Below are 288,358 nucleotides of genomic sequence, written 5' to 3'. Positions count from 1 at the left end.
CTGAATGCTCTCTCCGGGCGCCTGCAACCGGCGCATGCGCGGTCGCCATCTTGGTTCCCACAGCTAAGCCTCTGGCGGCTCTCCGGCGCCCTATCTCTTAAAGGGACAGACGCGGGCCTGCGCCGAGGCCAGGGGCCGCGAGTGTGAAATATTAAAGCGAGATTTTTTCTTTCTTTTCTTTTTTTTTTTTTTTTTTATTTTATTTCTCTCTTTCTTTCTTTCTTTCTCTTTTCTTTCTTGTTTTCTCTTTATTCTCCTTGTTATTCATATTGTTTCTCTCTCTCTCTTTTTTTTTTTATTTTATTTCTCTCTTTCTTTCTTTCTTTCTCTTTTCTTTCTTGTTTTCTCTTTATTCTCCTTGTTATTCATATTGTTTCTCTCTCTCTCTTTTCTTTTTTTTTTTTTTTCTTTTTCTTTTTTTTCTTTTTTCCTTTCCGGTGGCCCTCCAGCCCAAGAGCTACTGTATACTCCTGAGTGCTCCAGACCCCCAGGTCTGATTCCTATTGGTCCCTGAATATTGCCCCCCAGTACCAGCGAACTGCGGGTGGGCAGCAGCAATTGTGAGGGCCAAGGTCTAACTGCTGCAGAGCCATAGGGTGCCAGGCGGCTCCCCAGGAGGCTCCATCCCCTGATCCATAGACCCTCTCCAGGTCCCCTTCCCAGGTGTGAACACTGAGTGCTTCCCCAGACGCAAGAGTGTGGAGCCTGGACCTTGGGAACACTGGGACAGTGTAGACCCTTGCCCGTGGGAGCTGCAGCAGCTGGGGCACTGAGGGAGTGAGGGCACTGCCTCCTCTGCCTAGCCAGTGTCTTTCCTGCAGAAAGAGACAGAAACCACACATCCAGAGGAAGAACCAAAAGTCAGGGGGGGAAGAAGAAGGAAGAGGAAGAGAGAGGAAGGGAAGAAAGAGGAAAGAGGGAGAGGAAAAAAAAGAAAAAGAAGAAGGAAGGGAAAGAAAAAGAGAGGGAGAAGAGGCTTTCTGCTTGCAAATAGTGTGAATCCCGCCTACTAACTGAAAGTCGACAACACAGTGATTTAACTTGCCAAACTGGTCTTAGGTCAAGCCAACCCTCTGGGGGTGGACCCATCAGAAGCAGTCCCCCAACTGAGATAGAAAAAAGAAACTCTAAACAGCACACAACAGTCTCCCCCTATAGATAAAGGAAGCAACATTCCTAGACTGTTCCACAGCCTAAGAACAGAGTACAAGACGTGCTGTTAACTAGACTAAAGCTGTGAGAAAAGATCTAACGATAGAGCCAGATGGGAAGGGCTCAGCGGAAAAATATGGGGAGCACAAAAAACCAAACGGAAACCTCGCCCCCAAAGAGAAATACCAACTCTCCTCCAATTGGCACAAGCCAGTTTCAGAATACCAACATGTTACCAGAAGAATTTCAGTCTTGGGTTATAAATAAGCTGAATGATATACAAGAAAAAATTGATATCCACCGCAAAGAAACCGCAAAAAAATTCCAGGATTTGGAAGAAAAATTCACTAAAGAAATAGACGTATTGAAAAAAAACCAAACTGAACTCCTAGAAATGAGGGATTTATTCAGGGAGCTACAAAACACAGTGGAAAGTCTCAAGAACAGGGTAGATCAAATAGAAGACAGAATCTCAGAAATCGAAGATAACTCTTTCCAATTAAATAAGACAGTCACAGAGATAGAGCAAAGAAATAAGAAAAAAGACCAGAGTCTTCAAGAAATGTGGGATTATGTGAAGAAACCTAATGTGAGAGTTATAGGCATCCCTGAAGGTGAAGAAGATAATAAGCAAGGGCTGGATAAACTATTTGAAGACATAATAGAAGAAAATTTCCCAGGCCTTGCTAAAACTTTAGATATACAGGTTCAAGAAGCTCAAAGAACCCCTGGTAGATTCATAGCAAATAGGAAAACACCACGCCACGTAGTCGTCAGACTGACCAAAATATCCACTAAAGAGACACTTCTTCGAGCTGTAAGGAGAAAGAAACAAGTAACATACAAAGGGAGACCCATTAGAATTACACCAGATTTCTCAAATGAAACTTTACAAGCAAGAAGAAGTTGGGGCCCCATTCTCACTCTTCTGAAACAGAATAATGCCCAGCCTAGAATCTTGTACCCAGCTAAGCTAAGCTTTCTATATGAAGGAGAAATTAAGACATTCTCAGATAAACAAGGACTGAGGGAATTCACCAAGACAAGACCACCCCTCCAAGAAGTACTCAAAAGAGAGTTACACACGGATCATCACAACAAAGGCCCACGAATGTAAAGCCACCCAAGAACTAAAGATCAAATTCTAGCCACCACAATGGCTCAAGAGAGAAAACATAGAAAAGAAGTTCTACCCAATAAGATAAACAGAAATCTGTCCCAATTATCAGTTCTCTCACTAAATGTCAATGGCCTGAATTCCCCACTCAAGAGACATAGACTGGGCCAATGGATAAAAAAACACAAACCAAGTATCTGCTGCCTTCAGGAAACACACTTAACCGGCAAAGATGCATTTAGACTGAAAATAAAAGGATGGAACTTGATATTTCAAGCAAATGGTAGCCAAAAGAAAGCTGGTGTGGCAGTTTTAATTTCCAATAACTTAGTCTTTAAACCAACAAAAGTAATAAAAGACAAAGACGGTTACTACATACTGGTGAAAGGCACAATTCAACAAGAAGACATAACCATACTTAATATATATACACCCAATCTAGGTGCACCCAGATTCATAAAGCAAATCCTACTCGATCTAAACCAAATGATAGACAACAACACTTTAATAGTTGGAGACTTTAACACCCCACTGACAGCACAGGACAGATCCTCCAAGCAGAAAATAAGCAAAGACATAGTAGACTTAAACAGAAGGCTAGAACAAATGGGCCTGACTGACATCTACAGGACATTCTACCCTAAATCCACTGAATATACAGTCTTCTCATCGGCTCACGGAACATTCTCTAAGATTGACCATATCCTAGGCCATAAAGCAAGTCTTAAAAAAGTTAAAAAAATAGAAATCATACCCTGCATCTTCTCAGACCACAATGGAATAAAAGTAATAATGAACCCTAACAGGAACTCTCATTCCTACTCAAGGTCATGGAAGCTAAACAACCTTCTTCTGAATAACAATTTTGTAAAGGAAGAAATTAAGTCAGAAATCAAAACATTCTTTGAATTAAATGACAAAGGTGACACAACTTATCAAAATCTATGGGATGCAGCTAAAGCAGTCCTGAGAGGAAAATTCATTTCCATAAATGCTTATTTCAAAAAGACAGACAACTTACAAATAGACAACTTAATGAATAGACTCAAAGAGCTGGAGAAAGAAGAACAGACTGACCCCAAACCCAGCAGAAGGCGAGAAATTGTTAAGATCAAATCAGAATTAAATGAAAAAGACAACAAAAATACTATAAGGGAAATTAATAAAACAAAAAGTTGGTTCTTTGAAAAGATAAATAAAATAGACACACCACTGGCTAGACTAACCAAGAGCAGAAAAGAAAAATCTTTAATAACTTCCATCAGGAACATGAAAGGAGAAATCACAACCGAAGCCACAGAGATACATGACATTATCTATGAATATTACAAAAATCTTTATGCACACAAATTGGAAAATGAGGAGGAAATGGACAAATTTTTAGAAACACACAGCCTTCCCAAGCTCAATCAGGAAGAAATAGAATTCCTGAATAGACCAATATCAAGAACTGAAATTGAAACAGCAATAAAAAACCTTCCCAAAAAGAAAAGCCCTGGTCCAGATGGGTTCACACCTGAATTTTACCATACATACAAAGATGAACTGGTGCCCATCCTACATAAACTATTCTTCAATATTGAGAAGGATGGAATTCTCCCCAACACATTCTACCAAGCCAATATAACATTGATACCAAAACCAGGAAAGGATGCAACAAAAAAAGAAAACTACAGACCAATTTCTCTCATGAACGTAGATGCAAAAATTCTCAATAAAATCCTAGCAAATCGTATCCAAGTGCTGATTAAAAAAATAATTCATCACGACCAAGTAGGCTTCATCCCAGAGATGCAGGGGTGGTTCAACATACGAAAATCTATAAATGTAATTAACCACATAAATAGAAGCAAAAATAAAGACCATATGATCCTCTCAATAGATGCAGAAAAAGCATTTGACAAAATTCAACACCCTTTTATGATAAAAACACTTAACAACATAGGCATAAATGGGACCTACCTAAAAATAATACAAGCCATATATGACAAACCCACAGCCAACATCATACTGAATGGAGAAAAATTGAAAGCATTCCCACTCAGAACTGGAACCAGACAAGGCTGCCCACTGTCCCCATTACTTTTCAACATTGTATTGGAAGTCCTTGCGAGAGCTATCAGACAAGAGAGCAGAATCAAAGGTGTCCAAATAGGGACAGAAGAGATCAAACTCTCACTCTTCGCTGATGATATGATGTTGTATCTGGAAAACCCCAAGGGCTCAACCAAGAGACTCCTGGAATTAATTAACGAATTCAGTGATGTCTCAGGTTACAAAGTCAATACACACAAATCAGAGGCATTCATATATGCCAATACCATTCAATTGGAGAACCAAATTAAGGACTCAATACCTTTCAAAATAGCAACAAAGAAAATAAAATATCTAGGAATATATTTAACTAAAGAGGTAAAGGACCTCTATAAAGAGAACTATGAAACGCTAAGGAAGGAAATTGCAGAACACGTAAATAAGTGGAAATCCATACCATGCTCATGGATTGGAAGAATTAACATCGTTAAAATGTCTATACTACCCAAAGTAATCTATAGATTCAATGCAATTCCTATTAAATTACCAATATCATTTTTCACAGATTTAGAAAAAATAATTATACACTTTGTATGGAAACAGAGAAGACCCCGTATAGCAAAAGCAATCTTAAGCAATAAAAACAAAATGGGAGGTATTGATTTGCCAGACTTCAAACTATACTACAAAGCTGTGGTTCTTAAAACTGCTTGGTATTGGCACAAGGGCAGGGACACAGACCAGTGGAACAGAACAGAAAACCCAAATATAAAACCATCCTCATATAATCATCTAATCTTTGACAAAATAGACAAAAACATACTCTGGGGACAAGAGTCCCTATTCAATAAATGGTGCTGGGAAAACTGGATAGCCACATGTAGAAGACTGAAACAGGACCCACAGATTTCACCTCTCACAAAAATCAAATCACGGTGGATAACAGATTTAAACCTTAAATGGGAAACGATTAGAATTCTAGAAGAAAATGTAGGAAAGACTCTCACAGACGTTGGTCTAGGCAAAGAATTTATGAAGAAAACCCCTAAGGCAATTGCAGCAACAACAAAAATAAACGAATGGGACCTGATTAAATTAAAAAGCTTCTGCACAGCCAAAGAAACAGTCACGAAAATAAACAGACAGCCTACAGAATGGGAAAAAATTTTCGCATACTACACATCAGATAAAAGACTGATAACAAGAATCTATTTAGAACTCAGGAAAATCAGCAAGAAAAAATCAAACAATCCTATCAAAAAATGGGCAAAGGACATGAATAGAAATTTTTCAAAAGAAGACATAAGAATGGCCAAAAAACGTATCAAAAAATGCTCAACATCCCTAATCATCAGGGAAATGCAAATCAAAACCACAATGAGATACCACTTAACTCCGGTGAGAATGGCCTTTATCAAAAAATCCCAAAACAACACGTGTTGGCGTGGATGCGGACAGACAGGAGCACTCATACACTGCTGGTGGGAATGCAAACTAGTGCAACCCCTATGGAAAGCAATATGGAGATACCTTAAACAGATTCAAGTAGACCTACCATTTGATCCAGCAATTCCATTATTGGGCATATACCCAGAAGAACAAAAGTCATTCTTTAACAAAGACACCTGTACCCGAATGTTTATAGCAGCACAATTCACAATCGCAAAGATGTGGAAACAACCCAAGTGCCCATTGATCCACGAATGGATTAGTAAACTGTGGTATATGTATACCATGGAGTACTACTCAGCTATAAGAAATAACGATGATACGACATCTCTTTGGTTCTCCTGGAGAGAGCTGGAACCCATTATACTAAGTGAAGTATCCAAAGAATGGAAAAACAAGCCTCACATGTACTCACCAGAAAACTGGTTTCCCTGATCATCACCTAAATGTACATCAGGGAAGGATACCAATTGGATATCAGACTGGGATGGGGGGGTGGGGGGAGGGGATGGGTGTATGCCTACATGACGAGTGCATTGCGCACCCTCTGGGGAATGGTCATGCTTGAGGGTGCAGACTCGGGGAGGTGGGGGGGGAGGGGATCGAGGTATGAATACATGGCAAGTGCCAGGCGCACTGTCTGGAGAGTGGGAGCGGACGCGCTTGGGACTCTGACTCGGGGGGATGGGCGGGACAGGGACAATGTATATGACCTGAACTTATGTACCCCCATGATGAGCTGAAATAAAAAAAAAAAAATAAAAAAAATAAAAAAAATAAAAAAAAAAAAAAAAGAAATTTAGGTTAAAATAAAAATAATTATTTTAAGTAAGTAAGTAGATAAATGTTAATGTATATTTGCTGTGTTTTTTAAAAAAAAAATAATTTGATTTAATAGACTCTTTACTACGAGGAGAGGAAAGAATAAAAAACTGCAAGGTTTGTTTGGGTGAATAGAGACACAAGAGTCCAACTCCCTAAATTTGCTAAGGTCAATCTGGTTCTTCTAGACTCACCTCTCACCCAACTTTTGCTTTGACCCCAAAAGTGGCCCAGGCCATGGGCACCCATTTTTGTTCCAAAGCCCAGTGCCAGCTCCCGAGAATGTTAGACAAACAGGACTCAGACCTCATGCTCCCAGCTCCAGATCAGAAAGGAAGGAGGAGCCCACACTGGCCCCAGTGGGAACAGAAATTAATTAACAGGTTAGCCTGTGAAAATGTCAACTCATTAAATCCCCAAAATGTGACATCTAAGCTCTGACAAGCCATCTAGGAAATAAAATGAATAAAATAAGATAGCCCTTCTTCCTTACAAATCACACAAATTCAAAGTTCAGAAAACTTTTAATTTGGTCTCTTTGCCCATCACCTCATGGAACCTTGATCTACCTTTAATCTGAAGCTTCAAACAAGTCCCTGTTTCCTTGTGACTGCAAAAATAGCCAGGTTCCTTGTGGTGCATTAACTCTTTCCAAAAGAATGGCTGATTAATTCAAAAGAGCTAGTTAGTTAGTTATTTCCTCAAGATCCTTGATTAAACATTGTTTTTTTCAGATGAGCCTTTTTTTTTTTTTTTCTTAGTTAATTTCCCCTTTGACCGCAAAGGCTATCCCTTCCAGAAAAAGAAAAAAAATGCTTATTCAGGTTCATATCCTGGAATCACAGTGGTGAACAGTGTGACTTCAGACAAGGTGGTGAGGAATGCCGGGCCCCACAGGAAGCTCCCTGAAGGAGGGCCTTGTTCTCCAAGGTCGCCATGGGCTCTCAGCTTCTCCACTGCCACCCAGGACAGAGCTACACAGGCAGGAGACACCCCAAAGACACACACTGAAGACGAGGAGCAAAACAACGATTAAAAAACTAGGACCCAAACTCCACATAAACCTGCCCCCTAACCAAGTTTCCAAATACATCACTCCCCCCTTCCAAGCCCCTCCCACATTGTCTGCCCCCACATCCACCCCCACAATTTCCAGTGCAGGTCAAGTCTAATCTCTGCTTCAAAATATTCCCACAACACTGGATGGGACCTTTCTTTCTCTCTCCTCCTACTTTGCCTTTTCTTTTTCCCAATCTATCCCCCTCTCCCTCCCCACCCCTCTCTCTCTCTCTCTCTCTCAGTCCTTCCACTAAGGAAATCAAGTTGCTATGTTGTGAATAGTAGGGTCCACAGGGCAAGGAATTGAGGTCTCTAGCCAATACCCAAACAAGACCTAAGGCCTGCTATGCAAGTGAACTTAGAAACAGCCAAACTTTGAGACCACTTCAATCCCAGCTGATACCTTGATTGCAATCTTGTAAGAGACCCTGAGCCAGAGTTACGTAGCTAATCATTAGGTTTACTGTTCTAAGATGCCAAATTTGGGGGTAGTTTGTTATATAGCAATATACAACTAATACACCAAGTTTTCAACAAATAGATTTTTTTATATAAAACAAACTAAGTTTAATGTGGGCCCCCTCTTCTCCCCACCAGACCAGCAGGAAATTGTCTTATTCAATCCTATAACTCTATACCCACATCTGTTCATCCAGGGTCTTGTCAAAGACCCAAGGCATTTGGAAAAGAGTATTTGGGGAAGGGCCGCCGGTCCTTGGTTTGGACTGGTTATCATTGCTGGGCTATTGCCCAGCTGTGCATGACTCTTGGAGTTAGGGAGTGAGGAAGCTCCATCCCTTCCATTCCAAGCCTCAGCTTGGCCATTGGGACTTTTGCTGAGGCTGAAGCCCAGTGCCCAAAGCCCGGCTTCCTTCTGAAGGCCTGTTAGTTCCCAACCAGGGAAAGGTGCACCAGACCCCTCCCAGCCCTCTACCCTCCACAGGCCTCTGAAGACCTCCCTTGTCTGCCACTTCCACGTCTGTCCCCCACAGTCCTCACCCATGCATATACACACACATGCCCTCAGCATAAGTCCAAAGAACTTAGGATTTTTTTTTAAAAAAATCTGGAAAGATAGTTTATCTTCAAGCTGATACTACAATAAAAGAGCACAGTGGCTTTCTCAGAATTCAGGGAAAAATACAAATAATTCTCATTCTTTCTGATGCTTTCACACCTTCAAAAACAAAATACAAATTAATGTTTCAATAAGTAATCTCACTGTAATTATTTTCCCCAAATATCCAAGAAAAGATTTATGCTCCAAGAAGGATTGCTATGCTCACCCTAAGGTTCTGAACACCTTCCAGCAACTGCAGTGAACCGTCACCTCCCACCACCACCACACACACATACACACACACACCCAACTAATAAGAAGCTCAATACAAATTAATGTTTCAGAGGGGACAAGAGGCTTCCTAGCAGGAACATAGTTCTTCTACATCCCTCCTTACTCTACTACAGAATAGCCCAAGCAACCAGCCACAAGGCAGGCATCATGCAGGCATAACTCGAATAAGCTTCTACTTGTAGGTGTGATTTAAGCTAAAGCATGGAGGTCTCTCTGACCCAAAATATCTTCCTAGTGGTCTGCAACAATGACTGAACTCCACCTTTAGAACTTGGCTCATCCAGGTTGAAAGCATTGTCACTCCAAAGTTGAATTACCTATTGAGCTGTTTTTAGCCAGGAGCACCTTCTTACAATATAGCTTATCAGTTCTTTTCTAACAGTCAACTTATTGAAAATAGGGTTTGAGTTCTTATAATGAGTGTAGGAAGAATAATAAAGAGGTTTTGAACAGCAGCAGTAAAAGTATCTTGAATGTAAGGCTCAAGGCAGCCAGGGAGAGTGGGATGAAAAGAAAAATGCTCCCTATTACCGTAAATGTAATATAACTATTGGGGTTCTGACACTATGTTCTGTACAGTTATTCTATGAAGACTGGCTAGTCTATGAAGGCCACCCCTGGAGCTAGATACAGTCTCATGAAGGGTCATTGTTAGTGACCAGTAATAGGGGTACAGGCTAGTCTATGAGAAGAAGAAACCAGAGCTGAAAGGTCTAGACATAAGGGTCTAGATGCCTTCATGGGCATCTGTAGGTGGTACATATAAAGATGATGTCCTCCCTGTGAAGAGAGACCAGGAGCTGGGAATGGAAGGGGCCAGGCTGGAAAAGTTCCAAGCGTACCTCAAAGATGGGGTAGGAACAGCCTGTGCTCAAAGAAGATATGTTTATAAAGCAAATTGTCTAGATTCACAGTGTTTTTCTATATTAGTTTATTGACTTTCAGCTTGTGGTAGAGATCAAGTCAGTTGAGCAACTGCCTGGAGGGTCCCGCTAGAAGGGGCTACGACATCATCAGAAAGGCAGCAAGGAGTCAATTGTATTTATTGCAGCTTCTCTCAAGGAGAAAGCATACTGACTGAAGATCATTTGGGAGGAAGGAATGGGGAGAGATTCCTGAGGGTCAGGTCTTCCAAGGAGAGTAAAACTGGTTAATCACTGGACTTTTGATTGTCTGGATTGGGTATGAAGATGTGGGTTAGTGGTTAAATTACTCAGGGATCAGTGAGGAAAGGCTAAGCTCTACTATCCAAAGTCTTTCTCTCTGCTTCCCAAACACACCACTCGCCAAGGCTATCAGATGGAAGAGCGCCACACTTACTATCCTGCTTGTGGAGGTAGGTGTATTCCAGTCCTGCTCAGGAAGAGATCCGTACTCAGCTTGGTTCAGCTTGGCCCCCAAGAAGCAAGGGAAAGCACACTTGTACCTCACTTGGGTCAGAGTACTCTTAAGCCGGCTTGTGATTATTTCATCCAAGAACCCCCAAAAGGAAGATGAATCCCTGGATAGTCCAGTCCTCCCACCCCTACCCTACAGGAGATTCTTCTCCACTCAAGGCCAACCTCAGAAGATCTGGCATTCATTTGTTGCCATTAGTTAGGAAGGTATCATTTCCTTTCAGGGGAGCACTGAGAGTCTATGATGAAAGAGATCACAAGAGGAGGCGAGAGAACTTGGAAGATAGACAAAGACTACCTATTCACAGATTTTCAGAGGACCAGCCCCAGACATAGACTTGTTGGTCGGAAAGTGTTATCATAATAAACATTCATGAAATAATAAATGACAACTATTTCAGATATTCTCTTCTCTTCATGGGTGAGTTTATCTATGAGGCAGCAATAGAATGAGGAGAAAAGCTGGGGAAGGGCTCAGGTTGTCCATTCCTCCTCATCAATTGCATTGTGCTCCCACTTTCTGCTTCTCCACTAGCCCCACCATCAAAAGACACTGGATTTGAGACCCATGGATAGCTCTTCTCCTTTTTGTCCCAAATCAGACAGTCTTTAAATAAAATGCCCAGGCCATAAACTGTGTATTTGGGCTTCCAAAGTAGCCTGACCTCATGTAAATTATTCATTCTTTGATGGCTATTCTCTTATTCCTAAACTCATCCATAGGCTAAAAATCATAACATTGTTAGAACTTAAATGGTCTTTCAAGAACTCCTAACTCACCCTCCTCTGTTAATGCAGAAAGAAATCATGTCTAGAGAGAAGCAGTGATTGTCCAAGATCCCACACTTGTTTGCAGGAAGGCACAGACCCTTCTGGTATTCACACAAGAGGAACTGCTGCCCCTAAGCCCGGTTTCCACCTCTCCTTAGCTTGATTTCACTCAGGCTCAATTTATTTAGCTGTGGCCTCAAGCCACCTTCTCTGAAGGGCTTACTCAAGGTCATACTCTAGAATCACCTCAGAATTCTGCTGCTGAGAGCCAACATGATTCATGAATCACTTACTAATTTCCTATATTCACCTCTCTACACACTGGCAAAATTAGTTTTCCTTTTCAAGGCCAGCTCAAAGAAGAATAACAGCCCCTCTTGTAGCCTGAGGTCAGCACTGGAAAAGCAGCGTTAGGGTGAGTGGGGCGGGAGTCAGCCTGGGCTGGAGACTTCCACAGAGCAGTTCTCAGGCCTCTGAGTCCACAGCTTGATCTCGAATGAGGTTTGAAATTCCACCCTCCATGTTCGATCTCTAACTTTTGTCCCTCTGAAAATGCAAATTTCCCTGTCAACTGCTGGACTGTTATGGGGCATCAACAAATGAAGGATCACAGTGCATGGGTGGGAGGAAGTGGAGGGAGAACAAAGAGCTAAAGGCCTGTTTGGGGGACTGTGAGGATGAGAGAAGGAAAAGGGGGAAAGAGGTCCTCGAAAAGGCTGAGAGGGATGAAGACAAGCAGGGAAGCCTAGGGAAGCATTTGCCCTGCCCCATGCCTCACCATACCCATTTCTCTTAATGAGCTGTTTGCCTCTCTCCTTGGGCATCCACAGTTACTTTGAAGAGACTGATCCTGTGATTCCCACTACATCTCCATTTGCAAAAAGAGATGCCCCATTAGCTCCATTTTGAGAGGAGATCTGGAATTATTTCACCCTCACCCCCATCTTCACCCATTCGGATTCTCTGACCCTAAATATCTAGAGGGTATAGACTACTTCTCTCACCTAGAAAAATAAGGGCACTCTCTCAAAAGTTCTGTGCTTTAAGTTCAACACAGGAAACACAAAAGGAAAAATACCCTCTGGTCTTCACCTGGCTTTATTTTAAGAGAAAAAGAATAAAAAAATTCTTTTGAGGCACTTGGTTTTCAATGTTTGACATAAATATTTTTGTTGTTTTTCTTCTTCTTTTGTTATTGTATTATTTTCTGTTTCTTCATAGACTACTGCAATGAGTTAGACAAACAGCAGTTTGAGGACACAGTCCAAAGAAGACTGCTCTTACGTCAGACGCCATTTGCGAGTTCGGAGGTCCCCAGGGCCACACACACTTCAGACCAGCTGGCCACAAACTTGAGGATTCCCACAATCACCCTAAGTTTCAATAATCTCCTAGAATGATTCCCAGAACTCGGGAAAACACCACACTTATGATTACAGTTTTATACAAAAGGATACAAATCAGAGCCAGCCAAAGGAAGAGAAGCATAGAGTGAGGTCTGGGAAGGTTCCAGACACAAAGCTTCCATCACCTTCGGTGACTTGTTACCCTCCCGGCATTGATGTGTGGCAATTCACATGGAGTATTGGCCAGCCAGGGAAGCTTACCTAAGCTTCAGTCTCCAGAAGGTTTGGGGGTGCGGTTAGGGGGGGAAGATTTTGTTTGTTTCATTATGTAGGTATGATTGATTGAATCACTGCTCTCCTGAGTGAATTCAATCTCCAGTCTCCCTCTTCTGCCAAGAGTCAGGCTGATATCACATGGCTCAAAGCCCAAGCCCTCTAATCACATGCTTGGTCTTCCTAGTGTGAACAGCCTCCACCCTGAGTTATCTCATGGGCATAAATTATTTAGTGGTCCACCATGAGTCACCTCATTAGCATAAACTATCAGGTCTGGGTGCAGTCTGAGGCACCCACCACGAATAGCAAAGACACCCCTCCCATTCTGGAAATTCCGAGGTCTTAGCGGTTACCTCCCAGGAGCAGAGACAAAGGCCAGACCTTTTGTTGGGGAAATTCAATTTTTCACTACACAACAATCCCCCAAAATGTGTATGAAACATATTTAAAAGGTATAAGTCACTCATAGCAGATGGTATAAACGCAATTACATAGCAGAATCCTAGATTTTGATAAATGCCCAACATCTATTAAAGAAGTGGATGGTTCCATTGCTCACATAGAGCTCTGGGAAAGGAAAATGACCTGATTAGGCTGACTGTAAACTGAGCTTTTTTAAGAGAGTCAAACCTAATCCTTCAGCATTGACCTCACAGATTAGTTGGAATGAATGAGGGTGGTAGAAGAAAGAAGCATGTATCATTACCTTGAAACCAAATGGTTGGAGGTGATATAAGTGAAGACTGATAAAATTCTCCTAAAATATCCAAGGACTCTCCTTTTTATTCCGGCAAAAAGAAAAAAGTATAGAACAAAAAAAATCAAATTGTGTGCCCCTTGTGTTGACACTGAGGAGAGATTCCAAATGTGCCCTGCTAGTTCTTGGAAAGTGTAGTTTCACAGCCTTGCCCTGTGTCAAGGCCAGGATGGGGCTCCCTGGGCCGTCCATAACAGCCTCCCTCTGCAGCTCTTTCCCTGTCTGATGACTCCACAGAAGGGGTGTAAAAATTCTTGTCATGACAGGTGCTCAAATTAGAGTTCAGATGCTTTTGTGAGGAACTGCAGTAGCTCTGAGAAGTGTTTCTCTAAAGATTTCAAAGAGCATACTCTCTCTCTCTTTTTTTTCCTTTAGAGATTTTTCTTTTTTCTTTAGAGCCTGTGCTGCCCAGGCGGGTCTCGAACTGCTGGCTTCAAGCTATCCTCCCAACATGGCCTCCCAAAATTCTGGGATTACAGTCATGAGCCACTGTGCCTGCCCTTCAAAGAACATATTATTTTTATGTGTTTGTTTTTAAACAAAAGTAATAATCCCCCAATTCTGCTTTCCTAGACTCATTTCCTTTCCAAGATTTTTCCAAAATTCCAATTCAACTAGATTAATGTGATGTGCCTAGCACTCTTCAAAGAACAGTAGGGAGTTTCATAGAAAAAGAATATGGTCCCCACCCTCACAGAGATTATAATCCAGCTCAAAAAATAATACTAGCATATTTACATCCTTTAAATAAGAAAACAATGTGGCATTTAAGCCAGTATCCAAAAAAAACAGTTAACATAATAAGTACTTTAAGAATCCAAGGTGGAAAAAAACTGAGGTTTAATTGAATCTGGAGAAAATCTTCTCAAAGGATGTGAAATTTGAGAAAGGATAGAAATTTTAGCCACAGAGAATAGGAAAGGAAGAGACATTCTAGAAAGAAGAGCTAATATTCTTCTTTCTAGGTTTCAGGTGTAGACACAGAAAAGAGAAAAATGTTTATCCAGGGAGATTTTTTGTGAGGGAGGGGTGGAAGGATAGCCTGATAGAGAAGTATAAAGCATTGTCCCTGCCCTAGAGGACACTGAAGTCTATAGTTTTTAAAAATATTCAGATTAGAGATAGACAAAGAAGGTTTATAACTAGTTGTCTCATTACTACAATGGACCTGCAAATGCTTACATGGCAGAAAAACTATGAGCAAATATTGGAATAGGTATTTGAATAGAGCCTCCATTCTATTATGAAGGAAAACTATTTCTTAGAGAAACTATATTCCTTAATTATGTGTTTGCTCAAAAGATACTTTTCTGACCCCAAGTTCCTGCTGTGAAATACAATACTGGGTGAAATTCAAACACATAAACAGGTATTCGCAAGGCAAACAGCATCAGAGGAAAAACAGCTTACAAGGAGAATTCTATTTTAACAAATGTCCTTCAAAGGTCTGGCCATACTGGGTACAGGACAATAACCTGAACTGATGTCATTTTAATGTGCCAAGTCTGAGAGGACCAGAGAATACACTGGATGAGAGAATTGGGATCCAGAGTAAAATATAAGATTGCTTGATGGTCTGAACCTAACCAGGTGCATTTTAACAGAAATAAACACAATGTTCAAGTGTAAGACGTAAGAAGTGTGGCTTAATATCACAGGTTTAATAAAAAACCAAATTAGGAGTCTTAAAGATAACATGGCTGCCTCCAAAGAGAACAAAAGCAAACTTGGGCTGTGTTAAAGGCAGATCAGTGCCTGGAGGCAAGGAGGAGACTGTCTGATCTATTATGCACAGGTAGCATCACCTGGGGTCACCACACACTTTTAATGGGGTATAGAGATCCAGAGGTGAGTACAGGGTAATCCATAAGATTCAGCCTGATAAAAAATCAGCCTAGGGAAAAAGAGACATAATGATTTTCTTCAATATTAGAAGGTCTGCTGTAACCAGGAGGGATTAGACTGGTTCTTTACTGGGCCATTCCCAAACTTTCTAAACCAAAACTCAGGACGCAAGAGTTTTTGTGCCACTTCTAAGTACAAGAGGTAACCTAGGATATGTGATTTGAATACTGAGAGCTGGAAATTTCCAAGAACCTCTGATACCTTATAAGACAGTAAATGTTTGAAATCAGATATTATGTTCTAGAAAATCCAGGGCTTATAGTCACAGAATACAATGAATAAGGATAAATTCTAAAATGATAAATTCCAGCTTAGTATGCAGGAAAATATTCTAACAGAAAGAGTAATCCAAAGACCAAATGCTCTACACCTCAGGGGGTAGAAATTTTTGCAAGAAATTTTTATTGTGAACTTGCTAAATAACAACCACTACCCTGTTCTCAAGTCATTCAGGGTCTAGAGTGGAAGCCAAGCAAGGGAATAGGCAACTACAATACCTAGGGCAAAAAAAATTGTGTAATTAAGGTGAAGAAAATGTAGAATGGGAGCCTGGGAGTGAAGGATAGGAAGAATGACACTTGAGTTTAATCTCAAGGTTTGGTGGCAGTATAAAAAATCAGTTAGACTGGGGTCACCCAGAAATCAGACATTTAAGTACAGAGAATACTGACATAATGCAGGAAAGATACAGCAATGGTCTGAGCTAGGACAGAGGTAATGGTGATAGAGAGTAGTGAATAGATTGAAGAAACATTAAGGAAGTAGAACAAACAGGATGAGTGGGGATGAGTAGGAAGGGTGTGAATTAAAACTGGGTTTCCTTGAAAGACAGTAGTTCCATCCAGAAAGAAAATAGACAACAAGCCTTTTTGTTAAAGAAGAATTTAGTCCTAGACAGGTTGAATTTGAAGAGTCTAAGACACAAGTACATGCAGATATCTAGCAGGCAGCTGAATAGGGGGGTCTAGAGCACAAATCAAAAAAAGAAATGAAAGAAAAAGTTGAGGATATCTCATAGAAAGCAAATAAAATAGACATATCAATTAAAACTAGGAAACCTAAGAAGTCTAGCATCCAAAACTAGGAGTTCTAAATAAAGCAAACAGGGAAAACACAGGGGACAAAATTGTCAGAGAAAAAATATAAGAATATTTCTGAAAGATATGACTTTCCAGATTGAAAAGTCCAAAGACCCAATATAATGATGAAAAAGAAATTCACATCAAGACCATGAATTTTAAGAATCCTACGGATAAAGATTCTAAGAAGAAAAAAACAAATGACATACAAAGAAATGGAAATAAGAATGGCATCAGACTTCTCAATGGCAACATTGTAAATTAAATGACAGTAAGTATATCTTTAAAATAATCAGAGGAAAAAAATGCCCGATTTATAATTCTATACTTTGCCAAACTATGTATCAAGAGTAAAGGTACAGCTATTTCCTTCTATGCAAGGTCTCAAAAAATATACTTCCCATGAATGCTTTCTCAAGAAATTTCTGGGGAATAAGTTCCTACAAAACACAAGAATTACTCCAAAAAAGAAAGAGGAAGATGCGGCAGCCATATAACAGGGGACTCGAGGCAAAAGAAGCCAATAGAATCCTCAGTAAAATAAAAAAGTAAATTCCATGACAACAGCTGGGCAGCCATTTTATAGGGCAACCAGTTCGGATTAAAGCAGAAGAGTAAAAGGCTCTGAGAGGGAGATTTCCAGAAGGAAATAAAAGTGATAGGTGTTCTGACAGGTTTATAATGAGGAAGTTTGGATTGAGAGTCATTTTACAGAGTTATTGAAAGATATAGGAAGCCTTAGCAAAAGATTGGAAGAAAGCTAAGTAAATTAAAAACAAAAAAATGCCAAAAGAACTTCAAAAAAGCCACAAGCTGAATAAGAAAGGAAAGGCTTTCATAACGTAGTTCTGGTCTCAGCAATGAGCAATGTTAACATACTTATGTTTACATTAATTATGAAAATAACGCACATGGATGTTATCAAATGAATGATAAAATTATATTAGGAAGATACAGGAAGATGAAATATATATGAGCAATGGATGATTATATCAGAAATCTATTTCTGTGCAAAAAACTATCCCAAAACTTAGTTAAAACAACTGCAATCTTATCTGCTTATGACTCTGCAGATTAGCAATTTGGATTGGCCTCGGACAGTTCTTCACTCATATGGCTGTTGTTTTCTGGAGGACTCCACTAGCACAGGCTATCTAGGATGATCTCACACACATGTTTGGGGACTCGTGCTGGTTGTCTGCTGTAAGTCTAAGGGTTCAGCCAGGACACCTTGTCTGTTTCCTGTGGCTACCACCCTACAGTCAGATCGGGCTTGTTTACACGAGAGCAGTGTTCCAAGAGCAAAGGTGAAAAGGTTCTTGAGGTCTAGGTTTAGAAGTCTCCCAGTGTCATTGCCAGAACATTCTGTGGGTCAAATCAAGTCATATGGCCAGCCCAGATTCAAAGGAGAGGGAAACAGATCCTACCTCTTGACAGGAGGAGCTACAAAGGTGCTTTGGAAAGGGGTGTGCATCCAGGGATGAGAGAATTTGTTGTGGCCACATTTTCAAACATTCTACTATAAGAGTACATAAGAATTAAGTCTTTATCCTCTATAGTGGGGAATCAGCGCAGTGTCTAATGTGGAAAAATCAGCAAATCAGTATGTAATTTAGAAATATAATAATAAATAGAACAAACAGCTGAAGAGTTTAAAGTGGTTGACTTTGAAGAAGGGATCAGGGTGGAGGAGAGCAGGATGGGCAACTGCTGTTCTTTATTATAAGCCATATAGAACTGTTTAACTTTTAAAACTACGAAATGTGATTACTTTGAAAAGCAAAGTAAGAGTAACAAGTTTGGCTATACTAGCAATTACACTTTGGGTATATGCCCAAAAGAATTGAAAACAGGGACTCAAATTGATATACTAATGTTCATAACAGCGTTATTCATGATAGCCAAAAGTGGAAACAACTCCAATGTCCATCAACAGAAAAGTGGATGAACAAAATGTGATATATACATACAATGGAATATTATTCAAACTTAAAAAGGAAATTCTCACACATGCTACATGAATGGACCTTGAAGATGTTATGCTATGTGAATAAGACAGTCACAAAAGGACAACTATTATATAATTCCACTTATATGAGGTACCTGTAGTCATCACATTCATAGAGACAGAAAGTAGAATGGTGGTTGCCAGGAGCAGGGAGGAGGGGAGAATGGTGAGTTATTTAAAGAGTACAGAGTTTCAGTTTGAGAAGATGAAAAAGTTCTAGAAATGGATGGTAGTAATGGTTGCACAACAATGTAAATATATATAATGCCACTGAATTGTGGACTTAAATATGATTAAATGGTGAATTTATATTATATATATTTTACCACAATAAAAAAAATTAATAAATGCTGCAAATAAAAGTTTAGCTTTTATTTGGGGAAAGACAGGTATTAAGTGGTTCATAAAGAGAGGCATGATGTTAAGGACTGAACTTTGGTTACTTTCCTTCTTCCTTTTTTTTTTTCTTTCCTTCTTTCTTTAAGAATAGAGAAGACTTGAGCATACTTAAAAGCTGAGCGAAAAGAATGAGTATAGGTCTGGGGCTTGACAGAGCTGACAGGAGGATAATTGCTGGAGAGAAATGTCTGCTAGAAGAGGTATCTGAGCCAGGCAATTGAGGCTTGCCTGCACTGGATGTGCTAAGACAGTTTGGCTAAGCTCTTGTTGAGTTGTCACAGACTGGAAGAATTCCTGAGAACAATTCCCTTCCATTCCTGAGAGCCTTACAAAATAATATATGCCTCAAAAAATCCTACAAACTAAAACATGTCACCTGACAGGAACATTCACCATTAACTTACCATTTATGCATTTATCAATCAATCTGCTTGGGGAATTAGTTGAAGGAAAGAGTATTTTTGTACAGACTATATTGTCAAAATATTGTTGATCTGTTTTAACAGAAAACGTGATTACATGTTGTTTTTGTTGTTTCTCTAAAGGGTGAACCAGGGGTGGGGAAACTTTTCCTGTAGGAAGGCTGCATTAATTTAGCTATAATCAAATAAGGCCTCATTCAAGAAACTTCAATTAGATATACCTAAAAATGAATATTACTTTGTAAAAATCTAACTACCACATACTTAATAATTTCAAAAAGTGAAAACTGTTAATTTTAAAGTTAATTAACCTTTTGATGACTTTGTTGTGTCTGATTTTTGTTGGAAAGCATTTGAATATTTGGTTGCAGCATGGAGGTCCACAGTTTCAGTTGATCCTCTAGGTGGGCATCAGTCATTTGTGACCTTGAGGGTGTCTTGATTTGGGTTAGGTATGAGAATGTAGATTCACAGCAATAAGTGTTGAAAACAAGAAAGCATTTTTCAGGCGTATTGCCAAAGGTATGGGTATTCTACTGCATTTTTTCATATTTCAATTGGATCTTTCTTAGCATCAAACAATGACTTTAAAATGTCATCTACTGAGAGCTCAATCAATTCCATCTGTAGGTCTTTAGGTGCCTTGATGATATCAAATAGGTGAGGCTGAAATGCTACTTTGAGTGTGATGTCATGATTCTCAAAGTCAGTGAAACTTTCATTGCATTCTCCAATTAATAGGTCTATAACAGCTGCATAGTGAAGTATAATGAAGTATAAATGTTTGAAAACATCTGTTTTCTTCCTTCAGCGTTGTCTTGGTCTCCTATGACATTATGGGCTGTTAAGCAGACAGAATTTAAGAATACTGTCGAGCTATGCAACTATTCACAAATTCCACTTCAAACAGAAACACAGTGCACCATCGCCGAAAGCTGATAACAGACTGGCATACTTGACCCCCATAAACTCTCACCAACCAGCCTCATGTGGTACTGGTACCAGTCAGGTACCAGTACAAAAATGTATTAATAAAAAATAAGAGGATTAGTTCTATAAAATTTGGATTCAGTCAAGAGGCTGCACTTAAGGACCAGAACACCACATGTGGCCTTAAGACCACAGGTTACCCTCGCTCTGCACTGCCCCCCACCCTGGGGTGTACTATAAATACTTCCATTATTTTCTAGGATGGTTTAAAGAGCAAACTTTCTTGCCTTCACAGAAAAAGGACCAGTTTTGAATGATTTGGACTCTTGGCTTCTGGGGTCATGAGAGTCTATTGTGAATGAACAACAGGAGAATTTGAAAGTTGAGGAGCTGAAACAAGAAAAGAAGAGTTCTCTGAGAAGAAATCAAAAGTGAGATGATTTCCCCCAAACTAAAAAGAGGTCAGAGATCTTAGTGAATCTTCCTCGGTGCTCACCTAATTTGTCCATTGTCTCTGCCACCATCCAGAATGGTACATAATCTCCAAGAGTGGTCTGACCCTTGACACTGTACAGAGTGGTAAAAAGACCCATAGCTGTGTTTAGATTGGAGAGAGATGAAAACTGAATATTCTAGAGACCTGGTCTGAGACAGAGGTGACACCCTTTTACCCAGGTGGAAATACAGGGACGATTTGAAACAGTCTCAACAAAATTCGATCTACTTTGTAAAACAATGTGATGTTACTGATTTGAGAGAAGAAAATGACTCTGGCATCTATAAAAATAACTGAACTTTTTAATTCTACTGAAATAGCAATTCTTTGCACCAGGTTTGATATGGGAGAGTTGGCAAAATTTCTTCTAACTTTGACCCTTTCTTAGAGACATAAACCATGCAATTTTATAAATAAAGAATAATACAAAAACACCAGAAAATACTACAATTATTCTTGTTTTTCAATCCCTCACACTGACAGCCACATTTATCTATATTCCTCACAGCAAATGTAATTATTAATAGTGTGAAACAAAAGAAACAACTATTTAGATGCCATTTTTCTAGACTTTTTCTGTGGGTACTGACCTATACCTCAAATGACCTTACATCTGCTGGTTTCCTTTATCCAGAAATCCTAGGGACAACCTTAGCCTCTGACCTAGTCAGGGTCTGATCCTAAATCATTGTGGCAGGACTCAAGGTCTTGGAATCTGTGTTTCCATGACAACCCAGCACCAGTATAGAGTCTGCTTCTTTGAGAGGCGTTTTACAGCTTTTTTTCTGGAGGAAAAGGAAAGAGGGAAAGGAGAGGAAGGGAGAAAGAGAAAGAGAGATGGGGAGCAGGGTGGAAATAAGAAGCAGAGAGGAGGGAACACGATCCTGGGGAGGAGGTGAAAAGCCATTAAACACGGAACCAGCAACCAGAACAGTCCTCAAAGGTACAGACACATTATTCACAATCAGAAAGGCTTTGGGGAACCTTCCTGCTATGATTATCTTCTTTTTCTTTCTCTATTTCTCCCTGTTTTCACCCTGAAATTCCCAGCACCCTGGCTTTTCTCAATATATTTTATCTGCATGAAAGTTCCTCTTGGAATTTCAATCAACCAGCACTCTCAAGTTTTCTCCCTTTCCTTTTTAACATTTAGTATATAAAAATGAGCAGGGAGTCAACCACGACTGGATGAAATCACTAATCACTACAGTACTCCAATTGCAGCCCCCTGGTGTACAGAAAATTGCTTTTTACTGTGGCCAACCGTGTGCAGGGTGCAGGCAGAGCCTTACTATGAAAGGGAGTGCAGGTATTCGTCATGCCACAATCTTGCCAGCAATTTTAGAAAACTCATGAGACTGGAATGCTTCAAGATGCTGCAGAAACAGCACATGTGCGCACACACACACACACACACACACACACGCACGCACGCATACACACACACCAGTTTGTTCTCTGAGCAGTTTCCCTTCTGTCACTTAACACCACCCACTCACCCTTCCTATTGATTTATTGAAAATGACACAGCGTTGTTCCAAAGTTCTTCCCTTCTTCGTTTCCACTTATAAGCAATTACTTCAAAGACTGTATAAAAATTGCAATAAAATATTACTCAATTTTTGAGAATCTTTTACATCTCTTCTGGGGAAAGGACAGAGAATAGGAGAACAGAAAGCCACGTCGGCTTTTGCTTCCTCCCTTTGGGCTTGAGCTGGGACTTTGGTCTTCTCCTGCCCTTGGACTGGGATTCACATCACTGGCTCCCCTGGTTCTCAGGCCTTCAGACTTGGACTGAGCTACACCATTGGCTTTCCTGATAGTTGGACTGTGCTATTGTCCCACCAGCCTCTGGCAGACCTGCTCCTTCCAGCTGCCCCAGCTCCTGGTACCTCTGCTCTCAGAATTAAAGGCTAGAAGATGGCGGAGTGGAGGTGACCTCCTGGATTTGTGCTCCCAGAGAGGAAGGCGTGGATCTCCACCTGCCACAACGCTAGAGGATTGCTTCTCCACAGGAACGGCGGTGTGAACCCACGGAGAATCACCGTGGGACACGGGGAACAGGAAAAAACAGAGGCGAGTGAGAAATCAGACCGAGATAATTTGGAGAGTGCGGGACGGAAAACAGACAGCGGAGTGCGGGATGGCCGTGCCTGCCTCACCGGCGAGTGGGGCGGGTGCAGCCCCACAGCAGAGCGGCTTGATCTCCCCACTGACCCCCACATCCACTCGGTCAGGGATCTGGCTGAAATTGGTGCAGAATCACCGCGGGAGACGTGGAGCTCCGAGGACAGGTGACATAGGCGGGAGAGAGCTTGGACTCGGGCGGGTCTCCGTGGTGCCCTATCTCTTAAAGGGACAGACGCGGACCTGCACCGAGGCGAGGGGCCGCGAGCGTGAAATATTAAAGCGGGACTTTTTTGCTTTTTTTTTTTCCCCCGTACGGCAGCTCTCCGGCTGGGGAGCCGCTGCGGGCCCTGGCGCCTGCCGAGCTCTGAACGCTTTCCCCTGGCGCCTGCGACCAACGGACGCGCAGTAGCCATCTCGGTTCCCACAGCTAAGCGGAAAGGACCTTGAACTCTGGCAGGCCTCTGCGGTGCCGGAGCCCTATCTCTTAAAGGGACAGACGCGGACCTGCACCGAGGCGAGGGGCCCCGAGCCTGAAATATTAAAGTGGGATTTTTTTTTCTTTTTTTCTTTTTATCTCTCTCTTTCTTTCTTTCTTTCTTTCTCTTTTCTTTCTTGTTTTCTCTTTCTTCTTCTTGTTATTCATATTGTTTCTCTCCTTTTTTTTTTTTTTTTTCTTTTCTTTTTTCCTTTCTTTTTCTTTTCTCCTTTCCGGTGTCCCTCCAGCCCAGGAGCTACTGTAAACTCCTGAGTGCTCCAGACCCCCAGCTGTGATTCCTATCGGACCCTGAAAATTACCCCCCAGTGCCAGTGATCTGCGGGTGGGCAGGAACAATTGTGCGGGCCAAGGTCTAATTGCTGCAGAGCCATAGGGTGCCAGGCGACTCCTCAGGAGGCTCCATCCCCTGATCCATAGATCCTCTCCAGGTCCCCTTCCCAGGTGTGAACACTGAGTGCTTCCCTAAACGCAAGAGTGTGGAGCCCGGACCTTGGGAACACTGGGACAGTGTAGACCTTTGCCCGTGGGAGCTGCAGCAGCTGGGGCACTGAGGGAGTGAGGGCACTGCCTCCTCGGCCTAGCCAGTGTCTTTCCTGCTGAAGGAGACAGAAACCACACATCCAGAGGAAGAACCAAAAAGCCAGGGGGAGGAAAAAAAAAAAAAAAAAGAGAGGGAGAAGAGGCTTTCTGCTTGCAAATCGTGTGAATCCTGCCTACTAACTGAAAGTCCGCAACACAATGATTTAACTTGCCAAACTGGTCTTAGGTCAAGCCAACCCTCTGGGGGTGGACCCATCAGAAGCAGTCCCCCAACTGAGATAGAAAAAAGAAACTCTAAACAGCACACAACAGTCTCCCCCTATAGATAAAGGAAGCAACATTCCTAGACTGTTCCATAGCCTAAGAACAGAGTACAAGACGTGCTGTTAACTAGACTAAAGCTGTGAGAAAAGATCTAACGATAGAGCCAGATGGGAAGGGCTCAGCGGAAAAATATGGGGAGCACAAAAAACCAAACGGAAACCTCGCCCCCAAAGAGAAATACCAACTCTCCTCCAATTGGCACAAGCCAGTTTCAGAATACCAATATGTTACCAGAAGAATTTCAGTCTTGGGTTATAAATAAGCTGAATGATATACAAGAAAAAATTGATATCCACCGCAAAGAAACCGCAAAAAAATTCCAGGATTTGGAAGAAAAATTCACTAAAGAAATAGACGTATTGAAAAAAAACCAAACTGAACTCCTAGAAATGAGGGATTTATTCAGGGAGCTACAAAACACAGTGGAAAGTCTCAAGAACAGGGTAGATCAAATAGAAGACAGAATCTCAGAAATCGAAGATAACTCTTTCCAATTAAATAAGACAGTCACAGAGATAGAGCAAAGAAATAAGAAAAAAGACCAGAGTCTTCAAGAAATGTGGGATTATGTGAAGAAACCTAACGTGAGAGTTATAGGCATCCCTGAAGGTGAAGAAGATAACAAGCAAGGGCTGGATAAACTATTTGAAGACATAATAGAAGAAAATTTCCCAGGCCTTGCTAAAACTTTAGATATACAGGTTCAAGAAGCTCAAAGAACCCCTGGTAGATTCATAGCAAATAGGAAAACACCACGCCAGGTAGTCGTCAGACTGACCAAAATATCCACTAAAGAGACCCTTCTTCGAGCTGTAAGGAGAAAGAAACAAGTAACATACAAAGGGAGGCCCATTAGAATTACGCCAGATTTCTCAACTGAAACTTTACAAGCAAGAAGAAGTTGGGGCCCCATTCTCACTCTTCTGAAACAGAATAATGCCCAGCCTAGAATCTTGTACCCAGCTAAGCTAAGCTTTCTATATGAAGGAGAAATTAAGACATTCTCGGATAAACAAGGACTGAGGGAATTCACCAAGACAAGGCCACCCCTCCAAGAAGTACTCAAAAGAGAGTTACACATGGATCATCACAACAAAGACCCACGAATGTAAAACCACCCAAGAGCTAAAGATCAAATTCTAGCCACCACAATGGCTCAAGAGAGAAAACATAGCAATGAAGTTCTACCCAATAAGATAAACAGAAATCTATCCCAATTATCAGTTCTCTCACTAAATGTCAATGGCCTGAATTCCCCACTCAAGAGACATAGACTGGGCCAATGGATAAAAAAACACAAACCAAGTGTCTGCTGCCTTCAGGAAACTCACTTAACCGGCAAAGATGCATTTAGACTGCAAATAAAAGGATGGAACCTGATATTTCAAGCAAATGGTAGCCAAAAGAAAGCTGGTGTGGCAGTTTTAATTTCCAATAACTTAGTCTTCAAACCAACAAAAGTAATAAAAGACAAAGACGGTTACTACATACTGGTGAAAGGCACAATTCAACAAGAAGACATAACCATACTTAATATATATGCACCCAATCTAGGTGCACCCAGATTCATAAAGCAAATCCTACTCGATCTAAACCAAATCATAGGCAACAACACTTTAATAGTTGGAGATTTTAATACCCCACTGACAGCACAGGACAGATCCTCCAAGCAGAAAATAAGTAAAGACATAGTAGACTTAAACAGAATGCTAGAACAAATGGGCCTGACTGACATCTACAGGACATTCTACCCGAAAACCACTGAATATACATTCTTCTCATCAGCTCACGGGACATTCTCTAAGATTGACCATATCCTAGGTCATAAAGCAAGTCTTAAAAAAATTAAAAAAATAGAAATCATACCCTGCATCTTCTCAGATCACAATGGAATAAAAATAATAATGAACCTTAACAGGAACTCTCATTCCTACGCAAAGTCATGGAAGCTAAACAACCTTCTCCTGAATAACAATTTTGTAAAGGAAGAAATTAAGTCAGAAATCAAAACATTCTTTGAATTAAATGACAAAGGTGACACAACTTATCAAAATCTATGGGATGCAGCTAAAGCAGTCCTGAGAGGAAAATTCATTTCCATAAATGCCTATTTCAAAAAGACAGACAATTTACAACTAGACAACTTAATGAATAGACTCAAAGAGCTGGAGAAAGAAGAACAGACTGACCCCAAACCCAGCAGAAGGCGAGAAATTATTAAGATCAAATCAGAATTAAATGAAAAAGACAACAAAAATACTATAAGGGAAATTAATAAAACAAAAAGTTGGTTCTTTGAAAAGATAAATAAAATAGACACACCACTGGCTAGACTAACCAAGAGCAGAAAAGAAAAATCTTTAATAACTTCCATCAGGAACATGAAAGGAGAAATCACAACCGAAGCCACAGAGATACGTGACATTATCTATGAATATTACAAAAATCTTTATGCACACAAATTGGAGAATGAGGAGGAAATGGACAAATTTTTAGAATCACACAGCCTTCCCAAGCTCAATCAGGAAGAAATAGAATTCCTGAATAGACCAATATCAACAACTGAAATTGAAACAGCAATAAAAAACCTTCCCAAAAAGAAAAGCCCTGGTCCAGATGGGTTCACACCTGAATTTTACCATACATACAAAGATGAACTGGTGCCCATCCTACATAAACTATTCTTCAATATTGAGAAGGATGGAATTCTCCCCAACACATTCTACCACGCCAATATAACATTAATACCAAAACCAGGAAAGGATGCAACAAAAAAAGAAAACTACAGACCAATTTCTCTCATGAACGTAGACGCAAAAATTCTCAATAAAATCCTAGCAAATCGTATCCAAGTGCTGATTAAAAAAATAATTCATCATGACCAAGTAGGCTTCATCCCAGAGATGCAGGGGTGGTTTAACATACGAAAATCTATAAATGTAATTAACCACGTAAATAGAAGCAAAAATAAAGACCATATGATCCTCTCAATAGATGCAGAAAAAGCATTTGACAAAATTCAACACCCTTTTATGATAAAAACACTTAACAACATAGGCATAAATGGGACCTACCTAAAAATAATACAAGCCATATATGACAAACCCACAGCCAACATCATACTGAATGGGGAAAAACTGAAAGCATTCCCACTCAGAACTGGAACCAGACAAGGCTGCCCACTGTCCCCATTACTTTTCAACATAGTATTGGAAGTCCTTGCGAGAGCTATCAGACAAGAGAGCAGAATCAAAGGTGTCCAAATAGGGACAGAAGAGATCAAACTCTCACTCTTTGCTGATGACATGATGTTGTATCTGGAAAACCCCAAGGACTCAACCAAGACACTCCTGGAATTAATTAACGAATTCAGTAATGTCTCAGGTTACAAAGTCAATACACATAAATCAGAGGCATTCATATATGCCAATACCATTCAATCGGAGAACCAAATTAAGGACTCAATACCTTTCAAAATAGCAACAAAGAAAATAAAATATCTAGGAATATATTTAACTAAAGAGGTAAAGGACCTCTATAAAGAGAACTATGAAACGCTAAGGAAGGAAATTGCAGAACACGTAAATAAGTGGAAATCCATACCATGCTCATGGATTGGAAGAATTAACATCGTTAAAATGTCTATACTACCCAAAGTAATCTATAGATTCAATGCAATTCCTATTAAAATACCAACATCATTTTTCACAGATTTAGAAAAAATAATTATACACTTTGTATGGAATCAGAGAAGACCCCGTATAGCAAAAGCAATCTTAAGCAATAAAAACAAAATGGGAGGTATTGATTTGCCAGACTTCAAACTATACTACAAAGCTGTGGTTCTTAAAACTGCTTGGTATTGGCACAAGGGCAGGGACACAGACCAGTGGAACAGAACAGAAAACCCAAATATAAAATCATCCTCATATAACTATCTAATCTTTGACAAAATAGACAAAAACATACTCTGGGGACAAGAGTCCCTATTCAATAAATGGTGCTGGGAAAACTGGATAGCCACATGTAGAAGACTGAAACAGGACCCACAGATTTCACCTCTCACAAAAATTAAATCACGGTGGATAACAGATTTAAACCTTAAATGGGAAACAATTAGAATTCTAGAAGAAAATGTAGGAAAGACTCTTACAGACATTGGTCTAGGCAAAGAATTTATGAAGAAAACCCCTAAGGCAATCGCAGCAACAACAAAAATAAATGACTGGGACCTGATTAAATTAAAAAGCTTCTGCACAGCCAAAGAAATAGTCATGAAAATAAACAGACAGCCTACAGAATGGGAAAAAATTTTCGCATACTACACATCAGATAAAAGACTGATAACAAGAATCTATTTAGAACTCAGGAAAATCAGCAGGAAAAAATCAAACAATCCTATCAAAAAATGGGCAAAGGACATGAATAGAAATTTTTCAAAAGAAGACATAAGAATGGCCAAAAAACATATCAAAAAATGCTCAACATCCCTAATCATCAGGGAAATGCAAATCAAAACCACAATGAGATACCACTTAACTCCGGTGAGAATGGCCTTTATCAAAAAATCCCAAAACAACACATGTTGGCGTGGATGCGGAGAGACAGGAACACTCATACACTGCTGGTGGGAATGCAAACTAGTGCAACCCCTATGGAAAGCAATATGGAGATACCTTAAACAGATTCAAGTAGACCTACCATTTGATCCAGCAATCCCATTATTGGGCATATACCCAGAAGAACAAAAGTCATTCTTTAACAAAAACACCTGTACCCGAATGTTTATAGCAGCACAATTTACAATCGCAAGGATGTGGAAACAACCCAAGTGCCCATCAATCCACGAATGGATTAGTAAACTGTGGTATATGTATACCATGGAGTACTACTCAGCTATAAGAAATAACAATGATACGACATCTCTTTGGTTCTCCTGGAGAGAGCTGGAACCCATTATACTAAGTGAAGTATCCAAAGAATGGAAAAACAAGCATCACATGTACTCACCAGAAAACTGGTTTCCCTGATCATCACCTAAATGTACATCAGGGAAGGATACCAATTGGATATCAGACTGGGATGGGGGGTGGGGGGAGGGGATGGGTGTATGCCTACATGATGAGTGCGTTGCACACCCTCTGGGGAATGGTCATGCTTGAAGGTGCAGACCCGGGGAGGTGGGGGGGGGAGGGGATGGAGGTATGACTACATGATGAGTGCCAGGTGCACTGTCGGGAGAATGAGAACGGACGCGCTTGGGACTCTGACTCGGGGGGATGGGTGGGACATGGAAAATGTATATAACCTAAACTTATGTACCCCCATGATGAGCTGAAATAAAAAAAATATATATATAAAAAAAAAAAAAAAAAAAAAAAAAAAAGAAAGCCACGTCGGCATTTTCTTCAGAAAAAGTTGTGCTAATCAGGTTGAGATGAAAAAATACATTTCAAAATACTTCATATCCTCTTCAACCATGTTCCTTTAAATCTCCAAAGAAACAGCGAGATAGTTTTCAGCCTACTTACGTTTGGTTTGTACAGAGAAATCTGAGGACATCTAATTTAATGATAAAAGCAAACAATTTAGGACCAAATTTGCTGGTTATTTTATGCTCTACCCCTCCACTTCGCTCAGTCATACAAAAACGCAAAAAGCAATGTAAGTGAGAAAGACAAAGAGAGTGTAGGGGGAGTTCGCCCACACACACAGCTTGCACAGGGCAGACGGGAAAGCACTGGATCCCACAGGCAGGGTCTGCAAGGCAGTGGGAGATGAGGGCGAGGAAGAGGAGGAAGGCAAGACCATGGAGAGTCTGAGGAGTGGGGGGATTAAAATGTCAGGAGAGAAGGTGGGAGAGAGATGGTAATGGCAGAGGTGGGTAGAAAAAGAAAAAAAGGCAGGGATTTCTTTTAAAGGGAGGAAGGGGGGAAACAGAGAGGAGAAAGGGAAGGAGCAAAGGGTGAAAAGGAGCAAGGAAGCAAAAAATAGTACTACACAGAAACAGAAAGACATGGCAAAGTCGAAGTGGTAGCACTGGGCTGATGACAGTAAATCTCTGACACACCCGTGCCGGCCAGTAAGACCCTGCTCTCGTCTAAAATGGCACGGCCGTCACAGTCTTCCTTCTCTGGCTTCCTCTGAACACCAGAGCCAGTGCCCCTGAGGATGAGCTGATTAATGAGTTGTGGCAGGACCTCATTGCATCTCAACGATTTAGGATTTTCCTTTCACTTCCTGCCTGTGGTTATGGATCTTTTATCTGCTTTATCTGTGCAGCCTAATGAATTCCTGTTAAGTCTTTATAGCAGTTGTCCTTTCCTCTTAAATCTTCCCCCTGATTCTATTTACCAAGTTTACAGTTCAGAGTGTTGTGTGCTAAATTGTTTGTGTTTTTACAACCATCACTAAATGCTGACTCTAGAAGGTGGTTAAGTTGCCAAGAGGAGACTCCTCCGGGAAGGAATGAGTAAAGCCTGATGGATGGGTAGTGGGTGCTTCCTTCTCTCTCCCACCTGCTGTGTCTACCAACCTCGGTGTGGAGATTCAGTGTGCACTGAAGGGTCCTTCCAGGACCTCCACTTACCTAAGATTTGAAGGGTAGAAAAGTAAGAGAAATGAATCAGCAGCCAGCAGCCATTCTGCCCCAACCTTGCCATGAGTAACCAGGTGAGAGCGTGGGCAGGTTGTTTAAGCTCTCTTGAGATGCAGTTTTCTCATCTGTAAATTGGGATCAATATGCCTCCCTCTTCTACACCAAAGTTGGGAGGGGAACATGGTACAACTGAGGAGTGATCCAAAGGGTGGTGGGATTGCTGCAGAAGGTGGTACTAAGGGACTGAAGATAAAGAGGAACAGGTGGGCTGGAGCCAGGTAAGGGATGCCGTGAATCTGTCTGTGCTTCTCAGTTCCCTACCTGTAAAGTGGGCAGAAATCGTTCCATAAAGAGGCATGATTTTTCATAAGGAGGTTGGGAGGAGGTTTTAGCTCTTTGGATAAAAAGCGCTAAGGAATCCAGAAGGGCTGTGTCGCTGCTCTAATCACCAATACCCCTCCTGCAACCCCAGCCCTTCGATGTCTTCTCTCCTGAATTCCCCTAGCTCTGCGTATGATCCTATCTCTGTTATGGCTAAGATATTCCCAAGGAAATCACTGGCTGCTCACAGAAAATTCAGAATCATTTTATCATGAGGTCCACGATCCTGAGAGAATTATGCCAAATGTACCCTCATCAAATAGTTTTGCTACAAAAACAGGCCTGTTAAGACAAAACAGCAATATTTGAGAAACCACGGTGTTTAGTGTGCTGCCTTTCCTGCATTTCTTTCCTTCTGTCCTTGCCTTCAGAGATGATAGAATTCTCAACTCTGGTGACCGTTTTTAGGCATCCCATTGACAGTGAAATTCTCAGACAGGAAAGCTACCCTGATAACATGAGGTGTAACATACTAAGACAACTTAAATACCTTACCAGATCTGTTTGATTGGGTTCAAACTACTAGTAAAATTTTAGGAACATCTGACCACAAATATTTTGTTATGTTTTTTTATTTCAAAATATTAAGGGGGCACAAATGTTTTTATTACATGGATACCTTTTATATAATGCTTAAGTTGGGGCTTTCAGTGTGCCCATTGTCCAGATAGTGTTCAGTGTACCCAGTAGGTAGGTTTCTACCCCTCCCCTTCTCCCCCATCCCTGCTTCTTGACTTCCTATTATGACCTATACATCTCTTTGTGCCCATGTGTGCCCATCAATTAGCTCCCAATTATTAGAGAGTACATGTGGTGTTTGTTTTTCATTCCTGAGATACTTCTCTTAGGATAAGGGTCTCAAATTCCATCCAAGTTGCTGCAAAAGACATTCTTTCATCCTTTTTATGGCTGAGTAGTACTCCAAGGTATACACATATACCACATTTTCTTAATCCACTCATGAATTTATGAGCACTTAGGTTGAATCTACTTCTTTGCTATTGTGAACTATGCTGCAATAAACATTTGAGTGCAGGTGTCTTGTTGAAAAAATGACCTCTTTTCCTTAGATACCCAGTACTAGGATGGTGGCTTGAATGGAAAGTCCACATTTATTTCTTTGAGGAATTTCCATACTGTTTTTCATAAAGGTTGTACTAATTTACAGTCCCACCAACAGTATATAAGCCCTCCTTTCTCTCTGCATCCATGCCAGCATCTATTATTTTTCAACGTTTTAATAATGACCATTCCAACAGAGGTAAGGTGATATCTCATTGTAGTTTTAATTTGCATTTCCCTGATGATTAGTGATGTTGAGCATTTCTTCAAAAATTTGTTGGCCATTTGCCTAGCCTCTTTTTAAAAACTTCTGTTCATGTCTTTTGCCCACTTTTTAGTGGGATTGTTGGTTTTTTTCTTGCTGATTTTTTTGAGTTCTTTGTAGAGTCTGGATATTAGCCCTTTATCAGATGTATAGTTTGTGAATATTTTCTCCCACTCTGTGGGTTATCTATTCTATTGATTATTTCCTTTGCTGTGTAGAAGCTTTTTAATTTAATCAAGTCCCATTTATTTATTTTTGTTGTTGCTATATTTGCTTTTAGGATCTTAGTCATACATTCTTTGCCTAGGGTAATGTCTAGAAGAGATTTTCCTACATTTTCTTCTAGAATTTTTATGATTTCATGCCTTACATCTAAGTCTTTTATCCATCTTGAATTAATTTTTATAAATGGCGAGACATAGGGATCCTGTTTCATTCTTCTGCATGTGGCTATCCTGTAATTGTTAAAGCTAACACTGTTTCTGAAATACACAGAGGCCCACAAAACAAATTCATTAATATAGAATAAAAAAGTGAATGATTGAGCTAATTACCTAGACTAAAATGCAAATACTCCGAAGAATGGTAACTCATTAGACATCTTTATTAGTCTTTAAAACCTTGTTGTGAAAGCAAGTTTTTAAAGGGGAAAAAATTGGGGAGGGGGAATAAACAACAATTATTGAGTATATACTATATGCTTAGTGCTATGCTAGACATGTTACATATATACTTATATAGGACTAATATATTTAGTCCTCACAACAACCCAGGAGATCAGTGACATCATCCTTATTTTATATTTGGGTGGGGAGATGAGGCTGAAAGGGTTTATATGACTTGCCTCGGGTCATAAAGTTGGTAGAAATAAGGACAGCAAGAGTGTACTAGGTGCTTGGAAGAGTGGCAAGGAAACACGGTAAGAAAGGATAATGGGCCCAGCAAGGAGCACCTAGACATCCAAAAGATAAATTTTGGTGACAATAAATTTGAAGGACTGCCCTAAAACTTATTCTCCTACTTAGTTTATGCCATTTACTCATTCATTCATTCATACTATAAATAATTACTGAACTCCTACTACATGCAAGACAGTGCATCCACTATTGTAGGATAAATATCAAGATAGAAAATACGAGATTCAGCTCTCCATGGGCTTACAGCCTAGCAGGGGAAAATATATATGCACAGAATCCTAGTATCTTTAATGCAAAGCAGATAATTATGTGGGCTGAGAAGGGTACAGATAAAGCCCTATGGCCATTTGGAGGTAAAAGTGACGGATTTAGATGGGAAGATTAGGGAAAGCTTCCTGGAATAGATTGCCCAGAAGGATGGCCAGATTTTAGATATATAGAGAAAGGGAGAAAGGACATTCTAAGTGGGGAAACAGGACCAGCAAAGACACAAATTCAGAAAAACATAGAGCATGTGTGAGGAAGAAAGCGTGGTTTCACTTTTCAAAAGAACAAAGGAGGCCGGGCGCGGTGGCTCACGCCTGTAATCCTAGCACTCTGGGAGGCCGAGGCAGGAGGATCGCTCGAGGTCAGGAGTTCAAGACCAGCCTGAGCAAGAGCGAGACCCCCGTCTCTACTAAAAATAGAAAGAAATGACCTGGACAGCTAAAAATACATACAAAAAATTAGCCGGGCATGGTTGCACACACCTGTAGTCCCAGCTACTTGGCAGGCTGAGGCAGAAGGATTGCTTGAGCCCAGGAGTTTGAGGTTGCTGTGAGCTATGTTGACACCACAGCACTCTAGCCCAGGCCACAGCGTAAGACTCTGTCTCAAAAAGAAAAAAAAAAGAGAGAGAGAATAAAGGAGTATGAAGGTGATGGGTTCACAACATGCAAACCCAAAATATGGCACCATGGCATATTGAATTTTTAATCTGAAGGAATTTAAGAAATGACATGTCCAGGAAGGACGTTCTAACCTTCCCTTGAAGCAGATCATAAGACCACGTGAGAGGTGCCCTCCCTGTACACGAAAGGAAAGGGCACACTTATCTCCAAAGGCACAGGGGCACCAAGAGGAGCAACAGACCTCTCTGTTTCCCCCAGTTTATTATGCTTTGTCCTATCCTATTTCTCCACAACTTTCCACTCTTCATCAAACCCAGCACAAAAACACTCAGTTTTAACCACTTCATTGAGTCTTGGGTCTTCATTTCCTAATAAAACTCCTATGTCATGGGAAATTTACATTAAATAAATTAGTACGTTTTTCTCTTGTTAATCTATCTTTTGTTACAGGGGCCCCAGCCAAGGAACCTATTAATACAATGGGTAGAAGGAAAAGATATTTTTCCTCTCCTATAAGTGAAAAAGTAAAGTATTAGGTTGATAGTGGAAACTGAACCCAGAGCCTCCAGATATGCCCAGACACATCTGTAGCACAGTGGTGAGAGCAGATTAAGCTCCTTCCAGGGCTCCTACCTAAAATCCTACCTCACAGGTTGATGTGACACTAGATGAGGTAATATACACAAAGCAACTAGCACAGTGTCTGGCACCTGAAAAGTGCTCAGTGAAGGTTTGTGGTAAGCGTTGATGAGGACAGTCATGCGATCAGGACTACACTGCAGAATTACTTAATTGAGGACAGTGGAGGCAGGAGGAAGTAAGACTGGATGGTGTAGGAGAGTGGTGATCAGGGGTCTGGGTTAAGAAAGTGATGCAAGAGAGAGAATGAATTAGACTTAGCACTGGATTGGAAATAAGGAGAAGGAACCAAATGTGACAATGAGGTTTCAAGTCTGGTGACTACAAGGAAGATAGTATTATCAAACATGAGGAATACATGACTTCAGTATTGATCATACCAAATTTGAGATTGTTCCAGAAACTTTTGGAAGAGATATCTTGCTAGCACTTGGGAAAGAGTTCTGGACTGTAAATAAAGATGCGAAGTTGCCTGTTCAGAGGACATATTAAAGTTATATAAATGAGTACAGACAAGATTGCTCAGAGCTAGTAGTGAGGGGAGAAGGCTGAGAACTAATGCTTGGAGAAGCTCTGCATCTGGGAGACAGGAGAAGGAAGAGGAATGCTGAGATGGAGCAGTTAAGGAGCTAGAAGGAGAACCAGGAGAGGGTGTGTTCCAGTCTAAAAGAACAAAATATTTAAAGAAGGAAGGGAGTAGACAGCAGCACTATATGATCAAGAAGAAGGAATGGTTTGAGTAGAGGATTTTGTTGACCTTTTCAAGAGTAAGTTTGGTGGGGAGTTAGAGAATGAGGAGTAAATGAAGCGAGACAGGATGTAAGCAGCAGGAACAAGCTACTTTTTTCAGAGGTTTGGCAGTGAAAGGGAAAAAGAAAAGGAGGAGTCCCTTTGTCAAGGGACTTTAGGATACTGGAGTCCGCTGAGCACCTTCCAAGGCAGAAAAGGAAGAGGCAGGAGAAGGGAAAGGACTGAAGGCGTAAGATAAGGACATTTGGCCCCTCTTTCCAGAAGATCCACCAGATAATGAATTTAAAGGGAGAGCTACCCTACAACATTTAAAATAGGATTTAACTGACAAACATTTCATTTTCTGGAAAACACATATTTCTTAAAACAATGTATGCCAGCATTAAAAGGTTTCATGTCTTAGCAGGTGACTAAATGGCAATATGGCCAAAAATTAGGCAATATACTTCTGCCAAGAGCTCTAGTGACCTGCCAGAATCTGCTGTCTCATGTGTAAGTTGGTGCTAAGTGTTTAATCTCAGTAAAAGGGCAACCTGATAAAGAATGACTGATGGTGAACTGATTCAAAGGCGTCTCTTCATTTGAGGTATTTCTATCAGAAAATGATAGAAATGTTAGAATTTGTAAAAAAAAAAAAAAAAAAAATCCATGTGACCATCAGAAAAGGAACAAAAGTTATTAAATGAAACTACTAATATCTGAGTAAGAAAAATTAAAAGTTTTTATTGAGGTATCAGACTTGCAAATCTCTATTCGTCATTCTTATTTAGAGACACAAAATATACATAATATACATGTGCTCCTGTGCAAATATTGCCAATAACTTAATCATTTTCATCTTATTGTGGTACCACAAATGATTGTCTTAAATATTTGGGGCTCCAGCTTTGGCTAATTTAAACCCAGTGTTTTCATTTGGACATTTACTTTTAATCGGCCTCTATCAATGAGACTGATTACCTTGAATATTAATAACAATAATCAAGTTGCTAATGACTTCTTTTCCCTCTTAAGTTACAGGATTAAGCACCACAATTTAATCATACTTATTAGCATTTTCTTGACTGGAGAAACAAAATCACATGCAAATGCAAGCTCATTTTCTATGCATAACTACACAAACTTGTCAACAAATTTTTTTATTCTTTTCTTGTTTTCCCACTTTCATGCCCAGACTAGAAAGCCACTTACTGTACTCTCCAAAATGAACTGGATCTGATGTCAGATAATCATCAGGAGAGAGAGAAAGGCCAGAGCACTTGTACCATCATCATTATCATTAGTTATAGCAATGCCTGCTCTTGAACACTCATGGGCCTGGCACCATTTATGAACTCATATACATCTTGGATAAAACCTATGAGGGAGAATAGATAATTACTCATAGTATTTCCATTTTGCAGATAAGGAAACTGAGACTTAGAGGGGCTAATAATAACTGGCAGAGCTCCTGTGACTCTGATTCTAAAATTGGTGCTCTAAGTCACTGGACTGTCCCACTCAGCCACAAAACGCTCACATTAGAGTTTTCAAGATCCCTCCCTGGCTGTACACCGTTCAGAAAGAAAAACACTCAGGCTAAGAGCAGCCTTAGACTAAATTAAGCTGAGAACGTGGATGCCATTCTAAATCCACCCACAGCCATGCCAGGCACAAGGTGGAAGGACCAACTCCTGGGACCCACAGGGGTCTGACTGTGAATAACCTGAGGACTTGAAGAAAGTAGTCTCTACCCACCCAGTCCTTGACTGAGCTACAAACCAGTGCAGCAGGCAGAAGACAGGAGCAGGAAATATGCATGATTGATACAGTCCAGTTGCTGAGAGCAGGGTATTGAGACAAGTCCAGTGTTATCCCAGATAAGAGACTAGGGCCACAATATGTTGAAAGCTTAACAGCGGTAACAATCCCAGTAAGTGGAATGAAAGCTCTAAACCAACATGGCCTCAGGTTCTCCTTTTCTGACTTTATCAAGTGTTCCCTGCTCCAGTCTGTCTATTCTCCCTTCCACTCTGGTCTCTGCCCAAGGCACAGCTCTACATGCCAGAGACACCCAGTCATGTTAAAGCCATTTATGATTTCTCAACACTAACACCTTTGACTATGTACCAGATCAGGCCCTGCTAGCTACACTCCTGATTCCTTGGACAAGATGACTGCCCATCTCATTACCCCTAAAGGATACATGGCTGTCAGATTCCAGTGTCTCCTGGGAGGAAATCCCAGGACTAAGATTGGCAAGATATTTATATTATACATAGTTATCTTTAGGCTAAGCCTAATTCAAAAGTAAAACCTCAAAAAGCAACAGAAGACAGCAGCCAGGCTTTTCCAACTTTTTCATGGACTTAGCAAATCCTAAAAGCTTAAAAGCAAACGGGAGTTGTAAAGTTGGTTTAACACCCAAAAGTCAATCAATGTAATACACAATCTTAATAGAATAAAGTATAAAAACTACATAATAATCTCAGTAGATGCAGAAAAAGTATTTGATAAAATCCAAATGCTTTCATGGTACAAATAATTTCAATGCTTATTACACAGTAATCAAGATATTGTCATACTGGCATAAGGACAGACATATAAATCAATGGAATAAAACAGAGAGTTCAGAAATAAACCATCACATTTATAGTCAAATGATTTCAGACAAGTGTGCCGAGACAATTCAATGGGGTAAAGAATAGTCTTTCAAGAAATGGTGCTAGGACAACTGGATATCCAAATTGGACCCCTACTTCACACCATCCATAAAAATTAACTCAAAATGTAGAAACTAAAACAGTAAAACTCCCAGAATAAAACGTAGGAGTAAATCTTTTTTACTCTGGGTTAGGCAATGGTTTCTTAGATATGATATCAAAAGCACAAATGACAAAAGAAAATACAGATAAATTGGACTTCATCAAAATTAAAAACTTTTGTGCACCAAATTAATACCATCAAGAAATCACCTAAGTGCACATTTGGGAATAACACCAATTGGGTATCGGACAGAGGTAGGGGCTGGGGGGAAGGGATGGGTGTATACCTACTTGATGAGTATGATGCACACTGTCTGGGGAATGGACACGCTTGAAGTTCTGACTGGGGGGAATGGGGGGAGGGGATGGGTGCATACCTATGTGATGAGTGTGATGAGCACTATCTAGGGAATGGACACACTTGAAGCTCAGACTCGGGGGGATGGGGGGGTATGGGCAATGTGTATAACCTGAATTTTTGTGCCCCTATAATGAGATGAAATAAAAAAAAAAAGAAAGAAAGTAGAAAGACAACCCACAGAAAGTGAAAAAAAACCTTGCAAATGATGTATATGACAAGGTACTTGTATTCAGAATATATAGAGAACATTTACAACCTCCCAATAAAAAGAAAAACAACCCAATTTAAAACTAGGCAAAGTATTTGAATAGACATTTTTCCAAAGAAGACATACAAATGACCAATAAACACATAAAAAGATGCCCAACATCAATCATTAGTGAAAGACAAATCAAAATCACAATGAGATGCCACTTCACACCCACTAGGATGGTTATAACCAGAAAGAGAGACAATAACGAGTATTGGCAAGGATATAGAGAAACTGGAATACTCAGACACAACTGGTCGGCTGTAAAATGGTACAACGATGTTGGAAAACAGTTGGAAAGTTCCGCAAAAGATTAAGCATATAGTTACTATATAACCTACCAATTTCACTCCTAGGTATACACTCAAGATAAATAAAAACTTACGTCCACCAAAAAATTTGTACACAAATATTCATAGCAGTATGATTCCTAATAGTCAAAAAGTGGAAACCACCCAAATGTCCAATGAATGATGAATGAATAAACGAAATAAAGTATACCCATACAACATAATATAATCTGGCAATAAAAAAGAACTGCTGATACGTGCTATGTCATGGAAGAACTTTGAAGACATTATACTAAGTTAAAGAAGCCAGACATTAAAAAAAAAACTACATATATATTGTATGATTCCATTTATATGAAATGTCCAGAATAAGCAACTCCATAAAAACCAAACATAGATTTAGTGCCTGAGGATGGGTCAGGAGAGTGAGAGCAGGGAGCAAGAATAAAGAGTAACTGCTAACATATAAGGAGTTCCTTCTGGGGGTTGTTGAAATGTTCTAAAATTAGATTGTGATAAAAGTTTTTCTATAAGAGTTTTTAATTAAAAAAAACACAAAAGGATTGATGGAAACCTAAGAAAAATGGTTGATGGCATGCTAAAGTTCAGGTTTCTCCACCATGTTGAACACCAGGTAGAATATGCAAAAAGAAGTCCATCCTTTTTCATTCAAACTTCACATAAATTTATATGACTCTACCTTACATAGTCATACGCTTTCAAAAATTGACAGGGTAACAAAAGAACTGTGTCCATGAGAATCTAGACTTGAATCCCCATCTCTGTCAGTAGCTTACTGTAGGATTTGTTCACATCAAAACCTGTACATTATTTCCTTGTTAATAATTTATCCCTGTCCTGTGTGCTTACACAAGCATCAATTAAGTGATATGAAAAAAAAAAATGTGTTCAGAATTTTCTAGGATAAACCCATCTGAATGTGTCTGAGGCATTGGTGGAAGAGCCACCATCATGCATCTCTCATCCTCACTCTATGGTCAATGACACCACATTGGTAGCTTGAATTCGGCCATAGTGTTAGAATGACATCCACTTTCTCAGCTTAATTTAGTTTAAGATGCCTCTTGGTTTGAGCTATTTCCTTTCTGAAGGCCTTTCAGTCGGGGATCTTGTGAACTAATGTGAGTGTTTTATGACCGAATGGGGGCAGTCCAGTGACTAAAGCACCTGCTCTGGAGTCACAGACAGAAGCTCCTAGCCCTAGCTCTGCCATTTGCTACTTATTTTACCTCTTTTCCAGAAAGCTGGTTTACCAGCACAACACTGGCAGCTTTCAGGAAGCCTCTCATTTTAAAGGCATCATGGCTCACAGCTTGACGTAAGGACCATGGGTTGGGACATAAGGGAGAGGTCATTTTGAAGACAAAACAGTGTCTGTCACTCTAAATTTCCCTCCAGCAGACAGTGAGTCCTAGAGAAAGAGGGGCTATAATAAAGAGCAGGTGAAACCTGAAACGGATGCTTCTTAAAGATCCCCAAGCCAATGGAACAAGAGCCCAGGCCAGGCCTGAGGTTCCTCCACCAGCACTCAGCTAACAGGAGCTGGGGCAACTAATGGAGCATTCTGCAGAATCAAGGGGACCCTGCCCAAGCTACATTTGAACAAGCCCACATTTGGAATAAATGGGGGGGGAAAAAGGAGATGGCCATCTGCGAACTTGAGAATTGGTTTGTATATACACATTACTTACTAACACGTACAACCTGCTTCAAGGGTCTGTTGGCTCATTCTTTTTTTTTTTCAGCATATTATGGGGGTACAAATGTTTAGGTTACATATATTGCTTTTGTCCCTCCCCCCCGGACCCGAGTCAGAGCTTCAAGCATGTCCATCCCCCAGACGGTGCCCATCGCACTCATTATGTATGTATGCACCCATCCCTTCCTTCCCCCTCCCATCTGCCTGACGCCCAATGAATGTTATTACTATATGTGCACTTAGATGTTGATCAGTTAAAACCAATTTGATGGTGAGTACATGTGGTGCTTATTTTTCCATTCTTGGGATACTTCACTTAGTAGAATAGGTTCCAGCTCTATCCAGGATAATACAAGAGGTGCTAGATCACCATTGTTTCTTACAGCTGAATAGTACTCCATGGTTTACATATACCACATTTTATTAATCCACTCATGTATTGATGGGCACTTGGGTTGTTTCCACATTTTTGCAATTGTGAATTGTGCTACTATAAACATTTGAGTGTAGGTGTCTTTTTTATAGAATGTGTTTTCTTGGCTCATTCTTATTCTCTGTGATCCCTGATGCCTCTTCTCCAAAGCTTGGGAGACTCTAAACACCCTTAGGTCAGGTGGATGATTCTTTTATTTTTTAATCACAGCTTTATTGAGACATAACTCACATACCATACAATTCACCCTTTTAAAGGTATATAATTTGATGGGTTTTAGTGTATTCACAGAGTTATACAACCTTCACCACTGTGTAATTTTAGAACATTTTCATCACCCTAAAAAGAAATCCCATAACAGATTAGCAGTCACTACCCATTTCTCCCTCCTCCAGCCCCTGACAACTACTAACCTACTTTCTATCTCTATGGATTTGCTTATTCTGAACATTTCATATAAATAGAATAATTCAACATATGACATTTTGTGCCTAGCTTCTCTCACTTAGCATGTTTTCAAGGTTCATCTATGCTGCGGCACGTATCAGTATTTCATTCCCTTTTATCGCCAAATGACATTCCGTCATATGGATATACCACATTCGGTTTATCCATTCATCATTGATGGACATTTGGGTTGTTTACATTTTTTAGCAATTATGATTCATGCTGTTATGAACATTCACATACAAGACTGTGCCCCACCCTTTTGGCATTTGAATCTCTCTCCTGGCTGCGCTCCTTGCCAGATGAATGGACCTATAGTAATAGGTCTCTCTCAGGCCCCCCAGCACTGCCTTCCCCACTCTGTACCGTTCCAAGAAGACATGTTCACACTCTTTGCTGGTCTCACTGCCTCCAAGCTCTTTCCAAGTCTAGTTCTCCCCACATTGGACCCAGGTTTGTTTTTCTTGGAAGTGATCTTCATGGTATCAATTCCATGCTCAAGAGCCTGGTCTAACACTTAGAGCCGGCCAGCCTCATCCTACCCCACCAGCTTCACTTCTGTCTATGTTTCCTCCTGGCCTCTGGACCAGAAGCCCCTGTATTGTCACACCACCCTTTGCTACCTTCATCTAATCTCTAGTCACCAGGAGTTGCCTTGCACATCTCTTTGCCACCTTGTGCCCACTTCTTAATTCATCCAGCAAGCATCGAATTCCTCTGAAGTCCCTAGGCACAGTGCTGAGCACTGGAGACATCTAGAGAGGAACTAGAAATGATCCCTGGCCTTGAGGAGTTCATATTCTGGATCTGAGTGCAGTAAAGGAGGAGGGATGGGAGAGGGTGAATTAGACATGTTAACAGAGAGTAAAGAAGCAATGTAGTATCTGCAGAAATGGACTATTGGTCTAGTCCTACCAGTGACTCACTCAGCCATTTTAGAGTCTTTTTCTCAGTCCAGATGAAGTTTTTGATAAAACTTCTTTGGCCCAGGATTTTTATAACTGAAATTTTTGGAACTTTTTTTTTGCATAGAGATTGCAAAAAAGGGTAAACAAGCCCCATTTGCTCCCAGCAGTGGCTGAGGCTGGAGAGTGGGAGGCACTGTCAGATCTCTCTGAACAACCACATCTGCAGGCTGTCAAGATTATCAAAATTGCCATGACAATGACCCAAGGTCTCTTCCTCAGATAAACCCTGCAAACACTCAGCTGATTTCAGCCAGACCCAACTGCATGCCCTTGAGGTTTTCATGCTGTAAAAAAAAGAAGGGGGAAGGAGGAGGTAGAATGTGAAACAAAGGGGAAGAGGCCAGCTGAAGCCGCACAACCTTGGAATAATACTGAGCTGAAATATGAAGAGAACTCACATAACATCCTGACTTTATCTTTCTTTAAAAATGTTGAGGTAGAGCCATGAGCAGCTCCAGGCCAAAAGGCAGGTGTCTCAAGGTCTCAGAAATCTTCCTCACCCAGAGGATGGTGGACCTGTGAAAGGGAAAGTATGTATAATATAAAATTTCATTCCATAAAAGTTCTTATTTAGACCCTATATCGAGGGCTTGGCCTCTGCCAAACTGTGGCATCATTACAGTTCGTCTTTAGAGTCCTGGCCTCTACTTCCTTGACCCTCCCAGCTCCACCTTGGGCCCTGATTCAAAGCGAAGATCAGTTCCCCTCATTGTAAAGATGTGAGGCCCAGAACATAGAGACTAGATATTTACTCATCAGTCAGGGATGTTGTATATGAAATGCTTTCATGAGAAGATTGAACTAGATGATTCCTAATTTCATTCCAAGACAAAGGCTCTACAATTCTAAGCCTTGCCCATAGGAACCCAGCTATTTAGAGGCAAAGCCTGGGCCAGAACCCAGGTTTTCCCCCTCCCAGTCTGGAAGCCACTGGAGGATGAACCCCAGTTCATCTTTGGTGATGAGCCCATCAATTTGGATCTTCAGCTCAACTCTTAAACATCTGTTAAGCACAATGTAAACATTACCTTCACAATTTTCATGGGGAGAAGAGGGAGTGGCTGGAGGAGTGAAAGAGGAATAGAGCAAGAAGACATGTAGGACTTCCTTTTTGCAACCGAGATTTTCCTTAAAAGCTGAAAATGCAATCGCACTCTGCAAACCAAATTCTGCTTTCCAGGGAAAGTTCAACTGCCCTGAAAATGGATTTTACTGGGACTTCTTATAAAGGGGACAATCCTTTTTAAAGTAAATGACTGCTCCTTAATGTATTAATGTAGGATATTTAGATGTTTGTGTTTGGTTTTGATTAAAACTCTGCCTATATTCTTGTGGTCATTTTACCACAAAACTAAGACAGTAAAACAAAGTTCCAAAAAGGTATTATGTCTTGTCCTAACACCCTACAAATAACTTCACACCATCATAATTCAAATCCCTTCCCTATTCACCCAACCTCACAGGCTGAGTTTCTAAGGCACTTGATCTGATCTCTTCACCTTGCCTACATCACAGCCAAGAACTCCAAGTCAGGTGTAACTTTAGATTTTTTTAAGCAAGGCTTTCAAACAACCTTATGCTGGGTATTGGCATGGAAGCAGAGGCCCATGTTCCTGACACATAAAGCCACTTTGAGTTCCCCTAATCCCAGAGCAATTCCCTGCCTGCTGGGTCTTATTGCTTAAAAGGAACATAAGCTCCTCTGACATTGACTGGGACAAGTGCTGTGTATTTGGGAAGACAGGATGAGCACAAAACATCTTCCAACCACATTATCAGCCTGCTTGATTTCCAAAGGCTGCTCCAGTGGCTTGACCACCTCCCCTGGAGGCGGGGACCCTTGAGACCACAGGCTGGCAAAGCATGGGCTCCTTGGGAAGTGGTGAGCTGCAGGAACAAATTGCTCCTTTTCTCAGAACAATCGGCTCTACAAACTCACCCTTAGTGGAACTAAAGGCATTAAGTTATTATTGTTTTTCTTTTTTTTCCTCCCATTTCCCTTTAATGTTATAGCAGCTGAACTCACTGCTTATTGACCAGGCCATTCATGAACCAATTAGGTACAAGTGGTAGCTCTTAAATTGTTGTCAGATTCTGATAATTATCTCTTGTAAGGATCTAACTTCTTCCTAGCTATTTGTGTCTTCTCTCTCCAAGTAAGCTATGTGTTCTTGGAAGACAGGCAAGGCCATGTAAATCTTTGCTTTACCCACAGAGAGTCTTGCTAATATTTGGAATAGAGTTGGCACTCGGTAAACTCATTAATCTAAGGGTGAGAACTTTTTAAGTGCTTATAACCATTATGAATCTCAATCTACAGACTAAGGCATGCAAAAACCTACTTTTTAAAAAATCAAATTAATTTCCATTTTGAGTTTTCATCCTCCTAGACTTGCAAGAATTTCAATGTCAGGCATTACTGGGGTCTCCTTTCTCCTCAAGGTCTCCCTAGAATCCAGGAGGCTTCCATGGTGGTCATAAAATAAGGGTTAGGGCCTTCATCCTCCTGTCCATCATGGCCATTGCTGGCATCCTCATTGTCCCAGCGCATGATAAACCCTTGCAGTCTCGTGTCTCTCTGCTGGAAAAAAAGAAAAGAAAAAGAAATCTATACCATCAGGAGCCCAGAGGCCTAAGGTTAGCCCTCCCTAGGTCCACCATTCACCCTCTCTCTGAAATCTTGCCACCACATTAGGCAAGGGGCTCTTACATTGCTAAGCCCGGTCTTCTCACGTCCTCCTCTCCAACCCTGGTGTCTTGTTAGACTTCAAAAAAATAATCACTCTCCCTCTCCTCTGGGTGCTCTTAATGACATTCAACAGAGTCTCTTCAATGAGGTCACCAAAATCAATTCGGTTAGGGCAGTCTCTTATTTGAACCACAAGTAGAAAGTCAATCTGCTTGCTAAAAGAAGAGAGCAGTCCTTTCCACTTTAGGGCAATAGAGCAAAGCATAGAAAAGATTACACGTGGGGAAAAAAGTAGAGAGACTGTGTCCAACCATCAAGTCCTTTGGTTGTAAGCAACTGAAACTTATTCTGGAGAAATATAGACAAAATAATAATAATAACTTATTGAGAGGACAGAACACTGAGTAATGTCCTAGAACCGAAAAAAAAAAAAAATCTGAACAATCAGTCCTCGAGAGGACAGGAAGAAAGCAATTCCAAGAATTTCAGTCAGAGTCTCACAGAAGAAAGAATGACTCATCTCCAGCCACGTCTGTCTATAAGTCGGTCCACTGAAGACTTAGGTTCCAGGAGAGAATCTGATGGGCATAAGCAGGTTACATGCTCACCACCTCTTAGGGCACTTGAAGGTTAAGGAGCATTTAGATAGATAGGTTAATTAAACACATCAAAGAGGGTACAAAGAGTCCCCTCACACCAAAAAAGAGCAGAGTGCTCTTGTTCTTTGTTGTCACCAAACAAAAGGATACTAGGTAGGCAAAAAGACTAATGCCCATCACAGACAGAAGAGAATCTTTCCTGGTAATAAGTTGCCAGAAGCAGAGCAAAACGTCCTCAGCAATATTAATTACAACTGATACTAAAGATGAGCTGGGAACATCTGCAGATGCAAACACCAGGAGCTAACTGAAGAAAAACAGTACAAGCATTAATAATATAGGGAAATAACCACCCCCACAGCAGACTGTGTGAGAAGAGAAAAGAATAAGCCATATACCATAGGATCAGGATAACTGGAAGAGAAAACTATGGAACAGATGAGAAGGAGGACTGTTTTCTTCAGAATAAAGATTTTAGCAGTTATCTCGAAAGGAGCAACTTGAGATTTATTCAAGAATCCCACTCCAAAACCATATGTCATTGCTGTACAGAAGTAAGTCTAGGCTAACTATGTAGTAAAATGCACATAATTCTCATAAAAATGTGTAATTTCGGTTCTGTTTTACCAATTTTTTTATGGTCTTCACAAAGTCCCTGGTTAAGGAATCCATCCCGTTATTAAATATGGAACAGCTAAGTGAGGCATCCCATTCAGGAATTAAAATCATCCAAATAGTGTCTAATACAGACCCAAGAACCTAGAAGTCATAACCTTTTGCTCTTAACAGCAAGCTTATCTTTCCTTTTCAAGAATAAGTAGTTCAGCAATGACACGAATAAATCTCAAAATAATTATGCAGAGTGAAAGAAGTCAAAAAAAAAGTATATGCGGTATGGATTCCATTTATACAAATTCTAGACTGTGCAAACTAACCTGTAGTGAGAGAAAGCAAATTAGTGGTTGACTGGGGCTGGGGGGCTGCAATGGGTGGCCAGAGGAGGGCTGGATTACAAAAGGGCAGGAGGAATCTTTTAGGAGTGATGGATAGGTTCATTTTCTTGATTGTAATGATGGTTTCACATGTGGAGATATCAAAACTCATCAAATTGTATACTTTAAATATGTACATGTTATTGTATATCAATTATACCTTTATATCTGATAAGCTGTTTTTAAAATAAAAGAGTATATAGTTCTTACAACTGTATAGCAGAGTTTCTCAATCGCAGCACTACTGACATTTTAGGGCAGAAAATTCTTTATTGTGGGGGCTGTCCTGTGTGCATTTTAGGATGTTTGGCAGCATCCCTGGCTCTGCCCACTGCATGCCAGTAGCACACCGCCAGCACCAGTGGAGACAACTGAAGATGACTCCAGACATTGCCAAGTGTCCCCTGCTCAGGAGGAAAGGGGGAAGAAACACCCCCAGCTGAGAACTGTGTACCTGTAGGGATTTAGCAGGTTACAATGCAAGTAAGGGAAGACAGTAAACTGAGTCCATATAGGCCAGGAAATCCATTCGAACCTAACAATTAGTGCCATGGATTGAAGAGAGCTGCAAGCTAGATGGCAGAGGGAGGGCTCTAGAGGGCTGTGTGGCTCCTGACGGGAATGTCATCAAGTGCCAAAGCTCATGCTGTAGAAGAGGAGAATGAAACACTGGCAAAGTAAGACAACGGGAAGGGGAGAAGCATTTAAATAATACCTTAAATTTGTTTCTATTTCCCAGAGTACTTTTAGTCATATTATCTTACTGGGTCCTTACAAGGTCCATGTGAGGAGGAGAGGGGTGAAGATTGCTCTCCTCATTTTCCAGAATGGAAACCAAGACCTGCAAGGAGTTTCCATCAGCCTCTGAGTTGTTAGGTCTCTGAGCACATTGCTAGACCTCTGAGTCTCATCAGGAAAGGTTAGATAATCCCTCACCAAGTCAGAGCTTCCAGATAAAAATTCTGAAGGGTTATGATTAAGAATTCTTCATTTCTGATGGCAATCCAACAAGAAACAGGCTGCAACATTGCAAGTGAGGAATTTAGGAAGTTTCGCTTGAAGAAGCATTTATGGAGTCTTGTCAGACAAAGAATGTGTGACTGAGGAATGTTGACAAACATCCTTTTCTGGTGCTTAGTAATAGGAGGAACTTATGTCACTGGAATGATTGAAAGTTACTGACAGAAGGCAGGAGGATAAATCAGAAGGCCATACCCAGCCCCTTCCAGCCCTGGGAATCTTTGTAGCAAGAAAGAAAGAGAATTTAGAAGTGAGGGATAAAAGATCATTTGAATTGAGAATTGAGATTCAATGTCGGCACATTTAGGAAGGGGCTAGATTTCAGTGTACCCAGCCTCCCCTTTCTGCACGCTCTGTCCTTCACAGATGTAGAACCCTTCATTTAGAAAGACATAATCATTTACATATAGTGTGAACATCACAATGCCTCTCCTTGAACAAAGGGAAGCCCTGCTGCCCAGAAAAAGAATCTCAGGCCTGTGCAGGAGGTAGAGAGATCTGGCAAAGAGGCCTTCATGAACCATGTGGGTGATATCACCTGGTCCAGTCCCTCTCTCAGCCCCAAGCAACCTAACTCAGTCCTCATTGCAGGCTGACCGCTCATCAAACCCACAAGAGACTCCAATCACACCAACATTCTAATTGGAACCTAGTTAGTTATCAGAATTTAATGACTATCTGTATGGGTGCATGTTTATGATGCAATAATATTTTGATGGCCAGGCATGCATTTTGGAGTTCCTTTCTCCTAGAGGAGCTCAAGGAATATTCCATATGGGCTTTTAAATTTTATACTTATATATTTTAACAACTTCATAGTGAACAATAAACAGAATCATCAAAAAAAAAAAAACAGCCCTCCTCACCATAAAACCTAAACTAGTGCCAAGATACAGTGGTTTTCTTTGCCTTAATATCATACAGATATAAATTTTTTGTAATTACAATAAATGTGCCCATATTACTTTAAGGTTTTACTTAACATGACATAGTCTAGATTTTTTTAAATGTCCCTACCTCATTTACATATTTTTAAAAAGCAATGTGATATTCAAATTGTTAACACACCAGATTATTTAACCAAATGGCCACAGTTTGGTCATTCACATTGTTTTTCACTGAAAGAAAAAAGTCTCAATGAAAGCATTATAGTTATCTCCCATTATTTTGCTCATTCATTCATTCATTCATGGAGCATGATGGAACAGAAAGATGGAAGGATCTTGAGCCCTTGGCAGCACCTTATTGCTGCTATACTAGTGTTGGCTTGCCTGTCTCCTAGACCCTTTAGTTATTTAAGCCCCACAGCAGTCAGTTTGCTGCTTCTTGAAGCTAAGAGCAATCCTAGCTGATACATGACTGAAACATCTTTACATCTACATCTCTCTCCTTCTTTTGCTCAGACCACTGAAGGAGATGCAGCCCTCCTGCTTTGTGAACTAGCCCCCCACTGTGCATCTTTTTTTTTAAAGTTTTTTATTTTTAATTGCATGGGTACATAATAGTAGTATATCTTTATAGGGTACATGTGAAGTTTTGATACAGGCATACAATGTCAATTAATCAAATCAGGCTAACGGGTATCCATCATCTCACACGGGCATTCTTGATCCCATCCGTTCTCCCACCTCCTCTTTTGCCATGTTCTTACAATTTTGTTTCTCTTATTTGTATCCTCAATCTTTTCCTCCATTCTGACTCCTTTTTATATCCATTAATGAAACTGTTAGGATCTCCCTATTCTAAAAAAGACCCTTTCCTTAGAAATACTTTTTTAAATAGCCAGTGCACTCCTACCTAGGTTAACACTCTCTTCCTCTTCCTCTCTTCACCACCAGACTCCTTGACAGACTTGTCTACACCTACTCACTCCTCTACATCTACTCAGTCTCTTTCAGGCTGGCTTTCATCCCCACAACAGTAGAGGCAGCAATAAGCTCACCAATGACCTTCTAATTAGCAAGTCACACTGGCTTTCTCAGCCTCCATCCTTCCCTGGCTTTCTGCATACGACCCTTCTGATCACCTTTTCCTTCTCTCTTTTGTTTATAAGTATAAGCAACTTTGGAAGAAAATTATTTAAAATGATAGCAAAATGAACATTGAATTCTAATCATCTATTTCCTTTGCTTTCCTTCCCTAAATACCAATAAAATAAAGATTTTTTAAAAGAATATACCCTCCCCTACAAAAAAGGAACACACCCAAAGGATAGAGGGAATTAGAGAAGAAACAATTTGTGGTGGCCGTGCCACTGCTCAGGCTTCCATCTATGGGAGTGGAACTGACCAAGGATCCCCACTGCTGGACTCTGAAATCCACCTAAAACCCACAGCTGTGTCTGGGCCCAGGCCATGCTTCCCCAGAGCTGCTCCCAACTAATGACTGAGCGTGGCAGAGCAACTAAGGCAGGCCCATTCCCAGGACACACAGGACTCCTCCAACAGCCAACTGTGGCTCAAGTACTGCTGCCAGCCTTACTGAACTTTCCTTAGACTGCACTGTGATCTAGGACACTTCCACCCAGCGTCCCTTCTCTCTCCTTCCTTCTCATCTCAGTCTGATGCTTTCTAAGCCTTTTCTGGCCCCCTCTCCATTTTCTCAGACACAGGCAGTTCCCTAATAAAACCCTCACACATTTAATATCATCTTGGCATCTGCCTCTTAGGGCACCCAAACTGATAAACAACTGTAAGTGAAAGATTTTAACAAATATTTTGAAGATAAGCCAACAGAAGAGCAGCAGCTGATGTAGCAGTGTCACTCGAAAGCCCTACAAAAGGGATCTGTAGGATCGGATAAGCATTGAGTCGATTTGACTAGCAGATCCAGAAAGTCTCAGGACTTGGAGATGCAAGTTACTACAGAAAGTGGGGTACAGTGTGGGGCTAAAAACAACTCTATTAATTGAATGTCTGTATACAGAAAGGTTAGGCCACCAGATCCTCTCCCCAACTCTGCCTATCCTCCACCAGCTAAGCTGTGCCCAAACTCCTGACTCTTAGAAACTGTGCGATAACAAATGTGTGTTGTTTCAGGCTGTTGAGCTTGTAGTAATTTGTTACACAGCAATAGATAATTAAAACAGGTAGCAATAAAAGTATATTATTGAGAAATGAGGCAAATGCTAGGGGAAATGACTAATATAGGTAGGATAATTGCCACTAGGCTGTAGATACAGGAGGAGTAGGGTAAGGTATTATATTTTTCTTTTTTTTTTTTTTATTTCAGCTCATCATGGGGGTACATAAGTTTAGGTCATATACATTGTCCATGTCCTGCCCATCCCCCTGAGTCAGAGTCCCAAGCGCGTCCGTTCTCATTCTCCAGACAGTGCGCCTGGCACTCATCATGTAGTCATACCTCCATCCCCTCCCCGCCCCCACCTCCCAGGGTCTGCACCTTCAAGCATGACCATTCCCCAGAGGGTGTGCAACGCATTCGTCATGTAGGCATACACCCATCCCCTCCCCCCACCCCCCATCCCGGTATTATATTTTTCAATGTTAGCTTCTTATAGCCATTTGGCTAGTTTTAGCATGAACATGGAGGCCAATTTTTTTAAAGCAAAAACTTAAACACAGGTTTTGCATTATGAGACTGTTGGGGTGGGCTTTAATAGCTGAAATTGTCTGAGACCGGGAGAGCCAGTCAAAGCAGACTCTTAGGGGAAGGCGAAAGCCAGGAGTGTGAAAGAACAGATGCTAAGGTAAAGAACACAGAGTCAGAAGCAGCTTCCTACACCAGACAAAGAGACAAGAGTCAGAGGGAAGAGTTGGAAACCAAATCACTAAGGAAGCTGGAAAGGAGGAGAGTTAGGATGTCTACAGAGCTATCTTGGCCATCTGAGAACCAGATAACTGCCAAGAACACCAAGGCTTACTTTATAGGTTACCAGGTAGATGGTTTATGTACTTAACTGACTTGAAAGTACAGGACTGGGACAGAAAATGACTTTCAATTTTTTCTCTACAAAGAAACATGTATTTACATTATTGTATTTACAATATAAATATCACTTTGTATTCTAAGTTTTTTAATGTACACAACTTTTTCTGTATCTCTAAATTAGCCAGATTATCATTTTAAATTACTACATACTTCATTAAGTGAATCACAATTTCTTTTTATCATTGTAATGTTGCTGAATATTCAGGATATTTCAAATTTGTCATATAGATACTGACATAATGAACATTTTCATTCTCATGGCTTATGTATTCTGTTCAATTATTTTCTTTGGAAAATTCTCGGTACTAGGATTACTGGATTGAGGGATATACACGTACATCTGGCTCGAGATGGGAACCACCATATTGTGTCCCAAAAGGCTTAAGTCATCTTAAATGCATGAGTGTATTTGTTTTACAATTATTTCTCTACCATTTGGTGTTTCTTTTAAATGATTCATCTCTTGGCTAATTTAGAAGTAAATTCATACATCGAATTTTCTATAATTTTCATATCTTTAATTTCAATGTTGAATAAACTTGTCCTTTTTTTTGCCTATCCTGCATATTGTTTTGTGGGTAGATAGTCCATGCCTTCAATGCCACTGCACACCCCACTCTCCTTGCACCTCTCTGCTGGCCCTTCCTCTGCCTTCTTCTCTGCTCCTCCGATTCCTCCCGCCTCCCAGTGTAGATACATGTATTCCCATGGTGCTGTCCGTAGCCCACTTCTCTTCTCTATGGGTTTCATCTATCACCTGGAGAAATGTTTCTCAGAAACCAAGTTGGGCCCCTTCTTCCCCCATAAATTCACCTGGGATACTTTTAAAACGCACATTTCCCATCCCGATGTCAAATGTACAAAAGCACAATTTCCCAACATGAGTCCTCCCATCTGGTCTCTTAAGGAACTTCTCAAGAGTGACTCCTAAAATTTGACAACCACTGTTGTAGGATTCCCAAATTAGTCTCTCCCATGTCAGTGTTTCTCTTCCTCTGCATGTGTACAGTTCAGCCACCTTCTCGATCTCTCCAGGTAGATGTCACCTTGATTCTGAACATCCAAATGGCACTCCTGGTCCTAGTCACTCCAGTCTCTCTCAGGCACTTTTAGCACTTCTGCAAATCAGCTTTCCCTGAATTCCCTTTTGCTGCAAACAGGAGCGCCATTCTTCCAGGCTGTGTTGGCCCCACGTGCACAGTTCAGTACTGCCTGCTATTTATAAAGTATTCTTTGAAGGAGAGTCCCCTTTTGATAAAGGCCTTAGTAGCCCTAGGGTAATGACTGGCCTCTCTGTTTTTCTGCATGCCACATGATGTCCAGAAGGCATAATTCAATGTGACAGATATTATCGGCAGCAGGCTGACAGACGGTACATCTCTAATAGGGCTGGCACCTGAGCAAGCAGCGTCTCAGTGTGCCTGAGAGCAGACTCTGCATAGGCTTAGAAGAGGAAGATCAGAGAAAAGGGCCCCTGTATCCACACAAAGCAGCCAGGAGAAAAACAGGTTTTCTTCACTCTCCCTAATCTCTGGGTTCTGAATGCATCTGAGAGCAAGTCATACATAGGGTCCACTCCTGACACAGCTCTCATAGGAGGAAGCTTCCAGGGGGACCCTTCCCTTCCCTCTGGGGGGGCAGGGGCACCGCCTATGCTCTACATACCCAGTGTCCTCACACCACCCGGGGTCTTAAAAAATTATTCTAATTCAGATGAAGATACAATTGACTCAAAGTGCTCCCACCCTGTGTAGCATTTTCATTTTCAAAAAAGAGCCTGGAAAGGGCAAAGCTCTCAAGAAATATACTGATAATGCTGGAATCTCTAGACCTTCAGTATCTACTTTAGGGGATGGAGGGGAGAAGAATCACCTATCACCACCAAGTACACATGGGAGTCTGCTATATGGATGTTACGGTCAGCTATGGCGTCCAGCCCAGTGGAAGGGTTCTTTGCCATAAAATCCAGGTGCCTGACAATTTGCGAATTAATCCATTTTCTCAAACAATATTCCCCAATCAGTACTTTCAAAGCTTCTCAAAGACACGACAGTCCCCTGCATAGATTATGGCCCTCTTGGAGACCCAGAATGAACATTACAAGTTCTGAGAAACTCTCTAATAAAGAATCTTCACTTTTTTAACCCAATTTACCCCAAATTTCTTGAGCTTTGATAACTTCTCCCTAAATACTGCCAAATAGCATGGCATAGAATTAATGCTTTAATTCTACATCACTTTTTAAAAAATCAAATCCTGTTTCCCTGTTGACTTGTACCATCATTTCAGAAAGTTTTCTCTCTTTCCTTGTTTTGGCTTTATGTAGTATTTTAGCTTAAAGTTTAATTTCTAACCCAAGGTCTCAGGTTACTAAGAGGCCTTCCCCAAAATAAAAAGAATGTTTGGTAAATTATTTAGTAAAATGCAGTTTCTCTAAAAAGAGGAATAAAACAGTTCTATAACACCACTTCTTCATGTGCTCATTCCCTCATTCATTCATTTGTTCATTCATTCACTCATTTGACTTGTTTCTTCCCAGAAGCATGGTGAAAAATGCTGCTGATGCAAAGGGGGGAAATTCACTGCACATATAATGAGTCCTACGTCAGACATAAGAAAAGAACAGCCCTAATTCTCTCCTTACTGGGAAGGGGTCAGGGGAATAGGCAGGTTAAATAAAGTTCACAGCAAGGCTGATAGTGGAGATGAAGAATTCTGGTTGTAAGTGAAAAAGACTCAACTCCAACTAGCTTAAGCAAGAGGGGATGTATTACTAGGGGAAGGAATCTAGGGGTGGAGCTAGCCTCAGGCACGACCACTTCCATGGAGTCAGAGGACACTACCAAGACTCCGTTTGCCCCCATCTGTTTCTCATCTCTTTTCTCTAGTTGCTGCCAGTGCAGATGGGCTTTTTCCATGAGACAAGGAGGACAGCAGCCCTTAATTCACTCACATCTGTCTAGCAATGTGACCGAAAAGGCAAGGCCTCTTCTCCAGCTCTCTCTTCGTCAGTCTCAGAGAAGGATTCTCCTGCTCCAGACCTTCACATTCCAATCCCTGACCCAGCCCCAGGGCCAGGACGCAGGCACCTATCAGCCTGCAGCTTTGAGCTCCTCCTAAAGTCCACCCAAACTCAAGGCAGCATTAGAGGAGCACAGCTGATCACACCTCTGATTTCACATTATGTAGGCAGTGAAATGGAGACGAAATTTCCAAACAAGCAACAGAGAGGTTGCATGAAATTTCAAAGCATAACTTTCAGGGCTTGTCTTTTTTGTTCTCCTTGTTTTGTTTTTTTACCCCATGTAACAAGGTGAACAGCTCAGAGGTGTAAGGTGTAATTGTATTTTTCTTTTCTTATGCAATTTTTTATTTCTCTGCCCTCATTCACCTTTTTTCCCAAGGGAAAGGTAAAACCACTGCCTTTAAGAGGGAAGAAATATCAATTATTGTACTAACAGCGTACATGTCCAAGAATCTGAAAATCCTGTCTATTTTATGTGAGGTTTTAAAAATTATTTTGATAACTTCCTTCAGCTCTAATGTCTTAGTGTGACTTCAAGAGCTACAGATCTGGTGAAGCATAAAGAAAACAGATTCCATGATTTTGTGACATTGCTCATCACAAAAAAAAAAATAAATAGAACTAAAATAACTAAATTGATTGCTACTTAAAAGAAAAAAACCTCAGCAATTAAATTAAAAACATTTAAACACACATATACACACAAAATACTATGTGTATGCATGTGCTTACACACACCCAGGTTTCTTTTAAAATGCATCAAAATTCTTAGGCTTCATTCAAAGTCCTTAATAAGGATTCTTGAGTTTTGTCTTAAGGCAAATTCAATTCTAGAAATTCCATTTAGTATCTCTCAAATTGTGCTGTGGGCACCCCATGCATCAGAATTACATGGATAAGCTTGTCAAAATGCAGATTTCTAGGCCCCACTTTCTATCTATTAAATCAGAATCTCTTGGGAAGAGTTCCAGGAATCTTTGTTTTTAAAGTTTTGCAAATGATACTTCTGTACCCTAAAATATGAGAAGCTCTGTTCTAAAACTTTGGAGAGTTATTAGGATTTTTGAGTTACGGTATCAGATACCATATTTTTCTATCTCTAAGGTAGGATAAACTACTTATGAATTCTATGAACTTTATTTTGACAATAAAATGTAATTAACAATCCTTGTGGCTCATGCTGTTTTGGAGTTCTGTAACAAAGCAGCTATAAACATAGCTGCATGAAACAAAGTCCTTCAGATTTAACAATATTCTAAGTAGGTCACACACTAATGAGTAGGATAGGTAATTCCATTGTAACAAACTTTTGTGATTAGAACCAACAAATCAATATGATTTTATTATAATGGGTACATTGCAAGAACTGACTAGTGATAATTAAGATCCAAATGAAATTAATCTACACAGTAAAATTTTAAAAAAACTCATTATAGTTGTGAGCTTTCTCTCAAATGAACTCACCACTTCATAAACAGGATTTTATTTCCAATCGAAGACAAACTATAAGTCAATATATATAATCCAATTCCTCCCACCAGCAATACTACAGGAGCTGCTTACAAAGTCCTTGCTTTATAGAGCTAGAAGAGTCTTAGGGATTGTGAACTCCAACTTTTCCTCCCACAAAAGAAGAAACTGAAGACCAAGTCCCACAGTTGATCATAGAACCAGAAGGAAAATCCAAGTCTCCTGATTGCTCAGTCCTCCTACTGGAGTACAGAATTAAATGATTTTTCCTGGAATATCCATTGTCCTTGAAGACTCAGGGGTGGGTGGGAGAAACCATTCTTTTTATATAACAGATATGTTATGAAGTAAAAATTTAAAAAAAAAAGCCACATAAAACATGAGACTTGAAATAAATGCCATTCGGCCACTTTGCATTATTCATTCCTTCTCTCCTGCAAATCAGGCTATGTGGTAGAAACATTTAAAAAGCCCAGTGCTACCCTAACTTCCTTACCAACATCTGACAAAACTAAAAGAAGAGAGAAAACATGACCCCAAACTAGTCATAGATAATTACTTATCTAGACAGATCCAGGGTGGTTGAGAATAAACCAAGCAAGGCTCTTTAGCTCTTCTCAGATAATTTGCTGGTCTGGGTTTCATTTATTCATCCTGTTATTCAACATATATATATATATGGAGCACCTACTGGGAGGCAGAAGCTATAACATACCCTTGTGAAACTAAGATGAATATCAGTTAATTAATTAAACCCACAATTACGGTGTATCATATTACAGGCTATAGAATCAGGCGCTGAGGCCAGAACTACTCAACTAGGTTGAGTCTGAGAAGGCTCAAAGTAGAAATGACGGTGGACTGAGTCTCAAAGGACAACCAGGAGTTTACCTAATGGAATAATAAAATAAGAAGAGAAAATCATTCCAAATAATGAGAATAGCATATGCAGAGGTATTAAAGGGTGAGGAGTCATCAGATAAGCAATTGGAGGCAAGGATCCAGAGAAGACAATATTATAGACATAAGCATTGTTTTTTGTGCCCTTTAGCACAATGTGGGCAAAGCCAAATGAGTTTTTTAAATAATAATAATCTGCCCTCCTTGAGCAAGAGACTACAGACTGGTGACTGGGGGAGCCTGCCCTTGAGAGGTGGCTTCAGAATGAAAGAAATCTGTTCTCATGCCTCCTGCCTTTAGAGCCTTAGATGCCTTCCCAGCTCTCAAAGTCCACCGCTTCCAGCAAGACTGCTAGTCTAAACAGAGTCCTGGGAAGGAGGAAAGGAATTTAATGATCAAATTAAAGAGGGAGAAATTATGCATCCCCATGGTTACCATAAAATCTTGTCTCCTTTCCAAGTCCCTTGGTATGCTGATCATATAGAAGTTTCTTGCAATTGGTGAGAGGGAGTGGGTGATAGACATAAGTTCAAACAGGGTTCCACGACTTACAAACTGTGGGAGTTCAGGGAAGCCACATACCTCTCAGTACATTATTTTCCTCACTGGAAACACTCTGCTAGTTTGATGTGAAGCTTGGACATGACATGAGGCAGAGCACCTGTCACAGGGTCTAGCCTAGACTGGGCCTTCCACTGGGGCAGCTGCTGCATGTATTACAGCAGTTTTGTTTCATTCATTCATGCAACAAATCTTTATTGAGAATTTACCACATAGAAGCCAGAGGAATTTTACTCTCAAAGACCTAACAATCTATAGTAGAGATCTAAGATAAACCTCAATAGCTATACTGTAAGGAACAAAGTAGTCACTACCAAGAGAAATACAGAGAAATTACTGGGTAAACTGGGAGGATGAAAATCATTTGTAGTGTGGAGGAACTTGTTGGGGGAGAAGGGGAAAGGATTAGGGGTTGGAGATGAAGGAGAGAAGCATCTGAGCTGGGCACCACCCATTCTGATGTGGGTGCAGCGGGTATCCATCTGACCCTCTCACAGATGAAATAAGAGAAGTGCCAGGAAGTGCCACAACTCGATCAACTTCACACTCACGGTTGCAACAGAGCGGGAGAATTCAGAACACCCCACCTATAAACCAAAGCATTTGCCATTACATCACTACTTCCTATAACTAGGGCCATCTGCGAAAGTAGAGGACAGGACAGGACAAGGGAAAGCAGCAGAAAGAAGAGGGTGGGGTCAACCGACCACTGCCCCAAGTCAAGGCCCGGCAGAGACTCAGCAGGAGGCGAGTTAAGAGGGAAGGGCAGGGGCGGGCAGGCGCTGGGAGGGGGGTGGAGGGCAGGCTAAGGGGCGGGGAGAGGGGTGTGTGCCGCACTCGGGGGCTGCAGGACGCTGGTCCTGCCCAAGCGGCCCGTGCTCAGGCTCACCGGCCATGGGGCGGCCGTCCCTGGAGCGGCGGCTGCTGCCAGCGCTGCTGCTGCTGCTGCTGCTCCTGCTGCCGCCGCCGCTGCCACTGGCGCTGCGCGGGGCGCGCTGCCCCGAGCCCTGCCACTGCGCGCCCCACGGCGCCCTGCGCTGCCCCGGCCCGAGAGCCGGCCTCACCCGACTGTGAGTAGCCGCGCTCCCGCCGCGGCCCCTCCGCGCGGGGCCCTCCCTCGCTCCGGGCCACCTTCCCTCCCTACTCTTTGGGCCCTTTTGCCTGGAAGCTTGGAGACAGACGTTTCGCCCTAACAAACTTTCCCCACCTTTTAGGGTGATGAGAACCCAAAGCTTGGGGGCTGACTGCCATCCGGTGCCCCAGGCAGCCCGGCCCTTGGGCTGGGGCCGCAGCAGGGGGTGAAGGGCTCGGCAGCCCCAGGAGAAGGCCTCTCCCACTGGATGGGACGCTCCTCAGTCAGCGCGGGCCCTGCTAGAGACGTCCTACGTGGGCTTTGAGCCCTGGGCCAGCTAGGTCGGTGTAGGTTACCCTGGGCGCTGGCTCCCTGTGGTCCTCCAGGAATGGCAAGCTCAGCTGAGGCCCTAGGACCAGGGATGACCTGGTCTGTTAACTGGGACTACTCGCGTGCCCACCTCCCCCACCCAGCGCCCACCTGCATCTCAGCAAGCTCTGCCCGTGCCCAGATGTCTCTGCACTTTAGCCGAGTTGTATAATCGGGGGAAAGGCCTTGTGTCCGCTGCTGGCACACCACCACCACCTGCACGCTCACTGGAGGACTGAAGGAATGTGCGCATCTGCAAGCAGGTGGAGGAAGTTGTTTCCTGCAGCCATGGGGCCACGGAACGGGGGCCTTTTGGTTCTAGTGTATCAGAGCCCCACCAGGTCTCCTTTCTTCCATTTAGATCAAAGTACCACAGATTATATGTTCTCTTTATATGCAACGTCCAGATAGACCGAAAGTAGGTTGGTAGTTGCCAGGGGTTGGGGAGGGGGGAGGGTAGCGGGGAAACGGTGGATGACTGCTAACCAGTAGGTGTGGGTTTTGGGGGTAATGAAAACTTTCTAAAGTTAAATTGTGGTGATCGTTGCACATGAGCATACTAAAAACCATTGCCTTGTGCATTTTTAAATGGGTGAATTTTATATGATTTACATGTCAATAAATGATCTTTGTTAAAAGAGAAAAGGGAAAAAAAGGGGTGAAAATGAGTACCACAAAAGTACTCCAAAGGCACCAGGCTGATGGAGGTCTTGATTATGTTCTAACCATTAGAAATTTTGGGATTCTACTGGGGAAGAAAGGAGACCACCCCTCCCGCATTTCCTTTGAGCCCCCAGCAGTCTGACAGGGGCCTGTTTCATAGAGGGGATTCGCCCTCCCTTCTGGGCTGTGCTGGGCTTCTCCCTGTGGAAGAGTTAATGGCCTTCTGGGAATAGTTGTGGGTTAGAGAGACAGTTTAAGGGTGTATGGGGTTTATATTAATTAGTTTCCATTAATTATCCTGTCAGCTCCATTCCCTGAAAGTGACGACCGTACTGATAGAATTTGTTTCAATCAATCCACAAACAATGAAATCTGCCTTCCAAGTTCCAGCCCTTGTCCTTCCCTGACAAGCCTCCCGCATTGCTCTTATGAATGATGGTGCCACTAACAGCCTGCCTTGCTCGCCTGTTACTTATCATGCAGACTGGAAGGAACTGAGATCCAGACAGATGGAATAACTTGCTCAAGGTCTCACAGCTATTGAGTAGCAATTCAGGACTTTATCTAATAATTATCTTTTTATATTTGCTTGTCTTTGTAAGAAAATTATCTCTTCCTTAATTTAGGAAAAAAAAAAAAAAATACTCCCAGCTTCTCTGAAGTTGGTGCTGAGTGAAGAACCTCTGTGTGAGGACAGGGGTGTGAATGGGCAGGCCAAGTCCCAGTTCTGAGATTTCTCCGGCTCCTGCTGCTGCACTCATGCTGGCTCAGGAGGGGACCTCTTCCCTGGAAAAGGCTAAACAGAAAAAAAAAACACTTTTCTCTTGCTGCTGCCCCACACCATGATTTAGAGAAGCCTAGAACCCCTCAAAAAGATTTTATAAGGCAGACTTGGTTTGAGAAGGAGGTTCTGAGCATCTACCACCTACCACCAGGAGCATCCTCTCCTCGATGGTCAGACCTCTTAGCCAGGTGTGGTAACCCTTGGCTACCACAAGGTCATGTTTTCTGAGCACTGGATGATTGAGAGATGACCTTGTCTTTCAGATGAGAGCCCTACGGGGGTGGAGTCTACCTAGGCCAAAACAGGATAACATTTTGGGCACAACACAGTGACACCAACATCCATATGACAAGTACACATGAAGCAATAGGAGGGTTGTTACATTAAGGCGATGTTCACCAAAGTGTAGTCCTGGCCCAGCAGCATGAACATCATCCGGGAACTGCTAGACAGGTATACTCTCAGGCCCCAGCCCCAACCTACTGAATCAGAAACTCTGGGGGTGGGGTCTGGCAGTCTGTATTTTAACAGGCTCCCCAGCTGATTCTGATACACTCTCAAGTTTGGGAACCAAGGCACTGTTCTTCATGGAGGTATAATTTTGGAGAACAAGTATATTTTAACCCCCCTTGTGCCATATATTTCTCTTCCCTATCCCCTCCATCACACATACACAACACCTATTTATCACTGCAAAATGTCATAAAATTAAAACCCTAAACTCAGAGACAGACAGAAAACAAGCAGGACTAAGAAAAGTTGTTTTGTTTTTTTTTCTTCAAAGAGGAAGAGAAGAAGGAATCCATGAAGGACAGAATGAAGACACATGGGATGAGGGAGGAATAGTATTTGTTGGAGTAAGATCTCAGTGGGGGTAGGGAGACGGTATTAGTCTAAGAACAGAGGGGAAGGGTTAATCTTAGAAAGAGTAAGGATAGTTCTGAGTCCTGAGGGAAGAAGACAGATGGGTAAAGGAATCACTCAATATTCAGGCAAAGGACAGGAAAAGTGGACAGGTTCTTGCTGAAATCCTCTTTTCTTAATGATGAATGAATAAAATGGTAAATAATAATTATAAGATAGAAAAATACTATGAATAACAAGTTATTGGAAATTTCCAAAAAGGAGAGAGGTTAAATTATGAGATATGGCTTCCAGAAGAAGTGGTCTTGCACTAACTTATCCACAGTATTTGGCTCTGCAGAGAGAAGGGAGCACTCCAGGTTCTGAGGGTTGGGGAAGGCAGGTACCACAGAGCACCTTAGAATTCATCATCAGTTCTCAATAGATGTCAGTTTATGCTCTCAGGACTCAGTAACCCTGCCATCTAAGTCCTCCATCTGAAGTTCACTATTTGGTTTAAGAAGAAAAACAGGTACATGGATTATAACTGCTTATCATTGTCAAGCCAACTGCTTGCAAATTTTGAAAATGGCATCATTGAAATCTTTCCTCCCCTTCTATATTTTATTAAAAACATAGGTATTTAAAATCTAAAATGTGATGCAAAAAATAGCCTCTCACATTTTTACTTGCTTTAATTGGGGAAAAATTTGATTTAAAAAATTTCCTTTTCTTACTAGTTTCAGACAACTGGAAGGAGGAAGAGAGAAAAAAAAAATCTCACCTTGCCCATGGTTATATAAAGATCTTTGTCTCTATGACAACAAAAAGGTTGATCTGCTTGATATGGAAACAGCTTCTGAAAAATCTGTTAGTAAGAAAATGCTAATAATAATTTCGGCAATTTGTTTTTTGCATGGTGTACCTACTGAACAGAGATTAAACTTTTAGACTTTATTATAAAGATACTATCCAGAGACTTTGGGAAGATTAAATGTGTATATCCATTAGTCTAGTGTTACAGGAAGATGTTTGTCTCCTGGCATCTTTCCTTAGTTTCTTCCTCTTCCTCTCAACTTCAGTGGAAATTAGGGGAGAAAAGTGTTCAGTGTTATAGAGGGATACACACGTGGAGCATGTGGTTTCTGTCCTTGAGAAGTCTAGAGGCCAGGGAGAAACACACCTAAGAGACTGGAGTAAGTGTGGAGAAAGGCCACAAGGCACTAAGGAATTCAGAGAATGAATCAATCACTGTGGACTGAAGATGTCTCCAAGGGAAGGCTTCATGGGCCAAAGGTTAGGAAGCTGAACCTTGAGGAGAGAAGGAAAGAGGAGTCCTGGCAGAAGAACCACAAGTTAAAGTAGACTAGAGATTCCTGCTGAGAAGCAAAGAATAAGGTTGAATGAATTCTTCCCTCTTCATGCCTCTTCCAGGTTCTTTGGGGGAAATACTGTTTTAAGGGAAGACATAAAATCATCAGAAATCTTTGATTAAATTACCCAGAGGGTTGTACAGAAAGAATAAAAAATCACAATATGTAGTTCTTGCCTAATAAACTTTCAATAAGAGCCATTCTTTGATGATTGGTTGCAAAGGCATTAAGTAAAAACCATGATTAGGAGTCACTTCCCCCTGTAGCCTTCTCTGATGCCCATTGGCCTACCCTGCCCACGGCTCCAGCTTCCCCCTCCACATACTGATGTTGATATCCTATATTTATATATACATTTGTACATATCCCACCATAATGTAACCATCTGTGCAATGTGTGCCGTGCCTCTTCAGCTAGAGCAGATTTCTGACTCTCAGCACTACTGACATTTGGAGTCAGATCATTCTTTGTTGTGGGAGCTGTTTTGTACATTGCAGAATGTTTAGCAGCACCCCTGGCCTCTAACCACTAGATTCCAGTAGCACTGCCCTCCCAAATTATGACAACCAAAAATAGATATTTGTCAAATGCCCGCTAGGGGGCAAAATTTTCCCTCCCCACCTTAGTTTTGAATCATTGTGCTAGAATGGGAACCACTTCAAGAGGTCTTACTCAACTCAGGATTCCCAGAATTTTGGGTGTAGTATGATTAATGTGTTTATTGAACTACATGATGATTAAACTGCATAGATAGCTAAAAAGGAATAAACCAGTGCAAAAAGGAAGTATGTACATTAGCTAGAATGTACCATATCTAAAATGTCATTTTAAAAATCTCCATCCTAGAAAATGAGGAGGTGAGAGGGAGCTACGGGTAGTAGAGGGAGTTCTTTGTGATATGTCAGCATCCAGGTCCTAGAATTTGCAGGCTCCAGATCTATACTTTGAATGGGAAATAGCAGACATCTCAGCTTCAGAGAAACAAAACCTGACGTTTACCCATGTTAGTATATCCCATCTAGATTGTTTGCATTTTTGTTTGTTTTAAACTCACTCAGTCAGGAAGAATCAATCCCCAGCACAAGATCCATTAATTAAAAAAAAAAAAAAAAAGCCACCAAGGCAGATTGAACTGGAACAGACTGGTTTCTAGTGCAGGATACCCGGTAACAGCCCCCACGAAAGAGCCCACAGACAGAGGGAAGCCTACAAAGCTCCTGCAAGTAGGACAGCTTGGCCCTATCCTTACATTTCCTGAAGCTGGGCCAGACAAAAAAATCCCAGAATTTGGGAATTTCATGTCTCTTCTCCCTATCCTACCCCCAAGCTCCTCCAAAACCAAAAGCCTAAGGTAGAGACTGATCTTGAACCTCAGTTCTGACTCAGCTCTCTCAGCCATGCCTTTAAAGCAATTCTTAAACCTGGCGTTGCTGATAAACAAACTCTTTGAGGGAAGCTTAGGAAGGACCAGATTTTATTAAATAAAAATCATTGTTTTGGGGATAGTAAATGTGGGCCCCTAGCAGGACACTAACAAAACAAGCCACAGAGTTCCCAAAATCTCAGCAGAAGTGTAGAGTCAAAAAGGTTTACATACAGATCCCTTTGGCACTGGACCTCACTCCCTCCTTGAAAAGCAATAACTCCTTGGGTTTTTTTCTTTTTTACCTGTTTTTATTTCAAAAGCAGTAAATGAGATTAATTCGGGGTTCCGGTTCTGCTCCTTTACCCACCTCTATCTTCTTCCTAAGCCTCTCAATTGGCTTCTTTTCCTGTCTTGAAATGAGGCACCAAAGGTCTCTTTCCAAATTATAATCTCCCAGAGTAGCTGCACCAAATGGTGTGTTGGTCATGTGTAACTCTGATCTTACACATGAGGTTTTAAAGCCAGTTAAGTCACAGCGGTGGAGACAAGCCCTGCTGCTCACTTCCAGACCCAAGAGGCCTGGCTCCATGGAAGCATATGTGCTTTGTTCCGGCAGCTCCCCTTGGTTAGAGAAAAATCACATTTAATGCAGATTTTAGCAAATTTCCCACCCAGCTTTTTTTTTTTAAGAAGGGAATTAAAATAATCCCACCCACCAGGCAGGTGGGCTCTCTAACTTGGTGGGCAGCTTCTCCACAGGGTCCTCATTTACTCCTAGCTTCTGCCTCACTGGGAGATGACACCCCTCCCAGGCAGCAAACCACTCACAGCTGCTCTCTATGTGGCCCTGAACTGTGGCTCTTCAATGCCACCAGAGCCAAATTCTGAAAAGCCCAATTTATAAATAAGTTTCAGAATGAAGGTTTGATCCCTTGCTGCTGTGATATTTGTCCTTGACTCTGATGCAATGAGGTTTCTCTACTCCTGGGCTCCTAATCCCCTCTCATGAGCAGCAGCAGACAGCACTTCTGAGCCCAGAGGGGTGGGGATGCTCAGGTATGACAGGGTAGGAGCCCACACAGCTGCCAATTATCTGAATTGATCAACAGGACAAAGGCTAAGCAGACCTGGGTTCTGGCACCAGGTCCCCTTTCCCTAATTTACACTGTAGTTTTGGACTAGCAGTAAAACCTCTGTGCTATCTGTAAAAGGGGCATAATGATTCCTGCCACTGAGTGGGGCTGGCTGTGGTAAAGATAAATGAGACAAAAGGGCCAAAAGTACTTGAAAATAAAGGTTTCACATAACTACAAGGCATTATTGTAACAATCTGATGATGCAGAGAAGACTGAAAAACCCACAACCCATATATGAGGTGGAGCAGTAAATATCTATCATCCAAGAGGTAAGCCTGATGGGATGGTTTTGTTCCTGGGAGGTGTTAATTAGAGAAAGTGACCCATTGGGTCTTCTCAGCCTGGAAGGTGAATAAGTTACAATCTCAAAATAGCAGAGCTCATTATTCCCTGGAGTCTGATATTCTGGCCTTTTCAGCCTAGGCTGAGCTGCCTCTGAAGCATAACTCCTAGCACCTGATTGTAGGCTACTTTCCACCCTGCCTGCCCAGCTAGAGCATCCAAGCCCATTCTGGGTCCTTTCCTTTCCCCATTCCCCACCCCTAAGTCTCAGGCTGGACACATATTAATAGCAAACCTTCAGGTCAGGCTTGTTGACCACTCAGGGACCATGTCCTGAAATGCACAGGACAACACGCAGGATCCAAAGATACCCATCCCTGCACACCAGGAGCTTACAGTCTTCCAGACCCAGGGGAAACAGGACCAGTTCTCAGATGCCTGCAGGGAATGCAGAAGGTGATAAAAGCTAGATGAAGGCTATAAACAAGGTAGGAGTTCAGAGGAGGGAGCCATTCCTTCTAGCCAGAGTAACAAAGTTTTGGTGGAAATATCATTTGAGTTGTAGTTCTTTAAGACTCACTCTCTGTAGGGGCAGCCAGGCTAACATGATTATCCCATAAGCTCAGTCCTGGCCAGCTTAGAGAGGCCACTGGGGAATCACGATTCAAAGCCTTCTGTCCTCTCACTGACTACCAGCATAGCATATGCCCTATCTGTGTTATGGACTGTCAGTGGAACAGTAGATTACTTCACCCTGGAAACCTTGAGTGGGGCTCTAGTTAAAGCTTTTCTCATTTGCAAGCACCAGACATCAACTCTGACAAACTTAATCACAAGAGCTGAACTTAATAGAAGGATAGGGATGTAGAAGTATGCCAGCAAGATCCAAAGAGAATGTCTGGCATATTTGCAAAAGATCAGGGAGCTTCTCTCTAGATATCACCTTTACAATGAGTCAGTTCAAAAGACCCCACCTCTCTGTCCCTCTATTTTAAGTTTCAAATTCTTAAGAGAGAGAATCTGATTGGCTGAAGCACCCTTCAGCATAGACTCTACCTACTCACACAGCAAGATTCTTCCACCATGATGCCAGCAGCAGTGAGATGCTTCCAGAGAAGGGGGCATTTTTGGTCCAGGCAACCACACAAACTGGTGTCTACCAGAGTGGATGAGTTAGTGAAAAGTCAAGGCATACATGCCAATAATTGAAGGCACTTAAAACCCATCCTCAGATTAATTAAATGCGTGTGGTATATAGTTGCAACCCAGCTTTTACATGCTCACACACACAAAAAAAAAAAAGTTTTTAAGTGTCAGGAAAGAGAAGCTTATAATGAAAGAGATTCCTGAAGCATATCTGCAGTGTCGCTGCCCTGACAACATAATATTCTCTGCTTCTGAAAAATATTTTTGAGAAATCATTACAGATGATGCAGACATTCCCTGGGGAGAATCCAACATGTAGTTTTATTTACCAGAGTTATTCTTGTCATGTTATATTATTGCCAGAAGAATTTTAGTTTAGGAGGTAGAAATTGGGTTATTTCGCTTTGTTTCTTTAGAAAACTTTAAATGGGTTTTGAGTAAGGGCTTAGATATGTTTACCATATTCCTCTGAGGCTTTATATTTTTAATTTAGTTGTTGCACAAATGACTTTGAAAATGTATTATCCAAGGAATCTTCTTAACATCTTGGTTCACATGATAAGTCATAAACTCCTCACAGCTTACTGGGTGTTCTGGAACAGCTGTCTTGGAAGAGAGTCGCTCAAATTGCACTTTCCAATGGGACAGTTCCAATTGCCTGAATTTTTTAAAAATCAATGCTCAAATGAAAACTCTGCAGAGTGGCTTCCTAGAGTTGAAATATTTAATAGAAGGGGGTTTTTTTGATCATTGCTTTAAAAGGCTATCAGGTGAGGCCTATAAGAGGTGGAGCTCAAAAGAAAGGTACCAAGTGGGAGTGTTTAGTGTTTACTCTCCCTTTCATGCCTACATATAATCAGCAGAGAGTCACGAGTCAGGGACAAGTCATGGGCATGTTACAGACTTAAGGGTGACCCATGGCAAACAGAAGAATCAATTCCAAAGTAATGAACCCACCTATCCCTACCACCTGCCAGGAAAGTACAGTTGTCATTAGGTATATCACAGGTAGCCTAAAGGTTTCACAGTGAGCAGCTGTGAATTAAAACTACTTATTGAGTTCCCTTTTTGTGCTGGATGCCATATTAGTATTATGTAAACATTTTCATATTTAACCTAAAAAAAATCTATAGATTTTATAGATTACACACATTTTACAGTTGTGGAATGAAACTTTGATTTGAACCCAGGCAGTCTGGCTCTGTAATCTGCACTCTTAACTACCACACTTCAAGAGACAAAGCAAGCGTACTTGGTGATGAAGACATGATCTATAAAGTATGTAGTACCTAAGATGGACCTTTAACCAAGGGTAGAATTTGACCGCCAGAGAAAGGTGGAGGTGTGCCAGATGGTAGAAACTGTGAGTGAAGGCAGGAAGGTGTGCAGCAAGTTCTGGAAGCACAAATAGTCTGATTTGTCTAGGGAGGTGCTATTCAGTGGAAATATAATGTGAGTCATGTGAGTGACTTTAAATTTTATAGTGGCCACATTTAAAAAGTTTTTTAAAGGTGAAATTAATTTTAGTAAAATATTTCATTTAATCTAATATGTATAAATATCACTTCAACATGTAATCAATACAAAAATTATTGAGATATTGTACATTCTCTTTTTCTTACCAAGTCTTCAAAACCTGATATGAATTTTATACTTACAGTCCATCTCAATTAAGACTGGACACATTTCAATGGCTCAGTGACCACATCTGGCCAATGGCTGCCGTATGGGACAGTGCAAGTCTAGTGTGCTGGAAGAGTGGGTGCTAGGACTGGCAGATGAAGACTGAGGCTTGAAGGCAAGGCTGAGACATTTGTAGATAGTTGGATTGGCCAAGAGGAGGCCCAGAAGATATTTGAGTGACATAGTGAAAGTTGTCAAGAAGAGTAATCTAGACTGGGCAAGAGAAAGCCAGGATGGAATAAGGGGAAACCAAGTAGGGGACTCCAGAATAGTCAAAAGTGGAGAAAAGAATGGTCAAGAATGGCAGTGGGTAAGGAATAAAGAGGCAGGAAGCCAGAGACAGGATCCACCAGAGACTGGGTGTTTAATGGTAGAACAGAGGAAATGGTCATACAGGCCACCTGTTAAATTCTCAAATAATAGTAAAGAAAAAAATAGTGTAGTCATTAAATGCAGAGGACAGAGGAATAGAGAAAAGCCACTCTGGTAGACTCCAAAGCTTCAAGGAAGAACAGGGATTTGAGCTGCGTCCTGAAGTTGAAGACTGAGCACATGCCCTCAAGAAGGTGACGGCTCTGTTCAGAGACTAAGTTTTCACGTGAAAAACAGAGGGTCATGCAGGAGGGGGAGCCTATAAACCCCCAAATGAACACTACTGATGTGATTTGATTGGTAGAGGACACAGCAATGGAGAAGGAATAAAGTGACATATGTTTTAGTCTAGATCTGCCTCTGAATTGCCATGTGGATTCAGGGAAGTCATTTCACCTTTCCTGACTTGAGTCTTCTCCTATAAAGTGAGCGGTTGCACCAAACAACTTATAAGCAGCCCTTTCATTCTGACTCCTAGAGCCTAATACAATAAGTGCAGGGAGTAGTCAAATAATCTCAACCACTTGGATGTATTTTTAAGGAGCATTCCAAAATTTTCTGATGTAAAGCTTAACATTTTTGGGTATCCGTCTATAACCGACTTCATATTTCAGTTAACACTGAAGCCTCAGCTCCCTCTAGGTAAATGCTGAAGACAATAAGCCAATAAATGAAGATATTCCCTGTAATAAAGTTACCACATAGATCTACGCCTTTGAAAGCTCAAAAATTTAAAATCACTTGAAAAGAGAAAAGCTATTTTTATTTTATTCCAAGATGGAAGCAAGTTTACTATAATTATTGAGCAGCTTTCAAAAGAACACAAAAATTCTTAAGTCTCTGCTAAATGCAGAACAAGATCTTAATTGATAAATTAAAAAATTAACATTCTTTTGAATTTAAATAATTAAATAACCCTCCTCTCATTTCAACAAGTTCATTAGGCAAAAAAGCTTTGACCATCTCTGATTTCTCTCTTTTTCCCCTTCCTCTGATTTTGTAGTATTTTAAAATTCAGGGTGTAGCTCTAGCAATAAACTAATCATCTGTGTAAAATGGATGGATGTTGGTAGCTTTCCTAAATCAATAATATAGATGACTTTTTAAAAACAATTAGAAAGTAGTGAATATTTCACTTCTGCCATGCATTGGGCAGAAGAAAAGGGAAAAGCTTTAGCAGTGTGACTAAAGACCCTACCCAGGCTTTGGAGACTCCACACTGGTACTGGATTTCTTCTCTAGCTCTCCTCTCCCTCTGGCCCTGCTCAGCCTGTGGCCTCAGAAGGCAATCCTGCTCTCAGAATCATCTTGCACTCAAGCTCTGGAAAATCAAGGGAAGGTAAAGAACCCACAGTTATAATTTGCTTTATGCAACACCTGTCTTTTAAAAAAAGAGTCAATTACACTATATTTTCCATTCACTTAGAGAGTTTACCATTTACGTATGTATGTATGTATGTATGTATTTGAGACAGCATCTCACTCTGTTGCCCCAGCTAGAGTGCAGTGGTGTCATCATAGCTCACTACAACCTAAAACTCCTGGGCTCAAGAGATCCTCCTGCCTCAGCCTTTCGAGTAGCTGAGACTACAGGCATGTGCCACCACACCCAGCTAATTTTTCTATTTAGAGACAGGGTCTCGCTCTTGCTCAGGCTGGTCTAGAACTCCTGACCTCAAGCCTCCCAGAGTGCTAGGATTACAGGCGTGAGCCACCTCTCTTCTCAGCCAGAGAGTTTGCAATTTAAAGGAACTCCCCAGTAAATCCTTCTATAGAACAAAGAATGTTTTGATAATGCAAATGTCTCCCAGTTGGTAGGTTTTTATAAACAATGATTTCCAAATCTTCAATTTCCTTGAAGGACACACTAGAGCCCTCCTGACTGAAGCTCTCCAGCTAACATTACTTTAAGGGTTAATTAACACGGCAATGAACTGGACAAACTGGCTCCTTCCAAGGTTGTCTGTGTTATTAAATTCAAAAGAAAACAGAAGAGGGGCCCAAGCCCCATCCCTGAGTAACCAAGAGACATTAGAAACAATGAGGAAGAACATAATAAAGTGACATTATCTTCTTTACAGTAACTGGATTTATCTGAATGTTCTTTACTTCTCTGTAAATTTTCCCCCATTGCTCGACGCTGACATGAGCACTGGGAGCTTGGCAATTGGAATTGGCTGGGAAGGGGATCAAGTCAGGGGCCCAGGTAAGAGTTAATAGGAAGGAGCTCTAGAGATAGGATGGTCCTTCTGAGTAGGCCCACCTTGAAGCAAGGGGGCCTAGGCCTTTATTCTATGCATTGTCCAGTCCCTGGATGAGGGCTGTATAGGAGAGAGGACATAATCTTGTGTGAAATAGCAGTCTTAGCCTGATAGGGTAATTCCAGGAAAGAAAGTCGGCTGAGAGCTTCAGCTACTCACTGTCCCATCAGCTGAGGTAATGTGTGCCTCAGTCCTAAAGCGTGATTTTGGTGACCCACACAGCATCCACTATGGGAACTAACCCAACTGCACAGAGTAGTCCCAGCACAGGGTCCCCTTCTGTGCCTGGGAGCCCAGTCTGAAGGTCAGAACCCAGCAGTAAGAGATACTAGGTTGATCCTAACCAGATAGCAACCAGGAACTGTTCTGGGGCAGCAGTGTCCCCTAAGGAGTAGAGATGCAGGATCAGGATCTGGTGATTTGGAAGAAGGGAAGGCAGGAACTAGGAGGGCTCCGCTCCTAGATGGACTTTGGGGAGACCGAACGGGCCACAGGATAAGGACTTGAGGCAAAAACAAGCACCAACACAGCATGTGGGTAGGCAGTACAGGTGCACTAGACAAAGCACAAGGCTTTGCCAGAGTCATGACCAGTCACAAGATTTCAGGACTAGGGTGAATGACTTAACTCCAGTGCTAATGGGTAAAGAGACTGCTTCTATTTCAACTTTAAGCCACAACTAGAAGGGCTGGGGATCTGCAAATGGGATTAGTGAGTAGAAGGGTGTTCCAGAGCTGATGAACCTAAGGCAGCCATTGTCATCCAACCTAAGTATTTTTTCCAACCTCTGTGACAAAGGCACTTGGGCAAGGTAGGGTTTGGTTATAATCCAGGTACCACCTGTGTTGCATCATTGATTTATTTTAAAATCAAAGTTTAAAACCATATAAAGGACTGTGAAAATCTAATAAATATAAGTAGCTGCATGGTTCCACAGCCATATCCTTCCACAGCCATCTCACTTTTCAGGAGAGAACTCTCCACCCTGCAAGTTCAACCTCATGTTTGCCCAGTAACCCTAATTCTTTACCACCCACCTGAGATGCATGCTTTGGGAGTGTCGTCCTCTTTTGCTGAGACAGAAAGGGCTCTATTCTTCCTTTATTTTTCTTTGATTTATGCATAGCTTTCATTCCCTTTTTTTGGACCCTAGACAGCAGAGCTGCTGCCCTGTCCTTGCCTTAGATCTTTTGTTCCCAGTTCTCCTTGGCTTCTGCTCTATCACAAATGATATTGACTAGACCTTTCCACAAGAGTTCCTGAAGTTCATAAAATTCTTGCAATACATGTATGCCTAACTTCAAAAACAGCAAGGAAGAATAGAGGAAGGGAAGAAGGCAGGAAGGAAAGCAGGCAGGCAGGAAGGCAGTCAAAACATCAAAATAAAACTTTCTTCTTTTCCATTTGTCTCTCTGGTACAAAAGATTAAGTGGATCATATTTCTTCATTCAAGTAACATCATCATTGGCCCATTCAAAGTCCCCCTCTGTTTTTATTTATTTATTTATTTTATCCTGTCTCCCATTTCTTTTTCTCTCAACTCACCTTAGATAACAATGCTAATGTATTCTCATGTGTTTTCTTTTAAAATGTCTCATGTTTGGTGTGCATGTATTTTAATTCTGCAAATCCTATTTTACATATCTCAGTAGTTTCTGACTTGTTTCTCTCAACCCCATCACTCTAAGATCTACCCATGCTGATCTGTGTGCCTTTACACTCTTGCTTCTACATGCTCACCTATTCCATTAGGTGTGTCCCATGCACATTTTACCTATTCACCCAGTAATGGACACTCAGGTTGCCTCCAACCCCCTAATGACACAATGCTGTAAAGAAAATTCTTGTACAGTTTCCCTGAAGTATCAGTTTGAGAAATTTCTCTCCCAGGTATACAGGAGTGGAATTGCAGGGTTATTTAGACAATTACTCACATTGCTAAATGTTTCTGGCATCATTGAAAGAATCATAGACGCATCCATCAGAGAAGGGAACACCTTCAAAGGGAGTACTTTCAAATGGTTGCTAACAAATCACAGACCATGTGAACAAATTCAAATCTGGGAGATAGACACTTGAATGCTTATGAACTGCTGCCAATTGAAAAAGAATCAGAAATGAAGATGTACATCTCTGAAATAAAAATGTAAGTCAGTGGGAAAAATGGGTTTGGATTCACAGAATGACATTCTCCGTGTTGCTTCAAGAAAAAACATCTGTTGTGAAAAGCACAGTGCACCTGACTTCACCCCACTTCTCTCCCCATTCTCTGGCCCCCAGTCCGCTTTCTTGACCCAGCTGCAACCGCAAAGTCACCTGCTATTCTCTCGGTGTCTCTTTTAGGGTGAGAACTCTGTTTTCACTCTTATTACTGCTGCCTTTCCTGCTCTGCAGCATCAACATCAACTCTGCAAAATTTCATCTTGGACGAGGGCTGTTCCATAGTCACTGGGGACTGCCAGCGCATGATGTACAGCTTCTCGCGCTTCTGTCAGACCTTTGCTCCTCATCCCTCCTTCCTACATCAATCAAAAGCTCAGTCAACCTCCGTAGTCAAATCTGAACCAAACTGCTCCTCCGGGAGCCACACCACGCTCCCATTTGGAGGAGGAGGCTGCCTGCTGAAAGGTTCCAGCTTCCGGGCTCCATTTGCATGAATAAACAGCTCTGAAGGGTTCGGTTGAAGCTTTTATGTAAACACTCTCCAAAATATGTTCTGCACTGCATTATCCCCAGCAATAAAGGTTCTGGAATCAGAGTTTGGCTGTCAGTTTTATTGATGCTGCATGGGGTACAGTGGAATACAGCTTTCTCTTCTGGAAATTTATTGGCTTGGCAGTGCAGAGAGCAATAAAACTGTGTTTTTAATCAGGAAGCCAAGCAGACATGATTCCAGAAGAAATATAGGAAGCAACCATGCCATGGCAAGAAGATTTCTCCCCTCACCATCCTAGTTCTTCTTGGATCCTCTATTAAATGAGTCTGGGTGCTGAATGATGTGCTTGGTGGGCCCGTCTTCAGGAATAGAATCAGAGGACCAAGTTTGGATTGCTTCCTCTATGCTGCGTCACTTCTAAGAGACTGCTGAATGAAAGCATTTTTGAGAAATGAAATTTCTGAAATTCCTCTGCTTAGCGCTCAGGGAGGAACTGCTGGTAAACTGCTTTGCAGGAGGATTAGGGGGAGAATGTAACATCCTTCCTCTCAGGAGAAGCAGGGTTACAATACCTGTCCCTTCACCTTGCTCACCAAGAAAGAATGGATAAGGAATCACCTGCTTTGGCCAGTATTGCACAGTGGAAAGGGCATTTGGTGTCAGTCTTCTTAGTTGTCATATTGTTCAGGTTAATCTCTTTTTGACCCAATTTCTTCTGCTATCTAATGGAAATATTCACCTCACACCATTGTCAAGTGGATAAAATAAGGTTACAGGGGGTGTACATAACTCCTATAGTAGTTTACATCAGTAGCAATTTCCTTCTGGGACTGTAAGACATCTCACTGATTGAAATCTGCTCATCATGGAGGTGTTCTTTCCTAGTAGCTAAGGCAATTTCTGCTGCATAGACATGAAAAACAAGGCAGCATCTCCCAGGAATCTCTCATATTCCTGATATTAACTTCCCACGTGAAATGCCTTGGTCCATTCCCTTCCTCTCTGCCAGACCTGATACCAAAACCTTGAACCACTGTAGATGCTCAATAAATGGTTGAACATCCCCTGCCTTGTAGATCCTTTCTCCTGAATTATCTTAACCCCAGGTTCCATTAGCATGCATACATCATCCTGTACTGGTTTTGCTATTGCTGAGTGTCACTCTTTTCTTGACTTTTAAATCCTGCATAGCTTTTATCTCAATTTTTAAGAATATTTAGATTGTTCCTGTGGGTATGAGTGCCTGAAGGAAATGTTCTCACGGACGTTCCCCCAAATGACATGAGATGCCATGTGAGTTAACCACAGGATCAAAGTATCTGGCTGGGATAATACTGAAATAGGCTGCCAGAGGAAGACAGTGTAGGTCAAGACAGAGGCATATTCTGAGTGAGTCTTCTTTCTCCTGCCCAAGTGGTTTTCAATTGTATTTTCATCATTCATTTCTCCACTCCACTCAAGATAGCTTCTTGTCCATCCTCCCAACCACGCCTATAAGATTACTTTAGAACTATTTATATCTAATATCCTATAAATATAAAATTATACGTTTACTTGGTATCAAGCCCTGTCCTTTACATGGGTTATCTTGATTAATCACAACAACCCTGTGAAATAGGAATTATTATTCCAATTCAATAAACAAAGAAACTTAAACAGAGGGCTTAAATAACATGCTCAGGATCACATAGCTAGGTAGTAGGACAGTGGGGATTTGATTCCAGGTGTGTCTGATCCCTACATTCATGGTCTTAACCACAAAATTACACACTCTTTGATAAAGACCAAGAATGGCATATCTCTTCGCTGATGTAAGTTAGAATTCTCAAAATGAATCCAGTTGTTGGGAACTCTGTACTGTCTCTGTCTCTCTCTCTCTCTCTCACACACACACACACACTTTATTCATGAATTTAAAAGACAGCCAATTTTAAATTTTAAACTCTTGGCTTTCCTTTTTTCTTTTCTAGATCACTCACCTATCTCCCTGTCAAAGTAATCCCATCTCAAGCTTTCAGAGGACTTAATGAGGTCGTAAAAATGTAAGTAAGTTACTGCATATCAAAAGACATTCATAATTGGAATAATGATTTTTTTCTAACAGGAAACAGTTGAAAGGAGATAACTTTTCTAGGAGATAAATTATGTTTATAAAATCCTAGTATTTTTATCTTTAGAATACTAATAATATCTAGGGACCTTTGAAGAAAAGGTAGGATTTTCAAGAGTCATTAAAATCCAGATAATTAACGTTGCTTCAAAGAACTGAAGGCATTTTGATAAGTGATGATATACTTTTTAAGCAGAAAAGTAGATAGAGTCCAATCATAAAAATTCTCCTTCTGCTGGAGCAGCTATTCCATTGTGTTTCATTTTTAGATAACACCCACATCGAAGGAAATGTGTTGGAAGTTTATTATGCATCAGAAGGTAATCTTTGTATCTAAAATATAGCAAGTGTATGACAAAAACACAGTATTTATAGCTGTATTGATGAAAGATATTTATCAAAAGCATAAAGCAACCTGATAATGTAGTGTGCTCTCACGTTTGTCAGATGTAACTTGAATCATTTGTACCTGGGTTTCTGCTTCTAGATCCCACACGAAGAGAGAGAACACTTTCCTGAAACCATTATTCCAGCATCCTTCTTAATGTTAGCCTCAGTCAAAGTACCTCAAGGCCATTTAGTTCCCACAGGGCATCTCTTAACAATCCACTGGACTTTCAAAGCAGATTTGCATCTCTGCAGAAGATACTGTACCATCAATCTTAGCTCCTTAGGGAACCCCTACTGCTGTGTTATCAAGCAATGAGAATACTAAAAATAATTCCTCAAGAATTTATGCATATTATAGAAAAATCACTGCAGGTTACAGACATGTCAGTTTGCTTGAACCTAATCCATACTCTTCTGCTCTCAAGTTTGAATGTTGAGTTTTGATAACTTTTAATGCACTAAGACCTCCTACTGAGAAAAGCAGCCACAGTTAAATAAGCAAACCATTAGGTAGAAATAAGATGAATCAGCCCAAGAACAATCCATTATTGTGTTGTTCAGCAAAGACATTAACTGCCTTAGGCTCTGCCTTTCTGTGGGCTAATGCTCTCATCAAGTGTGAAGTCTTCAGTGAGTGCTAACCTTAGAAACACGCAAATGGACAATTTCTGAATTTGAGATTTTTTTTCTCAGCTGGCAGGAAATGGTAGCTAATGTTGGGATTTTAGGGTAACACTGACATTACCCAAATACTTGGGGATAGTATATGACAAAGTGCGTTCCTTTATTTTTGTGTCTTTTTAAAAAATCAATTTATTCGTTAGTTCACTGACTCACTCATTCATTCATTTGTACTCTAACTTTGTGCCAAGCAACATGAAGCTACCAGGGATTCAGAAGTGAGTGGAATATACTCCTTGTCCCCAAATTTGTTCACACAGTGAGAAAAACAGTCAAGGAGACAGACAATTACAACCCATGATGGATATCATGTGCGGGAGTTGACTACCTTGCAATAGCCTGAGAACAGGATTTTGGGGAAACAAGTGTTAAGAGTTATGAAACAATTCAACCTAAATTAAAGCCTCACTAGAGTGATGGAATTGGGATCCCCAGAGGTCCTGATCCTAATCTTGAGACTTTTTATAAATATTATTTGCCTCTGTTCTTAGGGTCTCAATATCCAGAGCTGTAAAACAAGGGAATCTGACTAGGTTTTCTCAAAGGGCCTATCCATTTCTAACAATCTGTTCCTCTGAGTCACAGATAAACAAGAGAAAAACCTGTCATATAAACAGGGGTTACTGAAACTTGCATTTCAACTGCATCAGGGTTGTAGACACCCATCAGTGCCTCTAAAGGGAGATGTTAGCACTTTATGACATGAAGACAACTTGCACGTCCCTGTTCTTTTCCAGAGGGACACAGTGGAGCCCCCAGTTGTTGGGTCACAGACACAGCTCATTATCATGCAGATGCAGTCATTTCTTTCATGTTTCTTTCTTTTTTTCCCCCCTCTCTCCCCTAGTGAAATCTCTCAGAGTGATTCCCTGGAAAGGATAGAAGCTAATGCCTTTGACAACCTCTTCAATTTGTCTGAAATGTAAGCATCAGCTAATAGATAGTTTATTGCTGTACACTATTACCCTCACTGGCTGGAGCCCACTCGGTATTTGTATTCAAGCATCCACTGCTAGGAATCCAAGAGGAAAAGACTACAGCAATTACTAGGTCTGGGCAGGCACTAATTTTTCTCACTGCAGTGGCCTGAAGGTTGCCATGGTGACAACTGCTTCTCCGTGGGAGTTGTATAAACTCTGAAACATCACAACACAAAGTTGGAAATTAAAATTGGCATTGTGAAGTCCTGCCAAGTAGCTCTTGCCTTATAGAAGGGAGGGTATGAGGTACTTGGGGTACTGGGAAAATTTAGGAAAGAGCTTAGAGATCATGAATTGGTTCATTGGGGGGCATTTTGGCATATTCATCCATTAAGGAAGTGCTTCTTGAGTACCTACCATGTAAAAAAGCCCTGTATAGGGCATGTGTATGCTGGGTTCATTGTGTTTTATTGTTGCTATTGTGATGTTTTAGAATTAACTTTTAAAAAGGATCTTTGCCAAATTACCGTATGCCCCCAATTCTCAAAATGGATGGGAAAAGGCTGACTTAATTCAGTTTTCAACTGATGAACCTTTGACCCAAAGAGGTTAACTGATTTGAGTGACATCACACAGTCAGTCAGTGCCAGAGCTGGAACTAGAAATCATGTCATGTGACTTCTAAACCAAGCCCTTACTGCTGCCTTGTATGTTCCAAACCTGAGCTTCTAAAAGAGTAGTCAAAGTTCACATGCTTAGGAATTTCGAAAGTATGGGAAGGGGAAAAGTATTAGTATCGAATATTTTTTGAGTTCTTGTGCTTGGCATTTCCTCTATGTTTTGTTATTTAATCCTCACAGCTACCCTGCAGAGTGGGGTAATTATTCCTTTTATGGGTGGTGGGGGAAGGAATGGAGGCTTGGAGGGGTGCAATAACTTAACCAGTGTGACACTTCAGACAATGGCAGGGCTGGGATTCAACCCCAGGCCGTCTTTCTTCAAAACTCCTGCATATTCCACTACATCACAAGGCCTCTCTATAAATAGTCCAGTGAATAATTATCTAAAGAGAATAATTAATTGATAAGTATATGAGTACCTGCCATGTGTCCAGTACAGGCCCAAGTGCTCCTGGAATACAGAGGAGGTAAAATACAAATGTCCACCAGGAGATGACAGTGGAGCTAGGGCAGTGAGACTAACTCACCAAACAATTATGGAGAAATCCAAAAACAGTGGATATTTAAGTGCACTAAACTTGTATATTTATAGTCTGGACTTGGCTGGGAAGCGGAATCACATGTGGGGTTCATTACAATTGTAGATAACAGTCCTATCCCAGACCTGGAAATCTGCAGTTGAACAGACTTCCTAGGTAATGCTAAAGCACAGTTTATATTGAGAACCACCAGGACAGCTAATGATAAATAAAGCTTCCCGTGATGCAAAGCAACATTTATCAACAGAAAGAAAAATCAAGTACTCCAAGGGAAGGTTTATGGATTCCCAAAGAAGGCCCTGAAACTAGGCTGCTAGCTCCATGCAGGCTCTTCTTGCTTTGTTCACAGCTGTATCTCCAGCACCTACAACAGTGCTTGTCACATGTAGGTGCTCAATAAACGTTTGTTGAATAGATTCATGAATGAGTCGTTGAAGGTCAGACCCCATACGATTTTGTTTTAATTTGTATTTTTTGTAAAGACAGTGTCTCACCATGTTGCCCAGGCTAAACTCGAATTCCTGGGCTCAAGCAGTTCTCCCACCTCAGCCTCCTGAGTAGCTGGGACTACAGGCACACGCCACCACACCTGGCCCAACAGATCTTTAAGAGATCCTCCATCTCACCCTCCCCTTCCCTCTCACCCACATAATGCCCTATATGGCCTATGACTGCTTGACTCAGTTGTAAAAATAATTACCACAAAATATCACTCATATCTGAAGAATCAAAAGGACATAAAAGATGGAAACAGGCATCAATGGTGGGTAACCACAGTACAGTAGAACAAGCCCTGAACTTGGAGTCTGAAAAGCCAGGTCACATGCACTACTTCTCAGCTCTGCGGCTGGAGACAAATCATTCAACTTCACAATTTTAGCAACTGTCATAAATTGTCGTTAACACAGTAATGATAATTAGCCCAATACAAAAAGGTTGAAGCCTTACTGTGACCCAGACACATGTATTATATAATATTTACTCCTCAAAAACCACCCTATGAGGAAACTGAGACATGGAGAACTTCAAGTGATATATCCAAGTTCATACAATTAGTAAAATCAGAATGAAAAACCAAGCTGACTCTAGAGCCCATGTTCCGAATCAACATACTATATTTTCTCTATAGAACAAGTAATTATCATTTCCTTAGGTGTTTGCTGCCCGGGTTAAGAAAGCCAAAGGCATTTACTGGCCATTTATTAAATCCAAAGTAGACAGGACTCAGCAATTTTGGCTACTTCTTAAAGGGTCACAGTCACTAGGGCAGTGGGAGCTGGGGGAAGGGCAGTAACACCACTGTGATATATGGCTATACATTTATATTTGCAAAACCCTGTTTTGTATTATCTCTACTTAGTCTATTACTCAAAACCTACTAATCTGTGAGACAGGAAGAGTATGTAATATCGTTATACCATTTTACAGACGAGACGCTAGCTCAGGGAAGTTAGGAGGCCAGGCATCATCACACAGCACATTATCTATTGAATGGGCATAAAATTCCTCAAATCCAAGCCTCTGGCCTCTACTCCGCTGGGTGCCCATCTGGATGATTGGTCAGTGTAGTTGCCAACCCAATATGAAAAGGACCGACCAGTTTGCCTACAGGGGAGAGTAATTTGCTCATCTCTCCTGAGAGTGGACTCTCTCATCACACCCAGTGAGCAGGCTCCACAGTGTGCAGGATGGATTTGGCCAGGAGCCCTGGATGCTGGTGCTCTTGTGGGGGAGGCAGGGGGTGGAGGGGTGCAGCGACAGACTCCTAGCTAGGAAGCTTATACCTGCCTCTTCAGATGGTTGAGAGCAGAGCTTCCTGGAAATAGCCAATTGGCTCTCACCAGGCCATTTCCATTCCCAAAGTCTCAGGAGCTCCTCTCAAGCATTTAAAAGTCACTTGCTTTTGTTGATGCCATTTTCAGCCAGCAACCTCTGGTGACCATGGTCTCATGCATTCCAAACAATACACATTTATTAAACTGCTGCCTGTTTTTCCTTCTCTCCTTACAGATTAATCCAGAATACCAAAAACCTGGTATACATTGAGCCTGGAGCATTTACAAATCTTCCCCGGCTAAAATACCTGTAAGAAATTTGGCTTTTTAAGCAACTGGGGAGGGGAAGATGCACATCTGATGAAAATTAAAACAGTAAAAATGTTGGGATGATTTTTTTTAATAACATACGTAGCACTATTTGCATGTTCCTCCTCAGCCTTGTAATTTAAATTTAATCAGCATTTCTTGTCGGCCACCATGCTGGGTGCTTCCACATATGTGCAATGACTTCCAACATTTTCTCTGTCCCAGACACCTGAAAAGAATAGCACCCTTTGCAGTCATTTTCAAAGTTGATGGCAGGAATGGAGGACAGGGGGGGCCACGACACTTTAAAAAGGATAAATCAGAATCTCTAAGGTGAGCAGAGAGTAGGTGAAAGTGAAAAAGACAATTCTGATTTGACTGCCATCACTGGTTGAAAATTACCAATCTCGTTTATCTCCTTTGTTCATTCATTCATTAAATAAAAACATTTTAAGTACTGCCTTGAGGTAGACACTGTGCCTTATAAACTAAATAATTATTTTCTATTTCCCTTTAAATCTTACTAAGTCTATCATTTGGCATTATAAATTGAGTACCGGTACCACTGCAGCCCGACAGTCATTGCCCTGCCAGCAATACCAAAACTCGTGAAATTTGATCCAATCTGTAAATCTGTTACTATGGATCTGATCATATATGAAGTCATCCCTATTCCCACAGAAAAATTTAAATCCTTCTAACACAGATATCCCCTCTCTCTTCTTTCTGATAAATTAGATTTCATAAACTCCCCAGGGAATGCAAAGTTCACCCCCACCACCACCACCACCACCCCACAGAAAAAAAGAAACAGAGCAAGAGGGAAGGGACACCTTCTCTTTGGCGTTCCATGTCATCAGTTTTGCTCCAAGGCCTCCTACAGGCACTGCTACTGGAGATGATGTAGCTCCTTCGGCAACTCTAACCCTGGGCAATTCCAAACTCAGGTGTTTTGCTTTTCCAAACCTCCAAGGAATCTACAGGGCACTAAAGTATACTGCAGCATCAACAACTTTGGTAAAACATAAGAAAATCCCAAAACCAAATTGGACCACTGCAGCCCTATATTATCTAAGAATCATTGTCTTTATTAAATAGCATTTTTATCCAAAACTGTGATATTTCCCCGACCCAAGTGTTACTACCCAACCAGGTTCATTGCCCGCTGCTCAAGAGGAAGCCAATACACTGAGACAGCAGGGTTTACACAGAGAAAAGATTTAATATCGCAGGCACCATCTCCCTGAAAATTTGGGAAAAAGGGTTTTTAAAGACAGTTTGGAGGGAAAAAGCCTAGGTAATTGGGTCTGCCAATTGGCTGGGTTTAGGGCAGAACCATAGGGGTGTAGAAATTGTCTCCTTTGCTGGGTCAATTCTTGAGTGGGGGTTGCAATACCAATTGAGTCCGTTCCTCAGTAGGGGCCACTGATCTGGGTGGGTCATCTGTTCCACCAGAATTCTGGGCCTGACAGATATCTCAAAAAACTAGCCCTGATGATTAGAGATGTTGAGCATTTTTTTATATGTTTGTTAGCCCCATAATATGCTGAAATTAAAAAAAAAAAATTTAAAAATAAAAAAAAAAACTAGCCCTAGGTTTCACAAGGGTAATGTTACATATGGGGAAAGTTAAGAATCTTTATCACTATCAGCTATGGGACTCCTGAGTAGCAATTATAGGAAAGTAAACAAGGGGACAGTGGCTAGCCATTATCATTATTTTTAGCTATGGTTGTGCCTTTGCAGAGTTTAGACCCTTACCACAGTTCTCACCTTGCACCCAGTTATTAATCTGTAAAGGGCAGTTTCACAAGTACACACTGCAGCCTAAGCCTGCCCTGCTATCCCTAGCCACAGACAAGGCACAGATTCAGCATAATCTGGGGTTGCAGGAAAAGAAGAGAAACAGAGAAAGCTAGAAGAGAAACTGGCTCTGTTTCATTGTCGCCAAGGTAACAGGCAGCTCATATCGGTTGTCCAGAGCCCATGACTGGTAAATTTAAAACTCAGTTGGGGGAAATCCAGATGCCTGGACTCTGAAGGACCCCATTCTTGTAATAAAATATTCTTCAATTTCACCTATCATTTAAGCCTCTCTTCTCTTTGGGGGTTAAATAAAATGTGGAAGAAAAGAAGAGGAACCTTGAGTAGCTCCAAACACCAAAAGAATGTTTAATAATTTCAATGAGATACAAGGAAGAACTTTCTGAATTGCAAGGCAGCTAAATAAAAGAAGATTTTTAATAATGAGGGATATGGATTTCTCCCATAAGATTAATCTTCCTGAAGTGTCTGAGTTAAAACCTGCTCCAAAATAAAGGGATGCTTTCTAGATCTGTCAAAAGCGTGGAATAAACTAATTATCAAAAGGGAAGGGAATGCAATTGATTTAATAGGAAAAGATGGGTTGGAAATATAAATTTTAAAAACCTGAAAGTTTGATGGCAGCCTCTAGATCTCTAAATAAGAGTCATTAGAACAACTTCCCCAATAACATTAGAGGCTTTTAAGTTCCAACAATCTTCATCAGCTAAAAGTGTGACAAATAAAACCAAATTCAGTATTTTTTAATTTAATGTGAAAGTAGAATTTTCAAAGTGCCTTTCTACTCCCTTTTTATCTTTATACCTTAATGACAATCACTTTTACCCACTCTCTGCCCACATCACCACCATGGCCCAAATCTCAGAAGCATCTGTAACACAGGCATCCAAAAGCTTCCAGATGTTACGAAGATCTTCTCCTCTGAATTTAATTTCATTCTGTAAGTACCAGGCTGATTGCTATGCATAACAGTTTCCTATTTACAGCTAAAATTTGGAAAGTAAATATTTCTCATTTCTTTCCTCAAGGGAAATTTGTGATAACTTACACATAACCACCATACCGGGAAATGCTTTTCAAGGGATGAATAACGAATCCATAACACTGTGAGTAAGCTCCCAGATTCACATTCTACCATGCAGCCTCCTGCTATTCCCACTTCTAGCTTGAGATGAGCTCTTTCTCGTGTTTTACCACATTCCTCACTCAGCGGTGACATTCTTCTCGACTTAAAATGCCAAGAGTGGGAGGAGTTGTGTGGGATCACAGCTGGGCCATAGGTTTACAGAATAACCAACCAACCAATTCAATTTAAAATTAATCAAATGAACCCTAAGGATCTTCAGTGACCGAATTTCAAACTGATGGAGTTGTACAATGCATTTATGGCATGCTCTGAGGCTGGGAAGGCACAGTCTGGAGGGGAATGGCAGCCCTAGTTAAAACAGAGTACAGAAATTTCGAGATTTCAACTGAGAAGAGTTTGGAAGGATATACTCCAAGTAGGGAGAGCAGTTGATCAATGGACCTTGCTCTCTCCCTCTGATTTCTCACCTTCCCTTGGGTCCCTCTCACTTTCTTTCTGAAGCAACACCATCTGTGTCCATTCTCTCTATCCCTTAATACTTAAAAATAGTGTCTTTTTATTTAACAGTCACTCATCAGGCTACCAGGCTCACCAGCCCTGTCCCTTTCATAGTGTTTCCTAAAACTATTCAAAGTATGGTCCATGAACCAGCACCTTCAGCCCCTTTAGAGAGCTGATTAGAAATGCAAAGTCTCAGGCCTACCCCAGACCTACTGACTCAGAATATGCATCTTCACAAGATTCAAGTGATTCACATCTATATTAAAGTTTAAGTGGCACTATACTAAAATAACCCATTCTCTTCACAGTACACCTGCCTGACTTCCTTCACTGCCATCTGTCTTCATGTGGGGCACCCTCCTTTGTCCACCATTCAGAAGCAGTATCCTGTCTCATTGCTTTACACCTGAAGCCCAGTGACCCTTATTCAGTTCTGTTCCCCACATCCATATCCCTCTTGTTCTTTCTGCTTTGGTTACAGCCCAGGGCAAAATTGTGATGAGGCAATAAGTGAGCTCACCCTTAAAGAAAAAAAGAGAATGGATTGGAATGACTCTGAAATGGAGAGATAGATGTGAAGCAAGAGAAGAGACAATCTCAGAGGACTCTCTTTTATATCAATGGATTCTAAAAATTGGTATTAATTGTACACTGCATTTGTATAGTACTTTCACTTTTTGTAGGTATAATTTTAGATGTGTCATCATGTTAGAAAGCTGTGATCATGTAGCTCCAGCTCAGGGTATTGCAATCAAAAGAATACAGAGAAGCAACCAAAAATAATTTCAAAATAACTCAAATTCTTTACTTGCAACTCTTGAATGCTGGGAAGGAGACTCTGTTGATCCTAGAACTACTTCTCAACAGTCTCTATTCCTGCCACTTCCCTCACACATCGTGGCTCTGCCAACTGTGTATGAAGTGATTTCAACTCACCATTGCATAATGGATCTGGACCTACTCATTCATCATGTCCCCTGTCAGAAACAGAAACAAACTCTGAGTGAGGAGGTGCCATATACCTTAGGATTTGAGGTCTTCCCATGTCTATACTGAGACTACAAAAGACATTTATGATAAGATTCAGATCCTTAAGCAGCTCATAATCTCAATGAGGGGAAAAACATGAAATAATGAAAGAATAATTCAAGCCAGTAGATATTTACTATGAAAGTGTGTGGTACAGAGAAATAAGATCTCAGAGAAGTCCTTGGGCTGCAGAAGTCAGAGAAGGCTGCGTAGTGGAGCTGAAACTTGAATTGGACCTCACAGAATCAGTAACATTGATATGGGTAAATGTGATAATAGCAGCTAATATTTATACAGCACTTACTACATGCCTACACTGTTTTAAGTACATTTTAAAACTCATTTAAGTCTCACAGAAACCTCATGAGGTGGGGACTGTCAGCCCCGCTGTTAGATGAGGACAAAAAGGCACTGAGAGGTTAAGTATCTACCCAAGCCCAAGATGTGGACCCAGGCATTCTGGCTTCAGAGGCAGGTTCTTAACCATCATGCGGTACCACATACAGAGACAAGGGGAGCAAGTAATCCAACTGAGGAGGCAGCAGGAACACAAGTATGACCATGGACAGGAGAACAGGCTAACTACTGGGGAGAAACATCTGTTTAAGGAGTGGGAAATAAGTTTAGATAACTGCTGGGGTGGCGGGGACACTGGATTGCAGGGCCTCAAGTGCCAGGATAAGGGGGTAGGCTTGGAGGAAACTATGAAAAAAGTAATATGAAGAAACTACCCAATAGTGTATCCTTTATTCAAAGATCACAAATATCCAAGACTCCCTTTGATTTTGACCTAAATCTAAAAATAATCTGGGACCAATTGGTACTCCTCCCAGGCAAATGTGATGGGAATACCATAAAGTAGGAATGAAAAGGCAGAAGACATGAAAGAGGATCAAGAAGAAAACGAATGTTGGAATAACCCACAGGGAACTAGGAGTTCATAAGAATTGGCCACCCCACCAGACTCAAGGAGTAACCAAGATGCCTTTTCACATATCACATTGCAGCGTGTGTGCACAGAACTTCACGGTATTCTTATGACAGGGCCACTGACTTACATTGGTTATGATTTTAGGAGGAACAGTGCATGCCGGCAGGGTATAATTGCCCCGCCTCTCAAGTTAATTAGGACTGCAGATCTGTCTCTCCCAGAGAGCCTGTGGGGCACTGTGCTTCCAACCCCTTCCTCACTCTTGGCCCTTCATCTGGAAGGGGAATGATTAGTCATTTGCTTGGCGCTTGTTCTCAGCTGAATGGGCCCTTCTGTAAGTAAAGGATCATGCAGAGCACCCCGCTGGAAAAAGGGTATTACGCTTAAAGAGGAAAGCTTTATTTTCTCAGCTATAAAGTTCAACTCCCTAATTAGAATATAATGAAAGCAAGCCTTCTCTTTTCATTATTAGTGGTATTTGAGATTTTGCTTTTTGTGGAACCTGTCTGGCCCTCCCCCTACCCAAATCTTTACCAACTGTGAGCTCATTTAATGAAAACCAAACACTTCACTTGATGCTGGAAAAGCTCAGTGGGGCTAATGCTAAAACTATGCATTATACTCTTATGTCCCTTTAGAGTCACTTTGGCTTTTTATTAAATCTCAAGAGGCAACCTTGAAATGTCCCTCTGAGTGAGCAGGATTTAGCTGCACCACTTTAAAATATTCTAGATGACTGGTCACACCAGTCTCAAAAAGGAGACAGCCTCGGTTCACATCTGAACTCCACAAAGAGAAGGAAAGGTCATGGCAATTAATTTTCTAAGACTCTACAGAGAAGGGATATTTGGAAAAGCATGACAAGATTCCAGGCTGCACCCAGACAAGCCACAGTAGAGATATGCTGGGCACTGAAATAGAAAGCCTGGCTTTTCGTCCTGGCTCTGCATCTGACCAGCCGAGCAGCCTTAGTCAAGTCCTGCCACCTCAACATACCTCCATTTCTGTCCATTCAGTGAGATTATTGGTATCTCCTTGTGTGAATCCAATCACATTCTGTCAACTATGTAATTATCACAATTACAATTAATTACAGTTAAAAGCTAATATTTAGCAACCCAGAGCAAGCCAGTTGTCTTAGACCATCTTGAAAACATCATATTTGATCATCTCCTTTAAAACATTTTTTTATTTTGAAATTTTTAACTGACAAATGGAGTCACTTTCCATTTATCTTTTCTCTGACAAATGGAAAGAACAGTATGACGAACACCCCTATACACCTTACCTAGATTCACCAACTATTAACAGTTTGCCACACCCACTCCACCTCTATATATGTAAGTATATACAACATATTGCCCTTTTGCAAAACCACCCAAAAGAGGGTTATAGACATCATGACATTTCATCCCTAAATACTTGAGCATGAATCTCCCCAAAATAGGGACATTCTACATAAGTACAACACTACTACACCTAAGAGAAACAACATGAATTTAATGGCATCATCTAACCTACAGTCCATAATCAAATGGAAATGACTTTTATAGATTTTTTAAACTAAGAATGCGAGTTTATGCACTGTATTTTTGCTGTGTCCCTTAGTCCTCCCAATCTCATTTCCCACACTTCCCCCCATCCTTCAAATTGTCCCCCTTCCTTCCTCTGTTCTGTATGACACTGAATCCTCTGAGAAACTCAAACCAGTTGTTTGGATTCATCTAACTGTATTGCTATGACTAGATTCAGGTCAAATATTTCTACCAGAATACTGTGAAGGGGATGTTGTATCTCTCCCACTGTATTAAACTAGGCAGTACATTATGTCTCACCATCCGACAACTTGGCTGCTTGGTTAAGGTGGTGACTGCCAGAGCTCTTTATTGTAAGAGCACATTTTTCCATTTGTCATTGATAAGTAAACAATGGTGGGATACTTTGAGTTTGTGTAATTATTCAGTTGGCCAACAACCTTTCATCCAATGGTTTTAGCCTCCATTGATTATTCAGTTATTAACAAAGGGAGTTACAAAATAGTAGTTTTTACATACTATCATTCCTCTACATTTATTAGCCAACACTCTTCTGTAAAGAAGAGGCTAACTTTTTTCTCTTTTCCTCTCTCTTGCTCTGTCTCTTATTAAGTATCATGATGGAATGTGGATTTTTTCAAAAATTGTATTCAATACATTAGAATCCATTACTATCATCATTCTTCTTGATGCCTATCACCCTTTTCACTATCACATATGGTAAAGTCATAGAAGTTGACATGAATTTAATGGAGGTGGAGGGAAACATGAAAACTCAGTGCTGCTGAATGGCAGGAGGCACAGACACATTAGGGAAAGGGATCCCTTGCTATAGAGACTGTGAGTCCCTGGAAAGGGGGGGCGGGTACCTTGATGTACATTCAAAACTAGGATTATGGCAGCACATAGTAGTAACCAGGAGACAGTTATCCATACAACCACTGCCAGAGCATCCACTGGAAAAGCATCTTCATACATGAGGAATTATTCAGATACAAAAGGACTTCAGCAAAGTGTCACACAGGGAAGAAATTGTTGAATTTAGGATGCCCTTCTTTAGGATGCTGTTTGTATAGTCATTGGATAAAAATTTGCTCGCAGATATACCACCAAAGGGCGTATTTTCTAAAACAGTATGCTTTGCCCTTTAGCAGTGGAGCCATTTTTTGAGACCCTGAGGATCTGTAAACATAAATTAATCTCTCTTCTTTGAAATCATCCAGAAATCAAGTGATCCAAGAAGGAACTGTGGCAGAATGTCCAATACTGTTAATATGACCCCAGAAATGCTTTTGGAGCCCCAGAAATATTTAGAGGTCATTATAAGGCAGCATTTGGAATTAGAGTATCATCTATGATTAGTATCTAAAGCCCAAGTCTTATTTTGAACAAAAAGGTGCCAATCTCTCTGTTTGATTCACAATTGCTGATATTTGAGTAGAGAACCTAGACAATGCTTTAAAGTTAGGTACAGCTATTGTAATAGAGGAGTTGGGGGAGATCTTTGTTTCTGTGCCCATGACAGAATTCTCAAAGCAAAGCAAAGGAAGCCTTCCTCATTTAATTCTGACACCACAATGATTTGGGGAAAAAAATTATCTGAAGTGACTCTCCAGATGTTTTTAAAGGGCATTAAAATCATTGTGCAGGCCTGACAGCGTGAGGCCTCTCACTCGCATTTGTAATTTCTCCAAAGTAAGAAAGCCACTCTTTTAATCAAAACAAAGCAGCACATTCTACTGTGTGCGACTCGTAAAAACAGAGACAAGAGCAACTGAAACAGCGAGCTGTGTTTTTTGGAAAGTTGGGACAACAGCACTGAGGCTATTAAAAAAAAAAAAAGATATGAAAACTGTTTATATGCAAAAATGTCCATGATGCTAGCACAGACCAAAGGTGGTTGAGAGCCCTCAAAGAGTGAGTACATTTGGGGTAGCCCAGGCCACTGACCTGCTCTGCCCAGAAACAGAAAGGCCCCTACCTAGTAGAGGAGTTCGACAATTCAGTTAAACAGGATGCCTGCCTTTAATAGAAATCCTGTCCAGAGCATGAACAGGGAGATACCTTCCCTTTGTTCTAAAGGTCAGAAGACTGGAGACTACTGAAAAATGTAATAATAATAATAGGACCAACATATTTAGCATTTATTATATTCCAGAGCCTATTTATATGTGCTTAAGATATGTCTATCCTTTTAATCCTCGTAATAGCTTCATGAGGTCGATCCTATTATTTTATTTTCAGATTAGGAAACTGAGGCACAGAAAGGTTAAGTAACTTCCCCAGAGTAATTCAGGTTGTAAGCAGCAGAGCTGAAATTCAAGCCCAGGCAGTTGGGCTCAATGCTTGCAGACTTAACCGTGAGGCTGCACTTAGAGCAATGGCATTGTGAGCCCAACAGAAAAGTATAATATCCTAACATGCATCAAAACAAGGATCAGGGCAGCACATAGCTATGGTGGGTAATGGGTATTGAGACAACTGCCGGCAGCTTGGCTTTGCTAAAAGCAGAGGAGTGGCTACTTTTTCTTGAACCACTGCACATATAGTTCCATCACTTAGAAGGTAGAGGAGCAATAAGGGGACTAGACTCTGGACTCAATTCTGAGCAACAGAACATCTGATGTACTGTGGAAATGATGAGAATTGCACCAACCTATGAGACATTCTAGGGGACAATGGTTCCCAAACTGGCATGCCCAAGGCTCACTGCGAGAGTTAACAAGCTCCCACATGTTCCTGGATGGCACTACTAGTTTCTGACTCAGTTGTTCTGCAGTGCACCTGATCAGTAGGTCTGAGTCTGCATTTTTGACAAGCAACTCCAGGTGATTCTGACTCAGTGAATAGAGGAGAATGCTTTGACAAATGCTGGCCTAGACTCTAAGAAATCAAATTTAAGGAAGATTAAAGAAGGGTATGATTCTTTCACCTCAAAGAGATTGCTGTAAAGGAATTCAACCCTTACAGTGGCAGGAGACTGCCAAAGAATAATATTCTAGATGCAAAATAAAAAAAGAATTCCCATGGGATTGAGCTGCTAAGGAGGCCACAAAGGTGTGTATAATTATGCAAGACAATAGCTATAAACCATGTAGCTGTTCTCTCAGATTCTACAATATAAAAGAGTAACAAAAAATATTGAAAAATAGCATCCAATAATCCAATATAAAACATTGTTAAGAGCTAGCGTATGAAGCTATAAACTCTGGAGAATCCCAGAAGAAAGCGAGTGAGAGCAGGGGACGCCAAAGAAGCCTCGCTCCCACGGAAGGGCAAAGCTACTGCTTCACCCAGACTATTGGCTGAGCCCCTGCTGGGTACCAGGCATGCTGCGAGGCCTCAGGGGTTTTAAGAAATAAATTAGGTAGCTCGTCTGCTCTCTTTGAACTCAATCTAATTTGAGGAAACTTTAAGAATTATTTTATAATCTCTAATTTATATTTTCTGAATTTCAGAGTTCAAATATTATACTTCAACATGAATCCCACCTTTACTTATATGCTGGTTTGTCTCAGGTGTGCTCTAGATGGATGGAAAGAGACCATACACACACACACCCACACATCCACGCACACAGAGTTCATATATACTGTAGATATTACACACATGCACACACATCACAAGGTAAAGTTCAATGTTCACTTTATTGAACAAAGGCTAGAGAAACCCTGCAAACAACAGCCAACTAGAGTAGGAAAAGGTGAAGCATGTGTCTGAACCGTTTCTCAAGTCACTGCCTCCAGCTGTCCCTGGCCATGCAGCTGCCAGAAACCCTGTAGAGGGAAGCTAGGGTCTTGGCAGGTACAAGGAGACTAATTTTGCATCACACCACAGCCCCTTTTCACTTGAGTCTTTCATCGTTGTTGACAAAGAACTTATCCCAATATTTCCATTTAAGACAGTGGCTTTCAAACTTGTTTGGCTATGACTTATAGTAAGATATTCATCTTACACAGACTCATTTGGTCATCCAGTTCATTTAACACATAATAAGTGTAATACTCCCAGGTGCCAGGCACTGTTCTCGATGCAGGGATTCCACAATAAACAAAACAGTTTAAAATCCTTGTTTCCATGATGCTCATGTTCTGCTGGAAGACGTAGACAATAAACAAGTGGAACATAATTGTGAGTAAGATGGTGATAAAGCAATGGGAAAAACAAACCAGGGAGGCAGAGAGGAAATGTTAGGGGATGGGAGGTTGACATTTTGAATAGGGCAGCCAGGAACAGCCACGCGGAGAACATGACATGGAGCACAGCCCTGCAGGAAGAGGGCGGGTGGGCCATGAGGATACCAGGAGAAAGAAAAGTAAATCAACCAGCAAAATTGATGTGCTGGAAGAGCCCCAGGTAAAATGTGTTCTGGTCCCATTTTGCCAATTGTGGGCTTTAGACAAGTCCCTTTCTCTCTCTCTGAGCCTATTTCCTTCCTTGCAAAATGAAGGGGTGCTGCTTGATCCTCCCTAGGCTCCTTTGTGGCTCTAATGTTACCTAGTATGTTTCTAAAGAGCCTCCTATGTCCTATTCTGGGTAGAAGTATATATGTGTTGTGTTTATGTATATGTGTATATACATAATATGTGTGTATTTATATGTATATATATGCACCACATAAAAATAGGACATTTCATAAAAATTAATACCCCAATTACTTGCAACATACTATAATACTTTCCATTTGTTCTATTGTGCTCTATTTCACTTTTTAAAATGCTGGTTGCTCCCAACTAAATTGATTTTGCTGTCCACAGACACCGAAATCTTCTTGGCCATGGAGCCAAATTTGTCATCAGCAAAACCACATACTCATCCAAGGGGGAAAAAAGCTAACTCAGTACTTGAGACTTCCTTTGCCCTCAGCTTTCAACATCCCAGGAAGCCCATATGCTCACACAGGCCTGCAGAACCCAGGAAAGGCTTACGTGTTAGACAGCTCTGGCCTCAACTCCCAGCTATGCCGCTGCTTTCCTTTGACCTTAAGCAAGTTACAGAACAACACTGAGGCTTGGGTTTCTTATTAGTATAATGGACATGGTTATGAGGATTAAATCATAAAATATACATGGAATGGCTGGTGAAGTATCTGGCACTCAATAAACACTTAATAAATTGGTGGTGGTGGTGACGGTAGAGGTAGAAGCAGACTAGGGTAAAAAGAACAGCTTGATTCACCCAGGCCCTCAGAATCTAAAATGATAGAGAAACAGCTAGATACTATGAATGCCAGTAACGATCTTAGTAATGAAAGTCCCAAGAGGAAGAAAGTATGCTTCCAAACTGTATTTCCTTCAGTTCTTTCCCATTCCTAAACCCCCTCTCCTCTCTCCTTTAGCAAACTATATGGAAATGGATTCGAAGAAGTACAAAGTCACGCCTTCAATGGGACGACACTGATTTCACTGTAAGTAGTTGCTTATTTCCCTAGCTCATGAATAAAAATGAAATATTGCACTGGCTACCAAATCACATTCAATCTTCAGCAACTAACTCAGGGCAAAAATAAACTTTCAAGTGGCTAGTGCTCAGTGTTTCATGCATGTTACTAGGCAACTGGCTGGCTAGAAACCCCAGAGCACCCTGATTTCAAAGACAGATGTAGCCTCAATACATTGAAGTTGACAGTTTGCTGAAATATTCAACACCCTACTCTATGCCTCCTCCGTCTCACAGCCTCCTGCCCTAGCCGCCTCACTCAGGTTGATGGTGTGTTAGAGGCAGCACAATTTCAGAAAGAAATTCTTCCCCCAGCCCCACTACAGAGAAATTGGGTAACACCATTTACCAGCCGAAGCAGCCACAATGGACCCACTCAGTCCCATCTTCCTGATGCTAGGGGGGAAGGAAACTCATTTTCCACAAGGTGAGGGGGCTTTGTGCTTTCACCACACCCTACCCTAGTCCCCAGTGTTAACAGCCTTTAACTCAAGGGTAACATCCCTACCGTTTCCTTCATTGTTCTCAACCTCTCTTTCTTTCTATGGCTCCTCTTCTAAAACAGTGACACATTCACTAAGCTTGTGAGGCTGGAGACGTTCAAACCATAACAAGTACAGGGTAAGGTGACGATCACCCTACAGTTGTGCATAGTAAAAACTAACAGCACATGAAAAGCACACCGAACACCAAAATCAAGGAAAATAAACCAACAAAAAGGCTGTTAAAATAAGTATGTTGTATAAATCATGATCTACACCAGTGCTTCTCAAACTTTAACACACATAAGAACCTTCAGATTGTTAAAACACAGATTCCTAGGCCTCTCCCCCAGAAGTTTTGATTCAATAGGTCTAGGCAGGGCCTGAGAATTCGCAGTTTTAACAAGTTCCAGGAGATGCTGATGCTGCTAGTCTGAAGTTGAGTAGCACAATTCTGTATGACATGCTATTTATTTTTAACTATAGATATTTAATCAAAGATCCTATTACATTGATACCATGCTATATAATTTGGTAGCTAAGAGAATTGGCCTAAGAGTCACTGACTGGGACTTAAATTCCAAACCCACTATTTATTACCTTGTATGACCTTGAGCAAGTTACTTAACCTTTCTAATGTCCTCATTTGTAAACTGGAGCTGCTAATAGGCTTGTTTTAAAGATACCCTCACCAAATGAAAAGGTATATTTTTTGCATCCTTGAGTATTATACTTGATACAGTGTCTGGTACATAGTAGGTTCTCATTTATTAGGTATTGATTATATAATTATTTATGAGTAAATGAATAATTAAGATTATATTTTTATGTGCTCAGCACAGGATCTGGCACATACCAGGTGCTCAAGAAATGGTGGCTTTTAAAAAGTTGTCCTTCCTACTATGGAGTGAATTTACCCTCATTTTCTTGTTGACTTGATGACTTAATGAGAGGTTCATTAACAAGAACCTTTGAGTTAATGGAGGGTTCACTCTGGCCAATTGAATCTGTTTCTGCCAAACTTAAATCAGAGGCTTTATATCCTCTCCTGGCACAGCACTCCCAGACACCTCAGGCCATTATTCACTCAGCAAGTGTTTCCCAAGCATCAGCTGTGTGTGAAGGAACATGCTATATTCTTAGGGGAAATGAAGGCAAATAAGCCCTGGTGTTTACCCCACAGGAGCTTACAGCCTAGGGAGAGGCATCTCCACATGGTATACAAACGGTGCATAAAGTAGTAACTAAAACAGAAGGCAAAGCACGATGCCTGCCCCAAGAAAGGTAAAGTCCTCTGCGATTTCAAAGGCAGTAGGGAACGAAGTTAGAGAAAACCCCTGAGAGAGTTGGACTTTGAGCTGGGCATAACTAGGACAGGCAAAGATAAAAGAAAAATGTCTTCCAGGCAGAGGAAGCAAGAAGAATGGTCCAGAGGATGAAGCATGGGATGTGTTCATAGAGCAGCAAATAGTACTTTTTAGAAAGTTCTAGAGATGAATTAGGGACAAAGCAGGAAGGACCTTAGATGCCACAGTAAAGAATTGGGACTCTCTTCTGTAGAAAATGAGAAGCCATTGAACGTTCCAGGATGGGAAGGACGAGATGAGCGCTTAAAGAAGGTTCATCTGTTAGCAGGAAGCCGGGAAGAGGCAAAGCCAGGGCTCGAGACACACACGCCAGAGTCATCTGAACAGAAGGGGCTGAAGTCCTTTGTGGCTCAGGTCGCCTGGACAAGGGGGAAAAATAAGAGAACTGGATATAAAATTGGAGGACAATAAGAGATGAGGAAGAGAAGCCAGAGCAAAATCAAACAGAGGTGGGAGGAAAATCAATACAGTACATCCTCTGTGGGAGGTCAGGGAAAACAGAACTTCAGGAGGGAGGACTTCAAGTGGTCAGCAGTGTTTCAGCCATTACAGAGACACCAAAACGGGTGTGGACCATAAAAAGTTCACTTAGTCAACAATCTGTATCTCACTGTTGCAAGAAAGAGGAAACCAAGAACATAAGTCAGTTTGCCCAGAACACAAGCCAATTTCATTCATGTATTCATTCAACAAACATTTATTAAGCACCATTAGGCACTGTTAGGTACTGGGTCTGCAATGGTAATGGTAGAGTAGATACAATCTCTGCCCTCATGAAGTGTCTGTTCTAGCAGAAGAGACAAACAAAAATGCAAGTAAATAAATAAATAAAATTATTCCAAGTAGTAACGTATACGATGAAGGAAATAACCCATTACTGATATCTGAGAGAGTATAGGAAGTGATGACTTAGGCAAGGTGCTCAGGGATGGCCTCACTGAGGACATGATTTTTAGTCTGAGCCAAATGAATGATAAGGAGTCCACCTTGGCAATTGTGAGGGGAAGCTCGTTACAGAAAGATGGAGCAGCATGTGCAAAGGTCCTGAGTTGGGAAAGAAAAGAAGTTGGTAAGTTCCAGGAATTGAGAGGAGGCCAGTGTGGCTGGAGAGTCTTCAGCAAGGGGAAGATGGAGATAAAGCTGGAGATGTAGCAGGAGCAGATCGTGCAGGACTGAGGACCACGGGGAGGAGTATGAATCTCTTCTAAGGGCAAGCTCACCTGCCGTACAGTGTAAGCAGAGAGGGAGGAGTAGCTTTCAAAACTGTCAAGCAGAATTTGCAAACTATACATTCAGCTCTTCTTCATAAATAGTCCTGTCCAAAGTTGCTAAGAACAATGACACTGAAGCCCTGCAAAGTTCTCAAATACTCTACCTACTAAGGACAGGGAAGAGCGGAGCAGTACCGGATCACCCTCAGACACCTCCGGACTCAGTCCCTACCATTCCCACCACACCCCAGTTAGGAAAACTTTGGTGAACTTTGTGGATTCTCCCACTGTGCTCATATCTGCATGGCCGTGTTATTGGGAGAATTCTCAAAAGTGACCCCCCAGGAAAATGTGGGCAATGGATTGATTTATCTTTTTTTGACCAACTTACAGAATGCAATGTTATTAGTATACAGAAAGAACTGGGTTTTAATAAAACGTGAAATGCTGTCATGAAATTTGAACAATTAATCTGACCCACCTGACATGAGGGTTATTTGCTCATGGAGCCCAGTTTGAATGATTTATATCCATAACCGAAAATAATTAAACCGAATCAGGAAGAAGAGCCATTAAGGTTTAAGAAGGAAAATGTCTTTTGATTTAGATTTTAAGCAGCAATTGACTCTGACAACCTCCTCTCTTTGAAAATGGGAACACACCCAGAAATGGGATGAGATGAGATTGACAGGTACAATTTGATGAAAGGGCTGAGTGTTTCCAAGGAAAATGCTTAGTAGAAACCTGTAAAGCAGCCACCCAGAGAGTGAGATGCAGGGGCTTTGCAGTTTTTAAATGCCAGGAAAGATGTGGAGACAAGCAGAAAGGCAATGAAGGATACACAAAGCTGCGAGATGAGTGCAGGTAATTACCTGGTTATCCTGCAGAGGAGTGGGTGGGGAGTTGGTGTTGGCGTGTTTATTTTGCTGCGTAACACTGACTGCAACAGTGGAACAGAGACTCATGTTCCCATGCTTGAAATCATCACACCAACAACGGATGCACACTGTGCCCACAGTCCAGGGTTTTCCAGAATGCTCTGTGAGTCACCACCCTTCTCTCAAAGGAAGAAAGTGCTCAAAAGAGGGCTGGCAGGCCTGACCCCAGGGACTGCTCTTCTAGCTCTCCCGTCTACCCAGGGAAGGGCCTGTGCTTGGAGACCAGCGGCAGGGCCCAGACAGCATGCTGCTCAGCAGGGCCAGGATGAGCTGCTACCGAAGAGTTTAGCCTGAGCTGCTTTGAGCTAAAGGGAACAGAATCCTCAAGGAGCTACTGCCGTGATAGCTTTGGCTTCTTCCACAGCCTTGGGAGTAGTGACTCCCAACACTTTGGTTCCACAACACACACACCAGGCAATGATCATTGAGACCACCCAGCCCCCTGGGGCACCCAGGGCATTCTACACAGGCTGAAGTCCTCTCCTTTCTCACCCACTGAGAAATGCATATCCAAAAGAAAAAGAGTGCAAATCACATTACAAAAGGGGTAACTTTGAAAGATTTTACTTTTTCTCTTTAAGCATTTGCAAACTTCAATATTTTACTATTAGCACACCCTGAGCCCTCCAAGGTCACAGTGGCTGAGGGTCCAATACAGAGCAGGCTGCGCTGTAACCACTCAGCCTCAGCCAATGGAGTAGTATTTTCATCCTTACCCAGCTGTCCGGTAGTAAACTGTCATAACTCTAGGACAGGAGAGGGTGAGTACTTTTAAGATGTAGGACAAAGGATTCCACCACGTGAGGGGGAAATTGCAAAAAAAGATGCAAAATCATCAAGAATGTCTTTTTTCCACTTTCTCTACAGTTTCTCCCTTTTCCCCTTCTAACCCCACACACCACGCACACAGGTTGGTCTGAACATGTATACACAGCTATGAATGTTTATACGTGAGGTGCAAACTCCACTGAGGAAATGTCCTTCCCCACAGGGAGCTAAAGGAAAATGTACACCTGGAGAAGATGCACAATGGAGCCTTCCAGGGGGCCACAGGGCCTAGCATCTTGTGAGTAGAGTGGTGCTGCCTCCCCTCCCCACCCAGTGTGCCCAGCAGGCTGCTTCGGGTCCGGCCACATCATCCCGGGCTGCTTTGAGGGGCATCAGCCTCCACATGTGAAAAGGCTGCGGTTGGAAAGGCCAAACGTATCAGGGCTGCCATAGAAAAGTACCACAAACGGACTGTCTTAAACAACAGAAATTTTATCTCACAGTTCTGGAGGCCAGAAGTACAAATTCAAGGTGTCAGCAGGGTTGAGTCCTTCTGAGGGTGGTGAGGGAAGGATCTGTTTCAGGGCTCTCTCTTTGCTCCTGCTGGTTCTTTCTGGTTGTGGCAGCATAACCCCAATCTTCACATGGCCCTCTAGGTATGTGTGTGTCTATCTCCAAATTGCCCCTTTTTATAAGGACACCAGTCATATTGGATTAGGGCCCACCCAAATGACTCCATTTTAACGTGATTACCGCTGTAAAGACCCTATCTCCAAATAAGGTCACATTCTGAGGTACTGGGGTTTAGACTTCACAATATGAATTTTGGAGGGGACACAATTCAACCCACCACAGCAAATATGAAGAGTGGCTTCATGTGCTGCCAGAGAGTGCAGCCACCCATGTGGAATCCACTCATGGGAATCCAAGGCCAGAGATGTGACTTGCTCCTGGCTCTTGGCTGGACAGGGTTGAGCTGCTATGTGTCAGACTCTCTGAGGGTGCGAGGGCTGGAGCCAGGCTCCCTCAGTTAATGGGGTTTTAGTGTAAGGACACGTGGAAAAATCAGGTGGAACAGGATATTGAATCAATGGTCTCCTGACGAAGCCTCGAGAAGACTTAAACATCCCACAGAGAAGGAGTACAGAGGCAATCAGGCTTCAGGGAGAAAGGCAACAGGGTGCCAGAGACTCTGCAACTCTAACACAGGGTGACCACAATATGCCTTCCCCGAGGGGACAGTCTATTTCCTCCTACTCCAGCATGGTGTTACTCATGCATTCAACGTTGATTGAACATGTCTTATTTATAAGGCACCATGCCGAAGAGACAGTGGTGAGCAAAATAGCCCTAGTCCTCGCCCTTCAAGAGATTATAGTCACACAGGGGAGACATTAAACAGGCAAAGTAACAAATAGATATGTCATTTTAAAATGAAAAAAGTGCTTAAAAGATAGTGAGCAGGGAAACCCAGTTCATTTGTTTGTTTGTTTGTTTGTTTGTTCATTCATTCAGTAACTCTTTTAGGAGCCCATACTATGTGGTAGTCACTGGATTAGGCATCAGGGAAATAGCAGAGAACCAGACAAGACAAATGCCTCTGCCTTCATAGAACAAGGAAGACGGACAAGGATCAAATAAGTAAATAAAATGTGGAGTGGCCCAAATGCTATTAGTTGCTTGGGGAGGAGTTCTGGAGAGGGGGAGTTACCATTTTAAAGAGGATGGCCAGGGAAGACAATCCTGAAAAAGTACCATTTGAGCAAACACCTGAAAGAAGGGGGCAAGTTACGTGGATATCTGCAGGACACGCATTCCAAGAGAGGGAACAGCAAAAGCAAAGGCCCTGAGGCAGGATTTTGCCTTATGTATTTGAAGAACAGCAAGGAGGCCAGTCCGGCAAAGTGAGCAAAGAAAAGAGTCATAGAACATAAGGACAGAGAGGTGGCAGATAGCCAGTTCCTAGAAGGCCCTGTGGGCCATTATACAGACTTTGCCTTTTCTCTGAGATGAGGAGGCTGTAGGATTTTTTGCCAGGAAAGGACATGAACTGTCCCAGTTATTCTTTATATACTAGATCCTGCCAGTATCAACTCATAACTCTTGTGTACTTTCTATTTCCAACCATTATTAACCCAAAATGATACTTCCTAACTCCTACCTGCTATCAACTCTTGACCCTGTCTACTTCCTACCCCTGCCACTATCGAGCCCTGCGTCTAGTTCCTAGCTCCCCCACTATCAGCCCCTGACTGCATCTATTTCCTAGCTCCTGCCACTATCCATTCTGACTCTACTTCTGAATTCCTGCCACTATCAACCTCTGACTCTACTTCCTAACTCCCTCCACTAAAATTCCAGAACCTTTCTACTTCCTAACTTCTGCTGCTATCAGTCCCAACTCTCTCCACTCAACCTCATGACTTCTGCTTACTTGTGGCTTCCATGACTTCATGGCTCTTGCCCGCTGCCTTTTCTGCTGTCTCTCTGATTCCGGCCACCTTATGCTAGGGGTCTTTTTTATATGACTCATATTCAAAGTACACCAGACTCAGAATCTTGTAAATTGGCTGAATACTCTCCAGTCTAGCACACCCTGTGGGCCGAGCTCTTACAGAAAGCTGGCCACCCACTGGACAAAGAGCTGCCTCTGGCTCAGACATGGAACATGACTCAGTGTGGTACCAAGACCCCTGAATGCATCTTTGCTTGCAGAACTGCTTGGTCAGCTGCTTGGAAATGACTGCGAGCACTGCAGACACCCAGACTGTCATGTCCAGAACCGTGGGAGAAGAGCTAGGTCTCTTCCTTCCCAAGTCATTCTCATTACACCCCCAGGATTGGACCAGTGTCTAGAAGCATCCATTCCACTCACACCCCCAAAAAATATTTCCCCTACTGGTGTGTCACTGAGACTGAAAATCCACTATCAGAGACTCATTCTTTGTGATGAGGCCTTGCCATTTCTAAGATCCTAATTTTAAATGTACCCATTCAAAAACCACACAAACATACACAACACCAGGTCTGCAGAGTCCTGGGCTCAATCCCTAACACATGGAGGATTATGACTCTATAAAGCAGGATGAGAACACCTGTTATGTAAATCAACAAGGCCACAAAAGCAGGAAAGTCTGAAGCCCCCGGGACAAGTCCTGCTGCCTCGGTTGCTCCGCCTAGGGCCTACACCAGTTATCATTCTGTGCTGTCAAGTTCCCCTCCCACGTGCCGGGCACTACGTGTGAGGGCAGATTGCTGCTGGGAGCTGTGCTGCTGGAAAAGCTTCGTGGGGCATCAGCCGCAGCCACTCAGAAGCTGAGCAGAATTTTTAAATTCCCACTGATTCCTCTTCCTCCTGACATTTAATGTGTTTGGAATTTTCTTGGACATTGCTTCAAGTCTAGTAAAACCGAGGCGTTCAGGGCCTTGTTTACAAAGCCTGAGCTTTCCACACAGTTCTGCTTGCATGGCTGAGTGTTTGCTTGCTTTGAACAGACGAATCCAGTTTGCCATTAGGGAACACATTCTGCTTCCTGGGTAGATGATGGCTAATGCCACACAGCAGCTCCTAATAGGGTAAGCAGCCTCTGCTTCGTGAAAACCTCTCCTGCAGGGCTTGATCAATCAAGGACTGAGGCATCTGAAGCCCTGAATATTTCCCCCTGGGGTAGAGCACAAAAGCTGATGTCACTGCATGTGCCTGCTGTCTCACAAAGCAAGTAGTTATTTCACTTCTGCTAAGTGGAGAGAAGTAGAAGGAGAGAAAGAGTGGGGAAAAGGAATCAGGAGAGGGAAGAGAGAGAGTGCTAATAAATGTATGGCAGGTACAAGGAGTTATACTCAACCTTGAAAAGAATAATGAGGTGCATGAGGAAAAAAAAAAACACAGAATAGGCTTTTTGAATTCAGATCTTAATGAGAGTAACTGAAATGGAAAATTAGGGGGAAAGCAAGATGAAAAAAAGATTCCTCAGAACCCGGAATGATACTGTTTGTTGAGAGGAGGTTTCATTCTCAGAACAAAATGTATCAAATAAATAAAAAGCCTTTCTTCCCTTTATTGTTCAGGGACATTTCTTCTACCAAATTGCAGGCCCTGCCGAGCTATGGGCTGGAGTCCATTCAGACACTAATTGCCATGTCATCTTATTCTCTAAAAAAATTGCCGTCAAGAGAAAAATTTACCAATCTCCTGGATGCCATGTTGACTTATCCCAGCCACTGCTGTGCTTTTAGAAACTTGCCAACAAAAGAGTAAGTAAAAAAAAAAAAAAAAAAAAAGATGTGAAAGCCTGCCCCAAACTGTGGCAGAAACTCAGATTTCAAAATGGTCGCCTGGTAGACAGCTCCCTGCTCCCTCACTCCTGGCCTTCCAGACCACCCCCATAGCCGTGGGGTCACTTCCAGACAGACAAGAAAAAAATAAAATGACCTCCTCCCTTTTGAAAATTGTTGCCAAATAGTTGTTTCACCCTGCAGCTAAAAGACCTCTGTAGCCAATTCTGGGTAAACTGAATCATAGCCTATTTTAGCAATTGCAGAATGGAGTACAAAACTGGCATCTCAGAGATCAGTTAGTTCTAATCCTTATCAGAGAGCATTATTTTTAATAAAGTGGGGGGGAGTAGGCCCAGGAGGGTAAAACTTACCTAATATCTTAATCTTGAATTTAAAAAATGGACACAAAATACTATAGGTTTTTTTTAAGGCTATTTCTCTCCCAGTAGAAGAGCATTTTCTATTTCAGAACAGAATTCCAGCCTCCTAAGTATTAGCTCAGTATGGGAACAGAAATGGCATGAACTCATGGCTGGTCTGTGTCTAATGGAAGGCATCTTACTGATTCACTTTAATCCACAATGGGTGGCAGAGTGGCAGAATTTCATTCTTTCCTTGGAGCAATGCTTCCCAGGCATTTTGACTGTGATGCATAGTAAGAAACATCGTTTTTACATCACAACCCAGTAACCATGTTGCATATGTAATTGAAATAAAACAACACTTAAGTTTTATATATGTGAAATACTCACATATTTTCTTGTCTGTTTTATGTTTGCTTGTTATTAATGCCAATTTTGATGCACTCTATTGTTTTCATGACCCACTAAGGTGCCACAACTCAGTTAGAAAAACATTGCCCTAAAGGGTTATTATTGCAGCCTAAGGAGATAGTCTCAATCAGTTAATTAGATAAGGTACTGAGTGACACTAGGATGCTGCTGTCTTTGTTTGGAATCGACCAAAATTAATTATTTGTAATTAATGAATGAGCATGCATTATTTGTGCCTTGCATAGGAGGTTAGGTTCTACCTGAAACCTTTGAGGCAGCTGAGAAGACAAAATGCTTGCTGTGTTCAAAGAGACACACACCATTAAATGAGCTTCAAAGAACATTAGTTGAGCACTTACCATGTTCCAAACACCGTGCAAAAGTCTGAAGATACAATGATAAGTCACAGACAGCTGTGTGGGGGCAACATACAACAGAACCAATATTTAAGCAAATGTTATTACAGAGCTGAGGACAAAACAGTGCTCTGGGAGCAAGAGGAAGAAAGAGCTTCTAAATGGCAGCGGGGCTTATGGAAGGCTTCCTGAGGAAAGTGACTTATGCTGAAGCTGAGTCTTGAAGAACAGGTAGCAGCTGCCTAGCTAAGTGTAAAGAAAAGCATGTGAAGACAGAATGGCTCACATGAAAACACAAAGGCAAGAGACAGTAGATGAAAGTTGTTCAGAAAAACTGGAACAAGAAGACTTAGGGATACATGGAGGAAAATGAGTCAAGAGAGGAAACCAGGGTGATACGGGCCGTGATGGCTTCTGAGTGCCAGGCCAACTTATTTAGAGGATGGGGACCCATGAAGAATTTAAAACAAGATTACTCAAATTTGCTTCTACAAACTGTCACGCTGGCAGCAGGATAGAGGATGGGTTAGAAGTTGGCAAAGCTGGCAAAAGACCAATAAGGACAATGATATAGATTCTGGTTAATGATAAAGCTGACTCTGGACACCTATACTTTTGCGGCAAAGAGATCACATCCCTTCTGAAATTACTAGCATGTAAAAACTTCAGTTCAGGAATTTTTATTCCAGTTGATTAAAGAGACTGACTACCTCTTGGGAGAAAAAAAAGAAAGGACTATGCAATTATGAGCCAATATCAGGATAAGATGGGAATATAGGTCCATGGAGGTTGTCTTGATTGGAATTACAAGCTTTAACTGACTCCTTCTGCATCCTAAAGCTTGAAGCCTTAAATACCAGGGAGGATGGAGAGCCTAAAGTTGGGCCTGTGGAATGTTTGTGCAAACTCTAAGTCACTCCTCTGCGTGGATGATGCACACAGCTGCCTGGGCAGATGGCCGTCAAGACCTCCTTGGTATCTACGGTGAAAATTTCAAAAAACAGTAGACAGCATCCAGTTCTATTATCTGAAGGCCAAGAATACCCACATTTCCTGTTAACTGTGAATGTGTTCACACACAATATCTCTAAGTGTCAAACACACAAAGCCAGAAACACACACACACACATGTACACACACTATTTGATCCAAGTTTGAGAATTTACAATCCTGACCCAAATAACAAGTTGATTAATTTGTGAGAGTAAGTCCAGAAGGTCATATAATTCTGACATATTCCCCACCTTCCTACTTTTGTACAAAGTTATTCCTACAAGGAATTGCCTCAATAGTATTGGAGAAGAATAAAACATAGAAATGTCCAGTTTGAATTGCCTCATTTTTCTTGCTCCTCAGTAGAGGCTGAACCTCTTACAGCCTGCCGTCTTTCCCCCTGGGTGTATATTCATTTGTACCTCCCTTAGGTTTCATCCCTACCTAAGTAGTCCCCTAGGTAAGTACAGGCCTTCCTTTATTTTTCTGCCATTTCTCCTCTTTCCATAGGCTAAACTTCTTAGAGTGAAAGGAGGAGGAGTAGGGAGCACCCATGCACGTTTCTGCACATAAGAAAAAGAGCCTAAAATTCACACCAAAATATCAAGTCCAATATCTTCAAATCCTTACAAAAGAGATGCCCAGTTACAATTCAAAGCCATGAACTCCAAATGGTTATTTGTTAATCAAGGCTGATGTGGCAAGGAGAGTGGTAAGGAGCAGACCTCATCAATACATCATAAAAGTAGCTGTTAATGAGCACTGAAAAATCCATGATTCAATAGGACAAACTTAAGTTTTTTTCATCATGAGAGCCCACACAAAACACTTAGTACTCAGAAGCATTTTATCCAAGCTGGAAGTACTCTAATGACAATTCAGAAGCCTTTCCTCTCTCCTCAGGAAGCGTTTCAGTTAGGACAATGACGCAGAGCATGACGCTGGGGTAACAGGTAAAGCATTTGGATGAACAAAGCATAAATAGTCACACGATCAGGCTTAAAGACCAAAGCTCAACTGCTTTTTTTTTAACCTCTTCTCTTTCAGACAGAATTTTTCATTTTCCATTTTTGAAAACATTTCCGAACAATGTGAAAGCACAGTAAGGAAATCAAATAACGAAACACTGTAAGTATTTACATGCAAAGAAACTCAGGAAGTCATATTTTGTTCTGCGTGCACCTTATTATCAATGCCAATGATTTTCTTTTGATACAAGTCTTGGTTGGTGGGATGTTTGAAAAGCATTCTTTAATAGTTTAAAAATGGGAATTTTTTTCTTTACAATTGGCATCTAGTTAAGTTTCTCTTTCAACTATTAAAAAATCCTCTTTTAAAAATGTACCTGTTTATTCCTTATTAAATTCTCCTTAAAATTAAAATTTTATTGGCAGGTATTTTGATGTGACTAAAGGCCAGTATAAATGATAACTTCATTTGTAGAAATTTTCTCTAGTCATATGGTCAGCATTCCACAAAGATTAACTAATTGCAAACATAGCTTCTAGAAGTAGCCACCACTTCCCTTCAAAGAGACGTAGGCCACCTTGACCACTATGCTCCTGAGCTTAAAATTAGTCTTGATGCTATCACTAACATACACTGGATGGGAACATTTCTATTCTGCTAATTTTTAACATTTTTCTGCTACAAATGCTGGCTCCCTTGGCATTTCACTTAACTTCAGATGTAAAAGAGCATGTGTCAAGAGATAATCCTGTTGTCCCTATGCCACATTTACTGAGATTTAGTAATTATTCACCCCATGTATCCTTCAGACCACAAAACCAGGTGCCCCGTAGAACACTTTGCCAATCTCTTTATTTTCTCTTCTTTTCTCTTCCTATCAATCTCCAAATTAGATAGAAGCAGCAAGGTGGTAGGCGGAAGGACCCTGGACTTTGGGGTTCCTAAGAGTTGGATATGAATCCTTGGCAGTAGTGTTCATGTAACACTGTATCACTGGACAAAATATCCTTTTGGGGACTTTTTCCTCATCTGCAAGGAACAGCATTCAGAACCATGAGAGTGAAAGGAATTGTTAAAGAATATGACAACACCAAGGGTGGATAAGTATTCTTTCTCCTTCTTTTCCTTTCCTTTCCTTTCGGTCTGACACCATCTACCCTCCAGTGTTCATTTTTCGTCACCCTTCCTCCTATTCTCTCAATATTCTATCAGTTACCTTATAAATAACTCTTGCAACCATATGGTTTTATTCTCATCAACAGGAAACCATTTCTGGATACAGTGAAGGGATGATTGTGGGGAGGGGAGACTTTAACCCACCTCGATAAGCCTCACCAGCCCGCACCCTAAGCCTTCTCAAATCAGCACATGACCTTGAGTCTGCTATGCTAACAAAGCTTGAAGACAAGTCCCCTAATCTCTAGCACCCCCCAAACTAACTGAAATTAATAATCTAAGTAAAAAAGTGTTCTCCATGTGAAAACCTTTTTATGATAAATATTCTACCTCCCACTTCCCACCAGATAGTCATTCCTGAGTTCCAGAGTTTAGACATTCTAGCGCTAGCCACTAAGCCTTACCTATTCTCTGAAAGATAATTTGTCCTCACTGCTATGGCTGGCACCACTGACCTCCTAAAATTCCCATCTTTTCTCCTTTCTTTCTTGTGACCAGAGCAGTGATGCTATGGCTCTGCTTCCTCTAACTCAATATTATTAAGTCCAGGTGAGTCCATTCACACTCCCTGTCACAGCCTACAACACTAAAGACAGCTCCATGCTGGGCTTTGTCAATAAGCGTGATGCTGCCCTCAGGAGCCATCCCAGGACACAAATATAAATAGCAGCAAGCAGGTATTTGGTCAAAAGACAGATTGCCAAAGGAAGAAAATTGCTAGACATATGCCTAGTAGGGCAAAAATAAAAGGTGGGGGGAGGGTGGTGCAAAGGACGAAGGGAGACAACATGTTTAACCATGTTGGTATAAATTTATTCAGAAATCATGGTAGAATTTTTAGAAGTTTTAAATTAGTGCTTTTAACAGCTGAAGTAGTTTTGATAAGGGGAAAGGAGTAAAGAAAATCAGAAATAGTAGGAAAGTTTCCACTGATTTAATAAAGGCTATTATTTTGTATGAACCATCCAGAGAAGTTGATTAAAATGCAGATTCCTGGGCTCTGTCCCTAGAGATCTGGATTCAGGGTTTGGTGTAAATCCAGGGTGTTAACAAAGACCCTGATGATTCTGACGGAGATGGTCCAAGGACCACACTTTGCAAAGCACTGAGAGAGACTGAAGTAAAGCAAAGGCCCCTGGACTACAGATATGAAGACCCTGTGCTTCCACCATCCCCCTGAGGGGCCCTGGCAAAGTCACATCCTTTAGTCTTGGCTTCCTTACCAATAAAATGAGAAGATTTAATGACATGGTCTTTAAAATCCTTCCTAATGCTAAGAAACTAATGATCTATTTTCCCTAATAGTTCTTTATAACCATCTTCTCTTTAAAGATTAAAAAATACATAATTGTATTGATGTCTGTAAGGACAAACAAATGTGCTGCTTACAAAGATATTTAAAATAAAACAGAAGAGGTTCTCCTACAGTCTTTTGTACATAGCAGCAGCTCTTTTCTAGTTCGAAATTGTTATCTACGATATTATAACCCATTTTTGGAGTCCCGGGTCACAGATTTTCTTTTTCTAAATCTGTGTCTTTTCCCTTCAGTATCGTATTCCTCAAATATATTATTTCATCCACTCATTGAATTAGGTATGCACTTTCCAATACAGAACATGAGAAGTTAGGTTTTGAGACTAGAGGAAAATACTCTTTTAACACGTAACCATAGTTTTCTTATGTGTTACATAAATACGTATTACAAAACATATTTGTAATGGCCTCAATAGAAAAATTGTGCCCATTTCTCCAGCTTCCAAGATTATATTAGCAGAGAGTGAGCAAAGAGAAAATTAAGTGAGTCTACATGCATCGTGCTGTATATGCTCATTGTCCCTGTATCCCCTCAATCCTTTTCAGAACCTCGATCATCCTGGTTTAGATTTAGTCACTCCACAAACATTTCTTGAATGAACACTCTGAGCCAAAACTGTGCTAGGCACTGGGATTTCAGAAATAAATGAGACCTAGTCCCCTGCTTTCAAGAAGCTAATAGACAATCAAAGAAGACAGACATGTATCATCACTTAATTCCAATATGTTTTGATAACTGCAATAGTCCTAAGTGTAGCCCTGGCAGGAGGAAGACTACTACCTTGGGGAGTAAAATCAAAAAAGGCTTCATAGAAGAGCTTGTCTTTATGGATAAGGAGAGGAAGGAAATTCTAGGCAGAAGCAGCAGCACATACAAAAGCAGAGTAATGAAGACAGTAGAACTTATTCAAAGAGCTATAAGTCACTTTATGAAGGTTGCACAAGGGATTTGCAAGAGATAATTATAAAACCCCTAACATTTATCATGTCAAGAATTATTCTAAACATTCTACACATATTAATGCACTTAATATTTAGCACAATGCTAAAGAAGGTATGATCATTGTCCCTACTTGGCAAATGAGGAAGTTGAGGCACAGAGATGTTAATTAACTCTCCCAGGTTTGCACAACCCATAAGCAGCTGTGCTAGGACTGGGTCCCGGCAGTCTAGCTCCAGAGCCCATGCTCTGAATTACACAGCACTGCTGCTTCTGAGAGAGACGACTGGGGAGGCAGGCAGAACCCAGACCAGGGACAGCAGTGGAGGTCATCACAAGGAGTCTGGATTTTATTCCACGGCCAGTGAGAACCTAGGGAAGGTTTGAGTTGGGGAAGTGAAACTCATACATTTGTGTTTAGGAAAGGCCATTCCAGGAGGACCATGTAGGATGGACTGGGCACAGGGCTAAAATTGGAGAAAAAAATATAAGGAAAAAAACTCAAGTAATTGCCCCATAAGAAAGGATGAAAATCTGAACTCAGGAAGTAGCAGTGAGGTTGGGAGTGGCAGAGGAAAGCCTGTTCCTTCACTAGGGACAGAGTACCTCTTCAATCTACCCTCTGTCTTTGATTTATAGCCCTAAGAAGTATCTATTTTCACCGTATCTTCCAATTGCCCACAACCCTATTCTTCCTCTATTTCTAAATTTCTAATAATCTATCCTTGGTTTCTGTTTTTCAATTGGGCTATCTGATTAGCCAGGGACTTAAGTGCCAACAAGTCCACCAGTAGCTGGCGATTTTCAACAATGCGAGCCTTCCAATTCCATTTGTGTTCTACTACAAACAGCTTGGTAGCAGTCTTGTTAGCAATTAAATGAGATAAATAGCTAAGAAAATGCCAAGAAACGATTCTTTTAGATTTAGCAAGCATATATTGTGTCTCTAAATTTGTTTCTAAAGAAAATCACCCTCTGTAAACAGCTTCATTAAGTCTTTGCATCTATGTGTTTTATATATATATGTGTGTGTAAATGGCTTTTCATTCCCTTAAGGAACTCCTACATCAAATCAGAGTTCTCTGATAATTTAACAAGTAAATGTAAGGCTGAGGCTACTGTGGCTTTGTTTCCTTTTTTCCTTTGTTTCTTAGGCTTTAGAAAAACATGAAGGATAATTCTTGAATTTTTTTAATACTCAGAATCATAGAAATTCTTACATTTACATCAAGCCACTATTCTTCTTACAGTTATTCTGCCATCTTTGCTGAGAGTGAACTGAGTGGCTGGGATTATGATTATGGTTTCTGCTCATCCAAGACACCCCGATGTGCTCCTGAACCAGATGCTTTTAATCCCTGTGAAGATATTATGGGCTATGATTTCCTTAGGGTCCTGATTTGGCTGATTAATATCCTAGCCATTATGGGAAACATGACTGTCCTCTTTGTTCTCTTGACCAGTCGTTATAAACTTACAGTGCCCCGTTTTCTCATGTGCAACCTCTCCTTTGCAGACTTTTGCATGGGGCTCTATTTGCTGCTCATTGCCTCGGTTGATTCCCAAACCAAAGGCCAGTATTATAACCATGCTATAGATTGGCAGACAGGGAGTGGGTGCAGTGCTGCTGGCTTTTTCACTGTATTTGCAAGTGAACTTTCTGTCTACACCCTCACCGTCATCACTCTAGAAAGATGGCACACCATCACCTATGCTATCCAGCTGGACCAAAAGCTGAGATTGAGACATGCCATTCCAATTATGCTTGGAGGATGGCTCTTTTCTACTCTAATTGCTATGCTGCCCCTTGTGGGTGTCAGCAACTACATGAAGGTCAGTATTTGCCTCCCCATGGATGTGGAAACCACTCTCTCACAAGTCTACATACTAACCATCCTGATACTCAATGTGGTGGCCTTCATCATCATTTGTGCTTGCTACATTAAAATTTATTTTGCAGTTCAAAATCCAGAGCTGATTGCTACCAACAAAGATACAAAGATTGCTAAGAAAATGGCAATCCTCATCTTCACCGATTTCACCTGCATGGCACCTATCTCTTTTTTTGCCATCTCAGCTGCCTTCAAAGTGCCTCTTATCACAGTAACCAATTCTAAAGTTTTACTGGTTCTTTTTTATCCTGTCAATTCTTGTGCCAATCCATTTTTGTATGCGATTTTCACAAAGACATTCCGAAGAGATTTCTTTTTGTTGCTGAGTAAATTTGGCTGCTGTAAACGTCGGGCTGAACTTTATAGAAGGAAGGATTTTTCAGGTTATACCTCCAACTGCAAAAATGGCTTCATTGGATCAAATAAGTCTTCCCAGTCCACCTTTAAGTTGTCCACATTGCACTGTCAAGGTACAGCTGTCCTAGACAAGACTTGCTACAAAGAGTGTTAACTATTATATCAGTAATGCATTATTGAATTGTTCTTAAATCTGTAAAAAAAAAAAATTACCTATACCAGTAATTTTAATATAAAGTGGTGGTTTTAGGAAATCATTCTTAGACACATGGAGAGCAAGAGACCTCTCCTCAGCTCAAAGTATGGTCCATGATCATTGCCAGTCTAAAAACTATTTGTCATTGGTACATGACATAAAATACAGAAGTTGAGAGTGTTTAAAAATTTTTATAGCAATTTTCACATAGTAATATTGTCTGTTGAATCTAACAGTAAGAAAAACTGAGATGGTATTTTGCATGTCTTTGATTTTTTTCACTTCATCTTTGCAGTAATTTTTATTGCATTCTACAAAAATATTAGTTCATAACAGACTGAAAATTTTAAATAACTAGCTTTCTTCCTCCAATAGTTTGAGAAACACACTCTAGAGATGCACTGTCCAATCTGGTAGCCACTAGCCACATGTGGCTAAATTAAAATTAAATAGTTTCTCCATTGCACTAGCCACATTTCAAGTTCTCAATAACCGTATGTAACTAGTGATTACCACACTGGACAGCACAGGTACAGAACATTTCACCATCACAGGATGTTCTATTAGTGCTATTCTAGAGGCTTTTATCCATCCCCTATCTAAATTCTACTTATTTAGAATTTAAGGTAAACAACTAAAGACAAATTTCAGCCTAGTGTAGTGTTTTGCCTCTAAAGAACAATGAAATATTCAGTTGTGGATTATGAACTTTTTATGGGCAAGAACTCTGTCTCAATCCATTTTGTTTTACTCTCTCCTACCTCAGGATCTTGACAAAGGTACACAAAAAATGTACTGAATTAGAATTATTCTGACGTTATGAAATCAGGAAAAAAAAACTTTCTGGAGCCTATATTTTTTATTTAAGTGAAAGAATATATTTAAATATTTAAAAATAATTAACTTTCATCACTTCTATCCTTTGGAAGGTATAGAAAAATATATCCAATATTTGCTAGAAAGTATTTTTACTTATTAGAATTGGCTCTTACAGGACAATGAAACTATGGTGTTTTGTGGTGCTTTTACGTACTCGTTTGACTTTTTTAAAATAACTTTTATTGAAAGCTAATTATATGCTAAACATCTTGATAAATATGCTATATAATTTAACCCATTTGATTTTCATAAAACTATGATGCAGATATTATTCACATTTTTTAAGAGAGTAAAACTGTTATAATTTGCCAAAGTTCTCAAAACTAATAAAAGATCCAACTAATAGGATTCAAACTCAAAGCTCTGATTCAGGACCCCAGCCCTCTTAATCACTGTGTTTTACTAACTCCCATACTGGTAAATTGTAGTCATTCCAAGGGTTTTATATGCATTCAGAGTTCCTTAAACTTTCCCAATATTATAAAAATTTTCAAATGTACAGAAAAGTTGAAAGAATTGTATAGTGAGCATCCATATACTACCACTTAAACAATCCTTCGCTATATTAGCTTCATTACATAACTATGTAATTATCTATCCATTATTTTTCCATCATTTTTTCTGCATTTCAAAGTGATTTGCAGATATCAGTACTTAGCCGTAAGTACTTCAGCACTCTCATTAACCAATACTTATTTACATTTTTAAGTAAAATTACACATGGTGAAATGGACAAATCTTAAGCATACCATTTAATGAGTTTTGAGAAATGCATATACCTGTGTGACCCCACCCCCAGTTCCCTCAAACCCCATATCCCAGTGAATTCCTCACCCCCACCCCCAGAGGTAACAATGGTTCCAATTTTTTCTCCCATAGATTAGTTTTGCCTGTTTTAGAACTTCATACAAATGGAATCACATGGTATATACTCTTTTGTGTAAGTCTTCTTTGACTAAATCCAATGTTTTTGCTACTCGTACATGTTATTGCTTCAATCAGTAGTTCATTTCTTTTTGTCAGTGATTCATATTCCATTGTATGAATGTAACACTGTTTCTGTTCTTCTATTGATGTTTATCTGTGTTATTTCCAGTTTTCAGCTCTTTGACATTTTATTAAATAAATGTGTAGATATAACTAGACATTTTACACCTCCAGTCTGTTTTCAACCCTTACGCCATTGTGCAGTGATTCAAAGAGATTATAAAAGATTATAAACTTTACAAAATTTCTTCTCTGTATTTTTCACATTTCTGACTTTTCTACTGTGTAATCAGTTACTTGTCTTTATTCAGATGCAGTCCTATCTCTTGTAAGCTAGTGTTCTAGAATTTGTCTCAACAATATAATAATTAGTCATGCTACTATATACCTACACAATAAACTTTGATTCAAATATAAATCCCAGAACAAAAACAACTAACTAAGCAGAAAAGCAGAAAGGAAAAAAAAGGAAAAAATAAAATCTATTCTTGTAGAGAAACTTTAAATTACACACTCTTAAATACAGTTTGAGCCTAAGGTACTTATACACGTACTCTGAAAATAACGTTCATGACCTTTTGCACAAATACTGATCTCTATTTTCCACATTATAATTGAAGTTTTAATTTAAACTATACAGTCATAGTTTACTGTCTCCCTCATTTTCATTCCCATATCCTTTCTGTCACTAAGACCTACCAGTCATTCCTTTTAATTGTCTTCCACATCAGTTCTTTATTTTGTATTCCTACTGCCATGCCCACATGTCAGGTCATCTTCCCCTTAACTCCTGAACTACTACCATATCCCCCTAATTTTTCACCTATGTTATGAATTTTTTTAGTGGTACACTCATTTCTTATTTCTCCCACTATATCTATCCTAGAGTCTTACACATGGTAGGTAATTAATAATCGTTTAAGCTGAGTCATTTTTATAACTGAAATGTGAAACTGTCTTTTTTTTTTTTTTGAGACAGAGTCTCACTCTGTTGCCCGGGCTAGAGTGAGTGCCGTGGCGTCAGCCTAGCTCACAGCAACCTCAAACTCCTGGGCTTAAGCAATCCTCCTGCCTCAGCCTCCCCAGTAGCTGGGACTACAGGCATGTGCCACCATCCCCAGCTAATTTTTTCTATATATATATTTTAGTTGGCCAGATAATTTCTTTCTATTTTCAGTAGAGACGGGGTCTCGCTCTTGCTGAGGCTGGTCTCGAACTCCTGACCTCGAGCGATCCACCCGCCTCGGCCTCCCAGAGGGCTAGGATTACAGGCGTGAGCCACCGCGCCCAGCCCCGAAACTGTCTTTAAGAAGCATTTCTTGCATAAGGCAGTCTCGTAGAAAGTACGAGTATTCTTATTTTGTATAATCTCTCATATCCAAATCATTAAAAAATCAGATGCTCAATGAATTTATATTTGTAGCTTGGCTTTTTTTTTTTTTTACATTTGATATTATCACTGGTAAGTTGCAAAATGGCTAGAAAGGGTTAATCTAGAATAGCTCATCTAAATTTGCAAAACAATTTTAAAAGGCATTGGCATTTTGTCCTACATTTATACCATTTGTTATAAAGAGCATGGTTTTAGTTTCCTCAAAAATACATTAACTCCACATGCAAATTAAGAATCTCTGTCACAAAGATTTCAATAAATGTGTTCATAATTAGAAATAATCTTTTCCTCAAAATGTGCAATATTTTTATTATATTTTTTCCCCTAAGAGTTATTACCATGGGCTTCCTACTTATAAGTCAGCTTCCTAGTTATAAATCACAAAGTTCCCACCTGGCTTAGAGTATATTTACATGAAAACCAGGATAATATTAACCTACTAACATGAGTCAAAATAAAATCTTCCACTAAATCCCTGCTCACCACCCCAATTAACTGTTGCTATTCATTCAAGAGTTATTAGTTTTCCTACACAACTTAAATGACTGAAACTGAGTATGTCAATTAGAATGTCTTGTGGCTCTATGAAGTCTGAGCTGTACAGGTGATTATTTACACACATTATAGCCATGACTGAGACATTCTGTACATTGAGTAAAACAGATAAAGTAAATGTGCCAGGCAAGGTCAGTTTGTCAGTCAAGAGACTAACTCTGTGCCCGCTCAGTAACATCTTACTGAGATCTACAGGGAGAGGGAGAAAGCATGTAAGAAAACACTGAGAAAAAGTCTGAGACATTCTCAAAGTGTACCAGCATAGAAATTAGGATACATGACACTTTCACAAATTTCCCTTAACACACCAAACTGTAACCTCTACAAAGATACTTTCTTCACCTATAAAAGAATATAGGATGACATTTGCCAAGATATTGTCTTTATAAGAACTTAAAAACTTATTGTATGGTATTTTGTTATAAAATCCAATGGGAAATGTTTACCTTGGACATGATGAAGAGGTTCCTGAAAGTAGAAGTAATATGACAGCAAAGCCAAATCTCAGGTAAACTCTCCCAACTTACAGAGCTTAAAGAATAATTTTCTCTTTTAGAATGGACTAAGATTTGTCTCACTGTATCTTTACCACACAGGTTAAAAATATTTAACTCTAAGTAGTGAAAATCAATTAAGGGGGCCAACACCATCAATTTTTTAATCAGACATAAAGGAATCAACTAGATAATATAGAAGAGGCTGTTGTGTGCTAAAGGCAAGCATGATTTTCTGAAATTTTCATTTGTGTTATGTCAGTATGCATAAAAATACATACTGGGTTGTTAAAATGTATTTCTTAGTGGGGATCCTGGCCAAAAAGAAATTTGAAAATCACTGGTTGAGATAACTTCTCAAGAACTAGGATTTTTTTTCTAGCAATATCTGAAACCAATAAAAAGGCACCAGATCCAAAACAATTTGGTGATCTCTTAGTTCTCTCTGTAGTCACCATGAAAACTATCATCAGTTATATTAACATGCAAGGAAACATTGTTTTGTGTTTAGCCTACTTTTAAAATCATTTTTTGCATTTTTAAAAGGTGAGGGCAATAGGCATGTAGAAACACAAATAGGACTTACCATGATTTTTTTCTCTAATGATAAAATGTACTACACAAAGAGGACCTATATAATAATAGTATTAATATTTTTAAAAATCACTGAAGCAAAGGTTTTTTTTTTTCATAGATACAGGGTCTCGCTATATTGCCCAGGCTTGGTCTCAAACTCAAGCAATTCTCCCATCTCAGACTCCCAAAGTAAATTACAGGCTTGAGCCATTGCGCCCAACCCAAAATAAGATTTTAAAGTTGACAGTGAAAAAGAAGAAAGGAGTTTTAGAAACAAATATGATTGCTACCACCCAGGCACTTGAACCAATATATTAAACCCCAATTCCCAGGTGAATACATCTTGTCAATAAATTCAGCCCTTAATTTGCAATAAGGTTTGCCTAGGGCAAATACAGTGACTGGGTGGGCCTGGGTGGAAGAAAACAGGAAGACGACTAGAAAGTATACTCCTCAGCCTGCAGGGAGTACATTTTGGAAAGAGACAAAGAATAAGCACCAGCTGGACACAGTGGCTCACGTCTGTAATCCCAGTATATAGCAAGACAGAAATACAATGTCTGTACCAAAAAAAAAAAAGTGTTTTAATTATCTAGCTATGGTGGCACATGCCTATAGTCCTAGCTACTTGGGAGGCTGAGGCAGAAGGATCACTTGAACGCAGGAGTTCAAGGCCGAACTGAGCTTATGGTCATGCCACTGCACTGCAGCCTGGGCAACAGAGCAAAAATCTTGTCTCTAAAAAAAAATTTTTTTTAAAAAATAAGTGCCTTCTTTTCGCTTTCCATGTAGAGAATATGGACATTCCATGGTAGGCAATACTCTTGAAAAGAACTCATAGCTCCTGGGAGTTCTCAAGAACTAGTTAAGGATTTGGAATAGCAGTGGTAGTAAGAAAAAGAACACTCTGAGGATGAAGTGGGCATAGAAGGAGAATTTAGTTAGGGGACCAGCCCACTCCCTAGTAATAACTGAGTCCTCATGCAGCTGCCAACTTTAGATCAAACACAACACCCCATCCATGTTGTCCAAGGCCCAGAAGAGACTGATCCAGATTTTGAAAAGATACCACTAGCTGAGCCCCTGGGTAGGATGGAACAAGTGGTAGAATAAATTAAACTCTCCAAATAGGGTTGCTTTCCAAAAAGAACTGGGGAATTTTCCCTGTACCCAATCAGATCCAGGTATATAATCCTTAGGGAGCTTTTACAGACCATAACCTATTCATCCCTACACTGCTTTTTATGGGAAAGTTGCTGTCCTAAAAAACACCATCTGGGGCCAAAACTAGAGCTCCATGTGTGCCCCACCTGTTAAGAGAAGTAGAGTGATAAGGAAAATATTCCTTTGAGGGATTTGAATCTACTAAGGAAGAGAATATTACAGAATAGCTTCCTGGGATATTAATTCACTTTGTGTTTATTGCTACAGGAAAATGAGAACTATTTGTTTTATGTTTTGAAATCTCCTTGATTTCAAGACAGTTATCCAGGCCTCCTTATAAGACTGTGAAAGCATAAAGGCTCCTAAATAGAACATCTCTTCTTGACTTTTGTTTTAGAAAGCCTAAATTTAATTATGGGATTCCTTGTTACAAAAAAGAGAGATATTTGCCTTTGAAGTGCAGTTTGCAAAGGGGTCTTCCACTGCAAGAAAAACAGAAAAAAGTAGAGAGAGAGGGAAAACCCACCATGATTTGGAAAGAGAAAGAAGCCTGAAATTTTAAGAAGTAGAACAGGAACCTAACCCACTCCCCCTCACAATTCCCCAGGGATATGAAGAAGAACGGCCTAGTCAAATGATAAGCCCAGAGAGGTTGATCCTTAGCCACAAGAATCCTGGCCTCAGCAAAGATTGTCATGTTAAAATAACAGCATAAGCATCTGCTTCCAAGGGGACCAGCTGGGCTTACACATCAGCATATCACCAGGGGCCAGTGTAGACTGAAGACCCAGAGAAGCCTTTCTGAACATCTCACTGCTTAAAAGACTCCCCAGGGCCTTCTGTAACATGGCTTGAAGAGAGGTGGAAGGAACGCCCAACCCCAATTCAATAACTAATACTGACTTTCCTGTGAAGGGAAACTGGAATCCGATTTAAATTTTCATCAAGAATAAAGAAATCTGACATTTCTTCATGCTCCATCATAACTGATGCATCTATGCTTTATTTTTTGTTTGTTTTTTGGTTTTTGTTGTTGTTGTTGTTTTGTTTTGTTTGAGACAGAGTCTCACTCTGCTGCTCAGGCTAGAGTGCCATGGCATCAGCCTAGCTCACAGCAACCTCAAACTCCTGGGCTCAAGCAATCCTCCTGCCTTAGCCTCCCAAGTAGCTGGGACTACAGGCATGTGCCACCATGCCTGGCTAATTTTTTCTATATATATTTTTAGTTGTCCGTATAATTTCTTTCTATTTTTAGTAGAGACAGGGTCTCGCTCAGCTCTTGCTCAGGCTAGTCTCGAACTCCTGAGCTCAAATGATCCACCCGCCTCGGCCTCCCAGAGTGCTAGGATTACAGGCATGAGCCACCACGCCTGGCCGCATCTCTGCTTTGTAATGGTATAGACAATGAGTGTTTAAAAAAAAATAAAATAAAATAAAATAAAACAAAATAAATAAAAAATTGTATATTTGTATATGCATCTGAATTATACTTTTATTAAATTCCATACAGTGAACTAAAAATTTGAGCAGCTAGGTGCTGGGCTAATATTTAAAATAAAAATAAGTTCCCAATATGAAATATAGTCCCATTGATGTTTACAAAATTGATGTACTAAGTTCATAAGGTTTACCACTCTGCATCACCAATGGCTTTTGCAAATACATAGTCTCTCCCTCCAAAACACATAACACCGTCTTTCAAATAGAATTTCCATTTGTTCTTGCTTCGATGAATCTAGAGGGAGAAAAATAGTCTAAATTAAGTAATTTCACAAGTTAAAGACCAGTAACATTTCTTTGCTATAGCAAATGGGATTATTCTGACCCTAAATGTGAGTTCTGATAAAGTAAGACCTCCTCAAAATATTTTTCATTCATTCAACAAATATTTGAGTTTCTGTGTGTCAGATACTGTTTTAAGCACTGGAGCTATATCAGTTTAAGATATGTATATAAAATAGATATGTTATATACTGTATATTGTATATATAAAGAACACATACTATATATGCAAAAAAAAAAAATCAGGGAAGAGCCAGGTGTGGTGGCTCACACCTATAATCCTAGCACTCTGGGAGGCTGAGGCGGGAAGATTGCTTGAGGTTAAGAGTTCAACCAGCCTGGGCAAGCACGAGACACTTGGTCTCTACCAAAAATAGGAAAAATTAGCTGGGCGTGGTGGTGCGTGCATATAGTCCCAGATACTCAGGAGGCTGAGGCAGGTCTCCCTGAGCCCAGGAGTTTGAGGCAATGAGCTATGATGATGCCACTGCACTCTACCTGGGGTGACAGAACAAGACCTCTGTCTCAAATTAAAAAAAAAAGAAAAAAAAAGAAAAGGAATCTCCCTGACTTTGAAGAGTTTACATTTTAACATGGGATAGCGGTGCAGGACAGGAACCTAATAAGTAAATTATATTGAATATCAAAAAGTGACAAGTACTATTAAAAAAATAGAACAGGAAAAGGAAGACTGCAAATATAGAGACAGGGTTGCAATTTTAAATAGGAAAGTCAAGATGGACTTGACTTTTGAGGTGATATTTGAGCAAAGACCTGAAGAAGGTGAGGAATAAAGCCAGGCAGAAACTGACTCAAAAGCATTCCAGGCAAAGGGGATAGGAATGAAAGGTCCTGAGGAGGGGCATGCTTGGATTGTTCAAGAACAGCAAAGAGTCCAGTATATCTACAAAGGAATAAACAGGGAATATGTAGCTAATATTATCAGGAATGAAAAAGTGGTGTTTCATTGCAAGGAAGAAAGTCATAACAACTCACTGAGCAAGGTCAGAAGATACAGCTTATAATCTGTTAGATCCTGCTGGCTGTTCTTCTAATTCAATAAATCAGCCTAGGCATAGACATAATAAAAAAAAGGAAATCCTACTACTTCAAGAGGTAAGAAATCATGAAGTTGTTGCTACCTCTAGGTAAACTGCAAGTGACTATTTAAAAGCCTTAGAAATATATGATCTGAGATCAAGGGTAAAATTTAAACCGAGTAGTTATCTAAAAGTAGTCAAACCTAGGAAGAGAAACTATGACTGGTATTCAGATGCATTTTATGAAGCACAAGAAAAGACAAAGGATATACCCCTATCTGTATGTTTTTTTTTTTAAACAAAAAAAGGTCTAATAATGGAAAATTTTTTCTGAGTTTTATTCCCAAATATTCACTTCCACATCTTAAAAAGCCCCTGGCAATACAAGAGTGACAACAGAATCCCGAACTCTGCACAGGTGATAAAATATTATCAGAATTAGGAGAACAACAGCAACCACAACTCATTGTGGCAGCTTTATCAAGTGACTACATTTTTTCTAGAAATATAATAGTTCAGTACTGGGAATTTATTAATATAAGAACCATATTATTTAACCTAAGGAGACAAATCACATGATCATCTCCAATAATGTTAAAAAAGCATTTGATAAAACTCATGCATTTTATTAATAGATTTTTTTAAACTAAAAAAAAAAAAAAAAAACAGTAAGAATCAAATACTATGTCCTCCATACACACACACCCCCTACACACCCATTTCAGTCCAAAAGCAAATAACATGTTCAGTGGGGAAAACCTTGAAAAGTCATTCCTACTGAAGTCAGGACATAGACAAGAATATCTATTACCCAACTTCTTAAACACTCTAGAAGTACTAGTCAATACAACTAGACAAGAGGAAAGTACAATTAGTAGTAGCCAACGCAATTAGATAAAAGAAGTAGAAATACAAAAATTTGAAATGATGAAATTTACAGATACAATTATTGCATGTCTCAACACTCCAAAATAATCAATGAAAAATTAACAAGAATTCAATATTGATACAAAACTAATATACAGAAATTCATAGCCTTCATGCACACAAGCAACAGTTAGAACATATAGAGGAAGAGCCCATTTCCCACAGCAACCAAAGAGATAAAATAGCTAGGAATAAACTGAAGAAATACTTGACCTACTGATAGCATTCAACACTCTCTCTCCTGTTTAAAATATTTTCATCACTTGGCTTCTAGAACCCCCTGGTTTTCTACCTAACTCTCTGGCCATACCTTATTGCCTTTACAGATTCTTCCTTCTCTTACATCTCACTTTTAGAGTATACAAGGACTCTTGCTTTTGCTTATATTCACTCTTGGCAATCCTAGTCTCATGACTTTAAACACCATCTATATGCTGATGACTCCCAATAATTTATATCTCCAGCTCACACCTCTCCCCTAAATGCCAGATTCTCATTAAACTGCTTCAGCATCTCCCCTGAATATCAAATGGATATATGAAGCAAGTTTAAAACGAGGACATCGATACCCTCTTCTCCAAGCCTCACAACCTTCTCTCCGTCTCAGTGGGAAATGGCCATTTATTCTTCGAAATACTCAGGTCAAAAAACTTGGAGACACTTTTTATGCCTCCTACTCTCATACCCAATGTATCGAGATCCACCAGTAAATGTTAGTTCTACCTAAAAAACATTTTCATATTCCAAACACTTCTACCACTATTACTCTTCTCTAAGCTACCATCTTCTCTTGACTAGATTAATAGTCTCATAACTAGTTTCCCTATTTTCAATCTTATCCCCAACCCCCCACCTTCAGTCCACTATAACATGATAGCCAGAGTGGTCTGTTATAAACATAAATCAGATGTCATTTGTCTGCTCAAAACTCTCCAATGACTTCTCATCCAAAAACTAAAGTCCTTACAATGGACTACAAGATCCTTCACTTCCCCTTACTTACTGCTTGGCCTCCTCACTGTTCCCTGAACACACATTCTCCTACCTCAGGACTTTTGTATTTGCCATTTTCTGTCTGAAATCCTTATACCTAAATATCCTTACAGTTCATTCCTTTATCCTCTTCTCCTGATCTTTACCCTATTATATTCTCAGTAAGACCTCCCCTGGACACTCCATCTAAATTTGCAATGTATTCCTCCTCATTAAAATATCAAATTTTATTAATTCAATGTGATCTCAATGAAAATACCAATAGAGTTTTATTCTGAACCAGACAAGCCAATTCTGAAGTTAACATGGAAAAATAAAGAATATCCAGGAAGACTCTGAAAAAGAGTATCAGTGAAGAATTACCAGCTCTACCAAATATTGAAAATCTCAACAATCAAATCAATGCAGTATCAGCCTATGGACAGACAAATCAATGGAACAAAACAGAAAATCAGGTAGACCCAAACACATATAGAAATTTAGTAGATGATGAAGAAATAACTTATTAGTAGGGACAAAATGAACTTTTCAATGAATTACGTTAGGAAAATTGGGTCACCACCAGGAAAAAAATAAAAATTGAAACCATACGTCACGTCATACACCAAGATAAACACCAAAAGAACCAAGACTTGAATATTAAAAAAAAAGAAACCAAAGAAATACTACAAGAAAACAGGAGTGAATCCCTTTAAAACCTTGAAGAAAGAACTTTCTATTCATGACTCAAATTCAGAAGCCATAAAATTAAAGATTGGCAAATTCAAAGTACTTCTGTGTATGACAAAAGGCTTATCTCCCCAGCTCTTAGAAGTCACTAAATAGAAGATCAATAATTCAATTTTTTAAAAAGACAAATGTTATGAATGAGCAGTTCACGAAAAATAACTACAAATGGCCCTTAAACACATGGAAAGTTAAAAATTCCACCAGTGTCTTTTTTCATTTTTTATAACAGTAAAGTTCCAAATTTTTTATCCTACTCTATTGGTGAGGGTGTAGAAAAAGAGGCACTCTCAAAGACTGTAGTTGGAATCTATATTGGAACACTAAAGAGCATTTTGATGATACCTCACCAAATACATTTGTCATTGTACCCAGCAATCCCCCATTTCTGGGGATTTATTTAATAGATATATCTGCACACATGTGAAATGGTAATTCAAAGCAAAAGACTGATAAATCACAAATATTCATCTATTGAAGACTGGTTTAATAAATTTTAATAATCTTACAATGGAATATTATACAACTATTAAAATATCAGCACAAAGAAATTCTCCTTATAAGGAAAGATCTGAAAGATACATTGTCAAGAGAAAAAAAGGCAAAGTACAGAATATAGTGTTGTCTATGCTACATTTTGTACTTGTACATGAATAAAGAAATTCTACAAAAACTGATGTAACTATTTACACTCAAGACAGGGACAAAGAGCTACTAGCAGAAAACAAATGGTGAAGGACTGTGAGACAGACTTTTCACTGTATACTTTTTTTTTTACAGTGTTTTAATTTTCTGACCATGTGTATACATTATCTATTCAATAAGAAAATACACATATAAGAGAGAGAGAGAAAGAGACTGCTACACACACAGCAATTAGTCACTGTAGTAGCATCTAAGGGACAAAGTCAGCTATAAGCAAACTTGCTAAATTGTTAAATGAAGATATAAGATATTTAAATGGTTTCACTCACATTCCAGTATAGTGTCCTATTTATAGCACAGAACTCTCCCATCTATAGTAAAGTTTCATTTCACCATTGATTTTCTCTATAATTATTACTTTAATCTTTATATTAATTTTACATTCTTCAGGCCTCTGAAAAAACACATCCATACCATTTAACTAATTCTTACCCAGTCTTTAAACCAGTGACCTTCATTTAGCCCTTTTTCATAGTACCTGTTAATATTTTCAAAGTTTTCCCCCAATTGTTAACCTATAAAGTTTAAAGGTAAATTCCATCTGCTAATCAGACCCAAATAAAATATACTAAAAAAAAAAAAAAACAGTGCTTCAAAGTTTAATAGGCATGCAAATCATTGGGGAGTTTTGTTAAAATGCACGTTCTTATCCAGTACTCTGGGGAGGGACTCAAGATTCTGCATTTGTTAACACTTTCCAGTGAGAACTGATACTATTGGCCTTTAAAACACACTGAGTACTAAAGCTTTAAAAAGACCACTCAAAGGTCTTTCAGTTTATACTTAAGTTTGGTTACTTTCAATAGTGTTTGAAACAAATCAACAATAACCAAAACTGAGAAGTTTTTCTAAGGATTCACTGTAACAGTGTTCCCCACCCACTCTGACCCTATAGATACATTCTTTCTGCCAGCTATCTTCTGACTTCATCACTGCCTTTTTAAAAAGTTTCGATGGCTCCCAATGCCCTGGTTTCCATTAATTTTTTAGTACTGTTCTTAAAATATTCACTAATTAAAGAGTATTCTCAGATACTGTAATAGATTTGTTAGCACTACACATTTAATATCACTTCTATCTATAAGATTATTTTAAGAAGCAAAAGTCAATGTATGAGAAAACACTTTGAAAACATACAAAGCATTATGTAATTAATTACAAGCTATTTCCCACAATGTAGAAAACAAAGGATACTATATCCATAGGGGTCGAGAAAATTCTTTGTGAGACTTTATGGAATGCATAATTAAGTAACTTATGTTTTCTTAATAGAAGGCAATACATTGTTCATAAAAAACTAAAATAGGTTTCAAACTAAAAACTGTCTCTTTTCTATCCCTTATTCCTTCTTATGTTTATATTTACCAGAATCTAAATTCACATTTCTATCTGAATAAAATGTCACAAGGGAGAAAGTGATCTTATTTCTAGAGAAAAAGATTTATTTTTACAGCATTTCAAAATGCTATCCTTTGTTTCTCCCAAGTATATTCAAATTGTGAATAAAAAAAGGACTAAAGATGTAAATACGCATTAGTCATCAGAGAAACACAAATCAAAACTACAATGAAATACCACTTCTCAAACACTAGAATGATTAGAATCAGAAAGTAAAATAACAAGTGTTGGCGAGGATGTTGAGAAATTGAAACCCTCAAACACTGCTGGTAAGAATGTAAAATAGTAAAACCACTTTGGAAAACAGTCTGGTAGTTCCTTAAACTATTACCACGACCCAGGAATCCAACTCCTAGGTCATGGAAATGAAAACATATTCCCACACAAAAACTTGTACAAAAATGTTCATAGTGGTATTATTCATAATAGCCAAAAGGTAGTGATGGGGTTCAGGACACACTACCCCAAATATGGCACCTTGGCATTTGGAAAAACAGTAGAACCAGGAAGCTCTTTCTGACCTTCCCCTTGGCCTTTTTCTCCTGAAGCAGGCCATAAAAGAATTCCCTGACCTTCCTCTAAAGTCAGTCATAAAACCTTTATTCCAGATGTGCCTACCCTATACCCATAGGAAAGGAATGTCCTTATTTCTGAAGACACAGTAACACAGAGAAGAATGTGAACAAACAGGCCTAAGTTCCCCTCAGTTTATTATCATTAAGTCACACCCTTTTTACCTCCAATCATATTAATACTTTAGCACAACTATCCACAAAAGTAGAATTTTCCCTGTTTCTTTGGGTCTCCATTTTTAAAGATTCCTGTGTTAGTAAGATGTACATTAAATAAATTTGTATGCTTTTCTCTTGTTAACCTGTCTTTATTATAGGTGCCTCAGCCATGAAACTAGCAATAGGTGAGGAAAAGATACTTGTTTTTCTTCCTCACAGTGGAAACAACTCAAACGCCCATCGACAGACAAATGGAAAAATGAAATGTAGTATATCCATTCAACAGACTATTATTCAGCAAGAAAAAGGAATTTAGTCCTGATATCTGTTACAACATAGATGAATCTGGGAAACACTGTGCTAAGTGAAAAAAAGCCAGTAACAAAAAACTACATATTATATGATTGCTTTCATATGAAACCCTAGAATATGGAAATCCATCGAAACATAAAGTGGATTAGTGGCTCCTTAGGAGAACTTAAGGGTATGAAGTGATGAACAAGTTCTAAAATTGACTGTGATGATGGTTGCACATATCCATGAATATGCTCAAAAAATTGAATTGTACACTTTAAATAGGCAAATTGTATAGTATATCTTAAAGCTATTTTTAAAAAGACATAAATATTCATGAATTAAGGACTAAAACTGCCCGTTCTACTATATAATCACAGCTGTAGTGTTTTAAAAATACAACAAAAGCAGTATTTTTTTAGTTGCTAAAGTTAAATTGCTACTAACTTAATCTCTAGGCTTGAAACCTGAGAGAGACACTTTCAACTAACCACCAAGTCCCATGGATTCTTCTATCATAACCTCTGACTTTTCCATGTTCTTACACCGCCATCATCAGTCGAGGCTCTGGTTACTGTATGTCTGCCCTACCTCTGTTTTTCTCACCATTTGCTTTTTCCAAATCAAATAGTTGCTCAACCCAATGGCTGTTTTCTCACTAACTTTCTCAGAGGGCTAATGTACTCCTGATCAAATTTGGATTCTTCCCACTAGGCATTCAGGATATCCCAATCGACTCTCTACTCTGGCCCCCAACCCAGCTTCATTTCCTAGTATCGCACACCCAGGGAGAAAACATTTTGTTCAAGCAGAGCTGACTCTTCCCTGTCCCTTGAACATACTACATCCATTCGTTTTCTCTGCCTTTTATCAGGCTATTTGACTCTGAATGCCTACTCCATGCTTACCTGTATCCTACAAATCATTCAAGGCCCATTTCAAAGCCCCACATCAACCATGAAGGATTTGTGGAGAACTCCAACTACAAATGATTTCTTGTATTTCCTCTCCACTTTTAGGACTTACTATCTGCGCTGCATATCTTAGTATTTGATTTATGTGTCAATCAGCATTTGATTTGCCTGTCACATATTTTAGCTGTTGATTTACCTGCCATCTTCTTGTGTGTCGTTCTAGTTTTCCATAAGAAACATCTTGTTTCAATAAAATTATCACCTCCTTCAGACAAGGACTATCACTTTTTTGATATCACTGAGACCACACAGCACAGTGCTAGACCCAAAATACACCCGCAAAACCTAAATTGCTGTTTCGAGATTAATTTAACTGTGAACTATAACTCACCATCATATTTCCCATCATTTTACATACCTTTCTACTATAAATGCAGTTAATAAACCCAAAGTTCAAAAGGTGAACACAGTACCTTATCATACTGACAGACAATTACATTATCCGTGTCAAACAGGTCTGGCACATCCTGCTCACTAACATCATCTCCAGAATTTAAAGGGTCCTAAAGATAAAAGATGATCACATTAAGAAATTTCATGACGCTTCAAATTTTTTAAAGACAGAAAGACGTATAGAAATAAAGGAACTTGAAGCAGAATAGAATTACACTAAAAATTAAATAGCCCGGGTATGAATCCCAGCTTGGCCACTTAATAATTACATGACTGTCTTTGGATAAGTTACTAAAACTCTCCATATCTCAGTTTTCTCATCTGTAAAATGAGAATAGTAATAAGATCCATAGGACTCTGTGGCTATTAAATAAGGCAGGTAAGACTTAGTATGATTACCGGGTACATATGTAAAACTATATGTACCACAAATGATAGCTAATACTACTTATATACTTTTTAATTACCACACTCCACCCAGATTTTACTGCATTTATTAGAAATTAGAGCAGAAAACTATATGATTCTACCCAGGCGGCCTTCTTTAACCTCCACTCCCATTCTGTAAACCTCTCTCTAGTTTAGACTAACAAATACAGAAGCCAATTCCTAAATAGTTAATATTGATTTCCAGTGGCATTTCAAGATTCAAAGTTTAAACACCAGAATACAAATAAGTCTCATTTAAAAGACTAAAGACAGGATTAGTCTTGTTATTCCTTTTGGTTCCAAAATATACTAAAGTATAAGTGTTATAGACTAATAAAGAGAGTTTCAGCTCAAAAGTGATCCTCACCTCTTCCGCAATATCTACTTGAGGGTCTTCATTATCACTACTGTTTGCAGTTGAATCTTCATTTGAGATACTGTCAGCTTCTTCTTCAAGTACCTTCAGCTCTCCTGCATCAATAATCCCCAGAAATTCATTTTCATCTACATCTCTTCTACTTCCTATTTCTTTGCTGGAAGATGTATCACCGGTTCCATCTATTTGAATTATTTCATTAATATCATCATCAGTTACTTGAGTGCTTAAATTCATCTGAGAATTAGAATCCTAAAAAGAGAAAGAAATGCAATAAAGTTCTTCGAGTCAAAGTATATAAAATGATGAATTAGAATTTAAAATTACTGTCACAAACATTCCATAAGTGGTCATTTAAAATAAATTTCTACTTTATAAGATGATGTTACCTTCTGATTTTGAATTTTAAAATACCCCTAATATTTCTATGTAATATAGGAATAATTTAATTATAAAGTAAACCCACTTACAATCACCGACAGCAAATGAGTTCATTGTTTTCAGATAATATTTACCAGTTTTTATGTATATTACCTAAAATTTACCCAGTACCTGTAGGTTTTAACTATTTCATTTGATTTAAAACAATAATTCAGTGAAATAGAAAAGACAAATGACATCATGTTTAATGGATAAACAAAAAAATATAAAGGATTTTACTAAGTGAAATAAGCCAGACACAGAAGAACAAATCTTGTATGATTCCATTTATGTGAATTACCTAGAATAAGCAAATTCATAGAGATACATAATGCCACTGAATTGTACACTTAAAAATGGTTAAAATGGTAAATTTTATGTTATGTATATCACTGTAACAAAAATAAAAAATTAGAAAAAATATAAGGGGAATTTAGTAATCACCTCTGGGCACATAGATAGCTTATTTTTATTATCATCTTCATCCAGCACAGCTAACAAATGAACATCTTAAATATTTTATAGGCATTTTATAATTTAACCTAAAGTAATGCATTGAGAAATAAGATACTACAGCTTACCAAGACAGAAAGAAATTAAGCAGAATTAAAACCCAAGTTTAACTGTGGAGACTACACTCTTCACTACCACATCATACTGGCCCACTACTAGTTTGTCATAGGACAACAGGACAAAGTTCAACAAAATTTCAAGCTCTTTAAGAGTAGCAGCTGTTTTACATGATCACATTTGCCACAGAATTTATAGGAGTAGTCCTTAAAGAGGAGAAATAGACAAATACACAATTATAGTGGGAGACTTCTACATTCTTCTCTTAGTAAATCAACAGAAAAAGTAGACTGAAATTCAGTAAAGATATGAAGCTACACAAAGCATAAAGTTCTTTAGTAAAGGTAAATATTAAATACATGGACAACTATAAAAACCAGTATTATCATAATATTAGTTCATAACTTTTTATTCTTCTAAACAATTTAAAAGACAAAAACATAAAAGTAATGATAAATCTATGTTAATGGCACACAATGTATATCTGTGACAAGATAAAGCGAGGGAAGGCAGAACTGTAAAGGAGTAAGTTTTCCATATGTGACTGAACTTAAGTTGGTATCTGATTAAAACAGATTGTTATAACTTTATGATGTTACATGTAGTACCATGGTAACCACAAGGAAAATATCTATAGGATGTACACAGAGGAAATGAGAAGGGAATCAAAATGTGTCACTACAAAAAAAAAAAATCAATTAAACACAAAGGCAGGCAAATAAAGGAGGAAATGGCTGACAAAAAAGCTAAAGATTTACAGAAAACAACAAAATTGGCAAGAGTAAATCCTTTCCTATCAGTAATTACTTTAAATGTATTAGGTCACTAAATATGAAATATCTGATTTTAAATCAAAAGTTTAGTTTATTATATCTCAAGAAGCAGTACAATTAATCAAGGTATGTGCCTAAACTATTGACATAGTTTTGCCATCTTAATGGTAGCCTGTTTATGCCAGCAGCAAAGAAGCCTGAAGAGCGAGTGTCGATGAAATCATGAAAGGTTTTCCACAGCTTGTTGAAAATTGAATATTTTTCCTTGAAAGAAGTGGTCCAAAGCCTGGAAGAAGGGGTAGTCAGTTGGTACAAGGTCTGGTGAATACAGTGGATGACAGAGAGCTTCCAAGTCCAGCTTCTGTAATTTGAATGGTGTTGTTTGTGCAACATGTGGTCAAACATTGTCTTGCAAGAGGGTTGGCCTGTCTCTAGTGACCAATCTCGGCTGCTTAATCACAAGCATCTTCATCGTTTCATCCAGCAGTAGACATCCACCGTAACCAACTCACCAGGTTTCCTGAAGCTGTAGTGGATAAGACCAGCACTGGACCACCAAACAGACACCATTAGCTTTCTTTGATGAATATTCAGTTTTGGACTGTTTCGGCACTTCATCTTTATCCAACCATTATGCCAAATGCGTGAGATTGTCAAAAAAAATCCATTTTTCATCACACATAACAATACGGCATAGAAATGGTTCGCCTTTATGTTGCCAGGGACTGGGAAGACTAAGGATTGGGGAGCTATTGTTTAATGGGCATGGAGTTTCAGTTTAGGAAGATGAAAAATTTCTAGAGATAGGTGGGGCGGTGATGCCCACACAAAATGTGAATGTACTTACTGCCACTAAGCTGTAGAGCTAAAATGGTTAAAATAATTTTTAAAATTTTTTAAGTGGCTAAAATGGTTAATTTTATGTTATGTATATTTTCCCACAAGAGAAAAACCGAATTAAAAAATCAGTCATGATAACATACTGTAAAGTATGTGATAAAACTGATACAGATTACTAGTAACAGGAAAAGTTGGCACAACCTCTTTTGAAAACATTGTGGCAATGTATTTCAAGTACCTTAAAAATTTTTAGTTTTTTCTCAATAATCTTACCTTTGTAAAAATGTATTTTAAAATATACAATGCAAATAAAGCTTAAAGTAAGAATAAAGATTCTTGATGGCATTTTTTTAAAAATACTATTTTTAGCACCCAAAACCATGAAATACTTAGATAAAAATAACAGAATATGTGCAATATGGTATATGATGGGAACTGGAAAACACTGAGGGAAGTCAAAGACCTAAATATCAGGAAATATTTCTGGGTGATTTAAAAATTTTAAAAAGATCTAAATAAATGGAAAATGAATCATGTCCCTGAATTGGAAGATTCAATATTGTGAAGATGTTCATTCTCTCCTTTTGATCTATAGATTCAACACAACCCAAATCATAGTCCTAGCAGCTTTTTTTTTAACAGAAATTGCCAAGCTCATTCTAACAGTTATATGGAAACATGAAGAAATCTGAATAGTAAAAACAATTTTGAAAAAAGAACAAATTTGAGACACTCAACACTGTCTGGTGTCCAGACTTACCATAAAGCTACGATAATCAAGACGGCATGGTACTAGCGAAAAGACAGGCACATGAATTAATCAAACACAGTAAACACTCAGAAATAAACTCAGACAGACATAGTAAATGATGTTCATTAAAGGTGAAGTGCTTTAGATACTTAATGTGCTTTAGACAACTCAATGGAGACAGTTTTTCCAACTGATTCTAAAAAACTCAAATACCCATATGCAAACAAAAAGAATGAGCCTCAATTCTGCCTTACACCATACACAAAAACTAACCCTGAATGGATCACAGGTGTAAATGTAAAACCTGCAAAATTTTTATAAAAAAACATGATAAAAATCTTTGCAACCTTTAATTAGATAAGACACAGGAAGCAGAAGTCAAAAGAAAATAAATAATAAACTGGACTTTATCAAAATTCACAAACTTCTCTCCTCCAAAAAAAAGTGTTAAAATGCAAGGATGTGAAGCAACTACAAATCTTACACATTGCTGGTAAAAATGCAAAATTTCACCATAAACTGCTGGTGGAAAAATAGCCACTTTGGAAATTAGTTTGACAGTTTCTTATAAGCATACATCTATAATATGACCTAGCAATCCCACTCCTAGGTAGTTATTCAAAAGTACACACACACAAAGCCTGCATAAAAAATGTTTTCAGGGGCTTTATTCACAAATGCCAAAAACTGGAAACAATCAAATGTCCAACTGGTAAACAAACCGTGGTACATCCATACAACAGAATATAATGATACGTGCAACAACATGGGTAAATCCCAAACACATTATGTTAAAGCTACATATTGCATAATGGTGTTTGACATTCTGGAAAAGGTAAACCTGCGCCAAGAGAAAACAGATCAGTGAGCGTCTGCCAGGGACTGGGGGTAGAAGGAAAATACTGACTATAAAGGTACATGAGGGAATTCTTTGGGGTGATGGAAATGTTCCCCAAGCTGTGGTTACATAACTCATGTGTTTGTTAAAATTCCTACTGTGTATCTAAAAACTATACACACAAAAAAGATGAATTTTACTGTATATATATATACATATATATATATATATATATATATATATTATACCTCTGTAAATCTGTTTTAAAAAAGTAAATTATTATAAAGTTAGTCCTAGGCCTAAATCACATGTTGAAATTATCTTTGCATTTTAATAGCAACAAGTACTGAAAACTTTAAACCACAAGATCTTTTACTAAATAATGAATCAAAGCTCCCATGATACTTTTCCAGATGAGTATAAGCTTACAAAGGAATATTAAAGATTCTAGGACTCTTCTAATCAAATTCATGTACCATCATCTTATTCTCCTTGAATCAGTGAGGTTTCTCCTTACTCTGGGAGAGGACTAAGATTACAAAATTCATATTTCAATAACTGTGAAAGAGTTTTATCATTCTCAACTTCCTTCTTCAGAAGCACTTCTACCAAGCAATGGAAAGTTCACATGATTATCAAACTCCAGTCTCTTCTGAGGTGGTAATTTGATCAAAATAGCCAGCAGTTTTGCAGCAACATCTGTAATTGAAGCTGCAGGCCCATGAATAGAAAGATTCACACCTTTCATATAGCCAGACATCCACCACATAGATCATCAATGAACTCCTCTGGATCAAACTGTTATGAGGGGGCTTTCGTTCCTCACAAAAAATAGTAAATATCTCCCCAAGGATCAAGCAAGGGCTTCAAGCATTGTCCTTTGGAAAGCCAGAAAAATTCTGCCTGGAGAAAAATTTAACATTTTACCCACATTTTTTGATAAATGTTTTGGGAAAGACAATAATTCAAAACCTTAGCTCTAATGTATTTGAGTACTATGTCAGCAGACGAGACTTCTTTTAGAATTATTGGCTGTGTCTCAGCATTAATGCATGCCATGTGCTAACACAGACAGCAATGCTTTCTTTACTAAAGCAGCAAAACCATGTCTTGCCAAGCAGCTCAGGAGCTCCATCAGTGTACAGAGTACCAACTTGTGCTGTCAAAATTTTCATTATTACAAACATGTTAGTTTCAAAAAAAAAGGGGGCTCATAACATAGGAATTTTTTAATGGTATCAATGTGCAAATAATGATTAAAATCTGATGCTGGCTGCCCTTAAGAACCACTGGTATTTTTAATCCTGTTGAATGTTAAAGGAAAGTCACTGCTGATTCTTCTATGAATTCTGCTCAAATGTGAAGAAATGTCAACATTTATAATGTAGATGATGTCAACTGACAGAGGCACTGCTGCAATTTTCTTTCTTGCTCTAAAACAAACCAGTTCAATAATGTCCAAGATTCTCAGCTTAAGCAAGGTGTCTTCAATTGTATGTGGCTTCTGAGTCTAGCAGTACAATAAGCAAACAAATAGGATGCCTCAAGATAAAGCTTTGTTTGCCAAATCCAGCTTCCAGCATTTTGAGTTTAGGATTTCCTCTAATGAAAGAACCATATTTTTCCAGTGGTTAGTAAAGACTGGTAGAACTTCACACCTATAGGTAAGGATAAATATAAAACAAGAGAAACCTAAGCTCTAACATATTCTTTTCACATTTTCAGCCAAAACTACATCAAATCCCATGACCTATAATCATAATGGCAGGGCACATCTTTAATTATTAACAGGAATTTAATCCAGGTATCATAATATAGTGACAATATGATTATAGATTACCTGAGCTATAGACACTCAAAAAGTATTTGCTCCATTTAACTGAATTCTAATTCAAATAATTATTAATATGACATTTTATCTTTTAGAGGAATATCTGTATTGATTTGGAAGAAAAATGAAAACTCTTGCCTTAAGTTATACATTCTCTTAGCCCCTCACTCCATCCATTTTTGACTCATACATTCATTTTGAGTTATATCAGTGGTTCTTAACCTTAACTACATATTATAATTACCTCAGAAGCTCTTAAATAATGACTGGACCCAACCCCAGACCAATTAGATCTAAATCCTTGGGGTAGACATGAATTTTTTTAATACCAATTCTAATATTGTTGAGGGTTGAGAACCACTGAGCTAAATAAACTAATTATAGATCCTGCCCTTTAAAAGCTTATACTCTAATATACGTAAGTGTGTATATACTCTTACATACCGAGTATACAAAGATACTCAGAAATAAAATGTATCTCTCAACACAAACAACATTTTAATGTATCTTTGTGCTACATTATGACAGCCACATGCTTAGGGTGCTATGACAACACAGAAGAGTGACAGCCAATCTAATAAAGGCGGGAAGTATTGAAGATTTCTGGAGGAGGTAATAAGTGAATAAGTGGGAATTAACCAGAGGAAAAGACAGTGGGGAAAAAATCCAGGCACTAAACAGAGGGGAAAACAAAAGCAAAGAGAGGGGTAGGAAACAACAAGGTTAAAACAGAGGACTGCAAACACTTTGGTGTTCCCAATAAAGTGCTAAGCATGAAAGGACGGAAAAGTAAATAAACTTTGGCAAAAAAAGAACATGGAGGTCCTAGTATGCCATATTAAGGAGTTTGAACTTTATTTATCCTGTAGGTGATGGGCAGTCAGTGATGTGTTAAGCAGGGAAAGGACATGGTCAGGCTTCATTTGAGACAAACCTCTGCATGCCATGAGGAAGAGAGATAACTAACCTGCCAGGCAATGTACTGCTTCATATTGTCTTGACTAATCTTCCTACCACAACTCTATGGTAGATACCATTATCTTTATTTTACAAATGAGTGACTTACCCAAGTCACATAGTTATTAAAGGGATAGAGAATAGAATCAAAACAATTCTGAGCTATCAAAAAAGTGTGCAAAAAACATGCACAGAAATTTTTTGAAAGAAGACAGAAGAATGGCCAACAAACATATGAAAAAATGCTCAACATCTCTAATCATCAGGGAAATGCAAATCAAAACCACAATGAGATATCGCTTATCTCCAATGAGAATGGCCTTTATCAAAAAGTCCCAAAACAATAAATGTTGGCGTGGATATGGAGAGATAGGAACACTCATACACTGCTGTGGGACTGCAAACTAGTACAACCTCTGTGGAAAGTAATATGGAGATACCTCAAAGAGCTACAAGTAGAACTACCATTTCATCCAGCAATCCCATTACCGGGCATCTCCAAACGAAAAAAAATACATTCTGTAAAAAAGACATCTGCACTCAAATGTTTATAGCAGCACAATTCATAATTGCAAAGATGTGGAAACAACCCAAGTGCCCATCAATACATGAGTGGATTAATAAAATGTGGTATATGTACACCATGGAGTTCTACTTAGCCACAAAAAACAATGGTGATCTAGCACCTCTTGTATTACCCTGGATAGAGCTGGAGTCCATTCTACTAAGTGAAGTATCCCAAGAATGGAAAAACAAGCACCACATGTACTCACCATCAAACTGGTATTAAACTGATCAATACTTAAGTGCACATATAATAGTAACATTCATCTGGTACAAGTAACCGCACTTGTACCCCTTAAATTCATACAAATTAAAAAAAAGAAATGCTGAGCCTGAATACTTTTAAGAATTGATGGTTAAATTTAAAAACAACAAAGAAACAATCTTCTAAAGGAAAAAACAAAATATATATAATTTTCATTAACCTTACAAATAAAAAACACTCTTGGATATCTAATCACTGTGCCCCCATCTGTCCCCTAATACCAGGAACTTGAACATGGCACTATACCTTCTCTGATACAGGTAGGCTGCTGGAATCCTCTGTATTTCTTGGCTGCTTTACAGAATCACATCCAGACATCCTATTTTTAAGAACATGAAGCTGAGGATCAGTCACGTGCTGGTGGAGAGCCCCCTGAGGGCCTGTGGAGAGGGCCCTACCATGCAAATTTTGAGTCATGCTGGCTGAAACGCTGAGCACTGGCTCAACGTTAGAATTTGTTTGCGAGACCTGTAGAGGAAACGCAACACCTGGGAGACTGATATACTGAGAGCTTTCTTGCTGACTCAACGAAGCTTCAGACATGATTTTATGCTCATTTCCAGGAGGTACAACTTTATCACTGGTGGCATTTTCTAAGTGTTTCCTATCTACTGGCCCAGAATGTAGAATTGTGGGTTGTGGTAGCACAGTTTCAATTCTCTGTGATGTTTCAGTAGTTGCTTGAAGAGTACACGGGTTCAATCGTGGAACACTAGTCTGTATTATTGAAGGCTGCCCAAGAGGCTGAAATACTTGCTGAATTGGATGAAGAATATTTGCTCTTCCAGAAGACTGTGTCACCATAATTGGTACACTGACTTTATAAAGATGACCTAAAAAAGGAGAAAACAAAATTGTAAGTATAATCGAATTCTAATTTCCTTAAAAAAAAAAAAAAAAGAAAGAAAGAAAACGAAAATCTCACCCACAACAGGCTAGAAGGAAACATACCAGGAGTTTTTCTTTTATTCTTCAGACTTTTTTGTATTTTCTACAATAAATATGTAATACTCTTACTTTCTTAAAATTATATCTGTTTTGCTTTAACTCAAGCCTTTTCCCACTACTGCTTATATGGCACATTTTGAGATACATATTAGCCACCAATATTTCATCCATGAACCCTGTCCACTGTTTCACAAATTAATGCTATGAACTCAAAATGGGATTTTAACAAACATAATCATATAAAATGTATTTCATATATTTAAGATACCATATAACAACAACAGGACAAGGTTATCCAAAAAAGAGTTTAAGAATTTCAAAAGTTATCAAATTTCTTCTTCTATTACTTCTTGGCCTTTTGGCTAGACCAAGTGAAATTTCTTCTCCTTTTCTTTAAAATAGTACTAAAAAGGAGAAAAAAGGAACTTATTTTTGAGCACTGAGTTAGGTGTTTTATTTAAACTTTACCACAGCTCAAAGAATAGGTATAATCCTCCTTCAAATCAAGATACAGTGCTCTGAAAAGCAGAGGTTGGTTAACTCCCAAACTTTTGGATGTCCATTCCATTAGACTATGAAAGGAGGTAAATGTCCAGCAACCTAATCTTTCATTTTCCTTGATTAGAGGTAACAGGGATACAGATATGTTATTTTATTTTGTATTTGTTAAAATTTAGATAACAAAACTGACTTGAATTAAGATGCTTCAACAAAGCATCTTATATTAATACAATGTTGGGAAAGAGAATTGAAATGAAATACAGCACAGGCCTATATCTTTTGTGGTAGATTGCCTCCATAACAGTAACAACCACCATTTTTTATTACCTTTAAAATAGGTTTTATTAAAAGTTCCTATAACTTCTTCCTATAACTGCTTATTAAAAATCATGAAACTTAATGTCCAGAAAACAATACCAATGCTAAAAACTAAATATTCTTAGAATATCCTCTCACCAGATGCAGTCTGTAGCGTCACACCAGCTGGTACATGAATAGGATAACCAGGAAGAGCAAAGTTTGCACTGGAGTTTGAGGTGCCCTATATATAAGAAATTTATATTGCAAAGTTAGAAAAGGACTTTACTTGTATCTTTTTTTTCCCTGATTGAAATCATGGGGGATCAAAAAGTCTGATTCTTGACAACAGGACGATATTTTAACAACATTTAACATTAGAGCTAAGTTCTGTGAATAAAACAGCCTTTTAATATTGATTTAGATCATCCCATTAAGGATCAAGATGAATTCTATGCTTATTAGCAATGAAGCCAGTAAGTCTTAATGAATGGTATGTACACTGACTCATAAAACCTGCCCAATTCATAGCTTTGCTGGGCCATTGATTCTCAAGGTGTCAAATATAAGAACCACAACTGTTTATAAGAGTCCTGCAGTCTCTAAGTTGATCACTAACGGAATTTTAAAGTAGATAATATGATAGTGTATAATTTTATTTTGGAAGAACTAAATCCTAGGGTTTTAAAATAAAAAACACAAAATCAAAAGAAAATGTTTTTGCCTATCATATCTGCAAACTTTAAAAGCTGATAAATAGTATCCAATGTTGGTGAGGATATGATAAAAACTGGTTCTCAGACCACCACTTGTATGAGTGCACACTGGTACAATCCTTTTAAAGGATAATTCTGCAATATATAATATGCCAGAATTGAAAATGTATGACCTTTGACCCAGAAATTCCACTAAGAATTTATCCTGATTATCACCCAAATACACAAAAACATATGTACAAGTATAATCAATCAATGGAATTCTATATTAGAAAAATACCGAAAATAATTTAATTATCCACCAAAAGTTCATTAATTAAACTGTGGTACATTCACTAAGGCCTATCTATATTTACTGGCATTGAAAGGAATCCATCTATATTACTAAGTTAAAAAAAATAAATTATAGAAATAGTAAAGAAAATGATCCCACTTCTTACCCTGAAAAGAAAGAAATATGAAAGTAATCTAGGTGGATAAACATCAAACAGTTAAAAGTTATGTTTGGGGTACAAGACTACAGAGCTGTTTCAGATTTTATTTGATAATGTTTTTTATAAGCATACTATTTCTTTAAACAGGAAAAAAGATATTAAAGGCAGAGATATTCTTCACTGGTCTTCTATCAAAAGAAGCACCATTCTTTCCAAAAATCCTGATGAGGAGTGTGGTTTTGGCTGTTCTTAATGAAAAAATGGAAATAACTAGCCCACTAAACCTTTTACTCTAGGAAAGGTAACCCACAGGCAAAAAAACGAAAAAGTTAGATTATATACAATTAACACCATGGAAGGTAAAAGTGAAAAACTGCTATTCTTCCCTATCTGAAAAACTACTTCATTTTCTATGTTAATTTGTAATTTTATTTCATGTCTCCAAGTCCTAAGGGAAAAAATGTAAAAAAAACTCTACTTTACAAAGGTAGAAAATGATCAAGATATTCTGGTTTAATTGAAATAAAAACTATGATGTTACTCAGACCTGGTGGGGAAGCAGGGAATCAGAAAAAATACCACACCAAAGTTATCTATTTAGGACCTACCAAGTACATAACATTATACAGTGTATTAAAACCCTATACAACATAACTTTAGAAATTTCCTAACCTTGTAGGTACAGTCTTAGCAGATGCTAACAACTGCTCTGGGAGATAGGAAAAGTTGGTGAGAAAATGTTAATTCTGGAACTCCTGAATTTTTACTACATCTATATAGGAGCTATTTCTGTCTCCACATTCCTTACCACATCTTTTTCCATTCAACTGGAAAATTACGAATTACATCTATGTCCAGCATTCTGCCACCATTCACTAAAAGTGGGGCATATCTTTTAAAATATATTTTAAATAAGCTACATACCAGTTCTCCTGTGGTAAAACTTGGAAGAGTTCTACTAGCAGGAATAACTAGCGATGCTGCATAGGAAACAAAATAAATATTACACATTCATTAGAATTTACCAATTTAATAAAATTGCTAAGTATAGCTTATTTTTTAAAAATATTTTCTATCACTAACATGTTGGACTATGGTGAATTCTAAACTTCCTGATTCCAAGTGAGGTAAAAAGTATTTAATTATATATTTTAACAACAATTTTAGATAGATTTTACAACTAAACTACTTTAAGTACCAAAAGAAAATACTTCGTTGTAATCAACTATACTGTACCTTAGAAATCCGTAACAAAATACCTAGATTGCCTTTAGTAAGTTAATGCAGCACCAAATCTCCATTAAAACTTTTCATTGGGGAGGAAAATTAATATTTATTAGACTAGCACATTTCCAAGAGACCATATTATTGGGCATAAATATGTAATCCAACATAAACTCATTCTAAATTTTATAGGTTCAAAATAAATTTCAATTCATTCATTTCACAAAAAGTTATTTACAGCTGTGGTCCCCAGACTCTGGGCCGTGGACCAGTACCAGTACATGACCATGAGGAAAGTGGACCACACAGCAGGAGGTGAGCAGTGAGTGAGCCAGGGAAGTTTCATCTGTATTTACAGCGGCTCCCCACTGCTGGCATCACCACCTGAGCTCTGCCTCCTGTCACCTCAGCAGTGGCATTAGATTCTCATAGGAACCCAAACCCTACTGTAAACTGCGCATGCGAGGGATTTAGGTTGCGTGCTCCTTATGAGAATCTAAGGCCTGATGATCTGAGGTGGAGCTGAGGCAGTGATGCTAGTGCCGGGGAGTGCCTGCAAATACAGGTTATCATTAGCAGAGAGGTTGACTGCACAGTAAATGTAATGCGCTTGAATCATCCTGAAACCATCCCCCGACCCCAGCCTGAAGAAAAACTGTCTTCCATGAAACAGGTCCCTCGTGCCAAAAAAGGCTGGGGACTGCTGATTTACAGTACTTTGGCCAAGTAAGCAAACAGCTACACAGTTTTAGGAATGAAAATGAATATGAACATGTCTCCAGAAGTCTCTGCAGTGTAAGTACAACTGCTAAGAAAAATATATGAAAGGAAATTTTCAGGAGAATGCCAACTCAACCTGCATCAAAGCTACAATCCCATGTATCTTTCCTTTATTATCTGCCAATTTTCTATGCTAACCATCCCTCTGTTTATCATCTAAAAGGTTGAGCAACTGGTTGTAAATATAATCTATCATGAAAAAATAAGTGTAAAGAACAAATAGTAATTACAGTAGAAGTATCTCAGTTGATCAATGTAACCATGCACCCTAAATGCTCAAGGTTCATTTTAACTAGCTGAACATGACTGTTGGAATGTCATTTTGCCTTTAACAAGAACTTTTTAGCATATGTATAGATTAATGTAATGTTTATTATGGCCTGTTTTTCACATACTGCATTAAAGAAAACTGCCCCAAAGATCTGTTTCTGACAGCAGAATGGCTCCATCATATACAACAAACAGCTCAGAAGAGCAAACGTTTTTTTAAACTAATGATTCTTTCCACATTAAGACAACAGAACTAAGGCTGAAGACTGATGGTTAATGAAGCACAGAATTATTTTTATCCTCTGTTCATCTATGGTTTTCTGTATTAACAGGCATTCTTTTAGAGAAGCTAAATTAGAAAGAATTGGAGTGGCAGGAACACAATGGTATTAGTCTTAATTAGCTGAAGTGAGCAAAGCTTAAGCTGCTACGCTTAAGTCATAGCCTGAGAGAAAACAAAAATCTGTTAACACGCTGTCTCTAGCAATTAATTTTTTTAAGGAAAAATAGCAACAATCATCTTCTTTTAAATACCTTGCAATAAATCCTGAAGGGTAATTCTCTATATTTAAAGAAATCAAATAGAACTACAAGAGTTTTTAAAGCTTCTTCACAGACATCAGAATAAAAGCTTGGAACAGTTTTATAGTGAAGTTTCATGCAGCTCCTACTTAATTTTGATACTAAACTCACAAGTTATATGCACCATTTATATACATTCTCAAGTTATATACACCATTAAATGTGCCTGAAACACATTTTTTAAAAATTCAAGGAGTTTAATAGCCAAGAAAGTTTTAACTAAATATATCTTTTTACTCAGACTAAAAGTGTCATAGTTTTGCTCTTCATGTACATGTTCTAGAAATATTAAATTCAAAAAATTTTATGACATAGGAAGAATTCAACCTCACAAACAGAAATTTTGTGATATGATATGGCATAACAATATTCACATTCGTAAGTGTATTTTTTCCTACCCACCATCAAAAATTATTTGAAACACTATGGCAGTCAATAGTTTCACAGTTCTTGGTCCCACTTTGAACCATTCCGAATCTTAATATTCAAGTCACATGATTCAAGAAATACAAAGAGTGGTCAATTTCTTCTTTGTAACTACTTGTGAGCATATGGATGTCTCCTGATGACCAAACTGAATATTGTAACCTCATCACCTTAAAAAAACAACCACATTGCTGAAATTTTCAACAGATCTAAGTTAAAGACAACTAGACATTTAGTTTGTACCTATATTTAGGAGTTTTAATGCTGAAAGAGAAAAGCCACCACACACAAACCTCTCACTGTTTCTGTTCTGCCCTTTCCTTCTTCCCATAATTACTGGTAGTATCATTAAAAAGATCACGTAACATGGAGACCAAATAACAGTTGATTGGAAGTCCCCTGGAAGTAAGGCAATCGTAGAGTGACTACACATCCCAGTTTTCCCAGGACAGTCCCAGTTTACACCTGTTATTCTGAGGTAATTATTAATAGAATCCCATTTCTCTCTCTCAAAAGTGGATGAATTATATATAATCACCCTAAGTATAGAACCACAGTTCTCGGAGTGTAATGTGCAAACCCCTGGGAGTCCCTAAGACACTTTCAGGGTATTCATGAGGTGAAAACTATTTTAATAATACCAAGATAGTATATGCATTTTTCATTTCCCACTAAATATTTTGTGTTCTGTTTTTTTTATATTTGCACTCATGATAGAAAACCAATAATAAGTAAAAATGCAGGCACCTTAGCATGAGTTAAGGTTGCAGCACCAAACTTTGCTAGTGGTCCTTGTATTCTCCATTGCAAATCACAGAAAAAAAAGAAAGAAAAAACAAAACAAAAAGAAAGAAAGAAAAAAAGTACAAAAACAGCAGCAACAACACCACCGTTTCAAGGTCCTTGGTATAACCTAAGAATTATTAATATTAATTATACTAAATCTCAACTAGCAAGTATACTTCCTTTTAATATTTTATGAGATGAAATGGGAACAATAGATAAAGCATTTCTGCAGCATACTGAAAAAAAAAGTCTGAGGAAAAGTATTTGTGCTATTGTTTAAGTTGGGAATTAACCTAGGCTCTTTTTTCAATAAACACCATTTTTACTTGAAAGAATAACAGAAACTATGATCACTCAGACTTGAGTATTTGGCAGACTTTGAAAATGAAATAAGCATGCCCATCACTTCAAGAAAAACCAACAGTATTTGTTTGCCAATGGTAAAATTCAAGCTTTCAAACAAAAATTTAACTTTGAGAAATTTATATCTACCGGTGGATGAGATACATGACATCAATATGATTTTTTAAATCTTATATAATGAATAATGATTCAACTGCATTACACAGTGAACCAATATTTTCCCAGTAACCAATGTATATTACAAAATTACACACAGGTTTAGGAGCCATTCAGAGGGGAAGATATACCTAATGTAACATTCCGAAAAGTTCCTTGTTATGGTTCTAGATTCCACCTTGTAGCTAACCTCTGAGAAACCATCACTTGTTGAGTTTTACTATAGCATCAACTTATCTAAAAGTACTATTAAAATACTTCCTTTTCCAATTGTACAATCTATGAAAGGTTAGATTTTTTCATACACTTTAACAAAAACATCACAACAGATTGAATTTAGAAATAGATATAAGACATAAAGAAATTGTAGTAATTAAAAACCTCAGAAGAAAGAAAAGCCCAGAACCAGATACCTCCATGGCTGAATGCTACCAAATATTCAAAGACAGTAATACCAATTCTTCTTAAACTCTTCCAAAAAAGCAAACTAGAAAGAATACTTGCAAACACATTTTACAAAGCCAGCAACACCTTGATACCAGAGTCAGACAAAGATACCACAAAAAAATTATAGGATAATTTTTCTGATGAATACTGATACAAAAAAAAACCTCAGAATATCAAACTACAAACACATCAAAAAGATGACACATCATGACCAAGTGGGATTTATCCCTGGCATGTGAGCCTGGTTAAACATGCAAATCAATCAATGTGATACATTACATTAGAAGAATGAAAGATAAAAACTACATGATCAATCTCAATTGATGCAGAAAAGCATCTAATGAAGTTCAATATCCTTTCTTCATTAAAAATTCTCAAAAGTTTAGGGACAAAAGGAAATGTTCTCAAAATAGTAAAGGACATCTATGAAAAGCCCACAGTTAACATCATAATCAAGGGAGGAACTGAAAGATTTTCCTCTAAGATCCAGCACAAGACAAGGATGCCCACTCTCATCATTTCTGTTCAACATAAAACTAGAAGTACTAGCAAGAGCATTCAGACAAGAAAAACAAAAGGCATACAAACGGAAAAGGATGAAGTAAAACTATCTCTATTTGCAGATGATATGATCCTACACGTAGAAAACACCAAACACTCTACCAAAGAAAAAAAAAGTTAAAACAAATGAATTCAGACATTTCAGTTTGATGAACACTGGGCTAGGCTTGGTACACACTGCATTCCCAGTAGCAGTACATGTATGGAATTCTTCCTTTATGTTTACCAAGACTGTGCTCAATTGTCTTGATATTTTTCAAATTAATATTTGAAAATGGCATTTCTCATGAAATTGAGCGTCTTTTCATTTGTTAAAAAAAAGTTGTTGAAGATGTCCAACTGGAGACATCACTTATTGGACTGTCCTGGGAGGAAGGCAGGATATCAGAGAGAGGAGAGGAGAGAAGAGTCACAACTCAGGTGTGAATCACAGAAAAGTCAGAGATGGCTGGTGACTCCACAGAGAATTGTGAAGCCCAGAAGAAAGAAGATAAAGAGGATAAGATATCAGCGGGCATCAAACCAAGACAGGCTCTGAGCCCAGCAAAAAGGTAAGAGAGTATTCCGCTCCCCTTCATAAGTACCCTGGGGAACAGTGGGACACTAAGTTTACTGAAGGCTTTTCCACTTTCCACACGCCCAGGCATGGAGGCGAATACGGGATAGTGGAATGAGCTAGCAGGTCCCAGCAGTGTGGACAGTCCGTGAGGGGCACCCCCAGGGAGAGTGCCATGAGAGGCCGGAGTGCTGGCTTTCTCCCATCCAGTCACTTCCTCCCCGGCACCTCCCCCATCTACTGCAACTGAGAAGGCAGTTTGAACTCAGGCTGACCAGGAGCTACACCCATTACAACTGCAAGAGTAGTCTGAGCTGAAAAGTTCACAAATGGCTGCTTCTCTCCAGCAGGCATACATCCCAGGCTAAGGTCTCCTCACAGAGTGGGACCCACACCTCTTCCCCTCAAAGACTCGTGGTGGAACAGGTGTGTATAATTTGAGAACTTCCAACTCACCAGCATTTCATGGGGTTGCATGAGGGTAGCTCAGACAAGCAAGCTGGTCCCAATGCACCCCAGACATAAAATGGGTGCAGGGAAATGCAGGCGCGAAGTCTGGGAGCTGGACTCAGGTGGCAAGGAAGCCCACATGGACATACCTGACAGGAGACGGTAGTGGGGTGCTGAGGAACAGGGATCTGGGAGTGTGCCCATCCCCACCGCTGCAGAACCACCATATTGGATAAGGGTGTGGCATTCAGAGAGGAATAGCCTTGCCCCTGGTTCCATGGCAAAGAAACACCTGGCATTCAGGTGTCCAGCTGACCAGGTGTTACGGCCTGTCCCCCAACTCATTACAACAAAAGACATGAGGAAAAGCCTTTCAAAAGAAGATAGACTAATGGCCAATAAGCATATGAAAAAAATGCTCAATGTCACTAATCATCAGAAAAATGCAAATCAAAACCACACTGAGATATCAACTAACCCCAATGAGAATGGCTGTTATCAAAAAGTCCCAAAACAATAGATGCTGGCATGGATACAGAAAGGAACATTTACAAACTGTTGGTGGGACTGCAAATTAGTACAACCTCTACGGAAAATAATATGGAGATACCTCAAAGAACTAAAAGTAGAACTACCATTTGACCCAGCAAATCCCACTACTGGGTATTTACCCAAAAGAAGAAAAGTCATTTTATCTAAAAGACACTTGCACTCAAACGTTTATTGCAGCACAATTCACAATCACAAAGATGTGAAATCAACCCAAGTCCCATCAATTCATGAGTGAATTAATAAAATGTGGTATATGTATACCATGGAGTACTACTCAGCCATAAACAAAAAATTAACTAATTCCTTTTGTAACAATCTGGATGAAACTGGAGACCATTCTCCTCAGTGAAGTCTGGCAAGAATGGAAAAACAAACACCACATGTAGCCACTATTAAATTGGAACTAACCAAACAGCACTCACATACACAGATGGAAGTAAAATTCAATGTAAATCAAGCAGGTGAGAAGGGGGAAGAAAAGATGGGAGAAATCATACCTAACTGGTTTAAGGTATACTATCTGGGTGATGGGCACACTTATAACTTTGTCTCAAGCAGTACAAAAGCAATCCATGTAACCAAAACATTTGTACCCCAGTAATATTCTGAAATTTAAAAAAAATGAATTTAGTAAAGTTTCAGGTACAAAAGCAAAATACAAAACTCAGTGGCATTTCTGTACACAACTACCTATCCAAAAAAAAAAAAGAAAAATCAAGAAAACAATCCCATTTACAATAGCATCTCAAATAAATAAAATACTTAAAAATAAATTTAACCAAGAAGGTGAAAGATATGTACACTGAAAACTATAAAATACTGCTGAAAAAAACTGATGACACTAATAAATGGAAAGATATCCCCTATTCATGGATTCGAAAAATACTGTTAAAATGTGCATACTACCTAAGGTAAAATAAAGATTTGACACAATCTCTATCAAAATTCCAATAGCATTCTACACAGAAATAGAAAAAGCAATTCTAAAATTTGTATGGAACCACAAAAGACACCAAATAGCCAAAGCAATTCAGAGAAAGAAAAACAGTCTGAGGCATCATACTTTCTGATTTAAAATATTACAAGCGGTAGGGGAAGGGGGCAAGATGGCCAACTAGAGATATCAATTTCCCGATTATCCCAAATAACAGAAAAAGTTTCATGTGAAAAAGCATAGCCCAGGTGAAATACTGAGGGAAAGGTGCCAGAACCTACCCTTACCAGAGATCCCATGGAAAGAAGTGGCAGAGCAGAACAAGGAGGAGCAAGATTTTGTCAGAGACAGACCCTCAAGGAACTTGGAGCCTGGTAGAAAGGATAGGTGAAGGTGTTTATTTTTCCTCTGCATATACCTGTGGCAGTCTGCCAGTTCCCAATATGTCGGAGAGCCTTTCTACCCTGACAAATCCAGGTGCTGCTGCCATTGGGGAACTGAGGAACACAGCACAGGCTGCAGGCCCAGGAAGGGCTGCTTTCACCCACCACAGACCCGCGCTGAGATGGCGGACGCCATACTGCCTGCACACACACAGGGTGCCTCTATCCTGCTGGGGAAGTCGCAGCCCATCGGTCTCCCTGTCACTGAATCCCACACAAATGTTCCCCACAACCTGTAGTTGTGACTGTGACAACCACAAAGGAACACAGAGCCACAGGAGAGCAGCAGTATTCCCAGAGTTCTGACACATAGGACAGGCTGTTCTGAGGGGGCTGGGAAGTGCAGCAAATGCTTTTTAGGACAGAAGGCGGCAGGATGTGCACCCTCCTGCAGCAGAAAGCCCCAGGCTGATGATTCAAAGTTGTCTGCACCACTCTCAGTGGAGACGCAAGTGCAGAGAGGAGTCCACAGGGTAGGAGAGTATTCCTACCCCAGAGCAAAAGCAGCAGCAGAGCCTGGGAAGGGACCTGGAGGTAGGAACCTCCCCTCCTCCAACCACCCAGTACTGCAGACACAGCCATTTCTGCTCCCAAGCACGAGCTTTTGGTGTGGGTGAGCTGTGGGTCAGCCAGTTCTAAGCCGGCAGAGGGAGGTACACCCCCCAATAGTACTTTGCTAACCAGGCCCAGGTTCTGCACAGAGGGTACAGCACATTTTCCTCCCTTCACAGACAGCAGTGTTTTTGCAGCTGTCCCAACCTGGGAGTCTCAGCCCTGGTCTCTACATCACTGGATGCACAGCCAACACCAGCTAACACCCACTCAGATCACAGCAGCCTTAGGGAACCAGTGGGTCCTAGGGGGACTGTGGGTCTCTCAGAGCTTAAGCATTCACAGTGGGCCACTTCTAGCTGATAGGAGAGTGTGGCATGCCAAAGGACCTCTTAGGACAAAGGAGACAGAGCACCAGCTCCCCAGCATTCAGGGTCCTGCCTCTGATAGAGTGCCTATTACACCCAGGCTCCAGAGCTTGGGCCTCAATCCTTTCCCTCTAAAAATCTGCAGCAAACACTTTTGAGGGCCACAAGGACAGAAGCTACTACCTCCCCTGAGGGAGGGCAGGGCTGCCAGTTCTCTCCCTGAGCCACTCATCTCTTCTGGGAGAAGCCTACCCACCCTGGAAGCAAGTCCTTGGCACAAACACACCTCCCCCACTGGAGCGATCCAGTCACAGCCCACAGCCAATCTGGTAGCCTGCACACACTGGATTGAGCTGCCTCTACCACCTCTGCTGCAGGTGGGCCAGGGTGGGAGCTTTTGTGTCCCCAAAGGACAGAGATCACTGTCACTGCCAAGAGGAAGAGGTATGAGCAGCTTGTGCATCCCACAGCTGCCTGCCTCTGCTAATCCTGTCAAGAAGAGCCCACCCTTCCGGTCAGTCCCAGGCTCACAGTGCATTCGCCCTTCTCTTGCCTGAACCATCTTCGGGAGCAGGAGGTCACCGAAGCCTTCACTATCACAGCCAGTGCCTGAACTCAAGAAGGCTTGAAGGCAAGGTTGCCAGCCTGCTCCTGGGTCTTATTTCCCTAGGACTTAAGCACGCCATCCAGGGTCCTGGGAACTGGGGCTCACCTAAACTATCTGATCACTCTCCCAGGAGTCTGAGGTCCAACTGAGCCAAATTGCCAGCAGCACCACAGTGGGTACCTACCTGCATGGGCCAGAAGGCAGTGTGCCTCTCCCTTTCTACTGTGAGCAGCAGAGTTCAGCAGAAGAGAAGAGGTGGACTGCAAAGCTATCTGCCGTGAGCTGAGGGAAGAGGTTCCAGATGAGAAGGAACCAGCATAAGAACCCTGGCAATATGAAAAAGCAGGCTGTTTTGACACTCTAAAGGATCAAACTAACTCTCCAGACATGGACTCCAACCAAAAGGAAATTTTTGAAATGCCACATATGGAATTCCAAATATGGATTACAAGTAAACACAGTGGGATCAATAGGAAAGTTGAAAACACACACAAAGAAACCAAAAAAATGATTCAGGACATGAATGAAAAATTCACTAAAGAAATATGTATTTAAATAAAAACATAATGGAACTTCTGGAAATGAAAGAGTAATTTAGGGAATTTCAAAATACAGTGGAAAGTTTTTTTGGGTATGTTTTTTTATGCTTTAACTAAGGACCTTTATTGAAAGCTACAAAGCATAATCTCATATACAGTAAATGCACTCACAGAAACATCTTTGTTAAATGTTCATACTCTTTTGACTCCTACACTTGCAGCTGCCTGAAGCTGTTTTCTAAAGCCTTGGGAATACTCTGTCAGGCACAAAATGGTGGTTCTCCAGCACCACCGCCAGGTACAATCAGCTTAGAATTGTTCTGCTTGCAGAGCTGGCAGTGAACTTGGCCTCAGAGAAACTGGAAGCCGGACTGCAAAGAGTATAATTTAACCTTGTCAAGAACTGATCTGATGGTTTAAAACGTCTCAAAACCCAGTGGAAAGTTTTAACAGACTACACCAAGCAGAAGAAAGAATTTCAGAGCGTGAAGACAGGGCTTTCAAATTAACCCAGTCAGTCAAAAATGAAGAAAAAAGAATTATAATCATGAGAAATCAACAAAGTCTCCCAGAAATATGGGATTATGTAAAACAGCCAAACATAAGATAGGTATCCCTGAGGGAGAAAAAGAAAAAGAAAAAAGCATGGAAAACCTATTTGTGGGAATAATGGAGGAAAACTTCCCTGATCCTGCTAGAGATTTAAACATCCAGATACAAGGTCGTCAAACTCCTGCAAGTTTCACTGCAAACAGTATCACCAAGGCAAAAAGTCATCACTCTGGCCAAAGTCAAAGTCAAGGAGAAAATCTTCCATCTTACTTGATGTGAGATGAAAACCTCAAGTAATTTACAAAGGAAGTCTTACCAGACTAATTGCAGACTTCTCAGCAGGAACCTTACAAGCCAGAAGGGATTAGGGTCCCATTTATTAGTATTCTTAACCAGAGTAACTGTCAGCCAAGAATTTTGTATCCTGCAAAACCAAGTTTCATAAATGAAGGAGAAATAAAATCTTTCCCCAAAAAACAAGAACCAAACTTAAAGCAAGCAGAAGACAAGGAATAACAACAACCAGGGCAGAACTAAATGAAATTGAAACAAACAAACAAAAAGACTCAATGAAAGGAAAAGATAGTTCTTTAAAAAGATAAACAAAATCAATAGACCACTAACAAGATTGTCCAAGAAGAGAGGATTCAAATAAGCTCAATCAGAAATTTAAAAAGAGACATTACAACTAATACCACAGAAATACAAAAGATCATATGAGACTACCAGGAAAACCTCTGTGCACAACAGACAAGAAAACCTAGAGGAAATGGATAAATTTTTGGAACACATAATCTCCCAAGCTTGAATCAGGAAGAAATAGAAATCCTGAACAGACTAACAACAAATAGTAAGACTGAAACAGTAATAAAAAAATCTCCCAACAAAAACAAAAAAAAGCCCTGGACCAGATGAGTTCACAGCCAAATTCTACCAGACCTACAAAGAAGAACTGGTACCTCTCTATCCTCCTCCTGAAACTATTTCATAACACTGGGAAAGAGGGAATCCTCCTTAACTCATTCTACAAAGCTGGTATCATCCTGATACCAAAGCCAGGAAAGGACACAACAAAAAACCAAAACTACAGACTAATATCCCTCATGAACATACATGCAAAAATCCTAAACAAAATACCAGCTAATCGAATCCAATAGCACATTAAGAGAACAATTCACCATGATCAAGTGGGTTTCATCCCAGGGACACAAGGATGTTTCAATACACACAAATCAATAAATGTAACTCACCATATAAACAGAATTAAAAACAAAAACAATATGATCACCTCAATAGAGGCAGAAAAAGCATTCAACAAAATCCAGCATTCCTTAATGATAAAAATCCTCAACAAACAAGCATAGAAGGAACATATTCAAAATAATAAAAGCTATCATGTGACAAACCCACAGCCAACATCATACTGAATGGGGAAAAGTTGAAAGCATTTCCCATGAGAACTGGAACACGGATGCCCACTTTCACTACTTCTATTCAACATCGTATTGGAAGTCCTAGTCAGAGCCATCAGACAAGAGAGAGAAACAAAGGGCGTCCAAATTGGAAAAGAGGTCAAACTTCCCTGTTTGCTGATGATATATCTAGAAAACTCTAAAGACTCCTCCAAAAGACTCCTAGAATTGATAAATTCAGAAAAGTCTCAGGTTACAAAATTAATGTATACAACTCAGTAGCATTTCTAAACACTAATAACAGCCAAGCTGAGAATCAAATCAAGAACCCAATACTATTTACAATAGCTGCAAAAGAAATAAAATACCTAGGAATATACTTAAGCAAATGACCATACTGCCCAAAGTAATCTACAGATTTGCAAAAAAGTAAAATAATGCCACTATTCTCACTAAATATCTTTTGTTCCGGAAAACAGTTATTTCTCATAAATATGTTATGATGTTAATGTATAATTGAAATTTTAAATTAATAAAATAAAATTTTTAAAAAATTTCTTAGTTTTAATTTCTTATATGTAAATAAGTACTTACAACCTACATTTTAAAAAGGCTCTTTGGGGTCCTTAATTTTTAAGAGTATCAAAGGGCCCTGAAACCAAAAAAAGTTGAGAACTGAAGATACAGAAAATTACTAAACAAACGCACGATACAGTCAAAGAAAATACGGTAGAGCAAACAAGTTTTAAGCTGGAATAGACAAAAGCAAATGACTTATTCAATTGTAGATTTACTTTGAACTTGTCATCAAAAGAGATAAAAACGTTGAAGAAGCAAGTTTATTTTAATCAGGCTTTTAAAAGCATACCATGAAAAGATATAATTAAGAAGTACTTCAATTTTATGAGGCTATTTATTTCAAGAACCTTATTGTACGGTACCTAGAAACAGACAGACAGGCACAGGTCTATAACGCACTTTTAAAGCATACATGTACTTTTTAATCCTCTTCATTATAAATGATGTAGAGGAGAATAAGGAGAAAAACTCTTATTTTAAATATAATTATTTCTATTATTCTAACTTCTAAGTTACAGACTAAGAACAAGGTGCTAAGTGAAAACCAGCTAGATATATTAGTTGCAAGACTATTTTGTGATTTAAATCACTGGTAATATTACCATCTTGCGGCAAAATCAAGTATTGCAATTTTGAATGACAACCTAAGAAGTGTTAACTATGGTTTTCCTCCCGCATACTCACCACACTCTCACACCAACCCTAAGCTAAAAAAAAAAAAAAAGTCTTCAGCAGTCTTTAATAAAGAAAACATGTCCAAAAGAACTTTAAACAGAGAAGTAAAGGGGATGATCCGATAAATAGTAAAGTTAAAAATTAAAGCACAGCCAAAAACCCAGCAACTGATGGAAAGTGTTTCAATGCAACAATAAAAACTGTCATGACTAATTCTTATGAAGTAAGATTATAAGCACAGCAGCACAGTATCAGATTAAACTTGTCTGTTAATTCAATATTGTTAATTTATTTCGTTTTCATAAGTTATAATTGCTGCCACACAAATTCTCCCATTTTGTAACAGAAGAGGTACTAAGCATCCTTTCTATTTCCTCTTCACCTCAGCCCATGTAATTTTCATGTGAATTTTCCCAAGCATGCAAAGAACCATCTATTTATTATTGACAATCTAATCCAAAATCTACCCTCACTTCTTGCAAACACTATTCTATTGAATTTCAGCTAAACCTGATAAGACTTATTTGTGTGTGTACATGTACACACATATATACATACATAAGTAGCATAAAGGTAAGAATCAGAGGAAAAAAGAAGGAACGAAGGCTAGAAAGAGAATAGTGTCAGTTTTATCTTTTATGAGCTAGTCTTTTCCAGTTTAAATTGACACATATAATATGGACAGATATTTCCCCTTAAAAGCAGAAGTCTAGATTCAATAAATCTAAGAATAAAGATAAAATGCATACAATTTCTAGCCATCATTTTATATATCCAAAACAGTGAAGCAGCATGAATAATTCTCCATATTCTTGTTAACTCTCTATTTTGCTTCCAATACGAGATTTAGAATACACACAGAAAGAGAGAATGAACAAACATGCAAGCACCCACTCGCCTTTCTCTCTACAACTTCAGCAACGGCAGCTGGATTAATCCTTGACTAAACCTAATCAAATTCTCTGAAGCAACCAATGGCTGCTCCCAGTATCCCCCAAACTACATAATTTGTTCCCCTAACATAAGGCTTTGTCACCTTTGTGGAATTTAATCTTTAACATAAAAACTGGTTTGAATAACCTGAGTTCTTTTAATCAATAATTACACAGCGATGATTTATACTGTGTTCATTTAACGGAAATGATTTTGATGTCCAAACCTTCTCAACCTTAAAAACACTGCTCTAAATAAAAAAAACACCACCAAATGAAAATTTGTTTTGAAGATACAAATAACACTACTAATTTTCTAACTGTATCCAACCTGTTGATGATTGCAATGTTTGGTGAAAGCTGTGTGGCAGCTGAAGGGTGAACAGGGGTGGCTGGACACCACTTCTAAAGAAGTCTTCCATTGCTTTAGACTGCAAAACCTTGGTCTCCCAGAGCTGCACAGGAAAAAAAAAAAAAAAAAAAACAGTTTTTTTTTTAAAAAAAAAAGAACACCGAAATGTTAAGATATTACTAATTTTTAAAAATTTTTTAAAAATTAAATTGTCAGCTAATGTCACAATGAATGGGTAAGTACTAAGCTATAATTGAGGAGTTAGAACTGTATCAGTTTAAGCTGAAAAAACAAAAGACAGAAAGAGAAACTTGTAGTGTCTACAAACCTGCTTCAAGTCTTTTAAAACTTGTTCCTCTATACCTTCTTCAGCAAATAGGTCTCGCACTCGTTCGATTACATCTTCAATTATAGATCTGTAGAGTTTAGGCTACATAAAATAATTGTTAAAGTTTTAATTTCTCAAGTTTTAATATATTTAGCCTTCAAAGATATGCAGTTTACACTTTCTAATCGAGAAGTTTAAAGAAAAACCACCATAAAATGTTTACTAAGTACATCCTACTCCCAGTATAATCTTAGCCTTCTATAAATTGTATTAGCTTCAAACCCACAGTCTCAGCCCATCTACAAGGCTGAAATACAAAACTACAGTAACATATGCGCTAATAATCTCATAAAGATGTATGGGTATTGTTATGTTACTTGGCTTTTGTGTCAGTATTTAGCCTCTCCGCTCCTTTTTAAAAGGGAAATTAATTTAAGACAGCTGGAAATAGACCTGCTGTTTTCAATTTACCTTTTTCTCAAAGTGGCAAAAAGAGTCTTTAGGGTTCACCATATTATTTCCACAAATGTAAATAAACTCCAAACTATAAGACTGAGGTAAGCACTTGTAATAGAGTAACCAAAGCCCATCCCACTTCCAAAATACACAAAGTTCAGAAAAATATTCTGAACCATTGTCAAGTAAAAGTACAACGGTAGCAAAATGGATTTCCAAACAGAAACTAAGAAGGGCACGAACGAACCTTACCCTTCCACAATGTACACGTTGCAGAGACTAAATAACATTCTAAAATGCTTCCTAGTAAAAACATGTCATAATAACAAAATTAAGATTTCTACCGGATTAAGCATTGGCTACATCAACAAAACAATGAGCGTGTGACACATACACACACAGTCCTTCAAATCTATGTAAATTGTGCTTCACACCAGCTCCCAGTCCAAAATGGCAATGCTACGTGTGCTGACAATACTGATCTAGTGGAAGTTCCACTAATAAGAAATGGCAAAACAGGAATTTAGTTGAGTTGCTCTTATTTCAAATTGCTTAATCAAGCCAAAATGAAAATTGCGGCATTCTGTCATAGGATTGCTTCTTCATACTACCCAGTAAATACCCTAAATACTCCCGTTCTTGCCAAGAGTAGCTACATTTTAAACTAATCCTTCTAAAGATCCAGGGTAAGCCTATGAATAGGCCAATCAGTAACATTTAAGTATGTTACTCACAAGCATCTGCATTAAAACTAAGTGCCTCTAAATTAGTTGCTTCTTCTCAGTTTACCCTGATAAAGGAATACTAAATTGATGCTTCAGTGTTAGTCTCAGCTACTGTGATCACACTTAAAGCTAGACGAAAAAACTCCTAGGGCTAAAAACATCTTTAAGATCTGCCCTCAGAGTATAACAGGAGTAGTCAAAAAGAACCCATTAGAACACAATTTTTCCAAATCAAAATAGGTACTGAACATAGTTTCTCTGCTAGGACTATAGTCAGTCCTTACATTACTTTCCCTATTATCTTTATTAAAACTATGTATAGACCAGAAATTCACCTTAACTCCTTTATTTAAAAGAAAATACACTCTCCTTGGAATTTACAATCAGGTAAATTGGTAAACCTGGTAAATGTAAATTCAAGTATAGTATACATATTTTATATATCTTAACACATTATCATAAAATGGATATAAAGTAGTATGCCTCTAAAAACGGACTTTTTATGCTGCACATGGAATCCATAAAATAATACAGATCTGGACAAGCACATTGCCTTTCACAAAACGTGAAGTCTATTGAGATGAATTGATAATGAAGAATCCTTGATTATTTTTCTTTAATTCGAGTTTTAAGATCGATGGTGTCCTAAGTGCAATTTAGCCTGTAAATTCTCACTGTGAGGTTCAGGAGCCCATTCGGGGTAGCGGGGCAACGAATGTGGGTTGTACACTTAAGCATTAAGATGCTAAAGGATGAAGAAACAGAAGGGTAGGGAAAGACACTAAAAATATGTGGTGGGGTAACATGAAATATGTTACGTATTATTTCAGGTTAGTAAAAAGCTTAGAATCACCGATTCCCATACTAAAATTAACACAAGTGAACTTGAGAATTTTCTAAACATATAGGCAGTCAGCAGTGCCAAGGGTGAGTTCTGCCTCCGAGCACCCCAACTTAGAGGAGAAAGGACGCCTCTTCCGGTGGAGCCAGGCCCAACTTCGGGCTGAACTACTGGCCCTCATCGGTTTTCTCGTACACAGAGGTGAGGAAGAGCCCCAGCTTTTAGGAAAGTCTGTTAAGCCCGGGGGGAACAGAGGGCGTACAGGGCTCCGCTGCCATGGAGCGGGAGTCCCAGAGCGCACCCCCCACCCGCGGTCCTGCTTACCACCGGGCTGCCGCAGGCCATGGCAGCAGCTCCCAGCTCCCGGCCGTCCTGCCCGCCCGGCTCGCGATGAGCTGCCGGGGGACACGTGGGGCGCATTTTGAACGGCCGTGCATGTTGCACGCGCAACCGCGGAGGACGCCAGGCATGCGGCAGGGCAGGTGAGGACGATGATTGAAGGGAGCGAGATTAACGGAAGACTCCGTGCCAGGGCGGAGAAGGGGTCGGCCTGCGTGAGCAAAGAGGCCAGCTTTGGGCTGGTCACATGACCCTTGAATGGCCTGTATTTCCTCAATCTGTGAAATAAAGACTGAGAAAACAGGGGAGCGGCAATGCAGTGGTAGATCCCAGTCCCACTCACTGAAGCTCTGCAGCGGGTGGGGAGAAGAAAGAAGGGAGACCAGTGGTATCTGTCTTCTCCCTTTACCGACTTTCATTCCTCCCCTTACTCCCCACTTACAGCTGAATTCCATTTTTTGTTATCTAAAAATATAACAAGAGCCACAAGACTGGTTCTCCAAGTGTGGTACAGCAGCATCAGTATCATCTGGGAACTTGTTAAACATGCAAATGTTGGAGTCCCACCCCAGGTGTACTGAATCAGAAACTGGAGGAGGGGTCCCAGCATTCTGTAACTTTAACATGCTCTCCAGGTGATTCTGATAGGTGCTAAAATGAGACCCACTGTCTTAAGACAAGGATTCGCAACTTTGGGCACACATTAAAATCACCTGGGGAGCTTCAAAAAAGTTTGGTGCCTGAATCCCCTTCCAGAGAATGATTCTAATATGCAGCCAAGGTGGAAAAACCACTGCTAAAACAAAGTCAGCACGCCAATACCAGCCAGGCTCCTTTTCCTCCTCAGGCAGAAATCACCCTCTTTCGGCCTCCAATAATAGTTCCCTCCCTCCCCTGAAGCACCTGGCATCTTGGGCATACCTTACCTAGCTAAGGCTGAGGGTAGATGTAAGCACAGATAACCTGGAGGTTAGAAAGGGGAAGACGTCATCTATTGCCACAACTCTGCCTTTTCAACAGCCTTTCTAGCTTGCAGATAGGTCTTTGACCTAACCAGATGGTTATTTGATGATTAAAAATCCTATTAGGTTTAAAATTGACTGTTAATTAATTAATTAATTAATTTGTGCATCTAAATGCAGTAGAGCTATTTATGCCCTACCACTCTGTATTTGATTTGCCTGGGTCAGGTACCTATGGTTTGTGTGTTTCCAGAAGCTGATTTATATGACACCTTTTAGAAAACTTTCCTAAGTTGAAAACTATTAGAAATTTCTTTTACAAAAATCCAAGACATTTATATGGTAATTTTTTAATGTTTACCTGTCTACCTGGCAATTTACTACCAGAAGTATTCCAAGTGACTTATCTTTCACCCAAAGTAGAAAAGCTAAAAGCAGCCATTGATTCCTACTGATATTAAAAAATCCAATTAAATTATTCAAGCTGGGAAATAAGAAGGCTGAAAGGTCTCTTGTTTTTCACCTGTTTCATAGCAAGATTTTAAGTCTTTACTCCTAAATGCATAGGATTGGTAAGCACCTAACTTGCTGTGACAGCATACTGTTTTATTTTACCTCATTATATACGATACCCTTCTCAGGGCTATACGGTAGATCATTGCATATTTTTGAAATTAAACTTGGACCTTGGCCCATAAAAAGTGTGACTAAGTTGAATTGTTATTGCTTATTACACTTAGTATACTCATGTGATGGAAAGGTTGTGCAACACTGGGAGAGAAGTATTAGCAACTTTTCATTTGACCCCTGCAATCTGTCTGAATAGTCACTAGTAATTTCTTCCCAGTAATAGACAGTGACCATTAGAGGAGGTATGCTTTAAGACAAGTTCTAGGTAAATCTAAGTTGCACATCTGCTATGGGACCTGTGGTAAACAGCCTCCAAGATGCCCCCGGATATTCACAATGTGGTGTTGTCCCCTCCTATATTGTACCATGGTTTGTCTGGTTTACCAGTAAAATAAAGCAGAAGTGATGGCATATCACTTCTGAGATTAGGTTATAAATAGCTGTGGATTCTTTCTTGGGCTTTCTCTCTCTTTCTCTCAGATCACTCACTTTTGGGGAAGCTAGCCATCACATCATGAGGATACTCACGTAGCCTGCATAGAGGTCCATGTGGCAAGGAACTGAGATTCAAGCCCATAGTCAGCAAGTATCAAAAACCTGCAAACAATCACATGAGTAAGCTTGGAAATAGATCCTTCTCCAGTTGAACTATCAGATGATTGCAGCCCTAATCGACAGTTTGACTGCATCTTTGTGAGATACATTGAACCAGAAGTACCCTCTAAGCATCTCCTAGATTCCTGATCCTCAAAAACTGTGTGAGATAATAAATATTTCTAATTTTAAGCAGTTAAGTTTTGGGGTAACTTGTTACACAGCATGAGATAACTAACACAGGACCCATTCTCTGATTGGACTGTGACTAAAAGAGACTTGGTTTTCCCTCATTGGAATCTCTTGAGTACCCTCATCAGTGACAAGAGTATTTGAAAAATATGTAAAGGAATCTGTATGAACTGAAATTTGATAGCTTTGACCAAGGATTATCATTAAACAGGCAATCTGTTACAGTCATGTAATGGTCAGATTTCTTTTGTCAATTTTTCAAACTCAAAGGGGAAATGTGTTGCATACACAAAGCACTTTTGATGCTACAGTTGAAATTTCAAGGCCCCAAAGCCTCAGTGAGGCAATTTTACAGTGACTATTTTTTATGTTAGCAAATAGAAAATAAAAAAGGAATGCTGAGCCTTGGTCCTTCTTTGAGTACTTATTTCTTTTAAATTACACCTGTGCCAAAGCTCTTCCCCAACTGCCCATCACAGGTTAGAGCATCAGATTTTCATTTTCTCCTGCTTTGTTTAGGGACTATAATATATATTTAAGATATCATTAGTAATAAACACCAGTTTTTTCCAACATTTAAGCAAATATTAATAATAAGATTAATTTATTTGCATTCTGTACATTCTCATTACTTTTGCCTGGATGTTTTAGTCATATTATTCCAAAAGTAAAGAAACAATTTCACTTTGCTTATTGTGAGAAAAGGCCACATTTATGAAGTCCTTTTGTTAGATAAAAAGGTAAAGAGACAGCCTATTATCTTTTACATATAAACTTTATAGTCAAATACAGGGTATTTCAACAATAGACTCTATATAATATATTTCTTGGTACTGAAAAATACAAATTGGTCTTTGAGCATATGGCTTGAGACAGCAAATATTCATAATTAGTTTCCAAACATTTTGCAACCAATGCACTAAACCCAGCAGCATTGTGTTTCTCTGCCTCTGTTTCATCTTTTATACATCTTCCAGGAAATGAAAAGCCAGATAATCTCTGCCTCATCCTGTAACTTTGAAACAGTTACAATGTTGGCAGTTCTGACATATTTTACTCTGCACTTTTGTAACATTTTCCATTTTCTAATACAACTCCAAAATCAACTTACTTTATTTGAACATCAGATTCTATTCCACCATGATGAATCCCTCCCTTTACCCCAATAGGATTTCAGTTAAAGTGACCATAGGACACAATGCTATGGCCAATTGGTGACCTTATCACACAGTGGGACACTGTTAGTAAGCACATCACTGCCTATTTCAAAATATTTTAATATTCAAGAGATGTAAACATTGTGTACATACGAAAGTTACTGATTGTAATTAACTCATGGAACGTATGCAGGATGACTTCAAACACAATTTTCCTCATCACTACTTTTTCAACATTCTCATCAGGGCTTGATAAGGATTCAGTAATTTGCTACCTAACAAATGATTCCATTTTCATTTCTTTAATCATAATGCATATAATCATACATAAACATGAAATATTAGCAATGATAATGTTCATTGTCTCCAATTATTTCTCCAACCTAAATTTACATTTAAAGAAGACAGAGATAAAGAACAATAATCTGAACTTAAGGCTATGACCTGGAGAAAACCAACCAGCTTTGTTCCCACAATAAGTGTCCTTTTCTTCTTTTCTAATTTGTCTCATTTTATAAAGTTTAAATGGCAGCATCTTGAGTAGTCTATATTATTGTCTTAGGTGCTTCAAATATTAGGAGAGGCAGAGACAACATGGAGTAAACACACTTTTTCCTATTCTTTCTGCTAAGAACAGCTAAAAATTCTGGATATTACATATAAAAAAAATAAGAGGACTCTAAAAGGTGAAGAGAAGATGAGAAAGCAGTTATGGATCTCACAACCCCGAGAACGACACAGCAGTGAATTCCCCGCTTTTCTTTTTGCCTCCTGTATCCCATACCAGCTGCTGGTGAGGCTGGCAACCCAGAAACATCAATGCTCACAGACAAAAAAGAAAGCTACAGCAAAAGCCTGCTTTTTCTAGGCAGAGGACCAAGAAAGGGTCATCAAGACAGAAAACTTTTAAACAATAACCACTCTGCTCTATCCAAACACCACAGAAAAGCACTGTGGCCCCTCTCCCACCCCATCACCCCTACTTGTCATTGTGTTTTCTTTTGGCTTGGGAAGTGGGCAACATCATGGTCCCATACATTTAAGTGCACTGTGATTACAGTTCCATTTGTTCCCTAAGTTGTAGTTCCTAGCGTAGCCATGTAAGAGGTTCCTAACAAATACCTGTTGTCTTGTATCTGTTTACTTGAGGTGAAATAGTAATTTTTTATTCAAATGTTTTTCCTTTAAGGTTACAATTTATTCATATGTGGATACGTCAAGAAATAAAGCACCTGATATTGTTTCAAGTACAGGGGAAAAACTTTCTGCAGCTACACAATGGTTCCAAGATATTTCTAGCAAGAGACAGATGCTTTCATTTCACAATAAGAAGGGGTCAGATGTCGGGTATTAAATGAGAAAACATGGTCCCTGGCTCATAGTAGCTGCTAAAAAGCCGAGGGTGCTTCCTCTCCACTTTCACCAGCTTTCAAAAACAAAATTAAATCAAATTTTGAAAGAAACATTTTAATCTTTTCAACCTCTTAAAGATATATGTGGGTGTTTATTTTTAAAAAGCATATTTCTAACCATAAGCGTGATAGATTTTAAATTTCTTGAGGACTGAGGCTGTATATTATTCATCCTTATGTGCCCCTTGAGTTCCAAGTATAGTACCTCAAATATGAAAAACATTCATTAAAAGTTTTTGATATAAATGTATTTTTAAATTGTTATAAAATGGAATTTCTAGCCTATTTGTGGGGGGTGGGCGGGAATTAGGGACTAAAATGCAGCTATCCTTGGGAGAAATCGTGCATTGATCTAAATTCATCCTATCATTCATTTATGCAAGTGTTTTTTATTCAACACATAGGTCATAAGCTCTGGCCAGGGACTAGCCCCGTACCACTGGCATTGCTACTACCATCACCTACCACCACCCTGTAGACAGGCCTCTTCCCAGAAAATGGGACATTACTGTGGGCAGACCCACCCCGATCAAAATCCCAAACAGGGTGAGGAAAAAGAAAAATATGCAAGTATTTACATTATAATGGGATTAGTACTAAAAATTACTGATGAGGATCACTAACCTGAATGAGAAGGGCTAGGGAAGGCTTCCTGAAGTTGGCCCCCTAAACTGAGATCTCTGGAATGAGCAAGGGACAAAGGAAGGCGGTAGGAAGAGTGTTCCATGCAGAGGGCACTATCAGCCAGAGTTTGGGGCTTGAGAACATGGTGGTTTGAGGCAATAAGAGCAGTTCAGTTTGGCCTGAGGATAGAGAATAAGGCAAGTTGTAGCAAAAGCCAAGGCTGGCTCATAGGCAAATGCCAGATAAAGTGTCCCCCACTGACTGCAGTGTGGAGAGTGAACTGGAGGATGGCCACACTGGAGGCTGAGAAGCAGTTAAAGGTTTGTGGGCCATGGAAGAATAAGCAGCTCCATTTAAAAAGCCTGCAGCAGAAGCAAAATCCGAGAGGAAAAACACCAAGATCTAAGTTACTGATGTATACCTTTTCCTGGCACTCAATCATATAAGGCAAAAGGGGGGAGGGGAGAAGACCCCCCTAAAGCCTTGAGTATGTATAAGGAGAAAGGGCTGGAGCATCCACTGATGGAGGAAAAGGCAATAAAGAGAGGACTACAAACATCATTGAGTTCACAATTTTACCCAAGGCCATGTCTGATCCCAGTGTGAGTTTAATATAGGATTTGTCCTTTTCCACAATGAGTACTTAGCAAAGCCTTTGAAAAGTGTTTCAGAATATCTCAAAATGATCCACTGGAGAGGCAGGCTCTTGGCATTTAACAATACCACTGTTCAAAGATGCTCTTTCCTTGTCCTTTTCATGGCACTTGAGGACCTTTGGGTGGAATTCTCTCTGAGCAGTGTGAAAATATCAAAATAAAGCTCTACAGAAAAGGACAAGCGCTGCAACGAGGTGCCATCTCCCACCCCCACCCAGCCACTCACAGATCTGTGGCATCTCTCTCAGAGATGAAAAGCAGAACTGGAGACTGAATTCTAGAGTGTTCACAAATGGATTTCCCAAATCAGAGCTACCTTAACCATTTATTCCCTGTTACAGGGAATTGATAATCTCAGTTCCAAAATCACAAGAATGCCCTTGTTCGGGTCAGTATAGCTGATATTCAAGCATTAATACCAGTAAAGAACACATACTGAAAGATGTGATGGAGGGGTTCAAGAAAATAAAATTAAAGTCAGTTGTAAAGGGTCCTTAGAGAAATAGGACTTGTTGTCTGTGGGATGGTGAAAAGTCTCTGAATCTAGTTCTTAGTTTCTGAGAATGAAACTAACAACTAATTAATACCATGGATAATAGGTTTGCATTGATCTGTACCCGTACACCTGCCTTGCCTCCTGTTGCAGTGGGCGAACTGTTTGTGCTCTAATCTAAGTCAGCCCCTCTGCTCCTACCTGGGGTCTCATCTCCTCTCATGCACTCAGATATACGGCCCTAGCAATTGTCTCTCCTTTACATCATTAATTTTCCTTTTACCACTGGGTCACTGCCAATTTGCAGAAGTATCCGCCATCTAGTGGGGTACCAAGGATGGGGCTGGGGGACAGACAGCCCTGGGTGCAGGCCATAATGGCATGTACCTGTCTGTTAAGAATTTAAACACAATAATGAAACAACTAAAAGTCAGTCTGCTTTTGATTATCACCATGTGCTGGCAATTCCAAGCAACGTCCAAAATAAAATTCTTCCTTCCCCCCTAATTGTTTTATTGGTATATCTTTTAAACAATGTGGGCAATTACTGTTGAGTTTTAATAATGCATATGAAAGATTCAAATCAGCATATTTTAATTTCTTAGTGCTTAAAAAACATTGTATCTTACATGGAAGTTAATTGCAAGAACTCTCAGTTATACAGTTGCACCCCTGACACATGTGGACTCAGATGTACATATTCATTTTAGGAATTCATAATGGCCCAGAATTTTTCAAACTTGTTTCAGATGTAAGTTTTGTCTTCATCCCTTTTGGCACTACATATTCCTTGCTTTAAACCATAGATTTAAAATAAACAGTCATTGTAAAGATGAAAAAATAGAACTTAGGTTACTTTAATTCTGTCATTCTATGTGATCATTTGGAGTTTCTATTTGTACCTTTAAATTAAAAGAGTAAAATGGAATGATAATTGCAAGATGTAATATTTTTGTTTAGCAAGTTTTGTTGGTTACTTTATCCATGAAATATTTACCATATTTGAGCAATAATGTTTTTAAATTGAAGTTTATTCTTCTATTTTAATTGTGAATTGTTTGGTTACATGGCTTTGAAATGATTCCACTTATATAGTTTGCTATATGAGTAACATGTTTTACTGAGATAAGAACTTGGAATGTACTCCCCTGCGCCTCAATAATGTTACATCATACTTTATCAGACCCCATATATGAGTTATTGACCTCAACCACTGGACTCCAAAATACAGCCAAGCACCACGTAACACAGTACGCACTGACGACATACTGTGTATAAGATGGCGGTCCCATAAGATTATAATACCCTATTTTTACTGTACCTTTTCTTTGTTTAGAGATGTTTAAATACTTATACAAATACCATTATGCTACTGTTGCCTACAGTACTCAATACAGTAACGTGCTGTTACTGAAAACAGGTGTGTAGCCTGGGAGCAATAGGCTACACTATATAGTCTGGGTTGGAGTAAGTACACTCTGTGACATTCACACAAGGACAAAAATTGCCTAGTGACGCATTTCTCAGAACATATTACCATAGTTCAGCGACACATGATTTACCTATAAACCTTCTGACAGACACTTTGAGAGCTTAGGCGGCGGCAGGGCTGCACTCTTCCCAGCTGCTTCTCCAAAGATTGAAGCTGGAGCTGTGGCCGGTGGCAGGGCCATAGTCTGTCAGCCTTTGGGGTCACCTCCGAAGCCTCACCGGCCAACACCCGCGCTGCTGTCTGGCGTCCAGGAGCCTTATCTGCCGTCGAGGAGCTCTGCCAAGAACCACTCCTACTCTCTTACGCCTCACACTTTAATTAGCCTTTACTTTCCACAGATGCCTGCTTTCATCTTAATTGAGCAACTAGACTTTAATAATTGTTGAACTCACTACGAGGTTAATGGAGTTCGTCTCTCAAGTGTATTTATTCCCTGTGAGATTTGTTCTGGTTCTTCTCCTCCTTAAGCATTGTGGGAATAAAATTCCCTTTGTGTGGCAACAAACCATGTGATTCATGAAATCACACTTTGATCACCTCCTTATTTTAACCGCACAAAACGGTTTTGGGTTCTGTTTTGTTTTGTTTTGGTCCATGGCAGCCTGGTGGTGCTCTCTGCTCCGCCAGGCTCGGGTTGCTCTGCCCCGTGGGGGCACGGCCAACAAAACGGTCTTAAAGCTAAACAATGAATCAGAAAAATCAAACATTGCATTAATAGTATGATTTAGCAGTTGCTTAAATTGTACCTTTTGCAGATATTTTCATTTTATTAAAATTCACTTGTTATTTACTAAACAATTATTTACATAGAATATTATCATATCAGACTAATAAAGAACCAAAGTTCAAATGGTTAGGTAAATATAAAAACGATGACTAAATAGTTCTGGTTTTTTTTTAATCCTGCCGGAAGTTGTGGGCATTCTCAAGCTTGTGAAACCAGCAACTGGGTTATAATTATTCTGAATGTGATAACAAAATCTGAAGTGGGATTGCCATCCCAATATGAAATGACATGGACCCAGTGGAGCTCAGCCAAGAAAAATTTTAAAACAAAATAAGAAGTAATTGAATCAATGGCTACATTTATTTTGAAATATGTGATGCCTGCATCATCACACATCCAGCTAATGAAAATTCTGAAGAAATACAAGCTGGTACATCCAAAGCACTCATGCCAGAAACAGCACATGATTCAGATGACCTGAGCTAAAAGATGACAAGAAATCATTTTCTATAAGCACTGACAGAAAGGAAGAGAAAAAGAATGTTTTAGCAAGAGTCAACATTAAGAAGATAAAAATAATAATCACCATAATAATGAAGAAAGAGTCACGAGTAGAGACAAAGTTATGAAGATTTGGATCCTAAGGGGTGTGGAAGAGAAGTTAAAAGATCTCAACCTCAGCAGCTACTGTGCCAGTGTTCATATTCACAGCAAAACTCAAAAGAGCTGAAGAGGTTCAAAACATGCCACTGCAAAATATGCTGCTTTGGCATATTGATTATTTTAAGCTGAAGGCACTTGAGAAGCAGCAGATGCAGGAAAGGCTCTCTGACCTGCTCCTTTCTACCCAAAAGCAGATCATGAAATTTCTCATGAAAAAGGTGCCTTCCCTGTACTAGAAAGAGAAGAACATTCTTATCACCAGAGACTAGCAGTTGATGCCAAAAGAAACCTATATATCAAACCTACTAAAATAACCCTTATCTTTCCTTAGTTTCCCCCATGTATTTCCTAGCCACTGTCCCACAATTTGATGCCTGTAGCCCAAGCCCCTTTGTCTTGACACATCCCCAGTAATGTCCTCTGTGCAAAAAGTATATAAGCTTTGTGGCCTAATGGCTTCTTAGGGTCTTCATTTTCCTTTTGAAGACTTCCCTCCATGTACATGTAAAAGTATTAAATACAATGCCTATGATTTTCTCCTGCTAATCTGTCTTATGTCAGTTTAATTCTTAGGCCAACCACAGGAACTAAGAGGGTAAAAAGACGTTTTTATCTCCCGCCAAGAGCCATCTACTCACTGGATCCACACCTGCCTGAATTGGCTTCATGACCATCACTTCAATGACTGTTTCTGTCAAGGACACCAAGTTCCATGTTGCTAAACCCAATGGTCAACTCTTAGTCCTCCGCTTACCCTGTTGGCACCATTTGAGGCAGCTGCACTTGACCTCTGGGATACCATTCTCTTATTTCTTCTTCTCGAGCTACTCTTCTTCAGTGTCCTTTACTGCATTGTCCTCATTTTCCTGAACTCAGCGCTTCAGAGAGCCCAGGGACTTGGTTCTCAGACCACTGCTGTTCTTTATATTCACTCCCAGGGGATCCCATCCAGTGCCCCCAGCTCTAAGTATTTACGTCTCTCAGAGTCACATCTCCAGCCCACTCTCTTTCCTGTCTTACACCTCCAATTGCTACTGGCTGTCTCCACTTGGATGTCTAATGGGCATCTCAAAGTTAACAGTCCACACCCGAACTCCTTATCTTTCTCTCCAGATCTGCTCCTACAACAGTCTTCCCCTCCTCCATAAAAAAAAAAAAAAAAAAAAAAACCTCCATCCTGGGCACAGTGGCTCACACCTGTAATCCCAGCAGTTTCAGAAATGGAGGCAGGAGGATTGCTTGAGCCCAAGAGTTCAAGACCTGAGCAATATAGCAAGGCCCCATCTCTACAAAAAAATTTAAAAATTAGTTGGGCATGATGGTGTGCAGGTGGAGTCCTAGCTACTCAGGAGGCTGAGGCAGGAGGATCCCTTGAGCCTGGGAGTTAGAGACTGCAGTGAGCTATGATCGCACCACTGCACTCCAGCCTGGGCAACAGAGCAAGATACTGTCTCACAAAAAACAAACAATCAAATAACTCCAGTCTTTAGTTGCTCAGATCAAAAATCTGGGATTCACTTTTGGTACCCTTTTTTTCCTTGCACCCCACATCCAATCCATCAGCACACACTATTGGCTCTATATTTCAAATATGCTCTGAGTACAACCATTTTTCCTCTCTCATCATCATTCCTAATCATCATCACCTCTCACCTGGTGCTACTGTCTGAATGTTTGTGTCCCCCCAAGATTTACATGTTGAAACCCAACCTCCAAGGTGATGGTATTACAAGGAGGGGCCTTTGGGGGATGATTGGGTCATGAGGGTGGAGTCCTTGTGAATGGGATTAATGCCCTTATGGAAGAGGACTGAGGGAGCCCTTTCACCCCTCTGCCATGTGAGAACACAGCAACAAAGTGCCATCTATGAGGAACAGGGCCTCACCAGACGATGAATCTGTTGGCACCTTGATCTTGGACTTCTCAGCCTCCAGAACTGTGAAAAATAAATTTCTGTTGTTTACAAGTTATCCATTCTAAGGTATAGCAGCAGGAACAGACTAAGACACCTACGTATTGCAACAGAATCCTAAGTGTTCTTTCTGCTCCTGCCATTGCCCCCCTTTTATGTCCATAGAAACATCTTAGCATGTGATAAAGTTCACATCACTCCTCTGCATAAAGCCTTCTAGGGGCTTCCATCTTACTCAGAATAAAATCCAAAGTACTTACCATGGCCTCCCCTGACCTGCTCACAATTCCTCTGATTGCTGCTTCCCCCACCTGCATCCCCCACTGCCTTGCTCACTCTGATCTAGCCACCCAGCCTCCTCTGCCCTCCATGAAGTCCTTCTGACTGGCTAACACCCTCTGATCCCAGCGCCTATGTGTTGGCAGTGCCTCTGCTGGGTGCACCCTTCCCTGGGGCATCTGGGTGGCTCTCTCCCTCATTTCTTTCAGGTCTCTGCTAGAATGTCATCTCATCAGAGAGGACATCTCTGACCAACCTATCTAAAATAGCATTCTTGTACCATTCTTTGTCACTGTACCTTGCTTCATATTTCTGCATAGCAATGATCACAACTTGGTATCTGTTTATTGTCTGACTTCCCCAACTATTATATACCCTGTACAAGAGCAGAAATTCCCTGGTTTTTTGATTGCTCATCCCCAGTGCTTAGAAAAATGCAGACATATCTATCTGGCATTTGATAAACATTAGAATGATCAGCAAGGTGATTAATTGGAACTATGGTCACATGGCATTTTGAGGTGACTCCAAGTGGCAAACTGTGACAGCTAATTTCTTAAGGAAGCCTTTTGTATTATACTTCAGAATGTGGAAGACATCTTTGGGAAGGCCTCATGTAACTCACAGACTTACTCATGATGTAAGATTTTTGAAAATAGAGTGTCCTAACAGGCTTTATAAAAGAATGACAACATCTGCCCAGAAAGATTTCTAAGAGAAATGTAGAGCCCATCTTGAAAAGGACAATGCTCGTTACTGCTTTCTGAGGATGGAAACAGTGTGAAGGCTTGTCCCTGAGTCAAAGTAGCATAGAATATTCTGTATTTGTTTGTTCTTACCTAAGAATCTGAAGATATAATACTGGGCTGGAGTTTTCTAAAGAACACATTGACCTTGACACATGCCAAAACAAGATGAATTAATTATATTTTATTAATCTTTTAAAGTAGGACTATTTAAAGTTTAGTAACTCTCATTAGAAAAAGTTTGTTGGAAATCTTTGGACAAGAAAGGAACCATTTTTCTGTCTCTTTCATAGTTAGAAATGCTTAGAGATAAGCATAGTATTTAAAACTTTGGGATGCGTAAAATTGTATTCAACAGCATTTTTAGACAAGGCATTAAGAATACTTTAAAGTGTTTGTCTACTGCATTAATTTTAATTATACTCCACTGGACTCACAATGCTTTGAAATGCTTTAAAAATGCCCCCAAGATCTTTTATTAATCATAATAGAAACACCACCAAATTCAAAAGCTAGTGTTTCTAACTCTGGGTAGCATCGGCTTGCCTACGAGCACCCTCTTCTGTTTCAAGAGTGTACTGCAAATTACATTTCAGGAAATTTACAATTCTGGGTAGCACAAAGGGGGCTTCTCAGGAAAATATCAACACACACAATCATATTATTTAAATAAGCCACGCTTCCCTCTGAAGTTTGGAAGGCTGTGCCGGTGCAGATACATGAAGGGGAAGTAGCACACCTCGAAGTGTAATGGTGAGTTGCCCTTCTTCCCCAGGAAGTCTCGTGGAAATAACTTTAATCTTTTAAAACAAGAGGCAATTAATTTAATCAGTTTTCCTTTTCTTTATAGATGGAACCTAATTTTAAAGGCACAATATTACCTGCAGCTTTTATCTATGGTATTTTTTTTTGACTCAACTATTTGCTTCTGACCAGCAATTCTATCTTGCTTTAAAAATTAATTACAAATTCTTATTTCAATGCCAGTTTTAAGCAGGAACTTACCAATACACTTGTAACAAGACAAATTCTTGTTTCATATAACCCAGGGAAATATGCAGGTCATTAGGTTGGGCCCCATGAAGTTGCCATCAAGAGTGGTAGATATTGGCAGCTGCAAGTGGTTCAACTGAATACACATAGCCATATGTTTTAGGACCCTGGCTAAGGGCACCAAAATGTCCTTGACATGGAGTAGCTGCAGAGAATGGGGAGGGTCTAGGAGAGACAACATCAAAATCTATCTTGGGTCTACACAAAGGCGTAAGGGCAGGCTAGCTAGAATTGAGACAAAACAGGAAAGAATTGATTGGTAGGATTTGGAGGAATGTTGTTACTAATATTGTCAGTCTTTGTCATTAATCCTTTTGTTTTTCCTGAAGAACTAGAGGCAAGCCTTGTTAATGCCAGCAGTGGCTAAAACAGTGCTTAATGATCTGGCCTCTATGAAGTACTGATGCAGTTTTCAAATACTAATTTTAATAACTAAAAATTTAATTTCAATATGAGGCCATTTCCTATAAAAAGTGGGGTGGAGAGGTTGTTAGGTTGTTTTTTATCAGCACTGACTTACTTTCGTATCTATTATGACCCTCCCTCACCCTCCTTCCCCATCCACATACCCACCTGAAATATATTCTGTACAGTTATGTAAAACTAATTTTCTAAACTCCAAAAACTTTGCTTTTAAACACACATCAACTCTAAAGTACTACTATACAAGTTGCCAAAGTTTGAAAATTCCATGGAATTCTCCGGTAGACAAAGTTTGCCTGTCATCAGGAAAATCTGTGAAAAACTTTGAATAGAAGTCCTGTCTAGCTCATTCATCCAGGCTATCAACACCTTTCATTGTCTTTGAGTTACTTTACAGCTCTGTAAGTTGTAGAAAACTGATAGTAATCACATGATCCTTGTCCAGAGAAATACAAATTAATCATATTAGAGTAGGAGGAATTATTGACTATTGTCCTGTACATAGATCCATTTTGCATCTATTTGCAAATTTATTTCAGAATTCTTTACTTCCTATATGTCTCTGCTCTTTGAAGAATTCTCCTTGGAACTGGTTATAACGTCTTACCAGTTCCCTCATTAGTTAATGAGTTAAATGAAATCTTGTGCACATAGTCATCTCATACCTTTGAGTCATGATTATACCTTATTTTTAAAATCATCCTTTATAACATCATCAACTATAGTTTGATAGTGTCATTTTTCCAGGATCTGCCATGTTCACTGACTCCTTAATAGTGAGGCCATGTACATATGCCTGACAGAGAGTCAATTGTTTAAGGTTATTGAAATTGATTTCATACCTTGAAAAATATTGCCCTAGGCCTTGCAAAAGAAGATATAAATCCACAGCAAGAATCATTTGAAATGCATCTTTAATTTTAGAAAAATCAATATGTAATCTACAAAATATTTTGTTACATGATTATTAAGGCTCAATCTGTTTCATATTTGTATTGACAGGACATAAAATCATATTTAGAGTAAAACATTATAACAGTCATTGTTAAGGAAGACCTCCCAACTAAATTTATAATAAATGGGGCTGTATCATAAGCACAGATCCAGAATGAAGGGAACTAAATCCTAGAATAGTCTAATATATACAACAGGTTGAAAATTCTAGCCTTTATTTATGTGCTAGAAAGCATTGTTTTTTCATAACTTTGTTAATGAATAAACTGTTGTAATTCCCATAGAAAAAGGAAATGTCCTTAAATTCAGATCTGCACAGCTGATCATGTAATGATCAACCCATGAATTCATTTACACAGTTAATATGATCCTGTAACTGAAAAGGTGACCATACCAAAACAATTACAGCAGAATAACTAGTCATGAACTGGTAAACTCCTTGGAAATATGCTAATTTGACTCCAAAATGGTCAAACTCTTAAAGGAGTGATCTAAATTAAAATGCTAGAAAAGGAGTATTCCCTCCTTTACTCCCTTTCTTCCTCCCTTCCCTCCAAAGTAGGAGTTTTTTGAAGATCACTATTCTGGCAAAGGAGATTCTACTTTTCAATTTGAAAGTCTAAATGGATCCTACCTGATTTTTCACTTAGAGCTCTGTAGTCACATCTGACCTCCTGCCGTTTCTGAGGTCAGAAGAATTGTATTAAAAAGGCTCTCCTCTCTACACAGAATGTTAATTTAACACTAAGTAATGAATATTTAAAGTCCTAATAGATGTGCAAATTAACAATTATGCGGTAGCCCCCTGCTGTTAATGCTATCAACCTTTGCTGCAGAAACTCCATTTGAGCTCTCAGTCTTTTGTTATTATATTTTCAACACTGAATCCTGAGATGCTCCTGAAGGCTGGGTGGCTTATGAGTAAATGACCCTAGCAGGGAGGCACCCACAGATACTAGTCATCCTGTGAAACATGAGAAGCAATTAACGGAACACTTTGCTGAATTTATTTTGAGGTGTAAATATTCATTAAGTTCATCCAAATCAGATTGTGAGTTCTTTATGGGCAGGATGCCTTAAAACACATCCAGAAAGGAATGGCAGTCATTAATTAACCCAGCTAACTTCACTGCGATTGTGGTGCAGCTTCAGATTCAGCCCGCCTCCATGTGGGTTCTGAGCAGACTGAAGTCACGCCAGAGTGTGCCCACACCAGATGATAAGGAAAGATGGTGGAATTTTTTAAAAGTGACATACACACACAGATTTGCCCTCCTATACATCAACAGTGAATCTCAAGCATATGATATTATGAGCAATGCATCAAGTGAAGTTAAAAAGAGCAATACCAATTCATTTTAACCAGCAACTTTTGCATTCTTCGCCCTTTACAGTAAAATAATGAAAAGCAATAAAATCTGCTGGTGGATACAGACCACCATAAATGTTTGTTTTAATCTGTTTTTTAGACAGATTTAAATGAATGTAATACAACATTAAATAAAACGTATGAAATAAACTCTGTAGGCCAACAAATAAATGTTGTTTGGAAGAACATTATATCAGTTTTGACTCAAAACAAATCTGGCAAATGGAGAAAAATATCTCCTAATTATATTTGAGATTCAACATAAATTGAAGGTGTATTAATACCACACAGAGGAGTTTGTTTCTCAGACTAAAAAATACCTAGAATATAGACTTCATAAATTTTAAGACTCTGAATTTCATTGTAAATACTAAAAGGAGATTAAAAGTAGTGTTATAATTGCTAATGCCATTGACTTTTCATTAGGAACCAAACTATTATAGTTATTTTCTTGACTTTGAAGAATAAAAATGTTGCCTCTTAGAAATCTAGGTAAAATAATCTAGTATTTTTCACTTTTCTCATCTTTTAAAGAAACATATTCTAAATTAAGCAGAATTAGCATAAAATAGCATGATAGCAGAACTAGCATAATATAATCATAATACAATTTAGACTTCTACTCAAGAGAGGCTTGTGTTCATTACAACTAATACTTTATCAAAACACATTTTTAGAGTCTGTACTTTTGGAAAACAATATTCACAGACTTTAAAAATTCATCTTTAATGTACATAAATATTTTAACTAGTGTCCAATATTCAGATGCCATCTTGAAAAAAATCTTGCCAAGCAAAAGGAAATACATCTTAGTGACTTGTACTAAAATATGTACATCGACAGAAATAGCTTCTTTGCAGCACACACCAGAATACAAACTTATTTTGAAAATGATAATACAGTGGGGGAAAGACAGGTACCAAATACAGCCAATGATTGCTTAAAAATGTGGTAAGAGGACAGGAAGATAAATAATTCAAAACTGCAGATACTTCCAGATCTCCATTTTAGTTTGTGGTTTCAACATCATTCTACACCACATTTCAGAAGCAAGTAAGAGGGAAAATGAAGTATTTTGGGTAATGTCTCCTTTGATTGCCTTACCCTCTGCTACAGGTACTAACACGGCAAGAAGAGATAGGAATAATAAACAGGGCACCTACGTAATCCAGGGTGCGAAAGAATCACCCGCTGAGTAATCAAAAATCAAAAGCCCTTTGGCCAAACAGGGCTGCCAGGTCATGTGACACATAATAGTGCCTTTGAGTTTGAGTTTCAATAGAAAGCAAAACATCACACAAATTATAGACACATTTTAGATCAAATCTCTAGGGCAAAAACATATCAAAAGCATAAAATACAAATTGTTTGGTTTTAGGTCTACACTTCTTTAACACAGTCAGTGGACCTGTCCTAAGCCCACTATACAGAAGTCATTTCCACTATACGGTAGCAGACCTTGGTGTGGTTTTTGTGAATTACATATTTGACAAGGGGGTGGTCATCATTTACTCTTGCTACTCCTACTGAGTTACACAGTCACCAACTTTATCTGGATCTTCTCCATCGATTTTAATCCACTTCTTTTCTATTTCAACCTGTCATGCAAAAACAAAACATGGGCAGTATTAACAAATGCAACACAGAACTAACTTCTCTCAGTCTTATTTCATATATAAGGACTGTTGCCACCTCACCCTTTGGACACAGACATAGCCCTCCACCCTCCTATAGTAGCTCCCGAGTGAGGATCTCTACTGTCCTCGTGGGCAACAGTGCTCTCCCAATCGTCCCCTCCAGGGCCAAATCTTGAAGAGGACTGAAACTCTCTTTACCTCTAAGTCAAACATAGCTTTTATAAAATCCACACAGAATACATATATTGATAAGACATTTACAGATCTGGCTAGACACATGATCAATTCCCCCAAGTATCATATATCCAGCCATTGTCTTGCCTGAGATTTATAATACACTCAAAATTAGCTCTTTAACAAACTAGTTTACAAACTAGTAAACCAGCTGTGCCAAACCATCTGTCTTCCCTTCACATCATTTTTTTCTCAGCTCAAATGTCACCTCCTCACGGAGGTCTTCCAGGACTACTCTAGATAAAGAAGCCCTCTGTCACTCTCTATTGTGTTGCCCTATTTTATTCGCTTCTTAGAATTTGTGGGCTAGGCATGGTAGTTCACGCCTGGAATCCTAGCACTTTGGGAGGCTGAGGTGGGAGGATTGCTTGAGGCTGAGTTCAAGACCAGCCTTAGCAATGTAGAGAGACCCCATCTCTACAAAAAAAGTTTTTAAAAAATTAGCCAGGCATAGTGGCGCATGCCTATAGCCCCAGCAACTTGGGAGGCTGAGGCAGGAGGATCTCTTGAGCCCAGGAGTTTGAGGTTACAGTGAGCCATGATTGCTCCACTGCATTCCACATTCCAGCCTGGGCTCATGGCAAGACCCTGTCTCAAAAAAAAAAAAAAAAAAAGAATTTGACATTTGTTGAAATTATGTTATTTATTTGTTTACTAATTATTTTTTGTTTCCTCCCACTAGAAGGTATACTCCATGAGGACAGGGACCTTGTCTCTCTGCTCACTGCCGGGTCCCCACATGCAAAGCAATACCTGGCACTTTGGAACTGCTCAACGTATACTTATTAAATGGCAGAAAACATTTTGAAACTGCCACCAGGTACAGATCAACTTGTAAATACTATTAAAGCTAAAGGTACTTTGGTAATTTTGAGTTGTCCATTAAAACTACATGAAACTGGCATCTAGGGGAATTGGAATAAATGCAGTCTCTATGTGTGCTTAACTCACGTCTCAGTAACACATAATACTTAGATACCCAGTGCTATAGGCCAGGTTCCCCAAGAAGCAGACTCTTGAGATGGAGATTTGTGTGCAGAGAGTTTACTGGGCAGTACTGTTAGGGTCAACACCCATGGAGGAATGAAGCAGGGAAGGGAAGCAGAAGGGGCCAAGGGAGAAGCTGGGCTGCAAAGCCGTGGTAACCAAGGCTTCAGCCAACGCCCTTGCCCCGGGAGAGCTGAAGCTGGGCTGGCCCTGCACTTAGCCCAGTTGATGCAGAGGGGCCTTTACACCCCTGCACCTACCCATCATTGGACACAAGCTGACCCAGGAAGGGGGCATGACCTCAGGCAAGGCAGCTGTCTTCAGCCAGGGCAACTCCCAGCTGCTAAGGGAATAAGTCCTTCAGCTTTTCAACAGAAAAACGTCACTGACCCAAACATATCGACTTCTAAACAGATGGGCCAAAATAAAGAAAAATATTACAGTATAAGAGCGTCAGTTGGTATTAATGTAGTCTTATGTAATATCACTATTTTTGATAGGAATAAATGAGTAGAAAATCAGAATGGCATTGATCATAGCTGAGTCAAGCAATACATAGATTTTAAAATGCTATTAAAAAGTATACATACAATGTCATTCATGTGAAAGTCAAAAAGGAAACATACAAATTCTAAACTGAACCATGTATTCGTTATGTGCTGTTTAATTTTGGTGATATTTTAAATACTTTCTAGTTTAAAAAAATACTCTTAAACAAAACCAGCAACCTATGTCACCATTTCAAGATACTATGGGAAATATGTGGCAGAGGTTATCCATGTATCTACTAACCTTGAAGATAAAAAGGAAAAACAAGTTTAGAAACAGATGTAAGTGCATGCCGCTCTTTAATTCATCTGGCCCAAGAATGCAGAAGAGCTGATGGTGGACATTTAAAACTGTTATCATAGCATCACTCAGCATTTCCAAAAGAGTACTCCAAATACTACTATTCCACAAGATACTGACAGGCATTCCACATTCACATATTCACACAGGCAAGATTCAATAGCCAATGAGTTGGGAAAAACTGGATTAAGTAAATATAACAAGTTTCTTTATTGCAGGACTTCTCAGAGCCTTCATCTAACATTAACTTAATGTATGGCATTCCCCAACTTAGTTTTTTCTTAGGTTATTTTATGGGACAGATGTTTCACAGAACACATTTTGGGAAACGGTGTTCTAACATCACAATTTTTATCATAAATATGCTTCTAAAATATACATTTTTTTAATGTTCTGTCTTTCATGGAAACTGAATTATTAGGTGTCCCCCACATTCTCTAGAATGATGGGGAAGAACTAAGCTCAATGGTGGCCACCAAGTTTCCAAAGCTGAGCTCCTTTCTAGGTCAAATATCATCATACACACATACACACAGTCATATAAGAGGGCAAAGCAAATATTTAAAGCCGAATGAGGTCACAGTTCTGGAAGCCCCAACTTGCACGAAGGGGCTCTGAGATGTACCTGGATGTTGTAGCAAGCTCGCTGCTGAACATGCTTCTGTGGCTGGACGTCACTCTCCACCCCCAGAGACCCGACCTCGGTCCTTGAGGCACAGGTGTCAAGCATTGAAAACTGAACAGTAGCAAACGGATGCCAGTCAGAGGGAATCTCTTGGTCTGATCCAAGTTCTAGTTTGTATGACAGACAATGGGGATGATCAGGACCTTGAAAAAAAAACCAAATAGTCAAAGTATTTCAGTGACCACTGAACATTTCTCCTAAACATAAAAGGCACTCGTTTCTCTCCTTAATAAGCAATTTCATTAACACTGTGGCAGTGAGAATTCCATTTAAACAACACACCATCAAAATCTACCATTTTGCACTAACTGGGGGAAAGCTATCTGCAATTTTAAGTACTAGCTTTAAAAGAAGTATGACTTTATTACTATATACATGCATAGATTAACTCCTGAAAATGTTGTTAATTAGGAATAGTACTAATCTTTAATTAAAAGATAGGAGTCATATTTATATTATACACACTTATTTGGCTACAGTGTGCTTAGGACTTATAGAAACCACTTTCTCTTAAATAGATTAAGCTCTTATAATAATTCTTAATTTATTAATTTTTTTACCATTCTATTTATAGATAATGTGAAAGTAAACTTCAGCCCAAATTAGGTCATATTATTGAAAAAGTCTGATTTTTAAAAGTTGGTGAAATTTTATTACATTTCAGAAAATATGCCAGGCCAACAATTTTTTTCAGTAGAATGGATTCTTTTTCACTACTGTAATTCTCACTTATCCTTCCAAAACGCTTTGACTGGAACAGATGTACAATGTGAAAATGGGCATATTGGCCTTCAATATTTCAATCTAATATTTATTGTCACTCAGTTCAATTTGTCATTTATTGAGCATCAACACTATGCCAGGCTGGGCTCTGTGCCAGACCCAAGGATATTAGAAAGACTCAAAGATTTTAGATGGGGGTCATAGTGTGTGTGTGTGTTTTATAATGGAATAAAAAATATTTTCACTGTAATCACTGCAGCAACTTTACACATGTTCTGTGATTCTGTTGCATTGTTCATAACATCTACATATCCAATGCAGCTGTCTTTACTGAAATAAATGTACGAGATAACAGTAATTTCAAAAGCCAGATTAAATTACCGTACCACCAACATAGCTGGAGAAAGAACATTGCTATCAGAACATAGCTTTAGGCACAAAAACAAGAGTTTAAAGGACTTTACTTAATTCTTAAAAGATAAATTGCCTTTCATTCCTTACACCCTGTTTCTTGTAGAGAGACTAATAGAATTCTAAGGCTATAAAAGGCCTTGAAAAGTCATCAGTCAATTAACCAATGGATACTCATTTTCTGTCTCCACACTTACAGCTAGGGTAGGACAACAGCGGCCTCTGAGGGGCTCTAAACACCCCAGAGCACTGCAGGCAAGTGATAACTTCATTCACATACACACGTACCCAGAGAGACTCCACACTCCATTACTCTTTCTAGTCTTCTGTCTGCGGTGAGGATATAGTACATTCATTTACACTTAATTCAGGCCCTCTTCAGTCCTGTTATGGCAAAGTGGTTAAAAACACAAACACTCGACCCAGATTGCCCAGAGTCCAATCTCAGCTCTGCTACTTATAGCTATGTCAACCTAGACAAGTTGATTATCTAAGTCTCAGCTTGTCCATCTTAAAATGAGGGTAATGATGATAATCTGAACTTTATAAAGTTGTGACGATTAGCCAGTTGAGACACAGTAAAGCACTGGACCAGCAGTATTCTGTAGTAGTATAGATGGGCTGAACATACACTATTACTTTGCAAAGTGCTATTCAATTATCCAATATTATTATTCACTATAATCTTGCTAATAAAGGGGCTGAATTCTATCTGTTTAGAGTTGAAAATGATACTGGAGATGATGTGCTTGATATTCACATTTTATAGAAAAAACCTGTTCTCAGAAGTTTTGCAATGAAAATTGAAGAAAAAAGATTAAACCTGAGTTGAAGACCTAGTACTCCAAAAATGTTAGAAACAAAACGTTTCTACCTGCTTGTCTTAAAAACTGGTAAAAGATAAAAGAGAGCATTATTTTTTTCCACAAAGAAAAAAAGTGATTTATTTTGCTGAGTTGCTTTGTCAGCTTTTCTATCCGCATAAAAAGCGGTTAGACCAAATTCACAAATTGATTGGCAGAGGCAAATGGTGCAGAAAAACAGAACCGAAACACCAGGAGGCTTTAGTTTGGGAAAAAAACAAACAAAGTACAAAATAACCTGTCTTCTGGGGAAAAAGTGACACCCCTATTTTTTTTAATCATTTCTCGATGATTCTGTTGGTAAGAGAAAACAAACTTCTGAACTTATGCTTCTAACATGCAGAATTCTGGTCTTAATCAAGAGTTGCTACGTTTTTGTGCCTTTTATTTTTCAGTCACTTTTAAATTGGGGATAAGATGAACTAGGTATTTTCCAAAATCCATTCCTATTCAAAAACATGATATTCACGCAGCCCAGCATTACCCCTGCAACACTGGGACTTAATTTCATGTGAATTTAGGGTCCAAAAGGTTGCTGTGGACGGTTACCCGCATTCCACGAAAGTGGCATCTCCAAGCCTTTCAGAAAGGAAAAACAGAGGATTGGGCCACCACATAGGACCTAGGGCTGCCACCAAGTGTGCAGGAGACCCAAGTTCAAACCACACCAGCGTGTGGAAGGATTTTACTGTTGACCAGTAGGGGACCTGTTTGGAGGAGGAGCTCAGGAGCAAGCAGTCATCCTGGATAAGCTTTGCGGGCTCTAAAGACCCAGATGAAGGCTCCACTACATTAACTAGCTGAAAAACAGATAAACACAGTGAACACAAACTAACAGGTGTCGAGACGTTGCTAAACCTAGTGCAGTTGAGTGGCCTTTTCTGGCATTCCTCACCCCAGAGCTAAAACGATTTCTATCATGACTGGAAAACCAGTAGCGTTATCAGGTACCTAAACATCTTATTTCAGAACTCATTTAATCTTCTGGGCAGCAGAGTAAAAATACAAAATAGCTTTAAAAGAGAGCATTTTTCCTTTCAAGTTTTCTGGTGTATTTTTCCTGGCTTTTGGAAACTCTAAATCCTCTACAGTGTTTAATAACCCAGTCCCTCTTCAGACGTTGGGCTCCGTAAGAACAAGTATCATATCTGTCTCCATCACAATGTCTGACACATTTGAGGCTTAACACATATTTGTCAAATTCATGAATAAATGAATTAGAGGAAATTTGTGTTATCTCAGTGCTGACCACTAGGGGGCAATCTTGGGCTTTGGTGATTATTCTCTCACCCTAACTCCTTTTCTTAGGACCAGGAATGCAAATCACGAAATCTTCTTAGCTCTAGTTGATATCCAGTCCTTTTTGAACCAAAATATCACATATATTAAACTGAACCGTTGAGGGTTGAAGGGTATGAATGGTAGGAGGATGACACAGGCGGAGGGGAAGAGAACCAGCGTGCTGATGACAGAGGGCAAAGAAAAAGAGAAAAACTGGGAAGTTCGAGATCGATATAGTTAATTGACCCTCCACCACTTCCATTCACCTTTCTAATTCTACGCCACATGTATACACCTCCTTTGGCTAACCAGTGTCCTCCTTTGTCTTCAATTCTCTTTCTCCCCCTTCCCCAGCAAAACCTAAGCTCCTCTCTTGTCACTCAAGCCTTAATTTGAATGAAATCTAGGAGCTACTGCCCCAGGCCAAGCTTTGTTGTGAAATGAAAGGCATGCCCACTGTTCAAAGAACATTAAGCACTAACAAGCTACTCTGAGTGTGTAGCCAGGCCAGCAGCATTGGCATCACCTGAGCACTGGTTAGAAACACAATGTCCCAGGTCCTACCTGCTGAATCAGAATCTACACTTTCACAAGGTGATTCACGGGCATGCACAAGTTTGGGAAGGATTTCCTCTCTGCCCCAGCCTTACTCCTTCCATGCCACTTCTCAGGAGAGAAATCAGGCAGTAACCTGCCCGGCTCCCTCTCACTTTCTGCACCACCCTCCGCAGCCCATAGTAGAGCAGCCTTGGGACGGGGCCCTGTGAGCCCAGAAATGTCCCAAGCCCGGCTCAGGGCTGTGGCCTACCCTGTGGGCTCCACCCGACACAGCCCCATTGCCTTTTCCCTGGGCCTTCTCTTCACCCACAGACTGGATCACAACAAAGCAGCTTTGGTCCCAAAGGAATCAGTGAAGTATGACCGTATAATTGACTGAAATACTTGTGAAACGTTGTGTGTGGGCCTGGTGGTATGACAGCCTTCCAGAAATAATTCCTGAAGGCCAAGATCAAGTCCAGCCAGCTTCTCTGGGAATGTCCATTCTTGTAATTGTTCTTGGTGAGCTCAACTGCCAGCAAATGCTTGTGGGAGGGCGATAACAGAGCTCTAGAAGACACAGGGACACACAGAGCAGAGAGGAATGATGTCTGCCTAGGGACCGTCACAGGCTTCCCAACAGAGTGGCCAGGTAGTTAGTTCTCAACCTTGGCTGCGTGGGAGAGCCTTTACAAACACCAGTACCTGGGCCTGAGCCCCCAAGAGTCTGGCTGGTGGGCCATGGGGCCTAAACATGTGTAGTTTTTGAAGCTCTAATGACCTAACATCCAGCCAAGGCTGGGAAACATTTTAAAAGGATGGGTGATGAGAGGTCTCAGCTGTCTCAGCTAACGGCACCATCGCCCACCTATTTGCCAAAGCCAGAGCCCCTGACCCATCCCATCCCCTCCCTTTCCCTTGTGCCTGTAGTCTGTCATTGTCTTGGGGACACCTCCTCTGAATTTCCTCATCCATCCCTCACCTCCCACTGCCATTGTCCTTGCTCAGCACCTCTCACCTCCTCCCAGCCTCCCTGTGTCTATAATCTACTCCTGAATCTCTCCTCCACACTGCACTGCATGCCTGCCTTTCAGAAACAAGGTATGATTCTGTCACAGCCATGCCTGAAAACACCCCGAGGCCCTGTGGACAGACAAACTCTACACCCACAGCCTGCTCACAAGGCCTTCATACACTGGTTTCTTCCCTTGCCACTCTCTCAGTCCCAAAATGTAGGGAGCATCCCCCACCCACACGCCTGTGGTTCTGCTGTTTCTGTCCCCGATGGAACCCTGCTGATTCTTCCACGCCAGGCTTGACCATCAGCTCAGCAGCAAAGCCTTCCCTGGAACCCAGGCAGTTTACCACCCCTATGTCTGGGATCCCTGTATGTTTGTACAAGCCTGGAACACAGCACTTTCCCACAGTGCATTTGGATAGATGCTTCTGATTTGTCTCACCTACTAGACTGCTAAGTTTCTGGAGGGCAGGGATCATGCTTGTGTCTGTATCTTCCAAGCACGCACAGAGCGTGTACCTAGAGGAAATTTAGTGGGTATCTGTGGAGTGAATGAGCGAGCCCTCTTCTCAATAAATTCTTGTTGATTGAATCAGTTCACTACGCCATTAACTCTGGGAAAATGCACTGTTATAAACAGGATCATTTTCACAAGAAGCTTTATACGTTGCTCCACTTGCAAAATTAGAAAAAATGATTGGTCTTTCTCAGTTTGAAGAGTGAGGTTGCGCTGGCCAGGTCTCCTCCAGGGCCTCTTAGAGCAGCTGCATTCCAGCCTCCCTGACTTTCCTTCCTCTTTTGTTTAGCAAAATAAAAGCTAATATCCTGATTTTGTTGAACCCCTGTAAGCTAAAAGTAGCACAAATAACTTTTAGAACAGATCATTTGAAACCTTGTACTCAAGATCTCAAAACTCATTTTCATGGCATGAAGATAGTCTGCAAATGGTTACACTCGCCTCCCCAGCCAAGTTACAGAAGAAGGCAGGAAACACCATCTCTGTGGATTATGTTGTGGGAAATACGGATGTTCCCATCGCACTGGAGCTGACCAGGGTCATCCACTGTGACCGTGCTGCACATTGTGACCATCACCACTTCGCCCTGTCCTGAGCTATCCTCGCTATTCTGGGTACAGAACATAACTAATGTGAGTCCTGAGAACACTGTGGGGTGGATCTTTGTTTTTTTATTGTTTTTTTGTTTTTGTTTTTGTTTTTTGAGACAGAGTCTCACTCTGTTGCCCGGGCTAGAGTGCCGTGGCGTCAGCCTAGCTCACAGCAACCTCAAACCCCTGGGTTCAAGCGATCCTCCTGCCTCAGCTTCCTGAGTAGCTGGGACTACAGGCATGTGCTACCATGCCCAGCTAATTTTTTCTATATATATTTTTAGTTGTCCATATAATATCTTTATATTTTTTTAGTAGAGACGGGGTCTTGCTCTTGCTCAGGCTGGTCTCGAACTCCTGAGCTCAAACGATCCACCTGCCTTGGCCTCCCAGAGTGCTAGGATTACAGGCGTGAGCCACCGAGCCCAGCTGGATCTTTGTATTAATGAAGAAGACTGTAGGTGTCAGGGAGGACAACCATGCAGGGACTTCCCTTCTTCCCAGGGGCCTGTGTCTCTCACCTGCTGGACCCTGTCCGTAGCTCAAGCTCCAATCAGCTGACAGATGTTAAGTCAGCAAACTGCTAGTCACGGACAAGGTGGTCCCGTGCCTTCAGGGTGCACTCCAGGCCTCAAGTGCATTGTAGTCAGGGGCTTACTCTTCCCACTCTAGAACATTACAGTGCCTGTGGAGCAGTGTTCCTCACCCTGGCAACACATTAGGTTCACCTGGGAAGCTCTGAAAATGTGCTGGTACATAGGCCCCTTCTCCAGAGATTCCGATTTAATTGGCATGGAGTGGAGCCTGAACATCAAGATTACCTAAAAGCTGTGAGGCTATTTTAATATACAGGCAGTTCTGAAAAATACTGCTATAGAGCTATCCCAAATAAAAATGCTTCCTCCAAAGTCCACAGGCTGGAGGGGCCTAAGATGAGCTTAAATTTCCCTGAAGGACTAAAGCAGCTGTGAGTTATTTGGAAACAGGGCTCGGCTCTCATTCCTCTTTATCCCCAGCACTTGATGGGGCACTCAGTACACAGTCAGTGCTCGTAAAGGATTGGTTGAATAAATAAATGAATGCATCAACTCAGATCCCCCAAACCTGCCCCCAATTCACCTCTATAGACCTGCTAGAAAACACTCAACCAAAACAGGGAACAGCTCTAATTTCAAATTTTGCTCTTTTACTTTATTATGCCCACCACTAACTTACTATTCTAAAAGAAATGTGGTGCTAGAACTGTCTCTTCAAAGTTCTGAACTCCTAGATTGTTTTCTTAGCAAAATTTTAGAAAAAAATTAACTTGTTTTAACACTTAGGTTGTGTCTACCTAATGCTAAAACAACCAGCTGAGATGGTCAAACAGGTATTTCAGTCAAAGAAATCACTTTGATTAAAAATAAAAGGCAGTCAGCCCGGTGTGGTGGCTCACACCTATAATCCACCTGTAATTCTAGCACTCTGGGAAGCCGAGGTGGGAGAATCACTTGCGCTCAGGAGTTCGAGACCAGCCTCAGCAAGAGTGAGACTCTGTCTCTACTAAAAACAGAAAAAAATTAGCCGGGCATGGTGGCGCATGTCTGTAGGCCCAGTAACTCGGGAGGATGAGGCAGGAGGATCACTTGAGCCCAGGAGTTTGAGGTTGCTGTGAGCTAGGCTGACGCCATGGCACTCTAGCCCGGGTAACAGAGTGAAACTCTGTCTCAAAAAAATAAAAATTAAAAAAAAATTTAAAAAAAATAAAAAGCAGTCTTATTTCAAAGAGTAAGAAGCAAAACCTAAGAAGGAAGTAGTACTGGCTGAGTATACAAAATAATTCAGATATATTCATGGATGACAGATCTTTAAGGGGTAATTACGCAATCTAATCTATGTTAAAAACATTTTTAAGAATTGAGGTTGATGGGTTAATCTCAAGAAGCCCAACCACAGGTATCTACAAATTTTCCCTCAGTGCCACCAACCACAACAAATTCCCAGCCTAGGGTGCTATTTCTTATAGTATTAAAAAAATGTAAAAAGTTAAACTTATCTGGTAGAAATAGGTGTGAGAGGAAACAAATAAACCAGCTGTTTGGCTAAATGTTTCATCTCCCACCTGTCTATGTAAGTGTGGCCTTCGCTAACAAGTTACCATCTGTCTCTGCCTGGTTTCAACCCAAGGAGGAGGAAGCTGAAAACATTTAAGCTATTTCCCAAGAAAATCAAACTGGGGTGTTGAATATTTACTTGAATTTTTATCTGGAAGCCGGTCTATCTTCCATACCACTGCCCGGTAGGCACTCTCATATTTTGCTGACCCCACAGTGACCTGAATGACAGGTTCAGATTCAGGCTCATGGAAACTCCCCAGACATGCCCGGCGGTTCATTTTGGCTTTCAGGGACTTCTGCCTCTGGAGGTTCATGGTCCAGAGGGCCTTGATCCACTGTGACGGGACGGGAAAATGTATCATTATATTGTCACAGGACCTCAAGGAACCAGTGGGGGATGGCTTCTGAGCCAATGGGGCCATGTTGACGAAGGCCTGAAGTTCCACATATGCCCCCTGGACAACCACCACAGACTTCACCGAAAAGGGAAGGTCATCCCCATGATACAAAGTCTTAAAACGCATCAGCTCAAACTGGCAGGCATCCAGAGGTACAAACTTGATGATTCTTGATTGTTCAAATTCTTGTACTTTCACACACTTGTGAAAATGGTAGTCGAGAATATCAATCCCCTTCTTTTCTGGGTCTTTTTCAAAATAGCCTGCATCTCGCTTCTGCAGCTCAAGGTCATTCAAGGTTAAAAAGCATTCCATGTTCCCATTCAGGAAGCAGAGGCACCAGATTTGAGTCATCACAGCACTTTCAACCAATTTTCCTTCTTCTTTTGTGACTTTACCCCAAAAGTTATCCACAATTTCCAAGGAAATTTCTTGCTCCTCGTAGTTCTTTTTTGGTTTTGAAACAGCTGGCAGCTTCACCAGCTCCTCCTCCACAGTAGTCAGAAAGTCGAGGAAGTCGTGGTACTCTGTGGACCCTAACTTCAGCATCTGTTCTATGTCTGGCTCATGAACTACTTCTGTCTTAGAATGGTATTTCCTTTTTTCTGTGTAAGACACGTGTTCAATCTTCACAGTATGGATTTTTCCTGCCACACTAAAGTTCTCAACTTTGGGTTCAGAAAGCCTGCAATGTGGATCAAGCTGTAACTCTTTAAATGGTTTCTCTAATCCCTGCTCATAATACATTTGCAAAATTCCTCCAGGTAAAACTTTCAGAAAAATGGGTCCCCATTGCCGGGAAGACATCATGTTCTTCTTCTCAGGAATTCTCAGCATGAAAGACCATCCAGCTTTTGGCTGACTCCTGAAGAGCGCTTGGGGGACAAAGGAAGAGACAGTGTCTTCAGCATGCAGACATTGCATAGACAGGTTTCCAAGTGGGTCTTGGTTCTCAGCTGACTGTAGATGTTCAAGCTTCTCACAGATATAGTTGAGTGAACATTTATTTAGACTTTTTTGATCAACTGGTATCTCCTTGTCTCTTGATGGGAATATCTTTCTGCTTCCTGGGGGGTCAAAGGTGTACTGGGAAGCACTGCCTTCATCTTTCCAAAATGGACTTGAAAACGCCCAGTCCTCCCGAAAATACTGAAACTGGGGAGCATCATCACCTTGGAACCCTAGACTTTCAGCCTGGTGAGGGCTGATATCATCTGGAAGACCAGTACATGAGTGGTCACTGGGTAAGAAAGCATGGGATAAACAGGTAGGTTTAGTAGGCGGTAAAGAGGAACCTACTCCTGGTGTTGTGAGTGGGCTGTTTGGAGATGATTCTGGAATAGGATAAAGCACATGAGTCCCTGCTTTGGGGATGCCAGGAATACCTGGGAAGTCTTTGGTAGGTGTAGAAAGAGGGGAGTTACTTGGAGGTCCTGGACTGAAGTAAAAGTCTACAATGGGAGAGGAGAGAGGAGTGCTGCTGGTAGAGGAAGATCCACTGGGAAATTCCTTGAGGCCAGCAAGGTTCAGCTTAAGTCCATTTGGTCTACAAACACCTTGATTCTCCAGAGGCAAATTCTTTGACTTTTGAGAAGACTGGAAAGCGGGATCATCCTCAAAGGTGACCCAGTTGCCTGGGTTTGTGGAGCACATCTTTGGGATCAGATTGTGGTCTTGTCAAGGAATCAAATATGTTGCCTCTGTTAAAGAAGAAAGAGAAAATAGGAATATAAAATGAAGAGAAAAAACAAGTTACTAGAGGTCTTTGGTTCTGAGAAATACTTGGATTTAAAAGCATCAGATATACAGATTAACTGAGTTCAAAGAAATGCTTACAAACTTAACCCTTTTGATGGCTGAGTGTATAAAAAATAGTAAACAAGACCCAACTATATGCTGTCTACAAGAGACTCAGTTTAGATTTAAGGACACACATAGGCTGAAAGTGAAAGGATAGAAAGTGATTCCTTGCAAATGGATACCAAAAGAGACCAGAGGTAGCCATATTTATATCAGACAAAATAAATTTTAAGTCAAAAACTGTCACAAAAAACAAAGAAGTACATTATATAATAATAAAAGGGTTAATTCACCAGGAAGATATAACAATTATAAATATATATAAACCTAACATCAAAGCACCCAAATATATGAAGCAAACATTGACAGAACTGAAGGAAGAAATAAATATCCATACAATAATAGTACGAGATTTCAATAATAGAACATCAAGACAGAAGACCAATAAAGAAACAGAGGACTTCAACAACATCATAGACTAAATGGCCCAACCATACACGTACAGAACATTCCACCCAACAGCAGCAGAACGTATATTCCCAAGTGCACACAGAACAAGTCTGAACAAATTTAAGAAGATTGAGATCATACAAGTATCTTTTCTAACCATGGTGGAATAAAACTAGAAATCAATAGCAGAATAAAAACTGAAAAATTCACAAATATGTGAAATTTAAACAAAATACACTGAACAACCAATGAGTCAAAGAAGAAATAAAAAAGGAAATTAGAAGATACCTTGAGATAAATGAAAATGAAAACATAGCACACCAAAACTTATGGGATGCAGAAAAAGTGGTACTAAGAGAGAATTTTATAGTTGAGTGAACATTTATTTAGGCTTTTTTGTCTAAAAGCCTAAAAGAAGAAAGACCTCAAAAAAAAAAAAAAAAAACCCTAACCTTATACTTTAAGGAACTAGAAAAAGAAAAATTAACTAAGCCAAGTTAGCAGAAGGAAAGAAATAATAAAGACTAGAGTAAAAATAAATGAAATAGAGAGAAAAACAATAAAAAAAAATCAATGAAACTAAGAGTCATTACAACTGATGCCACAGAAATAAAAAGGATTATAAGGGACTACCATGAACAATTATATACCAACAAATTGGATAACTTAGAAGAAATAGATAAATTCCTAGAAACATAGAATCTACCAAGACTGAATCATTAAAAAAATATAAAATAGGAACAGATCTGTAACTAGTAAAGAGATTGAATTAGTAATCAAAAATCTACAACAAAGAAAATCCCACGACCATTCTGGCTTCACAGCTGAATTCCACCAAACATTCAAAGAATTAACATTAATCCTTTTCAAACTCTTCCAAAAAAACTCAAGAGAGAAAACTTCTAAACTCATTTTATAAGGCCAGCATCACCCAGATACCAAAGCCATACAAAGATGCTACAAGAAAATAAAACTACAGGCCAATATCCCCCAGTTAATAAAGATGCAAAAATCTTCAACAAAATACTAGCAAACAAAATTCAACAGCACATTAAAAGATTCCTATACCATGAGCAAGTGGGATTTACCCCTGGAATGCAAGTATGGTTCAACATATGTAAATCAATCAATGTGATACACTATGTTAACAGAATAAGGAATAAAATTCATAAAACTACCTCAATAGATCCAGAAAAAGCATTTGAAAAAATTCAGCATCCTTTCATGACAAAAAATGTTCAACAAACTATGAATAAAAGGAAATTACCTCAATATAATTTCCATATATGAAAAGCCCACAGCTAACATCATACTTAATGGTGAAAGCCTGAAAGATTTCCTGTAAGATTAGAAACGAGGTAAGGATACCCACTCCTGCCACTTCCAACATAGTACTAGAATTCCTAGCTAAGGCAATTAGGCAAGAAAACAATAAATAAATAAAAGGCACCCCAATAAAAAAGAAAGAAGTAAAAGTATCTCTGTTTATAGATGACATGATCTTATATGTAGAACACCCTAAAGATTACACACAAACACACACACACACAAATCTGTTAGGACTAATAAATAAATTCAGCAAAGTTGTAAGGTATAAATCAACATATAAAAATCAGTTTTGTTTCTATACACTAACAAAAAATTAACCAAAAAAGGAAATTAAGAAAGCAATTCCATTTACAATAACACCAAAAAGAATAAAATACTTAGGAATAAACATAAGCCAGAAGGCAAAAGACTTGTGCACTGAAAACTGCAAAACATCACTGAAAAAATTTAAAAAGACACAAGTAAGTATAAAGACATCCTCTGTTCATGAATTGGAAGACTCAATATTGCTAAAATGTCCACACTACCCAAAGCAATCTACAGATTCAATGTAATTCCCATCGAAACTGCAATGGTATTTTTCTCCAAAATAAAATAAAATAAAAATCTTATAATTCATATGGAATCACAAAGGATCCCAAATAGCCAACTTGAGAAAGAAGAACAAGACTGGAGGCCTCACACTTTTTGACTTCAAAATATATTACAAAGCTATGGTAATCAAAACAGTATGGCAACTGGAATAAAGACAGATATAGAGATGAATGGAACAGAATACAGAGCCCAGAAACAAATCCATAGTCAAATATATGGTCAAATGATCCTCAACAAAAGTGCCAAGATTATACAACGGGAAAAGATAGTCCCTTCCTAATGATGTTGGAAAAATTGGATATCCACATGCAAAAGATTGAAATTTGATGCTTGTCTTACACCATACACAAAACTCAACTCAAAATGCATAAAAAACTTAAACATAAGACCTGAAATTATAAAATTCCTGGAAGAAAACATAGTGGAACATCTTCAAAACATTGGTCTTAGCAATGATTTCTTGTATGTGACACCAAAGCACAGGCAACAAAAGCTAAAATAAGTGGGACTATATCAAACTAAAAAGATTCTGCACAGCAAAGGAAACAATCAACAGAGAAAAAGGCAATATACAGAATGGGAGAAAATATTTGCAAACCACATATCTGATAAGGGGTTAATATCCAAAATATGTAAGGAACTCAAACAACTCAATAGCAAGGAAATAAAAATCTTGATTAAAAAATAGCCAGAGGACCTGAATAGACACTTCTCCAAAAAGACACACAAAGGCCAAAAGGTATATATGAAAAGATGCTCAACACCACTAATCATCAGAGAAATACAAATCAAAACCACAATGAGATATCACCTCACACCTGTTAGAATAGCCATCATTTGAAAAAAAAATAAAAAAGGAAAATAACAAATATTGGCAGGATTGTGAGAAATTTGAACCTTGTACATTGTTGGTGGGAATGTAAAATGGTATAGCCACTATGGAAAACAGTATGGAGATTCCTCAAAAAATTAAAAATGGTATTACCATACGATCAAACAATCCCACTTCTGGGTATTTAACCAAAAGAACTGAAAAAAGGATCTTGAAGAGGTTTTTGCATTCCCATATTCATTGCACCATTATTCACAATAACCATCAGACAGAAACAAGCTAAATGTCCATTGATGGATGAATGGATAAAGAAAATATGGTATATGCATACAATGGAATATTATTCAGTCTTAAAAAGGAAGGAAATTCCTTTTTAAGAAATTTACTATGTTACAACATAGATGAACCTTGAGCACATTATGCTAAGTGAAATAAGCCAGCCAGAGAAAGACAAATACTACATGACTCCACTTACATGAAGTATCTAAAGTAGTGAGACTAACAGAGCAAAAAGTAAAATGATGATTGCCAAGGGCTGGCAATCAAATTGGGAGCTGCTGTTCAGTGAGTACAGAGTTGCAGTCATGCAAGATGAAAAAGTTACAGAAATCTGCTATATGATAATGTGCATATAGTTAATAATATTGTACTGTATACTTAGAATACTTAGAAATTTACAAAAGTATAGATCTCATGTTATGTGAGTTTTTTTTTTACCACAATTGAAAAAACTGTAATGCTTTTGAATCAATTCAATAAATCTTTATTTGAGTGATTACTATGTAGCCAGATTTTGTTAGTGCTATGGAAAATACAGGAGGAAAAGATTTTAAAAACCCTATTTGTAATAAATTTACAACCCAGTGACAGCCCAAAAATGTGCATAGTTTACAATTTAGAAACATTTTCAAATTCACAATCTCATTTATCAAAATGACCCCATGATTCCTATTTCATAGCTGAGATTACTTGGGTTTAAGTTCATTGCCTAAAGTCATCCAGCCAGTAAGAGGTAGAACCAGGATCATATTTTGTAATGGCTTTATTGAGATATAATTCAAATACCATAAAATTTACCCTTTTAAGAAAAGTGTACAACTCAGTGATTTTTAGTATATAACAGAGTTATGCAAACATCACAACTATTTAATTCCAGAACATTCTTATCACCTCAAAAATAAACCCTGTACCCCATTCTCCCTGTCCTCTAAGCCTTGGAAACCACTATACTTTCTTTCTCCATGAATTTGCCTAATCTGGACATTTCATATAAATGAAATTATACAATATATGGCCTTTTGTGGCTGCCTTCTTTCACCTAGTTTAATGTTTTCAAGATTCATCCATGTTGTAGAACGTATCAGTGCTTCATTTCTTTTTATAGCTAGATAATATTCCATTACGTGGATATATCACATTTGTTTATTCATTAGCTGATAGACATTTGGTTTGTTTCTACTTTTTAGCTATTTTGAATACTACTACTATGAATATTTGTGTATAAGTTATGTGTATCATTTCTCTTGCATATATACCTAGGTGTAGAAAAATCAGGATTTGAACACAAGTCACTTCAGCCCAATCTGATACAACATAAATTATCAAAATTATTCTAACAACACCAGAGGCACAGCACTGACATGGGGCTCAGGTCACCTGAATGCTGAGCACTGCTCTGTCACTCACTAGCTGTGTGTGTACAGCCTCTCCAGACGTTCTGTGATTATACTAGAATGATCTCTGGGATCTCTCCAACTCTAAGACAATTTTATGGTGATTGACATCCAATGAAAAATTTTTTCAAAAGCAGAAATTGTATTACCACTAAGTACCTGGGCCTTAGTGCTGGGATTTTTAACCAAATGTTCAAACTGACAAAACTCCATGAGATCTACTGATGTGAAAACTCAAAACCTGCTGGAATCATGCCCATGGGAAAGGCCTATTTTTCTCCCTCCAGCCTGCCTTCTCGCCTCCCCTTGTGGATAACGAAGGTTCAACCAATGCAATCATTCAAGTTGGAAAAGAGCCAACACAAAGAGCGAGAGGGCCTGGGGCTCGGCCAGGGACAGAGAGCAGCAGTGTTGTCATTTGCTACATCCACACATTCCTGAGGGCACAAAAACACACGGTGGAGCAGCAGCCCAGGCTTGCTGGGTCTCTGGAGGCCATTTCACTGTCACTACCCTTAGGCTGAAGTCACCATAAAGCACTTTCCCTCAGAGCAGGGTTTCAGTGGGACCCCATCAGGAGGCTCCGAGGCAGGAAATCAGCAGCAGTGTCTCTTGACCCATCCCCATCTCACCCTCTTCAGAAGGAATCCAGCAAAAATAACTCCTCAGATAGGGTGAGAGATCATAATAATATTTACTTTAGTCGGGTTTATTAAAAAAGAAAGAAACAAAAGAAGACCAAGAGAAGAAATAATTCAGCTTCAGACTGAATCCTATTCTGACCTATGTCAAACATTTTGCCTGGTCACTTTTCCCTTGGTAGCTTCAAAATTTGGAAAAGTGGTGTTGGTTTCTTCAGTTTTGGCTTATTTAGAGATAAAAATTGATTTCCATAAGCAAGACAAAAGAAATCAAGTTCATTACTTTGTAAGAGGCTCTGAATTTTTTTTAAAAGCCCACCTCACAAAACATCTTCTACCTTGAACCCCAAATCTATACAAAGTGCACCCGTATCCCCCCTCTCCACCTCCCAAACCCCGTGCAGAACTCTTCCATAGGAGGCACTTGGCAAATGTGATATGAGTTTAATTCAAACCAAACAGAATTTTGTATTGTGACCAATAGGAACCCAAACCTTTGTCTCTGCTTATTAAAAGGCAGGAGTTGGAGGCTGTTCGGGAATCAGCAGCGTAGGCTCTGGCTCCCCATGGTCAAGGGTAGGCTTGTTTCCCACTGTGCTCCTCTGTCTCCTCTCTTCTACCCTTGCTGCCTTTCGTTATCAATCCTTTTTACTCATTTCCATTTCTCTTACCTCTTTCACCCCCTGCCTCTATATGATCTCTCCTTTTGATTCCAGTCTCAGAGCCCCCACTAGTCAATTGGCCCAAAGTCAACAACTAGGACCAGTGCCATCAAGGCTTCCTTCCCTTTCCTTCCTCCTAATCCTCTCCCAGGGAAAGGGGGCCACACCCTGTCCAGGGCCTTGGTCTGTCAGAAGCCAAGGACTAGGAGAAGGCTCAGGGAAGTCCAGAGGCATCTTCCTTCAGTCCTCTGCCACTTCTCCCCACCTGCTTCAAGACATCGGAATCCAAAAGCATTCAAGCAGCAGCATCTACTTAACCTCAGGTTCGTTTTGTTTTGGTTTGGTTTTTTCCTGCATTGCAAGGAGGGTTGGTCTAGATACGTACCTGTGCCTCCCAGAGGGCCCTTTCATGGGCAAGATCTCATGCGGACTTCACAACTATCCAGAGCAGACCACAGCTTCTAGGCACTTTCCCCTAAGGTCTAGAATCCAGTAACTGCAGAGCTGGGAACCAAGGGACTCCCGGCACCAAGTCCCCAGCCGACTTCCTCTGAAACAAAGATTCTTCCAGGCTGATTCCCTGGCCTTTTCCTCAGCTGCAGATCCAGCACACCCTGTGTGCCCCAAACTTCAGAGCTCTGTTTTCAGTGAATCTGCATTATCCTGTAAACTCCTAGAAGACAATTCCACCCAAAATTCGGAGATAGGGCAAGACACCAAGACTATGAATGAGAGACAGGTAGAAAAGGAAAATGCATTATGGTGGAAATTTCTAGAAATCAATTTCTGAGGTTTGAAGGTTTCCAGGGAAGTTTTTACTTCCTCTTAAGACTATTAGACTTTTTTTTCAGCTGTTTTCAAAGCACTGAACTCAAGAACAAATTAAAAGTAGATACACATGCATATTCACACTGAGCAACAGTGGTTTTCAACCTTATACCTCAGCATGTGTGACAGATGGCAATCAGAAGCCTAGCCATGCTCTTGGATGTACCCAGAGTTTAACAATTCCCATATTTAGAGAAACCCTAAAATAATTAATTGTCCCCACCATTCTAAATTGTGGATCCACAACAAGAGGGTGCGGGTCCACAGCAAACATGAACAAAAGCTGCATGTGCAATTACTACAAGCCACCCCTTTCTCCTGCATAAGAAATCATATTAGAATTTCTATAAGAACATAATGGAGATTATCATGAGTTGACTCTAAACTGTTTAAAAATAAATCTTTCACAAACAGCAATACCTTAAATATTAATACAGGTCAAGTATTCCTAATCCAAAAATCCAAAATCTGAAATGCTCCAAAATTCAAAACTTTTTAAATGCCAACATGACACACAAAGGAAATGCTTTTTGGAGCATTTTGGACTTAAGAATGCAAATATTCCAAAAACAAACAAACAAAAAAATTCCAAAATCCAAACACTTCTGGTGAAAGCATTTCAGATAAGGGGTACCCAACTTGTGATAAAACTGCAAATTGTTCACAACAAGCACTATCAATAAGAAGCACTAGTATGGAAAAATGGTCTCACTAAAAAGAATTTAGTGATAAAAACGTTCAAGTTATCATAGGAAAAATTCATATATTCTTTTGAGAGTCAGAGTGAAGTGTTTTCAAGGAGGGATCATGTGTCATTCATTAGGGCATTTTTCACATTGCCTACAAATGCCTGACACAAATATATGCAGTTCGATAAATTTTCAACTGAATAATTTTAAATCGTCTTTTCACTTTTGCATAAAGTATATCTCTATACTTCCCTCCCCAGTTCAAAGAATCACTGAATTTTAGAGTTCGGAAGAAATTGGAGGCATTCTGTTCAATTAACCACACTAACAAGCACTTATCAAATACTATGTGCACGTGGTATGCAAAGGGCTAAATGTGCATGATCTCATTTAATACTGATGACCTCATCAGGTAATATCATCATCATTTTGTAGAAGAGGAAAATAAAGTACAGAGGGGTTAAGCTACTTGCCTAAGGTGCCCAGCAAGTAAGAGGCAGAACCTAGACTGTGACCAGGTCTGTCTGATGCCAAAGTCCACCACCCCAGAGGTCTAGAGAGATCCGATGACTTGCTGGTGTCAGGTGTCCTGCCCCTTCTGAGCACTTTCTACCACCCCACCCTTCACTAAGGAAACAGCACCAGGGTGTAGCCAACATTTCCTAGAGCCAGGAATTCCCTAAATTAGAAGGATGCTATTCTCACCCGAGAAGAGCCTGGTTTTCCTCCGAGCCCACCACAGGTATCTGTCCCTTGGACATCAAACTGTGGGAAAAGCACACTCTGGGAACTTTTCCCCAAGGTTGCTCAAGCACAACAGCTCAGTATCAGTTTGGGTCATTTCTGAGAACAGCTTTCATAACTCAGCCTGCTCTATTTCCTGCCCCTTCTTGAATGCATCAACTGGCCATCCTACCCTTAGTGATGAACAATTTCTCAGAATTGTCTAACAGATATATGTAGGGGTCCCCCTCTCTTCTAGTGGCAATCTTGGTATATCGCCCAATTCCCCACGCTTTGTGTAACTCCCTGTAAAGTCCTCTCCCATACCATCTCCCCAGCCACCTCTATTCTCAACGGTCTACTTCTGCTGTTCTTTGCAGTTTTCCTTTGCTTTGCAAATGAAATGTAAATATGAAGTTCTACCTTCTCCTGCAGATTGTAGAGATCAGATTAATGCCTTTGCTTGGTGAAGCAACATTCCAGGTCATTTGCAGCTGAAGACTTTGTGTCCTCTTTGGTGTGCATCTGTGGAGAAAAACACCCTCCAATATGGTCCCTTATGTCTGGCTTCTCCGAATCTGCCAGATGTCAGCAGGGGACCGATGCTGAGGAGGTGTCCAGCAGCACTCAGGAACACATCACCAACACCTATCAGTAGCCTTCTAGTACCAGCTCCAAACAAACCGACACGAGCACATCTGGACTCCCAGGAACACCCTCCCTTTTGCAGAGGGCTGAATCGACTCCTTTATGCCTGTGACTTTTTTGCTCTGTAACAATGCTGCATGATCTGGAGAAAGAATGTCTTAATGTCAGTATCTGTGTGGTTTCATTGGCTGTTCCCCAAATAAGGAATTCTCAGACTCCCTGCAGCGCCAGGCTTCTCAAGAGCAACACTGTAACCAGACAGGAGCTGCTTTTGCAAAGCCTCATTCTTGTTTTGTGTGGTTGGAGGTCTGCAATCTCATGACCCTCACTGCTATTCCAGAATATATATCCTGGAAACAAAGCCAAAGTCGAGGACAGGCCAGTGGGTAAAAATGCATGCATGAAGAATTTTCTTAAAGGTTTGCTACAACAGTGTTTAAAATACCACTTCTATAAAAGTTTTCCCTTTAAAGGGGAAACTCAAAGTTTGAGACAAAAAGGAATCATAAGATAACACAAAACCTTAAGGAAAATGAAAAAGCTTTATTCTCATCTTAGGTCATGGGAGACGTGCCCACAGGCTGCACGAACCATATTATTAGCACTTATGTTCTGCAGCTCATAATATTCAATCACAAACATGTGTGGTATTTAGTTCAGCTATGTGACAGGAAATAACATTTGTATAATATTAAACCACAGCAAAATCTACCCATGCCTTCAAATATTATCAGCACTGATTCCACCTCAACTCTCCAACCCTGCCCCTCCCCTGTGGCATTTAACTTTCACTTTTCCAGCATGAATTTGGGTCCTGGCTACTTTTTTAACCTTGTTTTAATAATCTGTTCATTTCCTAAATTTAGAGAATAGTGACAAGGATTCTCGCTTGACCAAACTCCAGCCAGGCTCAGAGGCTGCTTCTGAATAGGCCTTTCAACTTCAGCCTCTGAAGCCTTGAAAAAACACTCATACGGTTTCTGATGGCTCAAGGCCACGTCCCTAGGATGATGCTAGCCCCTCCTGAAAGTGCCTGTCTGGGAAAACTCAAGGCTGCCTGAAGAATTTACTGTGTCTTTTAATCAACAGCTGAAGACAGGGTCCCTGTCTCCCAGATTCGGTGGGAAGGTGGGAGCCTAACTTCCATAAATGCCAGTTTGCAAACCCCCAATGGGTTTCTCATGGACCAACCCCCTCTCTCTGACTTTTTGTAAGTTTTCACTTCCGTGACTCTTCTGATCTCATTCTCTCTTTAAAATACCCCAGACACTTCCGTACAAATCAAAGTGGAGTTCAGTGCACACTGGATTCTTTTCCCTATTGCAACAGTTATTAACAATTAAAACATGTTCTCATCACTTTACTGTCCAGCTGTGTTTATCTTTGACAGCAGAATGAACAGACACCAACCCAAACTGGCCAGTCCCAGGAAATGATCTTTACATGAACAAAGAAAAGATTTGGAGTTGGGTAGGCATTCTGATTTTAGAATTTTATTCTTATTATCATGACATTTTTACAAATCCATACCATATTTATGTCACTGTCATAGAGGCTATAGAAATTTGGTAAGCAGAGGACTCAGTTTCCTCATCTGTGAAATGGTGATATTAATATTTACCTCATGTGTAAATTGCCTCATAGGAGGTACTCAATATATGTTAGTCTTCCTTTCTTTTCCTCTCCCTTTCTGTTTCTCCTCTGTCCCTACTGTAGCCTTTGGAACACATACTTTCACTAGTTAGGGGGAAGCTAAGGAGCCCTAACTCTGGAGTTTGGTTTAGCATCAGGTCAACTTATTATGACTCGTTTTCTAAAACTGTGTCTCCATTCTGCCTAACTTCCTTGGGGATCTAATCATGCAGTTTCTGCCTTAGTCCCTGTGCCTGATTCCCTGCTCAGGGATTCTCCTTTGTTATGAGTTGACTGTGTCCCCACAAAATTCATATGTTGAAACCCTAGTCCCAATGTGATGGGATTCGGAGGTGGGGCCTTTGGGAAGTGATTAGGCCACAGGGGTGGAGCCCTCATGAATGGAGTTAGTGCCCTTATAAGAAGAGGCCAGAGAGTTAGCTCACTCTCTTTCTGCCATATGAGGATGCAATGAGAAATTGGCAATCTTTGCAACCTGAAAGAGAGCCCTCACTGGAACCCAACCATGCTGGCATCCTGATCTCAGACTTCCAGCCCCCAGAACTGTGAGAAATAAATTTCTGCTGTTTATAGGCCTCTCAGGCTATGGTATTTTGTGATAGCAGCTCAAACTAAGACACCCTTGAACATAGCACATCCCACAATGGAGAAAAGTTAATAAGTGTAGGAAGAAAAGACCCATGGTCAAATGCATTTGAAAAGTCCTGATTAAAAAGGGTTAAGGTCTCTTCATGGCAATCCTTCCCAGAGCCTGTAGGATACCAATGTTCTTGTGGGCCTCTAGGAGGAGGGAGAAACAGGCAGCTTTCCTTGAGAACCCCATGGAGGGTGTGCTTCTGAACACTCCGGAGTATGAGAAAGATGAAAGTGCCCGGGCCTACAGAACACTCGGTGCACCTTCACCTCTGGAGCCTCACCTTTGCATTCTGTTGCCAGCCTCTCTGCTATGGCCACGAGGATTGGCTCTGGGCCCGTGCAGCTTCTTTGACCCTTCCCGTAGCAGGGTCTTAGCATTGCTCTCAGGACAAGCAGCAGGCACAGGTTCTTCCCCTGGGGCACCAGCAGTCCTCACAGGAGGACATCCCTGCTCTTGCTTTCCCAGAGAGGGGAACCAACGAGCTTCCACATGGGCCGTGGCTGGGACCAACTCTGCCTTCGACCTCAGCAAGCCGGGAGGGCTCTCTTCCCCAGAGCATCCTCGGAGGCATTTGGCAGCTGTCATCACTGCTCCTCTGACCAGCAGCACTAAAGCCTGCCCTCCCGCCCAGACCCGGCCTCTCCTGGCCAAGGCAGGCAGCATCAGAGGACTCAGACCCCCACCCCCTAGGAACAGGGCTCTGCAGTGCTACAGGATGCCCAGTGTGCCCTCTGCCAGGGGCCAGGGGGCCAACAGCCTCTCTCCCCCAACCCCCATCCATGTCCCCACCTGGTCATCTATCCTTCACAGGCCCCTGGGGAGGACCTCAGTATCCCCCTGCAGAGGACCAGGCTATGGGGCGAGGGTCAGCCTCTCACCTGCAATCTGACTGGTGCGCTGAACTCTTGGCCTGTTCTCTCCAGGCACAGTGAGCACCCAGCATCCTGTACAACCAAATTCTGTCCGAGTTGTAAAGGAGAAACCACCTTAATTGGGGCCCTTCCCTATGCTGGACACAGTTCTGGGGCTCATGCTCTCAATCAGCCATCTGCCTGGGCCTCTAGGTCTGCTCTCATCCTCAGACCCTGTGGGTGGCAAGAAGGGGAGCCCCAATTAAGAGGAGCTGCTCTTTCATGGGCTCCTGTGCTCCAGCCACTGCAAAGGCTGACCCAAGAAGGCAGAAGAACACAGAAGTTTAGTGCCACAGACTTTTGTGCCAACATCCCCTGGCCTCTCATGGCAGTTTCTCTACTTAATATCTCTGAGGCATGTTGCTTAACGTCCTTTGGCCTTGATTTCCTTATCCTTAAAGTGAAAATAAATAACACCTATTTCACAAGCACCAAATAAGTTAATGATAGTAAAATGCCATAGAGTAGGAACTTAAAAAATGGTAGCATGGTGCTTACAAGAGTGGGGTTCCTGGATCTGCATTCACCATTGCTACATTGCCCAAGCAGCAGGCTGAGCCAGGCTTGCAGGGTTCCCTGCGAGAGTCCACGGTAAATTGGCCTCTCATTCTCCAGCAAGAGAAAAACAAGGTGCAATCCCAGTGCATGCTGAATTGCATTGTGGAATGAAAGGCACTACTTAATGAAGCAAGTCAGCACAGTACCTGGAGACGTCAAAAGTAATCAAGAAAAAGACTAATCAGAAGCGATGTAGGCCCTTCATACATGTGGCTGACTGAAAGTTTCAAACCTGAAAACCTGGGCCCATGCTATTACCCACAACCCAAGACTCAGCATCACTCTCTACCAGTGGTTCTCAAACATGAGCAATTTAACTCCCCAGAGAACATTTGGCAGTCTCTGGAGACACTTTTGGTGTCACCACTGGGGATGGGAAGATGAATCTAGCAGGTAACAGAGAGGGATGCTGCGAAATGTCCTACAATGCATAAGACAGCCCCTCACAACAAAAAATTTTCCAGTCCAACATGTCAATAGCACCAACCTTGAGAAACCCTGCTCTATATCAAAGTCAGTGAGCTGGGAGCAAAGCAAGCATGGGTCCAGCCTTCTACATGTGTCTACTTTGTGGACGATGAATCAGGGGCTTAAGTGTGGCAGTTTGCCTGAGGTCACACAACCAGAGCACGGTGCTGTCAGAATCGAACCCTGTCTCTGGCCCCAAATCTACATTTTCCACTATACCCTACTGACTTCCAAGGTAGAAATCAGAATAGGCAGAATAGGGGAAAGGGAAGGTAAAGAAATATTTTATAAGAAAACTTGAGAGGACTTGGACACCAAATGTGATCTGGAAAACAAAGGAAAAGGGCAAGTGAAGCACTTGGACTAGTGAAGCCGTAGGAGAGGCAGGAAGAGGAGCTGGTTTTACACACATCGGTCAGGTCTGAGGTGCATCTGCGTGGGAACATCTACCAAGAGGCAGGACCTTGAAAGAAAACCAGAGGCTAGAGATGTAGAGTTGGGGTCTCTCAGGGCTAGGAGAGAACTAAATGCAGGAGAGAATGGGCAAAGCCCGAGAGCATCCAAAGTTGAGGGCTGAGTCATTTTACAGAAGGGAAATATGAAAAGGAGAAAGTAAGACACACCCAGAAAGGCCAAGGTAAAACCAGGGGACGCAGGAACGACCAAGGCAGGGAAGTTTCTCTTGGGACCTTGAAAAATTGCAGAGCAGGGACAAGAGAGATGGGAAGACTTTGGGGCTTACTGATTTGGTCATTGGTAAGAGGGTGGGGGGCAGTTTCAGTGAGGCCAGCTGCCAATCTGGAAGCAAGCGAGCGGCCTGCTTGCCCTGCATGGATGCTGTGGGCGGAGGCCGGGCTCTTGCTCCCCCCCAGGTTCCTGGATTTTTGCAGCTCTGCTTACGGCAGCTGTGGTGCTGTGTTGCTTCCTGGGTGGACCAGTTTCTGGCAGCCCTAGTAACAGCCTGCCTCTTCACACTCTGCCTACCTCCTGGTCTCAGAAGCAGCACAAAGAGGACCCCAGGGCTTCCCACACTTCAAAAAATTCAGCCCACTCCTGGCCTTCGGAAGGAGACAGACAAGCAGGCCTTGGTCAGAGGAGACTGCGCAAACAAGGCTTGCTTTCAGGGCTGCCTTCTGGCATTCATGTTCCCGTGGGCTCTTCAGTGGAAAGAGCAAGGCACTCAGAGAGAGAAATGAGAAAGGGCGTTATCCTCGAGGGGCTCCCAGGGCTGGGCTGGGGTGCAGGCCCTATGGGTACTGGACGGTGGCTTCTGAATTCTCAAAGCAAGCCCTGAAAATGATGTGAGATAAAGTTAGCTGAAGGGGGTTTGGCTCAGATCACACACACAGCTTAAATACTATATGCAAATCTCGTCCTTCCCCTCTCCCCTGCAGGCCTACTGCCCCTCCTGAAGATAAGCAGAAAATCCTGGAAGTTTAAAGAACTATAAAGAAGATCTCACTCCAGACTTAAGTATTTAGCGGAGGAATAACCAAAATCAATCACTTCGCTATGAAAATTTTTCAAGTAATTTATCTTAATTACCATGCAAGTGCTTTTAGTGTTTTGAGAGGAGGCAGGTAGCCAAATGGCCCAGAAAGGATATTTAATGCTCTGAAATGTAATTCCTTCCCACACGTTAAACAAGCTTTGTTCAGATTGGAATGGCCTGGATGAGAAGTTCAGGACCAGCACCTGCAGGGAGAGTCCTCCAGGGTCTCTCCCCTTGGATGCTGGGCTTTGGGGAGTGCTGGCCAAATGTTATAGTACGAATTCCTGTATCGCACATCCCCCTGCTCGTTCATTCAGTGAATAATACCAGAGTGTCTCCTAAGTGCCGGTTCTGAGTTGAGGAGCATGGAGACCACAGAGATGAGTACGGCCTGATTTCCTGATGGCATGGTGGGGAAAGAAGGGTTTAGAAGCTAGAGAGACTGGTGTTCAAATGCCACCCCTGCCACTGACTAATGTGTGCCATGGAGCAAGTTACTTCACTTCCCTGAGCCTCAGTTTCCTCAGGAGTGAAACGAGGATAACATTACTTCTATGCTCTGAATGTCTCCCCCAAATTCGTATGTTGCAACTTAATCCCTAATGTGATAGTAACAAGAGGTGGGGCCTTTGGGAGGTGATTAGGCCATAAGGGCAGGGCCCTCATGAATGGGATTAGGGTCCTTATAAAAGAGGCCTTGTTCGCCCCTTCCACAATGTAAGGACACATAGCAGGCACCATCTGTGACATCTTGCCAGACATCTAATCTGCCCACGCCTTGATCTTGGACTTCCCAGCCTCCAAGACTGTGAGCAATAAGTTCTGTTGTTTATATTAATAAATTACTCAGTCTAAGATATTTTGTTATAGCAACCCCAACAAACTAAGTTACATTAAAAGGTTCTCGCGCATACTAAAGTAACATCTGTGAAACAGCAGGCACGTGGGGAGATCATAAATAGAACCTGTTATTATTACAGGTTGAGGATCCCTTATCTGAAATGCTTGGGACCAGAAGTGTTTCGAATTTCAGATTTCTTCGGATTTTGGAATATCTGTATTATACCTACCAGTTCAGCATCACTATAACCCAAAAATCAAAAATCTGAAGTGCTCTGATGAGCATTTCCTTCGAGCCTCAGCGTAGCATTCAAAAAGTTTCAGATTTTGGAGCATTTCAGATTTCATATTTTTGGATTAGGAATGCTCAACCTATATGGACACCTGCTCCTACAGTGCTTACAACTTGGTGGGAAAGGCCAGAGAAAACAACAAATGAAAGATACGATGCACTCTTCCTCCTCCACTTAAGGGAACGGGCAGCGTCACGTGCGGCTCTGGCTCAGGAGCAGGGACGGCTTCATGGGGAGGGGACAGCTGCTTGGTTGAAGACCCAGGGCAGCAAATCAGCCACTCACAATTGCACCCTCTGCTCATGGTTCTGTTGATTCGGGTCAGGTGCCAGTTAACACCAGTGTAAAAGAATTTCTCCCACCTGGCTTTATTCACCCCAGTAAGCAGACACAAAATCCAATTACACACACTGTGATCATCGCTATGGCAGTTCTCTTTTCTGGCTGCCCAAATCGGGCCACAAGCCACAAAGAGACAACCTCAGAGATGATCAAGACTGTACACGTGCCCCAGAATCAAATACATTTTGGTTTATCCGTGGCCAGTCCCAGGCTGTGGCTGATCACCAAGCTCACTGGAAATGCCCACCATTACTGTGGACACACAGGCAAGAACTACTGAATTACAAAGAAAAGCATGTTGGCTTCTGTCCTCTCCACCTCCATGGAATTCCATGAATAAGTCTGTGAGCAATTTGAGCGATCCCCAAAAGAGAGAAAGACTTTCAAAAAATCATTTATTAAGGTCCTATTTACAAACCAGTAATAAAAGATCAGCATTGACTTAAGGTCTCAGCCTCAAATGCAGTTATCAGCACAGAAAAATAATATTCATGTCTCTAAGTCCACAGGGAGTGCTTGTAAAACACTTGCAAATTATATAGAATTTCAAAGGCCACCAAAGGTTTAACAAAGAATTTTGCACTTAAAGCAAAGTCTGATTAGAAATGCATAAGCGGGTGCTGATGATTGGATTTGCCAACTGACATTCTCAGCATTCGCCTATGTTTAAACTTACAGATCTCTAAATTTCAACCTGGGGCGCTTGAGCCCGTGGCAGACTAACCTCCTCCTTCTCAATGCTGAGTCCAATTTAAATGAGTAATTCCCAGCCTCCTCACAAGGTCTGTTCTAAGGCCAAGGTCATTCCAGGTGTCTCTGCACAGCCCTGCCCAGCAAAGCCCACAAGCTCCTGACAGATCTGGCCCAGCAGAGCAAGGGGCTCACCCAGCCTCTAGGTGATGGCTGGTCTCTGCTGGACACCAGCCAGGGCTCTGCTCTCTCCCCACACCCATCCTTCTACCAGACTTCACACTCCTGCTCACAACACACAGAGATGAAGTCCCCACAGCTGTTTGCTTGGCCTGGGAACCAGGAGACCGGTGCTTGGGAGGTTTTATTCCAGCTCTGCTTCACTCTGGATCTGTAAGTTTAAATAAGTCACCACTAGCGACTGGTTTCCAAGGTCCCTTCAAACTCTAACAACCTATGACGATCTATTCTCCTAAGAAGGGGTCCACAGAGAAGTGTGTGCCTCTCTGATTCTGCTTTCTGCTTACACTCTTCTGCACTCCTGCTACCAGGCTTCAGGCTAGAGGTTTTCCAAAGATGGTGCAACAATATCTTTCATCCCCTGCTCGTCTGAAATGTCACCTTGCCCCTCCTTCATCAAGACGGGTTTCTGTCTCTCCTCCTCTTGGATCTGGAGTGGGCCCTAGCACTGCTCTGACCAATGCAAGGTAGCAGAAGTGACACCATGACAATTCTGACCGTAGCCCTTAAATGACCCAGAGGCTTCTGTTCCACCTTGTCAGAGCCTGAGACTCCACCTAAGAAGCCCAGGCTACTCTGCTGGACAGAGAGGCCATACGGAGCAGCCACTCTGAGGCACCATCTTGGATATCCAGCCCCAGCTGTCATCAGACTACGGCTACAAGAAGAACCCCAAGCACCACCCAGTCAACCTACAGAATGAGGGGAGATAATATTAAATTGTGGTTTTAAGTCTCTACATGTTTTTTGTGGTAAACTATAAATAAAATTTAACCTTCTAACCATTTTTAAGTGTACGTTTCAGTGGCATTAAGTACATTCACATTGTTGTATAGCCATCACCATTATCCATTCCTAGAACTTTTTCATCTTCCCAAACTGAAACTCCATACCCATAAAACATAACTCCACAATCACCCTCTCCCCAGCCCCTGCAACCACCATTCTACTTTGTGTCTCAATGAATTTGACTACTCCAAGGACCTCCTGGAAATGGAGTCATACAGTATTTGTCATTTCATGTCTAGCTTATCTCAACGTTGTCTTCAAGGCTCATCCATGTTGACGTTCAAGCCAGAATTTCATTCCTTTTTAAGGCTCAATAATATTCCATTGGATGGATATACCACATTTTGTTTATTCATTCATCCATGGATAAAAACTTCTACATTTTGAAGTGGTTGCCCTGTAGCAATAGATCATTGGAGCAGTGGGCAGTGCAGCCATGGGCAGCACAGCCAGGTTCCCAAGGCAGACGTCAGGACATGGACAGTCTGGTAGGAACACAGAGCACCAGGCGCTACACCTCAGAGTAGGTGACATTGGCAGCTGGCCAGGAACCCAAGCTGGAGCTCACAATAGCATTTGTCACAGTGGCCTGGGTGTCTCCTTGGGTCTCCATTCCAGGCTGGGAACAAGCCCAGGACAGCGACAGGATCTTATTCATGCCTAGGTCCCCAGCCCTGGAACAGGCTGAGGGCCTAGAGCCCAGTAAATGTTTGGTAGAAGTACCTTATACTTCAGCCTGGTTCTGACTCACCCCACAGTTGTTTACATGTTCCCTGCAGGGCAAGAACTATGCCAAGGAAAGTGCAGAAGAGCAGCTGCTCCTGGCTAGAAAGAAAAGGGAGAGGCAGCAACAGAAGCACATTCTGATCGGGAAATATTCACCACCAGACAGCTCAGGATCTCCATCAACGCACCCGCTCAGACCCAGGCAGGCAGAGGCTTCAGCGGCTGGAAGTTAGGACAGCATCCAGGGCCTCACGCTGAGCAGCAGAATGAGGCCTCTCAGAGATCAGCCTAGCTCAGCTTGTTGGGCCCAATTCCCAGGGCCCAGGGGCAATTGAGCCTCACATGCCCATTGCAAGGGCAGAAGCAGGGAGGGGCAGGGCTTAGAGGGGCTTGGCCCATGGTCAGGGCACAGGCCATGGAGGGTAGGGAAGGGAACTTGAACTATGAGCTCAGTTGCAAACCCTAGCCCAGGGAGCTTTGGGACAATGACCTTCCTTCATTGCAGGAGGACCCAGAGTGGTTACACTACATCCTCAGGCCTCTTACCCATAACCACTTTACGCAGGAAACTCCTATCTATAGCCCAACCTGCTGTGATGTTCCACTTGGCCACATAACTAGGGTGCCTGACACAGGTCAGGACATACCAGAGCATGGACGTTAATTCCAAGTTTTAGGAGACTTGTTCTTGGTTGACTGAAAGCATGAATGCCGACCATATAAAGGCCCACTGGGAGGATTAACAAAAAGTTGAATTTCAACTGTGCATTCAGGTTTTCCAGCGCATAAAGATAAAGTAAAACCTTGAGTAATAACTCTGAAAGTGTGTTTCCCTATTTCTCTCCCAGGCATATACCTTGAAATTTAGGAATTGCTTGACATGTGGAAAGCAGCTCTAAGCACCAGTGAAAGAACCCAGAAAACCTGGATTTTGGACTTGGCTCAGCTTCTAAATGTGGCACTTGGAGCAAACCAATTAACCTCTTTGAGTCTCAGTTTCCCAATCCATAAAATGGAGGATAATAGTATGTATTCCCATGGTTTGTTTATGTGCGTTGATAAGAATATCTGCGATATATTAATATGTATAATCTTGTAAGAAAAACTATAAATATGTTAGAGATTTATTTATGTTCAGTGGGTGCATGCTAATACCTGCTGAATAAACGGCTGAATAACCTAAGATTATAACAAGACTCCCATTTGGTGAGAGCAGGCCTCTGTCCACACTTCAGAATCCCCAGCTGGAGTATAGAGCAGATCCTAGCAGGCCACCTCACTCCCCAGGGGGCCACTGACCAGCTCACCCCTATCTGAACAACCGACTCCCCAAGCCTGCCCTCGTTCTTCCCACCTGGACATAAGCTGGAGCTGGCCTCATCTCGAGGACTGGAGTCCGCCCCACCACCCCTGGCCTAGTTCCCACCTCCGAACATGGCACTAGGCTGCTTCTTGAGCCAACTGCCAAACCCAGAACCCTAGGTGCACCCCAGGGTCTCCACCACCTTGGACAGCAGATGGAAACAACTCATTCCCTTTCCCTGGTTTTCTTGAAGCATAGCTGCACAGAGGGTTTGTGGACCAGGAACCAGAATCCACCCACCTTGAACCTGGACTCCATCCTTGACCTTCACCTGCAAAATGAGGCTCCTATGGGCTCTTCTATCTTAAGGGGCTTTGGGGAGCCTCATATAAGGTGATGGACTTGACAATTTCTTTGAAAAATATAAAGCACTTGGTAAGTCCTATTGCTCTTGTTACACTTGTTGGTTTACTTCAGTGTGGTCTCAGACTATGAGTCTCTAGTGACCTAGGATGGTTTCCTGGGTAAATTCTTTTGGTACAGTGGCCACACAGAGAGCGAACAGCTTGATGCTCTTTGGGACTCCAGTGCTATTAGCAAACACAGAACGATCTCCAGGACAGAGGCTGGAGGGAAGTCAGGAAAGCTGGGTTCTGGCCTCTTTGGCTCTGCCAGTAAATTAAGCGCATCACTTAACCTCTCTGGGCATTTTTCTTCATATGCACAATGGAGCTTACAAGCCACCCACATTCCTATTCACCAGGATACCAAGAGGGCAAAGAGTTTAGGGGGAAAAAAAAACCAAAAAACACTGCACAAGTAGAAATGCTGTAGTATTCAGTAGGCATGGAGAGTTGAGAAAGAAGAGATGAAAAAGAAAAATGAAAGGGGAAAATAAATGAAAGAGAAAGCAAGCATTTGGGGTGAAGTGTGAGGCCCTTAAGAAAGCAAGAATGGAATGCCGTGGAAGTTTCCAGTGCAGAAAGTGTCTCCCAAGCCTGAGAGTCCGTGTCTAGGTTAAACCATTTACCCCAGAGTCTCCAGCGGACAAAAGTAGAATGGAAGGAAGTGAAGTCTTCCATCACCTGAGGTGGCAGGAACACATACCAGAAGCAGTTGAGGCTCAATGCTGTTTGTTTTTGCAGCTCAGCCCCCTCAGAACAAGAAAATAGATGAGGAAGAATAGGTCCACTACCTGTAAAAACTGCACGATGTCCCTAGAGAGGCCCTGGCCAGGCCATATCCTGACATGCGAGGTCCCATTCAGGGAGCTTCATTTTAAGTGGGGCATTCAAAGACTAAAGAGTTCCCAAAAGCTGGTCACCAGAACAGCAGGGTGTGCTGAGATCACATCACAAAAGGAAAGGCTACGCGATCGGAAAGTGTTTACCTAGACAAGATTTGGTGAGGGCATGAGAAGCAAAGGCTCTCTTAGAATCAGAAAAAACTTTAAACACCATCTAGTCCAATTCACAATTCAGGAATCTCTAACACAACATCCCTGATGAGAAATTACCCAGCTGCTGCGTAAACTCTTCCAGTGATGGAGAGACCTCATTACTTTGTGAGTTTATCTCATTATCATTTGGACAAGATTAAACTCTTCTCCCTCCAGTTAACCCCAAATTAATTTCTCCTGGCTTCCATCTATGCTCTGGGGGACACAGATTAAGTCTAAACAATTTTTCACATACGCATCCTTCAGATAACTTGAGATAGACAGCTGGTATTGACGACTGGCACTGGGTCTTCCTGCAGACTTTCCTGAGAGCAGGGCACATTTTCAGCACATCCCTGAAAGCACACTGCCCAGCCTCCTTCCATGCTGGCTTCCTGGTGATCTCCGGCCAGCTTTGACCTCAGACTGCCATGGGACACTGGCTGCTGCCCCTGTCTTGCTCAAGGAGTCTCACCCTGGCCTTGCCCCTTAGCTCTGTGCTTGCTTTACAACAAGGTCTTGGCCTCCCACCCTACTTTGGGCAAACTCTGGTCCATCTCTTGGTCTCGGCTTTGCTGCTCTGCCCAGTGCTGAGGCCTTGACATGAACACGCTCCATGATGGGGCTCCATGACAGAGCCCCAAATTCATGACACTTAATGGAAAGCAGCTGGTCATTTAACGTTAGGCCTAATAATGATTGCATCTAGAATGTTCAAGGGGTATTAAATATCTTTCCTAACACTTCATTTGAGGAAATAGAAGTCCAAAGAGGTAAAATGAGTCACTCAGGGTAACACAATTAAGACGATGAATGCGAAATCTAATCTTATGTTCCTGCCCAATATTCTTTCTATGGCAGTTAAAAGGAAGCAAGACTACATTATGCCTCTATTCTATTTTGGGGTTAATTTTCCATAGTTTGTATATACATACATTCATTCTTTCTTTGACTTAACAGAAATTCACTCAGCACCTACTATGTGCTTTGTAAAGATTCTCAGTAAGATTTGAGGTAAGCTTCCCATTGGGATCTATGCCTTGGTGTGTGCTAGCACAGTGTGTGTGAGTGAATTAATTCTTGGATGCATGCACATGTTCATCCGATAAGAATAACCGAGAACACTTAAAACTATGCCACATACTGCTGCAAGTCAAAAACAGTCACAGTCCAGCACTCAGAGCATTCTCTGTCTAGTAGGGACAATCCTCAAGTGTGTGTTAATGTGATAAAGCCAATTATGGGGTTCTCTGGGGACCCAAAGCCAGGTGCCTAGGGGAGATTGGCAGAAGCCATGGTGGTAATAGTAATTGGGGGAGGGGAGAGGCAGGGAGATGGAGCTGCTGGTCCTAGTGGATTGAAACAGCTTCTGAGCTGAATCTTGAAGGTTGATAGGAATTGATCAGGCAGAACAGAGGTGACTGTGTGCAAAGTCAGGGAGACAGGAGACAGCCTGACTTGGCTGGAGCCAGGAGTTGATGCAGGTGATGCGGGGAGAGGCCACCAGGTGAGTAAGGTCACGGAAACCATTCTGCATCATGCTAAGGAGTTTGATTTTATCGAAAACACAAGGAGGATTCAGTGAAAAAATGTAAAGACTGAAATATAAGAGGGAGAAGGAGTTGTATTCATGTACATCTCTCATGGCATGGGGCAATTTCCCCAAAGCTTTGCAGAACTGCAACATCACCCTCACCATTCTTCACAGTGACTTGGTGGCCCCAGAGAGTGATGTCAGCTTTAGAATCATGACCAGCTGTGATATGTGAAAGCCTCAAACAGAGCAGCTGCTCAGTAAGTAGCAACCAAACGCCCCAGCCACATACATCAAAGTGGGTGGAGGTGGAGAAGTCCTAAACAAAGCAAGCTCAGGGTCCAGGAAGCAAAGAGAAGTCAAGTCCAAGCAAGGCAACAAATCAGAAACACGACAAACAGAAAAGTTCAGGAGGGAATGGCTTAAAGGAACATGGTGATTCATAAACATGGAGAATGAAGAGCACAGGCAGACTAGAAAACCAATACAGGAGCCAGCACCTGTCTCAGGTGGGGAGATGCTGGGTGTCTCCGTGGGCAGGGAGCACTTGGGGTAGCCTGTATAATGCCCCTGAGAGTCAGGGAACGACGCCCCCTCTGACAAGACAGACGACAAGCAGGCCATAGCGGTAGGAGTTTGCAGCAGGGTTGGGACACGTGCTTGGCTCAGTGTGCACGCACACGTGCATGCGCATGTGTGAGCACTTACATGTGTGATCAGTTAAATGGGAACATCTGGCGGGAGAGGGGAATGTGTGGGTGAGGAGGAGGCAGATCCCAACAAGCAGGGGGCTGTTTAAAGGGAGCTAAACCCTATCCCGTGTGATATAGAGCCATTTTCACATGGAGTGTATAGTCAGATGATTGATAAAGATGATGTTGGAAGCCTAAAATAACAGTTTCCTGCCTTATTGGAGGAAAATGTTGATCTAGGCAAATTTGAGCCTTTTTGGAATTGAAGGATTCTGACATTATCAGCCTGTTCCCAGGAAAGACTGATCACATTTCTTAACAAGGTAATTTTTCTGAAAATCAGGAGCACCTGACCACCACTATTATTACTCCTTAGAATGACGCCAACTAGGAACCTTCTGCCGAAGCCAAGACTAACAGAGGCACCAGGATTTTCACAAAATTTACAAGGCCCCGCTTCAAGCCACAAATGAGCAACAGGTTTGGAGCTGCACTAGGAGAAGTCCTTGATGGTAAAGGTTTGGGATGAAAACATTTCTCTACGTTTGCATTAACGCTAAACTTAGGCCAACAAAAACAAGGTTTGTTGCATCAATTATCATCTTCCCCGCCCTCCTAATTGGCCCTGAACATGAGCTACCGTGAGCTGGGAAAAAAACATTCAAAGGGATGAACAGAGGCCAATGTTCAGCCCTGTCTCTGAATTTCTGGGCCATGGCTGTTTTAAATTAGATTCTCAATGCTGCTTCTATGAAACTCTTGGCTTAGCTCTGCAATGGAAAAGCTATTTTTGTGCTCTGAGCCATAGATATTTATATGGAGGCACATCCATAATTCCAATTACGTTTTGTTTTCATGATGCTCTTTTTCTTTACTTAAGAACAGTCATAGCTATCATCATTATTATTAATTCTGATAAGATACTTGCAAAAAGCAACATGCTCTGAGCCAAACACAGACTCCACAGGGCCCAGATAAGTGACTGCTATAAAACAGGCAGATTTGAGGTCTTGTGTAATTCTCAAGAAATACCTTCATTTCTTCTATCTCTCTGGCCACCTCTTGTTTGTTGGTTCCCTGCCTCACCTACTCCTCAAACACTCAGGGCCTTCATGATCCCTCCTAGGAAAACTCAGTCACAGAGGTGGCTATATGTAATTTTATACCTCATACACTCTCTCTGGGATCTTTACATTTAAAATGTTACCTTTAGCAATGAGATGAAGGGTTTTCATCTCCTTTAAGGACAGAGCACTAACAAATTAAGCAAAGAGATATTTCTGGTTAAGAGGCGCATGGTTCTCAAATAACATCATAGTTATTCTAGAGAAAGGTCAAGCAATAGGCTGGGGGTGGCTATTAAGGGATGGTCAAGAAATAGGCTATTAAGAGGTTGTATAGAAGCAAAATAAAAATGGTAGTCCAAAAGCTTTAAGGAAATTCACCCAAGAGAAATATAAATTGATTACCAAGAAAACATAAGATATTAGGAGGTGTAACCATGGCCGCTCCCCAGCAATCTCTCGGATTAGACCTTCTGAGTCACAGTCCTGGTTTGAAAGAATCAGAGAAGGGGAGGGGAGATGATGGGAGAAAACAAACATTTGTGAGCATTAACAAATGTCAAGCACTTGGCTCATCTTATTTTCAGTTATCTCACGTAATCTTCAGAACAACCTTTTGTTCCAACTGTCTTACGGAGAAGACAACTTAGCCTGAGAGAAGTTAAGTAATTTGCCCAAGACCACACATCTAGTTAGTGGCCAAGCTTGGATTCAAACCCAGATCTGCCTGACTCCAAATCCATTTCTTTTCCACTGTCACTTAAGGCTGATATGAGGGCCAGAGGAGAAGGCCAAGGACTATTGCTCATTTGGCTTTCTTAAAAGAACAGGGTTTTTTGAGGGGGCATGGGGGAGTATCTCTGTACAGACTTCCTTTAACATTATAAATAGGCTCCACTGATACTGATCAACATACCCAGAAATGGTGTCAACTACAAATAAATAATCAATTGCTTAATGTAAACCTCTGTGCACTGCTAGGGACACAAGTAAACATGCATGCCCAGCAGAGCGAATATTACCTTCATATACCAAGGAGAACAGAAATCTTTTCACTAGAGTTTTTCGTTTTCAACATAGATGTGAGTTAGGATGCTAGGTGGGCATGAGAAGGTTTTAATCTACTACAGAGACTCTACAGGACAGCACTTGGGAAACAGAGAAGCATACTGGAGAAATTCAGATCTCTTCTGGACTGAGAACATGTGGCCAGATGAGAATGAGACACCACACCAAAGATGCAGGGTCCCATGTGATGGTGGCATTGACACACAGTAGTATTCAGGCCTCTTCTCTGCTGCATTCTCGCAGTAGCAGCAGATTTCATATTTGGGAGCCAATGTATATATATGGAGTCAGACGCACTACCGTTGCGTCACGAGGTCGGCCAAGGAGCCAATGTATATGTATTTACTTAACTGTATTCTATTTTACATAGAACAAATAAAATAGACTTTAAAATTAGTAGTTAAAGACCTCAGTCAACATGATGAATTGGGTTGGAATTACCCCTCCCAATCTAAGCACTTCAAAACACTGAAAAAAATATAATTATCTCAAACCTAGATAGAATAGAAAAAGCTCCAGGTACCAGAAATGAAGGGGGAAGTCAAACTTAGGTCAATGAGTGGGAGCTGAAGCCAAGAGCTTCATGGAGAAATGGAGAAATCCAGAACAGTTAGAGGCCTAAATAGTGGGGGGCTGGGATATCAATGACCAGGCAGGCAGTGAGGGGCCTCCAGGTGATGGCCACCTATACCAGGAGCTGTTAATGGAGCACCTGCATAAAGCTGGAGGTCATAAAGGGCTGCTTCATAAGTGACACAGGTCTACAGGAACGTCACTTACCAACCTGAGAAAACAGCAAGAAAGCTTGTTATCTGCTTGGGCAAAGAGTAGCAAATGAGTGACCTCTAAAAATTTGAAATCCAGGCTTGTGCCACATGCAAGAACAAGGTTGAAACGCCTATGTCCAGGTAGCACAGGGAAATTAGCCAAGAAATTAACAAAAAGGCCAGTTTGTAGTGGGTAAAACCCGAAAGAGTACCAGTAGAAGTAAACGTAAAACAGTTTCATGAGGTGCTAACAATCTGAGGTCTATAAGATTTCTATGGAAAACAACTCCTGATAGATATGTGAAACCAAAGAGGAAACAAATCATCATTTAAAAAAGTCAAAAGTGGAGATAACAAATAACCGAAAAGTATGTTGAAAATATTGAAAGAGATACTAAAAGGATTAGAAATCATAAAGGGATCATATTTAAAAAGGCAGATATGAAGTATCAAATAGAAATTCTAGAAATAAGACATTAAATTTAAAAAATAAACCAATGAATGAGTTGAACAGTAGACTAAATACAGGTGATGAAAAATTAATAAATTGAAAGATAAAACTGAAAAAAATCACCCATAATGCAGTTAAGATAAAGAGATATGATATGAAAGAGAACTCTCTTAAGACATGGAAGATATAGAAGCAAAAAAGAGAAAGTTCAACGTTTGCCCAATGGGTGTTCCAAATGGAGAGACTATAGAGTGTGAGGGACTGAATATGAAGACAGGGGCTTTTGTCTCTTACATTCATTCCTGTATCTCTAGCACCTAGAAGTATTCCTGACACATAGTCAATGCTGAACAATTATTTTAAAATAAATTTGTAGAGAAATCAACTGAGAAACCTTTAGATATGAAAAGAGACATGAATCTTCAGATTAAATGAGTACACTGACATCAAAGTAGGATATATAAAAACGGACTATACCTGGACACAGGTATATAATGACAAGGCAAAATATGAAAGGGAAAAAAAATCTAAAAAATCTCCAAAAGAAAAAAATAAATTGCCTAAAAAAGAATGACAGACCAAAAAGAGATTTCTCATGAGGAACAACTGAGGCTAAATAACAGCAGAAAACTATCTTATAAAATGCTGAGGGAAAATATCTACTTAGAAGTCTTTAACTTGCTAAATTATCTTCCAAGAGTAACATGAAATACAGACATTTTCAACACAAAACAAAACATACTCACAAGACTGAGAGTATTACAACCCCAGATCTTTACTGGAAAAATTATCAGTATAAAGAAAATGAACACAGAGACAAGAAGCAATGTTGAGACAAGAAATTGGAAAAGCTAAATAAATTTTAACTGAAAAAAAATAAAGAAAAGTAGAAATAACAACAGTAATGACTAGTTAGTGGGGAGGAGGTTGGAGGACTGTATACATGTTGAACTAAACCACTAGACCACAATAACCAGGGAGATGGGAGGCAGGGCAGATTAGATTTAAAGCCATCTAAGGCCATTGCACTGTTTAGAGAAAAATGGAGAAAAACTGATTAGCTTAGTTAAATGAAATGTACATGCTAAAAATGTGAAGATAATTATTAAAGAATACAAACAGAATTTATATCTTTAAAACAGTTGACAGAAAAAAGTAGGAATATATAAAACCTGTTCAATTCAAAGGAAAATAGGAAAAGAGGAAAAAAAGAAGCAACAAAAAAATGGTAAAAAGGAAATAAAAATGAGCATGGCAGATAGATCATATATATGTGTGTGTGTATATATATATATAATTACAAAGAATATAAAAGTTAAAACAACAAATTTTCAGGTTATAAAAAAATCAATCTATATATAAATGATGTTTCTAAGATACACATTTAAAGCCACCACACCTGGCTAATTTTTACTATTTTTAGTCGAGAGAGGGTCTCGCTCTTGCTGAGGCTGGTCTCAAAATCCAATCCTCCTGCCTCAGCCTCCCAGAGTGCTAGGATTACAGGCACGAGCCACCAGGCCTGGCCTCCTAGAAAGTCCTTAATTTAATAAAGAATATCTACTGAAACCTTAAGGAAACTTCATGCTTAATGGAGAAATTTCAAGAGTATGTATTAAAGATAGTAAGAAGACTTGGTACCAACATTATCAAAAGGAAAAAAATAAAGTAAGAAGACAAGGGTACCCTCCATCATGGTTGCTATTGAACATTGTCCTGGAGAGCCTACCCGATGCAATTAGACAAGAAAAAGGATACAGGAATCATAAGAAAGGAATGGAAAAGAAAAGGCAAATTATTGTTGTTATGTGATTGTCTATATAGAAAATCCAAGAAAATCTACATACACACTATTAGAACTAAAAGAATAAGCCAGCTGGGATGCTGAGTAAAAGAACAAAATTAAAAAATCAAGAATGTTTCTATGGGCCAGCAAATAAATTAGAAAACATAATGAAACAAAGGTTATTTATTAATAAAATATCAACAAAATCTATAGAAAGTAAATACGGCAAAAGTTGTACAAGACACGTATAGGGAAATCACCAGTCATCATTCACCTGAATAAAAGGAGAAGATGGGAGGATCCAACATTGTAAAGATGTTAGTATTAACTGAATGCATTTTCTAAAAGAATCTCAAGATTTTGCATGTGTGTGCAACTCTAAAACTAATATTTATATCAACTAGTAATATCCAAGAAGGTTAAGAACGTCTCAGATAATATAAAAGTGATCATAATAGCAATTATTCTGTACTTCTTTATATGGCAGGCACCATTCTAACATTTTTCATGTATTATTTCTTCATAATATCCTTGCAGTGGATACTGTTACTATTTCTACTTCATAGATGAGGAGACTGAGAGAAGTTGGGTAACTTGTCCAAAGTTACACAGCTAGGCAATCACAAACGCTCACTGACTGCTAGGTAGGATAAAATTTTCTAAGTCCTCACCTACATATACCTGTACAACATTTTAGAGAAAATCCCAAAAGCTACCAGGGAGAAGACAGATTACTTTACGATGAAGTGACAATTCGTTGTCATCAGACTTCTTAGTAGTGCAATACATGCAAGAAGACAATGGTGCAATATCTTTTGAGTACCAAGAGAAAATAATTTTGAGTCTAGAATTCTACAATCAGCCCAATTCTCATGTGTAAGAGCAAAAGAAAGATATTTTCAGGAATACAAATACTTTAGAATTTACTCAAGACCCTTTATGAAAGAGCTTCTAAATTTGCACTGACATGAAAAAAATGAACACAGGGCCAGGCACGGAGTGTAATCCTAGCACTCCGGGAGGCTGAGATGGGAGAATCACTTGAGGTCAGGACTTAGAGACTAGCCTGAGCAAGAGTGACCACCCCCTCTATACTAAAAATAGAAAAATTACCCAGGCAACATGGCTCACACCTGTAGTCCCAGCTGGGACTGAAGTAGGAGGATCACTTGAACCCAGCAGTTTGAGGTTGCAGTGAGCTATGATGCCACCACTACACTCTACCCAGGGCAACAAAGTGAGACTCTGTCACAAAAAAAAAAAAAAGAGAAAAGAAAAGAAAAAGAAAAATGAACCCAGAATAAGTGGTGTTAGAAGTAGCAGCCCCCAAAATGCACTGAATAAATAAAACAATATAAAATAGGTAAGGAAATTGGGAGCCAAGGAAAAGCATAAATAGGAAATGTAAAGTATATGTTATTAGTTGTGGAAAAGAGAGACCATAAAATCTTACACATTTGCTAGACGTGGGCCACTAAATTGGCTCTGAGCTACCTTTGGTCAAATGAGAAATGGAAAACATCACTTCAAGGGTTCACAGCATCCGTAAGACACAACAGACAAGTTGCTCACAAGGACTATTCCTGCCACGGAGACCAGAAAGAAGTTTCTCATAATGGTTAATGGACACAAGATCTGGGACATTGGTCTGAGTGTGCTAATTTGGGAAAGAGATCCTTGACCCTTATCTTACAACTTTTTTTCAACAAAGAGAACATTATCACTTAGAATCACCATCCTTCCAGAAATTTCTTCCTTAAGGAATAGAAGAGAGAAAGCCTTCTTCTTAAGGCATGTTATTTGATTGATCAGGTGCTTTAAGAAAGCTGATCCTTCTGGGGTCTCTAGGTATATTTCACAAAGAGGGTGGGTAAGGTGACCCCCTCTGGGGCCTGGTTGCCTGTGAAGGCACATGGTGTTACCGGCACTTGTGGGCATTTGTTCCCAGAGCTACCCCCAGAACCACTCACACTAAATATTTCCATTTCCACTAAATCAGTAGACTTGCCAATACATGAGATCACCCACAGAGCCAAACTTTCAAAAAGTAGTTTATTATTGTGTTTTCACAGTAATAAACATCCAGAAACAATGAGCTTTTCTTTTTCTCTTTCTCGTTCCACGGTAAATCCTCAGCCTACCCTGACATTCTGTGTAACACCCAGGTAAATGGGAGCTTGGGTGCTTTCCCCAGGTCTTTCCACCCATCGCACTCACCTGATGCTGCAAAGAACAATGACAGCCCATAACTGGCAGAGCTATGAAGACATAATTGGCCTGATTTAGTTTCAAAACTTTGCCTTGTACTGGGACTGCTCCAGAATCCCCTGGGGTTCCTGGAACTCCAGGCTGGCTGGGGAAGCGTCCATGGAATTCTGGATTGTTCCTGTGGGTAGGGCTGGCTCCCGGGGGAAGGGTGAGCTACCTCTGACTAAGTCTGGAGCAATTCTCAAGGACTTCTAGAAAGAAGTGACAGTGGGAGATGAGAGAGAAGGGAGGCAGAGGCATTTTACAATTAATCAAAATATGAGTTATTATTAAAGCATGAAATATTTTCCCTTTTCTTTTCTATCTACCTTTTCCTTACAATTAAAATAATAACAATACATGTGCAGGGCAATGGTAGACAGTAGCGATTGAGATGCATAGATTTTAGCCACTGACCCGAAATCAAGACTTGATTCTAGCACTTAGTGGCTGTGTGGCCTTGGACAAGTTACCCCTCTGATTCTAGTTTCTGAATCTCCATCATAAAAATAACAGTAGTACTTACCTCAAAGTGTTTTAAAATAAAATACCATATGTAAACACTTAGTTCTCAATAAATGTTAGCTATTATTATTGTAAAAAGTTGAGAAATACAGGCAAGCACAAAGAAAATAAAAAGTACCAATAATCCCAACGTCCATTTTGATGCATGTAATTTCAATGTTTTCTGGATGTATTTTCAAAGAGTGAAATTACAGTGCTTTCTATTTTATAACTTGCTTTTTAAATTTAACTCCATACCCCAAGCCTGTCCTATGTAATTCAGCATTCTTGGACAATATGATTTTTAAAGGCCACATGGTATCCTCCTTTGGGTTATTTTACTTCTTAACCACCCCAACCCTCCTTCCTCTCCACCAGTCCCACATTTCATATATTTCTAACTCATCTGACCTGTCCAGATGATAACTGGCTGCTTTCCATTGGCTGTTTGGGGGATGCAGATTTCATCTCACCATCCAGACCACCTTCTTAGATCAAGGACTCTTTGTGGTCTTCCTTACATCCCCAGCACCCTACCTTAGGGCTGCTGAGCAAACCCTGGGGACAGGTAGCAAGATTAACAGTTTATAAAGATTCCATGAGGTGCTGCAAAAGCTAAACAAGGCAGAAAGGAAGTTTTTCTCCACATAATATAAGGTTGACTTCCAGCATATTAAATACACTATTAATATTGCTCAGGAAGAGGAAGAGACTAAAGATTTTTATCTCAGCACAGTTACATTGTTTTTCTAAGCAACAGGGCCAAACAAGTTCAAAACTTAAGGGCTTTCTTTTTGGATGGAAGTCACAACACTTCCTTATCAATGATGTTTTGAGATTACAGTAAAACCTTACTGATTCGAGCTAATGGGGAACTGTCAAACTGAAGCAACAGAGAGTGAATTACATTCTTTTAAAAATAAACTCTTTTTTTCCAATGAAATTCATTTAACAAAAAATATTTACTTCCAAATAGTTTGACCTGTTTTGATGGGCTGTTCAGAATCTGATCTACTACATTTGTTACAACCACATTTATTGTTTGTGTGGAAATGGGAATGGCTAAAGGTCTTGAGAAGTGTGTTCTCCTTAAAAACAGCAAAGGTTCCACACCTCCCTGCAATCCTGCTCACACAGCCTACTCCCTGGCAAAGCTTTTCCTTCCCAGGTCATATGGAAGTAAACCCGGGCTCAGGCTGCTCCCCCTGCTCAGGTTTTGAGTGAGTGGGCAGATGTTTGCAATATCAACCCAGATAATCCCTAAAAAAAAAAACCTCCAGACTCCAGACTTGATCTGTCCAGACCCATCTGAGAATTAATAAACTCCCTCCAGCACCCAGAGAACCAAGCCCGTCATGGAAACACTGATTCAACCATAATAAGAACTGACATAAAAACCACACAAACGAACCAAACATTTCTTCCACCCAATCAAGAGCGTAGCTGAAGCAATAGCCTCAGGATGAAAATAAATGGAGCTGTTTTCTCTTCGTGGTCCAGCTCATTTTAGCCTCTGTTTTCACAACTCCCTTTTATGAGAGAGAAAGTGGGAGTGGGGGAGTTGGGAGGAAGATGGAGAGCTAGCAGGAGGGGAGAGAAATGCAGAAGGGGATGCCAGGCTGGGAACGCCAACAAACGCTGGGGTTCATGTCAGGCAAATTAAAACTTCTAGCCTGGAGGAGGCTGTAATAGTCTGTCTGGGGTAGCCTGAAAACAAGCTACACTGAACTTCTGTCTCCCACTAAAACAGTCGAGTGTGGATTGAAGTCTTTCCTTGCCAAAGATCAGGTTCTGCACAGCATTTTTAGCAAGCATTCTTTTTCTCCCTCTCCTTTTATAAAAATTATTTTTTCCTGTTTCTATCTTTCAGAATTAGAAAGGCTAACTACATGACGTATCATTATTATTGGAAGAAAGCATGCCAAACCAATAGAAATAGTAAAACCCTAAAGAGGAATATAGTTTAATTTTCCCTCGCATCCACACGGTTCAGTTTGTCGGGCCAAGGGACCCAACACTAAATTCCAGGAATGTCATTCCTGCAGGAAACATTTGGGCAAGTGTGGCGGCCCCTGCGGCGGTGGCCCCTCGGCCCGACTTCTCGCCTTGTAGGGCAGGAGGGGACACCGGGCTGCAGACCCCAGCTTCGTCCGAGCCTGGGGGACACGCGTCTCTCAGGGAGGAGGGAGGGAAAGGAGGTAGCAGCGTGAATAACAGGATCCAGAAAGAAAGAAAGTGAGAGTCCGGGGTGGGGGGGGATCCAGAGCCCCCGAGGGAGGGATGAGGGACAGGGGCTGGCGACCCACGTCCGAAAGGTAGGGGCACCGCGCGCGGGTTTGTGCGCGCCCCCGGGCCCCACTCGTGGAACTGAGTCTGGATTCCTTGCTTTGCTGAGTTTTCTTTCTCTTCGGAGTCGGACCTGGGTCACAGGAGCAGCCTCAGAGCAGAGGTGAGGGGGGCAGCCGGGCGGGGCCCACCCCTGGCGGGCCCGGAGCCCCTCTGGGGGCAGCGAGGGCGGGCGACGGGGAGATGGGGCGTCCGGCGGGCCCAGGTGATGCCCGAGTCCCGGGGCGCCCGCGCTCCCGCCTCGGAAACTTCCCCAGAGAACTGGGGGAGGCCCCACCCTGGAGAGGGGGTTCCCCGTGCCTCCCCGCCTCTGTCCCCTGGGGCTCGTTGGTCACTCACGGGCAGCGCGGCTGGGGCTCCGAATCTGGCTGCCGCCGTCCACATCGGGAGGAGGAGGAGGAGGAGGAGGCGGCGGCGAAGCGGGAGGAGGGGGAGGGGGAGGGGGAAGGGAGGGGCAGGGAGGGGGCGGCCGCGCACAGTGACTCCTCCCGTTCCAGCCCCGCCCCCCACCCCGGGGCGTCCCTTCTCTCCTCATTCCTTCTTTCCCACTAGGAGTCCCCCAAAGTTCTTCTGGTGTCCGATTCTCCATTCTCTTCCCTCTGGCGCATCTTCTGTCCCCGAGTCTTCAGCCCCCCGAGGGAAGGAAGAAGCTCCCTCCTGCCAAAGGTGGGGGGCGGGGTGAGTATATGAGTTACTCTAATGGCTCGGACCCTTGGCAGGTCTTAAGCCACCTGGTGCCCCTACGACCTTGTCCTCACCTCTGGGTGGGGGGTGATGGATGATGCAGGGACTTTGTGGTGGTGCTTTCCAAGTTGATTTACTGAGTATGTTTTTCCTCTTGTGATTAGAAGAACTAAAGAATTATTTTTGATGCCTCTATTGAGTACCTCTTCTTTTCCCTTCAGAAAGGACCAGCCCTCTTTGCAGGGTAAGATGAAAGGTAAAGGTGAAACCCCACCTCCAAGTGAATATTTACAGATGCTTCTTGTGTGCCGCCTGCAGAGTGCAGAACAGGGAGAAGGGGAGTTGACTTGTCCTCCCAGCAGAGGTTATGGGGCGGCCTGTAGTCCCTAATCCACTGTGGACAAGTCACTTTCATCTCAGCCTCCTCCTCAATGGGGCCACACCGGGAGCCAGTCAGAATAAAAGGAGAAGGTGCCTCCCCGCCCCCTTTTTACCCTGGAGGGACACCAAAACCTGGATAAGAGATTTGAGCTGGGTTTGAACAAGCTCAGAGGGGAGAGGAGAGGGCATTCCAGGCCTGGGGAATGGTGCTTTGCAGGCTGGCAAGACTGGAAGGCTTGTGGGGGGAGGTGGGAAATGTTTGGATGGGAAGGTGGAGCTGGGCATGAAGCAGAAAACAGAAAATCCACGAAAGTTTTTAAACCAAGGACTATTTTGACCCAAGTGGTGTCATATTCACTTTTTTGTTCCCAGAGCCTGGCATATGGTAGGCACCCAGTAAGTCCTTGGGGATTCAAAATGGCAATTGAGAAATATTGGTTTAATGGTCTGCAAGATGGACTGCCTGGGAAGAAAGGGATTGCACCCAAGGAGAGGAGTTGGGAGGCCCTGGTGAGCATCTCTACTTGAAGTGCTGTGGCTGATGGGGGAAAGGAAATGAGGGAATTCGGATTGGACGTGTTCTTTCATTTGAGTAGCCATGTGATTCTCTTAAATGCTCTTTCTGATGTAGTCCAGGTTTTGACCTAAGGTTCCCCGGTGGAATGGAACAGACATTCAGTACCCTATTCAACCACCAGTTCAACCACCAGCAGTGTTAAGAACCTGCCCAGGGGGCTTTCAGGAAGGAGACTGACCTTCAGAGAGGGAAGGGGAGTGCTTGAAGTCACACAGCTGGGACCTATTTAGGATACTTTTATTCTCAGATAAAATGTCTTAATTGTGTTTATGCTTAAGACATTCTAAACAGAAAAAGGTACCAGGTCCTCCTCATTTCCCTATTTCCTCCTGCTACCTTCCTAGTGTTGGCCTAGGGTTGATGAGGGGCTAGTGAGAGCCTTCCAAATAGGAACTTAACTGGTAACTTTTCAAAGATTCTTCTGTGGAACCAGGCCTTACCTGGCCCCTAAGGCAGCCTTCTGGTAAAAAGCTGAGAGAAGAGAGCAAGAAGGACAAAGGAAGTGGGAAGTGGAGGAAGGAATGAAAGAGAGGTGGCAACTCTTTGTTGTCCCTGTGCCTTGACCCTAGGCATTTTGGGGTTCTCAAATCAAGTCCCCAGATTGAACCTCTTGTGTCCTGTGTCCAGCCCACCCTTCGCCAGTAGGCCTTCCAAAGAGGCCAGCCCATCTCGGGGAAAATACCACAGCTAACTGGAAACAACATATAGGAAACAACACATTAGACAAACAGTAATTATCATTAATTTAAATAGAGTTCTGAGTGTACCTTTTAAATTCTGTCATCTTTGAAATAAGCAGTATGTATTTATTAATGGCTAGCCAACCTGGCGGAAGAAATCTCTTTTGGAAACTTTGACACTTCTGTAAAACAAATAGGCCCATAATTTTCTAAGGACTAAATACAGTTGATTGAAAAACATTTTGTCTTTTGCAAAGGACAAGCCCTGCCCCTTCTGTGTGACTCAGTGATGCCCCAACGATTGCCACTTTCATGAATGCAGATTTCTCTCTCGGAACTCCACCACATATTTTCAAAGGACCCTTTCTGGCAGTGTTCCTTTGTATCAAAATCTGGTGGTAAACAGCTTAGCCTGGCCTCAATAGCTAAGCCACCACAGCCGTTCATCACAGCTGTGACCTCATTTTACTCTAGTTCCTGTTCTTTTTCTTGCTCTACAATAAGTAGACCCTCCAACTATGTCATTCTCCTTTTTATTAACAGATTTCCCTTTTCTGGCAGCCTTTTCATGGAAACATTCAGGACTTCCACACTGTTTAATAAGAGGTCCCCAAAGTGTTTAGATATGACCTAAGTAGATTAACTTGGAATTCCTCAAAACTCACGTCAGCTGAAGCTGTCAGGATCAATTAATATAAATTCAAGGGGAGGTACAAGCCGAGTCCTAAATGCTTGATAAGAACATTCCTCTCTAAAAACTTTGCAATACTAAATCTCTATTTAGTATTATATTGTAATACTCATTCAAAGTAGAGTAAGGGCTTTTTGGAAAATCATATTCAAAAAAATATTACCTAGTGGATGGCTTCAACAATAGTTAAAATGAAACAGGAAAAATAAAAAATCACCATGTTAGGTGCAGGATGCGTTCTGCCCTGATGTTTGATGAACACACTGTTGCTAAATGACTTTTTCTATAAGAAAACCCAAATACTCTTTGAATGGAAATTTCCAGAGATAACTAAAAAGCCCACTTCTTTACTGAGAATGTCAATTGAAATCAATGATATGTAGGGGCATGATCACTTAATCAATTCAAAATAGGCCAAGATTGGCTGTCCTTTGTCCTGAAGATGGGACACTTCTAGGTGTGGCTTCAGCCACACTGGCCATTGTTACAGTTGGCCAGTCTCTTGGCCTGATCCCTAAAATCTATCCAACTAGCACTTATTGAACACCATGTACGAGACATTCTGCTAGGCATCGTGGGGAGTAAGTATAAGGCCTGGTTCAGGAAGATGGCATGCATGAAAATAACTACATGAGATGTGTTGACAGTTGAACACAACATAAGAGGTATCCTAAAGAAATACAAGAAAGCTGAAGAAAGGGAGAATATTTTTCAGCATCTGAGCAAGATGTATGCGAGTGACACTTTGTTCTTTGTTAAACTGAACTGCTATTTCTATTCTTGGGTCTACAGGATGTCACCACTAGCTATTCAGCTACTCTCTGGTGTTCAGAGCAGTGGAGTTGAGTACGCATAATTAAAGCCCCTGGTAAAACACACACAAAGGTTCTAAATGGAGAGAGCCCTTCTGAAGCCCCCACACCTGCAAACAGCCTCCAGCATGTTTCCACCTACCAGTCAATTCTTCTAATCCTCTCCTTATGAAAAAAGTTATTCTAATGCTCTCTAACCTTTTTTTTCCCCCAAAGATTTGGAAGAGCTATAATGGGTTTGCCTGCTCTAATGCTTTGATTGCCAGTTAACTTCCTTATTTGGAGCTAATTACTAAACTTCTTTAAAGTTTAAGACAAACAGGCAACCACTTACTGACAAACTTTCCACTTATCACCAGGGTGTATGAGGACATGGCTCTTAGCCGAGAACAGAAGCTTCCTCTTCTATCATAAAACAAACTATTCCCTTGTCAGTATGGCTCTGCCAGATGTTTTCTTAGCCATCATCAACCAACTATGTTGCTATCTTCGTATGTTAAAGTTATAGAGGAGTTTGAAGCCTTTTAAGACCGGGGAGCAACCACCAAGGTCAATGCTGCATAAAACAGAACTATAAACTGCACATTTTTTCTCTCTGAGGATTTTTACTTTAATTCATAGTCATTTGGAGGGAGCCTATGGATCCAACTCTTTTGGTGGCTTTATTAGCTAATTGGGTCCTCCTTTTAATTATGTTTTTTTCAAACACTTTGCTTAGAAATCGTGTAGCTGAGTTTTTGTTTTCTTTTAATGGGTAATGAACTTGAAAAGTGGTCATGTTTCAAAAGTGTCTGTTGAACTGATAGAGTTTCTTACCAAAAGCAATGGAGGAAAGCAATTTTATCAGCTTTGCAGAGTGAGCAGCATTGCATGTACCAACTTAATGCCAGGAGGGTGTTGACAAATGATATGACAAAATACAAGCTATTTATCAGTTTCTCAAGCAGTGCCTGGAGGCTCTTTTCCCACCTAGGATTGCTGGGTTTGCCATAGAACACGATGTGAATGGCATTCCCGGCTTGTACAGCCAGTTAACTTACCCCCCTCTCCCCACTAAAGAATCTTTTTTTTCTCATTTGGAATTTCTTATAATCCCAGTTGTGATTAAAAACATATTTTAAGGCTAGGTGAGATGGCTCATGCCTTCAATCCTAGCACTCTGGGCAGTCGAGGCAGGAGGATCCCTTGAGGCCAGGAGTTCAAGATCAGCCTGAGCAACAGTAAGACCCCATCTCTACTAAAAATAGAAAAAATTAGCCAGGCGTGGTGGCACGCACCTGTAGTCCCAACTACTTGGGAGGCTGAGGCAGGAGGATCACTTGAGCCCAGGAGTTTGAGGTTGCACTGAGCTATAATGACACCACTGTACTCTAGCCAGGGTGACAGCGAAACTGTCTCAAAAAGAAACAAACAAAAACAAAAAACCCCCCATATTTTATATATGCATGAAATTAGAGCAGGAATAAACAAAAATGTTAATAGCCAAATCTCTACAAAGAAAAATATATACTCTTGATACTTTTCTTCATTTTCCAAATTTTCGACAATGGGCATGGAATATATAATCAGGAAAAAAGCAGGAAATGTCATTTCAATAAGTTCTGAAAATTCCATCTTCTCCAGAAAGCAATGCACGATTATTAAAGTCCTTTTTTTTCTGGCTTTCACTCTGATGTGTACTCCAATCCCTACTCTGTGCCCAGACTGAGAATTTCCTCTCATTTTTCTTTCCATGCCACAAGAGGCCTAGATAAGAGAGAGAATTCTTTTGAGAGGTGGGCTGCAAAGGCAATCAGAGGGCCAGGGCAGTCACTGGAAGGGCTCATGGAGTTGACAGAGGGTTGTTTAAGGGTGAGAGACACTTGATGCCCAGGATGTTGAGGATGGGAGATCCTAAGCCACCAGCCCAGAGAACAACCGGGACAGTCTGGAGCTGGTCGGAGGGCTCTGGGAGAGACTTCCTGAACAAGATGAACGTGACTGAATGCCCAACTGAATTTGACCACACTGAGAGGAGAGCTATATACCTGGGAGAAAATTTAGGAATAAATTAGTGATAAGTACCATAGAAAACACGGTAACTTTTTTTTTAAAAAAGATACTTATTAACTCCGGGGGAAACAAGAGGTTTAGGGGGAAGGAAAAACAGTCACAGAACATTATATGACTCAGCTTATTATCACTAGCATTTGAATAGTCATAGTGAAGTATATACTGAATATTGAACTACTCCAAATGTTGATGCACCTAGTTTGAAGAGAAAACATGTATGCATGAGTGGTGGGCGGGGGAAGGCAGATGGATGAACCAGGCAAATCTTCATCTTCCATTGCAAAGTCAATTACTAATGCCTAACGGGAAAAGCAAAAGCAGAGTGCCGTTTGGAAATACAGATACCAAGACAGTGAGTGAAAATGGTTTTTCTCCAGGGAGTGTGATATAGGAGAAGGATCAAGAGACTGTTTTTTTTTTTTTTTTTGCCTTGTTTTATTTTTTCTTAGTAATAAGTGTTTTAGAAAAGCCTGACTCAAACTAAGTTCATAACTTTGATTAAAATATAGACTATTTAGTTAAAAAAAAAAAAAACGCCTCTGTGTATTATCTCTTGCTTACTGCCCAGTCTGAGATAATCCCAGGGCAGGATGCACAACAAATGACAGTTTGTGATTATGATTTGTGGGCTCGCGTCTCTGCCTCACTAACAGGCTGTAAGCTCTCGAGGGCAGCGGCACATCTGCTGTGTGCACACAGCAGGCCTCGGCCTGCCCTTGCTCAATGGGTGGTGGTGGGGTGAGACAGACGCCCCATCTTTGCAAAGGTATGGAACTCAAGTACTTACACATGAGACGACTCAATGTCTGGGCATTGCCTTAGAACACGCCGGGAAAAAAGAAATGTGGAAACAGATAAAACAAGATTGGCAAAATGTTCATAATGAGTGATGGAGACGTAGGGCTTACTTTTGTGTATGTCTCTTACTTTTGTCTCTCTACTTTTGTGTGTGTCAGTAAATTCCTGTAATAAAATAATAACAAAGTTTGTACAGAAAGAGGACTAGAAGGAAGGGACAGCATCGTGGCATAAATATATAAAATCCAGAGTTTGGTGGTTAGAAAGGTTTGTGTAACATAGAATATGTAAATAAAAATAAAGGATCAGAGGAAGAAAAAAATCACGTCAAAGGCAAAATGTGCCAGGGCCTTTAAATTAGCGCAAGCAGCTATTAATAACTAAAAGCTGATTGAAAGAAGGGGTGACAGGTATTTAATGAAGATGTGCAAAGGGGAAGTTGAATGAAGTACTGGAGTTACCGAGAAATTTAATATTTTATCTTCCAAATATATAGTACCTGAAGGAGTTGAAAGCCCCAATTTAAAAGTCTCATGATATAGTAGTGAATAATCCAGGCTCAGGGGTCAGACGAGCCTGGATCTGAATCCTGGCTCCAACATGTACTGCGTGACCATGGACAAGTTGTTCAGCCCCTCTAAGCCTTAGTTTTCTATCTGTAAAATGGGGATAGTAATAGTATGTATGAGATACAGTTGTTGGGAAGTTTAAATGAAATAATACCTGCCAAGTCTTACCTACACCTGACTCACACTAAGTGGTTAATAAACAGCAGTTACCTTGGGAAGTGACTCTGCCAAGAGAGCCAAAGATCTTAGCAGTTAAGTCAAAAAGGCACAGTTTTGCCAGGGATTCAACTGCACCTCTACAGCCCTGTCCCTCAGCCCTAGGAACCCTCCTAGGAGGACTGACCTCTACAGAACGGCCAAGCAGTCCACAGCGCGGCATGTGAGTCTATGGGGCCAGATGCCATGCAAGGCAACATTGATGGCAGCTCACAGCCAGAGGGCAATACAAGTCTTAACCACAAAAGCAGAGAGGGAAACAATCCCAAGATTTGCATTGTATCTAAGAGGAAAACAGGCCCATTGCTCAGGAGAAGTGAAACTTTTCCTGACCCAGAGGTCTGAGTTTTTATAAAAGTAGAGGGCAAGCACACTGGGTGCATGGAAGAGAAGGAGGAGAAAGTGAGCCCAGGCTGGCTGGACAAGTGTCACACATACACGCTGCTACTAGATCTCACCCTGCAGACAGTGAGGAGCAATTCTGAAGGCTGTCCATCAAGAAAATGGCCATGTAGAGATGTTTTAGAAAGATGACCTGGCAGAAGGGGTGGGAGAACTGGAGTACAGAAGACGAGTTGTCCAGACAGTGGTAGCCAGGGCTCGATTTAAAGTACTGAGTAAGGAGAGGTTAGAAATGAGACACACTGCAAAGGCAGGAAGATTCAATAGGACAAGATAACCAATGAGATGTGTGGGGCAGGGAGGGATCAAGGGTGACTCCCAGGTCTCTGGCTTACGTTACAACTAGGTGGAAGCTAGTTGCTTCTCCTGCAGGCCTCCCTCTTAGTAAAGTTTGTTCACCAAAACCCCTGGCTTCATCTTTGAATCCTCTCTCTCTCACACATCACATCCTGTCCAATCAACATTCATTCAACAAATATTCACTGATGCCAGGCAGTGTGCTAGGCACGAGGAACACAGCACAGACAAAAACACCTGCCTCAAGGTGCCGTATCTTCTAGAGATCTGTGAGTGAATTATATTCTGTCTTCAAAATAAATCTAGAAACAGATTTCATGCAACTTCCACTGCCCCCACCACTGTCCCAGCCACCATGATCTCTCGATAGCCTCCTATTACTGCAACAGCTTAACTGCTCTCTCCTTCCATCTTTCTTCCCCTATAATGCACTCTCAGCAGCACAGCCAACAATTCTAAGTCAGAAGATACCACTCCTTTGTCCCTAACCCTCCAAAGGCTTCCCATTAACACTCTTAAGACTCAAGGCCAGAGCCTCCCAACCTACACGACACCGTTATCTGGCCACTGTCACCTTCTGATCTCACTCCACCAGCACTGGCCTTGCTGTTCCGGCACTCGGGGCATACTCCCATGGCGGGACCTTAGCGTTTGCTCTTCTTGCTGTCTGAAGCACTCCTTCCAAGATATCCACATGGCTCACGCCCTCATCTTCTTCAGATCTTTCCTCAAATGCCACATCTTTGTCAGTTCTTTCTGGTCTCCCTATCTAAAAAGCAATGTCCCATCAGTCCTTGTCCCCCTTCCTGGCTTTATTCTTTCTCCCCAGCATTTATAACCTTATAACACATCACACATTTTACTTCTCTCTTTTTTTTTTCCCCCAGGCTAAGATAACTCAATGAGGGCACCTAGTTTTTTGTATCCTAGCACTTAGGATCGTGACCAGTATGTAAGAGGTACTCAATAAATATTTGTTGAATGAATGAATATAAGGTAAGAAACAGGTCTGGTGAGATGGCAAGAAGAAAAGGGAGAAATTGGGTGCGGGAATTTAACACTGAATGAGCCTCCTAAATTTCGAGCTGCCTGTGGGACGTCCTGGTAGAGAATTCACAGGGTGGCAGAACTCTGGGTGTAGCTAGAAGAGGTCGAAGCTGAAAAGACTGGAAATATATCAGTACAGACCAGCTGAGAGAAGGCAGGAGAGAACCTCAGGGAACTCTAACATTTAAAAGAAAGACAGATGAAGAGGAGCCAGGGAAAAGAATGAGAAGGAATTTTCACAGGGAGAGAGAACAAGAATATAAGAGAAAGTAGTGTTGGAAAAACCAAGGGAAAAAAAGATCTCAAAAGAGAAAGTGAGGAAGAAAGAGTGTTCCACATTATATAAAACTGAGGCAAAAGCACAAATGAAAAGAAGCTACTGGACTTGGCAATGAGGCAGCGCTCAAAACAATTTCAGTGGAACGGTGGGCAAAGGAGCTTGACTACCCCATGTTAAAGAGCAAATGGGTCATGGTGAAGATGGGAAGATAATAACTATAGACAGACTACTCTTCCACAGAGTCTGGCAGCAAAAGGGAAAGCATATGGACAAAGGGAGAAGGAGAAAGAGAAATAATAGAAGTTGCAATAACAATAATATTACCAGTAACATGTATTACTAAAATAAGCTTTATACCAGGTATTCTTCTAGGCCATTTACATTAATTCATCTAATCCTTACAAAAATCCTAGGAGGTAGATATTATCAATATCCCCATTTTACAGATAAGGAAACTGAAGCACACAAATGCTAACTCATTTACAAGGACTTGAACCCAGAGAGTTTGGCTTTGGGGTCTAAACTCTTTAAAGGATGGGGTAAGTTCAGTCTGTTTGGAAGCTGAGGGAGAGGAGATAGCAGCATGAAAAGTTGAAGATCTAAAAGTGAAAAAAACAAGCATTAGAAAAAGAATGGCATTGAGACATCAGAAACAGGTTAGCTTTGAGGGCAGCAGGGACACCTCTGCCTCTGAAGCAGGAGAGAGCTGTAAGGATGGGTAAATATATAAACACGTATGGTGGCTGAGAAGTACTTACTGCTGAGAGGCTGTGATTTTGATGGTGTAGACCCTGAGAATGAGGGGGACGCGGCTTAAGGAGAGAAGTGGTGTAGCCAATGGACTAAAAATGCCAAAGGACTGTCCCAGAACAGTGGAAGTTTGGCAGGGGCTTGAGACCCTAAGTGTATGACGGAGCTAATCAGCATGGTTCTTTGATGTCTCCCTCACAGTGTCTGGGGGCCCAGGCATAGTTACAGTGAAAACAGCTGGCTGGGCTGACAGAGAACTGGCAACGGGCAGGGCACAGGAAAGAGAGAGGGCGAGGGGGTAGGACCTGAAGGGCCGAGAAGAATGGCACTGAACTGACTAGCCCAGGGACTCCCAAGTCAGGATCCAAACACTCCCACTGCCGTGAGGACTGGACATAACAGCCAGAGTCTGTCTCTGAGGCAGGCTGCTGCGGACTGAGGGCAGAGCCCCAGGAGCTGGCCTTTGTGCTACGCAGGGAGGGAAGCGGGTCATGGGCTCTCAGGTGAATAGAATGAAACATTTTGGAGGGTGACTGGCAACTGCCTAGCGAGTAGCCTCAAGGGAGACGGCGCTACAGGCAGGGAGGTCGGGAGGAAAGGGGTTCAGGATCCCTTCAGCTAATCTGGGGACTTGGACATAGGGGTAAAATGGGCCTGTGCAAGCAACTCAGAAAGGAGCCATATAGTTAGGGCCTCGCGAGTAGGGGGTGGGGAGTGCTGGGAGAGACACCCCTGAGAGGGACACTGAAATGATAAAATGTTTATGGGAGAAACCAAGGGGAGCCTTAAAGAGCTCAGAGTCCTTGCTTGAAGTGCAGTTATAAGTAGCTTTCAAGGCCAAAACTCAGGAGCCTTACTAAAGGATTAACCATACAATTATTCCAATTTGGGGAATTAGATTATATCTAAGTCAATTGGGATTTGATACATTTTGTAAAGCCTACTTTAATAGGCTTCAGTTTCCTTTATCAAATTTTCATAGAGAGACTGAAAGTTTGATGTAAGTAAGAATTTATTGACATGAATTTCCTTTAGCTATTACTCTAACACAGAGACAGTACCAAAGAGCTGAAGACAATGATCATAAACCCACAAGATCAGAAGTTTGCAAGATTCACTCCCTCCCCCTCAAAGAGAGAAAGAGACAGAGAGAAAGAGAAAGAGAGCAAGAGACAGAGAGACAGAGAGAGAATATGAATAAATCTTTAAAAAAGAATCTGGAGACTGTTTTCAATTATAGTAAGAAGTAATGACAGTTTGACAATTTAAGCATTTTTTCCAGAAACATATATCTATTCCATAGATACCAAATCGATTACCATATAATTGAATTTGAAAATATACAAAATATTTGTTGTTCTTACATACTGAAATTAAAACCTAATTTTAAAAAGTGCACAGTAAAAACAGCATAAGGAAACCTACAATATCCACGGTATGTGTATCGTTTTCCATTTTACTGCCAACATCAAATTCTGTATTTGCCTTACTGGTTACAAATATATTCTAAATGTCTCAAGGCCATTTATAACACTGACTAGTTTACGAGGTCCAACAACACTTCGGCTTCCTGGACTGGACGTGGAGTCTCGGCCCTGCAGCTCTGTGCAGCAGAAGCAGCTCTGGAAAGAACAGTCGCCAATCAGCTATTTGAAAACTATCGACTCTTGTTCTTTTTAGAATTTCCCTGTGCAAAGAAAAATAACAACAATAAGAACACAAACTTAAAAAAAAAAAAAAAAAACTCACATAGTTTATAACCAAGCTGTCTGAAATCCGTATTTCACTGTGGAACACGTCAGCTTCCAAAAGGGAGGCTAGCTGATAACTACCACGTTGTTAACTTTATTCAGCAATCACTAAGCAGTTTGTTATGTTTCACTCTCTACTTCTATGGACCCTAGCCTTCTAGGGGCTGAAGGTAGGTGATAAAGAAAGAAAAGAAAGCTACTATCTTGGATGTAGCAAAACCTCAAACATTCCTTGTTCTAAAGACAAGGGAGTATAAGATTTCATGAAGCTGAATAAAAAATGGTTAGTCTCTACTAAAACCAGAAAAAATTAGCTGGGCGTGGTAGGGCGTGGTGGTGTGCACCTTGTAGTCCCAGCTACTCTGGAGGCTGAGGCAGGAGGACTGCTTGAACCCAGGAGTTTGAGGTTGCTGTGAGCTAGCTGATGCCACAGCACTCTAGCCTGGGCAACAGAGCAAAACTCTGTCTGAAAAAAAAAAAAACTACTTCTACAGCTCTGGAGACTAAATGTTTTCCTAGAAGCATTGCTACTTCTTTTCAATGTTAGGTTCTAAAACAGGATTTCTCATACTACCATTAAAATAAATTATACATACCATGAGAAAAACCAAAACATGATCTCTTCAATGTGTGTGCTTTCTACCATTACTAGAAATATAACCTGTGCGTTAGATATTGCTCTGGTGAAATATGGCAGGATCAAAGGGTTAAGAGAGGCATTTTCCAAGAGGACCAACCCTCCACCCCCTACCTCTAAGCTCAAGTTTCCTGAAGCACAAGTAACTGAAGAACCATAATAAAGGCCAGATTGGCTGGATACAGTCATCACAGAGATGGCCCAGAGAAGCATCAGACACCCTCCAAAGCAGCAAGAGGTCAATGAATATCATGAAACTACACTGACAAACAAAATTATATAATGCAGATTCCAATGCATTAACATATTTTCCAAGGAGACCCCAAATGAGCAGAATGCTGCCTTACACTACCGCTAACAGATGCTGAAATAAAACCTTGCCTCATTCATCTCTCCCTCCTCCCTAGTGCACATAGCAGGAACTCAGTAAATGCCTGCTGAATCAGTAAAGGGCAGCAGCAGATCTCAAAGACTGTGAGCTAGAGACAGTAAGTTCCAGCTGGTGGGGATATAATACTGTCTGAGTTAGGAAAATATGCTAGGAACCTGAGATGATGCACAGAAATGAGCCCCCGGCCTCCCAAGATTTACCTTTCAGGGCAAAAGACTATATACCTTATGTTACAGTAATAGAGAAATGGTCTATGGATATGCATTTCAACCTAAGCCCATCACCCAAAACCTACTAACCGTGGTCTGAACAAGCAGAGAGTTTATGGGAAATGAAATCAAAGGAAGTCTCTGGAGTTAAAGGGTAAGACATTCCTAGGTTATGTGGATATTTATGAGAATGAATTTTCTAAAGGTTCTTCTTCAACAGTATCATTTTAGACTCATATAAATGAAGAGCAATCCCCCTCCTAAGCCCTTTGTGAGTCCCCCTAACTCTTATACAACAGTAGCAGAAATGCAAAAGTGCCAAAAAGCAGCAAATATAGCATTAAAGCCTTCAATATCAGACTTTCTCAGCTTTTAACTCAGCCAAAGACATTTAATTTTACTTTTGGGAAAGAGGACAAATGATATTAAGGAAAATGATTTATTAATGCTTTCAATCTCATAACCTTTTGCTCCTGAAATGCCTAACAATGAAATACCTTATGCTAAATATTATATTGCAAAGAGACTACCTCACCTCACCTCACATACCTTACTGGACATCTTGAGCGTGTCAATCTCTTCTCTCTGTTTGGATAACGTCTCATTCATGCTGCACAGGTGGTCACTCATCATACTTAACTGATCCTCGTAACTCCTCTTGGTAGTTGTTAGCTCATCCTAAATAGCAAAGAAAAAGAGGGAAAAAGGAATAGAGAAAAATAAAAACCCCACTAATCATACCACTCTGAAGCTTTTATAATTCCTAAAATAATTTGGAGTAAGGAAATTATAATTAACAATAATTTATTGTATAATTCAAAATTGCTAGAAGAGAAGAACTTTATGTTCCCAACACAAAGAAAAGAAATGTTTGAGGTGACGGATGTCCCAATTATCCTGATTTGATCATTATGCATCATGTATCAAAAATGTCACATGTACCCTCAAAATGTGTACAGCTATTATATATCAATTTTTTACAATTTTTAAAAATTTGGAAAAGCAACTAAAATAAAGATGGTCTATCTGGTCAATTAGCATGTAGGTTAAGGCACAAGACAAATAAGAATAAAATTAAAAGAAATGGGAAAAAAGTTTCTCTTATCCTTCAAAATATGTTCATAATTTCTTTGCAAAAATGTAATGGTTTCTTTCTATTCCTGGTATACGATCGTAGGAAAAGCCAGAGGGCTACACGATCTTTCCAAATCCCCTCAGTTTCCCCGAACCTTAGGTGAGGCCTCCGACCATTCCCACCATCCCACAGCCCTCTCAACAGCATCTGGCAGAGGGTCTCTTCCCACCCCTCACACTCTCTTCAGCCCCCTAAAATCTAATCCTTTGCTAACTAATCTGATAAACTAATCTGAAATGAGGAGGAAGTGGGTGTTGCTGTGCTGAAGTGTTTTTCCTTGCCTGGCATTATGTTTTTATCAACAGGGACTTTCTGAAAGCAAGGGTTTAAAATAAGGCAGTGAGCAACGAAGGAGGAAGATTTTGCAGACCTACCTTTCGGTTTAGGTCAGTTTTATGAAACAGGAACGAGAACAGAGTAATGTGTACAGAACATGCCTACATCCCACCATGACAGATATTTACAAGGAAGGGGAAAGAAAGGAGGATTATGGGTAAATAAGTATTATTTAAGCAAACACTAACTATAAAATGATTTAAAATTAAAATCAAGTCAGAGAAACAAACAGTGCAGCCACTTTTTGCCTGACATAAGTAAGTTGTTACTTTAAAATGAGTTTGAAATAAAGTGGCTGGAAAAGAAAGCATGTCTAGAGGTCAAATGCCACTACTTTGGAAAGGAAATTCTGACTTTGCTACCTGAGAACTTTCAAAGAAAAAAACATTAAAACTGCTAAGGTAACATTTATGAAGTCACCTGGAGTCTGCTGATGTTCTGACTGGCAAGTTTCATCTCTTCTGTCAATGCCTCCTTAGACTTCTCAGCCAAGGCCAGTCTTTTAGAGAGTGCTCGGCACTGTAAAAGCAGAAAACATTCCATTACCAAAGGGAGAGTTTTTTTTTTTATCTCTGAAACCAAAGTTGCTTCAGGGAAGGTTACTAAAAACACTTCCCAAAGCCAAAAGCCATTCATCCATTCCACAAATATCTGCTGAACACCTACAGGCATGGCACCCACACTGGAGTACACACAGATAGAAAAGAAGTGGTCCCCACCGTCATCATTTTAGTCAGGGAAAAAAAGTCTACCAACTCAAGCTCATCGGTGTTTTTGTTCTAACTCTGGCCTGTCGATGAGTGGTTATAAACAACTTAAGAACTTTCTACATTTATTCGGGATCCATTTATAGTTATACTGGATGGAAAGGGAAGTGATTATTTCAAAAGTTATCAATGGCTTCCGCCCATGCAATGTGGATCCTAAGACACTTCTCTTGTGTTTTAAGTCCTTCACTGGAGATCACATTACAGGAACAATAAAAGCTCTACAATCCTACCCTACAGATTATGCTCTGTCTACAAGGGAAAAAAATGAGTGCAGGACCGATCCTGGCTGCTTTCTCTGGGGGTTTGAACAAACCTAGACTATTCACAGATGGAATAGATCAAAAAGAAAAATCTTATTTCACACTATTGTTCAAAGAGGGTATGAGATTAAAAGGATCACTAAACTTTCTGATAAGGCCATTGAGACTGACAAGGAGAATCTATTGAGACATACTTGAATGCTGTGTTGACATCAGGCGCTCAGACTAACCATTCCAGTAAAGTCATACAAGGGGTCACCACTTCCTGTTTACAAATGAGGAAAAACTAGGACAATTTAAAAATTCTTGTATCACAATCGTGCTAAAGACATTTACTAAAATAAACAAATCTCTTGGAAATAAAACGGCCTCAAAAATTCCTTAGTTACTCATTTCAGTTCTCACAAGAAAATTTTAGGACAGTTCAGCCAACCAAATCAACCACCTCCTATTATATAAGTATCCACTCCGTGCTCAGCACTGAAGCTGACAAAGAGGGAGAGAGACATGCAAGGCAGAGGTCCTCATAAAGATGCAGCAGTCAGGGAAGCAAGCAATGGGAATACGATTGCCTGCTGCACCGCGTGGCTCAGACAGTGCCACAGCAGTTCCACTGCAAGTCACCAGTCTGCTGTCCTCCCTGCTTTCTGCACTCCAGCAAGCTGTCACTACTGATCAGCTTACCAAGCATGTATGCGATGGCTGCTTGTGAACAACAGAGCACGTGATTTATTTTATCAGGAAAAAGACAAAGCACCTCTGCACTTCTAGCAACTGGCCTCCTATCAACCTATGTCTGCAGTATAGAAGAAAATTACAACCTCAGGTTCCAGTAAAGGATGTTGTCTTTTCTTCTTCAATTTCTTTAACAATTTTAAACATTATTCTCTGTCTGCCATCTATAACTGACCTTCTCATGTAAAGTTTCAAATCAGAGACCTTAAAGGTACTCTTATATGTTGAACAGCATCCATTCTATCTTGTTTCTTATTCTTTGATATCTGTTCTTTCTTTCCTCGTTTTTCCCCCTTCTACTCAATGAATTGTGTATAATTTTATTGAGTATATTGCATAGTGCTTTCTTTTCCTTTTTCTTTAAGCATGAAACAAAGTTTATTGAGGAAGGACAAGACTGGTTTACAGAGCAAGAGCAATATATATGTTTACAGAGTAGGAGCAAGATATGTACCAGAATGGCAAAACGGGCCTCTTGTAACAAAAGGCCGCATAGTGCTTTTCTAATTCTTTTAAAAAAATTATTTGGTGATGAGAGAGGAAAATGTAACAAAAAGTGAGACTGTATATCTTTTAAAGGTTGAAAATGTTATACTTTTCATTTTATCATTTATAGTAAGTAATTAATTTCTATAAACATCATTTAGAAATTTAAAAGTATTTTAGAAAATCAGGCATATTTTGCTTTTTTAACTTGCCTGTATAAAATTTCCTTGAGCTGTGAATGTCCACCTGTCCATAACTCTAAAACAAATAATCTGTAACAAGAATGTTCCAAAACATATGTTATGTGACCACAGGAAAGACTACCTATAAGTCTCCCGGCTATCTTATAGTAAGTTAGAAATGACGAATCAGTCTTATATTTATTGACATAAAGATTTTTGGTTGGTACGTAGACTAATCAATAAGAACTCCAACCAAAGTCATAGACATGTACAGACACAGAACACAAAGACTTCTGTCTTTTACTGAACAGCAGAAGAACAGAACAGTGACCTAATTCCTGCAGGGGTTAGGAAAAACCTCCAACATATGATAACTAACTATACACTCACCTCAGCATAAAAATGCACTGACTTACTGTCAGCCAGCTGCAACTGAGACGTAAGTTCCACTATCCTTGCCATGTAGTGATTTTTAATTAGGTCTTCACGAGATTCTACATCTGGAACCTAAATAGAACACAAACACATATAAATAAATGCCAATGAGACTAAGCAATTCTAGAAAAAAAAAAAAAAAGACATTTTGCACATTTTCATTTGAAATTTGATAGGGAATCACTGTTTTCCTACCCCTCAAAGAAACTTCAGACATGGCAGGTATATGTATATCCCAAATTTCTTTTATTCAGCATCCTACCTATCTCAGAACGAAGTTGTAGCTTCAAGAGAACAGAAATGTAGTAAAGTACTGGGAAGCCCACTGGAACCATGTCCCTTCATCCAGCTTTTATTAGCCACAAACCTGACTTTTAAAATCTCCACCTGTCTGCTCCTATGTCTTCCTCTAACTGGAAGAAAGTAGGGAAATGGAGTATTTATTGGAACCCTAAAATCTGAACATTCTTGATTTCCCACAAATTATCTTAAGATAACTCTAATGCTCTTAAACATACTAATCATTTAAACTACTTCTATATCAAACAGTTTATGGCCTTTGTCCCTGACTGGTATTTCTACTAGTTACTCTAGCAATGACATACCATTGAGTTTAGTCTAAAAATACACACTGAAGTTCAAGATTACATATAAGATAAATAGGAAATCAAAGAAATTTACCAATTTACTTGAACTATATTTACCTGTCTGTTCATACTGAGTGGAGGACTGAATGACTTCAGAGGTTCATTTAATGTTTATAAAGTTACATCTTAGAACATTTCAAAATTCAAATGTGCAAACCTATCTGACAAGCCAAATCTGATTTGGGTTCATGCACTTTGAGGTCTGGAAAGAGCTACCAAGCAAACTGTTGGTCAAGGCCCTGAAAAGCCCAGCTTTCCTCGCTAACCGCCTCATGCGGTATGCCAGCAGGCGGATGGCTGAGCAGGAGCCACACCTTGTCAAACTGCCAAGGCAAGTCATCCAACAAGGCAATTACAAAAAACAGGCTATCATTTGTTGGTGACAGTTAAAATAGAACCGGAGAGAAAAGCAACATGGACTCATCAATGAAGGGGCAAAACACTGGCTCCACATTTGCTAGAGTTGTCAGGAAAAAACAAATGGACCAAGACGGCTTTCGCAAAACTTTGCCAACAAATATGCTTCCAGATATTTATAACAAACAGTATGATGCCAAGCGCACATTACCTCACTGTCAGATGTCCTGGTTAAAATCCCAACCTAGAACATAAAGGAAAAAAAATCTTTAAAACTGAATGTTTACATTTCAAATACAACAGGCTCGACAACTGTAATATTTTCTCTTCTCAGCTCACAGTTTCACAGAGCACTGTGAGTGCAGTATTAAGAGATCACCCTTAGATTGTCTTTTACTACAAGGATGCTGTGCATGCAGAGAGGTAACTGCATTCACTATTTCTTCCATGAGGCAGGAACCAATAATAATCATTACTAAATCCTCTATCAAAATGCTGATCAGCCCATTCTCACTGAAACCCAACAAATCATCTGGGAAGAAAGAGGAAGATCAGCTTTTGACCTCATTTTGTCATTTCTGGACCTATTTCCAAAGCAATAGCCAAGAAGGGCTAAAGAAAGTTTTTTATGTTTTTTTAATTAAACATTCTGAACAGAAAACACAAATAACAAACATTCTGGCTAAAATCTCAAGAGGAGAAAGAAGAAATAAATATACTTTGATGTAATGTTATGACATTAGTAAGCATTAATTTCATATCTAAATTAATGGAAACAAAAATGCAATTTTAAACACATTAAAGTGCTGCTAGATTTTTAAAAGCTTGCTTTTGTGGATTAAGATTTCAAAATCTATCAGAATTATTGAATTCAGGTTATTGTTCAAGGTGGAAGGGCATGTGCTCGGGTACAATGAACTTAAGGAAACTACTGGAAACCACTGGAAGTTTCAATGGATTCTATTAGCCAGAGATGATACCTGATAAACAATTTTCATATAGTCTAAATAGTATCCTCGTGAGTATTATTCTAAACAGTGAGCAGTATATCAACTGAATGTGGGCTAACGAATGCTACGCCTACCTGGCTGTAAGAGTCTTTTATAAGACCTTTTCAAATAGAAGAGCCCTAAGTTCATACTCAATAAAGCAGAAGTAGCAATTGCTCTTTCTCTTTTAGTTAAAAACTGCTTACAGTAACACATCAATTGTTTAATTTTATATATTCAATTATGACTGCATTTGATGAAATAAACTGTAAGGATTCATCTATTCCAACCGCCCACCCTCATCTCTTACTTCTGGGTTATGGTTTGGAAATGTGGTATAGCATGAAGTCCTTCAAAGGAATAGTATTGTACAAATGGAAGGAAAAGTTTTAACATACATAATTTTAACATTTAGTCATATGCTACTAACAAGAGTATAAACCCATACAGTCCTTTTAGAAAATAATTTGGCATTAAAGATCACGGAACTTGAAAATATCATGCCTTTTGACCCAATAATACCAACCCTGAGAATATAGTCCAAGCAAATCATCTAACATGCAAAAAGAATCTCATGCATAAAAATGAGATAGTATTTAAAACAGTAAAAATAATAAACAATGCCTAATTATAGGTAAACTAAGGTATATTAGCTATGGAATACTATGGAATCAGTAAGTTTACACAGAGTTTCTAACAGGATAAATATTTATGTATTAACATTATGCTAAAAGATTTGAAATTTTATGTAGTACAATTTCAACCTTATATGAAATTTTATAGAAAAAAGGGTAACAATGGTAGCTTGTTTTTTGTTTTTTTTTATTTCTTTTTTTCTGCCCCATATGACTTGTAGAAAATAGTGGTAGCTTGATTATTGATGATAATGTCATCTTTTTCTTCTTTTCCTCTTCTGTATTTTTTAGTTATCTAAAATGTACATGTATTATTTTTATACTTAAAATATATGTTTTAAAATTCTATTAATTTTAAATTCCAGCAAAACCCAGAAATTTGTTATTCTGTGCTTCTTCCTTCTTGACATTATTATTTATTTTATTTTTAAACAGATGACCTTAGAACTTTCTTAACATTATTGTTATCTTTTTTCTTTATAATAAATAATAGGTGGCTGAATATTGAAATTACAGTACTAGGTATTTTAATGAAAATAAGCAGCATTTAACTTTTGAAATGCTACAGCGTTAGAAATAATAAGTTTCTATCTGAGGTTACTTTTTCAGCCTCAAAATGTTTGATATCAGGAGGTAGGGCCTTTGGGAGGTGACCTAATGGGATTAGTGTCCTCACACAAGAGAGTTCATTTGCCTCTTCCACCATGTGGGAACACGTGAAAAAGACTGCTGTCTGTGAACCAAGAAACAGACCCTCAGCAGACAATGAATGTGCCAGTGCCTTAATCTTGAACTTCCTAGCCAAGAGAACTGGGAGAAATAAATTTCTAATGTTTGTAAGTCACTCCCTTTATGGTATTTTGTTACAGCAGCCCAAATGGACTACAAGAATGGTTAACAGAGTACTGGGTTAAAACCTTACCAAGTGGCATTAAAAAAAGAAAACCGAGGACAACCAGGAAGATACTTACCAGACTGGTGCTCTGAATGGGCTCTGGCACAGCCTTAGCTGCGGATTCATCCTGGCCAGCACCACTGGACACGGCAGCATTGTCCTGGGCCAGCCCAACCAGCTGCCCACTATTTGTACTCTTCAGCTTATCTGCGATTCTCTGGTTTTCTTTCTCTAACTTGATTTTGGCTAACTGTGCTTCCAGCATCCAATGTTCTTTTTCCTGCTCCAGTTTAGAAATTTTTTCTAAACTCTGCTGGACCTTGAAAAGTAACAGAGTTTTGCATTTTAGAGAATGATGCAGACAAAACTCAAGTGGCAAAAAAAAAAATTTTACAAAATGTAAACCAAAACTACCTTACAGAGGTAAAAACAAAGAGTTTGACCCTGGAATAGGGACGGATTTACTAAACAGGATACCAAGAGTACAACCATAAATTGAGAAATTGAACTATAGTAAAAATGAAAAATCTCTACTCATCACTCTTTAAGAGAGTGAGAAGGAAAGCCAAAGAATGAAAGAATCTATAAAGCATGTATGCCACAGAGATCTAATATCCAGAATATATAAAGAATTCTTGCAAATCAATAAGAAAAAGATAGACAACCCAACGGAGATACAGGCAGAAAACACCACCACCAACAAAAGACTTAGATACTTGAACAAAACTATAAACACATAAAAAGAAGGTGTACACTATCACTAAATATCAAAGAAAAACAATTTAAACAACCCATTTGGCTAAAGTTGAAAAAACAGAAAATACAAAGGTAGACATGTTTGTGGAACAATTGGAACTACCACGTAGTGCTTAATGAAAGAAACCAGACCTGAGAAAGTATATATAGCATAATTGCATTTAATAAAAAGTTAATAATGGGCAGCAAAACTAATCTATGGTGTTAGAACGCAGGAGAATGGTTATCTTTTGGAAAAATGAGAGTAGTCACAGGAAAGGGGCATGAGGAAGGCCTCTGGGGTCCTAGCGAGTTTTTTTTAATGTATACTTTACATAGAAAAATGTCCTTTTCTAAAAAAATCTATTATATTAGTGTGTTCACTTGTGAAGATTAATTGGGATGTATGTTATTGATTTGTATACTTTTCTGTAAGTATGTTATGCTTTAATAAGTTAAAAAAAATCTTAATTCTCAGGGCAAATAAAAGTTTGAGACTTACATAAAGATAATAGCAATCTTATAGTGAATTCCAAATGCTTTACCAACTATCGTGATGAGGAATTTCCATGTACATGGCACTGTTCGCGGTACCTTACTCTCATTATCTCACTGAAGCCTCCTTCTAGTCCCACAATTCTTATTCCTCAAAGAGGAGAACTAAGGCTCCCAGCAGCTCAACCAAATGGCAGAACCAGGATGTGGGACCCTGTCTGCCCAGCTCTCAAGTCTGAGTCTTTTTGTTGCATCACACTGTCTTCCATTGGCTCAATTAATTCTTACAAGACCCTGAAAGGTAGATATTATCCTCCCTTTAGAGAGGCAAGAAGTGAGGGCCAGAGTGTTTATTAGACTGGCCTGCGGCTCGTCAATGGCAGCGTGGGAAAAGCATTATCTTTGAGGTCAGATAGTTCTGTCGCTTACTAGCTACTTTGGGTAAAAGTTGCTTAATTTCTTAGAGCCTTACTTGCCTCATGTTAAAAAAAAAAATCCAAAATTAATTTTTTTTTTTTTTTTTGAGACAGAGTCTCACTCTGTTGCCTGGGCTAGAGTGAGTGCCATGGCATCAGCCTTGCTCACAGCAACCTCAAACTCCTGGGCTCAAGCGATCCTCCTGCCTCAGCCTCCCGAGTAGCTGGGACTACAGGTATAAGCCACCATGCCCGGCTAATTTTTTCTATATATATTTTTAGCTGTCCAAATCATTTCTTTCTATTTATAGTAGAGACGGGGTCTCGCTCTTGCTCAGGCTGGTCTCAAACTCCCGAGCTCAAACAATCCGCCCGCCTCAGCCTCCCATAGTGCTGGGATTACAGGCATGAGCCACCACGCCCAGCTCCAAAATTAATTTTTAAGGTATTCTACATTTTATTGTTTGTCTCTGGAATTTTGTTTTTCAGAAATTATGTTGTGAATTAAATAACAATGAAAAGTGAAATGTTTCCAATGAAAATAAGGTCAGTATAGACAAAATGTTGTCTCAGGTGAATTTATTTGTGCACTCTTTAAAATAACTATTCTCCAAACTAAAAACAAGCCAGATGTTGAGGTGAATATTATATTCTGACAAAAGCTAGATTGGTGTCAGTTTGTACCAATTTCTGAAAAAGACAACACCTGTCACCTCCACCCATTCCCCAAATTCAAATGACCACTACATACTGGAAACTTTTCATTCCTGCTCATTTAAGAAGTGAAAATAACTCACTGAGTCACTAGCCCCTCTCCCTCTTTGCCTTAGTATTTTTGACATTTAAATCTAGTGGCTAAAGAAAGAATTACTCATCATGGCCAAGGTGTAGATATTACTTTAGTTCCAATTATAATACCCATTGAATCAAGAGGACTTATTTAGAGTATCAACACATTTCTTTTAACAAATTATGTCTACGGTGCTTTTCAGTGTGTATTAAACAGTTAATTTTATGTTTACTTGTATAGACTTTTGAATGCCTTTATGTATTTTAAACACCTTCTCTAGGGAATTTAACATTTCTGTTCTTTAACAATATCCATGATTTCTCAAGCACCATACCTGTTGTGCAAGGCCTTCTCGACTTTCAGTAGAGCTGAGAAGGACCCTGCGGTTTGCCAGTGCTTCTTCATAAGGCACAGACTCCAAGAGAGGCTGTGGAAAAATGCATCATAAGAATTAAAAGAAAAATACTGTTACCCTACCCCACATCCTACATATACAAATCAGAATGATAAATGAGGTATGATAATAAATTCAGATATATAGCAACATAGACTATTTCCTTTAATACATGTGAAAAGAAAAATAACTTTTTAAAAGAAAACTAATGAAGGAAAACTTATGACACCAATTGTAGACAGTCCTAGGACTTAGCATGGTTCAACATTGATTTTTCAAATTTACAAAAAGCAATACGCATTCAATAGAAACCATACTTCAAGTACCCATACAACCATTCTGTTTTTCACTTTCAGTATAGTATTCAGTAAGTTACATGAGATATTACAACACTTTATTGTAAAATAGAACAGTAAAAAATAGTCAATCCCCCAGCAATTAATGGGTTAATTAAATTATTACATTTATAGAATGAAATACTATCAAGGCATTAATAATGATAGTAATATATATATCATTTTTCATATATAGAAACATATCCATAATGCCTTAGAAGAAAAAGATCCTAAAATAGTGTATGTACCTGGATACACTTTGCTTTTTATAGTGTATGTGTGTGCTTACATGTACATTAAAATTTTTTACATATAGATATACTGTTCTCTAACAAAGAGTAGATTCTAGCTCACCGATGAACTCTTAAAAAAAAAGAGTAGCTATTTTTGGCTGGTGGGATTGGGGATGACCATAACTTTCTTCTTAATGGACTGCTGTATCTTCTGATTTTTTTCTGCAATGACCACATATTATTATGTTCAGAACAAATTATAAAATTATTTCATTATTTTTTCTGTTTCTACAGGTTCAAAAGTTTCTGAAGTTTGACACTTATTCACTGCCACGCTACTACCTCACCCCATGCACTTGGAACACGAGTCCAGCATAACCTACAAATACAGGCAGGCAAAGCTTCTTAGGTGAAGTTTGGGTCTCTGTTATCTTCTTTTCCCTTCTTCCCTAGAGATCCCGCCCAACACTCATCAACCACCTGTACCCCAAAATTGTATAAAATGTAAAAAATATGAACTGGGGGAAAACTCTTGCCATTCTCTGGAATGATTCCTGATTTTTCCTCTGATTTAAAAGTTAACAGCAGCTCACAAACCTTTCTCAGAGACTTCATATAGGCAGCAGCCTTTTTCTTGTACTGTAGCATGCATTCGGCCGACAGAGGACTAATGAATCCACTCGCTGCCTTAGGCCCATAGCTCAGTGAAGCAATGAAATAGTCCACATTGTTGCTGTAGAAAGATGCAATCTAAACAAAGTGTGACAAGAAGATAGATTTTGTTTTCCAATAATATATCTAAAATACATATCTAATAGCTTTTGGAGCAAAGTTTAAAGATGCCTAGAATGGAAATAAATTTTTAACACCTATCCAAAAGCCCACATTTATTTATTTGATGAGAACACCTAGACAATGATTTATAATAAAAAGAAGATACCAGTAGAAATATTGAGAACAGACTTCTGACATGTCCTACGCTAGATAATATCTATTCTTCCTGAAAACCAAGAATGATTTTGATTTATTCTGTAGGTGACTTTCATGAGCTGTTTATCTCATTAACTTCTGTCACCGCTCTCAAAATATCCATGTTTGGGTTTTTATACTACATTTGTATTTTAACTTTGAATATTTCATATTCAAACAGAAGACATGAGAAAGCACCTTGAATGTGTAATCTCTACTTAAATTTGATTCTGTAAATCTCAATTTGTGAATTACAAATATGACAGGAAAAAAGACTGAAAATTCAGTAGACTATCCTTTACAGATTTAACATTTGTTAAATCTATGCAAGCAGCCACAAAGATGCATGACTGTAATTTCCTGAGCCATGATTTTGAATATACAGTGCTATATGAAATGATGATATAAATAAAAATGTCTGGCCAAATGTCTTAGCTGGAAAAATTATAATCTTGAATACATTAAAGAGTGTTCTATTAATATTTTGATAAATAAAAAAAGTGACTTGTGAAACAGAGTATTCTACCCTTGGCAAAAAATGCTCAAAAATTAGCAATTAATCACTAATGGTCTGAAAGGTTATATTTTTCATTAATGTTTTACTATGTCAAATGAAATTCTATGTTAAGTAGTATTCAATAAAATGAGCATTCCAAAAATCTTGAGCTATATAGTCCTTGAGAATGATATGAATACCCCCAAGTGTTTGAATTTAGGCCATGGTAATATATGCTGAGGTTTATTTTCTTTCCTCTTTCTAATATTCCTACATTTTATATGTATATGCTACACTTTCCTACTGGGTTTTAAAAAAAATTACAAAGTATAAAATTGAGTTTACTCTAATCACATTAGCTAAATATTAAGTGGACACCAACTAATATTAGTTCAAATATTTATTTTAGTTGAAAAATCATAAAAAATTCCAGAGTGAAGATCAGAATCTTTCCTTGAGACATTTTAAGGTTTCAGTCAAAGCAAAGCTAAAATAAGCTATGAAATATACAAGCATTTACTATTTCAGAGTTCTCATAAAAGGCAGCAAATACAGAAACTACTATAAAATGCCTACATTCTCTTTTTCCAGAATTTTTCTTAATTAAATCAAAATTAGGATTATCTTCAGAAAGCTTCTGGCATGCCCTAGATAAAGGAGGTAAAGGAAGAGGCAGTGGGGTGGTCCTCATGCTGGGGACTCCTAGACACAGATTTGTGAACTGACAGAATCTAAAGATAAACATGTTATAATTATAGCCCCAAGCTACAGCAAACAGTCACAAAGACCAGTCTGAGTTTGAGAAAGATGACATTAAATGTCTAACATGATCCATGATCATATCTCATTTATTCAAACTACTTGAAGAAAATTTGTTCCTATTACAGTCAATTTGTCAGAACAAGAATGGTATATAAATACAGATATAGAGATTAACATTCCCTTGAGAAATTATGTTGAGTCTGCTGAAATAAATGGGCTAAGATAGTTCTGAATATAATCCTTTTGGTTTTATACATATGGGGAGTTCTCAAAGAAACCTTAATTGTTGAAGGTATTGATGATAGCTACATGAGATGCACTCTGAGAATATGACTTCTGCTGAAACTAGAATATCCATAATCAAAGGATTTTTAAAGAAATTGCACTTTGGTCAGTTTATAATAAGAACTAAGTGCTTAATGATCCAAATGATTATTACCTACAATTAAGGGTTCAAGAAAAGGCACACATTGAAGTCACTTTGAAGTATTTGTTAAGATACAAAACCACAGAGGTAGCATTTTCACAACTGTTACTAAAAAACCCCCCAAAAACTGGGAGGGAAAAACCCAAAATAAACAGAGGTTGTACTGGGGTTTGTTTGTTTGTCTTCTTTTTCTGTATATTCTCAATGTTCTATATGGCAGGCCCTTGAGGTACACAAGGATATATATTATTGAGAATATCTATTAATAGAATCTTCATATCATCCAATATTGTATTAAAACATCAACAGTGAATGATCTACTCACTCAACAATGCTAAACAGTCACTATCATATTATTTTATTTTATTTTAAAGACAGGGTCTCACTCTGTCACCCAGGCTAGAGTACAGTGGTATGATCATAGCTCACTATAACCTTGAATTCCTGGGCTCAAGAGATCCTCCCACCTCAGCCTCCTAAGTAGCTGGTACTACAGGCATGTGCCACCATGCCTGACTAATTTTTTTTATTTTTTGTAGAGACAGGGGTCTCACTATGTTGCCCACACTGGTCTTGAACTCCTGGCCTCAAGCAATCCTCCCACCTCAGCCTCCTAAAGCACTGGGATTACAGGTGTGAGCCACTGCATGGGCCCATATTGTTTTAAATATTGGATAGGGAGGGGAGAAAAGGAAACAACTTTATTTTATAAAAAAGCCTCATATTCTAAAATCCTTTTACAGATCAATTTTCCTATGTCATTCAAGAAAAAAGAAAAAGAAAAAGAAAAAAGGAGCACATATAAGAATTAAACTTGACATCAATGTAAGCCAGAGAATAATTACCTTTCCTGCTCCATTTGTTAATGCCACTACTGATGAGAGGATACAGTCATTAGTTGTTATCAGCTTTTGTGTTGCTGTTGGAAGTTCATGCTCTATTGTAGCTTTTTGACTATAATGTTTGGAAATATCTATAAAAGCAATTAAATGAAAACTCATTATTATCTATATACAAGTTGCATACAAATAACCACCCCATTCACTTCTCATACCTACTTTTACAAACTTATAAGTAAATTTGACAAAAATGGTCCCAAGTGTCAGGACTATCACAAATCCACGTGGAAAGAATGGAAAAAAGTGAGTTTCTTAACACCATCTTGAATGTCTTTACTATAACCACCACCTTGTGGGTTTGATTCTTTCTCATCTGAGTATTAGCCCTTATTCTAACATTGGGTAAATGACCTTGACCAGTATTTATCAGTTAAAAACTATTGCTTTGATAGTCTAGCAAACACTAATGAGAAATCATTTTGTACTTATATAAGCAACTCAGGAGGCTGCAACAGAACAGCCAACATAGGAACAGTGTCCCAAAATCCTTCTTGGACCTTAGCTAGTTTGCTAGTATACACCCTAACTACCAATGAGACATGTCTGCTCAGCCAAATAAGGACTGGATACTCCAGTGTCTGGCCTCCTGTGCTACTACTGCCTCCAGTCCAATATTACAATAAAGGCAGAGAAGAGGCTTAAATTTTAAAAGGTTAAGAGAAATTCTTAACTTTAAGGTGAGATTGGCCAAATAGCTAAGCTTTGGAGTTTTCTGGGTCTCTTACAGATATAATAATTTTGTCCTGGAAACAAGGGAAAATGGAAGAATTATAAAAAGAATATTGATTTACAAGGAAGAGTAATTATATTTTTGAAATATAAAGCGTTTACAATACATCCTCCTTTGAATTTGTCAGAATATTTCAGTTAGAGAACACTAATTATCAGTACCAACAAAGCTAAAGTAAATCACAAAACATGGAAATTAACTTTTAATAAGAAAGCAGGTGTGTATGCAGAGAATTTCATTTATTCAGAATCAAGAAATTTAGTTGATTTTAGACTACAGATAATTAAAGGCTCAAATAAGACTATTTGGAAAGAAATGGTATTTGAGATTTAACCTGATATGATCATGATATTTTAAGTCAAAATTATTATACTATGTCCTATGAACAAGATTACTTTTACTAAAATTTTAAAACTACGAAATTTTTTAATTAATTAATACATGTACTTATATATACTTTTATATACTTGTATACATGCACTTATTTAGGATAGTTTTAGATTTATAGAAAAGTTACAGAGAGTTTCTCTATACCCCTCAACCAATTTTTCTTATTGTTAACATCTTATATTACTATGGTACAGTTGTCAGAGCAAAGGAACCAATTGGTATGTTACTATTTTTTTAAATTTTTAATTATTATGGGTACATAATAGGTATATATATTTATAGGGTATGTGTGATGTTTTGATACAGGCATGGTACATTACTATTATGTTCAATATGTTTTTGAAAAGAAATGATTATCCTCTATATATTCATAAGATATCCAAGTATATAAAAATTCAATTAGAAGGCTGGACATTTTTTGTATATGTATATACATATTTTTTTGAGACAGAGTCTCGCTTTGTTTCCTGGGCTAGAGTGAGTGCCGTGGCGTCAGCCTAGCTCACAACAACCTCAAACTCCTTAGCTTAAGCGATCCTACTGCCTCAGCCTCCCAAGTAGCTGGGACTACAGGCATGTACCACCATGCCCGGCTAATTTTTTTCATATATGTTTTTAATTGGCCAGATAATTTCTTTCTATTTTTAGTAGAGACGGGGTCTCGCTCTTGCTCAGGCTGGTCTTGAACTCCTGACCTCGAGCGATCCACCCGCCTCAGCCTCCCAGAGTGCTAGGATTACAGGCGTGAGCCACCACGCCCGGCCCATTTTTTATATATTGAATTTGCTAGTCCCTAAAAGAGACATTTTCTTTCAACACACCACAGATAGTTTTATTCAATATTTTACTGGAAGTATACAATGTTATAATAATACAACTTGGTTGGTAGGCAATCTTGGTTGACTGGTAGGTAATTGAGGTACTTACGAAAGAGGTACAATACTAAGAACAATGCTATTCTAGTTTGATTATAATCATTCTCTTAATGGAATTGTTTACTCTTTATTTAGCCCAAATATTTTAATTATTTAGGGTGTTCCTCGACATTAAATTTTAACTCCAAAAAATACAAAGGAATCATATGACCTAGATTTATTTTTTCTTTTACATTTCCTATGAGTCTACCTGCTTTAGACCTCTCTGCGGCTAAAGACCAAACACTTCTTACTTAGAATATGACTATTTAAAAGATGAATTCATTCCCATTTTAATTCCATGTAGGATACATATTTTTATAAATCCCTCTTTTTACACTGAGGCTAGCCTACCAACCAATAGATTGAGCATCCCATATCTGAAATGCTTGGGACCAGAAGTGTTTTGGATTTTGGATTTTTTCAAATTTTGGAATATTTACATTTACATAATGAGATATCATGGGGATGGGACTCCAGTTTAAACATGAAATCCATTTATGTTTCACATACGCTTTATATATATAGCCTGAAGGTAATTTTATACAATATTTTTAATAATTTTGTGCATGAAATAAAGTTTTGACTGTGACCTGTCACATCACATGAAGTCAGCTATGGAATTTTCCACTTGTGGCATCATGCTGGCGTTCAGAAAGTTTTAGATTTTGAAGCATTTCAGGTTTTGAATTTTTGATTAGGGATGGTCAACATGTTTCAGCATAGAAAAATTTTAAAAACAAAAAAGCCTATAGTCACAGAGGTACTTGTGGTTTCAGTGGCATGGTTCTAGGCTAAGTAACGTTCTGGATTGTAGGACTACAGCTAAGTCTTAGCTCCTCAAATCAAAAGTGGCACAGGAAAAAAACCACCGGCTCTTGGGTTTTCTATAGACCAGACTAAGTTCTGCAGGATTGGAGTTGAATATTGTCAATTGCCACCCCAGACTGCCTATCCAACATGTGACTTCTGAAACCAGGGCTAGCTCCAGAAGTACAGTGACTTTTAAAGTTCCTTATAATTGAAGACAAGACACAGGAAGGCTCACACTCCACTGAATGGTAAAGTGGTGCTTGGTAATGACGCTGAGACCAAGAATGAAACCCAGTGTCTCAGCCTATGTGCCAATATATAAGAGGGCCCCAAATACCCACCTCTTACACATGTTATACAACATAGTTTTAAGTTTTTAAAAATTATTTTCTGTGAAATTAGTAACTGGTCACTGATTGTTTAACCACCACAATGAATGATCTAGGTACCTGGGCTATTTCTAATAACCCTGCCCTCTCCTCCTTTCCCTCTCCTGTCTCTAAAAAAAAGAAAGGGGAGAACTCAGAAGCAATGTAAACCTTTAGATTAGTCGGGACTAAGAATCACTGGCAAAGAAGCACATGAAATGCATTAAGAGATTTCCCTCTGCCCTACGGCAGAGCATATTCTTAGGACCACAAAGGCAACTGAAAACTGACCAAGGTTTAAAAACAGACCTTCATTTCTTAAGGCTATGCTGAATAAGATAGGACTTAAAACAGGCATTTAGACATTAAAATGCACAGGATGGTGGAAAGTTAGCATATTCTTTCTGGGGACTTTAAACCTTGGTTTCCTCAATTCCTTCATGCTTGGCCTCTAACAAGATCAAAGTATTTTGCTAAATGCCTCTGAACAGCATGTCTGGTTTGGTAAAACTCACATACCTGCCTAAAATCAGTGTAATGTATTTCTGGCTAAAGTACTGTGCACAAGGACTTCTCTTCAGCACTTTGTTTACCTTCAGAAATGCAGCAGATGGGAAAAGCAGAAGGCGGTGAGCTGTGCACTTCGACATAATCCAAATGCTACCAGGCCTTTATCTGGGGTCTATTACACTTGGCAGTGTTTGTTTAAATCTCATTCCAGCAGATCTGAGAAAGTGGAGTGAAGGTTTTAAGCTTATTTATGTTCTTTGTTAAAGCTTACCTTTCATGACATCATGAAACCCATGCAGAGCAGCACCAACATTTGTTAAGACAGAACTGTAGTTTGTTCGAAGGAGTCCATCTGGCTCTGTACCTAGAAAACCAAAATCACAAACCTAAGCATTCTCTTGAAAAGGGACTGCCCCCATATCTTCTAGGGGAGAAGACGGAGAATGATGACTACTTGTAATATGTTGGAAATAATGGCTCTTAAAATTTTTGCAGATACATTCAGATATAATGGTAATAAACACAGATACATCTAAATGATTTGTATCTCTCATGTCCACCAATTATTTTTAATGGTTGAGGTTGAGAATCAAAATTAAATTGCTAAATAGGATTAGGTCTTCATGCTTCATTCATTCATTCACTTATTTATTTAAGATACAGGGTCTCACTCTGTCACTCTGACTGGAGTACAGTGGCACAATCATACTTCACAGTAACCTCAAACTTCTGGGCTCAAGGGATCCTCCTGCCTCAGCCTCATGAATAGCCAGGACTACAGGTGTGTACCACCACACCCAGCTAATTGTTTTTTATTTTTTTGTAGAGATGGGGTCTGACTATGTTGCCCAGGTTGGTCTCAAACTCCTGGCCTCAAGTGATCTCTTGTCTCAGCCTCCTACAGTGCTGGTATTACAGGCAAGAGCCACCACACTTGGCCTTCTTTTTAAAATTAAACTCTTTGTAAATTATTATCTTGTTATCATATAACACATTTCTCACTTTTTTCACTCCCTACACATTATTATTTGCTGAACATCACTAAAACACTCTTATTCAAACATCAGAGAGTTCCACTTCTGCCATGACAGCATGAAGAGCTCTAAGGACCAGCTCCCCAGTGAAACTGGTGAAAATTCCAAAAAACCCCAAACACTTAAAGTCTCAGAAAATGGTTCTAAAGGCATACAGCCAATGAAGAAACATTTACTCAAGAAAATCTTTAACGACTCAGTAAGAATAGAAAGAATCTGTGGTATGTAAATCAAGGCTCACTCTCTCCCTCCCTCTCCTCACCAGATCATATAGACCGAAACTCCATTCCCAATAACAGGTAAAGCCAAGAACACAGGACTCCCTCTCTCCCAACTCCTAGCTGGAGGGCTGGATTTCTCAATTTGCACCCAGCTACCTGTCTCTGAGACTAAGTTCTGGACAAGAGCAGGCCAAGAGGTGGGGGAGGGTTCCCTTCTTTCATCCAGCACCCATTCCTGGGACAGAGGCTCTACCTTGGGCACGGTGCTGCTGAGAAAACTGGGGCCCTGATAAACCCTGCCCCAGCCCATCAACAGGGGTTCCACACTGAAGAAGGCAGACCAAGGAGACCAGAGACTGCTGTCCTTCCCTCCAATACCAAGCACTCAGCTCCTAACAAGAGGGTGTCCCTCACAGGGAAGTGCTGCCACTGTCCCCATCCCAGCACCAGAACTATGGCTCAGAGATTTACTCCAGGGGATAAGTAAACCTTAAAACAAGAGCTTTGACTCTCTTCTCAAAGGAATTGATTAATTTGCAACAGAATATGGATAAATTCAAGCTTAAGGGTACTCTCTAAAAAAAGACCTAGAGCTGTAGTGAAAGCAATTAAGAGGAAATTCATAGATTTCTTAGAGATGTAAATTAAACTCTAGTCTGGCTGGTTTAACAGAGAGAACCAGGGACAGAAACGGCTAGGAGGAGCCCTCCTGGGGTCAGAGCAAATATCAAACACTGACTTGAAAAACTATACCTGTGAGGTATATGCTAGGTCCAAACTATACCTGTAAAGGAGTCCACATTTAATTGATTCCATCTGCAGACATGTTATGTTCCAAGGCATTTTGAAAACAAGAAAGCAATCATCCAGCAATTAGTGGAGCTTAGGGAAGGAGACACCACTACCATCTCAGGGTGACCATGAGCATTCCCAAGGCTGAACTCTCTAAGAAGCAGCACCACCATGCAAAATTTATGCTCTGAAAACTAGAAAATAGTGTTTAAAGAAATTAAAGAACTCTTGAAAAAGAAGAACAAAGTAGGAGGAATCACACTTTCTAATCTCAAAATTTACTACAAAGCAACAGTCATCAAGACAGTGTGGTGCTGGCATAGGACAGACATTTATTTAGATCAATGAAATATTTAAATCAATGCACTGAGAGTCCAGAGAAATAAATCTATGCACCTACAGTAAACTGACTCTTGACAAGGGTGCCAAGATCACTCAATAGGGAAAGAATAGTCTTTTCAATAAATGGTGCTGGGACAACTGGATAGCCACATGCAAAAGATGAAGTTGTACTCTTACCTGGCACCATATACAAAAATTTAACTCAAAATGAATCAAAGACCTAAATGTAAGAGCTAAAATTATAAAACTCTTAGAAGAAAATATGGGGAAAATATAGAAGGACATAACCTCGGATTTGACAATGGAGTCTTAAATGTGACATCAAAAGCAAGAGCAACTAAAGAAAAAACAGAAAATTGGACTTCATCAAAATTAAGAACTGTCGTGCTGCAAAGGACACTACCAAGACAGTGAAAAGACAACCCACAAAATGGAAGAAAATATTGTAAATCATACATCCAATAAGGGACTTGTATCCATATTAAGAACTCTGACAATTTGATAATAAAAAGACAATTTAATTGAAAAATACAGAAAGGATTTCAATAAAAATCTCTGCAAAGAAGATATACGAATGCCAATAAGCACATTAAGAGATGTTCAACATCACTAGCCATCAGGGAAATGCTAATCAAAACCACAATGAGCTACTACTTTATACCCAGTAGGATGGCTAAAATAAAGAAGTTAGATAATAGTGTTAGTGAGAATGTGGAGACACTGGAACCTTCATACACTGCTGGTAGGAATGTATTAGGTTGGTGCAAAAGTAACTGCAGTTTTAGCATCTCTGAAATTTGCCATTTGATATTGGAATGCATTCTTAAATAAATGTGGTTGTGGTTGTGTTATACACCATTTTAATGTGTATTTATCATTTTATGTTTTTTGCTAATGACTTGTTACTCGCTGTCTATATTTATTTTAGACTATGGAATTGATGTTGGACAGAAAGCAAATGTGAGCGATTTTCTTACTCGAGTTCAAAAGGGGTGGTAAAGCGGCGGAGACAACTTGCAACATCAACAACACATTTGGCCCAGGAACTGCTAACGAACGTACAGTGCAATGGTGGTTCAAGAAGTTTTGCAAAGAAGAGCCTTAAAGATGAGGAGTGCAGTGGCTGGCCATCAAAAGTTGACAACAACCAATTGAGAACAATTATGGAAGCTGATCCTCTTACAATTAACGAGAAGTTGCTAAAGAACTCAATGTCAACCATTCTAGAGTCATTTGGCACTTGAAGCGAATTGGAAAGGTGAAAAAGCTTGATAAGTGGGTGCCTCATAAGCTGACCAAAAATAAAAAAAAAATCATTATTTTGAAGTGCCGTCTTCTCTTCTTGTATGCAACGACAACGAACCATTTCTCGATTGGATTGTGACATATGACGAAAAGGGGATTTTATATGACATCAGGTGATGACCAGCTCAGTGGTTCGACTGAGATGAAGCTCCAAAGCACTTTCCAAAGCCAAACTTGAACCAAAAAAAAGGTCATGGTCACTGTTTGGTGGTCTGCTGCCGGTCTGATCCACTACAGCTTTCTGAATCCTGGTGAAACCATTCCATCTGAGAAGTCTGTTCAGCAAATGGATGAGATGCACTGGAAACTGCAACACCTGCAGCCGGCATTGGACAACAGAAAGGGCCCAATTCTTCCCTACACCAACGTCCGACTGCACACCACACAACCAACGCTTCAAAAGTTGAACGAATTAGGCTATGAACTTTTGCCTCATCCACCATATTCACCTGACCTCTCATCAACTGACTACCACTTTTTCAAGCATCTCGACAACTTTTTGCAGGGAAAATGCTTTCACAACCAGCAGGATACAGAAAATGCTTTCCAAAATTTCGTCGAATCCAAGAACACAGGTTTTTATGCTACAGGAATAAACAAACTTATTTCTCGTTGGCAAAAATGTGTTGATTTTAATGGTTCCTATTTTGATTAATAAAGATGTGTTTGAGCCTAGTTATAATGATTTAAAATTCACAGTACGAAACTACAATTACTTTTGCACTTTGGAAATAGTAACAGCACTTTGGAAGATAATCTGGCAGTTCCTCAAACAGTTAAACATAGAGTTACTGCATGACCCAACACTTCTATTCCTAGGTACACCCCAAAGAAATGAAAAGATATGTCCATACATAAACTGGTACACTCGTGTCTATGGCATCATTATTCGTAACAGCCAAAATGTAGAAAGAACCCAAATGTCCATTACCTGACGAATGGATAAATAAAATGTAGTACATCCATAAAACAGAGTATTATTCTGCAATAAAAAGTAATGAAGTACAAATACATGCTATAACATGTATGAATCTTAAAAAAAATATGCTAAGTGAAAGAAAACAGTCAGAAAAGACCACATATTATATGACTCCATTTATATGAAATGTCCAGAGTAGGCAAATAGAAAGTAGATTAGTAGTTGCTTAAGGGACAGGGAGGGGAGGAATGGGGAAATACGAGGTGATAGGTAAAGGACATGGGGTTTCTTCTTGAAGTGATTAAATGTTCTAAAATTGTAATGATGATACACATATCTGTGAATTTACTAAAAATCACTAAATTATACATTTTAAAGTGGTAAGTTGTATGGTATGTACATTATATCACAATAAAGCTGTTTTAGAAAAAAAAAATCACAGTACTAGGAAAAAAACCATGGCATTCTTTAAAATGTCATTTATACTAAGGTCCATTCAGTTACGTGAAAATACTTTTTCCAAGTTAGGACAAAGGGAAACAAATGGCATTTTTACTACTAAAGCTTAGTTGCTACAAATTCTTATGATTTGTCCCTCCTCATTTAAAAAAGAGAGAAAGGGAATTAATAAATATTAATTACATATTAAAAATTAATATTTAATGCACATTCAATGCCTGATATTTTACATTCTTAACTTCATAATCACAACATTTAACTCTATTTATAAACAGGAAAACAGAAATGTAGAAAGGCAAAGTGTTTTGCCCAAGAAAGGTATAAAGGGCTGGAGGTTTTAAATTTGAGTTTTTCTGACTCAAGATCCTGTGCTCCTCTCACTCTACTAAGCTAAACTATCTCCCTACTGCTGCTTCTTGTACTCTGAAGTCCTTCAAGTTGAACCATGAATAACAGACTTACTTGGCAAGGCGAGAAGAGCAACATAAGTCTGCAGCTTCTCAAACACAGCTGTCATCTTTTTCATGTCCTGGGACAGCTCTAGATTCCTGGCTCTTAATGCGGATGTGCAAAGAGAAGATTCACATTCTTCTTCTAAACTAGGAATGGGCATATTTTTAAGAAGTCAGCATCCTGAATGATTTTCAGTTAGCTATTAGAAACCATTTAAATTCTCAAACAACAATATCCAAAGAGAGACAAGCAGAAAAAGGAATTTGATCTCATTTATATGGTTCCATTTTCTACATCATGAAACACATGCTGCTTGCTATAAATGCCGATGGAGTACCAGAGACTGAATGGAAGAAAAAGCAACACAAAAACATTAAAATATTTTTAATATTTGAAAGATTAAAAATCCTTAATATTTACAAGAAAAAAATATTTCATGAACTGAATTCCTCAAGAAAATTAATTATACAGGAACTGGTATTATTGCCACTGATACTAGCAGAGAATCACTAAAAAACCTTTTTGAGTATATGTAGTTTTTCAAATGCCAAACAGAGTGGAAAAAACAATCTAGAGGCTCAAATTTAAAAGTAAATGTTTAACATTCATAAAATACATTTTATCATTTTCAACTTTAAATAGTTACATGGGAAAACTTAATTATGAGGTTAAAAAAATGTGGACTCAACAGTGTTAATGAAAACATGTGGAGGTAATCAAGTAAAAAAAGCTTTTTATACAAAGCCAGAAAAGTTAGCATGGAATCTTAATTACATCCATTCTCTCTCCCTTGCCATTTCGCTTCTACTTGATTTACAGCAGACAGCTTCATTCCATTCTAAGCTCATTTACTACTAAATAGTAGGTCATCTTGTCAATTAAAGTGGTATTTCAACCAATGCCCCCCAAATTGCCTAAAAACACAAATAACTCATGAGGCAGAGCTGAAACCATATTGGATAGAACATTCCAAAAACAGAAATCTTAGCTCAAGAAAGGATTTATCCAGTGTTTTTAAAATTGTAATCATGAAAAAAATGAAGATAAAATAAAAATGCATAAATTTTTCCAATAGTAAATACTTCTATAATGGTTTTTAAACAGATTCTTCCTAAACATAAGCCAAATCAATAAGGTATATTCAATTTTAATGTTAAACTTCTAGAGTCATTTTTCAAAAAAAAAAAAAACTTTAATTATACTGAACTATAACATAAAGATCTAAATGAAACTATAATTCATAATTATTAGTGTAGGTCATAATTCTCAGATTCCTAAAATCCTAACACATGAACAAATCATAGAATTTGGTTACTGAAATATCCTGTTAGGTTAGAATTAGGAAATAGGATGTCTCTTAACATATATTAATTTTTTTAATTTTTTTAAATTTTTTAATAATGAAATTTTATATTTTTGAAAAGATAATACTACTTTAGATTTATAAGGACTTATGAACTATAATTACATATTTTCAATATCTGTAAGTGATTAACCTACATATTTTCTAAACCTTATTTTACAATATACTGTAATAAATATGTCCTTATTTTTCTTATGTTCCAGATATATTATTCTTTGATTTGTTTTACAAAGGCTAAATCTTACAATGAAAAGATTTAGATAAAATAGGAGTCTTGGTAGTTTTAGACCAAGAGCTAACTTACAAGCAATATTATCAAATTTCCAGTAATATATATTATTTTTTCTGCCTTTCCAGAAATACATCAGGTGGAAAGATGAAAGATTACTAAATGACATATCCTATAAGGCCTAGGCTAGTTTTTTGTTTATAAGTTAAGTCACTAATAATAAATACAAGAATACACCTTTTCAAAGAAACGTAAAGATTATAAAAGCAAATGTAAAGTTCACTATTACAATGCCCATCTAGATGTTTACTTCCCACAAAGGGAAAATAGTAACCATAGTACAGAACTACTGAAAAACTGTAGCTGACAGACTACAATTTCATTTTCTTACATATAAGTTTATGCTGTTCAACTATGCTTTTCCTCTTCACAAAAGTCCCAATCAGCTGATCACAAGAGGCACATATTACTATTTCATTAACCCCAGAGCAGATCAAGTTACACCCACAATTCCCCAAGCTCCCTGGCCTCCAGGGGTAAGTACCTTTTTAACTGATAAGGAAGAATCTTCCTAAGAAAACATATGTAGGAGGTTAAATGCTCTGAAAAAGTTTTCAATTTCACAGTTGTCTCCTGGAAAAGAAAAATAATTTCACAGTTTAAAAGTGCTATTGAGCAAAGAGGAATTCCCAGTTTCCAGAAGTATTAATAAAGCAAGGAAGACAATTACCAGGACAGTCACAGTATCCTCAGTGATGCTTTCAAATAAATGAAGCATTCCTTCCTCAAGAGGGCGGACATAGGACGCATTTTCATGAAGGTACTGTGAGAACTAAATAGGAGGGAAGGAACTGTGAATTAAATCACTGGAAAACAACAAACAACACATTTCTGAATGAACCCACTGACTTATAAACCTAAATTCTTTTGGAAACTTTTCCTGGAAATTTGGCTTTTGCACAGATGCTCCCCTCTAATAGTCCCAGATAATGTCCCCAAGTCCCCATACCATTCCAAATTGAGGAACCACCAGAGGGGTGACACAATTAACAAACAGGATCAGAGGAAATGGGGAGGGACACTGCATTACAACCTAGCACCAACAAGCCAGCTTCCCTGAGCACCTGCTTCTCCACAGGGGTCCCAGTTTAAAAAAAAATTTTTCTTAAGATTTGAAAATCAAAACTGTATGACACAGATTTTTGTGTTACATACCTCATTTTCAAAATGCAAGCCTACTCATGGCAATCTCTTATTTTACTGTATACAATATTCAGGGTTAACAAATTTCAGGAATGTATCATCAAATGAAATCTTTTATAACTGCCACTGATACCTTAGTATTTACAAAAGACTAATACAGTATAAAGACTAGATTCAGAAAAAAAACCCTATAGGCATTTAGACAATTTAGAGGCAAAAAAGGTAATTTCACTTATGAGATATTTCAATTATTCAAGTATTTCATAATAGCTGAAATTCTGACTTCTCAGTATAGAAGTATAAGATCTCATTTTGCAAAAATGTGATTCAACTGACTCTACTGCAAACTACACAGATATATGGCCCTGGGAAACTCAATCTCTTGGGGCTTTAACCTTTAGAGCTGTAAAATAAGGTGAACACCAATCTTACAGGTCTAAAGGTCTACTTTATGATTCTATGAACAAGTTTAAACACTCTGGTCATCTTTTAACAAATGGTTTCTGAATCTCCTTTAATATTACAGACTTATTAGAAAAATCAGAAAGGGCCTTTCATATGCCAAAGCACCAAAGGTAAAATACTGAGAAATATATGAACTTCAAAGTAATGAAGTGTTTCAGATGAATTAAGATTTACATATTTGATTCTCACCATGTAGGTATAGCATGGCAACAAGCTAAAATAAAATTCCAATAATGGACAAAGAACGAGTATTGGGTAGAAAATATTTTTCAATATCATAGGAAGTATTAACAAAAGCATAACAGGCTGGGCGCGGTGGTTCACGCCTGTAATCCTAGCACTCTGGGAGGCCGAGGCAGGTGGATCGTTTGAGCTCAGGAGTTCGAGACCAGCCTAAGCAAGAGCGAGATCCCGTCTCCACTAAAAATAGAAAGAAATTGGAGGGACAACTAAAAATATATAGAAAAAATTAGCCAGGCATGGTGTCACATGCCTGTAGTCCCAGCTACTCAGGAGGCTGAGGCAGAAGGATTGCTTGAGCCCAGGAGTTTGAGGTTGCTGTAAGCTAGGCTGATGCCACGGCACTCTAGCCTGGGCAACAGAGTGAGACTCTGTCTCAAAAAAAAAAAAAAACAAGAAAGAAAGAAAGCATAATTATATTACAGTACTGTTTTCCCTATCCAGGTCTTCTGAAAGCTTTTTGCCACAGTGATATTAAAGAACATTTCAAAGGCCCAAAGTTTAATTTCTATACACTTCAAGAGATTTCTGAAGTAAGACCAAAATTGATGAAAATGAAGCGCCTACTGAGGGCTTCCTATGTGTAAGGCATAATGGTGACGATGATAAGAGCTAAACTTTACTGGGTGTTTACTATATGCCAGGCATATTCTTAGTGCCTTACATGTATTATCTTATTTAAATCTCACCCATGCATATCTGCGAGGCAGGTATTCTATCCCCCACTTTAAAGATGAGGAAACTGAAGCACAGAGAGATTAAGTAAATTTCCCAAGGGGATATAACTAGAAAGTGGCAGGCCTGGACTGGGAACCCCAGAAGTCTGACTCCAAAGTCCAAGTCTTGGCTACACTAATAGGCACTTAGGAGATCCATGGACATAAACACTTATTCAAACCCTGGAAACAATGTATGATGCACAAAAACAAGCGGGGAAAAATAATCCATTAAGTAAGAAGAGTGGCATGATTCACTTCAGACTGCCACGTACCTAGAGTACATTTCCATCAATGTTCTTCCTGTGGGAACCAGCTTCCAAGATGGCCCCAAGGATCCCCACCTCCTGGTATTCTTGGCTTTGTGTACTACCCTCTTACATTGTCTCAGGGTTGGTCTGTGTGACCGATACAATATGGCAGAAGTGATGGTATGTGACTACCTGGGCTATGTCATAAAAGGCACTGTGGCTTCCACCTTGCTGCTCTCTTTTGGATCACTTGCTATGGGGGAAGTTAGCTGCCATGTCACGAGCACACTTAACATTATGGAGAAGTGCAGGCAATGAAAAGCTGAGGCGTCCAGCCAACGCCCAGCTCGAACTCACAAGGTATGTCAGTGAGCCACCCAGGAAGCAAACCCCTCAGCCCCAGCCACATCTTGGCTGAAACCTTGTAAGGGACTATGAACTGGAAACCCCCAGCAAATTACCTCCTGAATTCTCGACCCACAGAAACTGTATGAGATAGTAAATGTTTGTTGTTTTAAACTACTAGGTTTTGAAGTGACTTATTACATAGCAATACATAATTAATACACTCACTAACATTTATTTTATCCTTTTGAGTTAAATGAAATCTTTCATGCTACCTTAAATCATTTTTTAGAATTAGCTAGGGAGAAAAAAGGAAAGAAACGAGCAACCTCTAATAAGCCCCCCAAAATAGCACACAGACTGAAGGAAGTGACACTTAAACCCTGTTTAAACCTCACAAACCCTGAAAATGCCCTCCAAGTTCAGCTAGAGAGGCAGTTTGACTCCCATTCCACAACCCAGCAGGAAGGGAAAAGGTCAACTACACCACACAGGTTGTTTCGCTTTTAGACATGCCCAGTGATGAAAGTTACATAGCGAGTACAAACAGGAAGACCGAAAAATGCCAGCAAAATAACTTTTCCAACAATAAAATGGCACTTTTAATTATGTCACCCCCTGATCAAAAAGCTACAAAGGCCTTAATTCTACAAACAAAGTGGAGGTCCACACCTTAGCTTTCCTTAGGGGCCTTTCGGAACCTGTAGCCATCTTCTCTCTTTTCAACCTTACCTCCCATTCCTCCCCTTCCAAGACTTCACACTCCAGCCAAGACAGTTTGTTCATTACTCCTTCCCCATCCCTACCCTCTTTCCCCATACTCCCTATGCTTTCCTGCTCCGTGATTTTACTCATGACTTTCCCTCGTCTGGGGGGAAAAAAATCCCAATTCTCTCCTCTTTTTCAAATCTTGCTCATTCTTCAAGGCCCATTCAAATCCCTGAAGAATCTTCCCAGACATTATAACCAACAGCAATCTTCCTCCCTGGTGATCTTGTACCATTTACCGGCCATACCTCTCACTCACACTGAGGTCTTTTAACAACTCCCCTAGTGTTTAATTTCTTAAGAATCTCCATTTTTGTCATATTTTATCTTTTAGTGTTTTTCCATTCCTCCACAGTACTTGGTTGATGCACAGAAGTGGTCTGAAAATAAATAATGTCTGCCTCTTTGTTCAGGGCAAACAAAATCTATTCTGAGTTAAATTTACCTTCTGATTCAATGGAGATATAGTGTCAATGGCAGAATCAACAGGAAAAATCTGAATCCTCTGTTCCGTGTAGGTGTGAAAGTTCAGAAGAGCCGTCACAAGATCTTGGACAAAAGCCAGGGCCTGCCCAGCAATATCCCTCATCTTCAGCTTTAAAATGAAAAGTACACAGTTAAAGTTAACGATCAAATTATTATTCTAACACTACTCTATTAAGTCTGCTCCTAGAGAAAACATTTGAATTCTAGTGTGAATTCTTAAATTCACTTGCTCTCACTTGAATTTCAATATTCCTACTTAAGTAAATTAGAAAGCCACCAATTTGGGCAAATACACCTCCTCCACTTAACCTAGACCACTTAAGCATAAGGTCTACCAACCTACAAGTATGGCACAAAAAATTAGTGCTCCCCATTAACTGAGTTCCAATGTTATGAGATAAGAGATAGGAAAAATCTGTATTACTCATGAATTCAATAAAAAATAAGTCACACACTTTGAAGAAATGTAGGAGCAAGTAAAGCAAAAGTTAAATGCAATGATTTAGTGCACTAAACAGAGGCCCAAACAACTAATCCTTGTTTCTGGAAAGCCTGGCATACACATGGCTGAAAATAAATACATGCACTTCATCCTTTACCTGGTGTCTCCTATTGTGGAGAGGAACGTTCAGAGCGTTATATTGACTATATTCTACAAAACAAAAATAATGTACATTAAGTCTCACTTTACATTTATAGAAAAACAGCTTAACTGCAAAATAAAGAATGCTCTGCAGCAAAATCAGCTTTACATAAGAATTTAAAATGATCAACACCACAATCACAGTATAGGAGACAAATGGAATTTACATAGAATCAGTCGTTTCTCAAGATAAAGTAATTATTTCTAATTTTTTTTAACTTCAGGATTAAAAAAAAGCAAATCCTGCGTTTTCATTTCTAAAAATCATTTCAAATACTTCTTTGGGGACTATCAAGATTACTTAGAAAGGCTCATGCTGTTCTTGCTGTGTTCAGTCTTTCTCCCTCCTAAAATAACCCTGCACACGGCTGCCACACTGATCATCCAAAAATACCACTGTTTTCACGACACGACGATATTCAAAAATCTATTACTATCTGCCACTGCTAATCCTAATGACTCAATCCTAACTCTCCTGGGATGGTTCCAATATCTTTCTCACAGTGCTCCTTTATACACGAGTCTGTCATCAACCTCTGACAGCTTCTGCACACCTGACCTCACATGTCCTCAACCTCCTCATCCTAATGATCTACATGTCTGCTCATCTCTACTCACCACTTCAGCCACTCAAACCTGCCCTCCTCTGCCCATGACCTCGGTCAGAATGACTCCAGTGCCAAAAATTTGATTCTGAAAGTTCCTGTGCCATTCTCATCCAGTTCTCTGTCTCCATTTGCTCCCAAATCACTATGTATTCCCAGCTTGATCTCCCATCCGTCAACACCTGTCTATTCTCCTATCAGCCCTCTTTCTTTCAGCCTTGATTATTTTGCTTCCAGGCCTGAACCAATGCTTTTGCTAATACAAAACCAAAGCAGAGTCCACTACAATATAGTCTGCTTAACTACAGGGGCTCCAGCTCTACTCAGCAATCCATAATTTCACTGCCATGTCCCTATCATACTTCCCACAACACCTATTCCAAACCTATTCTAAGTCCCTAATACCATTCCTCCTCTCCTCCCCTGCCCCAATGGATGGGATGGCCTCCCCCCTACCATGCCAAGATGAACAGAGCCAAAGTGAAAGGGTTCTTATGCTCCCCACCCTCCATCTCAGGGTCCATGGCTCACATACCCTCCTCCAGGGCCCTTAGCAACAGCTGCTTCTGACTGGCTCAGGGACCTCGCCCATCAATCACTCCCTCCTCCTACCTTTTGTATCACCTCATTACCAAAAAAGCATTTGTTGCAGCTCATTTGACACTATCTCCACAGTGAGTTCTTTCCTTTACTTTTATCATACTTAATTCTCTGCCCTCACCCCATCCCTGCACACGCAGCCTTTTCTTTTACTTTGCTAGCCTGTCCGGCTCTCATCCTTTTCCATTTCCTTCATTCCTACTGCTTTAAAATCAGCGTTGCTCTGCCTGTTTCCTCAGTACCTATTCACTTCTAATCCGTGTGCTAGTAATCTGGTGTCCACCTATACTCTGCATGGAAGTGCTCCTCTCAGATGATAACAGTTCTCTTGAAGTCACAAAATCCAGCCACCAAACCCAACTGATTACCACCATCACCTTCTAACCTCTCCACAGCAATGCGCAGAGCTGACCTGAACCACCAGGTTGAAACTCTCCGTCCTCTACCTTCTATCTCACCCCGTTTCCACAGCCCTCCCCTCCTGATCTCTGAGAGGGAGAACTTGCCAAGGACCCTGCACAGGCCTCATGGCAGTGTGCACCCCCCACCCCAACATGGGGACTCATCCAGCCCAAGAGGGTCAGCACCAGTTTCTCTGCCAAGGTCTAGTTTTTTATTTATAAGTGCACACACCAATAGTCAGATAGATATACATCCATCTGCCTGTGAGAACACTAAACAACAACAAAGTCAACCTCATCAGTTTTCCTATAAACCTGCTCCCACTAACCTCTTTTTTTTCCTGCTTCCCCGTCACTGCCTCCTCCCTCTTCCATGCCTCCTTCAAAGGGGCATGCTGTTCCTTATCCCTCCAGAAGATCTTCTGCATCTCCCTGACAACCAGGCCTAAGCCTTCAGAACAGGACACCAGGACAATCCAAACAATAGCCTCAGCCTTCCTCCTCCCACTCCAGGGTAATCTATACTCTGTTGCCAGATTAACCTTGCGAATACACAAACCTCATCATGATGTTTCCTGGCTCAAAAATCTCTCCAACAACCCCACTGCCTTGTGAATAAGGTTCCCAGTCCCTTAGCCCAGAACTCTAGGATCCAGTCCCATCCTCCCTTTCAGAACTTACCCGTCATTGCCCTCCACTTCATACCAGCCCACCCTAGTCTCCTGTCATACTGAATTATGGCTGTGATGGCACCTTTCGTCCTATATACCACACTTCGTGCAATTCCCTGGCTGTTTTCCTTCATCTCTGCCCAACAAAACCTGCAAATGCATCCAGGCCTGGCTCAAAGCACACTTCTTCTGGGAAGGCTTCCCCAAATAACGCCAGCAGCAGTAACATCTCCTTCCTCTGAAACTCCAAGAGGGTCTTCATGACACAGTCTACTTTATATTCTAGGCAATTCCATATCTATCTTTGCCCAACTAAACTATAAACTTCTTGAAGGTAGAGATCTTTGTCTTATAAATTTTTGCATCCCTTACACTACCCACCCATCCAGGCACTCAGCAAATGATCTCCAAATATTTTAAGACTAAAAGTAGTAACCCACATGTGACATGATAAGACCTAAAACACAGTGACTAGTACTAGAAAAAGGATAAATCCTAGATTCAGAAGAAAATTATTAGAACCTAATGAATAACTGCTATAAATACCAAAGGGAAAATGTAATGCCAAGGTTTCAAACCCAGTGACTCAAAGTACGCCAGTGCTATTTACACTAATGTAGAAACTAGAAACAGCTGGTGTTTTCAAAGGGGAATTTATGTTTTTGATACCATGGTGACATAGGCTGATTTTAGTGCTACGTCAAACCACTATCTTTCTTCGATTTCTTTCTTTTCCTCTTTTTTGAGGTCTTCCCTAAGAAAAATTTAGGGGAAGTAAAAAATTAACTTCAACCATGTGATTACAGAAAAAGGAAATGTGTATTAATTTGAACGTAGGTTTCAAAATCCAAACAATTAAGTATTTCATTTGCTTTCAAGGTTTTGACTTAATTCTTACCGAAAAATTATAAATTTGGCACCTACATAAATTTTTTTTTAAGCTCTTTTTTGTTGCTCTTGGAAGTGCAAATTACCAGACCATTCCCAGGAAGAGAAAGGAATTGGAAGCAGGGCTTACCCAAGTCAGCTTCCTAACTATAACTGGGGGTTGACCAAGACGTAGGAGATACCAGGCTGACATATCAGTTTGAGAAGATCCACCATCTACCACCAACCCCACCCCCCACGAACAATAACTTTTCTTTTTTTTACCTTCTTGAATCAAACAACTTTTCTTGTACAAATATTCAACTCCTTTATGTGCAGGTTGGTTTTACTTTAGGATATGCTAAATACATACAATCAAAAAAATGTGTGGATTTGGGCTTCTTCCAGGAAGATTGGCTTTGGAGTAGTTATATGACAATTTAAAATCTGAAATATGAGGACCAAAGCTGAACAAAAGAATAAAAACAAAGCAACCCTCTATTGGGCCAATTATATTTACTGCCAAATAGATTAGAAATTATTTTAATTAGTCGGCTACCACAGAGAGGTTCAAAGTTGCAAATAATGGAAAACCATACATAATACCTACTTGTATCATTGAAAGGTACTTTTTCATTGATGATTGATAAGGATTCCTCTAATCTACCTGACAAATCTTCATGAAGATTCTTTAACTGTAATTGACTGAAAGAAAAAAATACAAAGCCACATTATCAGCAATCATAGAGTGAATCCTCGTTTGCTTGTTATCTAAAGTCCCTGAGACTTCTATAGAATGATGTGTAAGTTTGGAAGAATTGATCACAGTCCCAGGATAGTATACAACCTTAAGTTTATTTCCTCAAGCTCAAAGTAATCTTTTTTTTTTTTTTTTTTGAGACAGAGTCTCACTTTGTTGCCCGGGCTAGAGTGAGTGCCGTGGCGTCAGCCTAGCTCACAGCAACCTCAAACTCCTGGGCTTAAGCAATCCTACTGCCTCAGCCTCTCAAGTAGCTGGGACTATAGGCATGTGCCACCATGCCCGGCTAATTTTTTCTATATATATTTTTAGTTGGCCAGATAATTTTTATTTCTATTTTTAGCAGAGATGGGGTCTCGCTCAGGCTGGTCTCGAACTCCTGACCTCCAGTGATCCACCCGCCTCGGCCTCCCAGAGGGCTAGGATTACAGGTATGAGCCACCTCGCCCGGCCAAGCTCAAAGTAATCTTAGAGACACTTCAAAATCATAATTTTTTCTCATTACAACACATAAATGTTTACTCAAGTATCACTGTGAAGTTTTTTTTAAGTACATATCACATTCTTTTTCTTTGAGCTCAAAAGCTGACAATTTCTGCTTTTGATTTGACTATGAGCACAGGTACACATCTAATCATGCATGTAATTCTAACAATGCAACTAAACTGAAGTGGGAAATTCACTTGACCGATCTTATTGGAGTATGCCTTTACCATGCATTACTAAATAATATTTTAAGATTTAGATATATCCAAAGTAGATCACATAACCTCTATTTTATCCAAAATGTACCATTAAAAGGTTGGCACAGTGATTATTGGTCAGCTTTCCTGCCTGGGACTATCAGAGGGCCCCTCTGTTTAGAGGAGTTTGAAACAGAAAGTGCCCAGTCCTCAGTACAGGAGCCCCAGAACACTATCTGCCATGGCCCAAAACACCTACGGGCTGAGGACTAATGAACAAGCCACTCTATCAAGAATGTCTGAAGCCCAAGAGATCCCAGAACTGAAAAGGACCCTGGAAATTCCATACTCCCTACTCCCATCTCCTCATTTTAAATGTGAGACAGTTAAGACAGAGGAGTTGCTAAAACCAAAACTCAAGTCTTCTGAGTCTTACTTCAAGAGCTGCCTTGGAATTCAAGTTTCCACATACCATTCTTCTGTTCGAAGTCGACATTCCTTGGCCTCCTTTTCTAGAGTCTGAGATTTTACCTGCATTTTAGAAGAAAGAGAAAAGCAGATGGCTCAGGCTATAGATGGGAGCACACTTAGGAGACGCTGCAGGCAACAGTCTCAACTGGAACGACTAACTCTGTGTTCTATAAAGTGCAGAGATGATTTACAAAAGCCTTAACTATTTCTTAAAGTGGTCTCACAAACAGGAGGGCTTACTTCTAGTTTAGCCTTGTCATTCTGCAGTTTCTCAATGGTTTCCATGTACTTCCGGGTCAGGCCGTCAACCACAGCTTGATGCTGGGCTGCTTCTGTCTCCAGAGCAGCCAGCCGACTCCTCAGCTCTGCTTCCACGTGCTTGTGCTGTTCATCAGCTTCAAAAAACTGCAAAGAAAAGACCATTTTCTCTTCTCACAACATCCTAATATACATAAATGAGAAAAAACTGGCAGTGACTGTCCACTGAGCAACTCTCATATGGTTCCACATGCTCACTGCACTAAACTTGCACAGGCACTGTCTCCTTCAATCCTCACAGTAATCAGAGCTAGGACTATGGTTATCCCTCTTTACAGATGTGGAAACTGAAGCTTAAAAGGGTTACGTAATTTGCCTAATGTCTCATAGTTAAAATACAGTGGAAATAGGATTGAACAAAGGAAACCTACTCCAAAGCCTGCACCTCTTTCCTCTCAGTCTCATGGATTTCTATTTCAAACAATTTATGGCACAAATAAAATTCAACTGATCAGGGTATAACTTTTCTACGAGGCTAACTTCCAAAATGAAATAATCACAATTAAAATAGGTGGTATTCCTAAAATAGGTAAAGCTCTTTTCCTTAATAAGAGTCCAATTCCAATTAAGAATTAGAAATACTTAGACACAAAATACATGGAGGTCAAAAGTTCATTTTTTTAAAGTTTTCAAAGAATGAGAATTAGTACATTTAATTTTCACCATTTGACCAAAAAAAGAAAAAAAATCAGGAGGTATAGTTGGATACACTACACTATGACTATGCTCAATGGTTTGGAAGCAGACATTGACTTTGCAACATTCCATAAATGCCTGCCATGAGTGAGGCCCTGTCCTGGGGCTAACCATACAACATACGTGGTCCACAGCCTCACAGACCTTACAATCTAACTGGGGTACAGAAGAAAACTAATAAAACATCAGTGAATTAAAATGCAAAGAGTACTTATTGATAAGCCCCCATTTAAATGACCATCCAATCACTTCTGGTATCAGATGAATAGTGCCCAGTATGTTTCTGTATTGTTAAGTTATAAAGCTAATCTGCTATACTCCAAATAAATGCACACAACACTTCAAAGCACACATCCACACAAAGATGTGTGTGAGACTTAAGAAAAGAATAAATGACACTGACATATATACTTAAAGACCATAGGAGACATTAAAACACCCACACAGACACAAAACACTTTATGTGCATTGACTTTTCCACACTCTAGTTCACATGACCCATTTTTTAAATTGATATGGAAAAACAGAAAGATTTCCTCACTTGTATGTGCAACCGTTCATTCTCTTCTATCTTCTTTTGCAGATCTTCATCAAAGACACTCTTCTGCTCTTGACTCAACTGAGAAGAAGATTCTCCACTTTTCTGATGGAAAGAATAAGTTATGTCCACATAACTTTCATCCTTTAGAGAAACATCCTAAGGTACACAGATTCTCTAGCACCTTAGTAGCTTGTCTCTTCTACGTGTTCACCATTTTCAAACAATCCTGCAAAAGGTATACAGTCCATCATTTAACTTTTCCTATGAGATACAAGTTGGAATTGCAAATATTGCAATGGGCAGGAAAGTTTTAAAAAAAGAGAGAGAAAAGAACAGATAAGGCTCACTACTTTCTTTGCAGATGAATTCAGGAGCAGCTCTGTTTGAGAACAGAGCAGACCCAGAAAGCTAGCAATATAAACATTCAATAAATATTTCAATTTGGTCTTTTGGTTTGGGAAATGAGAGTTTTAGCAATTCCATAAGTCTGAATTATTAAACCCCATTAAGAAATTGTAATAAATTATGTAACAGCATCCACAAAGATAAGTTTATATCAAAGCCCATATAAATTTCTAAATTTAAAAAGAAAACCACATAAAATAAAACTATTATAAATAAACATAAGAAAAAAGCTCAAATATTAATTAAAATCCCTTCCTTTTGGTTTTTTACTAATAAATAACTTTTTCTACATAGAAGAATAGTACTATTTAAAAGATATAATAATGAACATTTGTTTTCATGTAATACATAGAACTGAGACTATTCCAGGAACAGTCTAACAATGAAACTGTGTCTAGACATCTGTCACCACCCTTCTCTCTTTTTTGTACCCTCACTCCTCACTTAAAATGAAATCACATACTGATCCAATGTAATCAGTGATTAAAAAGCCCTTTAAAAATGAAGCAGCTATATTAAAAAAAATACTAAATATGCACCATGTTTGGAACACAAAGACATATTTGGGGTCCTCAGTGCTTCCAAATTTAGAAAGCTTTAATTAAAATTAATTTATAATTGTCACACCCAAGCCTCTACTAAACAGTCCTAGGCAGGGACATTAATAAACTCGGGAGTATGTTTGAACCCTAGATGGCTATTCCCTCTCTCAACCATCTTTGAGAATTTTTAGGACATGTGTATTTCGACAAAGTTTCCCAAGTGCTTCTAATACATACCAGTTATACCTTCTCTGTCCCTTCAACTCCCATTTATTTGAACACTACCACTCTACAGAATCCTCTCATGTAGGGGAAACACATATGGAAAAGGTATTAACATAGAATTGTGGCAACTTCCCAGTATATGCCAAATATGGTCCTAGGCACTTTTACATGATCCCATTTAATCCTCACAACAAACATGAACATCTCATCATCTCATCCCCACTTTGCTGATGGACAAACTGAGGTTGCAAGGTTAAAAATTTTGCCTAAAGTCATAGATTTACAAACAGCAGGCAAAGAATTCAAGCCTGGGCTTAACTCCAAAGCCTGTGCTCTTCCCTCCATACTGCGTTTCTTCAGAGTCACTGTGTGCCTTCTCTCCTTCCCTCCTATCCATTCTATTGTTAACTGCTTCAGTCTACTCATTTGTGGAGTGTTGCTCTAAATACAAGATTTAAAGACTCAATCACTAACTCCTACCTTTAGGAAAAAAGCTACTTCTTAATTATAGCATGTTCAAAGTACCGGATCAAACATCTCAGAGCAGTAAGAATCTTGCCTCACCATATAAAACCACAAGGGAAAAAGTTATCTTTAAATCTCAGGGCAAGAATACCAAATTGGTGGCCTCATAAGAACAAATACTAAGAAAATACATCTGCAGTGAACTTACAAACCTAAGGTATGAATGTTTCAACTGCTATTTTCTTATGAGTAGTTACACTTTCACAATATCTCTCATTTTATTTGCCCTACCTTGGGTTAATGGCAATTTGGTATAAGTAAAAGATATCAACTATTTTGACCAATGAGTTATTCCACTGACTTTTCTCAGCCACTAAATCAACTATGTACACGTTTGCTCCTAATAAATTCTTTAAAACTGACTTTCATATGAAAATGTCCCTAACACTTAGTATATATTAATAGTAAATGTCTGCTTTTTTGACTCAATATCCAGATGTATCAATGGAACATTAGAGAATTTGAGAGTAGGGTCTTCTGTTAAAACTAGGATGGCCTGTAGAAGTCTGTGCCTAATGACAAGGTCACATTAACCTGCATTTATTTGAACCTACCTTGTTTTTCTTGCCTCGGGGTTCACTTAGAGATAGTTCATCTTGAAGTAGCTCTACCCTCTTGGCAAGCTGCAGATTTCGAAATGTCAAACTGTCCATTTCCTGTTGCAATTTTCTCAAAGACTGATCCTTCATTTTCAGTTGTTCCTATATCAAAGTGAAAACAGACCATTCCTCACAGTTTAGCCCTAAGGTTTAGAAATAATAACAATAATAATAAAAATTTTTGTTTCACCAAAATATAACTAAAACTTCTTGCTTTAGGGAATTCAAGTTTTATGTTTATCACTGCAGTTTTTATGTTTTTAGCTCTGTTCTGTGAAAAAAAAAAATCATCTTCTGGCCAAACCAAGTAAATTTAAAAAGAAAATAAAAAGAGCATTTGCTGAAATAACATATCATCATCAACTTAAAGTAAAATATCCACAACTCTATGTTGTTATATCTATGGCAGTGAACAGACACAAAGCCTGAGGCTACAAGTTTATAAACCCGAATTTTTATAGAGAACTTCAGACTCACTGATGCTTCCCTTCAGTGATCAAGAATGGGAAAAAACATATTTATATTCCTTTTCTTCTATAAATTCCCCCGAAATTAAATTAGTCAAAATGAAGTCTTTTCAACACACTTAATTCTACTTTAACTATTCTGATGTCAAAAATAAAAACTGATATTATCATAACAAGAATATTTTCAGACGATGTATTCACTGATAAACACAGATGACTATATACTACTGTTTATTAAAAGAAATGAGTGTTTCAACTTTTATTACTACCACTGAAACAAACAGTTATAAAACTAAGAAGTTATGTTTTAATGAATAGATGATTTAACTATATTGAAACAGCAACCTTAAAACCATAGGCTGGTGTTTACAATCTGCTGATATTATTTTCATGTTGAAAGCAAAGCTAGAAGAATAGAACAATATGTTCCCATTAAGTAGGAAAACTTTTTTCTTTTCTACAGTTTGTTTAAAAAGTCCTTAATTTTTACTTGAAGTTCAAAGGTAAACTTAGGCCCAGCCCATGTCCAAATTATCATTTATTTCAAATTAAAGAAATCCAAATCAATGAATATTTACTATAACCACAGTTCACTGAAGAGCCAAACGCAACAAAATCAAAAGCCTACTGTAACAAAGGACATCCTAACATTCCTGTCTAGCAAACTGGCAAATTGTCACCTTACTGTAATTACAATGACCACTGTAATAAATAGTAAAACGAAAAGTAATTTATTTACATTCTTATAATTAATTATCACTAGTTGACTCGTGTTCCAACTCCATTAACCAATCATTAATTTCAGGAGACATCTATTCCAACCTCTTTAAACTCCAGTTTCTGCAATGGGGATGATACTGTTATCTAACCTCACAGTTGTTGTCAACACTAAATGAGAAAATGGATACGGTACTTAGCAAAACACCTGGCACACTGAGTGCTCAATAGATGGAACAAGATGCCACAGTCACCACTGCCACCACTGTTGCCACCATTGCTACCATCACAGAGTTAATCAAACACAACCAGCAACAGGAGGGTGTCAAATACCAGAGCAGGTTACTACGATAAGCTAGGAAATACCTTCCCCAGCAATAGGTTTAAACATTATTAGGAGAGCTGATGATCACTTCTTCGGTGATTTTGGTAAAACAGTAATGTGACTAACAAATCCTGACTATAAAGCTTTTTTAATAATTTTGGCTTGGGTACAGAGAGCTTCGGAAGTATGGGTGGGGCGTTCGGAATCATCTCAACTCTGAGGAGAGGACAGTCTCAGATACATATTTTCCTAATGTAGGGCCCAACACTGGCTTGGTAAAAAGACATATTTCTGGGGCTTAGTTGTCTGAATGGAGCCACCTAGGATACACTGCTGGTTGGGGGCTCTTCCAGAAAGAGATCAGAGTAAAAGGAGTCCTAATCACATCGGTCTAAAGAGAGGAGAGGGAGCAAGGAAGAGAGTGAAAGAGTGAGGTAGGCAGTATATTTAACTGAAACTTGGCCAAGAAGGAATCCGTACCCTAGAATTAATTTATCCATTTAAAATATCACTAAGCAATACTCATTACATGCCTACTGGAATGAAGTAGAGACAAACTCCTTCATCCTCTGTCATATTTCTCCCCTCAGTTAACAAAGGTGCTGATGATAAAATGGATCACTCAGAGTGTCTTAACACAGCTGATTACTATTAAGTAGATCTTGCTAAAGGCAAGATTAATGGAAATGATTCACATATTCAAATCCATTTATTAGGGACCTACCATCTGCTGAGTGCTGGGGATACAAATATGAATATGACATAGCCTCCCTCAGAGTGCTATCTAGCGATGACGACAGACAAGGAGCCCCATTAATCCAGATGAACTAACCTAAATAAAGGTTTTGAAGTATAGGAGAAATTAGATAAAGTCAAATCACACTCTTTTGGTAATTTTTAACCAAGGAAATCAAGGTACATCATATTCACACCTGAACAAGTTAATGACAAAAACCCGCATTACCATCCCCTATCCCTAGTGAATCAGTGTCAGAGCTGAGACTTTAACCCAGAAAACCAGCTAATTCCCAGCTTTGAGTACCACCAAACAAACACTAACTTAATCCTCACAATACAAATATCCTGTTGCATACCTTTAAAGCAGCAGAATTTGCTTGTTCATCCACAACACCTTTTTTCAGGACCTGATTCTGAGCCCGAAGCTGAAAACAGAGAAAGTAATAATTAACTTTAATATAAAGCAATCAGTTACAGCAAGGAAATCACTTAAACTATTTTACAGGGATCATGACACTGAGTAAATGTCTCCTCACATATATATGAGAACAAAAAAAATTAGCCTCAAAGATGGTAATAGATACCATAACACACACAGGCCAAGTTGCCCAGACATAAAACTAATCAATGGCAAAACTGGTACTAAAATCCATGTTTCCCAATTTCTAGTGCATTATCCTTTCTATGAAACCAAGTCATGTCCCTAAATAAAAATGAATACAATAAATAACAGGGTACTGAATGTGCCATTTTTCTTAAAATTCTGGCACACCATTCATTTGTAAAATACATACAATTGGACTAATTATGAAACAAGAATTGTACAGGAAATCACAATGTGGGCCATCAACATTCCCAGTGGGACACTGTGCCTAACTTTACACATGCAAATGTCATCATTAATGATGGCCACAGGAATGACAGACATGTTATCAGGCATCAGCTGAGGAGGCAGTGTACAAAAGCAACTAAGGCTCAATTTAAAAAGTAACATCTGCTTACATTTGAACGTTTATTACATAGCAGACACCATCCTAAGTACTTTCCATGTATTATCCCATCTAATCCTCACAGTCCTATGAAGTAGGTACTCTAATTATCTCCATTTCACAGATGAGGAAACTGAGGCACCGAGAAGTTAAGCAACAAAGCTGAGATTCAGACCCTACCAGTTTGGACTCCAGAGTCATAATGCCAATTAGACAATATTGGCTACTTTTTTAAAAGCTACGTTTAAGTGAGAAAAGCAGTGAGCTGGAGAGGTGGGGAAAGCCTTTGGAGAAAGAGGTAAAAATTGGGCTTTTTTTCATAGTTAATTATTAAAAATTGAAGTATAACTTTATTTTAAATGAAGCATACAAATCAAAAATTACACAGCTTAATAAATTTGTATGTAATGTATACATTACTTATGTATACATCTAGTTACTTATGTAACTACCACTGGCAGGATTTTAAAAGATAAAATTCACTTCTGTAGGAAGAATAAAGTATTCTCAGCAAAGAGAACACAGAGCATGTTAAGGATAGATACATAAGTCCATTGTAGCCAAAGCAAAAGGTTTACAGACTAATATTCTGAGGGCTCAGAGACCATGAAAGACCAGGTTCTTCTCCGAGAAACTGAAAGAATGGGACAATTTTATCTATAAGCTTTAAAAAAAAAATCTATTTCTAATTCTGTATAGCTCAGATCTGTCTCCTGAGAACAGAGAACAGAAATGACTCTTTTCTGTGCCAAAAGAGTAGGAATATTTGAATGCTAAATCTTAAACTGAGTATTTAAAACTCAATAGAAAATTTAGCTAAGATTCTAAAATGAAAAGCAAGAACACTGCAGGATATGCAACAGTTTGAGCAAAAGACAGACTAAAAGGATGAGCATCTTCTATCTTTAGAAAGCTAAAGATCACAGTTCATTACCACAATAGAAAGCAGACCCAAATCTTTGCTCTGCCATTTACTAGACTATGTGAACTTGGGGAATTCACTTAACCTTCCTGAGCTTCAGCTACATGGTCTATAGAATGGGTAAGCACATCTACTCTTTCTTCTTCTGAGGCCATGTGAGAACCAGACAAGAAACCTACGTCAAAATATTTTCTAAACTATAAAATGCTCCACAAATGGAAACAGAGCTCTTATTATTAGAGTGGACTCAAAGGGACAACAGATACATTTATTACAGTTTTCATGGCATAAGGCATTGTACTAAATGATATGGTGGAGACAAAGAAGTAAAAGATGTGGTCCCTGTTTCCAAACAACTTACAATTTAAAAAGGAAGATAAAATAGTAAAAGATTACTAACAATACTAGTATTTCCTGCTTAAAAAAAAAAAGTAGCATAAACCAAGCCCAGTGTCTCACGCCTGTAATCCCAGCACTTAGGGAGGCCAAGGCGGGAGGATCACTTGAGATCAGGGGTTTGAGACCAGCCTGGGCAACACAGCAAGACCTTGTCTCTGCAAAAAATAGAAAAATTAGCCGGGAGTGGTGGCATGCATCTGTAGTCCCAGCTACTTGGGAGGCTGAGGCAGGAGGCTCACTTGAGCCCAGGAGTTTGAAGTTGCAGTGAGCTATGATGATGCCACTGCACTCCAGACTGGGCAACAGAGTGAAGCCATGTCTCACAAAAAATAAATAAATAAATAAAAAGTATCATAGACATTAAATTTTCTAGAATGGGGGTTGACAAACTAAGGTCCAAGAGTCAAATTGGATTGCTAGTTGTTTTAAAGTTTTACTGGAACACAGGCGCACTCATCTATTTATGTATTGTGTACGGCTGCTTTTGAGTATGGAAGGGATGAGTAGCTGTAACAGAAACTACTACAACCCCAAGTCTAAAATATTTGCTATTTGTCCCTTTACAGAAAAAGTCTGGGGACCTCTGCTTTAGTTCAAAAGACAGAAATACTACTTTAATGTTGACTTCCATGATGTAATGTTCTACTTTTTAAGAAATATCAACATACTCTTGAATAATGTGCTACCTACATAGCAGAATATAATAAATATTTTCAAACCCATATAGCCAAAAGATAGCAATTCTACTTCAGTGTTTAGGTTTCATTTCATAAGCCTATCCTAACTTTGATCTATAATCTCTTATGTTTTCTTTGTGTGGTATTTAGACTAGGGATGAAGTCTGCAGTCCATTAAGCTCACAATTTTCTGTACGACAAGAACAACTAAACCAATCATAACAACTAAAAAAAAAAGAACTTCACCTTTCATTTCTATGGTACACTGAAGACTATTTAAAGCAAACTGAAGAGCCTACTTTTGTTAAAAAGCAACATGAAACTTTCAAATTACTCCTGTTTGGAATTGACTATAATTATAACAAAAAATAATTTTGATTTTCCTTTGAAAAATATTGTTTACTCAACTCAAATATGGTTTCAATGAAACTTAACAGAAAATGCAGCTTATTTAGAACCATTTATCTAAAATTCCTTCTATTATTTAGTAGACAGACAAGGATGATGATGATAACACTGGCATACTCTATTGCCATTTTAACTACCCTTTGTGGCACTAGATATTTTTCTGCATTTCAGCATCACTATTGCCACTCCTACTGCAATACTGAATGAGAAGCTTGTTAAATGCTGATACTACTATGATCAATCTGATCTTTTAGAATCTATCTTTCTCCTCACGGCATTCACCACATTGACAGCAAATGTATAGTGTTTTGTTTTATAATAGATAAGAGGTACAAGATCACTAGCTCGTCACTAATGCCTCCAAGAGACAAGTGTGAAGACTCCAATGCACATGATGTAACTAAGAAACAATTGCTCTGAAGTCTCTATTAGGACAGAAAATCTCTCCTGAAGACAATATAGTCTATTTCCAGGAGGTGTGCACCAATCTCTTCTGTTCCATTCAGTGGAGAAATAGTACCTCTGCATCCCAACTCTGAAGCCCTCTTAATCCTTTTAAATCTCATTTTTCCTTGTTCATAATCTTCTGGTTAATTTTACCTTCACTTTGAATGCACAGTCCTTATTTACTTTGGCCAACCAAATCCCACCTGTTCTTCTAGGAGCCTATCTTTTTTATTTTTTAAAATGTGTTAAGAGACAAGGTTTCACCCTGCTGTCTAGGCTGGAGTACAGTGGTGCAATCATAGCTCACTGCAGCCTCAACTCCTGGGCTCAAGCCATCCTCCTGCCTCAGACTCCCAAAGTGCTAGGATTATGAGTTTGAGCCAACCTTCCCTTAGGAGCCTACTTCTTACCTCTGGTTCTACTTCCTCCACAATTTTTTCCTAATCACTCCCTGTGGCCCACAGTGACCTTACTCCTCAGATCCTTTAGCAGTTACTAGTAACAAGGTATCTCTTAATAAACTAATCAGTTTTATGAGACTGAACTCAGGACCAAACTATTCAGTTTTAATTTTACTTTTTAACACACTGACTGCCACACTAGAAAAAAGAATTTTTCCTTGGGGCCATGGTGTTTTATTATGTAAATAGAATAAAAATTTCAAAAACAAAATGATCCTTTCTAGTTTAATGAAAAATTTGTTATTTTTTATTGTTTTCTGTGCGTGAATTATATGCAATTAAATGGTCCATATTAACTGTAACAATAAGAACATCAACAAGTAAGATTTTCATGAACCAACTGCAGGGTCTTGCCCAGGGGGCCACCCGACACATAACATGTATGCTACAGCATGGCAGCACGAGTTGCCTGCACACCACCCGGCTCCCAAGATAAAGAGACCTGTGAGTTACATACGCTTCACAAGGCCCCGGGCTCAAAACTAGCTTGAGTTAAATACAACTCACACGGCAGTTAATGTGTTGAAGTAGTAAACTTTACATTTACTCATCTCTGATTTCTATACTCATTTCCCATCTGCCAACTTAAACTGTTCTTCATGGCAGAGACTACAGTATACTTCCTTGTAGTTCCTGCCTACAATGAAAGATCAATGCTATGGATAAAGAAGGCACTCGATAAATTTTTAGTTAATTAATCAAATTAAATACTATATACAAAAGATGTTTAAATGTAATTCATTATATAAGAGATTGTCATTATTTCAATAGTTCCCTTTTAAGACCCTTCTCCAAATGATTTGAATCTCATCCTATTGGACACCAAAAATCCACAAAAGCCCTCAGCCTAACTCTCCAATGATCAGTACCCAGACCGGCTCTATATAACTTTGGTTCTAGACTGGCCCAACCTCAGTCAGGCCTATCACAAAGCTGTTTCTCTAGCTACAGAAAGTGGTTGTAAGCCAACTATGATTTCTCTCATGGCTCTTTGACAACATATGATAGGATAATTGGCCCAAGATTAGGGGTTTACTACCTTCAGTGACAAACTGTTGGAAGAGTTTGTGAGGGAAAAGAGATGAATCACCCATATGCATTTTCTGAGCTAACCCTCAACAATCTTCTGTGTTAGAACCATTCTTACATGGCTGTTTTCATGCAATGGACATTTTGACATTTACACACGTTTTACAGCCCTATAAAACAAACCTTTAAACATACAGCCTTTTCTTCATTACAAAGTGATGTGTGCAACAGACAACCCTAAGCCTCACCAAAAGCTTCCAAATACTTAAGTCATCTGTAGACCCCACCTTCACTATCTGGCTGGAATGATCCCAATAACTCCTTCCAGCTTTAACATTTTAAATATGTCAAAGTATTGGGAATACCACTCAGTCTTTCTCTCTGTCTACTTACTTGTTCCTATCCCAGGAAGAGGATGAAGTATGTACAGGCTACATACTACGTACTGGTAGCTGAGGTTATTCTCTCACTGAAGTAGGAAAAACCTCCTCTCAGACCTGCCCTGAAATGTAATCTTTTCCATTCAGGGAAAATCACTAGGACAAAACCCCCACTCCCACCCCTTGCAGTTTAGCTGCCCCATCAGTGACTGGGTCAGTAAGAAAGTTGAACTAAGGAGCAAGAGTAGGCCACCCCTTGTCTTTCCAGGGCCTTGCTATTCAAAGTGTGGTTTTTGGACTGCTGCAACCCCAGCACCTGGGAGCAGAATCTCAGGCCCCACCCAGACCTACTAAACCAGAATCTGCAGTTTAACAAGGTCTTTAAGTGAATCACATGACATCTACATTTGTGATGCACTGATCTAAGGTCTAAGCTAGCACTGTCCAACAGGGTAGCCAACAGCCACATGTAGCAACTTAAATTATTTAAAATTAAATAAACCTAAAATTCAGTTCCTCAGTCACACTAGCTACATTTTAAGTGCTTAATAGCCACTGCATGGCTAGTGGTTACCTTGCTGGACAGCACAGACGTAGGACATTTTCATTCTCATGGAAAGTTCCATTGGACAGCACTGAACACAAAGCTATTTTCCAATCCAGCTTTAGTAGTGAGCCCTACCTACACATCAGGGTGAAAAAAAAAAAGCGGATACTAGATTTTAATCCAGTCCAGCTCCTGAGTCTATTTCTCTTACAGGAATGGGTGATTAATCAAGTTCCACCAAGCTCTATTATCTGGAGAGCAAAGACCCCGGATCAAAGCTGACCCTTTCCCAATGTGAGTAGTTCTGTACTAAGAATATAAGTCTAAAAAGTTCCCAAAGGCAATCCCTTCTGAAACTAAAAGAAGTATCAATTACAAAGTAAACTATAGAGAAATAATTGATGTTTGGCTTTCCCATTGCCTCAAAAAGAGCTTTAAAAAGATTATCTTTATCTCAGCAAAAGCTACTATCCTGATACCATTCCTTGGGCAATGATTCTCAAATGTTACCACGCATCCAAACCACTGGAGAGGTTTGTTAGAACAGATTGCTGGGTCCCACTGCCAGTTTCAGATTCTGTAGGTCCAGGGTGGACCTGAGAATTTACATTTCTAATCCATTCCCAGATGACACTGATGATGAACTAGCTCAGGGCCCACACTTTGAGAATCACTGACCCTGGGTAACACAAACACGGGGAAGACAGAACTAGAAACTTGCTTACACACATGCCATAGTGCCAGGCAACAGTGCTCCCGCAAAGAAAGCAGGCTGAAATCAAACGAGCCAGAACTGAGTATTTTTCACTTTCCTTCTCCATAATGAGATATACCAGAGCATCGAAACAGAGCAGGTTGTGGAATAAACAGCAAGTAAGAAATGTTCTTTCATTCTTAATCTATAATGTAGTAACTGAAGACTTGATTAGCTTTTCCTCACATCTCAAAGAGATAGCTTGCATCTATTACCTATCAACTTCATAAGCCTCTAAAACCCAGCCTCTACACACCTTCCCCCCGTTGGAAACTCTACTCAACTTTAAATTGTAAAAGCCTCTAATGACCTCCTAATTGCCCAAACCACTCAGGGGTCTTAATCTCCATTTTTACTGATATTTCCATAACACGTTGTTTTAGCAACCTGTTTGCCTCAGCACTTCTCATCTTATATCTAACTAGACTCTCAGTCTCTTATTTCTTCCTGAGATGAAGGATCAGTCTTATTTTATGGCTTTATGAGAGCTCCTCAGACCTTTTGTTTTTCTTTTTTTCCTTCTCAGGAGGAAAGCAGATTATGAAGCACAGTTCTTATGCAAGGAATAATAGGCCCTTTCCTGGAACATAGGCTGAGATTTGCATTAAAGACAAATGAGAAGATTCTGCAAATGTTCTTGGTTTAAGGATCATGCTTGCTGCTCTCTTGATATGCAGGCTTCCTTCTACAGATTAAGAGGAAATCTTTTTTCCTTTGTATCCTAAATAAGGCAGAAGAACAATGTAACTGGATTTCAATATCTGCCCACAATTTCTGTACCAGGAAAGAAAATAACAAAAAGGCAGAATATCTCTACCATAGCACATCGCTGAAGAAAGGATAGACCTTACCTCGAAATTGCCTAGTACCAGAATTGACAGGGACTAATAAAAGGCACATGAAATCTTTGACCAGTGTCTGTTCTCTTGCGTTCTGAAATTTCCATCACATTGCAATTAAAAGAATAAAATAGGTCCAATAGGAAAGATGATCCCAATTCTGGCAGACCTCCTACAGTCTCCTTAGCATCTCCTCCTCCTTCCTGCACATTCTTCCCACAGGTAGTTCTCCACAGTTTCTATCCTGATTAACTCTTCAAGTTCATCTTGATGGGAATTATTCCAAAAGCACTAGCCTTTGTCCTGATTTTTAGCCAGTCCATTTCCATTAGATAGTTTCAGCAATTACCCCCATCACCTCAAGCTAGTATGTGAATAACATAACTTTAATGTGCCTTCCAACCCTAAAATGCCATGACTGCATCTAACCTTTAATATACTCCCTTCCTGCAAGCCCTCATTGTGTCAGCAGCAATCATGTTCCCTCACCTCAGAACTTCAGGGCCAATTCTGAGTCTTCCCTCACCCACCAAGTCCCAAAAAATGAATGAGACAGAAGGATGAGTGCCTTATACACTCTATAGCTTTTATAAGTTTAGTGCTGTGCACATAGCAGGCCCTGAAAAAAGAGGTAACCTAAAAAGTTTAACCATAATTCCTAAATCTAGCCCCTCTTCTCCATCCCCAAAGTCACCAACTTTATTTAATCCTACGTTGCCCTTCCAAAACTATTCCAACAGCCTATTGTCTGGCCTTCTTATCACCAGTCTTTCCCTATTTCAATCCATCCTCCACATGATTACCAGTTTCCTTCCTAAAACTAATGTCACTCCCCAGCTTAACATTTGATGTCTCCCCATCACTCAAAAGACAAAATTCACACTCCTTATCTGACATACACAACCTTCCATGAGCAGGTCCAAGTTACCTCTCCAACCTCATGGCACCACTTGCTGCCATTTATCTTAATGATCTTGCATGTCAGCAAACACAGGCTGTTCCTTTTGCCTGGAAAGTTACCACTACCTCCTTCCCTCATCTCTACTCCCCAATCTAAGTAACTTCTACCCTTACCAATGTCTCCCCTGTGCTCCCACTGAACTAACATCTATCGTATTGTATCACAGTTATTTACCATGTTTGAATGTTCTATTAACCGTGACTCATTAAGCCGGAACCCCACCTCACTCAACAGACCCTGGCAGACTGCTCACAGGGCGCACATATTAAGAGTCTGTTGAACAAGCCTGAATAGCCAAAACAGTAAAATCTTGGAGTTCTTATTTCATTGGAAGGTCAAACAATGCAGCCCCTGCTCAAAACACTTTGAAACTCCTCTTCTGCCATTTGGAATTGCCTTCTGAGCTTGTTTATTCTCCAGAGAAAAAAAATAATTCCCCTTACTTTATACTCATGAAACGCTTTCAACCAAAAATAGTAGAGCCAAATTTGAGCACTCCCATGCCTCGCCCACCCTACTTCATCACATGGATTTGCTCCAAACTTCTGGCCCTTTAAAACAAGGAAATTCTCCCTTAAGGATGAAAACTTGTCATCACTGACATTGTGCCAAAGGCTCTTAAGACAATTTCAAATGGAAATGCAAAAATGTCCCCAATGGTGGCACCACTGGAATAAGTGTAGTATCTCAAAAGGTTCCCATTTGATGGTGAAGACTTAAATGTGTATGTTTATGCACAGGTTTTATTTTCCAAAGAATATTTCATTTCACCTTGCTGAGTATTTGTTGAATGAAATCATAAGGGGAAAAATGTGTGTCTTAACTTCCCTAAATCGTTAAAAGGGGCTAGGTATTCCTGTTGACTCCATGAATGCCAAGATCATTAAAAACCAAGCTTAATAACTGTTTAATCAATATCTGAAGATATAAGATTATACTTTAATAACTTCACTCTTAAAGCAGAAATATCCTACCCAGAAATTGTACCATCCTTTTCCAAGGAAAGGGTTCCATCATTTAAAAGACTGATGACATAAACACGACAAAGGGGCAGTTCCTATTTTGTTTAATATGCACTGAGCACCTGCTGGGTGCTCCACCCCATTCCAGGTGACCGATGGACAAGAGAGAGAAAAGGACACAGCCCTAGCATTCAAGCTTTAAAAATCATTCCAGTCATCTTGCCAAAGCACTGAATACATTCGTAACCACCCATCCCCAGGGAAGCAGTTTACACGAATGACTCTATTTATCCTCTCGAATTGATTCAGGAGCAGATAAGTCTCTTTAACCTCATATCATGCCTGTGGGGCAGGGAAAAAAGGTTGACTTTCCCCATCACTGGGCTGAGAAAATTGAGGAGGCAGCGAGGTAAGGGATGGTCCACACCTTTCCCTTCCCCTCCCAGCCAGCACGAGGCAAGAAGCCAGGATTTCTGACATTAGAGTCCCAAACCCGCAACTTCAGTGACAAGGGAGAATTAAACTCCGGCTTCTTCCTGTAGAAATGCACACGGACCCAGACACCGCCCGGCCCCATCTCCTGGGATCTGCAGGTAGAGGCACGGTAATGGTGGACAGAGGAGGCGGAGGGGAGAGGAGGGGCGCGCTCGAGGGCCCCCTCCGCAGTCCCCCTCCGTCCCGACAAGTCGCTGCCAAGGCAACCCGAGGCCGCAGGACCGGGGACCCCCTGTGCTCCCCACCCACGATGGGTACCTTCGAGTATTCCTGAGCCAGCTTCTGGTACTTCCCCTGCAACTCTGCCGAGGCCATGGCCTCCCCCGCCCCGTCCAGGCCAGGCTGCCCAGGCCGTTCACCCCGGTCCCCACCCCCCGCCCCCAACCCCACACAAGCTCCGGGGTACGGCTCAGCCAGTGTCTGCTTGCTGGGCCACGGCCGCCGCGACTCCTCCTCCACTTCCGGGTTCGCGAGTTGGGAGGAGGTGGAGTAAAACCGGGGGCGGGGCGACCTCCGGGGGCGGGGCGACGTCTGGCGTCACTGCCCCACCCTCCCGCGCCTGAGTACGTGCGCGCGCAACCTCACCGCCGAGTCTGGGCTCTGCCTCGGGGACCAGGGGGCGCCATCTTGACGCATGGTCCAAGATGGCGACCTGGAACGGAGAGGGAAGGAATGAAGAGGGGAAGAGAATGCTGAGAGCCTACAGAATGGGCGGGGGAACGAGGAGACGGATGGTGGTTGCGAAGAGCAGAGGACCGGAAGAAGAAACATTCTAAGCGCATCAAGAATTCTAGCCATCCCCCA

At 39.9% G+C, this 288,358-nt stretch overlaps 3 protein-coding genes, 1 long non-coding RNA gene and 1 pseudogene across 8 annotated transcripts; 3 read left to right on the top strand and 2 right to left on the bottom strand.

The window, feature by feature from the left end:
* Positions 1-59,079: 59,079 nt before the first annotated feature.
* LHCGR (luteinizing hormone/choriogonadotropin receptor) lies at positions 59,080-112,851 on the top strand. The gene is made up of 11 exons (XM_045548866.1): positions 59,080-59,255; positions 76,162-76,233; positions 78,220-78,294; positions 81,522-81,596; positions 84,285-84,359; positions 84,448-84,525; positions 93,841-93,909; positions 98,931-99,005; positions 102,776-102,961; positions 106,155-106,235; positions 110,758-112,851. The coding sequence occupies exons 1-11, from the start codon at positions 59,080-59,082 to the stop codon at positions 111,908-111,910; spliced, it is 2,115 nt and encodes a 704-aa protein (XP_045404822.1). The 3' UTR covers positions 111,911-112,851.
* A 6,608-nt stretch (positions 112,852-119,459) lies between these two features.
* STON1 (stonin 1) lies at positions 119,460-222,511 on the bottom strand. Of its 5 annotated transcripts, XM_045549568.1 has the most exons (11): positions 222,472-222,511; positions 186,163-188,124; positions 177,931-178,133; positions 154,900-155,001; positions 154,551-154,674; positions 140,398-140,453; positions 138,483-138,567; positions 136,824-137,410; positions 128,760-129,020; positions 127,984-128,073; positions 119,460-119,735 (listed from the first exon to the last, which is right to left on the bottom strand). In XM_045549568.1, exons 2-11 carry the CDS (start codon positions 188,075-188,077, stop codon positions 119,628-119,630), a joined length of 3,531 nt encoding a protein of 1,176 aa, XP_045405524.1. In that variant the 5' UTR covers positions 188,078-188,124; positions 222,472-222,511; the 3' UTR covers positions 119,460-119,627. The 5 variants fall into 5 exon arrangements, with proteins under 5 accessions (XP_045405524.1, XP_045405519.1, XP_045405520.1 ...); XM_045549563.1 differs by lacking the exons at positions 119,460-119,735; positions 127,984-128,073; positions 128,760-129,020; ... (3 more) ...; positions 154,551-154,674; positions 154,900-155,001 and adding an exon at positions 172,172-175,196; XM_045549564.1 differs by lacking the exons at positions 119,460-119,735; positions 127,984-128,073; positions 128,760-129,020; ... (4 more) ...; positions 154,900-155,001; positions 222,472-222,511 and adding exons at positions 172,172-175,196; positions 197,069-197,229.
* Positions 222,512-222,675: 164 nt separating this feature from the next.
* On the top strand, positions 222,676-243,363 carry LOC123636908. Its single transcript, XR_006734702.1, has 3 exons — positions 222,676-222,810; positions 222,981-223,060; positions 243,193-243,363. It is a non-coding gene; the product is annotated as an uncharacterized LOC123636908 (long non-coding RNA).
* PPP1R21 (protein phosphatase 1 regulatory subunit 21) lies at positions 233,365-288,045 on the bottom strand. The gene is made up of 22 exons (XM_045549562.1): positions 287,813-288,045; positions 277,641-277,709; positions 274,993-275,139; positions 272,742-272,843; positions 271,427-271,591; positions 271,188-271,246; positions 269,883-269,977; positions 266,085-266,137; positions 265,445-265,594; positions 261,742-261,843; positions 261,556-261,644; positions 259,429-259,565; positions 254,166-254,258; positions 250,116-250,243; positions 247,214-247,366; positions 245,989-246,081; positions 243,295-243,537; positions 240,911-240,943; positions 239,651-239,767; positions 237,248-237,346; positions 235,906-236,034; positions 233,365-234,055 (listed from the first exon to the last, which is right to left on the bottom strand). The coding sequence occupies exons 1-22, from the start codon at positions 287,867-287,869 to the stop codon at positions 234,026-234,028; spliced, it is 2,343 nt and encodes a 780-aa protein (XP_045405518.1). The 5' UTR covers positions 287,870-288,045; the 3' UTR covers positions 233,365-234,025.
* On the top strand, positions 257,215-258,306 carry LOC123636907 (annotated as a pseudogene).
* Positions 288,046-288,358: the final 313 nt, after the last annotated feature.

Source organism: Lemur catta, chromosome 4 (genome assembly GCF_020740605.2).
Source record: "Lemur catta isolate mLemCat1 chromosome 4, mLemCat1.pri, whole genome shotgun sequence".
Lineage (NCBI taxonomy): Eukaryota > Metazoa > Chordata > Mammalia > Primates > Lemuridae > Lemur > Lemur catta.
The sequence above is the reverse complement of the archived record's forward strand: the minus strand, read 5'-3'. Positions and strand labels throughout refer to the sequence as shown.

Excerpts from the sequence above, each read along its gene's own strand:
- LHCGR (XM_045548866.1), top strand. The coding sequence starts at position 59,080 with ATGGGGCGGCCGTCCCTGGAGCGGCGGCTGCTGCCAGCGCTGCTGCTG. Across the intron at positions 59,256-76,161 it reads AGAGCCGGCCTCACCCGACT|ATCACTCACCTATCTCCCTG; the intron begins GTGAGTAGCCGC and ends TTTCTTTTCTAG. Across the intron at positions 81,597-84,284 it reads CTTCCCCGGCTAAAATACCT|AAGCATCTGTAACACAGGCA; the intron begins GTAAGAAATTTG and ends CCCAAATCTCAG.
- STON1 (XM_045549568.1), bottom strand. The coding sequence starts at position 188,077 with ATGTGCTCCACAAACCCAGGCAACTGGGTCACCTTTGAGGATGATCCC. Across the intron at positions 140,454-154,550 it reads AACATTGCAATCATCAACAG|CATCGCTAGTTATTCCTGCT; the intron begins GTTGGATACAGT and ends TTTCCTATGCAG. Across the intron at positions 129,021-136,823 it reads GCCTACCTGTATCAGAGAAG|GATTCTAATTCTCAGATGAA; the intron begins GTATAGTGCCAT and ends TTCTCTTTTTAG.
- PPP1R21 (XM_045549562.1), bottom strand. The coding sequence starts at position 287,869 with ATGGCCTCGGCAGAGTTGCAGGGGAAGTACCAGAAGCTGGCTCAGGAA. Across the intron at positions 271,247-271,426 it reads ATGACAAGGCTAAACTAGAA|GTAAAATCTCAGACTCTAGA; the intron begins GTAAGCCCTCCT and ends TCTAAAATGCAG. Across the intron at positions 261,844-265,444 it reads TATCTCCATTGAATCAGAAG|TTCTCACAGTACCTTCATGA; the intron begins GTAAATTTAACT and ends CCTCCTATTTAG.